Here is a 243,992-nt window from a genome sequence, read left to right on the forward strand (position 1 = left end):
AGGACATTTTAATTGGAAAAAGTAGGTGGAAACGTGTCTGTGACTGTCATTTCATTTTGCAGCAGAACACGGTTTTCTAATGGAAGTAAAATGACCTTGTTTTAGTTGAGATAAAACAATTCTTTTTAACAGACAGAACATTTCTTATCGTGCAGATTTCTCCTTTAAATAACCTCTAATCTCTCTCAACACAAAGCCTGCCAAAGTAATGTTCACTGGAGCTCTCATTGCGATTTTCCTGCTTATTTTCACATTCCAGGCCTCTAAACATAAATGTGCAAGCTCTAGCAAGTGGTTATCGCCTGAGCTTGTCAAAGTCTGCCAAAAGCAACATGGGAATCCTTGTTAATGTGGCAGGATGGATGATGTCATTGAGCCCCTCTCTTTATTCTTCAGATGTGAAGCTTATCATGTATCATTTGTGGCTTCATGCTTTTGCTGTAAATACCCAAGACAACTGCTTTAATGCACTAAATCTAGGTTTTCCTAAAAAACAGATACACCTGTGAATCAAGAGTGTAATTTAATTTCCAGTGAAACCGTTTTTTCCAAAGAAAATATAAATGTGTCTTTGTTTTAAAGGAGTCCTAACCCCTCATAAGGGTTAGCTGTCAGAAACTGGGTACTAACAGGAGGAAACAATACATTTTTCTGCATTTATCCTTTCCCTGAAGAGATGCATAAAACACCAATTTTTATGTTTGTGGTTGCTTCTTATTTACTTGCTATCGTTTTTACAAAAAAAATGCAATCACAAGCATTCATTCTATGATGCATTTCTGATGTGTGACTGACTAACCAGCATGATCAGCTTGTGTAATCAATAATAAAGGATGCCTCCTGCAAACTTTCGGATCCCTTTATTCTTAGTGTCAACATGGTACACGACGAGGCTCGTTGTTTTCAATGCATATGCTACAGTATAATGTGCCCACACCCAATTGCTACCATGAAAATGTGTAGTATTATTTTTAGTAATACTACACCTATTTAGACACCTTAATCTAGGGTGACTCATAATGTAGAATATTTACATTAAGTTTCATTACAAAGAATAATCATGCAGGCACAATAACATAAAATAAATCTAATAAAATTGTAATAAGGTTAGAGCAACCTGGATGAGCACCTCAAGTACAATACATTTTAGTGTGCCTTGTTTATAATAGGCAGGTTATATACAAAAATACAAAACATTGGTACAACATAATGTAAAAACCGTGAGGTGAGAGATCACAGATGCCTTTTTGTTACTGAGATTTAATAACCGGTCTGAGATATTGGCACTGCAGGTCCCCTTTAACAGATCAACCTAGAGAAAGTGCCAACTTACCAAAAGGTGGGCACAGACAGAACTAGGTCCTGAAGGGTAAGACCAAGGCCTCTGAAAGTGGTGAATGGAGAGGGGATACACATCAATTTCCCTTCGGGATCAATAAAGTCTTATCTATCTATACAGAAAGTCTGGTAAAAGTGGGGGAGCAGAGACGGTAGGAAGGGGTGTGGGAAGACACAAGAGACCAAAGACAGGCAGAGGTAGAGTGGTTGAGGGAGCAGTACAGTAGGTGAAAACCAGGGTTTTAGTCAAATAGATATTGCCAACAAGTGGAATTCTCAAGTGTTCTTAGAACATCTTTGGTTTAAATGACGTAGGCAGAAGATGGATGTTATGTGAGGCCTCAGCTGAAAGATACTGCTTAGGTTTTCACTCTGCTGTGTTCTGTGTTGTCACATCTGTGCATTTTTATATGGAAATGCTGTTTGGTAAATACATTTTTCCATACCATAAAAACAGCAAGCAATTTCATCAAAACTAAGAGGTGTCATTTTTTTTATTTGAATGTGAAAGTATGGATGTTTAAGAATGGTAACGTCTTCTTCAGACAAACGGATGAGTATTGCACTAATAATAGCATTGTTAGACTTTAACAAAATTAGTTTTACAAATATCCTAGCATTGGGATAGTAATTACATAAAACTTTACAATGAATATCAAGACATAAAAAGCTTTGTGATCTGTTCATGTATTCAGATTTCCTACCTGATTTTTGCAATGAAGAAGTATCATAAAATAAATTTACTGATACTGTAGATGTGAATTCATGATAACTACATTTTTGCTGTTTAAAACACAATTAACAATTTAAATTTCAGCTTCATATATTCTGGCTGTTCCCAGGCTGTGTGTTCTGCATGTCTATTACCATTTAAATTACAGAATTAGTAGAGCTTTAATGAACTTATAATTGAAACACATTTAGACCCCTACCTCAGAGACACTGATCACTATGTTGACCTACATACAGTAATAGATAAAATACCATTTTATCAATACTATGGATTAAAATAAACTGTTTGGTCTTCATTTAAGTCACCGATTCATCTTTCCAAGCATCTCTTTAAAAAAAAATATCAGTACTCCTAGATTAGCATTTGTGAAAGATGGTAGGAAAAGGTGTTGGTATAAAGACCACAGAGGATAACTCCTATCACTTTCAGGTGGAACTCAGACTAGATTTCTTTGGAGTTATGGGATTCTGCATCCTTGTGATGGAGCAAGCTGAGGGTTAGTTCAAGCCTCTTCCTTCACTGGAGTAAATTGGACACACCTTGATTGGACAAGCCTTGATTGAATTCCTGCGTATTGGAATTCGGAGGCAGGAAAAGGGTTTGGCTGTTTGGCCCTGTGCTTAATTGGACACTCCTCAGGAGTAGCAGCAATAGTAGCAGTAGTAGCAATAGTCATTATATCACCATTCAGGTGCAGAGGGCAGAGTAGGAATGGGACAGGTTTCTTCCTGGTAAAGGGAAGACTGGCCATGGATGGGAAAGTCTGGTTGAGTGTGCCAGGAGTGCCCGCGTTCCAGGGAATGAAAGTGTGTCAGGAATCTGCCTGTTCCAGCTCTCTCGATGGGATAGGGGACTGAAGGGTTCTTCTATGTTGAAAGTAGAAATGAAGATTTTTGAGGACTATTAATTCTGTGAATTATTGCTTTTTGGAATTGAGCAGGCTTCTCTGAAAGGGGACCACCGGTAAACTTTACTTTTTTAATTAGAAGCTGTTTCTGCAAGCCAACAGTGACAGGCCACTGAAACGAGCACACAACTGATGTTGTGGCCTGAGGAGTCGGCATTACCACACCTTCCTTGGGACTCTCTGTTCATTCATGAAATTCATGTCAAGAAGTGCCTTTGAAAGAGATGGACTGCAGTTATGCCATGGGTCAGGCATTTGGAAATTGTAGCACATCCAATATTCAAGTAGGTACTGTAGCTGCATCAGTGTGTATAGGCTGCAAAGGAGCAAGTAAAGGTTTATTCCATGCTGGAATGAAAAGAGACACAATGTTTAGGCTGCGGAGCCTTTTTCAGGTGTTGCATATCTAATATTCTGCAAATATCCCCCACTGTCCATCCTGTAGTAGATAAAATGATGAATGGTGGCTTGTTCCAATGGTGAAACTATATCTCATCTTGGATGACAAATAAGACATTTTCAGCAAAATCTGCTTCAGAAAGGACCTTATTTTTTTAAGGATGCTCAGCTGTTTGTAATATGTACTATACTTTGCATTGTTTTGCTGACTGAGAAAATCTATGAACAAATCAACAGAATCTCAGGTAGTCTGAAGGGTGGATTCTTGAACAGTGAAGAGTGGGCTGTTGTTCTCTTCCTATACTACTCAATAATCCACCCAATTGTCTTGGAAGATCTTCTATAAAAAGGTTTTCAAATCATTAAATGATGCATAGGGCTGTCTTCACAGTAGGCTTAGTCTAGAATGTTTAAAATTCTTTTGTACATTATAGGTGTAGATATGCTAATAATCATGGGTGAAAGCTGAAGTATTTGTTGAGGATCCTGTCTCTGAAAATTAATAGAACAATACACTATTCAGTGGAATATAGAGAATTCATGTGGGTGATTGACTGGATACCCTATATTCAACAGTATGCTGTGCCAGCACCAATGGGAGTACAACATATTAGTAATGTACGTGATATAATATCAATAAATAAAATCTTGTTTTTTATTGAAATGGAATGGAAGAACATTAAGAAATTATTGAAAAAGGATGGTTATTACTATAATGGTACCAGCTAACAGAACCAGTCTCATGGTACATCATAAAACATCTGATTCATACAATATATTAATGAAAAATGCAAAGAAGTTCATGTACCCAACCTCTGCAAAATTGCCTTTTCAGGTTGTCTAAACTGGTACCATTGCAGGAAATCCATGAAATGTATGCTTTTAGATATGAATATAAGAAAAGTTATACACAAGTGGAGGCCATTACAGTATCAATGTGACTATCATTTATATCATAATTGATTTTCAAGCGTGTTTCAGGATTCCCATCTGAATTGCTCAGTCAACCTATACGTCCATGATCTACATTCTCTATTGCTGCATGATCTCTCATTCTTTATTAAATAATGTATCAAAAACAAATGGGAGAAGCAAAACGTTTACTCAAAATGCCAGTAGTGAAATTTAAGGATTAGTAGAAACGGCTTCTGCAGATTCTGTGATGAGAACCAGACCCATAAAATGTCAACTCCTAAGGCCCCATTTCCTTCCAGAAAATAGGTTTGTCATTTGTGTTATACGTTGGAGAAGAGTGTTGCTCCCCACTGTAACCAAGTCTAATGGATTTTTCATATGACAGGCATTTGTGACAAAAAATGTTTTCTGCACAATTTCAACATCCTTTCTCTCAAAAGTTTCTATGAAATGATCTGCAAATTTGTATAGGAGCAGAATCAGATGAAATTCATAGTGGCGTCTAGTTTAAAGTCTTTATAAGACTGTGCTTGTAAAACAAATGTTTTTCCAATATTACTAAATGCCTTCACAACTGATTTTTGCTAATACTGTAAAATACATCTTGCTATCAGTGAAAACCTGGATAGCTTCTTGTGTTTTGGAAGAAAAGCAGTACCAAACTGCATTCATTTTTGACATGGAAGGAAAAATGTTTTCTGATTGCAGTTAAGCACAGTAAAATTTACACAGTGTTTCCACTGTGTTCTAGCCTGTGTGTAATTGTGCATAAGCAAAAAGCTAAGGTTTCTAAAAATGCAACTGGGTAATAGATATTATTTAAATAAAATGTACAAATAGTGGTCTGTTAAAAATCAGTAGATTGAAAGTTCTGCAAGTTTCCCTTGCAAAATTATTGACATTTTAAATATTGAAATAATTACTCCTGAAAATTACATTTCAATACTATAATAAAACATTTGTTCTTTAATGTTTGTCCAATATTTACTTTTAAAGGAGGGTGGGTAAAATATGAAAACAAGATATTTCCTGTCAAATGGAGTAAAACTCCTGGGAGAAGAGGCCAGCAACCACACAAAGTTTCCCCCGAAAAAAAGCTATTGACTGTGGAAATGCCACAAAATGTTTTCAGCCTTTGCTTGTATCAAATACATTTGACTTTGAATTTACACATTTTATTATGTTTTTATGCTTAAATATAGCATGGCTGTAAGCCAACTGTACAGTAGGTGTAAGGATAACATGTAGGGATAACTTTGCAAGTAAATGAAAAGGTATTAATCAGTGTGTGGCTGGGTTGAGTATCGATAGCCTTTATCACACTTCCTCTCTCCAGCTTGTCTTGGACGAAAGAAACTGGTCTTGGATAAAAAGGTTGGGCATTCTAGGTTGAATCCAATACTCATGCAAGATGCATAATTTTAGTCTATCCTGAGTTTTTGGTATTCTGCTTTGAAATATGCAGGTATTTCATACATACTGTACCTGTTGAATTGCTGTACCTTGCAGTATGAATTCATGTCCACAGTAGATCCACTGTATTCTAGACTGTGTGTAATTGTGCATAAAAAAACTAAGGTTTCTAAAAATCCAATTAGGTAATAGATATTTTTTAAAATAAAAATCACAAATAGCAGTCTTTTATAATAATTATAAACTTTATTTATAGAGCACCTTTCATACAAATAGCAGCTCAAAGTGCTTTACAAGCCAAGCGTAAAAATACAATCTTAAAATAAGCATAATTGGTTTGAAAGTTCTGCTTGTTTGACTAGCAAAAAATAATTGGCATTTGAAATACTGTCTCAGAAATAGGCATAGGAAAGATAAAGTGAAGATTGTGAAATAATTCACAAATCGCCCTAAAAAATTGCAAGAAGAAATGTCCTGTGCCTTGATGGTTGCATTGTATTCTTGCGGTAGGGGGTTGCTGGGTTTGGGCTGCACCCTTTTTATAATCTTGATGCATGCAAAAGAGCAAACCGAAAGCTCTTGACTCTGCAAAGCCAGCTATACAGCTTTGGAGCTGTTTGCAACCATGTTTGCTGTCTTTATAATGCCAATTTGAGGTGTAATGGAAATCGAAATTAATTGTCAGTAAAACAATTGCTAGGCCAGCTGGAGAGAAACAAACTGAAAACTCTTTTCATACCTTGGATTTTCTGTGATTTTCTGTCTGTGTGGAGTTTATATGCTGTGTGTTCTTCTTGAGCAGTTTGTTCTTCCTGAGCAGTGCATACTGTAACTCCACAGTAAATTGCATTATTAACAGTTTACATATATTGATCTAAATATAGTTCAGACTTGTATCGGCTACAGTGCAACTTACAGTATGCAACATAATTCAAATTACTTTTGTTTTTTACATATTTATTTGCTTTTAAATACAATGTTTTTAAAGCCACCATGTATTATAAAAATATTCTAATCTAAAATATTTTTGTTTTCTTTACATAATTAAAAAAATATAATTATTTTAGTGAATTATGCAATATTGTGAAATATCTCGTTTTTGGTAGCAACGGTTTTTGGTAACAACATCCTGTCTTAATGTAATCATTACATTTCATGTACTGTAATTTTAGCTAGTATACATACAGTATGATTAGTGCAAGAAAGCATTAATGGCTTAATAAACATTTAATATTATACCAATTTGTGTGACAACCACATGTAGCTCCTGTACTTTAAGGATTCACTGTACCACCTGGTGGTTTCATGGAGTTTTACTGAGTAGTGTAGTCCTGCATCAAAATTACTCAAATTAAAATTAAAAAAGCCATGACATAGTTTCTGTCTGTGCTACCGCAGTACCTACTGTATAGTGATTGGCACTTCACACTTATTCAAGATTTGAAAGACACCTACCACAGACAATTAGAATTCATTTCTGGTAAGTATGAAAAATGTATAAATCTCATACAGATGGAACCAAACCCCAAAAGAAGCAACCTATGCAAGGAATTTAGGCATTTTTGTTAAAGTATCACAGCCATCCCTTCAGCAATGTGGTCTATCCTGAAAAGAGATCAGAACAATTCCTGCTCTGACATTATAATGGGCATAAAAAGTAAAGGAACTGGTACATTTTAGTCTTGTACAGTAGAATGTATACTGTACAGACTCTTGATACAAACACAAAAAAACCTGAACAGTTATGGCTGAAGGAACACAAAGGACAGTTAAACATAATTGCAGATTACGAACACGATGAAACAGGACGGCTACACTTAATTGCACAGCGTTGAGCATATGGGACAAACTATAAGACCCTTGTATTCAAATATATTCCATAAGACCTTTCAAGTAGTAAATCACTGACATTAAAGCATTAAAGTTAGATGATTTTCTCTTGTTTCTAACCTTAGGTTTGTGCTTATATTCTAATATCATTTTTGTCAACATTACAATAAATATCATTTACAGACTTGGTGAAGTTTTGGAAAACATATCTGAACTTGAACTTGAACTTTATTGCCATATGTAACCGGTACTGGTACAATGGAATTCTTACTTACAGAAAGTCTCTCGATTGTAAAACAAGTGTAAAAAACAAAACAAAGTGCAAACAGTGCATCAAGACAATATACAAACAAACAGTAGACAATGTACAAGTAAACATGTAGACAGTTTGAATGTAAACAATACAGACGTGTAAACAATGACTGGAGATGTGCAATAAATAAGAAATCATAATGAGGTAGATGGTGATGGTGTAGGTGTGGTCCGAGGGGGATGGCTAAATGTGTTCGCCAATCTCACTGCTTGTGGATAGAAGCTATTGAAGAATCTAGTGGTAAGTGTCCGTATGCTCTTGTATCTCTTGCCTGAGGGCAGTGGGGTGAAGAGCTCATGCCCAGGGTGGTGACTGTCCTCTGTGATGGCCAGAATTCTACCACGGCAGCGGTCCTCATAGAGCTGTTTAATCTCGGTGAGACCGCAGCCGATGATCTTCTGGACCATATTGACCATTCTCTGCAGTGCCTTTCTTTCTCGCGAAGAGGTGTTGCCATACCACACGGTGATCCCATTGGTGAGGATGCTCTCGATGGTGCAGCGGTAGAAGTTCACCAACACATGTATTGGCATCCCCTATCGCTTGAGGCACCTCAGGAAATAAAGGCGCTGCTGAGCCTTCTTCATGATAGAGTCAGTGTTCACAGTCCAGGTTAGATCTTTAGAGATGTGAATTCCCAAAAACCTAAAGCTGGTGACTGTTTCCACTTCCGTTCCATCAATACTGAGTGGGCTGTGAGTGTGTGGCCTGTGTCTCCGAAAGTCCACTATTAGCTCTTTCGTTTTCTTTACGTTCAAGTCCAAGTTATTGCTATGACACCACCTAAGCAGCTGTACGACTTCATCCCTGTAAGTGGACTCGTCATCATCACTGATCAGTCCTATTATAGTGTCATCTGCAAAATTAATGATGCGGTTGTTGCTGTGTCTTGCTGTGCAGTCGTGAGTGAACAGGGAGTACAACCTTGGACTCAGACAGCAGCCTTGTGGGGTTCCAGTGCTCAGGATGAGTGGTGTTGATGTTTTATTGCCTATCCGCACCACCTGTGGTCTCTCGATAAGAAAGTCCAGCAGCCAGTTGCAGACAGAGTTGCACAGACCTAATCCCCTGAGCTTTGTCACCAGTTGACTCGGTATGATGGAATTGAATGCTGATCTGTAGTCCACAAACAGCATTCTCACATACGAGTTCTTAGTGTCCAGGTGTTCCAAGGCTGTATGCAGAGCCAGGGAGACAGCATCATCCACTGATCTGTTGTTCTGGTAGGCGAACTGCAAGGGGTCCAGGGACTCTGTGATGGAGGAGTTGATGTGTGACAACACCAGCTTCTCCAGGCATTTCATCACCACAGATGTTAATGCTACTGGGCGGTAATCATTCAGGCATGTCACTTTTGTCTTTTTGGGGGTTGGAACAATAGTGGTTTTTTTAAAGCAGGTGGGGACCATGGACTGTGACAGGGAGGAGTTAAAGATGTCCGTAAACACTGTGGTCAGCTGGGCTGCACATGTCCTCAGGACGCGAGGTGGTATCCCATCAGGCCCTGCAGCCTTACGGATTTTCACCCTGCTCAGAGTCTTCTGCACGTCCTGCTCTGAGAGCTTCAGAACAAACTCGCCCTGCACACTTGGGGTCTTCTCAGCATTGCCCGTGTTCAGAGCATCAAAGCGGGCATAGAAATGGTTCAGCTCGTCGGGCAGGGATGCATTGTTTGTGTCAGTCTCCTGGCTGCAGCCCTTGTAGCCTGTGATTGACTGTAATCCCTGCCACAGCCTCCGGGTGTCAGCGCACTGCGTTTCAAGCCGCACTCTGTAGCTCCGTTTGGCGCGTTTTATGGCTTCCTCTAATGCATACCGTGATTTCTTGTACAGCTCTTTGTCCCCCGATTTGAACGCGATGGATCTATCTTTTATTTTATTGCGAATGTCGTTGTTGAACCACGGTTTCTGATTGGGAAATGACCTAATTTTCAATTCTGGTACACAAATGTCGGTGCGGTATTTAATATTGCTGGTGACTGCGTCCGTATACTCATTTAAATCTGTGTCGGGAGCTCTGAATGCGTCCCAGTCTGTACTATCAAAGCAGTCTATTAACCTGCTTTCCGCCTCCTCAGACCAACAACGCACTGACCTGTTCGCAATGGGGGAGGTCTTCAGCTTCTGTTTGTACTCGGGAAGCAACAGGAGAGCGATGTGGTCCGACTTACCGAAACTCGGTTTGGGAAGCGCTTTGTATGCTCCTTTTATTGTTGTGTAGCAGTGGTCCAAAATATTGCCTCCTCTTGTCGGTACAGTGACATGCTGAATGTATTTTTGCAGTACATCTGCAGAAGAGTTTTAAGAATAAAATAGTTTTCTTGCCTGTCTCTTATTTTCTAGTGTCAAATTGCTTTCAAAACATCCTTTTATGTCCATATACTGTAGTGATGCTGCTAATCTTAAAATGTTGCATGCACTATGCAAATTTATTACAGGTTAGAGCTCATCAGTCACCGAAATTAATTTAATAAGGTACCATGTTGTCTTTAGACATCAAGACAGCAGGAAATAGATTTACGAAGTGAGGACCAATTGATGCAATAAAGAGTTCAGGTTAGAGCTGGAGTAATTGTTTCCTCTCCTGAGTTAGTACCCTTGACAGGTGAGATTATGAAGATTTGTAACTTCCACCCATTGCAGTACTGAGAAATGTCCTCACAGAACAGAGCTCACAATGGACTGCTAAATGGCCTTGGTTTATTCTTTTGCATGCTGGCAATTTTTACAGGTTTTTCCAGGGCACTAGATCCCAGACATTTGTCTCTCTTTTGCACAGAAAAATAGAGGCTTTTACAAGCTTAATAAAGTAATTTATATTCATCCCTGCTGGCTTGATAGTAGGAAGAAAAATACGCAGGTCAGCAGAATGGGCGTTTTGAACTGTTTAATTGTGTGTTCAGCCGACAATGAATAGCCAGTCCTATTTATTATTGCTCTGCATCGCTCAATTTATTAACCACCACAGGCGCCATTCATCAATGTGACAGGGTAAGACTCTCATATAAGACTGTTTGTAGAATCCCTTCAATAAAGCACATTTTTACTGCTTACCCTTTTGAGCAAAAGAAAGACGCCTGGTGAGCTACTGCAGTGTTCCCCTACACTCATTTTAATGCAGTTGCTTAAAACGTATATCAAAACTCTTACTCTGTGGATTTCTTTGTGTCTTAATCTCACAGGCGGAGTCAGCTATGAAAATGAAACTGCAGACACAAAATGATCAGGAATATTTACCTTTAACCTTTAGGATATTGGTGGTTCAACTTTGATGGTCCTGTAATATCTGACCTCAAATCAGGAGGGATAATATATTTTTTCCACTACTGTTAATGCATATTTGAATTATATTAATTATGAGAGCCACGCTGAACATATTCAGTAGCTCCCCAAATCTTAGAAACATTTAAGTGATTTTACAAGCGTTGATTGTAGTACAGTTTTTAGTTTCAGAAGAGGACTACCAATTTTGCATTTATACTGTTTGTGTTGTTTGGCACATAATTCTGAGATGATTCAAAATTTGAGAGCTAGTGTACTGTTTGCTAAATATGAAGTGACTATAGCAACCAGATAAACATTTATTTAATGGAATCCAAGTGGGATAAAATGTTACCTTATATGTTCAGCCAACTGTCAGACATTAACACCTATGATTTTACTTATTCACTGCAAAAAATACCTGATGATAAAAATGATAAAATGTTTAATGGAAAAAGAAGGAGAAAACACCCCAGTGTTGAGGACTTTACATTAAAACAGTGTACTTGGTTTTATGGAGCAGTTAATAAACAGTCATTTTTCAGTTGCTTGGTACAGTACTTTTTCTGTCCTTTTGCTTTTCTTGACTTTGTAATTTCTTCAATCGTAACTACGCAACCAACATGATAAATTTGAAAAAGCAATAACTTTTATTCAGACAAACATGAGTTTTGAAGTAAACAGAAAAAACACAGGAAACATTTTGAAAACAGGGCATTTCAATAGGGCTGAAGTAATGCACCAGTGTTATACTACACTAACTGAATCATTAGAAATACAATATCAGCACAATGAGAACATATGAATGGTTAAAAACAACAGGAGGCCATTCTGCACATCTGTATCAGCTGGTAGTTAGCAGTTAATTGATCTAAGCCTCTCATCCAGCTGTCCAACATGGCCGCACAGCTTGTTCTGTATTCCCACAAAATAACTGCCTCATGTTCTCATTTTAAAATGCACTTCCACACAGTTTCCACCTGTGTCCTCTGGTTCATGTTTCACTGATCATTACGAAGAAATCAGTTGAGTTGACTTTCTCAAGGATTCTGAATACTTGCATCAGGTCCCCTTGTAGTCTTCTCTCTTCACAACTGAAAAGTTTCAGTTCCTTCCCCGTTTCAGTGTAGGTCAACCTCTTGAGCTGCAGAATGTGTCTGGTTACTTTTCTCTGAATTCCAGAGCACCAATATCTTCTCTATAACATTATACACAAAATTGTACAAATTATTCTAAATGAGACCATGTGATGTCTGCGTTATCCCATTATTTAAATTCTATACTTTTAAATATACATTATATTCTAGCATTTTGTTTGACCTTTTAATTGTTTCCCTCACATTATCTGGAAGATGTTTTCATAGAGTAAGTAGCATCTTCTAGCTCAGTTTCTCTCCTATGTATTTCTACTTTTTATTTTCTGTATTCAGTACCCTACACTGCATTAAATGTCAGCTGCCATGGATTTGACCAGTTGTGAATTTTATCACAGATTTTCTGAATTTTGTCTGCAGCTTCTACTATGTTTCCTATTTCTCTTACAAGTATTGGAATGGTGAAAAATAAATGGTAATTTTAACTAAAAACGCTAATAATTTCCAGGGAGGGGGGATGAAACATGGCTTATACTGTAAGTACAAATCTAAACTATTTTATTTTAATAAAGTCTACCTTTTTGGTTCAGTTACATTGAAAGTTGAATTTATTTTGAAAGAGAAGTAGTATTAGGACAATAGCAAACAGAGGTCTCTTGTTGGTCAAGTAGACACTCGGTAAACATTCTGTCAACCTCTCTTATTTTGACATCAGTGTGTAAAGCCTGTAGTCAAAAGACAATGAAAACTAAACAGCATTCTGTTAAGAAAAAGATGACACATTTGTATCTTGAAGAAAAGAAAAAAACTTTGCACGTGAACACTAAAAAATCAAAAGAAAGCCTTGGGTACAATTTCCTATCAACCAAGACCAGTCGACCAAGAAAAATATCTGCAACTTATGACAGAAAAATGACGCTGTCGTGAAAAATCCGAAAAACTGTCAGCAAATTCCCGGATAATTTCTAGAGTACAAAGATGAATGTATTGAAATCCAAAGTGTGCAAAGACTGAGAAATCAGATTTACAAAAGCAGCATAGCAGGATGTAAACCTCTCGTTTAAACCTCACCAAGAACAGAAATGCCAGTAGAAGGTGAGCCAGTATTGTTTTTTAACAACGTTTTATGAGTAGATAGGACCACAATAAGCCTTTACAAAATTATAGGGAGGTTTGGGCATGAGAAAGAAAGGAACACCAGATACTGTACTTTAAAGAACAGTAATGTTAATGCCTCTGAGGGTTTTGAATCAGGTTCAAATCAGGTTCCCTTGTAGTCTCTTAAAAACTAAAAATATCAAATTATTTTAGCCTATCATTGTAGGACACTCCTTTAAACATGAGAATGAATCTGGATGTTCTTTTTTAGACTAATTCTATATTAACAGTGTTTTTGTTGTTACATGGTTACCACAATACCACAAATGTGGTCTTCCTAGTGCAATGCACAGATTTGACATACTGTAACATCTTTTGTTTTAAAACATACAGTTTTAACTGCAGTTTAAATCCTAACCTTCTCTTTTTCATATTCTGTAGAACAGTGATTCTGACCTTTTTTTTTTTACTTCTATTGGGGTCTTATTCACTGATTAATTCTCTGTTTGCATGGTGTTAACAATTATCATCAGTCATTGTCCAATTTCTAGATTTCACTGGTCCTGTCATTCAAATACTGTATAGGTCATATAGTTGGACCTCCACACAACTCGGTTGCTTTGTTTCCGGCAGTGTTTAGCAGTGTCACTTCAACTCGTGCCTGGAATGTCATTAACAGGTCATTTCTTAAGAGCTATTAAGATATACAGTAGATAAAGAAATAACCATGAACCAGGTTATGCTGAAGTATGCATTGCAGCAGAGTACTGTAGTTTTATAACCAAACAGTGGGAGCAAGAACAGGAAGAAAAGTTCTAATCAAGCAAAGAAGTTCAATTAAATGAAATTACTGTAGATTCACTGAATAAAAGCTGCACTTGAATGAAAACCAGTAGACACAGGAGTACTCAAGGACCAGGGCCTAGAACAACTCGACTAGAAGGCTTAAGTCATATGTCAACATCCACACCCTGCCAAAACCATGAATATTTTTCATCAGTAGCTTCTACAGGCCCAGTGTTTCCTGTCTGATATTCACAGTCTATTTTCCATTATCTATACCTATTTCTTGTGCAATCTTGATTTCTATCTAAACCATTCTGAATTTCTTATGCCACTTCTATGGTTTTAGCATTTGTTAAATTGACTGCTTTACTAACGATGCTAAAATTTAGACAGATTCATTGATATAAATTAGGTATAGCTGTTGTCCAAATTAAGATCCCTGCAGTACTCTACTAATTACATAACCCCTGTTTGAGCATTTATCCTTTTTGTTTTCTATTTATTAACCATTTTTAAATCCAAAGACATGCATTACTCTCAATCCCTACCACCTGCAGTTTGAGAACGATTTTTTATGAGGTCCTGTGCTAAAGGTATTCTGCAAATCTGTAACATATGCTGTTGATATCCAATTCCTGTAGCAAAAGTTTTCTACATGTTTCAACTACCCAGGTAATTTCTTTGATTAGATCACTATTACCATACAGGTAGTCATAGATAAATCGTACCATAATTTTATTTCAAGTAATTTTAAAACTTTGCACAGCAAAATACATTTCCATTTATTTACTTAGCAATTTGTTTCACAGTAATAGATTTCATAGACATAAAGGATTGCGGTTTTGGTCAGTCTAAATCAAAACTTTGATGTCCTAACTCAAACCAGGCTGGTTTAGTTCAACATTTATGAGGTAAGTGCTGGAATTGGGCTGGATTTGGATCTGAGTGTTTCATACTAGAATCAGAGTTAGAACCCACATTAATAGGCTTTCCTCTGTACACCCAAAATCATTATTTTGGATTTGCTTGTAACGACTTGTTTTCTTCTCCAGAAAAAAAGGTGTGCTTTTAAAAACTGTTAAAAAAGTAGGTCAGGGATTTTTATTTCTAGTATGGTCCTGTATTCAGTGGCAAATCCCTGTTTGAAAAGAAAAACAGATTTTATTTTCTTTTCAAACAGGGATTTGCCACTAAATACAGGACCATACTGGATTTCACGAGGAATGACGGCACCCGGAAGCTTGGGAGAAATTAGAATCATTTATTGAGATGTGGAGATTTGGCGTAACCCGCTTGGCTGAGGGCCAACCTCCCGGCCGTTGGACGGGGAGGATAGGACCCCCATGCGACCAATGGGGTAGCTGCAAAGGTGGAGAGGGGGTGGAGGAGGGATGCAGAAAATGAACGAGGAAGAGGAGAGGGTGACGTTTGGTATATATGGAGACCGGTTGCTTACGTCAGGATTAGTGAGAATTGCAGCAGCTGTGTCGAATGAGCTCGGCTGCTTTCATTCCTCCCGAACTTTTGTTAAAAACTCCATATAAAAATTCCTGACCCACTTTTTTAACAGTTTTTAAAAGCACAATGCAAAAATTCTTAAAATAAAAATATAAATAATCATATTAATTATTAATAATATATAATAAAAATATATTTTCTTTTCTTGTTTGGTTTACTGTATGTGCATGATTCTATTTTCTCTTACAATTTATTAAAGGATTTGTCATCATGCATCAAGCTAAAGGTATTAGCTCCCGACAAAAGTACAACGTGGAGACATCCCCAAAATAGTCTTATTTTATAAACCAAATGGCATTGTCTTTCAGATCTGAAAATATACGAAAATGGTTTTGTTACATTTTTAGTCATTGTCTTGGCATACAGTATAGTAGGTCAACTAAATCAATAAACATGAACAGAAATCAATGAGTGTCATTGGGAATACCCCACAAAAGACAGACCTACTGTATGTGCATACTGTATGCTCTTATTAAAAACAAGATGAGGCACTAATATCTGGTGACCTTGAAGCTGGTTGCAATCCTTTAGCATTTACCATCCTTGCAATCTATCAGAACCATCTGGTCAGCCCTGCAAATTAACTTAATTTTTATCTTTCTTCATAATTGTTTCTTACAAGCAAGTAACATAAATTAAAATGTGTGATTTTATTAAAATAAAATTGAAACTAAATTACACAAATATTCACAGGCAAACTTTATTCCAATTTGAAAACAAAAAAGATATGAAATTCAGGTTTATGTAACATTTGAGTGCAGACTTTTCAAGGTTTCCATTAATGTTTACAGATTAAAAATCTACTATTCTTTAGAGATTTGTTGTAAGATCTAAACTGTGTTTGTTGGGGGTAAGTCCTTGAATACCTCTGCAAGAGCTACAGTATAAGATAGTTATATCTATATAGAACTACAGTATATCTTCTAAAGTACGTCTGGATCGGTAAGGAAAGACTTTAAAGATTATTTTAGTAAAATACAATAACAGTGAGAACATGAGTGAGAAAAAAGCAAAGCACAGATTCCAGTATAACTTAATATTTTTTAGTACTATTGTACTGTATGTAGTATATATTTTCTAATCAATGTAATGAACTCGTCATTTGTGTAGAGAAGCTGAAACAATAGCAGCACAATAATAACTCTTCAAAAGTGCCATTTTAATGGGTTGATAATTAAAATAGCCAGCTCAATGTATTCTTGATGAAAGGTGGATTTTCATGTTAAATGTTTAGTAACACCTTTATATTTAATATCAAACTTTTTTTAAAAGGTTTTTATTTAACTTTATTTTAATTTGGCCCTATTCTGTGTGTAAAAGCAAGAGCACACTTCACTCCAGTAAATTACTTTCTTTGCTCTGAAATACACTGGCTTCATTAGGTATTTTAATGGCAAATATGCAGCATATGTATAGTAAGTAGGTGCAGGTACCACTGAAACTTCAGTCAAATCCAGGGTAAGTCAACACAAAACCACTTTAGCAAAATGGTCTGATTCTTAGAATAGCCAAATATGCATTTGGTTTAGACACACTCCTACAACAGTCTTGCACAAGCTCAGCCTCGCCACACTATTTTGCCTATGGAAGTTATACAACACAGACAGCTAATTGTTTCTACAAAGTTAGTTGTTAATAGGAAATTGATGGTCTTTTTGTAGAAGCTGCACTGACATTTTATTGACCAGACATTGCATACTAAATTCATTATACAGTACTAATTAAAAATTAACCAATAGGACATTTATAATGAAAGCTGCAGGCTATTGATGTGTCTATGCTCACCATTGGAAGCAATACAAGCTGTACATCTGTGACGCATGTTTTATCCAACTCTTGTTGGATTCTGTTGCATTCCTCTTGTAGAGTCTGGACAAGCATGTGCTTCTTCACTGAGGGCCACACAACCCAGCTCATCCAACAGATGTTCACTGGGAGTGGAGCGTCCACATAATGTAACTAACTTTTTCATCGCACAAACAAGCTGCTGTTTCCCAGGCAGCCTGAAGTTGTGTGTTGCCCTGCTGGGGTTGTCATGTTAGGAATAGGAAGAAGAGAAAGTGGGGTCCCAGGATGTTGTTGGCATAGCGATGTGTAATCATGTTGTCATCCATCACTACAAGCAAAAGTCGGTGGAGACTGACACTCTTATCCAGGCCATCGAATTCAGACTGCTCCACTGATCCTGGTGGGGACACTCTTATCCATGCCATCGAATCCAGACTGCTCCACTGATCCTGGTGGGGACACTTATCCAGGCCGTCGAGTCCAGACTGCTCCACTGATCCTGGTGGGGACACTCTTATCCAGGCCGTCGAATCCAGACTGCTCCACTGATCCTGGTGGGGACACTCTTATCCAGGCCGTCGAATCCAGACTGCTCCACTGATCCTGGTGGGGACACTCTTATCCAGGCCGTCGAATCCAGACTGCTCCACTGATCCTGGTGGGGACACTCTTATCGAGGCCGTCGAATCCAGACTGCTCCACTGATCCTGGTGGGGACACTTATCCAGGCCATCGAGTCCAGACTGCTCCACTGATCTTGGTGGGGACACTCTTATCCATGCCGTCGAATCCAGACTGCTCCACTGATCCTGGTGGGGACACTCTTATCCATGCCGTCGAATCCAGACTGCTCCACTGATCCTGGTGGGGACACTCTTATCCATGCCGTCGAATCCAGACTGCTCCACTGATCCTGGTGGGGACACTCTTATCCAGGCCGTCGAGTCCAGACTGCTCCACTTATCCTGGTGGGGACACTTATCCATGCCGTCGAATCCAGACTGCTCCACTGATCCTGGTGGGGACACTCTTATCCAGGCCGTCGAATCCAGACTGCTCCACTGATCCTGGTGGGGACACTTATCCAGGCCATCGAGTCCAGACTGCTCCACTGATCCTGGTGGGGACACTCTTATCCATGCCGTCGAATCCAGATTGCTCCACTGATCCTGGTGGGGACACTCTTATCCAGGCCGTCGAATCCAGACTGCTCCACTGATCATGGTGGGGACACTCTTATCCAGGCCGTCGAATCCAGACTGCTCCACTGATCATGGTGGGGACACTCTTATCCAGGCCGTCGAATCCAGACTGCTCCACTGATCCTGGTGGGGACACTCTTATCCAGGCCGTCGAATCCAGACTGCTCCACTGATCATGGTGGGGACACTCTTATCCAGGCCGTCGAATCCAGACTGCTCCACTGATCATGGTGGGGACACTCTTATCCAGGCCGTCGAATCCAGACTGCTCCACTGATCATGGTGGGGACATTCTTATCCATGCCGTCGAATCCAGACTGCTCCACTGATCCTGGTGGGGACACTGTTATCCAGGTCATCGAACCCAGACTGCTCCACTGATCCTGGTGGGGACACTGTTATCCAGGTCATCGAACCCAGACTGCTCAACTGATCCTGGTGAGGTGTCATGACCCATGGTTTCCCAGATTGTGACTGATCATTGACAGGCTGTGTTTGGCTGTTATGTCTTGAAATGGTTTTGAATATCACAGATCCTGAAGCAAGCAACAGTGTGCTAGATACAGTAAGTCCAGCTTCCAACATATACAGTACCTATGGCAGTAATATCTTTTTCTCATGATAAGACAGGACCTATTACTCCCTTTCTGTGCTTCTTTCTTAATTTTTGCCAGATTTCATATTCAGAAGATTTAATCGGCTTATCACATGGGCTAATCAACTCTCTCACTAATAAGGTGAATTAGTACTAAAGCAACAGTCAAACGTTACTTGATGTATCATGATCAGTCATGAATAATCGATTAATCCAAATCACACCAAACACTTCAAATCAATATTCAGACTCACTGCAAGCCATTTATTTTTAAACATATACATGTATAGAGTGATACATTTGTTATAAACTGATATATAAAAAAGAGGAACAAAATTGGCAAAATTATGGAATAATTCTGATAAAATCGGTTTCCTTGCAAACATTTTAATTCCGATCATGGTTCAGGTAAAGCGTTTGTAGCAAATGTGATTTTCAGCAAAGGAGCTGTAGAATAATTAAAGAATACTGTCAAGTCACACTATCATGAGCAATTATGTGTCTCTTTTGCTGTGAAATTGCCTTGCTTTTGAACAAGCACAGTTAGCTGATAGTGTGTTTCAGAAACAATCCTATAAAATGAATATCTAACTGATTTTGTATGGGTTAGCGATTGTGACAGCAGGGTCAGTGAAGTGGGACTCGCATAAGACAAATGTACTGCCTTATGGTTTGGAATGACAGAGCAGATTTATCTGGCTCAGTACTGCCATCAAGTGCTGCTGTTTGATTTAACACATAGTGCACATCTGAACTTGATATGTTATCCCTTACAAGCATCATCCCTGCAAATTTGCAGGTTTTCAAATGACTATATTCTATGTAGGGTTAATATTCATGGATAATTGCTACCTCTGTTATACCTCTGAAATACCTCTGTGGTAATTCAAGGAATGTGACTTCGTAAGTGCTATTATAACCATGGGAATGATATTCAGACTGAAGATGATCGCTTTATTGAGCTTCATAACCACAGTGTGGCTCTACAGCAGCTGATAAGAAAATTAACAAAACAATTTAAACTTAAAATTGTAATTAGAGTAAAAGCATTACTAATAAATAGAAGGGAAATATCAAAATATAAATATCTAAAGGAATATCTGCAATTTTGGGTTAAACTTTGTGCCCATTAGTCAAATTTCTTCATGAAAATCCTAAGATTGTTTAACTAGTTTAAAAGCAAAAGTCTCTTTAACAATGTTTCTGCCACTAAATGGATGTGGACCTTCCTGCTAACTCCCCCTACCTCCTGTGTATCATTTGTTGCTCACACATGGTTCCATGAGTATGGATAAAAAGAGCCCCTGTTCAAACACGTATGCATTTCTGAGTTAGGGGACCACACACTGATCCTGTACGTCACACAGGAAATACAATACAACACAGTGGACTACCCTAAGACACGAAACAAGAGGAACTGAGACTGCACCATTCTGAAAGTATGACAATTTAAAAGGAATAGAAATGCATCAACACAAGGTTTTATTTAAAATACCATATGTAATATTAATGACAAGAACAAAAGTAATAAAAACAAAAAAAATCACTGCAGGTTTACTCTGTTTATATACAGTGAGGTATTTCACAATTTCACGGCATGAAATGTCTTCCTGACTGTTTTTCAGCATTCTTTACTGAAACATAAAATAAATAGGTAACTCAGATATGAAAATCTGTATTGTGGGAATAATTGAACTAAATCTAAAATAACAATTATTTGTGGTGTTCATTTTTATTTTGTAATACATTTTTTCTTTGGATAATTATGACTAGACAAGATCAGGTTTAAAAGTAGGCAAAAGTTATGTTGTGTGTTATGACTAATTTTCTGCTGTCTTAGCCACTAGTGGAGTAGCCACTACAATACTTTATATTGGCTAGGCTTATATACTGTAGCATACCTTGAGTTGATGTGAAAAAGTTTTTGAAGGTCAAATTGAATCAAACATTGCTGAATTTTCTCACCTATACAGAGCAGAAACATTAGTAAATTGAATATGTCCAAGATGTTTACATAGTGGTGTCAGTGTATGCTGTATGTAGAACAATGGTGTGCCACGGTAAATCCTGAAATTATGAATGTTTTTTAACAACATGATAATTTTCTAGGGGATATTTTTATTGAGCCAGGTAATAGGATTTCATATTTTGTTAAGCATCCAGGCACTGCCAATACCCTGAATGACTTACTGTCCAAACATTGCTCGATAGTGGCACTCCCAGTCTTGTTCCACTAAAAGCTTGTCAGTCTGTTTGAGGTCTGATATAAAAGAATATTTACGTTATTGTTTACTCAAATTTATCCTTAAATGTTTAGTTGGCTTTAGGTCAGTGCAGCTGGGAAGGTGGTAATTTAACTATGCCAATTGTCTGTTTATCATTGCATTGAGTGAAATGTTTCCTTCTATTTTGCTAACCGTGTTGCTTCATTTAGTCATCATCCAATTCTTCAGCCTGATAAGGCTGTTCCTGTTGCTTTATGTAGCACACAAGAGAGTTTTAAACATCTTCTATTCATTATCTTATAGAGACAGGCTCTAAATGCTTGACCTAATGAACTGTTTTCATTTTTTAAATTACTGTTGTGAATACTTGCGTACAAGTTGGGTTCTTTAACCTCGGCTAAATCCAGGAAGATTTATTTATGGCTAAATCCAATTCAGGACTCCACAGTCTGACCTGCCTAAACTCCTCTTCTGATTTAACTGGTGAAGAGATTTGTAGATCTCTCTACACTTTTTTTAAATTGGGACAGAACTCAGTATGCAAGAAAGACTCTCTTCTCATTTGTAATACCACTCATTTCTTGTGCTGTACAACTGCAGCCTTGAAGTGTTTTGCCCTTTTGTGTTCCCCTTGTTTTTGGCATCATCCCACTGCTGAGAAACGCACATTCCGGAAATTCTACAGTAACAATCACCATTACTGAAAAAATAAACATTTGTTTTGTAAATGTATCTTTGAATGTCACGGTACACTTACATTTAGCCTCGTAAAGGTCTTGGAATTAATTAAATGGAAAATCTACCATTTATTTTTAGAAAAGCTTTGCATTTAACATCTTAATAAGGGTTTACATTTTAAAAACTTGTGTGACTAGTGTGACTGTTCCCAGTTTCCCTACAGATGATGGGATTTGAAGGTTAAGATATATACAGTAGCAAATGCTAGTGATCCAAAGTACAAAGCCCATCCTGTCCATTACGCTCTCTTAAAACTGCTAGAATCACAGCTAGCTAGGAGGCAGTTTCAGATAGATTAGCGTTACAGGGAGGAGAAACAAAGTTTAAACTCTACCCGGGAGAAGACCAAGTAGCCTGATTACAAAACAGCAAAGCACTGACAAGTCAGTGGTTCTGCAGATACAACCAACTGAATTTCAGTACAATTAAGTATAAATTTGTACCCCTATCAAAAGCAGCCAGAAGAACCCTATATAATCATTAGATAAACACAATAAATATAATGGATCAATATGATGTGAGAAAAACTTTGAAGCCAAGAAAAAGCTTCATTAGGGTGATGTAACTAATGCACTCTATGCAGAAATATATCTGTGTCAAATAACCTTAAATTTGTGTTTTGATGCAAGGAACTGTTCAACACATTCATGGTGAAACTAGCTCACCATGGGTCAGAAAGTGACCATCAATCTGTAGGTGCTTGACACAAAGTATAGCCTTGACATTGGAGGACTTCTTCCAGCTGTTGGAGATGTTTGTAGATGGAGACAGTGGAGTTGATCAGAATCAACCACAGAAGCAAATGACTGGGTGCTCCACATAGCAAATGCAAAACCAGGTACCGCTGCCGAGCTTATTCCAGCCACTGGAAATTGTTTCCACATGGAGGATCTAGAAACAGGCTGGAATAACCTGCAACACTGTAAATGTGAGTCATCCAATTCCAATGCCGATTACCCATATTAGTCAGAATGACTGCAACAGTGTCACCCTAATAAAATTGTATCATTTTAAATTTGCAGTTTCTGCATTATTTTTGCCATTTACTACAATTTGCTAGCGTTTCGCTCTCCATCTGTCCACTTTTGTCATAATTTCAACATGCCTCATTACTCTTTTGTGTGCATCATCATAAGAAAAAACTACAGCCTGATACACTAAACCTAAAACCTAACATTAATTTAATTAATTTAAACCTTTGGTTTAAATATTGCACTACTAGGCTGAGACAATTTGTATGCAGCTACTCTTACCAATATATTACTATAATCAATCAATGAATTTTGAGGAGTTTCCTTAAGAATAATTTGCTGTTTGACTTTTCAGCTTTAGCTTCAGACCCAAAGGTTTAGTATCTGTTTGGATGTGTAAAAGGCCAGGTCACTGATCTGAAATCACAGGTGCTGATCACAAGAAGCATTAAAGAGTGGACCCTGCTCTTTACCTCCACTGTAAGTAGATCATGCCATCTGCAACTGGCTAGCTGAATATTTTTACAGCTACTCTTCCTTTACACTTGAAAGTATCACAAAACAATTAAGCAATCAAAGGTGTACATTTTGGAGTAGCTACGTACTCTAATTTACTGGATGAGGACTGAGGGATCTTTAAATGCAGTCTCAACACACAAAGTCACAACTTGGACCTTTAACTGAGATTTTTATTTGTTTTAAAATAATTCATACAAATGGATACAGTCACAAACATGTTTTTGTTTTGTCTTTCTTGACCAAAAAATATTGCTAGCCTACCACTTTACCAGGAGGGAACCGATGTAGGCAATGAAATGCTGCTACCTTTCAGTAGTCTAGTGCTGTTTCTTGGACGCATTACCACCGATGGAGCACACTTAAACAGGTGATACAAGCATAGTGCCAGATTCGTACGAGACATCATTTTTTTCCCCAAAATTATTTTGTCTTTAACAGCTTAATCCAGAAGTTAAAACTTAGGGAACCCATGTCCCCACCAAAACAGAAACTAAAACATAAACAAAAGTGATTTTTTGTTTGTTTCTAAATTATTCTAAAAAAATAAGACAAGCAGGTACAAAAACAATGCACTGTGTGGCATATAAAGGAAAAGACGAGGGAAAAAATTTAATTTCCTGAGAAAGTTTGCAAAACTGCCTCTTTTTGGGCGTTGAAACATATAAAAACAAAGATTTGTTGTTATTGTTGTCTTTAAAATCAGGTGGTTGAACGCCTACCTTTTTGTGGTTTTTTTCTGTTTGACCGCTAAGCAAACAAACCCTTTTAATGTTCTAAAAACTGTACACAGACAGATTACATTCATGATATAATTAACTACTCTTGCTTAACAAGGAACCCATAGGACACAGAAACAGTTAAATCAGTCCACTGGACAGGGACAAACTACAATTTATACGGAGGATTTTTTTTTCCTTTCATTTCAATTCCAAATCCAAATCTTTTCTTCTCCCGCACAAAAAAAAAAAGTTTAAAAGATAAACTTCGCCATAATATCGTTGGACCAGTTTCTAAAATCTCGACTCCCATTAGTTCATGGTTTCGTCGCTGCTGCCTGTAACCCAGGTATTTCCCGCTTCTCTGCAATGAGGGGAGTGCTCTGTGACAGAACAGGGAGGCTTCACGGGGCTACAATTGGTCACTGGGGTGCTGCTCTCTGTCGGCTTCCGGCTTGCCTGTCTGGCCAGGGGAGGGGGCGTGGGGAGGGTGGGCTACGGTGGGCAGGCCGTGTGATAAAGGCATCGCACTAGGAACGATTCCTTCAACGGCTGAAGGGAGGCCCCCAGGGGCCAAACTCACAACACCAGGAGGGTACCTGTGTCCAAGGGAGGGAGGGAGGGGAAGAAGGAAAATAGAAAACAGAAAATAACACATCAGGTCAGAACTCCTCGACACCAGGGAGATCATCAAAGTTATCTCTTGGAAATATGTTCATCTGTCGCTAGCCTGTTATGACTAACAAATTCCTTTTTAAGCATATGCCTTGCGATTAGAGTGCTATTGTTTGAAACTAGCTCAGTATAAAAAAGGGCTTCAAAACACATTCTTGTGGCCTGAATGTTCCTTTGGACACGTTTGCAAACAATTTGCAAATAATGAGAAAATGTTATAATTTTACACACTTGGCATGGAAAAATAGCCATCAAGAGTTCACAATAAAATAGCTAACAACAAAATATTTACGTATAGAAAATAAGAATCGGATTACAGATCCTTTTTTCCAAAAACAAACATTAAAAGTATGCAGCCAATTACTCTGCATATCAGTATGTAGAAGACAGTATTATAGCAGGACACTGCATAGTGCCATATTAAAATTATTTCCAGACTGTCCATTCCAGGAATTAACTTTGATATGTCTTTGTCTAAAAATAGAAAGTACTAAAAAGTAGTTATGTACTAGGGCCTATATGTAATTAGAGAAAAAAAGTAGCACCAGTGACTTACACATTGTACTGCACAACATATTAGTAGTAGCAACACAAGTAAGAAATGGTATATATACTATTGGTTTATTAAGTGCAATTTTCCAATTCATTATCAATACTGAAGAAAAGACTTGTACCTACAGTCTGATGGGAAAACTGTTCTGTCCAAAGATTTTTTTTCACATTTTGAAAAATTTAAAAAGTGACCCAACTTGCTACTTGGAAAAAATCAGCCCTTTGCCCCTGTTTTTGCAATTTAAAATCAATGTAAGATCATTTATATGGAAATATCAAGGGAATTCTATTATGCTTTTGCATTTGACATGTCCCAGTGTAGCGGTCTTCTGAGGGCAAAATTTACCCTTATGGGCACTCTGTACATTTTTAGTACATAGTGCACAGTGCCTACCCCCAAACAAAGAATTAAAAAAATATTTTCTCTTTATTTGTATGTTTTGCAAACTTTTATCCAGTTTCATATGCAGAACACAAACATGTTTCTGTGTATACATCTATTCTATAGAGCACAAACATTTAAAAACACAAACACAGAATTTTCTAATGTCTACTTTTGTATATTTTAGAAATGAATAGGTGGACTTAAGTACGTCTCCTATCTTTTTAAATGGCTCAAAAGAAGCTGCCAGCTGCCTGGCAGTAAATTGTTCACATGTGTTGAATGTGTATGCAGTCCACTGGAAGAATATTTCCAGCTTGTTTTATATGAAGCATTAAAAAGAGATCTCCATGCAAAATGCTGTTAAAGGCAGTTACTGCTGAAACATGTTTTTATTTAAAAAATCTAGTGAAAGGAAAATAAAATGCAATAAAAGTTTTATGATTGACCTCTTGGTAGCAATTGTCTGTTCAATAGTGAAAATGTAAAACAAATGTAGTTTAATCTAGCTACTAGGATGGGACTATATGCAATAGACATTTTATGGATATAATTTATTATATCAATTTTTGCACATCTTTACAGAGGATTTAACTGCTTTTTTTCTCCAACTATAGTGTCTTACATTGCAAGCATTTTTTATTTCAAACATGGGACCCATACGTGTACTATGAAAATCAGTGAAAACAAATTCCTCATTTTTGTAATTCAAGCTATTAGTTTTGTTTGTTTTTTACCTTTCTGTATTTGGACTGAAACACACACATTTCTGATGAGCATGGATTAAATCCCAGCATGGTCGCTCATCCTTAAGTTTTGTACCACAGCTTGAATGTGACTAAGGAATCAAATGGAAATAACAATATTTAAAATTTTCCCTTGCCACAGCTTACAGGTATTATTAACAGTTCTGATCTGAGTTTACATAGATTCTTATTTACACAGCTGAAAGCAATTCATTCTGATATTCCAGAAAAAAAGCCAATGGGTTACCAAGGATACTGGGGAGTGAAAGTCAGAAATCCAGGCAGCCAGCTTTATATAGTGGAATGCAGAACGAAGTCATTGTTTCAGTGCATTCTCAGCTTCAATTAAATGGATATATAGTGATTTTCCATAGCATAAAACACTTTTCTTAGTGTATGATTTCTCCCACTCCTATGCTTTCATATTCGTGATGCAGATATCGTTATTCCTTTGAATCCTGTATGAATCTCAACCTACAGATGAGCTCTTGCTGACAGCACATATAACAATTATCTTCGAATGTACTTTCTTGCAATATCCACAGTGGATATGTGTCTGGCAGTGCTTTAGTTATCCTGCTAACATCTTCAAATACTACAAAATGCACAAGGCTCTCATTTTCTGTTGTGTCTCAGCTACAGTGTGAAGCTATTGAGCATGCCTAATTGGGTAATGAATGCTATTGCGTGCTTCACAGGTTTAAAATCCCAAGGATATAAAAAATGCATAGAAAAATAAAAATGCATTCAGCAAAATTCAGTTGAGAAATTTTCTCCTCTCACTAAAATTAGTTTCTCATTGACATGGAATAAGGAATGTAATTGCTCATTGCACCAGCTGGATTACAGCATGGAAAATTGTAAAATAAAATGGTTTAAGGTAGTCAATATACAACACTGAATTTATAAATATATAAGTATAATTCCAAAAATAATGGCTAGTAAAATACAATTACAACCTTCTGGAATAGAATATTATTAACAGAATATGAACAATTTACATCTCTGTCCCACCTGACAAAATGTATTTTATATAAACACAATTTGTGAAAATGTACAATATATATCTTTATCAGTATAAGACAGCACAGTTACAAAATAATTCAGCACACAAAAGATCACTTTTTGCATTAAATAATATGAGCATGCTTTAAAGTAAATAGAAATCCAAAACTGTTAACTGATGACAACACTGCCTATTACATATTCAATGGACTAGATTATATGTCAGCTCTTCTGACACACTGCATTCCTTATGGATTCTCTGCTGTTTATTCTTGCTTGTCTGCCTACCTGCCTTTTTCCTTCAGTTTGCTTTACTTTTTTTGAAAACATGTCAAAGACCAAACTGCCAGGAAGCACACAGGGGAAGCACATCAACATCACACCAGGCCTTTTTACTGTTAAGAATAGTAGTTCAACACTGATACCGTTCCCTGTTCAACTGGGATATGTCTTTGCAGTTTGTCACGTGATTTATCAAGCCTGGCGAATCATAATGCAAGCATAAACAAAATCAGAGCAGATTTGCCTTGGATGAAATGAGTAACAAAAAGCATGGTTATAACCTACTCTTTTCAAGCACAAGGATGATTATAATGCTAAAACTACGTATTTGAATTTCCTGTGGTTATCGGAGTGATACTGCTGTTATATGTCAAAGCCTCACTTGCACCTTGAAATGCAATCTGATAATGAAATCTAGGGTTTCTGACGTAGAAACAGAAGATCTGATATATTTTGCTGTCAGTTGCTGATGTTATCTCAAACCTCAGGACAGCAGTGAAGCGTTGCCTTAAGATGCAATAAACTACATATCAAATGGCCTCTTCACACCATGTGTACTTATCCCCTGCCTGAGGAGGGTTCATTCACTTAAGAACAGGAAAGTGAAGTGGCTTTTGATGTATTTCATATCAAAACAATGCAGTTTTTCTGATTAAAGCATCGTGAAGTAAGCAATCGTGCTTTATATGTTTCAAGGTCATATGTAAACTGTGTACTTTGTATGGTGAAGTGATCCTGTCATATGATATTGATACAGGATGCTCATAAAATACAGACTTTTTAAAAAAAAAATACACATCATGCAGTGTAAGTCCTAACGGAGCATTACCTTCTACTTCAGCAAGATTTAATAGACTGGTGCGTATTACATTTTTGAGAGTGTGGATCTGTGCAGCCTAAGCACAGCTGTCTTTGCAATTATACTCCCCATCACCAGTTGTGTGTTAATCTCAGCCTTTGAGTAAAGCACTAAAATATAGATAAGAGAAAGCAGATGCAGGGCTAAATGCTAAACAGCACTTTCTATGTAGTAATAAAGTGGTTGCGAGCTAGTCTGGACACCAGGGGATCTGCTACTGCAGTGCTGCATGACCAGGTTTTAGATTTGTGTCACGGATGCACCCATTCGCTTTAAATGAAAACCTAAAAGAATCTGGAACAGAAGGCACATGGCCAAGCAGAGGAGCTTTACCTGTATGCGCCATTGAGCTCTGGGTGTACAACTGTAGGGTCCATGCTGGCCCAGTGTGTGGCCTGAGTCAGATAGTCTTTATTGACACAATTCTTCAGGCTGTCTGGAATGCGACCTGATTTGGGAGAAGGAATAAGACTTTGATTTGGTCAACAACACCCAGAATTTCAATATGTAGCAAGAAAGAGTCCTGTTCCGTCCCTCAATATTAGTTTTGAAAAGTGCGTAATTAACCCGGTAATAGAAGCTAACGAGACATTACTGCTCGCAATTTTGACATGAGCCAAGTTTGACGTTTCGCAAATTGGATAAGCAGGTACTGAAAGAAACATCTGATGGGATCGCATCACCAGAAAAATACATGCCACATTATAGCTTTCTTATAAAACTGCATAACTGCAAACAGGAAAAAAAACATACTCCATCGCAGTGCTACAAATCATTGCAGAACTACAAATAAACTGAAGAGCACACCCTTCTACCAAAACCTCAGTTTGGGCAGTGCAGCTTCTTCCTATCCTTGCCAGGAATATGTCTCGCACCAGCAGTCTGCTGTAATTCAATCTGCAACACTGCTGACTGGTTCTTTCAGAAGAGTATTTTATGTTTTTTTAATTTCATCTAAATGTTACTTTCCATGGTGTTCTGGTGTGGAAAAAGAAATGTCCTCCTGCATTACAGACTCTTAAGTAGTTTTGTTATTCTGCTGTTTCACATTCCTGCACACATTTCAATAACTTGCAGAAAAGAACAGAACATTTTAATATCCATTAGATACCACACTTGAATGATTTTTCTGCACATATTTATGTATACCGCCATTATTTGTTATTGTTGTAATTATTTAAACCTGTCACATTGACTATACTAGTATAAGCTTTTGTGTAATGCAAACACTGGTGATAAGATCCCAAAGTAAACTTAAATACAGTTCTCAAGTACCAGAAAATGTGATATTATAAAGTCTGAAATGCAGAAGCAAGTCCACAATTATTGTTTCCTTCTCTTAAATCTCTTTTTCTTTAAGTTTGGAGCAACGTGTGATACAGTATGTCTGGTTGGCTTAATGTGATCAAGAGTTTCATGCAAAGAAACTGTAGGTTTAACTTAACCCAGAATTACTTCTACCTCCCAGTGTAGAAAACACTAGCCGAGAGAGGCAGTTGAGCAAGTATCACCAGTATTAACAAGACCTTCAACTCACCTGTAACAGCCCTGCGAATCTCCCTGGCTGCCTCTTCTCTCATTTCTATGGAGGCCTGTTCACTGTACCAGGCAGCATGGGGAGTACAGATCAGGTTTGGGGCATCTTTCAGAGGGCCTTGGCTGAAACTGAAGGGAAAAAAGAAATTTGACGGGACTGCACACACTCAATACTTTCTATCACTAAGAAGCAGAGGACTACTGTATGTGCACTTCTCATACAATGCAAGGTCTTTCATAAGAGCAGTTGCTCTGCAGAGGAGAGGCACACTTTACTAAGCGGTGCTCATGATGCCACTATAACATGGTGTTGCCGACGGCATCATTTTTATCCTATTAATTGTTACGTGAGGGTATTCCTGTGTTAATGGGAAAAGCTCTAACACTGATACCTGACATACCATAGTGCATTTTAGAATAACTGCCGCCAAAATCAACTGGACGCTTGCTGGCCTCCACATGCATTCAAATTGAAATTGTAACATCCAATGTAAATCGACATTTTTACTACTTTTAATTGCAGCTCTCTGAACACATCATGGTGCTAAAAACAAGTGAAGATGAGAAAAAAGCAAAGCGTTGAAGCAAACAAAATTAGCTCAGAGACTTGCCTCCACTTGCTCTCATGAGCTGAATGATTAACATGGAAATGGTAACCACCACACATTTTTCTCCCGGATATTTCAACGATTCAATGGATTAACTTTCAATTGCAGTTTTTTTTAGTTGTTCTCTTAGAAAAGGGCTCAGTGCCGAAAAAGCTCTTTCCTGTTAATTCTTGCTGAAACGTCTCAAAATACATCCTACGCACTCTCACTATAGGCCAGCCTGTTTTACATGCGTCTTCCTGCTACATGCACACATTTTTAACAACTTTGTTTTTACATTTTAAGGTAATGTGATGTGTTTCAGCAACCAGGAAAGTGTGGTCCACCCAGGAAAGACCTATAGCAAACCCACAGTACTTACGCGCTTAAGCTTCAAAAGCATGCTAGAAAATGATCAGGCATGAGGGGGTAGACAAGCAACTTCTAGGTGTTCAGATGAAGATGAGAGGGGAGATCAAAATACGAAGAAGCCAGGGTTTGCAGGCCTGGGACTCCCCTTAATCTAAAGCTGTAAAGGACACTGGAAGTTAACGGCTGTTATGATGATTACGACACTAGATGTGAAAGATCACCTGAAGGGCTCTGTTTCGTGAACATCCAGTGCTGCCCCTCGTATCCTTCCTTCTTTCAGAGCTTGAGCAAGAGCCTTCTCATCGACCAGGCCTCCTCGAGCTGTGTTCACCAGGAATGCACCCTGTCGCATCTGCACAAAAGACAAAACGGTAAAAAACACTGTGCCACACAACACCTACTGTACTCCTTCTAAGTACAAATACCCAAAACTCAGCATACTAGGCCAAAAGTGCAAAGCACCACACACACAGCATCATATGTAGTTACTATATTAGACAATTGTTGCAACTGCCCTTTTGTCTTTTGATTTGATTTTTATTTCATATTTGAAGTGTTAATCACGTAATGATCACACTTTATTCAGGAAGAAGGAGTTTACTACAGTGATAGCTTGTTACTCAAAATCCTCCATGTCCTTTTTGGAACTTCATAAGGTTTTATATGGACTGCAAATGAACACAAGAGGGCAGCACATGATAATGCCAATGAAGTCATGCTAAGACTTCCCTTTTTATTAAATTGTATAAATGACTTGCAGTACTATTTTATACCGATAATGAGATGGCATTATTGCGTTTAAACACAAACAGGCATAAACTCTATTAAGAAACAAGCAGAGTTTAATTCCACTCTGAAACGTAAAAGGAAAACAGAAAAAAACAGAATTCTCCACAGATTAAATGTTCTTTTGTTTTTTTATTTTACAGCATGGAATAAACCCTTCACTGTTTATTTTGAAGTGCACATAAAGATACATCTTCTGACACTAAACTGGACAAAGACAGAGAAATGATAAAAAAACAGGCTTGTTTATTGAGTGTGATGGCTCTACCTGTTTGATGGTGAAGTCGTTAATTAGGTGGTGGTTGTGCTCATTCAGGCTGCAGTGCAGTGTCACGCAGTCACTGTGAAACAGCAGATCCTGTAAAGTATTCACTCTCTGGAGTCCCAGTGCCCTCTCAATCCCATCAGAGAGGTAGGGGTCATAGAAAATCACACTAAATCCAAATGCTTTGGCTCTCAGCGCTACAGCCTGCCCAACACGCCCTGAACACAGAGAGGGGGAAAAAAAGAGGAGATAGAAAGTGAGAGCAAATATCTTTATTTTCTTTTCAGGAACAACAAGTATTACTCGTGCTATACTGGGCAAATGTCCAAGTCCCCCTTTTCAAAGAGGTAACACTTCAGAATAAGAACATTCCAGAATGTATCTAATTTTCTGTTTAGGAAACCTTTTCCCCCCATATTCCAAGAAGAAACAAAAGGGCAATCGTTCTCAAAGAAAAACTTAGTATACCAATCCAAAGGACACAAAGCACTTGTTTCTAAAGTTCTGTGTAGACCCCATAGCCACTGTTGAACACTTATCAGATCAACTTACTAGGATGCTGTTTTTTTACAAGACATGAAGATGAGGAGAAGAGTGCCCGTTCCCTACTTTAAGCTTGTACGTAATGCTGAGCAGTACTAAGCACATCCTGTGAGCATAACCTTTAACAGTAGGAAACGATTACTACTGAACTATTGACAGTAAAACAGATACTGTTTGAGTGCTGTCTATTGTAAAGTATCATTATTGTTTGGTTACTCTAAATAAATTAAGTATACTAATTAACAAATAACATCCACATACAGTATAATCAAAGTCTCTCCCACCAGCCTTGACTGCTTTTCCCCATATGTTATGCATCATTTCCACATTAGAGACATGTATCAGTTAATGCAATGTAAAGTAAATACTGCCTCAAGGCCTTTTAAAAAGATGCCCCTGCTGTATGCTCAATCAGTAATTCAGTTTAGTCAGTTTAGTATTATTAATAAATAAATCACTGAGGCCTGGATTTAAATCTCCTACTATTAGCACTGTCAGCAGGATGACTGCCTAACACACACTGGAGGCACAAGAAAATCTAGTGTATTCCGCACTGCAAGCGGACGAACAAGTGCATATGCCTATGAGATCATTAGAGCATGGAATAAATTTAGATGTGATTCAAAAAGTATCTTACAAAACAAATCATTTTTAAGAGGGGAACAAAGAGATACTGTTGCATTAAGTGGTTACACATTTATGACCCAATTTATCAGGTAATTTCAATCTAAAGAGATACTCCTTTAACGCTACAGTCTACATAGATTTAATGAAACTATGATACCGAAGATTTTTATTAAAAACACCCACATACAAAGTTGGATTCACCTTTTGACTATTACTTGTACTTAAATTCTTAAAAGACCCATTTTGTCACTTTGTTTTGCCATTTTGTTTTAAACAGCCAAAAACATAAATCAAATAGCCCAGCCTTCTTTCTAAACATCTTCACATCTGCTTGATACTGATTATCCCATCCCCTCTCATCTGAAGATTCTGCAGCTCTTCAACATAAACTAAATAATGCTACCTCCTGACTGACACAGCTAAACAGCACCCTGGCACTGAGTTTTTGTACTGGAATATCAGTTATGAAGGAGGTGTTTAAGCATGGTCTGCTCCACCATGTAACTACTGTATGACATACAGAAACATTGAAGTCTGTTATTGGCTACTCAACCAAAATGAGCATTTCTCATAGCTTTACCAGCAAGTGATGTATCCAGAGCTTGATTTTGCTTAATTCCAAATTAAGTTTCTAAACATCTCTACTCTTACAAAACATCAATTGCACAGTACTTTTCGTCTTCTAAAGGGGTTTTAAATATTATACATTAACAGCTAGAATATCAGGTGATAAACCTTCCTTTTTAATTCTAATTTTTTAACCCTATATAATACACATTTTCGTGAAATAAGTGTTATTAGTTTGATTTTATGCTTTATGACTTTAAGCATTTTTGTAAGAAATATAATACACTCAAGAGCTTAACTACCTGTAAACTTCTAGGTTTCACTCAACATCCACAGATGTACTTTATTTTCAGGGGCTTTGAATGGATCATTTTGAATTAGAGCTCACACAGCTTTAACAAATAACATTTACAAGGCAATGGTTAAAATATGACTGTTTCTTGTACATTTTTAAAAAAATGTTCAAAACAATCTGCAGCCAAAATTGTACATAAAATAAAAAAACAAATGTAGCAGAAAGAATAGAGAAACAAAAGACCAAAAAAGCACAAAAAATTGGATAAAATAAAGAATGTACCTGACCAAGATTTTATGCACTCTGAATTAGCACAATGTAATTAACTCCAATTCTTCATTCAAAAACAACATCTGTAAATGAATCCAGCTAAGTGTTTTTTAAAGGTAACTTTTTAAGGGTAACTCTACTTTTCCAAAACTCCTATTCTTGCAGAAGTAAGGCCTGCCAGCACAACACACCTTGTCTGGAGATTAACAGCAGCCTGGGAATTGTTCTAGTGGACATGTAGTTTGGGAATTATTGATACAGCACACCAGTTACATACACACACGAGAGCTCTAACACAGGACAATCCCAAAAAAATAGAGAGGTACCAATCCTGTCCTGAATACATGATTTAGAGCAAGAACTGGGCACAACTATCATTAAAATTATTATAGTCTCACTATATTTTGTGTAACAATTTAAAATTGATCTATTTTTTTAAGAAGAAAAATAGTCCCCAACTCCACCTCTCTGAGGCAGTGAGTACATTTCTTTCAAACACTGGAATGGTCATAAAGTATCACTAAGCAGACAGACATCTCTTGTAAATCAAGATAGGACAGAGAACCAGTCAATACACTGAAAACACTCCAGATCAGTGAAGGTAAGGGATAATATTAAGAACCCTTTTAACTTTCCTCCAAATGTCCAATGAATTTAAAATGATTAGGCCCCATTTGATGAGAGCCTACCCTCCCTTTAGGGGCAGAACCACTAAGATCCTGGATTTAAATTGGTTTAATTAATGTCTCCTCAATTGTTTGCCATAAGGCTGATGCACTGGAATCCAACCATGTCTCTAATGCGCTCAACTGAAAAGCCCAGTGGTAAGATTTAAAATTAGGTACAGCCAGACCACTGTGAGATTATTATTTTGCTGTATAGTTGTCAGCCGAATTTCTGAATGCCTACTTTTCCAAATAAAACTAGTTCAAATTAGTTTGTGGCTTGAGAGAAACAGGGATAAACAAAATTCTTACCATATAATGTAACTTATAAAAAGACAATATAGAAAAATATGCTTTGATTTTGTTCAACATATTCTTTTTACAGTTGATAGGGAAATTTGGGGAGATATTTACTACCCAAATAGCCAAACCTTGATTAATAAGAACATTAACTGGAAAGATGTTTATCCTGGAGGTAAAATTCAAATGCCTAAGGACTGATTTAGATTAATTTATTTAAACTCCAGAAAATTGAGTAAAGTTTCTGTAGGAGTACAATGCAATTTAGCTGTACTTCTTTCAATTCTAGAAGCATCTTGTAGAAATAGGAAAACATTATCAGCATAAAGTGATATTTAGATCTATGAATGTGAGCAATTGAGTGTAAACTAAGGCAACATCTTGAGCACAAACTTCAGGGATATTGTATAGAAGACAAGTCATATTAAATGAATGCCTGAAAGTGAGGTGATCTAGAGCAGCCAATGAGGAACAAAGTAGATAAATTATAATTGATCAAATGCCTTTTCTGCACCTGAATGGAGTGTGCAAGAAGCTAGCTGATGATGGGTTTGGTCTAGAATGTGCCACTGTATGTTATCAGTAATTTGACCCCTCAAAAGGCCAATCTGGCATTGGTATATTAAATGGTAGAAACAGTAAATAAATGTACAGTAGTTTTATGTCTGAATTCAACAACAATAATGGTCTCTAGTTACAGCATTCCAATGGAAACTTAATTTATTAAGAAGCAAAATGGGTTTATTTGAAAACAACTAACCTCCAATTAAAATATATCAAATTTCTCTTTTACAGGAAATAATCAATTATCTTCAATTCCCTCAGAGCTACAGGATCATCTAAAAGACTAAGCTGAGTCAATTTCAGTGGGTTTAAAAATTCTTTAATCTTTAACAAGTCTGTACAAGCTTTGGAAGCACTGAGATGTGAACAGAAGTCCTGAACCAGAACATTATTATCTTTGATCACCTTAATAGAAGCTAAATGTTCATTTTGCTTTAATTGTAATGCTAGCAACCCATTAAGGTATAAGGTATATCATGAATTCTGCACTAGCAGTGCTGATTTTAAATTAACTTTTCAAAGCAATTTGACAACCCACTGCACTCTCCTGGAAGTTACATTTTTGTTATTTTTCTGAAATATTATTTCAAAATTGTTAAAAAAATAAGACATTTAACAACTCTCTTTAAAGACTGAGGGTTAATTTCAGGAGTGAGGTCATTCTTAAAAAATTACTAAACCCTCAGTGAGGTGCTTTAACATAGTCACATTCTGGAGTACAAATGGGTTAAAATTCTAGTGGTTAACATTTTGTTAATTCCTCTGAAAAATTCAGATATGATTGCAGGGCATGATCGACTATAAGGATGGGAAATTCTCCTGTTGAGACAATGTACTGCTGCAAAGATGGTATCAAGATATAACCAATATCTTGGTGTTATCAAGATATCGAGTGTTATCTGCCTACACGAATAAAGTTATTTCTCGGTCATCGCGAATCACATATTTAAAACCTTTGTAAAAGTCAAAGCATTTGAAGGCAGGGGGAAGGGAGATATCTACTTGAAGAAGTTTAAAATTAAAGTCTCAACCTATAACCACCACAGATTTCAGACACTGTGTATGTAAAAAGATGGTGAGCACATCGTGATATTGTGAAGTGTTACCATCAATGTTGACAAGTCTCACATATTGGGAAAGAAATGATCAGTTATTTTGGAAGAAAAAAATAAGACAAGACATCGTAAACATGCTCACCTTGTATCTTAGAAATGAAAGTGCAATGAATGTGGAAAAGCATATATAAAGCATTTTGTGGAGAAGACAAGGTTTCAAGACCTTGGAGAAATGAATGAAGGAATGAAAGGAATGAATGGGTGTTTGCTTTTAAAAGGCATTTGATTCTTCAAATACCATTCTTTGGTGGCTATTACTAAACTATAATTTCCATAGTGGCACCATGTGTTCATACAGTATATGAGGTGTACAATGGATTTTTGAAGCTGTTGTTTGGAGTGCACCTACATGGTGACATTAATACATACTTCTATACCTCTGATACTGATACAGTTTGACTCTGAGTGTTTTGCAGAGTAGGGCTTTTCAAGTTACTATGTTAAAAAAAACTATTTAAGCTATTTAAATATTTTATTAACTGCCCTTTTCTGGACAAGTACTGTAAATATTTCTTTAAGATACTGCACCCTTCTATTTCACAGATGAAATTAACCTTATAAACAGCATGAGATGTTTGAACACAAAACACTGTATACAGTACAAGGATACTGTACATCTTCATTAAACAGTTTAACATTTTCATCGATTACAAACTGTAAACCTACAATTGGCCATTAAATTATAAAATATACCTTTATAATTTTTAAATGCAAGCTCTTGCTGAAGAAATTATATATTTTATCCAGTAACTGCAACAGCCTTAACTGAGCAGCTGCAAGATTCAAAATGTGGAAGCTGTGTTTTGAAATGCTCTAGATGTAAAGGTGTTCCTTTTTATACAATGACGCATATACATTTTTGATAAACCATCTTCTAAACTTTTAAAGCTGTGGTATCTACTGAGGTTAAAAAAGGATGCTTAAAAAAATAAAGGGGAAATGAACATTAGAGTAATAGGAAAGTAATACAGGCTTGAAGACTGAACAAGTTAGGAGAAGCAGAGGTTAATTCTGTGGTAAATAAAATGAAGAAAAGATGTTTCAGCTGTTGAACCTTCTTCAGGTCTATATGATTTCCATTTTTTGCATTCTCAATAAACTGTTTTTTTCTTTTCTACTTCTGTTAGTACAAAGTAGGTAAACCTTTGCCTGACAGGATTCTTCCGATATCCTTCTACTGCCTCTCTGCATTCAGGAATACAGAACCGACCTCATACTCATTCTGACTTCACATCCTTATTCTTTCTTCCTCTTCAAATTCTGTCTAGACACAGCAACACTGTTACTTTTGCTCTGTAACTGTCAGACATGTTAAATCGGCACAGGTGCTGTCAGCACAGGTGTTAAGTCTCTCAACCACCTCTTTAGTGTCACTGGGACCCTTTTAGATGTTTTAAATGCTGGAGGACACTTTAATTTTATTTCAATTTACTGCAGTTCTGCTCCATCAACGGCATCACTTCTGAGGATTTCTTCTAACAGTCTGCCCTCATAGCAAATGCCCTGACTATCAGCATGTTCTACATTTTTTTCAGAACAAAATCACTTAGATGGAGAAGATGAATAGCAGCACTAAAACACAGATAGTGCTAATCAGTATTTTTAATTAACCATGCTTTAAATACTACAACATTTAAGTGACCTGGCTGGACAGACTGCAGAAAACATTTTTCCACAACAAAGTACAAAAAAACATGTGAAATTACAGAGGAGATGCAAGCATACCTAGCAGCCTGGACTTGTGCAGCAAGAGAAATATGGAACAAATCTGTCTAATAAGGATCTCTTTGATTTTGTCTAGTGATATCAATTGACGTGTGATTTAGGAGCACTTTTTATAGCACATTTTCTCTATAATAGGCAGCTCTCAGTGAGTCATGTACTCTACAGGTTGTTGCTTTATCTCCTGGTCTCTCAGTATTCACACACTGGCCTTAGGCAATGACAGGAGAAATCCGACTAGAGAACCTGAATTCATAAAAATAAATGTTCAATGTTAAAAAAAAAACAATGCATTTTTATAACAAATGAAATGGATTTATTTTGTGCGGATGACTTTATCCTGAACTGATGTAAGAGCTGAATCACAGGATCCTCCATTACTTTTATTACTCATGAAGTATAAATCAGACGCACAAGTTTTATTAGACATTCTAGGATTGTGCGTACCAAGCTATAAATCTTAAATGACTTCAGCTAGCCAGTAAGACCGAGTTCAGATGTGCTCAACAAATTATAACCAAAACCAGTGAGAACTAAATGGATTATTGCCAGCAGCCATATCGCCCTGCAACTCACAACTTACAACCCACTAAAGTTCAGCAGGTGTGAGCCTGGTCAGCACCTGGATGAGAGACCTCCTCGGAAAAACTAAGGTTGCTGCTGGAAGAGGTGTTAGTGGGGCCAGCAGGGGGCGCTCACCTTGCTGCCTGTGTGGGTCCTAATGCCCCGGTATAGTGACGGGGACACTATACTGTAAAAACGTGCCGTCCTTCGGATGAGAGGCCCCCCTCTTGTCTGCAATCATTAAAAATTCCTGGGCATTTCTTGAAAAGAGTAGGGGTGTTACCCAGTGTTCTGGCGAAATTTCCCCATGGCCTTTACCACTCATGGCCTCCTAATCATCCCCATGTATACATTTGCTTCACCATTCTGCTCTTCTCCACACTGATAGCTGATGTGTGGTGAGCGTTCTGGCGCACTATGGCTGCTGTCGCATCATCCAGGTGGATGCTGCACATTGGTGGTGGTGGAGGGGAGTCCCCATTACCTGTAAAGCGCTTTGAGTGGAGTGTCCAGAAAAGAGATATATAAATGTAAGGAATTATTACTTTAATAATACTAATCTTGTGCTCTGAAACTGAAGTAAACCAGTCTAACAACTCAGATTAGTGATGCTAGACACTGGCTTCTGAATGTCACAACCCACAAGCTATTTAAATTATAATCAAAATCTGTCACAGTAAAGCAGGATTGTAAAATTGCAGTTGTCATGGATGTTAAAATTTAATAATGACTGCTCACATTTTTTTTTTTTTACAAGAGACAGAGCGAGAATAAGACACAGGAGAGAGCTGATGATGTCTTAATAGGTAAAACATAGAAGCTCCTGAAGCTAAAGCAAGCACAAGTTAAATTTAAAAGCACACCGAATTTATTCAGTAAGGTCTGCAGGGTATTCACAAGGAGAATGTCTCTGTAATCAAACGGAGAATATGCCACACAGTTGATAATGGATTTGAAAGCATGGGTAAGCAAACAATGACTTATCCCTTATAAACCACTTGCTTATCCTGCCTCCGGCTGCAGTTCTTTCAGTGCCTCTGAAACATTATCAGTACAATCAGATGAGACCATACCCAGCGTTTATTCATGCGGCACCTATAGCCCTCTGCTTGTGCGATCAGGAAAGGATGGTTTGAAGGACAAAAAGTGTTCTCACAAACAAGCAAAAAATAAAACAGTGCAATTAAATCGACCTGAAATTCTTTCATGGCAATCCAACATTTTGCACACACAATGTTGAAATTTTAATATGTGATGTGAGTTTATCAGGATTAGAGGAATGCTTGACTCTTGTGGAATGAATGATATCTTCCATGGCCACAATGGACCTTGAGCTAGTTCAGTTATACACTACAGGTTTTAATTCTCAGGAACGGATACAATACACCACTTCAAACAGAATGACTACGTAGATGTAGTGACTTCACATCAATAATAAAAAGGCCTGTGTGTGAGGAGAACTCTTTTTTGCCTTGAAATGATGCATAGTTCATGAAATGCATAGCTCTCACAAAGCAGCATTTCACATGGTGTGTGTTCAGACTTCTAGCAGAGTTAGTAGCCCTTTTCTGGTACTGAATCTGCACTGGGAAGTGATTTTACTGGGATATTCAGCAAGACACAGGCAACGATGTCTGATATGTTTTAATACAGGTTTGTGAAAATACATGCATTCATTTGGGGAACAGAACAAGTTTTTCACTGTTCCAGACTGAAAGAAGCGTTCAGCGCAAATGGATATTATCACTCAGCGCTGCCACGAGCTGCTCTGCCTGATGGAACACTCGCCCTCCATTTCTCTTGTTAATAAGCCATGAGGGCATTCTACAAATCCATCTCGATGTTTACCCCATCCATCAATGGTCATGTGGAACTTCTTAAGCATCCCGAAAATACTTGATATTCTAAGCAAGTATGGGCAGTATGAAAATATAAGGGCAGATGTGAAGGTGCGGGTAATAAATAACTCAACATGTCTCATTCATGCCATGTAGATAGAAGCTGGATCCCCATTAAGGGACAATTGATCTCCTGTTTGTACAGAACAGGATGTGTTTAAGTGGCCCAGAACATTTTTGTTCTACATCAATTCAAATAATACACCTCCAAAAAAACAAACCACAACTACATGTCTTCACAGCTACTCCTTTCAATATACCATTTATTGTGTAATTCATCTCATTTGTATATATTTGTAACAGCTCAATTAGTAGAAATAAGAAAAGTGACTGGACAGCACAGTGACAATTACTGCTGCTCCTTGTTCTTTGGTCCTGGGTTTGGTTCCCTGGTAGTGGGGGAGTGGGGGGGGGGTCTGCATGTTCTGAGTTTCTAGTTGTTCTAGTTTCTCCCACCTCCTAAAAACATGCTGGTTAGATGAGGACGTGTCACTGAAGTGCTCTTGTGTTCTTGCGTATGTGTGTCTTTTGATGGACTGGCATCTGGTCTAGGTAGTAGTCCTTGCACCATAGGTGTCACCAGAATAGGCTCCAGATTGCGGCAACTCTTACCAGGAACCACAGGCATTTTGATAACAGATGGATGGGACAAAGGTGATTAGAATCAAGACAGTTATATACCACATTTGCTATTATTCATTGCCCGCATTTGTATAGTGCTCTTCCCAAGTGATTCCCAGTAGGAGCCATGAAGGAAACAGAAGAGCTGACAGCGAGAATAGGTGGGTGGTTTTATTTATTATAAATATAATTTATTTGATATAAACGATATCACGTTTTTATTTGCTAGCAAGACTGGGTTAGGAGGTGGATGGAGACAGTGGCAATTAATGAGGGGAAAAACAGCAGGAACAGGAGCAGAAATACAAGAGACCAAAGTAGCAAAATTCATACTGAAGTTGAAGATAAAATTAACAACCCAAGGGAACAAAAATGACCAACAATTTTTTTTTACAAAGATTGCCAACAAGACACAGGGTCCTCTGAGTGATGAAAGCTTTCTTCAAATGGGACACATTTACATTTTACCTTCCAGTAGGTAGAAATGAATTTGCTGCAGAGATGCAAGAACAGAATACCTGTATTTGCGCATTTGTTGGGATCATTCCCACTTTAAACACTTTAAAGTCATTTACAAAAGGTAACAATACTCTGCTTCTCCTATCTGCTACGGTGGTTTGATTAGACTGGATCTTAGAACGCAAATGGTAGAAAAGGGATATCTGGTGGAATAGAGCAGAAAGCTGCTTTTAGAACTCCAAGTGACTGAAGGGTATAAATACTTCATAAGTACATTACAACCAGGTCTTTCCCTCACCAAAAGGGCATGGATTCTTAGTATATACTCCTTTGGAAACAAAGATGATCATGACAATACTCCACTTAGAAACACATTTCCTAGAAAACTAGCAGGTTTGTTTCATCTGGCAAGGTCGTTTTTGCCCCCATTAAGGGTGTTAGGCGCATGTTTATTGTATTCATTATGAGGGGACTCACTTAATCCAGCACTGAAGCAGAGCACCCTCCTGGGAGATGTGCTGCAGCCACTACAAGCCAGCAGCCCTAATACACAGCAAACCACACGGAGAAGTGAGAAACTACTTCAGCAATTTAAGTAAGGGGGAAATGCAGGAAATCTAGATTGTGCAAGCCCAGAAGATTAATTTAAATGTTACAAATGGTGCCATGGCATCTTTAGTTAAGCCCTTGTTTCAGCATCTTAACTGAATGTCTTTGTTTCCTACATCAGTGGTGCCTGTCACCACAGTGGGGAATTGGTCTGGAAATGTTGCTTCACTTACAGATCATGACTGCTGATCTTCATAGGGATTTTTAATGTACTATAAGAAATGTTTTTTTTTATAGGGCAGTTAGTTTTCCTTTTGTGTTGTGAGAAACAGACATATTATTGCAGCAAAATGTGTCATTTTCAGAATGTAAAAGGTTTACCAACGAGGGCTGTTGGCACAGAAAACCAAAGAAAGGCTCTAAGAAACCAGTCCCACAGGTTGATATCTGCTTGTAAATAGAACATGACTGTGTGTCACTACAGATTTAAAGCCATGGAATCTCACACATACCTACAAACACTGCTCGTGAGACTGTAGGTATTCTTGTATCTTTTAAAGCCCCGACTGACAACTATTGTCAAGTATGAGCTCCTTTGATGCTACTTCAAAAATAATAAAGTTTTAAGATTAAAGGCATTTGTGTCGGTACAATACGTGTGGTGAAAACTGCAATTATTACACAGTAGGCATCTTCTGTTCGGTTTTTGTATTATAATTTGGTATTGTGCCCCAAGCTTACATTCTCAGTATAGCCTGAGGCCCTGAATGATTTTCTCAATTTCACTTCACATCACTGTCACTTGTGCTGCTCAGTACACTAAACATTCCAGAGATACTTTTTCACTGTTGTTACAGGTGTGCTCATCATTAATCTCATAGAGCCTGGTGATATGGAACCAAATTGGATTCTGGTCTCTTTATAGCCCTGATGCTGTGCATGTCTGGGCTTGGATATTACTTGAAAAACAGGTGCTCCAATTGGCTCAGTAATGGAATTGATGTTAGCAGGTGTTTCTCTTTACTGAAAATAAAATACTGAAAAGTCTCCGTTCCTCACGGCATGATCCTAAAAACACTCACAATTGCAAGACCTCCACAAAAGCAAAAAAGGGTGTTGACCCTGGTGCCACATCAACATCAGATTAAGGTTTTGGAAATCTGCCCAAACCAAACTCCAGATTCCAGTTTCTTGTAATGTAATTATCCCAGATCCTCACGTCCTAATGTTTTATTTCACCTTACGACCTACAAGCAAGTCAATCCTACAATCTCTTGTTCACGCATGCCTATCCCTCTCTATTACTTTGCGACTGATTCTCAGAGTAGCTGTTGTCGTACTGACCAAGGCCAATGATCCCCAGGGTCTCTCCCCGGATGCGGGCGGCTCCCGACGACACCTCCCGTATCTGCTCCACGCTCTGGACCCGCGTGCCCTCCCGCAGTGCCTGGTGCAGCCAGGTGGTCCGTCTGTACAGGTTGAGGATTTGGCACATGGTGGAGTCGGCCGTCTCCTCCACTGAGGCGGCGGGCATGTTGCACACTGCGATCCCTGCAAGGGCAGAGCACAAGGCACAACCTCGTTCAGCGTGACAGAGGGTTTGGGACAAGCACGTTGTGCAGAGGTGTCACTGGATGGGACCCTCTTCTAGTGAAATTAACATTATTGATTCTGCTTCTCTGTGTTTTTTTCCCCAAAAAATGAATATATTTGTTAGAATTTAAAAGAAATTCAACCACCCCTCGATTTTCAAATACCTCTTTCTGAATTTTTGCTATAATGAAGCATGCAATTTCATACCTGTTTCTCACAGTTCTGAAGAGATTTTCTGTACAAAGAAGACATGTCCTTAGTAGCCTAATTGAAGAAGCCACCCTCCTATCTTGTTTATTGTTAACTACTGAACTAAGGTAAAGGGTAATTATCATAAATAACAGTGTTCTTACTTGACAATTCAGTGCTCTGTTAGGGTAAAAATAATATTGAGAGAATATTTCTTGATTGGCCGGAGCAAATTGAAAGGTTTAACATGTAAAGGAAATTTTATTTTCAGCTCACTAATTTTCACCTTTGACCAGTTTCCAGGGAATGAATTATGTTCATAAATTAAGGTATTATAATTTTATATTCAGTGTTTTTGTTGCTTTCAGTATTGTGAAATAAGATGGGTTTTTCGGTTATGTCTGAATGTCTTTTTCAAGTCACACCCTCCACTGTAAAATAAGTAAGGCAAGGGACAAAGTTTCCTTTAAAATTGTAATGGAAAAGGAATAAAGTCGATGTTAACTGAATAACCATTTTATGGTGTTTTTCCACTGTGTATATTTGATCTGTTTAACAGGAGTATTTACCGATCAAAACCAAAAACCAGAAGCCTTGCTACTGTATACTGCTTATAGAAAAATCATCACATCGTATCACATTACATCTTCAACACAGAACAGTATTCTTAGTATATTGCTTCTGTCTTGAATAGAGATCAAGCACTTTGGTCAGGAACATATGGGCTTAGCCATATCCACTTTCAAACTTACTGTTTGCCATACCTAGTGGCTTAAGTGGTTTAAGTGCTCACCCAAGCATAGGTTAAGCATGAAACAATTTCACTGTTAAGTGTCTGTATCTATTATATGTAAGTAGTTAAAGAAATAATTAGGCTTTGGAGAGTAAATAATGAGTATGGTCACACTTTTAATCTATTTTTCATTATAGTTGATTGAGATGTCTGTGCACCTAAAACAAATTATTAAATCTTTTTTAGCATAAAGAACAACTTTCTGTTTGTGTATAACATGGGGTTTTTTGATCCTATGATCTGTTTGAAACAATTAACAACCTAACATAATTGTGTTGCTAATGGAGGACACTAACAATTTTAATCTCTCCTGGAGTTCTGACCTAAACTGAACTGACTTACCTCCTATCATCAGTGGCCTTTTCACACTCTCCCTTTTACCTTGCTCTCTGCTCACCCTGTATTTCTTCATCTCTCACTATTAAAATCTATATCTGTCAAAAGGATAGGATAACATTTTATAATAATAACAATAAGAAGAGTGGGCAAAAGGTTTATGCATGTGCATTAATGTACATGTTGTGTTCATGGAGCCCAAAATATACGCCCATGATTTACTCTGAGAATGTGGTGTGTATGTATATTTCCATGAAAGGTCTTTGTATTGCTGCTCTCCTGCCTAGGAGGTGAGAGAACACTGTGGTTGTTGCAGTTAATTAAGCATTAGCGAAATAACTTACATACTTCCAGGAACCCAGGAAATACTAATAAGGAAGCTTTTACCTTGACTGATACAAAATGTACATTTTCCACAGTTTTAAATTAAAGGACACATTTGTTTTTAGATGAGGATATTAGTTTTTTCTGGAATTCCAAACCAATGTATGAATCCTAATGGTTGAAAACCATAATTTATTATTATTATACAATATTCTTCATAATAATATGAGCCAATGATGTTATACCAGTACTTTTTAAGTTGGATTTTAAACACTTTTGTCTAAACGCCTGCCAGACTGATAGTGACAGAGAGTCCCTGCACCTCCACACCACCTCATAGAGAAAACAAAAACCTTTCAATTAATTAAAAAATAAGGCATTAACACACTACGATAATAATGGATTAGGAACAAAAAACATTATATAACAGAATGAATTACAGACTGGATAATGTGTTTTGTTTACAACATTCTATGAAATTTGCTTACAAACATTATCGTGTAAAAACAGTAGAACTGCATGGAGGAGAAACATGTGTGTCTGTAATAATTAAGTAACACCCTTAAGTATTCCTTTAAATAAAATCCTGCCCTTTGGAAGTGCAAAGCAAACCACTGAAACCAAATAGAGGCCTCCAATGGTTTCTGGTTTTCCCGGGGTGTGAAAGGAGATAACACATGGAAGACAATCAGCAGTAATTAAGAAATTTATGATTACTGTATAGAAGCAACCCTTCCAGGAAGTGTATTTTGCTATCACGGGTTGTGAGACAAGTGGTTCAGAAGATAACTGTAAATTCAAAGGCAACAGATAAAGATCTCCAACGCAAATAGACATCTTCTGGACACAAAGAATTGAAAACTATTTTGTATGCAAATGAGGAGACTTGAAATTGCCACACTACGTCTCAAAGACAAAAGGAGCCTTCTATTATTGTTAAACAAAATGAAAATTGAGCGTTCTGAACGTGCATATCAGCATCACATTCAGCATAAAAAAGCTGTTAATCATGTTGAAAATCATGGGGGAGTCTATCACATTTCAGGGCTGGTTTGCTGCATATATAGATCTAGGAATGCTTGTTAAGTCGGGGCGAATTGCAATGTGTACCAGGACATTTGGGCTAAGCATCTGGTTCCCTCTCTCAAGCACAATTCAGAATTGATAATCCAACATGACAATGACCCAAAGCATACAGCCAAATCAACAGAGACGTTGGCAACTGTAAACAAAATAAATGTTTTGGACTGGCCATTTTTTCAAATCTAAATCCAATTGAACTGAACTGTTAAGACTCAAGAAAGAAGGTTGTACATTAAAAGCAAAACATCTGAAGGGACTAGCAATTCTGCCTGGAGGAATGGTGAAAATTTCCCCTCAGAAGTGCTAAAACACTTTGTCATATTACAGGTTTTACAAAATACTAACTCAAGAGAGTGGATAAACATTAATTTAGTGTTCTCTGTACTTACATTACGACAAATATGACTTTGCTCTGTGAAGTACTATTAAGGTTACAGTATAACTTTTAGATTGTTTTAAGCAAGATATGTCATCCAATTCATAAATCTTTCTGTTACAGGATATTTTGTGTTTCTATTTAATCAAGTGTATGAATACTTTTGTAGGACTCCGTATATTGAATGTATGTATACTGTGCATAAAAGAAAGTGGTAATTTCTGCTCGTATATTTTACAACATAAAGTATACAGAAGTAGCTGTAAAATGTTATTGGTGGTGTTGTGGGAAATTCTTAATCAGAGGAGCAGGACACAGTCTTCTGCGGATTCAGTTTTATTGAGCCTCAATAAGTGCAGCAACGCGCGCTGGGTCTGCCCTGCAGAACAGACCCACTGCAAGGGCTTCCCAGCTCTTATATACAGTCAGAAGAAAGTTTGTTTCACAATCTGAGTGCTTGTCCTGTTTTTTGATACGTAATTACTTCTTGTCCTGCCCTAGGTTCTGTCCTTTGATATGCAGCAGACATTGATCTGCTTTATCCTGTTTGTGGGTGTTGGTCCTGCCTTTTGTTATGTACCTTTAAGTCGCTGCAGCTGCTGAAGCAAGTCAGCTTTATTGCATTTTAGCAAAACTTTTGTTAAAGGCTAAATTAACAGACCCCAGCAACACCTTCCACAATGTGGTTAAGTGGTAATATTGCAATGCTGGAGATGCGAGATATTTACATGTTCCACTTCAGTGTCATTTTAATATATTGATTATGCATGACTGACTGTCACCGAGTGTGGCACTTGATTGATTCTTGCATGAGCACTAAACCACCTCATTAATGAAGGAATTGATTGGGTACAGGTGATGATGTGTTTTCACCTGTTGAATGTCAAGCCTGGAGAAAATCAATAAAGAAAAAGAGAGGAACCAATATGCCCTGCTTATTAAGAGAGCTCCATCTTTGTCCACACAGTTTGTTTGTAGGTGGGCAATGTCAGTGTACTGACTTGCCATCTGTGGTGTTCATAGGCCAGCCCGGCTTATGAATCTAACCTGGCATAAAATTACAGTCCATCAGTGACGGGTCACAATCCAGGATATCACAAGTCTTGACATATCTCTAAGATATCAGATCATCATCCAAGTGTAACGGTCTGGGCAAGAGTATCTAGTCACCTTAGAACTCCACTACTGGTGACTGATAACAACCTAACTGCATGGCACTGGGACCTCATTTGAAACCTCACTGTGGGCTCATCAGACCATATTCCAGCAGGACAACACATTGTACCAGCAGTTGTTTTTTTTTAGCTGGGGTGATGTGCTGTATCGTGGTTAAGTCAAGTTGGCCAGGGATCATTGGACAAGTATTTTCAAGTCTTGCCACAGATTTTCTATCAGTTTCAACTCAGGACTTTGAAAGGGCCACCCAAGGACATTCATTTTCTCCTAGTTAGTTTTGCCCTTGTGCTTTGGGTCACTATCTTGCTGAAAGATGAAATTTCATCTTGGTTCCAGGTTTTTAGCAGACTGAAGCAGATTTTCCTCTAAGAGGTGCCTGTACTTTGCTCCATCCATTTTCCCTTCAATTTTGACAGGCTTCCAAGTCCCTGTAATATACAGTAATACTGCCACAATCATGCTTGCCAATAGGGATGGTGTTATCTGGTTGATGTGTTGGGTTTGAACCAGACTTAACACTTTGCATTAAGATCCAATAGTTCCTATTTTTTCCTTCTGAACACAAAACCTTTTGCCACATGTTTGAAGTAAGACGGAAATGCTCTACTGCAATCTTGATGGGTTGGGTCTGCCACTCTGCCACACAGCTGAGCTTTGTGCAGTGACTGGGATATTGCCGACACAGAGACATTTTCTCCCCTATCCACCATTGAAGTCTGTATGTCTGCCGGACTTACAGTAGCGTTTTTAACCCATTTCCTACTTGGCTGCTCAACTTGGCAGGACAGCCTAATCTAGGCAATGTTTAGGTGGTATGTGGCACAGACAATCATATTTAACCTCAAATTTGAAATCATGTTTCAAATGAATCAGGTCATTCAACTTTGAGACTTGTCAAAGTAGATGTGTGCTCCTGAACTAGTGTAGGTTTGTCATAGCAAAGCAGGTAAATATTTATACAAGCTGCATATTTTAGTTTTTACCTTCTTTGCTGTTTCTTGAAATGTAACTTTCACACATAAAGTGTTCGATTTGAGCTCTACACGTTTTGATTTTGATATTCTCTTAAAAAATGTGCATACATCATTTACAATTCAACAAAATGGGAGATCATTAAGGGGGTGAATACTAAATGTATAAAATATTTACAATCACACTTCTGCACATTTCAATTCGCCCTTAAAATCAATAACTGTTGTTTATTAAATATGTGGGGTGTACACTGTAGTTTTTGAATTTGTAAATGAACAATACATGCTAACAAATTACATTTTACCCTTTTGTCCCTCAGGTTACATGACCGAGTTTCAGCATATTCTTTTACGTATATGTCTTGGTAGATGCATTTTACTTTAAAATAAGCTGTTAAAGAGGCAGACATTAATGGCAGGTTAGTACTGGTGATTCAGCATTACTCAGCATCCAGTCTGGGATTTTATTTTTGTCTGATTTGTAAGCTCTTGGTTGGCTGGCTGTCTGCGCCATCAATAGGAGCTGAGCACAGAGGCATGCTGGGGTAAAGTTGGGGACAAACATGTAACAGCCTTACTGAAAACGGCTGGAGTGAGAACAGTGAGGGAGCTGGGTTTGAAGAGGCTCCCACATGATAGCAGGCTGCTACTCCTGATAAGATAACTACCGCTTAGACCAGTGGGGATACATTACAAAGGATAAATAAAATGTAAAAATATCCTCCTTAAGCAAAACAAATTAATGGGAAGGAAATCTCCAGAATATACAATTTTCTTGGGATATGCTTTCAATTTTCCATATGTGGACCAGCAGGTGGAGGTGGATAGAAATGGCATTTGCAGTTTGTAGGTTGTGAAATGAAAGCCTTGAGGAGAGAACAGTAACTTAAAAGATAGTTCCAATTCAGCTGTGTCGGCATATGTAGACTGCAAAAGGAACAAGTAAAGGTTTATTCCATGCTGAAAAGAAAAGAAATACCTGAAGAAAGCTCCACAGCTGAAACGTTGCATCTCTTTTCTTTTCAGTATGGAATAAACCTTCACTTGTTCCTTTGCAACCTAAATTATATGCATTCCTACTCACTCTGGTGGTTAAGCAAAATCTAGATAGGTTATATGCTGCACCGCCACCAGCCTGATAATGTGTCCAAGACTTTTGGCTTGCAAAAAAAAAAAGGGGCTGGAAAATTAATGGAAAAGCCCAGTGATGGTCCCCAGTAAATCCAGAATGGGTTCAGCCGATTTGGTAGCATGACGTTTCTTCAAGAAGCACACCCAGTATTCTATGATGCCATTTCACACCGTAGTGCTGATCCTGTTTTCATGGGATGCCTTTACAAGATAATACAAGGCCTCTGAAACCATAGCAATTATGTAGTATATCATTTAGCATCCATTAATAGCCAGTTTGGACAGACACAATTAAACATTAAACCTCTTAAAAAAGGTGAGTAAACAGTGCAGAGAAATCTCTGAACCAAAACCATTAGATCTGAAGCGAGGTTATGTTTCAAAGTTCTTTCAGCTTACCTAGGTCTCCAGCAGACTTGATGTCGATGTTATCGAACCCGCTGCCAATTCGGACTATTATTCTAAGTGCTTTGAATTTTTCCAAGTCTTCCCGTGTTAATGTGATGGTGTGATACATTAAAGCCCCCACCGCTTCATTCAGTACCTGGCAAAAAGAAATATAAATATATATTATCCCAACATCAAGGTGCCCTACTTGTCAAACAGAGAAGCCATCAACCCTAGATTCACTTTTCTTTCAGATTATATTTGATTAGATTAGAGACCTAATATGCAGCTAGTTCGTAAAGGGATTTAATAAGGCCTTTTTGCTCTGGACACATACAGAGCAACTAAGCAATCCAAGTGCTCTGGCCTTGAAATGTGGCCAAAGCCCATCTTGGAGACTCCTGGCAAGTGTATCCACTGGGGATGGGTAGTGTGCAAGCAGGGGCTAAACTCTGCAGAGACCCATTCATGTGAAGAAAACACAGCCCCCACTTCCCAGGGATATACTGTAGGTACAGACCAATCTGGTGTGCTGAGCAGCTGACCGTCAGTATGATAACCATGGCAAGACAAGTGCTCTGGCACTGGCTCTGAAGGTAGCTGTTGTCAATGGCCGTGAAGGGCTGTTGTGCTATTTCCCAGCATTCCTGGTCAGTCTTCTGTGCTCAGAATCACTAGTCCACACGTTGCAAGCTGTTGGGCTTGTGGCAAGAACCAGTATGAGAAAGCAGGATGTGACAGGATTTCATGAGCCTGCCCCAATTAAATGTAGTCCTATGTGAGCTTATGTCATCATTCTTCTGCAGGGGACCTGTCAAAGTGACAAATCACTTGATAATCAAGTTACATAATGTACTTTTCCCATTCAAATAAAATATGAGACAGTGTCGTTTTTCTCAATGTCTCTGTAAAGAATATCTTCACAGTACTGTAGTAGCACGTTAATTCAGATACTGAAATACACCCTTTTGTCAGTGCTAGATACAGATCTGTGGAACAACCCCACAAATGCATTAGCTCTGTTAACAGGTACTTCAATCAAATTTGCTGAAAATATGTAATGTACTGTAGCAAATCCAGTTGTAATTAGTTTTCACTGCATCTATAATAGAATCTGTTAAAAATGTAGCACACGTTTTCTACTGTCCTGTGTTTTTGAGATCATATACCCTCCTAGGCACAGAATCTCAAATAGCACAATGGTTGAATACTGGGCAGTAAGATGTCAAAACTGCAATATGATTAGGAAAAATGGCAGGTTCAGCACAGCCTTGAATTAAGTCTCAAAGATAGATTTGTTTTGCAGCTCTCTAAATTGGTTATATTTACATTGACAGTCAATTTTAATGCTTCTAAATATATAGTTAGCCAGAAACAGGTTGTATTTAGTTTCTGATGGGTGTCTGGTAAAAGGACAGAATAATGTATATTGTATACAATAAAATGCAACTGCAGTCAGTGTTCATTTCTTCACTAAAGCAAATACATGAAAATAAGAACTAAAATCTAAAAACAGAAACTGATGTTCATCTAGGGGTGGGAATCTCTAGGCACCTCACGATTTGATTCAATTTCAAATCAGGGTGCCACAATGTGATTATAAATCGATTCTCGATGCATCTTGTTTTTGTTTCTATACATGATGATTTTTTTTTCTTACTGTGTGATTGGAGTACACGAGACACGAGCTGCCATTCTTCGGTGATGTAGTGCACGGTAATAGTGATATAGGAATCTGTTGCAATGGACGTCCACGCGTCACAGGTTATTGCCACCCTATTTGCCTTCTTCAATGATTCCAAAACTTGAGTTTTGGTGTAGTTGTAGAGCGTTGGTATTGCCGTTTCACTAAAGTGATGCCGAGACGGTATGTTGTACCTCGGCTCCACTGTTTGCAACATTAAGCGAAAGCCTGGGTTTTCAACAACGGCGTAGATGGCACAAATCTTTTGCTAGAAAATTTGCTATAGACCTGGTGATGCGCTTCGCCCTTTCCGAACTATGTGGAAGCTTTGACACTTGCTCGAGGGTTCTCTGTTCGGCAGCAGCAAGACCAGGCCGTTTTTCCTCCAACTCCGGATGGAAACGTGAAATGTGATCTTGCATGTTTGTTGTATTCCTGAAATATTTTATCTTGGTAGGACACAGCGTGCACACTGCATGGCTCTTATCCAGTTCATTTTCACCTTTTACTTCATAACATCCAAAATGTGCCCATACGGTGGCTTTCCAAGCGGAGGGTACAGGCCGGAGTTTATCCATCTTCACAAAGCGGGTAGCTTAGCTCAGTTCAAATGTAAGCATGGTGCACCTGTTAACCCATACGTCACCACGCAATTAGTTCCGTCTTAAGCCCAAAAAACGAAACCATTATTATTTGCTCTCTGTGTCCCTTACTTTACGTTGGATTGTTTTTATCTGAAATGCTTAGTACTGTGCATATTTAAAACAAAACTTACAAGATCGATTATGGAGTTTTGTGAATCGATGCAGAATCGTACAAGAGAGAATCACTATGCATCTAAGAATTGATTTTATTTCCCACCCCTGTGTTCATCCTTGGTACAGTGCTTGCAATAGAATCAGAAGAGCAGTGTTCTTAGATATTATCTTCAAAATATACAGTAGATTTATGTACTGTATTTGTACCGCACGTTAGAATACTTGTGTAAATTATGTCATGTATCATCTTGCATTGTTGCATAAATTTCCAATATTCTTCAAGATTACCTGCTACCCAACTAGGTCTTCCTAAAGTCAGATATTTAACGTCAAAAGTACACCAACCTAACCCCTACTATAACCATAAGCCTCTGGTATGAGGTAGTACAACAGGTAGATAGGCTGACACTGTGCACTGTGAAACCATCCTCTTCTGTTCCTGTTTGAACCTGGAAAGCAAAGAGTAAGTTGTTGGGCTTCTTTTTTTTTTGTTAGGACAGACACGGCTCTAACTGATAGGGCACACTTGCGGGTGTCAGCTTGACAGAAGCAGTCATTAGCATTTAGTGTGCCTATGACAGTCTGGCCCTCGCCATTCAATTAAGGGCAGATGGCCAGATTTCTAAGAACTGCCCTGTTCTACTTATCGTTGGCACCTCTTTACAGATCGGATGGGTGGATTGGCACCTTTTCATGTCTTTAAATGGACACGTATACCTCACTGATCACTTGACTGACATTCTACAAGCCTTCCAACATGTCAGTATGCATGCTTATTGGTCTAGAATACTTGTGCTTCCCTGACCAGCTGCCACCACCCAAAATAGCACCAATTGAATACCTTTCAGCCAAAATTTGAGATGTCAGTAGCAGATTTATGGGGCTTCATACATTTAATGAATAAGGCAGCACCACAGTGCTGCTAATGAGTGTCATACACTACTACTAATTCCTAAGATTCATTACCATTGTGTTTTACCCCCTGAAAAGACACTATTTATCAACTGCTAATGTTTTTTCATTTTTTGACAGGACTGACAATAATGATCACCAATTACAGTCATGCATAATTTACAGTATTAACATAGGTTCTCCAACCTCAAAAACATTTAACTACAGGGCTCCATAAGCGTTCTGTAACCTCTCACAAACCCTTTTCAATATTCCACTTGGTAACAAGAGATTTGCAACCTTAGTGTTACCAGTTACATTCACAAGCTATTCAGAACTTGGGCAAACATTAGTTCTGAAAGAACACTAATGGGCACTTTCTAGAGTTCAACACTTTCCCGTCAACTTCTTTTAAGGGCACTCAAGAGCCGAGTGAAATGAATAAAGTGTCACAGTGAGAAGAGGACAAAGTTCTGATGTGTATGAACCATATTGGGAAAAGGTATTAAGAGGCATGTCTGGAGGACAGTCACACTAGTAATATAATATTACCCTCGTTATAAATAATAATACTCTGAGAGTAACTAAAGTCCATTACTTTTATTCAAGTGTACAAATGCATGTAATTGTTTAAATAACCATGGTCCTTTTGCCCTCACTCTTATAAAGTATTAATAGTTCCTGATTTAATTTTTCAATGCCCGCAGAGGTTAGAGCTAATGAGAGGAAAAGACAGCTGATTCACACTGAATAGCAGTGGTATAATTGGTACAGCCTGAGAAATGAAATATTCTAGTATGAAACACAAAAATATTCCAGTAGGTCTGATCTTTCTAAAATGGTACTTCTAGAAACTCAAAAGCAAATACACAAAACATAATGTACATGTAACAACAAATGGTATTCAAAGATTTTCCTGATTATTCTTTTACTGTTATCTTTCTTAACTTGGACGACAAAAAACCTTTGCTGTGTGGAAAAAAATGGATATTATTTCTTGTATATATTAGAACAAAAATGTAGTTAGATCTTCATGAAAGTCTTAAAAAAGATAATCATATCTATCCTGATATCCTGATTAAATGACAACAAAACAAGAAGACAAAAACTAGATTTATATTATTTAATTAACAAACTAATGTGATGAAAAAGCAGTGCCAAACCATGAAACTCTCACAACCATGCTACTCCACAACCATGTTTGATGGTTGGGATGAGGGTCTTCCTTTGGAAGGCAGTGTTTCTCATTTGGATAGACATTTGATTCATCTGTCAAGAGGATATTCTTCCAGTAGTGCTTTATGATGATTTGAGATGGGCAGCAATGTTCTTTTTTAGAGAGAAATGGTTTCTTCCTGGCTATCCTTCAACGAAAACCATTCTTTCAGTTTTTTTCTAGTAGTTAAGCCATGAACACTGGCATTAGCCACAGCGTGAGAGGCCTGCAGATCCTTAGATATTATCCTGGGGTTCTTCGTGATTTTCTGGATGTTTTTCCGAGTTGCTCTTGGGGAGTTTGTAGCAGGATAACTAGTCCTGGGTACAGTCACCATGGTGACAGACATTTTCTGCCAGACAGTGGATAGATGGAGACTTGGATGTTTACAAATGGTTTTGTAACCTTCTCCACACCAATGAGTATCAACCACTCATTTTCTGAGGTCCTTTGAAATCTCTGTTGGTCATGGCATGATACTTTTTAACTAACTTGTATGGTGAAAGCCAAACTCACAAAGTTTCTAACCCTTATATACAGCAGGGCCAGGATGCCCAAGCTCAGTTCTTGTTTACTTGTTAGCCAATTACTTCACCATTGGATTTTAAGTACCCCTTTAATTGTGCTAAGTAAACTGTGGGTTCTGTTTTTATTTCTCATACACTGATTGTTAATTACTCATTTTCTCTAACTAATTACACCATTTGGGCTCCTAGAATTTTGAATTAGTAGATATATGTAAACTCTTGATATTTAAGAAATGACCAGTTAACAGGTATCACGGTAAGAAATTAATCAACTTTTTCTTGGAACTGTAGAAAAAGCTGATCCTTGTATGCCACAACCGAGGTTTTCAAGGAGAGCTCATCATTTTACTTTGATCAAATAAGGTGTCATACAACAAGGCTACACAGCAAGGAAAATGTTCCCTAAACACCTGCACACTCCAACATCCATGCTGAAACCAAAGCCAGGCCTAGAAACTACAAAAAAGGCCTTGTTCTTCTCAGATATTGGCATATTGTGAAAAAGTGTCAGTTTCATAACACATTGCATTATAGTGTTTCCAGGGAATGTCAATACTTAGTAATAAAAGCAAATCAGTGTTAATCCATGTAAAGTGTAGGCTATGACAGATTTGGGCCACAATAATTATGTCTATCTTTGGTCTCTTGTTCCGTAAGACTCACATTTACCAATTTCTGCTTTTATTTTGATTACCTTCCTTTGAAGAGTTTTTCAACCAGCACTGTCTGTTAATTAAATTTAAAAGACAACTATTAATTATGCAACAAGCTCAATCTTTTTTCACTTCAGAGCTTCAATGAGCCTTCAACTAAGCTGAAAAAAGTTCTCCATCTGCTTTCCTGATCAAAGTATGCACTTTTCCGTGGTTTAGCTTGGACTTTTTCCAGGGTAATACAATAAGAAACCGTAAAAATATAAATTCAGCAACTTGGACAGCATTAATGACATTTTTTCTCAACACTTTTAAAGACTTGTAGAATGGACGATGCTGTAATTTAGAGGAGTGATCCAAGAGGCTGTTGAAACTGTGAAGATAAACTGGGAGAGAGGGAAACATACAGCGCACTGAACGTTTAATAATAAATTATCTTTAAAAACTGATCCCTTTCAAGAAAAACAGATGGTTTTATAAAGTAAAAAAAAGTTTTTTTTAATTATAATGCCTCATATGGAATAGCTAATTGTGCATTTCCATTTGCAGCATCAAACTTTACAATCATGTACAGGAGATAGTGAGGAAGCGTTACCAGATTCCTCTGACCCTTGGAGCCACTCATTTTGTAATGTGCCAAAGGCCACACGGCCTCATGATTTAATTAACAAAATAATGTGACAGCAAAGCAAAGCTCCAAACCACGAAAATCCTAGGACCATGATACTCCACGACCATCTTTAATGGTTGGGATGAGTAGAGGGGTTCAGTGCAATTGGAAGGGGAGGTGCGTCCCTCAACCTCAGCTGGGCGTGCCTGTAAACAACAGGAGGCCGCAGGGGTTGCTGTTTTGCTGAGACCAGAGAGGCCCTGACTGACTAATCCCACGCAGCCCTTGATAGTGCTCAGCCAGTTCCTGGGGAACCACGGACACACTTACAGTAGCTAGTGACATGACCCATCCTTGAACCTGTGATCGCAGAGCCCAATCTGGGCTTAAAAAATAGACTTTTAATACTTTTAATAGCTCTAATTTGGAAAAAAACAATCATTTCATACAGTATATTAGTACTGGTTAAAGGGAGTTTTGTACTTGTGTATTTTTTCTCATTGGAATAGGTTATTTATTTTTTATTCTCTTAAGCATTAATGGATATTTCATTGCATGTTATGACGGGTAACTTAAAACCACATTTGTCACCAAAAAAAAGGCTGGGCCTTCCCTGTGGTAACCTTTATTCACCATGTCAGCCGACTGGCTTTGAACACGGAAGAATATTTCAATGAATCTTAGAAACAAGGTAGAAAACATGAAGTAACAAATCAAAACAACACATTTTTATGTAGCACCATGAATAACAGAGCTGTCTCCTTTCAATTTAAATGTGAAATCATGTCACTGAAAGAATACGCCAGATTTCTATAAATAATGCAAAAGCAACACACTGCAAGTACGGTGTATCACAGAATTGTGTTATAATTTTATTTGCATTTCAGCATATGTTTCTGTTTGGAAGTGACATTACACGCTTCATTTCACAAAAAAGTAATTTTCTTTCTGAGATGCAAAACAACTTATGTTTAATTCATTTGCAGAGAAAAGCCCTGTGTACCCCCGTCTTCAGTATATCTTGTATTGTATTTCCTGAAGAGGCCAGCACCTGAGTTTTGAAAGGGTGCACAAAGGCACACCCTTCAGTATGTAGTTAAAATATAAAAGTCCAAGTTAAGAGCCAACAGTTAAATGTTAAAAGAGGAGCTTCATATAAACCTAAGAGAGGCTCCAAACAAGAGGAGGACATTCGGTCCATCTAGCCCATTTGGTAGTTAGTAGCTAATTGGCCTGAGGATCTCTCCTTTCTTGGTAGAAATGCAAGACAACATTTTGGGGTAAAGAAATGTCTTTTGTTCTCAGATTTAAATGCACTTTCATACAGTTCCCTATTCATGCTTCACTCTGCTCCGGTTAGTGTTTCACTGTTGATTCTGAAGACATCCACAAGGATGCCTTTGGCGATTTTAAGTACTAGAATCAGGATACACACTAACTGATCCACTTCTGCTACTTCGTTTATTTGGCTGAGACGTTTATCAATACACAGACGTGCATGTCATTGAAGCAAACTGAGTGAAATACCTTGCTCAAATCAGCACCATCAGTGCTCCAGCAACATCTGAACTTTCCAATACCAACGTTCAGAGCCCTAACCACAACTCGACACCGATTCATTATAAAAAAGCTTCCCTTTAAACCTCTTGCAGGCAGCCATCTCTTAATAAGAACCCTCCCAAGGGTTTGGCTCCAAGTTCTGAGTTTATTTTTTTTAAAAGGATTTTCAACCAACCATGAGTTTCCCTTTCATTGTATTTTCTGATTCTGTATCATAGGACTATAGCAGTAACTTAAGATTCACGCTGGAAAGCTGGGTTACTGTCGTCCGGAGCATATCCTTATCTTGAAAGAATATAATTACACATCTTTGTTTGCCATGCAGGATGCAAGATTCTTCAATAATCTTAAAGAAACATGGTAGAGACTTAATCTGGCCTATAATTTAAACCTGTACCACTTCCGGGTACTGTAGAATTCATTACAGCAATGTTGCACAAATTACAGAGCCAAGACAGATGACTCCATAAAGGTCACAGAAGTCACAGAAAGGTTTATTTCAGTCATCAGTAATCCCAGAAATCTCACTTTCAGAGTTTTAAAAGAGTTCGCTCACTGCTTCCAGGCAATCAGATTTTAAAGTGCATGAGCAGGAATATTTAAAGCATCACACCTCTCTACCAGGATACACAGGGGAAAAAAATAATTTCCGGAATGAATATATCAATAATTTAAAAGGGTCACTGAAAGTGTTTTGCGTAATTGAAGTTTCTAAAATGTTATTTTTTACTTCCATTAGCCATAAACAGAACATGAGACAATTTCCTATATATCTCTAAGCAAAAAATATATTTTTTTGGAACCTTGATATTAGTAACTGTTTTTACCCACATTTTTTAATGGCCAGTTTTGACCATATTCCAACAGTTTTTACCTCCAATTCGGCTACACTAAATGTATTTTCTTCTATAGATGCTTTGGATACTTCACCCATTTTTTCAAAAGCCCCTGTCTTACAGTAAAACATTTTTTAATTAAATTTAGTTTCCTTTGCCTTTCTTTTAGAATAATTTGATCTCTACGAACTGTACCACAGCACACTTTGCGATCAGTTCCATCATCACACTTGGATGTTTCACTTGTACATTGACTTCTATCAGTTTCTCTGAAAGTCATCGAGACTTTTCCATCTCTTTTTGATTTAACTAATAAGACATGTCACATTACATACAGTATTCTCCTGGTTGTTTTAAGAATGAGATAAAAACAAAAGCAATGTATTTAATCAAGGTGGCACGGATGTGCCATCTTTTTTTACAAATAAAATTTTATTTTGTAACACAGCAGGTCAAGTTTTATATTAATCATCCCCTCGTTTTTTAAAGCCTTAGTACAGCTTTATAGTAACTAACGTCTTTATCTTGTGCAGTACGTGAGAGTAATGGATCTCCATAAGCATCAGCAACACATAATTACTGCCTCCTCAGACTATAAACTTCAAACACAAATGTGGCTGAAACTGTTGCTTGTACATGTAAACATACTGCAGGCCCATATTGGGAGGAATCTGGCTCTCCTGGGTAAGACTTACTAGTCCCCTACCTTTTCATGTATCTCCTGTGTGGACTGTGCATCGCAGAAGGCCACGGTGGCCACGTCTTTGAGGATGGGCATCTCCACTGTGCAGTCCCGGCCATCCAGCAAGGCCACCAGCGGACGCGGGTGCATGGGCCCGTTCATGATGGGAGGTCGAATGCCTGGAGATTGGAGGAGAAACGCAAGTAAGTCGCGAGGACAAAGACGGGGGTTCTCCGTCGAGATCTGGCACTGGAGCAAACCAGCCCATTGGTCATGCATTATACAACAACGGCATTCTGATCCATCAGCATCAATATTGACTCCATACAGAGCGCTTTTCAGGCACTAAGTCACAACACAAGGCAGTGAGCCATTTACCAGAGTGCAAAGAAGAAAAACAGCACATTCAAGTTGACAAGAGAGAGCAATGCAATACAGTCAAGTAATCAGTAAGCTGATTAAGGAGAAGGAACAATGTCTGACTGACACAATTTACAATAACATTGACGAGAGGGCATTACAACAATGTTTAACCCTTTCCTGGGAAGTAGTGGCCTTCTTCCTCATTTGTTTCAATCAGAAACAAATTATTGGAATCTAAGGAACGGCAGATAAAGACTTAGTAGTTTATTGTGCAAAGACCGTACAGTTCAAGGAGGCTTGCAAATTTACCGGTTGAAAACAATCTAAGTGAGGCTATAAAACAAAAACTCATAAAAGCTCCTTAAGCCACTAATGAAGATGTATTTTATCAAGTTTTTAAAAAACAAAAACTACTACAATAGCACTACAAACTGAGCTTTAATATCAACACACCAAATGCTTATATTCCCAAATTCATTACACTTAATTGTGATGATAAAGACTTCCAATTTTCACAACCACCAGTGGGGGATTTGTTAATTATTTCACACATATAGTAGGCTTCTGTATGAGCTGTTTTATAATGCTTATTTGTTTTAATTTATACTATGTCACTACAACAATCAAATGAGACAGACTTTGTCCTGTGTTTACTTTAAGCTACAATACAAATTCTATTCAGAGAAATATAGAGAAACACATTACACTAATAATTTCACCACGTTGACTTTTATTATTATTTATTTGGCTGATGCTTATATCCAAAGCATGGATACACACCCAAAGAGTACTTACATTTAATTGAAACAATCTGAGTAAGGTTCCTTGCTTGAGGGCATAGCAGTAGTGCCCCACCAAGTTCAAACCCACAACTTTCCAGTTAAAAGTCTAGTTTAATCTAGAATTTAGAATTTAGTCTAGCCTAATCTTGACTATTTTTTATTTTTGTGGTGTGCTGTCCACTCAAAAGCAGACAAGCAAAACTATTGTATGATGGTGTTATTCAAAACGAATGGGCCAGAAAATGCATTATTTCACATAAAAATATGGGTGCTTTATACTGGAAACACAATACTCACCAAATGTTGTTTGTACTAAAACAAAATGGTCCAAATCATTTAAACACATACACATTCTGTCAACCTCTTAAAAACCCTGCAACACATGACAAATTAACCCCTTATCTTTCTTTTACACTTTAAAACCAATATTCAAAGGCTGAAAGATGGAAAATTGCTGTTAGCCGAAGAATTTTTCAAATTTTGTCATTTGTCTTGCTTTTCAAACCATTGGTGATGGGGTTGGTGAAAATAATAACTGTCTGAGTTCCAGTAGCTGGAGGATTTGTTCAGCTGCTCGCAGTTAGTGCTCTGAGCAGTATGCTACCAGCAGATCCTTTTGTTTACAGCCAGCCTATAAGAGGGTTATTAAACAGTGAAAAGGTGAAATCCAGAGAGACCTGACAGCAAACAGACATTGATTAAGCCTGTCTGTGCACAGGGATAGCAATAGGTAGCAATATATTCCTCAGTCCACAAAAAAATGTTGCTTGCTGTTCAAGAAAAAGAAAATTAAATTAAGAAATCACATCTACATTTGCAGACTGCAACTTGTCAAAGGAAGCAAATGCAATGGCATCTTATTTACACTATTATACATTTAAAAAAAACCCTGGCCCTCTAACTGGCATAAAGATACCATTATTGTTTTCCCCTATTAATTCTGTTCACAAGTGAGTGTCACCCCCACACCCTGCAATGCCTACCAGATAAAAACAAATTTTAGGATTAAAATGGATAGTTTTTAACAGCAAAGTACTAAGATCCCTAATGAATATCCTGACAGATACTGACTGATATCACCCGGGCCTTTTAAAAACATCATAGGTCCAAAGGTTAATGCTCAAAACCAATGATATAAAGGGCCCATTTATCCTGAAGAGGGTGTCAATTGTGCCGGTTACTGTACATTATAATGCAAAACCATCTGTTTCTGCTTCCAAATGAAATTTCTACATTTATGTCAGTATTATCAGCACATTTGTCTTCTAAATAGGCCCAATCATATAACATTTATCAATTTTTCATAACATTAAAAAGATCAAATTCATTTACTCTTTGTCACCATTTTCACCATTAACAACTCCTCCGTGCATCTATATTTTCCTACACCTTTAAGCAGGCCAGTTGTAAATGACACTGCTAATTTTGACATTTGCTAATTTTTGCATCACTTATGTCGATCGGGAATTACTGCCATGCAATCACCACGTATTCTTACTACAGAACAGCACGGGGATGAAGGAGGAACCCTAAAATGTTGATTCATTCATCCCAGTGAAGTATTCCACCATATATTTAGCAAAGAGCTAAATTTTTAGAACCACAAATCTGCCTTTATTTACAAAGGCTATGCACCTAATTACAAAAACAAAAGTCTCCTTTAGACAGCCTAAAAACAAACACAAGAAAAAAAAACAGTTACAGTATACTGAGTATGTGTTTACTGTGTTGACTTTTACAACAGAACCTGTGGTTTGTGCTCATAAGCACTGGTCTCATCTTGTATTGCAACAGAGTGCCCAATGGCTCTAAAATCAATCTCAAGTGTATACTGTAGGTATGAAATACTACTGAGGGATTAACTGGAGACTGCTGGGCTTCACCTTTCTTTGGTCACTTAGACATTTATTTTCTCACTAGGAGATGTTCTGCAAAACACCTTCAGAGGGCAAAGCATATGGATAAAAAACAGGAGTCCCCTTGGCTTTTACACCTGCCAATGGCCCCTCTTAGTAGGACTTATTTGACCCAACACCTGGTTAAGCACAGTAGTGCCTTGTGGCTCCAAGGTTCAGTGTTGAGCTGCTACATGTGGCTGTCACAAAGGCCACTTATGGTATCTGAGTGTACATTCCAATGCAGTACAACCTCTGAATGTCTAATAGCATGATACCAACAAAGAGCAGTAATACAGCTCTTTGCAGAAAAGACAGCAAAGAGCATAAAACAATGACAGTGCATTCAGAGCTATATAAAACATAACAATGCATGTTTTAGCATCTTTGTGAATTCTCTTAGTTTGGATTTGGAAAGTGTTGCAAAATTCCTTTTGGCATAAAATTCTGAGCATTTCACACACACATTAGCCTGTGCTACACGGATCCACAGATGGCCCCAATCCAGTTCACAGCACTGCAGACTCCTGCCTGCGTCTTTGGTGTGGTGTGTGATTGTGAGCAGCAGGCACTGCTGACTTGTGTTCAACAGGTCAACGTTGAACACGGTAGTACGGACGTTTGCAATAAAAACTGAACACTGCAAGGTACTTAGGAGATAAGAATGGTGAGAAAGTTCACAGTCAATATGTTTAGTGATGCTTACAAATTAAAGATTAGAAGACAGGTGTGTTTCAGTGCCTTTTATTCGTTATGTTAATGACCTTGCTAGAGCCTACCCACTGTACACTCTTCACCTCCAATGCACTGAATCGATAAAATCATTAGCTTTCTAATTTTGTAATTAATTACCAAACTACCTCAAAAAGCATGGCCTTGCTTTTAATGAAACAGACTAGAAGCACCAAAGTCAAACAGCTATCACCAGCTTGGCCCACTATCAGAGCTCCTCTGTTTGATCACTACACAGGAGAAGGAGAAAGGTGGCTCCTATGTATTTTTTTTTTTGCTAAAACAACACAACGTGGGTTTCAAGTAAAACATTTCCAAAGTTAAAACTGAAGAGTACTTTCTCCACTTTCACATAGCATCTTAAGATGCCTATCTTAGAGCGTTTAAAATCCTCTCTCAAAAATTTTAAACATTTGTTTTTCGACCCCCAAGACATTTCTGCTTGAATCAGCTGTACGTGCAGGTTAAGAGTGTTCTAACTTGAGAATGTTACAGTAGGTTGGGGAAGTTGTCCTGTATAAAAATGAAAAAGGTGAAATGATAAAGTTTTGAAGGCACATTTTTATAGTGTTTCAGTAGCAGTACAACAGGTATTTAAAAAGAGGAATTCCTCAGCAGAGTCACTATTAAGACTCAACAACTCAAAATCATTTTCAGCTCAATAGCTTGTCAAAGCCCAAAGAACCTTTAAATGAAGTTGTAACTTGGGGAGATGTGGAGAGACTGGAGATTCTTACTGACCTTGAATTATCATTCCGAGTTTATAGGCTACAGAGATTAAGAAAGAATTACATGAAATCAAGCATTCCATATTTGAGGTGAAAAAGTAACCTGATAATCACAATATTAAAAAAAAAACCCTAAATAAACAGGAGCACAAATATTAAGCAGCATGTCCCCAGATAACGTTATGACACTTGTAATATAAGGACAATTTAACTGTTCCAGATCTGGCATTTCTGCTTATGGGCTGTGTTGTGCACCTAACATTTTGCTTTTATTGTAGATGATCTTGATTTTAATGAAGCTTTAAGGAATGAAAAATGCTGTAGTGGATCCTCACTGGAACAGCCTTTCTGTAAATAAAAGAGTTGGCTTTGGAAGTTTCATAACTATAAAGCTTAATTTCCTAAAGCTTACGGTAAGAACAGTGGCTTCCTAATGCCAGAGAGAATCTCTGAGGAGACAAGCCTGGTGTAAACAGAAGATTATCCCCCTAAGAGGGAGGAATTTATTTATCATCAGCCAGGCAACACATGAATATACATGCAAAAGATAAAAAATACAAATTTACAATATAATTATACTATACAGTTACAGAATATGCTTTAAAGATGAGCGTAAAGGAATGTGCTCCACTTAATATTGTCTTTGTCTTCTATAGTGTTTTTGAGGTCATTAAAATGTTACTGATGATTTCTGAAAAGGAGTATTATCCAACCCACTCTACAGACGTGCTACTTTCCAGTTGGAACACCTTGGTAATGGAATACTAAAGAAGGTGTTAATCTCAAGGGCTCTGATCCCTGTTAAAGGAAATTTGGATTTGAATTCAAATGAGAATATTCTTTGCATAGTGATGTGCCCCAGTATCACAGAAATACAGTGCTGTATAAATCAAGAAGACACCCCTCCCCCACTCATGTGTCAATCAAGCAGCCCACAGACTGTATTCTGCCATAAGCTCCACCTTATTAACATGGGATATTTAGTCTGGTAATGTAGAGACCAGAGACTACCAACACTTCATCAAGAGAAGGTCTCCAATTCCAGCTGTTAAATACAGAAGTCTATATCCTGTTGTTTAACTTAACTTAAAGCAGCTTCTCTATGCATGAATGGGGAACATTTTCATAATGAGTGCATAGATAGTATGGCTTGTAGTACACCAGAGATACCTGTTATCCTTGCTGTCACTGGATAAAAAAAAAAATTGCATGTCACGTCAGTAGTTTAAATCTATTCAACTTTACTGCGTTTTGCAGTTACACCGCAGGCATCAGTTTTACATCAAGAAATAACCTGTGACTGGCTGATGTGCTGCTACCAGCTCTGTCCATTTCAGTACTGTTTTAACTCAACACAATGTAGGTATCTTTCCAGAAGTACCAATTGTGGTACCAAAACTGAACTATGTGCTTTATGAACTGAAAGCTACATCATACACATAAATACAAATAACAGTTTGCTTGCTTAAATCTGCTCCTACATTATCTTTCAGTGAAGTCCCATCTACTAGCAGTAACGTGCTCAATATCTAGACAGACATGGATTAAGGCATCAATGTGCAAAAGAAACATGGAAAAATGAACAGAAAATGCTGCTCTTTAAGAACTGAGGGTTAGAAGTTTAAATCAAAGTACCAAGATAATGTGTAGAGTCTCAGAATTCCCCGGTAATAAAGATATTGCCGAAAATAAAACAGTTATAGGATCAAAAAAAAATCTACAAATAACTAGGAGCTGAAAAGGCTGACTGGCTTCCAATTTTATTAGGTTATTTTGTAAAAAAATGTCTCAAAGCGTTTGCTTCTAACAATCTCAGAATCCCATTTCTCCTTAAGTAAAGACCATGAAGGAACTTATCACATAGATAATGGTAGTGTTACAGTACATTAATCTTCTTTGGATAAAGTCATAGCACGAACGCACATACACACTCTTTATGAAACCAAATGACTACATGAGCCCATTTGTCTTCTCCCTGAGCCAGCAGGGCTTAAACACAGATCAAAGAGAGGTGATACAGATGCATAAAGTGTGCTGGTCTTGTGCAGAATGCATGTTTAGACCATTTCCATTAATTCCAAGTGAACAACCTAGCAGCTTTCCGGCACAACATTCCAGCAGGGTAAAATAAACCAGATCTATTTGAAACTCTCCCACTCCCCCTGCAAACACTATTCCCGTTGAAATGAGCTGCTGCCTAGAAGCCAAAACCCATCTTAATGGTTTATTGACAACCTGAGAATTGATCTGAGCCATCTAATTCTCTTAGCACTGCACTGTACCTGTCTGGAAGAATCACGTCTTTCTCTGTGCTCATGTACTGTAGCTGCAGAGAAATGTTATTTCTGGCAGAGGGTATTATTTTTTGCCACTGCTACAGTGCAAGAGGCCAAGAGGGAGAAGAAAGCAATTTCTTTAGCATTATCTCTCAGAGAACCTACTGCACAAGCAAGCTAAAATTGTCCCCTTCCTTCTCAATGTTGGATTATTCATAACCCAAAACTATATTCCTACTGCAGACTCCATTCAAGTTCCTAAATATACCTGGATGTTGAAAATGAGGTGTCAGGCAAACATCTATGTAAAGATGAAAAAAGCATACAAATAAGATATTTTCCATACTTTCGGTGACAAGGGCCAGTCATCTTCTGAGCTTGCACTGAGACCCAGTGAAAGCTCCTTTTTTGATCTATAGTAGTCCAGTTTTGAATTATGTACCTTGGTATAGTCTGGTGTACAATGCACACCAAAAAAATGTAATCATAGGTTGTTATTCTGCTACTGATAGTTATTCTCCCTCTTTTTTCTGTTTGCACTGTAGTGAATTATTTCTGTTGTACTATATTAAATTATTTCATTAGGTGCAGTAAACACTGATTTAATTTCAAGGAGTAAGAAAAAATATGCTATTTATTACCAGTTCTTGGTTATCTATATGGCGAGTATAAAATTTTGGAATTTTATACTTTGGATTATATTTTGGAATTTTGGAAATAGTTCTATGCTATTTGGTAAAACATAATGGGTAATGTGGCCTCATTAACAAAGGCTATATAGTTTAAGAAAGTTAAACCCATTACCTCGTATTCAGGGACATAATGATATTTAATGAAAGATAAATCAAGCAGTTCTTCCCTTTTGCTCCCTATATCATTAGGCTTGTGTGGTGATTTAGTAATAAAGCTACAAATCCTTCTTGTACCTGTTTCTACAGGTACACCACACGTAGCAAGTGCTCACAAATGAAACATTACATCACAAAGAAAAGGAAAAACAGAAGAAAAATAAAAGGCAAAGGTAAGCATGGTAAAATAGGTGTAAAAAAAGTAAAAACGCAAAATCAACGCAACACACACATCTCGCCAAGGCAAAAGTTCATTCATTCAAAAAAAGGCTTGGTTCATTCATTGGGTATAAAACAAAAGTGTCTAAAAAACGATATAAAAAGTTCCTCCCATTCTCTTTGTAAATGGATTTCCTATTTCTTGGTTTGTGTTTCACTGTTGATTCTGAAGTCCATTGGTTTGACTCTGTCAATGGCTTTGAGAATTCTGTATAAGCAAATTAGGTTTTAGGTGGAGGTTTCTGTCAGTGTTTGCCAACCCCGTCTACCTACAAGCAGGTATCAAGGATTTACCTGGCTTGAATGTACAGTACCATAAAAGCTACACTACACATAATATCTGAACTTTGTCTGAAACCTTGTTTTAAAAATAGACTTCTATTTGATACAAGTCTGTTTCAGTGCATTCAAGCTCTTTGCTGTAAGATTAATATTGAGAAGATGGCATAAGAGCGGCTTGCTAAAAAAGCCCATTGTGAATACAGAACAGAATATGTAGTCAAATACAAGCTCTCCAGTGTTAAAGAATCCTTCAGTGTTGCCCACTTTGGCATCTTCTGTCACTTGCCCAACCCACTCCCACGCATCTGCAGATTTAATCTGTGCTGACCTGAACTTGACCTCAGATGTATTCTCCAGTGTTGCGTGTCCACGTACTGTAACTTCTGTACGTGAGCCATTCTCCCAGAAAACACAGGAGACTCCACCAATGAGCAGGCTGGAAACAGAAACTTGTTCTGTTGTTCAGGGAATACCATTACTGTACAAGCTTATGTTCGTGATTGTCCTTTATTTTTCCCTGTTGTTGAACAGATTTTCCTATATTTCCATTAAGGTACCAAACCAGGTCAACTTTATGAATGAAGAAGCTTCACAGACAGAAGATACTGCAGAATTATCAATTAAATGAAGCACTGCAATTTTTCTGTTTCATCCATTAATCCACGGCCACTATTCACTCCTGCACTATATAACCTAAAACTAATACAATTTTACATTTACAGCTGTTTCTTTTATAGTCTATTAAAACCTAATGTTGTTTTTATTATTTGTGTCTCATAAAATACAGAAATGCACCTATATCCACCCACCAAAAAAGCAGAAATATACAGTAGTAGTCAAAGTGTGAGTCTGAGTGAATAGTCAATGTAATTACAGTTCTAAAGGAAAACAGTTTAAAGTGAGCTTCAAGGACTCCAAACAAGATTACATACAGTACATTACAAACAGTACAGAACACTTTTTTTCAAAGCAAACTAGTTCCACCAAAGAGACAAGAACATAAATGGTATTTCAAGAAATTGTAATGACTTAATCCCAGCAACCATTTATACATCAGCAGGGCTTAGTTTTATTGTCTGTGGTATTTTTGAATATGGCAGCATCATCTTAGGAGCCTGTTCTCTCCAGACCTTCCAAGCTAAGAAAAACAGAATCTGTTTTGTAACAGGACAGAAAACTTCAATGAACAATGGTTATAGACAGAAGGCTACACCTACCCACTTTTAGTATTTGGGATGGATGAGAATAATACTTTGTCTGTTAAGGATCCTACTCAGGTTTTTGAGGAATGCCATTTGTATTAATACAAATTGTGAGCACAGAACAATCTACTCAGGCTTGGTTGTAGCTTCTGTCAAGAAATGACTGGATTATATCCTAGGATCAACTGGGTCAGCCAAATAAGACAAACGGGTTGAAACGGGCTCAATCTAGTTTGAAACCTTCCTTATGTTCATTTATGCAACATACTGACGGCATCAACAGACATATATAGAATTTCAGGAAATACACTTTGCTTCAATTAGTGGAGACATTGTTTTAAAATGTTCTGGAAACCTTTGACCTTGGAAAGCTTGATGTTATTTCTGATATAAATGGAAAAGCTTATCATAATGAAACTTTCTGCTCAAAATGTATTTACAGATGTCACAGCTGTACTTCTCCTATTATTGTATCACATTTGGGCAATTAAAGTTAACAAGATTTCTGTTCATTAAAAAGAAATAAAGTTATAGCTAAGTGACTTAAAAATGTACTTCTTACGTGTTGAATAACTAAAACAAGATGCAAAACCTATCTAGCTCAAGCAGTTAGAATACTGATAAATTTCCACAGATGTGTTCATTAAGCAGGCACTGTGCAGAAACCTCTAGACAAAATGTCAATGGTGTGCAGGTAAGAATAATTTGTCTTGCTACATTTTCACTCTTTGAAACATTGCATTTATCTGGATCAAAGTCAGTTTCATTAGCAACACAAGTCAGTTATGTGCTGTTATGATATTCCACTGAATTCCAGATAAGTCAATTACTTTAAGACAAGACAAGCGAAGGCTCTGTAGTGGAGTCCTACAGCCCTTATTATCAGTTAAAATATAATTACTACAGCAGTGTTATGATGTTTTTTTATGACAGAGATAAAGACCAGTGATTATTTCAAGGATATTCAATTGCAGGAATGCTGCAGACAGCATGTAATCAACCCGTATTGTACACACTACAAATCACACATCTCAGAAAGCTGCGTTAAACTGATAAATAAAACTAGGAAAAAAGTACACTGTAATTTTACACAAATAACACCCTGCTATTTCCGGTAAAAGCAGGCTTTGAAGAACAGAAGCACAATATTCATGAATGTAATTAAATCCACAAAGTGGTCTCATATTCAGACAAGTTTCTAACGCTGATGACATGATCCATTTTAAAGTTCATTCAAAGAATAACGATGCTCTCTGCAAATCAGCACGTGTGGAAATAAGGGTTTCAAAAATGGAGATAATGACTCAAACACCCTCTTCCAACTAAGAACTGCTTATTTGAAATCCCAATGCTGTTAATATGTACTTAATTTACTATGTTTAATCAGCAACAAAGTTGTCTGTGAAATATAATACAACCTGAACAAAGGTTGTCATGCAATCAGTAATACCGAAATCTGCTGGTACATTCACATTTTTAAACCTTCAGAACCTACGTAAAATGGAAAAATGATTTATTTGAATCTCATGCTACTGCACACTGGTCTACAGGAACATTTATAGGCCCTCTTGAATGGGGAAGAATTTGATATCAGACCTTTGAAAATATTTTTATTTTCTCTACAATTCATGAACACAAAACAGGAAGCTTAAAAAGTGACAAAGTATTGGAAGAGGGCCAGTCAAAACTTACCATTTTCTACAGGAGGCCAGTGAGTTCAACCAGCAGGCTGTTTAGGGGATTGTGTTACAAGTAATCAGATTACTCATAAAGCTGCAACACAGTGGTCCCCCACTGAAGTAATAATAACCCAGATAGCACAAAGCAATACGGACAGTAATTTATAAGGCATAAAGGAAAGACTGAATGTCTTTTTAATTATTTTTTTAATTGTATGTAGAATATCAGGTACTTAACCACTCTTCAATGACTTATTTATCTGTTTTATTACTACTACTCACATCACTGATTATAAAAACTGAGCTTTTCAGTGTCCACAGATATAGATAAATATTCATCCAAATTTCCGTATGTGGTACTTTGTCATCATTTGGGTAAAACAATACACCGTGCTGTGGTAAGAAAAAAAATCAACAGTAGCCTGTTTTTAGTGTGTTTAGTGATAAGACTGACTTTAAAGAAAACCGAAGGAAGGCTGTGCTTTTTGTTTGCATGCAAACGCCTTTAAAAAAACAGCAGAGGCTTTCTTTCCTTGTGAACTCTCTTTCCTCCTTCTGTGAACCCTGCCGACCGATTACCCCACAGCCTGTATAATAACTCATGCCAGACACAAGCTCATTCTGTCTGTGCTGATATGTCCTGTAATCTACACCAGCCAAAGAGAAGCTCTTCTGGGGGCAGTAAATCTGTAAACCCACCCAGGGACACAGTCTTTCTGCTTCAACCTGACTTGAAAGGTTAAAGAAGCTACTTAACTGTCCCCGACTGTCAACATAGGAACAAAAACCACATCAATAAATGTCTATTTTACACTTCTCAATGTGTCTGTTACAATATTTTGCCAGTATTCCCCCCTTATGTTCTAAATTGTCATTGCGCCATCAAAGGTACTACAAATTATTCTTTACAATTATTTCTGGTACCATTTTCTCCAGACTACTGCATTAACTGCAGGGATCCTTCAACAGGCTTAATGTATTCTGATTTTAAAAAATAACCGAAATGTTGCTGTTAGTAATTGTTGAAGTGCTTTCACATTTTCCTGAAAAGTTTAATTTTGCTATTCAAGGATACCCAAATGCTGTACTCCAGTACATCCAACACCCCAAGAAGCCCAGTGTGACAACATGAGTTTTCTGTTACTGTTTCTTTAAATACATATCAAAGTTTTGTTCAGTGATTAACTTGCAGACATCAAGTAGAAACAGCAGGTCTGATAACTGCTTTGCCTGAAACTAATTTATTTTTTTTGATCTGGAAGAATTTAATGCTTTATCTCCAATGTTATTTTATTCATTTGTGCTTAATTTTGTTTTTCTGTAGCACTTACTCTGAGATCACACAACCCCAACTTATACAATACAAACCAGACAAACCCTAGTCAGTGTAACCCTAGTTACTGTCTAGTCAGTGGCTCCACACCTGTCATCTTTGGATAAATGAAACATGATGTGGAATCATATTTTAGGCTAAACCTGCCACTCCACCCTGACACCCCCTCTTTAAGTCAGCAAAAAGTACCATCCATCTTTTTAAGTCAGTCAGAATACCCACATTCATGCACATCCACAGCTGGAAGTCACACATACTGTATATCTGTTGAGGTGAATTTGTAAAATTCACATAATTTAAGGAGTATAAATTACAATTCTTTTTTGAGTGCAGATTATTTGTTAGTTTGTAAGATTTCTAGAAGATTGTTTTAAAAATATTTATCGCTGCATTTGCCAAAAACTCTTGATTAAACATACTGCTAAACCCGTTTTTTTTCTAAAACACTAAGCACAAAATATGATCCCTATCTCCTCTCTTAGAAGTAACACAGCTCTCTCTAAATGACGCATCGTAAACCAAAAATGCAAACCACTAACGAAATCTGGAAATAATTCACATGAAATGTACGAAACATACGCACATAATGTGAAAAACAATATCCTTCAAATTCCAGTATCACAACTTATTCATAACTATTCGAGTTTCTAGATATCTGAGGGGATTCTGTCAGCTCCAGTTCTGAAAAGACTCCCTATGCACAACATGGTAACAAACATATGCTGTACTGCACAGAAAATGTAACCAAAAAATAATATAGTCCAGCTCTTTGGCTGATAAAGCCATATCAAAAAACAAGTAAAGAAACTAAAGCTTCACAGCGAAGTCTTTGTTGACCTAAAGGACTGCACAAATATGTGGTATTAAAAATGCTAAATGACTACTGCAAGCCAAACTGCTATAATGTGAAAATTAACAGCAATATGCAGTGACCTTTTAAACACAGTGCAATTGCAAACTATGTTTCTGTCCCCATGACAACAGAGCACAGCAATGCAAGTTTAAGTAATAAATTAACAGTAAATAATCCATACACTGTGCTCTTTTAGTAAATTGCACTATAAATCAAGCTGCACAGAGGTTAGCTCCTTCCTGGCCCTGTGAAAGAGTGTTTCTTGGTGGGAGGTGGAAACGTTGGGGGGGGGGTTGTCTGTTAATCTTTACAGCCATGCAACTCAAACAACGCAATTCCAGCTAGGTGACCAGGCCTGTCCCCTGAGCAGAAACATGGCCAAAAGCAACTACCACAGTCATTAATCTGACTGTTGAGTTCAGAGCCCAATATGCCTATCCCTTTTTCTTTAAAGCAGGCTTTGTTTAGGTGGCCAGGTTAATTAGTATCAGGCGTTATGGGCTGCAGTTCCTTATCCAAACACAATGCTTTTGGAAAGGCAAAAGGCAGTCTTGCACTGGTGCCTAGAATTTTTTCCCCCTCTTTCCTTTCCCTCACATGAAGGGATTATTTTTATGCAATTAGCTAAAGGAATACTGTTTCCAGGTCTGATGAACAACCCTCATGAATTCCCCCATGAGAGGTTCTTGCTGTAGGAGGCCCTTTCACCCCGGAGAAGCTGTGTGTGTGTGTGAGCCTGGGAGTGAATTAGGTCTGAATATTAGAAAGTCATAACCGATTGGAGGTACCAGCTATGAGAGTGACGTCAAGGTGGTCTGTTTTAAAACCTACTGTACATAAACCATTATGGAGTACAGGTTAAGGCACAGGACTCATAACTGAAACGTTTGGGGATCACAGGTTAAGCACTTCTCCAGTAAAAAACCCCCGCTGTAGTTGTAAATGTAAGTTTTATTTAAAAACAAATCAATAACAAAATAATTATCCACTCAAATAAGCATACAGTCATACCCTACTAATTAAGATCCGTCTCTGCTAATTGTAACCACAAAAATTAAACCAATGTTATACACTAGTAGACAGACAGAAAGGGGCAAAGGGGTTTTGTAAGATTTGGCAAGTTGGCTAGGAATTGCTGCAAAATGAGAGTATGATAGATACTGTTTTCTTCTGCTATTCAGTGCAGGTTCTCATTCCACAACTAAATCATAACATTGTGCAAACACAAGAATATATCTTCAGTCACACAGATGGTATACAACTTAATTATGTATGGCACTAAAATTAGGTTCCGTTGGCAAACTTTATTTTTTGCTGTATACAACACAGTTTAATTACCTATATTAAAATCTGTAGAGCTCCACAAAGCACAACACCGAAAGGATAATGAAATGATTATATTAAATACATTTTCTTTAAATTCTAAATCTGGCTTCCCACTTTCCAGGGTAATAATTTCCCATTTATAATAGCAGTAGAGGCTTGGAGTATTCATATAACAAGAGATTAGCTGAAGGCGGATGGTTTAATGCATATAATCTCCAAATCCACCATAATCTGTAATCTTCTCTACATTATCATCAGTATTGTACACTTCAAAAATAAACAGCTACAGTGGGAACACATTCAGGGGTAAGTTGACCTTAAATTGCATTTCATAGAGTTTTTAGATGGTAAACTACAACATTTTCTTCAAAAGTAGAAACTTTTGTATTTTTGTCTCTATTTGTATATATATTACAATAATTTCCTCTCCACATTTGTCTAGAAACGAAATACAGAGACGTTATCATAACACTCTGCCTCCAGGACATATCTCGCACTTAGTTTAGTCAGCAGATGGAAATGCCACATCCTGTCATTTAATTCCATTATGTTCTTTTCTAATTGAAAACAATACACAGAAAGCTAATTCTGCCGGTAATCTTCCCACATCTCATTTCTGTTTTACCACAGCTTTGTGAGATTAAGACGTAACATTAATTAAAATGCTGTAGTGGCAGTTTCACAGGTACCATTAGCCCCACCTGATATTGTGGGAGAGGAACTCAACTGATCTTAATTTGGAATTTTGGAGTGGAGGAGAGAAAAGGAAAGACAAACCCCCACCGAAGCAGAGACCAAATGACAGCCATGTTTACCTTTTACATTTCTCTGGGAGCTTTCCCTCAATTTGTTTCCCCTTTCAAACACCTGAGTTCAATGGAATTCACCTTATTAAAGATGTGCTGCTTAAAACTAATTACAAGTCAACATGAATTTTGGCAGCTCCAGATCTTAACAATTACAAGATATTAGACACACACAGCAGCCCAAAAAATACCCATATTAAACTCTCACCTGATCAGACCGTGCAGGCAAGACGTACTGGAGGGATGTTTTACTTTGCACCGAAAGCTCAGCATTACAAAAATATTCAGGGCTGGTACTAAAATACCACGGACTATTTTTGAAAAGTACTGCTCCAGTGTCTGACAGTCTGCCTCCCCTGTGAAGCTCACAAAACCCTGCTGCAAGAAAGACCACTGCTACATAGTCATTTAAATGCTTTCTTGAATAAACGTTCATTCTGCACAGGCCCTGGCAGAGATGTGGCGTGCGTCTTCACTGAAACAGACGGGACAGATTTCACGGTTGTGCATCTAGGCTGCTGGGAAATGTGGTCTTGATGTTTGGTCACAGGTACATCGATAAAGTGTTGCTCAGATATGCTAAAGCAAATGTGAAAAGCAAACCTGAAGCATATGCTGCAGTGCAATTTAAACACATATCCTGCATAAAATTTGCATTATCATCATCACACCAAACATTTATCAGGGCCTTGTGACACATGCTCGTTTCCTAACTTCACTTTTCTTTAAAGTGTGGCTCGATAGGCAGAGAAGAAAGAGAAGGCAGCTGTAAAGTAAAAGTCTTTAGTGTAAGAGTAGAGAGAACGAACCGTATTTACAGCTCCAAAATAACACTAAGGATCCATAAAGTAATTATACCACAAAGACTACTTGTAAAATCACAACAAAACTAACAAAAAGGGTCCGCTACTATTATGCATTTTGAGGGAACGCTAGCCAACTCCAATTAAACAAATTAACTTTTTCTAATCACCCTGAAGCAAATTTCAAAGAAAGGGAGCTAGGAAGAGCACTGTAATTAAAAAGAAATAAATCAAACATTAATTAGCTTAACTTTTCACTGCACTATGTTACTCGTCTCATACCCCAACAACACTTACATGTGGTTGCTAGGGAAACGCGGACAGAAGTACATATTTTCTTTTGTGCCACAGTTGTATTCTTCATGGAAATAACGTTCAAACACCCCCCGGCAGCTCTTCCTGTGACTGCACAACAGGTCTGTCACATCACCCTCAGCAAAAAATCACAGACCATATTTCAAGTGCGGCTATGACAGTTCCCCAAGTTTTTTAGCAGTCACCTGGCGTGCTTTACAATTAAGATCATATAACAGAATTCATCCTAGAACAACAAATTGTAAAGGTAATGCACGAAACTATTAAATTTAAAGTGAGCGTGTTCTAATTGTACATTACATGTCAAAAAGAGCATGAAAGACGTGCTTGAATATTCCTGTTTGTGATCCCTCTTAAGCAAAGCACAATATAGAAAGCACATGGGAATGGAACAAAAAAGCATTTGACTCATTTCAAGGGAAATCGGACATTTTACTCAAAATGCAAGTACTGTATTAAAAGAACGTTCTCTCCATTGTTAAGTGAACTAGCAGTGATTCCAACTGTCCTCATGAAAAATTGTTTTAAGCCACTCTTATAGCTGAGAAAGTATTGGATTTTATTTTGAAAATTTATTTTTATGCTTCATAAACTGCTGTAAAACTTTAGGGAGTTTAAAGTCACAGCTCAATGTTAAATGCCTGCATAAATCATTTAAAAGTGTTTCCTTTCAAATAACCACTTTAATATTGACATGGTAATAAATATTATTATTATTGTCATTTCTTCTTATTATTATTTTAAGTTCATATATCATGAGCAGCTTTTATGTCTTTCTACCTTACTAAATTGGGGGTACCATTGAGTAGTGGGTAATAAGGGGTGGGCTGTGGGTTCGAGTCCCTACTGTACACACAGCTGTTGTACCTTGAGCAAGGTTCATTACCCCACTTGCTCCAGTCCACCCTGATGTGTAAATGGAGGGCAGAATTCCCGGGGTCAAACTCTGTGATGGACTGGCATCTTATCCAGATGGGGAATTACATTGTCTCTGATCACTACACACCTAGAATCCAGGATAACCCCTTCCCCGATGAGCCACTCTCTGTGGCACCTGTGAAATGTCCTACCTTCCTAAGCTCAGCATGCAAGAACATTTTTTTTGTGCAATGATACGTGATAGAGATGACCCTTTACAGCACAATAACAGCCTGAAATCTCAATCAATGTGAGGTCTACCCCAAATGAGGTGTAAAACTAATATGTCAATGCGTCTATGTCCCATAAGCTTCTTGGAACCTTTCGGCAGGAATAACCTGAGAAATAAACATTTAACAAAAAAACAATACAGCCTGTACCACACTTTTAAACAGGCACATAAAAAAACAAGACCGCTGCAACCAGTCTGAGGGATTAGATCATCATTAGCCGCTTAAAATTGCTTACACCCCAATTAAGAATTTGAGCATTACTTTTTAACCTGATTTTCCTTCAAAACCCTTCAGTGACACAGTAGCAGTGTGAAGACAAGCATTCGTCCTGCCTCAGGGTGAGGCATCCGTCGCTCTCTGAACTGTGCTGTGTTCATTGGAAAGGTGAAGGCAAGTTTGACAGCAGAGGCCTTAAAATGTTAAAAAAAAGACATTTGTCCCACAGAAAAACAAAAACTACCTACATTGTCAAAACCCCTAGCTGTTTCAGAAAAAGAGGGATGCTTCCTTCTGCTATATGGCAGTACTCGTACGATGTCAGAATTAAGTAGCAGACCTTTATAAACCTTACTGAGAAAAGTTACATGTTCAGCAAAACAAATACAGGCAAAAACAAATACAATATTTAGTCAGGTAAAGATTTAGAGGAAGACATTCTCAAATACAAAGCTTTTTTTTCTTTCTTTTTACCTTTAGGCATTTTTGAGTGCGGATATACAGTATAGGTATATGTACTGTATATAAAAACCACTAAAAGCACACGAGACTGGTAAAAGAGCGCTGTAGCGCTGTACATTAATTTGCATTTGTCTCTGTGCACGTTATTTATGTTCTATAGAAATGATTTTTTTTCTCCAATTCTCATATGAGTTTAATTCAAAATTAAACAGCACACCTTCCAGGAATTGTGAGAGGTCTGAGAGGTCTGTTGGCCTATTTTGTATTCTTCTTAAACATCTTATTCCCAGAAAGAACGACAAGATGCACACCTACCTCTTGTAGCGCATAGTAGTAGTTATACTGTTTGATAACCTAGAAAAATAACTATCAATGCTTTGCCATTTTATGGGATTTTCTGTTATATTGGTTTCTTTTCAAGTGCATAACAAATCGTAACTACCGAAGCAATGGGGAGGGGCAAATCGATTTGCACACTATATGCACACATACACATTAATGAGTACTGTATTTATCCTTACTATGCAATTTAGAATACACAATAATTGCTTTCTTTTCATCCAGGATGCCAGGCAGGGATTTTTTTTTACCAGATGAAGCACTTAGCACCCTCTCTTTGTATTAAAAAAATGTAGTTATCTCTTAATCACACTGCTGTAAAAACTGTCAAGTAGGAATACTGAAAGACACACAGTGCACAGTGGTGCACCAAATTAACATAGTAATTGACGACCCAATAGAATATTCTGAAAAAAAGGTGACATGAACAGCAAAGCGCAGAAAATGGATTGCTGATCATTCTTTAGCCACAGAAGGCCAGTGGGATTTTCCCAGGTACTGTATGTAGGTGTAATACTGTACATTATACAGAAAGGTTAAGTGATTTCTTCATAGCTTTTTGAAATGTATTGCACTGGCAGGGTGTCTCACCTTACATGTTTACTTCATACGTTTATGAAAAGATGCACCCAACAATAATAGTAACTATTTTAATTCCGATAGTGGATTACAGTTTTGGATCTGTGACAGTAATTTTGATGTTACCATTGAATACACTAAAGAAACAACCCCTGTACTTTAACTGCACAATACACTGTGTGTTTATTCAAAACGACTACTGTCTAGAATCGCATTAAATCAGAGATTTGGTCTTGTAAATTGTAATTACTTGAGTGCAATGTGTAAGTTATTAAAAGTGAAACAGTGGTAGGAAGATCTAGAGGTCCTACATCCCCTATGAACTGTAGAATTATCAGAAGGAGACAGTTACATATTAGACAGCATGAAACCAAGATGAAACAAAATGACAAAACAATTCTGAAACGCCAGCTCTTTTGCAACAATGGAGAAAACAAGCCATAAACTGTTATCAAACAGCACGTGCCCACCCTACCAACGTCCTGATATGAAGACTGTTCTAGAATCAGCATTTCCCCCTTTCACAGCAATGAAAATCTGAACAAGTTCAGGCCAGTGAACACGAACCACATTCACACATTGTAATCCACAGAACTCTTACAGTTCAATGTGCTAGCTGTTGCATTAGAAATACTTGTTAAGACCACACAAGGAATTGAGGCACACATACCCCCCCCCCCACCCGAGCCTATCAGCTCAGCACAACCTTTCCGCTAGCGCGCTGCTAAAACAGAAAGCAGCTTCCAAAAAAACGCAGTCATTGAACATGTTGTCTGCTGGGACCTGCCGTTCCGGCCAAAGCTTTGCAAATCTTGCCTTGTCAAACAGAGCAAGCAGAAGGGGGGGGGGGGCTGGAGGAGAGCAAAGACACTACAATTTCTCCATCCTTCGTGAAAGCCCGTACACGGCTTTTCAGTCACGTAATGGGCACGACACAGCCGTGGTCCTGCAGCTCTTTCCTGACCCAGTCCGAGCCCCCACACTGTACAAAGCACACTGCAAAAGGCAACGTGGAAGAACGCAGGCGCTCCGATCAATGTGCCTGTATCTGTGCATGAGGGAAAGATCACGGAGATAGAGCGAGAGTGAGACAGAGAGGTTTTGGGGATGGGGGGTGGGGGAAGGGGGAAGCAGGAACACCGTGTACATACAGATAACTGTGTGCATGCCGATATAACCCTCTCGCACGGCCCATGCAAAAATAAAAGTGAAAATGTTTACCTAAAGGCAAGCCTTTGTTCAGCAAATGAGAGCTTCCCATCTAGGTGTTCTTCTTTTCCCCCTTAAGAATACGGCACTTCAGCAAGACATTAACAAAAATCCTTGGCATATGGCGGCCACTTCAATTTTTTTTTCACCCTAAAGTAGCGCACACACACTCAAGCAGACTCTCTCTCTCTCTTTCACTCTCGCACACAGAAAACCCAAGTGTCACTGCCTAAGAGAGAGACAGAGAGAGAGAGAAAGAGGGAGAGGCTTAGGGTGGAGCTTAGGCCACACAAAATTGATCTTTTGTTTTCAGAAAGGAGGCTACAGGAAAAATAGCTGTGAGAGGGGAGGCAGAAGAGAATGCAATCGAGAAAAAACTTGAGCTTTCAAAGCATATGGTTAAAGAAAACAAAAGGGAAGGGGGAGGTGTTGGGGGGCTGGCAGATGGCAGCGATGTACATTAATCCCACAAAGCCACATTGCACAAAAAAAAATTAAAACCATTAGAGGGATAAGAAATTCAATTTGGTAAATATGGGCCTAAAATCTCTTTCAAGGCCAGATTAGTATTTTATGTTTTTTTTTTGCACGTGTATGCAGTTTGTCCTTTTAAAATTATTGTGTGAAGCTTTTTAAAAATGCGTTTCCATTTTCACAGCAGAGAAAAAATGGGCAGAGCTGGATTAGAGCTGTAGAAGTTTATGTCTTATTAAAAGGGAGGGAAAATGCACTGATTCCAACCCTTTCTTTCTAAATGTTCCAAATCATCACTTTAAAGTTCATGGCAGCGGCAGTGACAAGGAAAGATTTTACACAGTGCTTTACATCACACGCAAGTTACTGATAAACTACCGGCTGTGATAGAAACAAAGTTAAATGGCGACGCAAAACTCTCCTCTAAGTATAAAGCAGAGCACTTCTTTTGGAACATTCTCCTTTGTAACTTCCTGCACTCATCTATCCTCACATATTTATGACTGCTACAAAACAAAACAAACACCATGCAAGCCTACCTTAATTGCAACAGACTGGGCAGACTTTGGACTTCCTGTGACCAGCTGTAAACTTAACTGGCACACGGGGTAGGAAGGTCAGTGGAGCGGCAGCGCATTTATTGTAACTTCTTTAAAAAGCTAGACTTGCCTTCTACCATCCTGCTACACCTGTACTGTATGTCGTTTATGAATTGGAAATGAAAATGCACCAATGCTGTCCTGCTAACCTGCCCTTGGAAAGTCGTTACTCACTACAGCTATTTCACTGTACTTGTATAATATTACAGTAGAGACAGTCACATATCGCAGATAACTCAGGAAAGCACCGATCAATCCAGTAATATTCTACCCTTTCAGAAATGAATCCCCTGCACCATTCAATCCAACTGGAATTCACCAAGACATATAGTTAAGCCTCCGCAAATCAATATTTGGAAGAACAAAATAGAGCCTTACTGCTTGTTCTGCAACTCAATGTTAATTATTTTGTCTTTTCTCTGCTGATCAATACAGCAGCAGAAACTCACTGCTGAACAGGTAATTTCCCAGCTTCTGCTCACGGATGCTTTACATTAGGCACTGAGAAACACCACAAGATGAATAGATCACAGGAGTCACTCCACTCGGCTGCTTCGGCGCAAACTGCTTATACGGCAGAAGTCCACAAGCACTCTGCAGATGCCACAACGACAGCAAACAACCTATACATTGCATCTGTGGTAAGATCACGCTTGGGCTCTGTACTGTCTTCTTGCTTGAGGCAGCTAGCTGGGTAATGGACAGCAATTTACATCTAACACTAACAAGCACTTCACAATGCTTGCTTCCAAAATTAACATGTTGGTTCAAAACTGTTCGAATGTCTAGGATATTCACTAGAATTTGGCACTAACAGCATAACTCACATATCAATCAGTGTGGAGGTTGTTACTACACAGCAGAACCCGATTCAGAAAACTCTAAAAATAAAAACAAAACCAATATTTCATATTGTAATACATTTTCACACAAAGATATATTAATTAAGTGACAGGCATATTAAAATTCAGCTCAGTAAACATTTTATACACCCTGCATGAACATCCATAAACAAGAATAACATTTTATTTGGCTGTTGTGAGTTAATGTCGTGAGTTGTGCTTTTACTGTACTTGCGTAAAATGTATGATTCTGGCTAAATCCCTAGTCTAATCCTTACACTAATTCCTTGTGTGTCACCCTTCCTCAAAAGAAAGACCTTTAGCAATTATTTTTTGACAGTTTTATAAGATGTCAGATTCTGCTTGGAATTTTTGCTTTTTCACATTAGTTGGTGCTGCTGAAAGACTGTTTTAATTGGCTTGTTAAACGATATTCTCGTCATCCACAGCTCATTACAACACCTGAAGCTACTAATCTGAACAAAAACTCTGTCAAAACAACGAGTTACGAGTGTTACCAGTGCAGAAGACATCTTCCACCAATACTGCATCAACCCACTTGCACAGAAATATCATGCATTAAAAATTAATATACTACTACTTCTTTGATATCGAATGGCACATTGGACAGAAGAGCCATGTGTCTAAATGATGCAGGCATAGAAACCATAGAAACCACATATCACAGCATCCAATATTGTGTTCATGGAAGTCTTGAAGGTTAATGTTTTTTTATCATGCCCAACAAGCAACTGGGAGACAGGCGGAGACTCTGAAAGTTACTTCTTCTTTGGCTTCTGCTAGATAACTCAAATCCCCACAGATAAAAAGACAAAAAAAGACCCCAGAGTTCCCCTTCTTCGCCACCTGGTCTCTTCATTTTTTTTTCTGAGGAGGTGGAAAAGCTCTTAATATTTTTATGGCCTTATTTCAGCACGGTCTCTCCGGGTAGAAAAAGCAGTCTGTCAACACTGCTTTATATTATAATGATACAGTATGTTTATCGCACTGTACCACTGAATGGAGGCAGTACCATTTTGCCTTTTAGTATGAGACCATGCTTCACATTCTTAAAATAATACAGCAATTATGTCAATTTTTTTTTCTATGAAACTAGAAAACAAAGACAACCCAAGAAGTACGTGCCAATTAAATGTGAACTAATAGCCTCCAATAAGATATGTAATTGTTCTCAATATCCTCTCACCAGCTCTGCAGCCAAATCCTTTGTTTCACAAACAAAGTGACATTTCACTCTCATGTAGCCTCTTACACATCTTCACTCAGATCCAGTATAGTTGAAATGCTACTAAATTTAACACAGATGCAGGCCATTTTTATATTAAACCCTGTTTAAAGACCTTTGCAAAGGCAGGCTAACAAGCCAATCTTTGAATTTGAACAGATCCTACACACATCCTTGGACAGAAAGGTCATGATGATTACAATTCAAGTAAGAGATCCCTTTCGTAGGGACTTAATTAAAAACCTTTAGCCTGGTGTGGTCTTGCCAGCACAAATTACAGTCTGTCCTCTTTAACTTAATTAAACCAACAGCAGGTACAATGAGGGCTGTCCTCCAGATTGGATATACAGTATACCAAAATACAATCTGCATACTGAGGATCTATTAGAAAAAGGCATAGGTACATTTATGAATACACATAATAACAGTAATAATATTAATAATAAAATTATAACCTTTATCGCAGCTTGTACTCTTTCATAAGGGTGATTTTTAAATAATTTAACTGTCCTAATAATATTCAAGAAGAACTGCACCTGGCAGATACAGAATCTATGGAGCTATCTAAATGCCCATCATTATAGCTACTGTAGAATGGCTTTGATAAACATCAACTACCACTGGGGTTCAGCACGAAAAGGATGTACTGTCTCACTACAGAGAAATAACCTGTGCCCACTAAACTGACCAGGAAAAAAAAATGGACAAAACATTCACTCAACATTCACCATTTCTGCCAATTTTGCGAGAAGAGAAATTCTGAAATGCCACTGTCTGGAACCTCAGATGTAGACACCAACGTGTCGCTTCTGCTCTGTTACTCAAAACGAACATTTACAGCTAATCTGAGAATAACAACGCCCAAAGATTTCTTCACCCCCCAGGTAAACAACCTCCCTCATGGTACAGTAGCTCCACAAATCTGTCTTCACTGAAACAATTTTTTTTAGGACAAATCTCACGCAGCTGGGATTATTAAGGAATATTCAGTGAGCATGAAAGGACAGTAAATCCAGGAAAACCCCCACCGAAACTGACCATCTACAGGATTTAACCTGACACATCAGTAGTTAGACATAGTAGGTTGTGCGAGACGCAGACCTGTTGCCTAGATTAATCCACGTTGACACTTTCAAAGGGGAGGACACATTGGTTTTTCTGAGCCAGGGTGCAGCACTAGCTATTGAAATGGCAGTGCCGCAGTGAAAAGCCCCCTTCTGGTGCACACTGCAGCATGTCTAATGTGTTGTGCGCACTGCCTGCCAGACTGGCCAACTTCTAATGCACAACACAAAGAGATATCACTGGCAGCCCAGGACACTTGAAGCCAAAAGACATTTTGCCGTAACACACCTCAGTTAGTTAAAATATTTCATTTAATTTCAGATTTATTCATTTTTTTCCCTAATATTGACAAAAACCCACAAAGCGCATCCAGAATAGGCTCTGGGTTGCTATGGCCCTTATCAGGACGAAGTGCCTAAAATCTATGGATGGAAGCTCGCCTTAGAAGTTTCACTCATGATGAGTGAACATTTACTGCAACATACGCATACTGTATTAAAATCATTTACGGAAAAATACACATTTGATTAAGCTTTAGCACTTTTCTTTATAGCAACTCAGTAAGAATACATCTTTCAAAAGATGGAGATGTTTAAAAATGAATCTGTTTCTGATTTACCCATTTTTGGAATTTTAGAAAATAATCTATATTTAATATTTCCCCTGGGGTGTAACTGCATCCCGACTGAACAACAGGCTTTTTCATTTTGCTATAAAGTATCCTTTTTATAGTCCCGTCTGATACACATGCAGTATTTGTGATTTATAGGTTAGAGTATAGAGTATCAGCATGTAGGGTTTAACTGCATGTTGAAAAAGAAAATAGTAGCCTCTTACACATCACAGTCAAATCAAACAAAGTTTCTGAATTCTACAGAATGACCCTTCAAATGTAACCTTTTTAGACCCACCAATCATCCCATACAGTACCGCTGACCAAATAAAATCTACATAGCCTTCTTGTCCACGGTTCCCGAGACGTCCACAGACAGGTTTTTCTGCAACAGAAGCATCCGATCATATCCAGCAGCACACTTACAGTACACATGGCCATTTCATGATCACTGAAAGAGGATCCTGCCTGTCCTGCAATCTCATCTATTCCATTTCTTGCAGAAAGTGCTCTGCCTTCCTGTAACACTGGAAGAATTCTGGTCTGCTTTTTCAAGGAACCAATCTGAGAAATGAGGCTCAAAGAACTCTCCAAGCCAAGAGTACACTTTTTTACCTCACAACTGTTGTGTCCTTTCCATTCACACAGATTCAAAGACTCTTTACTGGAAAAGACAAAAGTCAAAATGATCATTGCACTCAATCCTCACATTCCCTCAGCAATCACCTCTCCATTCCTTCACAGGCTGCTGCTTTCCACAACCAGACCTCCATCTCTTTTTGCCCCTCTTCACACCTTTACTTTCTTACCCCACTCCCTGCCCTCATGTTTCTGCTCTTTTTGTCCTCTCTCCTCCACACACCTGAAAAAGGCTCCACAGCTCAACTTTCTTTTCAGCTTGGAATTCACTTCTACATGTTGTGTTGTGATACATACACTCATATACAGTGTATTCCTTTACTCCTCATTGTTTATTGGGAAGATTATTGTTCTTGTAAAAGCTGGATAGCCCTGGCAATATGTTATACAGTCTGTATTTTGACTAAGTGGTTGATTTCCTTTCATACCTCACAATGACTGCAAACAAGCATAATGATGGTAGCGATGGATAATATCTCACTGCTGAGATAACATCAGCAGTGTCTCACCTGGCATTTAAACTTAGCACCTTCTAGTCACAAGCTCAGAAGCCTAACCACTACTTTATACTGCTGTGCTTTAGACAATTACTGTTAACTTTGTTATTGTGCATTATTCACAGAGATCTGTACTGCTTAGAAGATGCTAAAAACCAACTGTACTGTACAGATTATGGACAGGTTCAAATTAATTCTTAGAGATCAAAAAGCAAAGCTGACTACATATGATTTCCTGTTGACTCCTTCTATTGAACTGGTTTAAGACTAATTCACATCAAAACCACACATCTGCATCCCCCTCTTTTTTCAAGTACAGCAGATTAAGACTCCTCCTGTGTTGTGGCCACTTTTAGAGCTGGTGTGCAGGTTGCAAAGATTTAGCCCAGCTTTATATGGTAAACTGCAAAACAACAAAATACACAAGCAAGACCATTAATGCTGAAGAGAGGCTATCCACCACTTGGCAATGATGCATCATTAGTTGAAAATGAGGACTCACACATTGCATCAGTAAGCAATAACCTCATGCAGATTTCTGCAGACATGCAGAACAAACCCACAAATTCAATATTGGATGTCTGTTGACTAAGATTTACATTTGGCTCACCATGACTGATCAAAAATATTATTCTCTTCTGCGAGATTCCAGTGTTTTAGGAATAAAACCTAACATACTGTACACACATTTTAATTATCTGATGTTCTGGCAACATCAAAAGAGCAGCTACAGACTAGGTATGCCAGGTATAAGAATTAAAATGAGCCATTACGTGTGACACCTGGGTTCATGCAGCTTCAACATAGCCACTAAGAAACAAGCCTTCCAATTGAACAAATTATTCCAATGTTTTACACTTCTTATAATTCCTGCCTTCAATGGCAACAAAAGCAGCATAATGGTCTGTATTTAGCCATCTTCTTCTCTTTCACACCACATCAGTAACCCAAACAAGCTCAGAAGAGACGCTCACAGCTTCTCCGATTCTTATTTTTTCAGCAGCACCGATAATGAGAAACAAATGGATCTTCACATGCCATCCCCCGCACTCCTTTCTAGATTTCTGAAAAGGTCACATTCAAATTACAGTAACTGTTAATAACATTTTCAATTCTACCCAGGGAAAAGAGAAACAGGGCATCGTCGGCTATGAAGAGAGATCTCATAATTAAAACCTCAATGGGAGACCCACTTGATTAACAAAAAAAGAAGCAAAGGAAATCTTAAACAAATGAATTACAAAAGACTTAACAACACAGATAATGCCCCTGCTCCCTGCTTAGATACCTGTTAATAAGCTGCTTTTGACAGTTTGTAAATAAAGTGAGAAATGAAAGAAATATCCAGGAGCTGCTGATTTAACCAAATTAACTATTGTAGTAAAATTAATATTTACTGAGCCCCGTGAGAAAAAATGGCACAGGACACTTACTTGGGCAGTGCGATACAGCCTGGTTACAAAATATCTCATATCGATCTGATGAAAGAATTGTTTGCCTTTCAGAATATACACAGGTATTTAGTGAACTGGCCTGAGAATTTGACCTGGAAAAAAATGTGGCAGTAAAGATATGCCCCCTCCATACTGTATATTTCATCCTTTCTTTAATATTCGCAATGGCCAAAATACATAGTGGTGATAAGTCTTCATTAGTCTTGAAAACTGTCAATATGTTTTGCATTCCCTTGATTCACCTGTGAATTGTCTCATGTTCAAAAACTATAAAGCAGTACATTAGGTTAGCCTACGTGATATGTTTTTAGTTATTTTTTGTCACAATTTCCTCTTCAAAACTGTTTATCTTCTTATAGAAAGCATATAATTTGAAGAGCATAAACAGCGCTTGTCAATTGTTATGCTGCAGTAATTTGGGCTATTTTGAGACAAGTATTTCAAAAAAAATATCCCTATTCAAATTCAAGCGGAAGCTGAAATCTAACTTTTTCTGCTCAAGCTCTCACTCTTTTTTGGCCTAACTTTTTTCGATCGCATTCCGAATTGAGCCGTCACACACCTCATTAAACCACTTTGCTGCTCATTTTATAGTGTAGCAGTTCAACAAAAGACCGCATTTCTTGGTGTTTGCTGCGAACAATCAGATTTAGAAGGGGAAGTTTCATGGGTATTTTGTGTGGGACTTCACCGTTCTGCACCTGCATCCACACACTGATGGGCTAAATCAGCCGAATCAACGCAGAAGCTGTACTTCGTACAGTTCTGAGATTTCCCCCCGTTTCTTCCCCCGCTGACAGCACAATGACGGGAACAGCTCCTTATTAGGGGTGCTGAGGCAGACAAGTGGATTCCTGAGGGACTTCAGTGGGATTTCACTCCTGAGCAAACCCAGCTGGTAACTACCACCCCCACCCCCCCACCCCACTTGGGAAGGACTGAGCACAGGATGAGTCAGCTTTCCTGATCAATGTCTTCAAACTTCTATTTTATCACCCACAAAAGAGAGAAGTAAAATCTGAAAACAGTCAGGCACATCCTACTATTTCGTTATCTCATAGTAAAAATGGCAATGACAATGATCCAGATTTCAGCATCATTATATTAAGTAGTAATAATAATAATAATTGCTTACACTTATATAAGTTTCTGGACACTCCACTCAAAGCATTTTACAGGTAATGGGGACTCCCCTCCACCACCACCAATGTGCAGCCCCACCTGGATGATGCGATGGCAGCCATAGTGCGCCAGAACGCTCACCACACATCAGCTATCAGTGAGGAGGAGAGAAGAGTAATGAAGCCAATTCATAGAGGGGGATTCCCATTGGTAAGGGCCAATGGGAAATTTGTCCAGGACACCAGGGTAACACCCCTACTCTTTTCGAGAAACGCCTTGGGATTTTTAATGACCACAGAGAGTCAGGACCTCAGTCTTACGTCTCATCCGAAGGACGGCGCCTGTTTACAGTACAGTGTCCCCATCACTATACTGGGGCATTAGGAACCACATGGACGGCAGGGTGAGCGCCCCCTGCTGGCCCCACTCACACTTCTTCCAGTACAGATTTAAAAATTACTCAATTACGTCACAAAGAATATAAGGCAGTGATGGCTAACCTCACAGTCTAGGTATCGTAGAACAAAATGATTTTTACAAAATTTTGCTTAACCTAGTTTCCAATGTACGACACACATGTTCCAGGGAAAATGTCTCGGACATGGTGCATTTAATTATTTTAATGAAAGCTAATCTTGGGATATGTCAATAAAAAAAACAGCAAATGAATACCTACTGCTTGTTGTAGTGGCTTTGTGTACAGATTAGCACATAGAAAATTTCAGGTTTGGTTTTCACTGTCCTCAGAGTTCTCTGGTGTCCCGGATTTGGGTGTCAATTACTGTACTTTCACAGCGGCACTGCAGCATCCTGGAAGTCCTTGGCTTCCATTTGATAAGGCAGAGACAGCTGAACATGCTCAGTTTATATTCCTTCAATTCCCTGAAGGTATCTCTAGCCGCAGGGACATTTGTTTTCTTTCCTCTTGGAACGGGCTCTCTACAGCAGGATTCTACTCCCGCCCCTCCCAGCTGTACATGAGGAAACTGGGCTGAATTCCCAAGACTTTAGAGACAGCCCGTTTTTACAGGCAGAGTACAAGGAACAACTGAATCAACACTCGTATTAAGAATATTTGATATCTTATACATGTTAACAGCATTCTTTACAGAAACTCACAAAATAAAGGGTGAATGATTACATTCATTTACTAATCTGCCCAGTTCCTCTAACCAGTGTACACTGATATTTCACTGTGTTCATGAGCAATTAATTGCTATAATAATTAATAATTATATGGCGCTTTTTGGGACACTCCACTCAAAGTGCTTTACAGGTAATGGGGACTTCCCTCCACCTCCACCAATGTGCAGCCCCACCTGGATGATGCGACGGCAGCCATAGTGCGCCAGAACGCTCACCACACATCAGCAATTAGTGGGAAGGAGAACAGAGTAATGAAGCCAATTTATAGATGGGGATTATTAGGAGGCCATGATTTGGCCAGGACGCTGGGGTAACACCCCTACTCTTTTCAAGAAACGCCCTGGAATTTTTAATGACCACAGAGAGTCAGGACCTCGGTTTTATGTCTCACCCGAAGGACGGCCCCTGTTTACAGTATAGTGTCCCCGTCACTATACTGGGGCATTAGGACCCACATGGACCGCAGGGTGAGCGCCCCCTGCTGGCCCCACTAGCACCTCTTCCAGAAGCAACCTTAGTTTTTCCCAGGAGGTCTCTAATCCAGGTACTGGCCAGGCTCACAGCTGCTGAGCTTCAGTGGGCTGCCAGGTGTGAGTTGCAGGGTGATATTCCAAGTCTCTCTACATTCCAGCTCAATACGAAACCTTGATCAGAAGATGAGTTACAGAAAGATTTCCTCAGCAACGTGACGTGCCATTTCAGGAATTCCGCACCGATGACAAAGCACCCATTTTGGTCGGGTCCAAAAAAAGACTTTTATATTTTGCAGATATCCTTGGAAAGAAGAAAAGAAAGAATGAAAATAAGTAACACTTGGAAGACCACAGCTTCTTTAAATTCAGCCACCATCCATTTGTAGAGCTAAAAATAGCCCAAGATATCACCCCGCAGGTTATTGTGGCAGGAATCTGTCATTGGTTGGCAGTGTCTTCTGTAAGGGATGCAGGTTTTTGCTCCCTAAAGAAAAGCAGACCCAATTATGTCTCAAGGTCCCTTCTCTTTACAAGCAACTTGATTTTTCCTTGCTTCTGGAGCATTAGCGAAATGTCCTTTCAGGGTTTAAAAAAAAGCAATAAGTAACCCTGATTGAACTTCTGTGTCCTTTAAGTTAACCTCATACATCACTGAACACTGCTCCACCATCCATTTTTTTTTTACTAGGAATTACTACAGCTGTAAAAGGGAAAATTGTATATTACTCCCTTTATTTAATGTTTTTAGATATTTTTATAGATTTCTAAATCCATTTGCAAATATTTTGTGAAGGTAAGACAATACACCATGGTCATGACAACACAGACCGAGATACACTGGTCAAGAAAATTCATATTGGGAAACTAAAGGAAGAAACTACTCGGTTTGATAGACTAAACACATGGTTTTTCATACTCTGTGGTTTTCGTTTTTAGTGAACACGGAGACAACTTTTTGTTTCTTTAGCTATTACCATTTTCTCCATCTACCCACTAGGTGGCACTTCTGAGATACTTGGAGTCAAAAGCTGTTGAAACATAACATTTTTATTTTTATTTACTTTTTTACAGACCAGTAAAGATATTAACATAAACAAGACATGATTTGAGCAAAGAATGGTTAGGGATATGATAATCTGCTGTACAATAGAAAGACATTAGAAAGAGTGAAAAGAAGATGAAAAGACAGTATGGGTAGATAGTCAATGACAGAAGTCTGAGTCAGACAGAGTACACAAAGTTGATCGCCAATTCAAATTCTGCCAATCTAACAGTAGGGTACTCCCCCCAAGAGGTAATAGCTAACCACTGAATCCACAGTTTGAAGGCACTGCTATTTCCAAGACTAACCACCAGTAAAAGTATATTCTCAAGACATTTAACACAAGTTCCGTATTCCTGACACTTTTTCTTAATGTACTACAACACAAAGTTAGAAAGCAATGTCACAGTTTATTTAACAGGAACAGTGGTGTTACTGAAAGTGAAGGTCCCCATTTTCTCTTGCATAATTACAGTTACGGTGATCCAATGGAATCCACAATATTCACATTTAAAAATCATAGCAAACAAATGTAGAGGGCGACTGTGGCACTGCACTAGGCTGTGAATCGTATAAGTAGAAGACAAAGAAATGGAATCACCCATGTAAAGTCAATTAATAGGACATGGAACCATGTGATACACTGCAACATGGTCAGTTGTATACAGTTAGCATTTGATACAATATATTGTATGGCTTGGAGATTTGTTCCTTTGCTGCTCCCTGAGTTCTCCCTGAGTTCATATGGTTTCCCTCTGAGCAATCTGGTTTTGTCCCACAGTCCAAAGACATACTGGTGGGTTAACTGGCTTCTGGGAAAATTGGTCCTGGTGTGAGTGTCTGCCCTGTGATGAGACTGTTGTGTCTCCCGTCTTGCGCCCCTTGCTTGCTGGGATAGACTCCAGCTCCCCCATGACCCTGAACTAGAAGAAGTGGTTAGAAAATGGGTACAGTAGGTGGATGGAATACAGCAGCCTACTTCTGACTGCACACAGTGACAGACAGCAAAGAGGCTTGCTTCAGTGGTCATCCTCTGAGCAAGCTTTAGAGCAACGGTTTTCAACCACAGATCTGGGAACCCCTGTGGGTTCTCAATGACAGTCTAGGGGACCTCCAGAAACAAAGGGAAACTTTTCACACCCTGTCCCAGCAGTACTTAAAATCAGGGGACCTGCTATGACAGTAATAAACAGGGCTCTGCTGCACTGCTTTTAATATTTCAAATTAATAAAATTATTTATAAATAACACAGACTTTAATGTGCAGAATGAGAGTCCTTAATGAGAGGGGGCCCACCAGTCAGAAAGGGTTGAAAACTTCTGCTTTAGGTCATTAATTCACAATTGTTATTCAATGGCAATCAAGCCCAGCCAAGCAGCCCAGGCCCTCTGGTGACCATGCAGGTGTCTGGCAGTGGTGACAACAAGACTCTGAATACTTTGTGTGGCATGATTAAATATCAACACTCTGCTGCCATATAACATTTCAAAAGGAAGAAAGTATCTTCCATTAACAGATCAGACCATCTAATTTACTTTGATTTCCAAAGCTAAGTGGAATCCACCAGGCTTAAAGACATAGTTCATTCCTTACACACATTTGCAAGATGGGGGTCTGCTTTTATTGTACTCTAAAAGGCATATTTAAATAAACCTTTAGGTCTCGGCTATTTCTTTTATTGCAGTGTTGTTTTTGATAATACCGTCTTCTCCTTAAAAGGGTATTTTAACACATCAGCAATGGCATCACTGAGTTGGAATATTTGCTCTGAATTCTTCCCCTGAAGTGCAGGCTTTGTTACCCTTTCTTTTTATTTGCTTCACAGGCACAGACAAAAGGGGTGCCACACCATTCTCTTCTACAATTGAGATGAACCCAGATTTTTAACACCCAGTGTGCACCTAAATGCAATATAAATGTAAATTTTGTATGAGTTCTGAAAGGCTGCATAATCTTGCAATTAAAAACTTGTGTAGTGCACCAATTGATTCTCCTCTTCTAAACTGTGTGTATTTATGCAGATACTATTCACAGGCTATCAGATGGAGGCATCCCATTTGATGTCCAGATATATCAAATCCAAATTTACAGGGCCCATAAGAAAATTAGGGGCATTAAAATGAAGAAGGAAGATGGCTGCTGAACTGGTATTTTAATGTGAAGTGGGATTTAGCCTGGACTCCAGGGTTATAGAAACACCCCCATCCTATTCTTTGAAACAGAATGGCCCTCAGTGTAACATCTTGCCCACAGAATGAGTTATATAGAACCATTGCATATTTAATGCTATAACATTTGAGTCAGTAATTACAGCATCGCTTTGTGCTAGAGGGGGTGTTTATAATAGTACAGCTTGGTGGCTTTATTAGATTCTATTATTGTGTTACTATACAGCTCTTTTTGTAAAGGTGCACAACAGCAAACTTAAAGTCAAACACAGACCTTGCAAGGCCCCGTTGGTGCCATTTTATCTGAAAACTAGGACTGTGAAAGCCCTAGCTCAACAAGTAATTAGAGCAAATAAGCAAAGCACTTACAGAATGTTGTGCTTTCATCACAACACACTGAATACCACCACTTGCCTTTCAAACTCATAGTTTAAACTGATACTATATAAGGATTTAGTTTTATTCTAGGTCCCAAGTAAGCTCTGACAAACTTAGATATGGTTTTTGCTCACGGCCGATAATACATGTATACTGATGCAGAATACAAATGCAACAGTATATTAGTTATATGTTATTTACATGTGAAATAGCAAGCAGCTATATTTGATGATTCTCTGAGAAACATTTTTTCTCAAGATAACAAAATACTGAACTCAAGCCACAAGATTTTACAACAACTAAAAATACAATCATGCTTGGCCTGAGCAATGAAGGCAGTCTAAGACAGGGGTGGGGAACGTCCGGCCCGCGAAATCATTTGGTCTGGCCCTGCCAAGGCAACTGCAGGCGTAGAGCTGGGCGATAATTCGATAACGATAATTATCGCGATATAATTTTCCTCAATATAATTTAAAACAAAAGTTCGATAAATGTTCGATATTTATGTTTATGCTTTGCGCATGATATGCGCATGCGCACAAAATACTGCTCAAGTGCGCGTGCGTGTTGCAGACCAGGCAGCTAACAGATTTGTTTAATGTTTCTGCTGTTTGGCAAGTGTTTGTTGTGTTCTTAAAATAAAGAGTTGTTTAATTTACCAATTAACTGTCTGGTTTCTTCAACTTTCACTCAGGAGAAAAAATCTGCCTTTAAACTTGAAAGAAATAATGATTTGACATTTATCGTGATAATTATCTATATCAACTGATATGAAAATTTTTATCGTGATAATGTTTTTGGCCATATCGCCCAGCCCTACGCAGGCGGGACTCGAAATTCAATAAATCTAGGAGCTTTTTTCATAGCAACATAAATTTATATTAAGTGAATCATAATAATAACATAAATTTTGAGGGACAAGCAAGGAACGTCCATTACGGGATAGACAGGACACATACGAGTACATGACGGGACTTACACGCATGCTTCTCGTTGGCTGCCCGCGGACCGTCTGCCTGTATTGCGGTGACTCAAGAGGACAGTCAGTGCCAGGCAGGCTGGGAGTGTACACGTTGCGAAAGTGTTAACACACTGTGTTTTACGAACTGCGGGATGAAGTCAAGCAGTTCATGGAGATGAAGGGAAAACCTGTCTGGGAACTCAATGATAGCAAGTGGCTCTTTGATCGACTGTGCTCCAGACTGACCGACGCAAACCTGGAAAAGCAGTTGCAAGTAGCAACATCATCAATACCAGCTAACATCACACGCCTCACCAAAGAGAAGCCGTTCCAGCCATCACATTAGGGGTGAGTTAATTAAATGTTGGACCAAATATAGCAGGCTAATTTTTAAATTGATAATTTTGTATGGCCCGCGAATGATGTTATAAATATCCAAATGGCCCTTGGCAGAAAAAAGGTTCCCCACCCCTGGTCTAAGAGAAACCGCCTGGAGTGCAGCCAGTAAACTAGTATGGAGAAATCAGGACGCCATCCTATGAGGGACAGGCAATGTGCTGCAAAGCAGAGTCACAACACTGGTCCAGAACCCTCACATCTTTGTGGTCTATCTGCATAATCATTTGCAGAGATACAGTGGCTATAGCAAAAGAAAGTCCATGAGAATGATAACCCATTCATCAGCAAAATGGCTGCAATTACTTGTCTGCATGAAAACAATGATTTCCATAAGCCAAACCATAAGCGTTAACCTTCCAGTTGGACAATGCAAGACCATAGCCCTTGTATTATAATGGCAAGACTTCAGGAAAACAATGTCTAGGTCTTGTTGTGGCCAGCGTTTTCTCCTGACATTTACTGAAGCAAGATGAGTGAAGTACTGTGCTGAACACTACAACAGTAATGTTTCAACTAGGTTTTTAACCCACAGTTTAAAGTGTAGAGCACTAACAACTGCTCCACACTGCTGCCTCTGTTTCAATCCATAAGTACTAAGTGTTGCACTTCTTTTGTGAATCAGTACTTTGTCAAGCTTTTACAGCAGCAGATAAAGCACAGAATGAACAATTAGCCTGAAGATTTATAATATATAATAATATTTATATTTGGATAGCAGGCAGTAAGGAGTTGTTAATATGTAGTGCATTACGTTTCATCTTCTATATGCTTAATTTTTAAAGGCAATGTGTAACATGTTGTCACATTCTCCCTAAAGAGAATGACACGACATTCTCATAACAAACAACAAAACAACAAACAACAAAATGAGTTTTTAACTTTAAGCTGATGTCTCATCAGATAAATAGGCATTCCTGGGTATAGTAATAAAACATTTAATACAGGTTGCCTTTTTGCAGGAACAGGCCTATGATACCAACCTGAACCTCCAACATTAGTTAGGAGATGAAATATGAAATTCATCTTTGTCTTTTTGGTAATTAATATTCCACTTTGATTCTTTTCTAGGCAACTTGAAGACTGTGAGTTCAAATTCCAGGTGTGATATTCCTACTGTACAGTGCCCATGTGCAAGGTAGTTCAATGAGATTGTCCCAGTAAAAATGTCCTGCTGTGTACATTTGCAATTCCCAGGGTGCCATTTTAAATGAGACTTTGTTTCACATTTTGCTTAACCTCTCTCATTAAATAAAGTATTATGTATAAACATTTTAGGACACCACAGACTGTACCTGACTTCAACAAAGATGCCCTACAACTTTCTTATTTTATTGATTGGGCTGGTGTCATAATTAACATAAATAAAACCACCGCTGAGGCCATGTTATGAGTGTAGTCAATCATTAAAACATCAGTAATTAAAGCATTCAAACTAAACTATTTTCCTCTGTACAACCTTGGAAATTGTACATGGGATTTCTTGAATATTGTAAGCACACATATTTATAGCTCCTGAATGACTGAAAAGATCTCTGCTGGTTGAAGCTTTTTTGATTGCACTTTTTCCACTTAATATCATATTACACTTGACCACTGTAAGTACTTCCCATAGGCATCAACAGTGTAATCCTTCACTATTGATGTCAATGGCATATATACAGTATGTACAGTATAAATAAGATACAGGCATATAGCAGTACTCAGTTTGTTTCCCTGTTAAACTGGGTAACAGAAAAGATGAAGGACAATGACAACATCAAAGAAAATGGCAAAGTCAGGCAAACTATAAAATGGTGTCAAAACATTTCCTCTTTTACTGAAGTTTGCCTAAACTACCCTATCTAACAAACTAATGTTACTATAGAAACCTGAGAACATCATGTCCATTTCAAAGTGTATTATGACTTCTGAACTCATTTTACTCACAAACGAAAACAGTTTGAAGGCCAAAGCTCGGGCCTTTTTATGTTCTAGTGGAATTTCACAAAATTCTGACAAAGGGCTTTTATTTTTCTATAGTTAAGACTGTGTAAGTGTCTGCATGCAATAATGTTATCTATGAGCTAGCACAAACAAATATCATGTATGTTCGTTGGCTCACCATGGAATTAATCTTTATCAAACTACACATTACTCATTTTGCACCATTAATATGTATGCTGATGCTCTTTTTCCCCAATGTAATCTGGATTTTCTTTAAGGGATCTCATATCCAAAAGTGGCTACAGTAAAATTCTACATTAACAATGTTTTGAACATTGATTATGATGCTTTAGTGCGAATCTTGATAATTAGTGGCTCCTCTTTTTTGATTTTATTAACATAACCCTTTTAGGACATTCGGAAAGAGCAGTGGCTCCCAGTCCTGGTGACCCACACACCCACTGGAGTACTAGTCCAGCCAAGCCCTCATTGACATAGCAGAACCCTTCACTGATTTCATAATAAGAAGATTAATTTGAACTGTTTGTTCCCAGCTCTTAAACATGTTGGAGTTTTAACCGATGTATTTTGTACGTGAAATAAAATCCCAAACTTGTGACTAGATGCAAAATGCAAATAGTCCATTGAAACTACAACTTATGTATTAAATTGTATTATTAAATATTTACAAGTATATGTATCTTTACCATTCTCTAGCTAAAGTAGCACATACCTGTTTAAAGTGTGAACCTTTTTCCAGGCAAGTATTTATATTTCTTATGAATCAGTGCATCCTGATTCGATTATTTCCCGTTTGTCGCAAAATAGATCTAGATTAGGAAAACATAATGTATGTTTAAAATTCTACAGCAATACATTGCTAATAATATTGTTGAAGAAACAAAAAAGTCAAAACCTGTTTCTGATCAAATTCTCCTTGAATGTTAAATGTGAGTCACATTTTATCGACCTTGTGCATAAATAACACTGCAAAACCTTCCACTGCGAGACCAGTGTTTTCAACTAGTTCTCAGCAAAGATACGATGGCAAGTTCTGTGAAACTATCAAAAACGTGAAATGATATTTTACCCACTACCAGCTGGTCAATTACCAGCTGATCAATTAGTATATTGAACTAAATTTGTAACTGTGTGTTCTCTTGAAAATTTCTCCTAAAAATCTGTTTGGGGTACAAAGAAGAGAGTTAAACATCTAGATACAAGAGCTAAGGTCACCAGCAGTGCTGCAAGTCTGACAAAATGTACAGGAGCCACAGGGGACCCTTATACCTTAAACAGGTCTGGAGACCTTTACTGTAGTATTGGTGGATACTGGTTATATATATATACACATATACTGCAAGTGTTTCTAATGTCTAAATAGGAACACTCTGTTTTATGATTGCATATATAAATTATTAATATTTCCATGAAGCATTAAGCCTCACTAATGAACAAAGTATTGATTAAAAACTATTAAGGAGATCAGTATATGTTCCCCATCTATGCCTAGCAACAGAAAAGGCTCTGTATGGTGGCCAAATAACAGTCAGTCAACAACCAGCCTCATACAATCCACAGCAGTTCTATTATTGAGGATGTACAGTTAAATATTTCTGAATAGATTTATGGGCAGTAATATGACTGCTTTCTTTTTTTTCTTATTCGTATTCTTATTCATATCGGAACAGAACCAAAGACAGTCTCTTTAATAAATATGAAAAGGTGATTTTCATGACATTTACAGACCTACGTACAATGGCACAAACCCTACAGTATGAATCCTTCACCACACCAAACGCCGCATTTGCTAAACAAAAAAAACCCAAGAAATTTAAGAAGCAATTTATCAAAGGCATTGAGATGTAGCACCTTGCCTTCACCAAATTCACACTTCCCTCACCTTATCAGAAGAGGCTTAAGTATGTCTCACAGAGGTTAAACAATGTTTCTCAGGATTAGTCAATATTCGTGGTGACTAAAACAGTAAAGACATTGACTGCCTTCTTCTCCTGTGATTAATGGACCTAAAAAACAACACTGCCTTTTGTGTATTTAATCAGGTCCTACAATGCAGTTTGCTTCTCCTCTCCTGTATCCCACTGGGGTATCTTGTTTGGAATAAAACAAACATCATGCGTAAAAGATCCTTCTATTGCAGCAATTCTGGGGACCTCAATCATATTCCTGTAGACTGGATTATAGTGAAAATTTGTTAACTTTGTTTCAGTATTATGATCAGTCCGATTAGACACCAAATGACCTGTATTTACTTTCTATAAAATGAAAGGATTCAGTCCTGTAATATCAGTCTACCATTCTTTTAATTATTTTTTACTCACCTGTATCGTCCTACAGAGTTTAAAACAAACACATTTAGTATGAGTCTTTGTGTTCCATATAACCTAAAAACTAAGACTTTTATCACAGTTTTTGCTATGCAGTACAGTTTATGAATAAAAAGCATGTACCAGAAATGTAATGGTTCAGTGTGTGGTTCAGCTAGGAAACCTGTGCAGGTATAATAGTTTCCTTGTGAAACAAAAATCAAGTCAAATCATAATGAACAGTCCTCAAGCAGTGCTTTAAGGTAAATCATATACAATTTGCTTTGTTATATTAAAATTGGATGACAAAAATGGGTAGCAGTATTCACATTTCAATTTCTTCAATGCAGATTGATTGCAATTTTCCAAGCAGTAACACTTACAAAATTTCCGAGTGCAATGTTACTGCTCAATGAACTTCATAAGAGTTGAACTGAAATTTAAGTTGCAAACAAAACCAGACACTGACAGCTTTTGCACTAGAATCTGCCTGACGATTGACTGAAAGAATGACAATGGTCAAAAAAGGCCTGCAGTCTCAGCATGATTTGCCAATATACAGCAAACGACACAATGCGTTTTACAGAAAACCAGGGCTTCTCACAGTGGGTGAGAAGACTGAGCGCAGTCACAGGAGAGAACAGACTTTATGCTACTGTAAATTATCAGGCTTCTGCTTCTGATTGTTTACAGTGAACTGCCTCTGAATAGTGTCACTTCCTCAGGGAAATAACTGACAAGCCTAACTCTTAATCCTTTCGGTTGTCACACTTGAAATGTAATTTAATGACATGAATGCATGAATGGGAGAACAGAAAACAGGAGTGAGACAGTGGTGATGAGGGTGAAGGAACTATATTCCAGTAAACTAATTCTGCTGGCCAATTTTAGCATAAGACACCAATTTGGTGCTGTGAATAGCCAGGTGAAAAAAAAAAAATTGCAGAAACCACCATCTCAGTGCAATTACATTAAAATCATACATTTTATTCTTCACATTTAAGTGTCTCAAAGCATTTATTGTCAAAACCCTAGCATTCATGGAAAATCAGGAAATGCTGGAGACATTCAACACCAACACAAATCTAAAAGGGATAAACCAGTGATTATTGACCATTGTACACTGAATGAGATAAATTATTAAGAAGAGAGACTGTGGTGCCCAGCATCTTTTGATGTGTTAAAAAATACATATATAATTCTACAGATTTTCAGTGAATTTATTCAAAACTATAGGGATGCACATCACAAAATGGATGATGCTCAAAGCAGACACTAATCGCAGCTTTAAGAACATATCACATAGCACAGATGTGTCAAAGACTATAAAATGTATTGTATTAGAAAAAACCACTAGTAATCTCCGCATACTGATGATTTACCATCATCATTCTGCATTATTGATCATTATAAGATATAAGATCATTAAAAAAACTAAAAGAATTTGCAGAAAATCACTAGGCAATTTCAATGAAATTTTCTTTCTGTAGACAGCAGTGCTTTATGCAGCAATCCAGTGCAAGGGCTTCGTATTTCAGGAAACATTAAGCAGAATAAATTTTATTCAACAGAAATTTAAGAAGCTTTATGCTCTCATAATTTATCCCAAATACTGTCAGGCAGACAGCTAAAAGAGTATGGACGTGTGACAAAAACCTCTCTTGCATGACTGGGAAGTCTAGAATCGTTAAACTCATTTTAAGACAAAGGAATAAAAACTATACAAGTGAGCATGGGCAAAACACAACAGACAATCATTATAGTTCATCACAGGGGTACAAAATGCATCATTGTTCAATACCCACTTTGCTCCTTTTGTACTCTTACACAAATTACTTAACTGAAAGGCTAATTGTGACTGAAAATTATTTTTCATTTGCTTGTATTATTCATGGCTCCTGTGTTTAACATTTTATTATGTATCAGTCTAGTGAAACTTTGCCATGCCCTATTTACAACATTGTAATGAGCCTGAAGAAACTACTTTATAAAACCACGACTAATAATGTTTGATACAGACTTGTTTATTGGTATTATTAAAATGCACAAATGAGGTGAAGAAGGTGGAAATGGTCATGTGAGATTAAGACAACAATGACGTGGGATAAGGCATTAGTTTTAATTAATTATTCTTATGAATAGTATGAAACAGATTGAGGGTAGAATGTTTAACTAGGTTAGAAACTCCTACTTCACAGTAGCACTATGACACAAAATCTAATGGGATTCCTGGCAAAAGCTGAAGGAGACAGGATTTATGGAGACACTGCAGGATTTAATAAAATCATTATCACATTTAACAGGTCCTGCATCCAAAAGCATTATTGACAGTTTTCCTGTTTGTGAACAGTGAGCCAGAGTCATGTCAAGGAGAAACAAATACTCTGTTGAGAAACAAAACCCAGTCTATCAGAAAACTAGTTTTTAATAGAATTTAAAAGAAACAATGCCACTGTGTTGCAAACAAAGAGTGCCTTTAATGCAGCTACTGTATGTCTTTTATTTCTGAAACTTCCATCTTTCAAGAAGCGAAACGCTCTACATGAAAGCTCATTTTTTTTTAAAGAAGCTGTGTAATCTCCATGTCAGCAGTGAACTCCTTACCACCTCAAACCCATGTGGCAGAGGAAATGCAATGAGGGAACTATAGCTTTTTCTTCTGAAATCACCAACAATTTAATACACATTTTGTTAAAATTATTAATTGTAAAATTCTAACTTGCCTGCTGCCATGTGCAGGACACTTTGATGTGATCTCTTAATGATACTGTAGACATTATTTTCTATCTCCGTATGATTGGCTGTTATCTATAATTGAATAATCTATAATAACAAATATGCAGTTTAGAGAGGGGATTCACACTGTCTTAGAACAGATCACTTGCTGCAGGCTGTATTCCCACCACAGACCAAAGCCAGAAAGTCTGCTATAAATTCTGTTATACTCTTTCAGTACATCACCCTGCTACCACCTCCTGCTCTCCACGCATTTCAGCGGGATCTTTTTCAACACATTAATCATCATTGTTTTAATGAATTAACTGAGAAGTGAGGATGGAATTTTTTTTGTAAGATCTAAGAATAAATGGTAAATGTGTGTTATCTGAGTGTCACTTCCCATGTGGTAAAGTAATTCAAAAGAATGAGTGATAGAGTGGCACTCCTCATTCTAAATTACAAACCACCTTTTCAAAAACTGGAGAAAAAGAATGTCTATTGGGCTGCGAACAAGAAACTGAAATTTGATTGGATTCCCAGCTCATTTCCACCTCATGAGCTCTGAATTTGGTTAAATATTCTGTTGGGACAGTATGGAACAGTGGTTTTACTTATGTGGCTAAAAGGCTGTGGGTTCATGTCAGCCCATTTGTATAAATAGCTACCAGAATTTACTGTAAATCGCCCCAGAATAGACTGGAGTCTTATTTCAGTCTTCTTTGTGATATGGGAAGTCCACAGATATTGGCCATCCTGACGTGATTCTAGGCTTGAGTATGTGTATGAGTATTCAAATTGGCTTGATGTCTAACCAAACACAATGTGAATAGTAGTATATAATAAACAGTATTCTCATGAATATAACAGTGTTTGCATTAACACCACAGATTTTTTAAAAGCTCATAAACTGTATTTCTTGTGTTTATCCAACTGCAACATTAAATCCTCAATGTTAATTAGGAGATATCTTCCAAGAGTATACAGTACAATAATACAGAATAATTACTACGAAATTTCAATATACTCACTAGTAAAGATAAGGTGGTATTTTGACTTTTCAGGGTCCTATATTCTAAATGTACATTTACTACACTGACAGCATGCCATATCCATTCAATGATGCCTGAATAAAGCAATTTCTTTAAATAAACGTCTGCAGAATGGATCCGTTTAGAAAGCTGTGAGGCCCCTCATGGAACCTTGTTCCACTCAAGTTGATCCACCATCAAAGTCGACGTCACCGGTATAGGTCTGAAACCGTGGACGTTTGGCTTTGTGGTTATTTACCCTGCCCACACCACATTACAGTAGTAATGAGTTCAACATGGCTTGAAAAAAGACCCCCATTTACTTCCTTCACAGTCGTGTTTTCAATATGTGCCAACTCTTCACCCGGCTGAACAGAGTGGTACACACAAGAAACAAAAGACAAGGAACGGGCATCTGTGAGCTACGCCCATTTAGGTCTGTGAGGACTTTCCCATTGATATTTTATTACTGGATCAAACAACTGCCTAGGGAGGGAGCAAAAATTTATCAGCAGAAACACGGAATTTATACACTGGTCCAAACATAGGGACATAATAGAAAATGTATGGTAAAGATAAGATCACTTTATTAGCCATATACAATTTCTTGCATTAGGAATTTGTCTTTTCACATATCCCAGAGCTTGCTCTCCATGAGACACACAGGCACACAGACGGAGAGAGAAGCTTGGAGGCAGAGCGCAGGGGCAGCCGTTCATACGCCACCCCTGGAGCAGTGGGGGTTAAGGGCCTTGCTCAGGGGCCCAACAGAGTAGTATTCCTTCTGCCGGCTGTGGGATTTGAACCGGCAACCTTCCAGCCACAGGTGCAGATCGCCACAGTGCCACCGCTCCGCCCGTTTTAAACTGCTTTGATAAAAACTTGTGTGAAGTTTTACACTGTTAAATCTTAAACTAAGGAAAGGTTTCAGCAGCTAAATTATCAACATGACTAAAATATTTGGGAAACATATGTCAAGCAAGAATTATAACGTCTGTTTCCATGGAAAAACATCTATAATTAAATGTGTTCGCTTCAGAAGAGATATCCTTGGGGGAGGTCTGGTGTTTTAAATAAATAAAATGTCATTTAGCTAATGAAATAGTTATGTACAGGACAAGCTAACTGTGGGTGTGATTTTCTTTTCAATTAATCAGCGAAGGGTTTCTAGTCAGTTTTTACTAAGACTGCTTTAACTATTTCAGTGTCACCATGTCCCCTGTCTTGTTTATATAAAAGATGATTTGTGTTTGCAAACAGGTGTAAGCTTCAGTTAAGCTGCTTCCCTGAACTCTCCTCAAATTAATATCAATAATCTCTTCATCCAATTACAACACTACAGAAAATAGAAACTCGGCATGTTTCACAAAACATAGAGCTGTTTATGTTTTACATGGGAAACTAAATTGGCCAAAGGAGGTATAAATCTCTAGGTATAAAGTTCAGTGGAAACCAGTTGCATGTGTGTCAAAGCTTATTGCTACAGCTGAAGCATATGTGTTCAAGCAGTTCAAGTGGGCAGCTGTGTCAGCATGCGCTGGCAGCAAAGGAACAAGTAAAGGTTAATTCCACACTGATAAACAGAAGAAACAGCAGTTTCGCCTGTTGAGTCTTCTTCAAGTGTCAGACTCAGCAATGTTTCTTCTCATTTTTAGCATGGAATTAACCTTGATTCTTATTTTTACCTCCAATTATCATATACTGCAAAGGACAACACAGCCAAATTTTGTGCAAACGATTCAAAACATTTCTCAAATTTTCAGCAAGATTGTTATTTGTATTTTTTCCAGTACAGATACAAGCCTTAGCATTAGGAAAAATGTAAATGAATTCCCTTGATGAGTGATGTGACTTTGCACAGCTAGAACTATAGGATACTTATATAAATTGGTTTGTACGCACATGATTGCATGCCCTCTCTAAACACAATCAATTTGTTCATTTTGAGGCACCAGTATAATAGGAGAGTCCTGGAAAAATAAAAAAAAAACCTAAACGAATCTGATATTCTGCATATTGAGACCCAAGCAAACATACAAATGGAAGCACATACTCATTAATCATAATCTTATTCAGCAACTTGTCAACGAAAGAAAACAAGCTGACCTTGACCAACAGCTGAATGCTAAATAGCTATGGAGCACAACATGCATCCCAGTGTTACTGCTATATTACAAAGTACAGAACGTAGAGATACTTTAGCCTGATACAGCAATGTTTCCTAAAGTAAAAAATATTTAAACCAGATAATTATGTGTATTATTACTGTTCTAAAGAATTCCCCCAAATATGTCTTTATAAAACTATAACTATTCCAAACTAAAATAAAAGTTCAATTCAAGTGTGATGAAGCATGGAATTAGTAATGAACTGGAATCATCAGAAACCAGAAAGCTTTGAAAATGGAACTTAATCACAACTAGCATTTTCAAAGGAATGGAATTACAAATTCCACTGAACAACACCCATTTCTAAACAAATGCATTGTAGTGAACTGTTTTGACAATCAATTTTTAGGCTTTGCTCTTCCTTTACAGGAGTGCGTATTCTGTGACAAGATCATGCCCTGTTTCTCTTCATTCACATTCAACTTTTGAAAAAACCTGAACACGTTTGAAGTGCAAGACAAATCAAGAGAACAGAATGCATGCTAAGCATGGAAAGAGTATTTTTCTGTTGTTTCTGACTTTAAAGATGAAGCACATAGGTTCTGAGCAGTTCCGTTTTGTTGCAGATAATCCAGTCTTGGAAGCACTGTGACAGCAGTGTTGGTACAAATCAGGAAAGGGCCAGCTTTCATCCTGTATGGTGGCCTCGCTTGCTCAGATGAACTTCCAAGTAATCATAATCCACATGCATACCCCATACATGTCTGGAACACTTCAGGACTGTTCTTGAATTTCACATGACTGAGCTATCTGAGATGAACTGGATGTGATGACTGGGAAAAGACAGCTCCAGGTCTTGTTGCAGGAGGAAGAGGAGGTAGAAGGATCAAGAGGTTCTGCCTGATTCAAGCAGTCTTTTTGCTTGGCCCAGATCATGGCTACTTGATTTAAGACAGCAGCCATATTACCCTTCAACTTACAACTGGCAACCCACTGAAGCTCAGCAGGTGTGAGCCTGGTCAGTACCTGGGTGGGAGACCTCCTGGGAAAGCTGAGGTTACTGCTGGAAGAAGTGTTAGTGGGGCCAGCAGGGGCTGCTCACCCTGCGGTCTCTGTGTGCAGGCATGTGAGGAAAGTCAACAAAAGTAAGTCTTCAGTAACCTTACAAAGATGTCTTGGCGTCATGATTTGGTCTCTTTACACTTTGGAAAAAAGAATAGCGCTAAAGTAACATTCACATATTGCACAGTGAATCATTTAAAACACTTCTTATATTCTTAGCTATCCATCCTTTATAAGGATAAGGCTCGCAGTACGCATGAACTGCTGACAAACAAGGTCACCTCACTGAAAGACTCCACTGTAATCTGCAGCAGTAATACTATCACTGACCTTCCTTTGGAAATATCAATTACCTGAGCCAAACCTGTCCACCAGAAGACCCTGATGTTAGGCCTACCAGCCTGCAGCCATTATTGCATACCGGCTTCATGTGCATCTGTGGAAAGACTCCTTGGTGTGCCAGGCAAGGTTTTCAGGCTTAAGCGGGGCAAACTAGCGATGCCAAATGTGAAGGGCTTATGATGTATCAGCCAGTGATGATAATCTGCAAGAAGAGCTTGACTGTTTCAGAAATAACACTACAGCCAACACTGCCTATGGTAAAAAAAAATTAATGTACTTTCTCGCAGCTCTGGGGCCCCGAGTTCAGTTCCTGGGGTGCTATCTGCGTGGAGTTTGTATGTTCTCCCCGTGTACATGTGGGTTTCCTCCTGGTGCTCTGATTCATCCCCAAGTCCAAAGACATAATAGTAGGTTAATTGGCTTCTGGGAAAAAAGTGGCCCTCGTGTGAGTGTGTCTGTGTGTGCCCTGCAATGAACTGGTGCCTTTCCAGGCGGTATCTTGCCTTATATCCATTGTTTGCTGGGATAGGCTCCAGCTCCACCGCGACACTGAATTGGATAAAGAGGTTACAAAATGGATGGATGTACTGTAATATGTCATTTCTCATTCTTGCTATTAAAACGTGGCAATCAAATTTACAAAAGTTACATTGTGTGAATGTCTCTGCTCTTCTAATTAAAAATGATAAAAGTTCAAAATGAATTGAGATTAGTGAAAATGACCTTAATCTGCTAATTAAAAACAGCATTTGCATGGGGAAAACCAGGATGACCTTAAGCCAATATTCTTCAGTGACTCATCTGATAGGAAATGTCAAGTGTGAAACTGCCACTGTAAAAAATGAGGAATAATCTAAAGTGTATAAAAATATGTACCGCTGTTTAAATTATCGGGTTCTTAGTACTATATATCCGTAAATGAGAAAAGCTCCTTTTAAGAAAATTATCTTATTACTATAAGATTTAAAGCATATATACTATGGGCTATATGTAACAGGCTTAAACAAATAAAAAAAAAATCTCCTGCCTGACAGTATCACCACCACCATGTAACCTGATCTCTTCAGATTCAGACGCTAAGCAAGGTTGGGCCTGTACTCGGATAAGAGACCATGTGGGCTGCTGCCACTGCAAGTGTTGCTGGCAGACTAGTAGGTGGCGCTCTTCTGAACTAGTGCCCCAACATGACGCCTGGGGACACTGTACTGTAGAGGGTGACATTCCCCGGGATGAGACCTGAATTCGAGGACTTGACTATATCCTAGATCTAGAACCTAACTAGGGTCTTTCTAAAAAAATATATTTTTCGACAAAATTTCAACAAAGAACTTTTCAAAAGATGTGGTGTCCAGGCTAAATTTCGGCCTGGGATTAGACTATCTGGTGAAGCAATTTCTAACTTCATTGTCTGATCTGTTGCGTGTAATGGCTGGCCACAGGTCACCCAGGTGGGTGCTGTGCTTCAGTGGTGGATGAAATGAGTTGCTTTCACTGTATTAACTGCTTTGGGATGAAAAATGCGATATAAATGTAAGGGACTGAAGATAGCATAAAGATTCACTGATATGCTTTTGTGTTTACGTCCTGGTTTATCATGTACTACACATAGTCTGTTGAGACTTGAAAATAAAAAGGTGCATTAAAAAAAACAAAAACAGTATTTTGTAATTTACACCTTGGTTCTGGAAGGGTTCCTGAAAGCAGTAAACATGAGTAGTCTTCAGTTTCCAAATCAGTCACTCAGAGCGTATTAGCCTATGTAGGCAGATTCGTCTGCTTTTACAGATGTACTATTCTCCCTCAGTGAAGCCTGGTAATAACCAGACAAATCCCAGCCTGACAGTATCTCTTTGCATGCCCTGCACTGCTGACATAATGAACAACATTCCAGGCTGTCCTGCCTTCCCCACAATACACACAACAGCCACTCTTCAACAGCCTTAACCTAAGTCAATAATTTACAGAATAAGAACCTCTATAAATAGCCCTTTGCCTACTCCCTCATTTTCTCTTTTATAGAATCACTTCATGTTCCCGAGCTTGAAAAATATATTGTCCCCATCAGTGCTGCGCACTCAACGTAACTGCAAAAGGAGGTTGAAAGGGTCAGAATTAATTTCATATTCATTCTCACTGTTTTGCCCTCCTTTCTGTATTTAGTAGCTGCCATATTAAAGCAATTGCTACCTCTTAACCACAGCGAATGACTATTTTGTGGACCGAGGGAAGCCGGCAAGTAGGTGTGAAATAATTTTCTGCTCTGGATTGCTAATACTACACTGGACAGACACATAAGAACAATAAAGATGAACTGCAGGGCTTAACTGAATATGATACGTAGCTAAATCCTGGGTGAAAGAAGAACACCAGGGAATGTTCTGCGGGGAATGAGCTTTACAATAGTGAACTACGCTGAACCTCATCGTTCATGCAGATATTCAAACAGCAATACTCAATTGTGTACAATTGTCTTTAATGAAAAACATTCAAACAAAACAAGTGTCAGCGCCAAAGGCTAAAGCTGATTTTGCATGCAGTATTCAGATGACTGAATCAGCTTCGCCTTTTGTCCTATAGAGATTAAAGTCTGACAAATTGCCAAATGACTGCATATAGCTAAATCACACAGATACAGTAATTTGCCGAGTCTATGTCCTGCGCACGTTTACAGTGAAATGAAAATGTTTAATGACTGAAAATTGTCCCGAGCCAGAACTTAATTGCAATAAGAACATTTGAACGGTCGCAAACAAGTGGACACAACTTGGCCCATCTAGCTGTTTAGGTTGTTAGTAGCTGATTAATCCAAGGATATTATCCACCTGTTTCTTGAAAGCAAACGGGGTATCGGCTTCAGTCATCTTTCCCCTCAAACTGAACTTTATTTTCCTAGACTGTTTGCAAATGGGCACTTTTCTCACTGCTATACTTTTCAGACCGCATGATACGGACTGACCTGACGTGATATATGGATGCTACCACCTCCGTTTTCATCTGATGGACCTCTTCAGCAGATGGAACAAAGCAAATCTGGGAGGTGGAGACTCCATTCTCTAGGCAACTATCTCTGCACCTAGTCTCGGTATGGTTCTAATTTTTAGAGTTACGAGTATCACATGTTCACATGAAACAAAGAAAAAGGCCAATCTGGACTTAAATTTGTGTAAGAAATTAAAAAATACAATTAATTAAAAATAACCAGGATAGAGAAGACGTTGCACTAGATAAAAAAAATAATTTCACTTCTTCCTCAAAGTACCGTTTGGAATGGGCTGGCATTCCCAGAAGAAATTATCTGAGTTTTGTACCAACAAGTGGAGCTGTAAAAGAACCTTCTTTCCCAAAGGAAATAGAGCATCTCACCTGCTTTGTTGGTATGTAATATTTATGCTGGGGGACAGTCTCCATTGAGACATGACTGTGTTCCAAGCCCAGAAATGTTCTGGAGCAAAGAATTAGGTTTCCAGATTGCAGGAAGTTAACAACTCCCTCGAATACCATGTTACAGTCTCAAAACCAAAAGGCCAATAAAACTGTAATACCATAGTTGAAAAAGCCCTAGCCAGAGTACTGTACTATTTTAATTAGCCTGGGTGTGGGTACTCACTTACTGTGAGCAGCAATTCCCAGCAGCAGAGAAGAACTGCCCTGAACACCACTGCAATGGAGCTGATTAAGGAGGCGTACCTGTAGAACTGCACAGTGTTAGTTCTAAAAAGTCTACCCCTTCTTTTGGTCCTAAATCTGGTCCAATTTATGGCGTAAATAATGCACGTAACATTGTGTCTGAGAGTGCCAAGTGAGGTTCTGCAGCAGACAAAACAGGACCGCAGTAACAAGGAGGGATTAACATTCCCAATGAATTTAAACAATTTGTGTGGGCAGGGATTTTTCCCATGTCTTACCTAAAGCCTAAAGCATGTTTTTTTTTTCCCTTTCCTGTTACCAATTAACTTCTCAAACAGTAAGACCACAGTAGCTTTTCTATGCTTTTTAAATCCCAAATTATACAAATCATCCATACAGCATTTGACTACCAGACTTTAGAAAACATTCATACATATTTCATCATGCCTCGGTTCAGATCTTGTTGTTGATCTGTAGGGCTGTACAGTTTTAAGAACCAATTTTAAGTCTATAAATTACAATTAACACTGTTGACATAGTATCTATATTTAAAGACCACATATTTCTTCATTAAAATGCAGATAACACTGGTAAAACAAGATAAGATATAATATAAAGAGAAAATTCCTTAAACATTTCCATTTTAAAGTTTTAGCAGTAGATAAAGTACCTTGCATTACCCTGCTGGCTTCATGAAACACAGGCACGTAAAGACACTTGTTACTATCAAAAAAACAAACATCAGTGATGAATCAAATCTGAAGGATTCATCTGGTAATTGTGTGAAAGAGTGCTTTTTAAAACATGATCCGGGACACAAAGCAATTAACTTGTGATTTTGTTCAGCGCCTCATTTGCTCTTCAACAGAATGAAGGCTCTTTCAAGTCAATATATGAATACATCTTTCAGATAATGGCCTTGATTTGAGTGAACCAATTAAAACAAAAACAGAAGCCGGCAGAAGGTATATTCTTCCAAAAAGGCTACTGTGAACATTTTGCCCTACAGATTAAAGAAGACAAAGCCAGCCCCATTTCTCAATTCCTAGCAGTCAATCTAGTCGACCATTTTCCATTAAATCACCCATCACTTCAAAAAACAAGTACTCAACAATAAAAGGTGCTTAACACATTATTATACTCAGGAGGAAAATGAGTGGATGGACAAGACTGAAAGGAGAATTAACAGTCGAAAATACTTTGGTGTTCGTTTTAGCACACAACACAGTCACTCAAACAATAAAAGCATTAATGTAGGCAAAGTTGTGAAACTATGTATTTAAGCATCAAAAGAATAAAATGGATGTGAGATTAGTGCTTTTGGACTGTGACTTAAAATACTTCAACACCTTCTCCTCTAGTTGTTTTTCTTCACAGGTGGTATGATGTGATCTTTAACGGTAATTGGCTTCACATTCCCAAATGAGTGGGATGGCCATTTATAGAGTGGTGAAAAAAATGCAAGGTGAGTGCTTTTTAAAGGTCACTGCAACATTCTTGTTTTTACACAATGCTGGGTTATGCCTGTGGCTGAGAGCTAAAGCTAAAAAAAAATGCAAATTCCTTTCCAGCAATCTCTAAGGTAAAAAGCACTGTTTCAGGAAATTATTTTCATTTTTAATTACAAACCACATACACTGTTTATATTTTCAATATCTGTCAAAGACGTCTGGGTTTAAAGAATGAGAACTGTTAAAGCTGAAAGGAATTTAACTAACAACTTAATATTTTGATCGTTTCACACAACAAAACTAATCTAAAGCTTACAAATAAATATATATCTTAAAACTTCAAACAAAAAATTCAACTGTGCAAAAATTCTGCTGAGAAAAGGTTTTATCCTATGTCAAGTACAAGTGGATTAGTTCCTTTAATAAAGCATTTTGGGACACCTGTTCTGTCCTTTAATTTGTAATCTCCATGCCTGATTGTGGTCAACTGAAAACAAAATTAAATTAAATATGTATTAGATTGCTGTAAGCCATTTATAATCACGGTCCTCAAACTACACCCATCAAGGTTATTGCTCACCTCAAGGCAAAGTCCTCTCTGATTTCCTAAATAAACTAAGGAGACGATTAGCTACAATGACTTTTCATAATTCAAATCTTTCTTTTTTAATTACTTTAATTGCAAATATTAAAGCTAGACCAGAACCGGAGATGCGGGTCGTTCTCTGCATACACACAGACAATTGAAAACTGCTCGCATTCTCATTTAACACAACTGAAGACGACTGGATTTTCCTCTTAACCTTCATAAATTCACAAATAGGGAAGACAGATTTTGCAGCATTTTTAAAGACAGACAAGGGGCTCTTTAATGTCAAGGCAAAAAACTGCATTTTGCATTTTGAACAGATTTTCTAGGGCCAGTAAAGCTTAAAACGCAACACGGTTGGTTGAGCTTTACCTAGTACAGCTGTTTTCATATTTTAGCGCTAACACTCAATCTTCTGCTTTTCTTGACAGTAGGTCAACTGAATTCAAAGTGTTTAGCCAAGAGGTTCACACTACCTGGGATGTTAATGCTAAGACACAGACTGACAAAGTAATTCAAATTCCTGAAAAGAGAAAACCTCTAAAAACTATTCTGACATCCATCTAACATTGTTAAATGTATGACAATTGTACCGACCATCAAAAATAACTTATCACTTATAACTGCATCAAATGCAGAAATATATCGTCAGAAAAATAGAATTATTTGCAGCAGGTAAAAGGGCATTTTATCGAACAAACAGGCCTGATCCACAGGAGTCTTCTGACAAAGTCACAAGCAAACAGTGTGTGGCTGCTGCTGGAAGCAATACTAGCTGCACATTTAGGACACATGCAAGTTGCAGATGCTGTCTTGTGGGTTTCCATCTCATTCATTTGATAGAGCCTGGACAAACAAGTTCTCTGAGCCCTAGGTACCCCATGGAGATTTAGCTCATCGTAAGAATGTTCAATGGGGCTCAGGTGTTCACTGAAGTGAATCATGGTCAGTCATGTATGATCAATTCATCAAAACGACGATAAAAGCATTAATCTAGATCCACAATCCATATGCTCCATTTTTCAAAAACATAAATGCAGTGATACAGTATCACTGTCTCCTTTAATCTTCAGGACATAAGACAATACAACAGTTTGGTACAAAATGAAAAATATGGTTTAACTGAGTATGCTTGCTTAACAAAGCCAATTAAGGTGACTGAACCTGTGTGCATCAGTTAGCATCCATTTTTGTACTATTTCAACTTTTATAAATGATGGAGAAAAACTGAGATTTCAATTTACTTCCAGAGCCACCTACTGTATCATTAAAAGATATACATATCAAGCCAGTGCCAAATTGTAAACTTTGCATCATTGTTACAGTGGTTACTATAAAATGGATTACAACTGGACAGCAGCCAAAAACAGCTTCACAGAAGACTCCGGCATTTTTCTGGAGATATTCATTATATACTGTATATATATTACACTTTTTATTTACTCACTTTAATACTCCATTATTCTGAGATGCTAATGCAATTTATGAATTTACAGTGCAAGGACAGAACATACAACCCAGTTTAATGTGGTTTAACACATTGAGGTAAGAAAGAAAACACAATTACCATCCGAGGTATTTCATTATGATTTTTTTTCAGATTCATTTTACACAGCTGCCTACATTTGTTGTATAAAGTATGCCAAACATGCAGCTGATCAAAACAACTTTAAAAACAAAACTGGTCCGCTATGATTGTGCCTACATACTAAAGAACTCTCCTTTATCTCTTCATAAAACATTTTCCTCAAAAGATTACTTTCCTATTGCTGAGATGGTAGATTTGTAAATACACACTGCACGTAAAAGAAAAAAAAAAGGAGGCATGAAAAATGATAACTTACAACAAATGCAACAGTTAGAAGCAAACCCACTGAATGGAAAAAATCAGAAGATAACAGCCTGGACAGATGGTGTGGTATCATGCATAATTGAAAATCTGAGAGATAAAAGGAGTTTCAGATTGAGGAGGAGAAAACACAGCTCTGTAGCTGCACACCGAGCTTTGAAACAGAGCCTTCCTGGGCCATCAATAACTGGAGATATGCAATACACACTTCGATCGCTCAACAATCTCACTGTGATTTCACGAGAGAAGAACCGGACTAAATTTCACCACTTGCCAGTTGGCACTAGGAAATTAAAAACGCAAGCAATGTACCCCTCGTTTCAAACAAAAACCAAAAAATCTTATGCTTCTCCTGTCTTCACAAACTACAGCAGCAGAATTATTAAGTCAAAAAGCATCTCATTGCCAACCAAACCAACAGATTGGCATTTTGTTTTATTGAAAGTCCTTTTATAAGGCGGGAATTATTAACTGACAATTTCAGCTCTCAGTTTGACAACTTTCGTGTCCATTATCGCGAATGCAAACGATTCAGTTTTCCTCTTAGCCATGCTTCTCAGAAAAGCTCTTCTCAATCTTGTAGAAATGAATCTAATCATGAAAGAAAAAAAACAGCTTTTCAACAATAATTTTATTTTACACAAAATCCTTCGCCTGGATCCCATACTTTATATTCATTTCAAGGCTACAACAGAAATGTGAAATATTTGAATAAACTTGTAGATTTAGTTTTTATTACATTACTTTGCATAGGTGAAATGGTTACTTACAAAGTAAGGATGTCCTTTCTTGAGCACACTGAACAAGAAAATCTCTTCACTGAACGCGCAGGGAACCTGACGTGCTTTCAAATATTACTTTCCATACAGTAGAAGACCAACTACACATGCTGATTTATAATTTTTTTTAATAACTGCCTTTTCCCCCTCACATCTTAAAAGACTGAACAGGGAAACACATACTAAGGAACGTAGAGACATTATGAGTTAAGGCTCCAATGACAGTCTGGATTCTGAATTCTTACACCCTCGTGTGGAATTCAAAAAAGAAAAAAAACTCTTGCCTTTTTAGATTAAACCGTGGAGTTTAGCTCTATTTAATTAATGCACATTACGTTTCAGTTGTCAGCACCAACATTCTGAGCTTTTGTTTGGTTTTCAAAGTATTCTAAGAATCAGAGGTGATTAAAGGTCGATACTTCTGGCAAATCCAGCAGAATGCACACAAGAAAATTAAAAAAGTGCCGGAAAGCGACAGATTATACCGCCAAGCTTTTCCAGTGGTGTTCTCACGATTCGGACTCTGAGGCCTCAGATTGTGATGGGGAGATTGGGCTTTTCTTACAGGAAAAGTCAAAACTCAAGGAACTAGTGTCTACATATGACAGGCTCTGGCAGTAATTACACCCCAGTCATCTCAAAGGTAATTAAGTGCAAGAAAAATACCATAATGAAAGCTAAAGGGTAAAATAAGAAATTACAGTCCTGTATTTATTCACTACCAAAAGGAAGGTTAATTTGATCTGTTTTCTAACACATGAAGATTTTCCAGACCATTAGCACTTAGTGTTGTTCATGTTAAAATATGTCAATTTTTAAAGAAAAATGACAGTGCTAGTTAAATAAAGTTGCTCAGACAAATCTCTGGATGATTAGGCAAGATCTGCTCAGAGTTCACAGTATGAAATATTTATATACTATCAAATCCCCGCTACATAATACAAGCACTCTACCATAATGCTTTCTCTTTACATGAACACCTGAGCAGCTCTTCCTCTGAAATGACAAGCTTTTGTTATTTTATCAATGACAAGAAAAAGATTTGTGGTTTTATCAATACACTGGAGAACTCTGTATTCACACTGAAGTAATTTTTTATACACTCCATATTTAAGCCTTTGTGCTATAATGCACGTAAACCACACTTACAAATATTTTAAGGATAGGGAAGTCTAACCACACTACAAACTTTCAAGTAGAAACTACATGGAAGTGTATTTAAAACCAAGAAGAGGAGACACAAGCTGTGAGGGTATAGATTAAACTACCCAGCCATGTTGTTGAAGCCGACACCTCGGTTTCTTTCAAAAATGGCCAGATGAGTTTCTTGGATCTATTAGGTACTACCTAATAGACCTACCAAGCCGGCCTGATTAGTTGAATGTCCTCCTCTTGCTTATAACCTTTCTAATATTCTAATGAACAATAATAATTTCTTATGGAGAGAGAAGCCATAATTTATAAGAATTAACTCGTAAGAATTAAAGTAATAAACACAATTCAGTACTACCCTTTTGAGTCAATTGTCTAACATCTTTACTGTGAAGGAGAAAAAGCAGTAGGACAGATGTTTGGCATGAAACTGGCTCTTTCATCTTTACTGATGACACAAGTAATGGCAAAGCAGCAGAATGAATTCTGAAGTTTAAAGAGAAAGTTTGTTTGCTTATGTAGAGAAAATCTTCCCATACTTATCAGGTAGCAGTTCACCATGCAGCATGACAATGACCCAAAACATATGGCCAAAGTAACCCAGGAGCTGAGTTTGAGGGAAATAAAAAGGTGGAAAATCTTAGGCTCACCAAGTCGACAGATTTAAATCCAATGATGTCTCCAGAATGTAAAAATGCTTGTTCAAATGCAGTCAGAACATGTCAGTTCATTCTGGCCACAAACGGGTACAAACACATTGTGAACAGCAAACGTTCAAAGGGATATGCAACCAAATATTGATTATTAGTCTGAAATGTACTTAAACTGAATGTGTCCCAACACTGTTATGGTCACTTGAGCTCTACAAACGATCAAATTACCACATACTGTAGGGTACAGCAAGCAAACATACAGCAACTATACAGTTATAAACTGTCATACATTTCCATCTGAAATGTAAATATTTCTGAATACAGTATACAGTTATGTTGTAATTCTAAATATAGCTAAAGGAAATAAAGAACTGATTCTAAAAGAAAGTTCAGATGTTCTTGAAGGGGAATCCCCTGGTATTCTGAAATGCTATGTAAACTGATTTTATTTTTTGAGAAAATGTAACCCCAAAGATATCCTTTTCCTTAGGTCAAGGAATAGTAAGTAGTAATCTCCTACTAGACTAGAATCAGTTTGATTTTTCAATTTCAACCCTCATCAGGGTGTGCCCATTACACGGAGGATACATTTCTCGAAAAGTCATCACATTCACAACACAGTTTGTTCAGGTTCGTACACTGCAAATGGGGAAACATAACAAATGATGTAGGCCTGCCATGTATCCGCATGGAAAGCTTGCACGCTTTTATAAAAAAGGAATTTCTGAGCCCCTTTCCAAAAGCACTGCAGTGTAACTAGCAAGCCATTGACATCAGCCACAGCTGCTTGACCTGAGAATGAACTTGATGTTTTATTTCAACTGCTATTAAAGGCATTTCACATTAACTACAGCTGTATTACGGTTATTTACTCCTCCAGTTAATTTTTCCAAATTAACCAACCAAAAAAATGCGACTTAAGCAGCACTGTGCAGTCCGTTTCTCAGCGTCTACTGCATCAAACTCCTTGGAGCATTCTACTTATGTTGCTTTCGTATCAACACATCAATACAGCTAGCTATACGTAACATATATATATATGAGGATCTGAAAATCCTGATCTAATTGAAAAAAAATTAAGAAAACTCCTTTATTATTGTAATTTACAAGAAGGTTCACTTTTTCTATCAGGCTTTAAGCACAAGAAAAAAAGAGACACAGGAAATTCTTATGTTTTACGTTGTCTATTTCTGTACTGGAAAAAAACCTGTGGTTCCAGAAAAAATAATAAAAAGGGAAATGGCAATAACAACTTCCCATTTTATTATTTTTAAGAGGAATGGTTAAATTCTTGGTTCACATACATGCTATCATTCTGAGTGGCATGTTTGCTTGATTGTCTCAAGATTGTCTCTCCTGCCAATGAGTTCACTGCAATAGAATTGTTCCTACCAGAAATGACTATTTTTTAAACTAGTTTTTCAGCCAAAAATGCTTTCCCACCAATTCACAACCGTCAACACTAGCTTCTGAACTTTAAATCACCCATGTTCTGTGCAGGAGCTGCTCCGAACACCGCCTTTGATCGCAAGAGAGATCCCGTCACAAGGATGAAACGCTCTGATTTCAGGAGGGCGATTCTTCCTCGCCTTGTAGATGCATTTGCGTGTCTGAACGTGTCACAGAGTTAATCCTTCTTAGTGCTCCCTGTAAAAACAAGCCAGCCCACTTTGTGCCACTTCCACTTTCAGATACGGCCTCATCATTCTTGTGGCGCTGGAAATCATTTATCCACGCAAAAGGGAAATAAATATCTTGTTTGGATTCTGTGATATTTCACTACCAAATTATACCCATTAAAAGCCCCACATGAGAATGATGTTCTTGTAGTTGGGTTACATTAACAGAGAGAGGTCAAGTGCATTTTGAACTTCAGGGACTAAGGTCACCAATGTAAGCATTTAAACCTCCTTGAGCTCAAGCTTCAGCTATGTACAGTATACTAGAGTAACACAAGTGGTCTTTCAAGGGCCAGTCCTATGAAACTGGGGTGGTAGGAATGAAGGCACTAGCAAAGACAAAGCAAGGACTTCCTCTGCCTTTAAAAACCCTCCCCGTTTTCCATTAGCGCAAAACAGAATATGATAATGGAACCATGTCTAGATAAGAAGGTGCTTATAAATCACTTTAAGTGCTGTATCTCGTACCTACCAGGCTGTGGGAAAAGGAGCAATACGAAACATTACAGCAAAAGATAACAGAAGAGTCTCTTTCCAACCACATATAATCAAGACCCTCCATTCAACACAAAGAACATATAGGCCTTTGTAATGCTTGACTTGCAGCTACATAAATAAAAGCACAGGCCTCTAGTGATGTTTTTGCAACTGTGAACTCTTCCTTTCAAATTGCAGCTCTTACTCCCCTCAATGCTGTCGTTTCAATTTGGTAATATTCTGTAGGACTTGTGCTGCAAACAAGATTAAATCATGTTTATTCTAACTTCGCAAACATGAAAAGGGCCCCCAAGGCGCAGTCAGAAGAGGCAAGGAGCAGCATACAACACTGTCATTCCACATTTACAATTTAAATTCCTGTTAATGTGGAAAACAAAATTGTCCTCCAGTTTCACGGTCTCCGAGAACAAACGGGGATCGCAAAACAAACGTTTGCCCCTTCTCTGTCTGTGCGGCCAGTAAGAAACCAGTTGCCTAACAGTTTCTTTTGGCCATGGCACAGTAATTAAGGTCTTTTTTTCCTCTAGTTCTCTTAGAAGGAAGAAATCCAGCTCATTTATATTTAGAACCTCTACAAGAACAAACTGTGTAGCTATCTGTGTATACGATTACAGTAGTAAGCAGTAGTTTCTGTGGTTTGCGATACCATAAAATCATTTCTCCAATGTCATTTCATTATGTCCTGTATGACACAAAAGCAGCAAATTTAAGCATGAAGAGGTGCTCAGCATATAGTCCAACACAGCAGTAGTAGAAGACAAACTTAGGACACTGTCTTAAATCAGTCATAACCATATGCTGCATTAATACAAAATTGTTAATTATGATCTGAATCACAGTAGAAAAAACACTATATTAGTTTATTATTGTCAACACAATTAATCTATATACACCAGAATAAATATAACTACTACCAGAATACGAGAGCAACCACCAGTTGAACGTAATCTGAAACATATCAAAGTGTGAATTATCACCACTTCTTAGAAAGAAAAAGATATTAATGATCAAAACTGAATACTGGAATAATTCATAAGTAAGTGACTTCATTCAGTTAGGTCAAACCATTAATGTGGGACTGGATTAAACACCACATATATTCAGTATTCAGTACCACAGTACTCAGTTAAAAAAATAAAGGCGTTATTAATTCTCATGGGGTCTTTTCAGTTCACAACTGCACAAATTTTGTTGCTGTTACTGTTGTTTTCTTTCATGGATTTTATCTTCCCGTACAAAAGAACTAAAACAAACCCTTTTTTTACAATTGCCTCTGGCTGCTGTAGAAAGTGGAAGGGTTTGTTTCCTGAAGTTCATACAAAGAGGCAAGCACAATGCAAATGGCTGTGATGGATCGCAGGCTGAATATTCTTCTTTTGTCCCTTTGGTTTGAAGGATCCAAAGAAATGGAAGAATGCAGCTTTTACGATAATGCACTGTACAGTCTCTCTGTCATCAAACAAAGAAGATGAGCAGAGCTGAATCTTAGCCAAGAGCTGCACTTTCCATTATCTAGACAAGAACAGCTGCAGAGACACACCCAGCTCTGGATGGCAGCATTCACCACCATAATTAGCATACATTTGTTTTTTTTTAACATAATGCCTCTATACACTGTATGTATTGACATACAAAATCTTCGCTCCATATACATGTCCCCAGGACATAGACTCCAATGAGCTTTTGTTTAAAGAGGCATGAAAAATTTTCACTGCATGCCTGCCATGCTAGCCCTGTTCTAAAGCATCAATGTTTTGCACTTTTTGTTTCCAAAAGCTTTTTTCCCTAGCGCAAGCCTACAGCTCTTATGAAGGCTCAAGTACGTGGTCTTCGACTGGTTGCGGAGATCCCTCTTAAATGAGAGGCCACATGAAGAGTACAATAGGCTCAGCAAAGATCTATTTTTCGTGTGCAGAAGAACATTCCGAACGAGCCTCTACAAGATCAGAATTAGAAGAGTAGGAAAAGCCATTTGCCTTGAATTTTCGAGTTGCGCAAAAGTTACCAAAAGCGTACATGCCGCGAATCGATTTTTTAAAAATGTAAAGCAGTACTTAGGCCCTGGGACTCCCAGATGAAAGGTGGTCGGTTCGAGTCCTCGTGGTGGACAGTGAAGATGTAACCTTGAGCAAGATATTTCAAACCAATCCACTTCACCCAGGAAGTGCAATGGGTAGCAGCACTCCTAGTGGCAGCGGTGATGGGTTTGTGTTCCTTAAAGGGGAGAGCCAGAAATTCTCAACCCATTAAACACTACAGAGACCAGGATAAGCTCTGGCCTGATGAGTCACTAGGCGTGAGCATGCACTTCAAATAATGTCGAAGATTTTATTTCCATGCCGCTCCTTCTGAAATCCATTTTAACGGTCTTTGAGACACCGTACCTACTGTGTTTAGTATACACCAAACAAGAATATATAGTGCCTTCCAGCTTTACTCACATCCCCAGTGAAACAGGAACATAAAACGTTAGTTCATGTGCCTTGCTGAAAATAGTCAAAATATATCATAGTGTTATCTTAATGGCACTGCACAGAGCAAAGTCATACTTGTCAGAAGTAATTTAGGTTGATAAAACAGTGCCTTGTAGTGGTTTAGTACAATACAGAAATGGTTAATGACCCATCCGGACTAAAAGTCGCAACTGTGATGAGCGAATATGGGCGATGATGTGACATAACGGGATATGGAGAACATAACATAAGGAGAAATGTTAATTCAACACTGGGGCGACTCCAAAAACAAAACAAAACCGAACTGGAGCGGCACTTGTCTGAAATCTTTACACTACAGCTAGGGACACAGAGGAATCCGATGAGAACTTCACTGCCCGAGCATAAAGGCAAAGAATTCAATGACTTTTTGTGGTCTCGTTTCAAAGTTATTGGCCAATGCATCACATCTACTTGCAGCCTTAATCACACCAAAATGAGTAACAAAGGAGTTTTTTTTTATTACTTCAGAATGCAAAAATGTCCAAATATGCAGGACAACCTTATATAAAAAGCACAAATTTGTCATTTAAATCTACAGACTAACCCTTGTTCCCTTTTCAGTGCATTAAATTGTGGATTTCTCAGAGATGTGGCACTTTTTCTTTTGTACAGCGTCTGTGTGGATGGTCACATTTCTGAGAACGTATCATTTCACTGTTGATGTGCACGAGCCTTAAAACCTCCTAACGTCTCAAGGGAAGACAGAGCACTGCATCAGTCCCGACAGCTTAGCTTGTTCAATTGCAATACGTGTTTAAGTATGTTATACTCTTCATGAGTTCCGGCCATTAACGGAAAAGTTAATTTTGCCCCCGAAAGTCCATATTGAATCACTTGCATCAGGACACAACATAGAGCTTTAAAAAAAACACAGTCTGAATATTTTGGTCTAAAATCATGAACACTAAGTGTTTATGAGAGATTTTTTTTTTTAATTCTATGAAGTCTTTCTGCATCTATATTTTTTTTTTACAGTTTTTGACTTTCCATAATTGAAAGCAAAAGTTTGATGACCATTTTTAAGCAGCATTTCAATCTCCCCAATTAAATGTTTATTTTTGAGGCATGAAAGCAGTTTATTATACGGTAATTCTCTTTAACATTTCTATACCACAAATTGATTTTAAGAAACTAAGCATTCTTGTAAAGCTTGAGTGGGATTGTGTTTTCTGCTGACATTCACAGTTACTCATATATGAAATCATGGGTCAGCAAAGATGCAAAACGCAATGCAAACGTTACCACCTACTTCAATCTGGTTTTGCCCCCTTGGATCTGACAACATACAGGCTCTCAAATGATTCACTCACTGAAGAGTTTTCTGCTTTCTTGAATAAATCTATATAAGGTGCATCTGTTTTGGCTTTTGATTTTAATTCTTCTGCTGTAAGCTGATGTGCTGTTTTTTTTAAACCCCAACCTCAGCAGTAAAACTACAGCAACAGATAATTGATTCATACAGTCGTGAATAATACATTGTTTTATTCCGTCTCCACTACCCAAATCTGATGCCAAAAGTGCTACCAGTTTGTGCATTTTTCCAAAAGAAACTTTGATTTGAATATTCATGAGATGAATAAAACTCAAAGGCACAGGAGGTAGTTTTACAGCCACCAAGCAATCAACAAGGTTAAAATTTGGCAATACAGTATGTACAGTTTCACTAAACTGAAGCTGTCCCTTTACCAGTGGGCCACCTGTTAAGTAGAAGCAAGGCAGGACAAAATGATCCCATTCATGACAGGATAATGTATATTTTTTAAAGAACACCAAGAGCATTCAATTCAAGACAGGGAAGCAAGAGACCAGCATTTCTCCCATTTGACAAAACAACCGCAATGTGTCAACAATCTCAGGTTTCTATATAATGGTTGAGCTACCAGCTGTTAAAGATGATCTGTTACCACACAGATACGTTACTCCCTGTCCACAGCTGTCCTGAAATGGAACAGCAATATTTAGGAAAGATGAAATCCTGAGCAGGAAGCTGAAGAGGAAGAGAAACTGGGTTCACAATATCACTGCTCCGCTTGGATGGCAATGACAATAAAACATCCATTTTTATATATTGACTTGGGATTTTACTGTACTATTTCAAAAGTGAATTTGGTAACAAATTGGGGCTGATTGACATAGTAATATTCTACCACATCCGTGTAGTAACACAAAACCTAAAACAAAAAACACACAAGTTAAGACTGAAATAGCCCTTGACACCCGGTATGTTTAGATACCACTAGAAGCTCACCGCGTCTATACTCTCCCTTTCTTCTTCCTTAATACTTTGCTCAAGGTTTAGTAATGACTGTTATAGCTAACAAATAAGAACCAGGAAAAAATCTGAATTATTAATTCACTGGAACTTTTTACAAAAATAATTGTCATAAATCTGATTTTAAATTAGTTCTACACAATAATAAATTTAGCAGTACAACAGTTAAACATCAAACCCCAGTTTACGACAACGCTGAATTTACTACACTGTAATTGGAATTAAGAGCAGTAACAATGTACAAACCACCATTACTAATATGTTAATTGATAAATTTACTTTATGTATACAACCTGACATCCTCTAAATAGGAATGTTTTACCTTCTACAACTCAAACATGGCCATTATTTTTACATTTATATCTTTATTGGAAAAGGCTTTGTCATGCTAATGTAATCTATTTGTAACATTTCTTTTGTTACTGCAAGCGCAAACTTGCCTTTTACACCCAAAACTAATCATTTATCAGTCTTTCTGCGTTAAGTTTTACAAGCATTGTCTAAAATCACTTCCAGGTAAGAGTCACGGCAAACCAGAGACATGATATAGAGACACAAACTAACCTAGCATGCACGTTTTTGAAAGATGGAAGAAAACTGGAGCACCCAGTGAAAGCCAAGTGAACAAGGGGAGAACATGTACACTCTACAAAGATGGCACCCCAGCCTTTAAACCCAGGACCAGCAGAGCAGTAAAGAATTGTAAGTTTAGGTAAAAAACAAACAAATTAAATTGACTAGTTTTATATCAGCCAACTCTAAACAAACAAGCCCAAAACACCTTTTCAGTGTATGGGTGGGGCTTATTAACCAATAATAAAAAAGCAAACAAGCCCAGTTATTTTCAAAATGCTCCAATCTTCTGTTGTTCTCGCGTTTAAAAGAAATCAATCCCTTGAAAGGAAAAGTATCACATTAAATGCCATTGTGCTGCCAAAAAAAGGAAGAAGACTGGTTGCTGTCAGAGAAGAGAAATAGCTCATTTTGTCTGAAGAAAATGCAGAAAGATGAGATGCCCCCTCCACACAATCCATCTGAGAGCCTGTTTTCACAACAGCCCCGAAATAGTATGAAACAAGGTAAGTCAGGCTGATTAACCTCACGTGGGCAATAATCATGGGAAACAGGGGCGCACAGCGTCAGCGGCGAGAAACGTTTCCAGCTGCCAGCCCAGCTGCTCAGCTTGCGTACCAGATCTCCAGAAAGAAAGTCTTATCTGGGAACTGGAAATGATTCAGCAAAGCGTCCCAAGACTCATTTTTAACTTCCACAGTCAAAGAAATGAAACTACAAAGTTCCCAGCAGCAGATGTACCTCCTGAAGCCTGCTGCAAAAAACAACGTTCACAGGATATTTCAACTCGGCAATTTGTCAGTTTCCTCAAAACACTTCAAGGTATTTTAAAACATGGTGAAAATGTTCTTAAGTTTTATTGCGATTGGATCTTGAGCAATCCAGTGGCATTAACCAACACCAGCCAAAAGCAATATGAAAACAAAAGAATAAAGGGTGTACTAAACACTTACAATTACTGCAAAGGAACAAGTAATAGGTTTATTCCATGCTGAAAAGAGAAGAAAACACAACATTTAAACCTCATATCTGAACGAGGTTCAATGAAGGCCGTGGAGCCTTCTTCAGGTGTGTTTTCTTTCTTCTCTTTTCGGGATGGAATAAACCTATTACTTGTTCCTTTGCAGCCTACGCATGCTGATGCAGCTACCCACCTGAACTTACAATTACTGTTCATTTCTTGCAAATGGTGGTTAAACCATTCAGATACGAGGTTTAAATCAATATTAAGTACCAAAAAGTCAACCAAACATATGAAGGCTACATTTGATGCTTCTGATACTGTGCTGGTTTGCAGAGCTCCACCACAGACACCTTAGAGCGTATAAAATGAATATGACCATATAAAACAGGAACCACTTCATTTTAAGTGTCACTTCTTTTGTCATGCATTAGTTATGTGCGACACACTACTAAGTCCTTAATACATTGTAGACAACCTCCACCCAAAAGTACTTAATAACTAATTAAGTATATCTTTCAAGCATCACTTATAAAGTATTACTTTTGTACAAGTATTAGGCATTTAATAGCATTTAACAAGCTGTGTTTCAGTAATAAAGAAGCAATAGTAGTAGCACCTATTCTGAAGTATTGCCAAAAAATTCCTGGCAGCTATTATCTTCATATCACCATGAAGAATTAACACCTAGATAGATCTAAGAACTGGATCACCACTAGATGTGTGATTTATCCTATGGATCACAGCAGCATTGATGCTGCAATACTGGCTTATAGAGTCAACAAGATATACTGTAGGTAGCTGTACTGTAAATATTTAAAATAAAAATAAAAAGTCTAAAGTTGGTGTCACTGTAGCATAGCCAGCCATGTTAGCATCATATAATAGGCTGCTCCAGATCACCACAGCACATCAGGAAAGAAAAATCACCCAGAGAGAGATGTACCTGCAAATCTTTAACTAGGGAAAGAAGAAAACTGTCTGAAAATCATCTTCAGCATCATAAGCATTTCCAAACAGCAATTTGTGAAACGCAGATACAGGCAGGCCAATGCAGCATCACACAGAAGGTACTCATAAAGAGGACAGGATGTACTAGTTTCCGAGCAACTGCCGTGCCTTTTTACTATTGAAATTCTTCCTGTAACCTGAAATCCCAAAGACGCTCTGAGCCTGTCATCTTAATTGGCCTCCTACTGTGCCTTCCAAGTCCCTGGATTGGGAAAGTTTAAGCCTGCATTATGTCACTTCTTGCTTTCAGATAAAGCTTCGCTTTTCAACAGAGAGATGTTTTTATTACAGCAGGAATTATATTTTCAATTACATTCATTGCACTGTAATACACTGTAACTCAATGTATGCTGCTGACACCTTCCGTGGCTTTCCCTAGGACATGTCTTGAAAATGACTTTTTTCACCTCAACGTGTTTTTGCTGGTACAAGAGTTTTCAGAAAAATAAATAACCCGCCTACGCTCAATTCTGTTTCACTAGTTGCTAAGCAGTTTTTTTTTTTAAACGCCTTTATCTCACATTCATTTTTGTGGTGTTCTTGCTTGGAACAATCTTCCACAGCAAATTTTCTATAATCAAAAGAACTGTTCTTTGCTCAAGGCATCCTTTTATTGTTGTCAGACTATGTTTCGTTTAACTTGAGAGAAACAGTAACAGAACCCTTGCTTGTGAGAAAGGTTCGAGGCGTATGAACAGAAAGGTTTGCCCATCTCTGAGGTAACATCAAAACTTTTCGTTGGTGATGCAGCTAATAATTGAAACATGTTACCTGCAGAAAGTCTAATGCTGGATTTACACAAATAAAATATCCTAACTGAATGAAGGTCGTTTCAGGGACAAAACAATGCTTTAAATTGTATAGATGACAAAGTGTTTAATATTACCGCACAGCTACTGCCTCCCTGATAACAGTGCATTAAAACCCTCATTGAATATTCATAGAATTTCTGACAAGGCCGACCGACACATGATCTCAAAGGCAGTAAGCAAGGAAGTGTGGGGCGTTCGTTAAAGCCAAAGATTCTACACTGAAATGTGTTCGTTTCAACTCTAAATATATCTTATGTTAAATGTTTTAGCATCAAATTTCATGATAAGAGTAGACTGAGATTGAAAATGCTTATAAAAGCAACTCTCGCACACGCTGGGGGGTGGGGAATCTTGGTTTGTCACCATTGCCAGAGAAAGTCGAATCCCAAGCAGTTATCATTTATTTATAACAGACTAACGGTGAGAAAAAATAGCACTACACTCCTTGAAGTGACTTTCGCTTATTGAGTTACGACCTGAAGGGTGATAAATGGGTGTCAGTGCCTCATATGATGGGAAATATGTTCATTCCTATGCATTAAGCTACCATTAAGAGACAGAGGGGAAGTCATAATGAAATCTTGAGGAAAGATAGACTGCTCGTCAATAATACCACAACGCAGACTCTCAACCCAAGACAGAGAGGCTAAATGAAATATAATTTAATTTAGCAAACTGCAGTCTCCATAAATGCAAGGTCGTTTATACAAAATGAACTTATATCAATATCAAGAAACTGTAATTCTAATAGTTATTTAAAACCTGTTTTGGAAGTCTTGAAATGGTTTTATTTTTCCTAGCTTGTCTTACTGTATTTAGCCTACAGTACCTATCAAAATACAAAGAATATATGTAGTGACCCACTTATTAAGTATATTTTCTACTTGATTCCTTTAAATTTTCTTTATTGCTACTCCGATAAAATCCCGGCGACTTGAAAAAGACTACTCACCAAAACTCACTAAACAGTTACAGGAAAGTACTAAAAATGTTTTTTTTTTTTAACAAAAACTCTGATAATCTGTCTCAGACGATGCTGTGATAAGAAATCACGAACTCAAAATCAAACCAGCCAAGTTAAAAAAACTTCATCTGACAGCACACGCAGATACAATATAGCTTAATTTCTTACCAGTGTTGTATAAACAAGTTTTTCCGCTTACATTACATACACCCTAAAAAACAGCTCAAGCCGCAGAATCATTCTTTTATTTTTCAGAAGTCTTCCGTTCATTAACCCTTGCCTAACCAGAAGGAAAGATGAATACAGTAACAGACTGGATCACCTTTTCCCTGTCTTCGGTTACTCCAGCTACATTCAAACAGCAACAGCTGAAAATCATTTATTTATGACAGCAGCTCATGTGCTTTAGTGAAACGTGTTTTGGCACTTGGATCAAAGTCACTGCGCATTTGTGAACTACTGCACAGGTATGACAAATCCCAAAAGATGCTGCACAGCAATCAGATAAATTCCTGTCTCATCTCTTTGGAGATGAATAGTGCACAGACCCCCTGTATTAGAAAGTCCTTCTGGGTCATGATATATATTTTTTAACCTATTTTTTTTTCTTTAGGTTCTCTTGTACATAATACCATTACATATACAGTATTTTCAAGAATAACGCAACATGTATCACTGATAGATTAACATTATAAAATGGCACAATAATTCCAAATATTGCTACAGTAAAACCTGCATATGGTACATATAAAAAAACACAACAGGATAGGGGATATGCATATCCATAATATTCAGTGTGATTAGTGCTCTCTAAGCACGACAGTGATGCATGATACGTGAATTTGAACACAATTATTCTCGTCTCCCTGGAATAAAAACATTTGATTTACAGTCACATTACCTCGCCATAGTCATGTTCATAATACATCCCTCTGTCAAAAGTACTTATAATCAAGCTATTAATTCAGTGCTAATGCAGTAATGTACTGCAAATTGTTCTCAAAAACAGAATACAAAGGCTTGCAAGAACATCTCTAGAACTTGCAGGGTACATCTACAGCAGCCCGAGGCAAGAATAAAATCCCTAGGCTATTAGTGTAATCCCTAAAGCAATGCTTGATTTGCCATTACAGAGCTGCATTAAACAGCCAGTACAGCAACAGCCTTACAGTATCATACCAGTTAGCATCTGTGTTGCTGAACTTTCTGTCATACTGAACACTACCCATTCTATGAATGCCATACTTTTTGCTACAACCAACTGTGTTACTCATACACTATTGGCACACTTATGAAACATCAAAGTAATCAAACAGACTCATCATCCTATAAGCACTTGTGTATGTTTATGAATATATATAAAATAAGTAAAAATACAGAATAAGTCGCATGCTGGGGCATAAGGAGCCCAACATGAAGCAGCAGTTTGGAGACACAACTCTCTAGTGCCCTTAATTTAACTTAATTGACCTATATTTGCTAAACGCTCTCAAAGAACGCCACAGGCCGAGTTCTCCTCAAAGTGTCAGACAGCATTTTGTCTGCTCCATTATCTATTTAAATATGCATGAGCTCAATGTTTTAGAAAAACCACTGTCGTATAAACACACACGAATGAGACTGAGGTTTTTCCCGAGAACGGTCTGCTGCCTGCTTTGAATTCAGTGGGTCAGCTTCAGGGATAAGCCAAATCCAATTGCAGTCAGGTGTCTCCTATCTCGCTGTATCATTAAGAGAATTACTAGTACCATACTACATAGCTAAACACCCGCTATGCATCATCTAAAGAATCGACTATACATTTTTACTAAACTGCATGAATATATCAGCTATTTATTTCTCTTTTTGGAAAAGCTCTTTATGTTTACTTTTTTAACTTTTTTTTCTTTTAATCAACAGCAGTATAATGGCAGCATTTATACAATTTATATTTTTGTGTACATGGAGACAAGCGTTTTGGCCACTACGTCTAAAAAAAAACGCTTGTTACTTTATGAAAAAAATGCACTACTGTGTGAAAAAAGTCTCAAGATGAATCAATACAACAATAATAGTGTGACAATGTAAAATACTGATTATCAACATACTGTATTTCTTTACAGTATCCGAAACAGTCATTTCTAAAGAGCTATCTGATCTCTCCTTCTTGTCAACTTCTATGACAGGTTTTGTATTGGAAATATAGACCACGTTTGTCATTCTTTCAAGCTGAGACCCACACCTCCTACAAACATGGAATTAGTCAAGGTTCATTTTCCCAGTGATTCCTTGAAAATAAAAAAAGTGTACATTCAACTGCTGCTCAAATTTTGTTCATGTTCCACATATTAATTTCAGCACTTCCACACATTGTGGGACAGAAAGCGTAGCTTTGATTCTACCTCAACATTTCTTAACACTTACAAACCCAAACTACCCTTAGTCCAAGTGGTTCCTGACCTGGGTTGCACTCACCCCCCTGAGGGTGAAAGCCAGGCCAGATTGTTTTAGAAGGTAAATTATTGAAAACACAAATCAAGCAAAGGCACATAAGTACAATTACTCTGTTTCATCAAACCTTGGTATTTCAGATTGAACCTTAAAATGTGTCATTTTTCATGTATTTTTAGTTTTACTGCAAAATTAAAATGGATATATAATTCTCTCTCTTTCATTTTATAGTTCTGATATATCTTAATTTTAAAGAACTGAATACTTCGGGGATTTTTGATAGGGGTGCAAGAACAGATTTTGAAACAAGCTGCAGTAAAATTTAAGAACCCCTGTCTTCATCTGTTATTTTAAAGAACAGAAAACTGCTAATATTACTGAAAAATAATTTGGCCAGCCATCTCCGATTTTACTTCACCGTAATTTCCAGCAGTGGGAGAGCAGTGTTTTTTTAACGAGGCTGGAGAATCCCTAACCCACAGACCTCACAGAGACACACGTCACAATGTCAAGGCCAGTGACCAAAACCTCAAGCAGGAGTGTCTGAGATCCTAATGTACAGGTACAGGTATGTAGAAAAAAAAAGAACTAACAGCAAGAGCAAAAGTCAATTTGAACAGAAGCAGTCTACAAAAACCATAACAATTATCAATTATCAAAAATAAAATCAGACGTGAAGTCCTTTTTCCCAATTTCCATTTGGTAATGTAAAACAATCGTAATGATCTTTATCTAGGCTGGCACACATTAAAACACTTCTGCAAAACACAGACGCATCTACTGCAGGTGTTTTTAGTTCTTTATCAAGGCATCTTAGTGACTGTGATGGTTTCTGTGTATGGAAACTCTTGACTGATCTCAAAACCCACTGGGTGTCACCAATAATCTAAGAGTTTAAATGTCACGATCAGTAAAACCGATAAAAAATAATCCTGTAGAAACTTAAAGGTGACAAGAACAACCACCACAATTGAACAAGGGAGATAAATGTCTTTTTTTTTTTGCAGGGTATAGTCATCCACTGTGCTCAGATGTCTCTACAATCAAATAGCTAAGCAGTCACTAAGGACTTATTAAATCCCTTGCAACACTTGCAAGACGAAACACAGTGGGAATCAACACTGAAGGAAGAGACACACAGCACATTTAATTCTTCATAAAGCATTTTACAGACCGCACAAGGCCTGTTAGTAGAAAAATGAAGACACTGTCCTGCAGTGTGTTTTTTTACAATAAAATGTTTTTTTTTTCCAAAACCCTTTCCTTTGAAATGTATAAAATGCCCGTTCTTTTTTTTCCACAACACACTTCAGGACTACTTCGGGTTTAGACTAGTTATGAAAAGATTAAACGGGTCAGAAGTGTAATTACATTGTAAGGACTGGCCACATAAAAATAATACAACCCTATTCTTCAGTATCACAGGATATGTTTACAGTGTACAAAATCCAAAGGTTACATCTAGGGAGAAGTCTTAGACCCACTGATGCCAGGTTGTACTTTTATTTTGTGTTCTCTCTGTTTTAATATATATTTAAAATGGTAAAATAATTTAATCCTGGGTAAACAGACTCAAAAATGAAAATATGCTTTGGAGTATTCTAAAAGCAATTCCTATTGCCGGTTTTCTTCATCTAAAGTAAATCAAGACATCAAATGTCTGTACAAACCACACTGGATATGCTGTCACTTTGCCCATCAGAGTAGAGCTCGTCTTTGTCTGCTCCCCAGGAAGGGCTCTGCTTTCCTCCACGTTAGCTTCTATTTCACAAGCATTTCAAAACGCCAGCAAAAACCAGGATCTGCCTTTCTTCATACGCTCATACTGTATTCATACAGTACATCAATTCAAAGCTGTCGTCTAACCAGCTGACCCACACAGAATTTGTTTCAATTAAATATTTCATCAGAAATACAATTTTCCATCTCCCGCACAATGCTGATTCTAATGGAAGTTAAAAAAAAAGTAAAAATAGCATGAGCAATTTTAGCTAGGACTATACGTTGGCATCATCCTTTTCAATCTCCTCCAAAATTCCTGAAAAACACTGCATGAAACCACAAACCATCTCTAAGCAACTAAAATGTATGTAGCTCAAGGCTCCGAACATTTAAAATGTGGCCTATGAAGGGTATATACAGTACTTTTCAGATGCAGAGAGACCCCTATTGTGGATATGGAAGTGTGGCTCAAGAAAGCACAGGATAAAGCAATCAGGAAAATAAAGATTCAAAGCCAAAGACTTAAAGGTGGTTATGAAGTGTACAAAATTTAGGGCCTTGTTCTTATGTCCCCTGACAGAACTGAAACATTATTTGATTGTCTTTTCACCAGTTAGTAGGGGTTGAACCATGGCTGGTGTCCCTCATATTCTCATGCCTCTCAAGTCAGCCAGTTAACCCTTTGACAGGTCTCACTCACAGGCCGTTAATTACTCACCTGCAGACATCTGTCCTATCATATTAGGTTGCAGATTATAATCCTACCATCTCACTGCTGAATTGTAAGAAATTCTCTGGGCTAACAGATTCACCTTGTTTAAGTACCTGAACATCAAAGAAAAAAAAAATCTTTCAGGTCATTCAGGCGGGGCACAGAATAAAACAAGAATCTTCTGTGAGGAAAAATGGGCCTATTATACTAGCCACATTAACAATGCTAAATCTTTGTTTTGTTCCTCCATTTTCCCCGACTATCAGACAAAATTTTTTTTCAGGACAGAACATTTTTTTCTGATTTTCAGTCTTAACATAAATAAAGTTATAAAACCGTCAACTGACACGTGGTATAACTGACTCCAGGGACGGTTAGTAGCTCACTCAACTATACAAACACCAAATTAAGACAAAGACCCAAAAAGGATCAGAAAAAAAAAATCCAGAAGCAATATTTATTTTGTTTACTACTATTTGACATTCAACATCTGCAGCACTGGAAAATTTGGTAAGTGTGTTTCTCCTGACGTAATTCCACTGTCAAAACACTAAAGTTTCAGTATTAGTGCTAAAACCGAAGCATGCCTTGCAATGTACTGTGTGGAAAAAGTTAAATGGAACAACTCACATTTAATATCGTGACTGATCACTTTTACAATTCCAGACTGAACAAAGCCACTCTTCTTTGCCAGAAACCCACTTAAAGCGGGCTGTCACTAGAGACCAGCTAAAGCAGCACAGTTTCCAATTCTCAGTTGGGTCTGACAATACAGGGAAGAATGTGGTGGTTTGTTTCAACACAGTTTCACTCTTTCCTACCAAGGCATGCAGGCGTTAATCCCGCAGGCGTTAATCCTAGCGTTAATCCCGCATCAGCAGGGTCCGCTTGTCGGCCCGTCTCCATTTGGTGGTTTGAACCAAATCTTTGAGCTGACGTTGCCATTAACTGCGACCGAGAATACTCCAACCGGCGCGTCGCTCCACCTGCCGTCGGAGTAGGAGGGGGGGGGGGGGGAGAACAAAGTAATGTAGCCAATTCATAGAGGGGGATTATTAGGAGGTATGGGAAATTTGGCCAGGACGCCGGGGTTACACCCCTACTCTTTTCGAGAAACGCCTCGGGATTTTTAATAACCACAGAGAGTCAGGACCTCGGTTTTACGTCTCATCCGAAGGACGGCGCTTATTTACAGTATAGTGTCCCCGTCACCCATAGGACCCACGTCATAGGACCCACCTGGAACGCAGGGTGAGCGCCCCCTGCTGGCCTCACTAACACCTCTTCCAGCAGCAACCTTAGTTTTTCCCCAGGAGGTCTCCCATCCAGGTACTGACCAGGCTCACACCTGCTTAGCTTCAGTGGGTTGCTAGTTGCGAGTTGCAGGGTGATATGGCTGCTGGCTATGCATGCAGGCTTATGTGAACCAGTTTAAAAACTTCCTTAGTATTTGAGTGAAATTGAGGTCTGGCAAAACAATTAAGCTAAAGCATCAACAATATACAGCACCCTCATTTCTACATCTTAATATTTGGATTTCGCACAGCCAGTAAAATTGCCTCTAGAAATGGGTAGAATGATCTGAGAAAGTGTAACACCTATACTATTTTTTTTCCATTTAGCAAAAAGTCTTAAAGATTAAACATCGAATAGATACAGAGAAACTTAGCAAAGAATTGTTTTTTTACAGAGAGAGTTAACATGATCCAAACCTGAGCACAACGGATACTTAAGTCAGCAGCCCTTGCTGAGAAAACTTTCTACAGATAAGCTCCTTCACAAGGGTGTCTGAAGTCTGTAGAACCATGACCACCTGACACCCAAACCACCTCGTCCTTCGGAAAGTTTCTTCAGCATATTATCACAGAAAATGGTCAATGTGATAAAAAATATGCTCGAAAAAGTGTTTTTTTCAAATGCTGGGGGGAAAAATCTCCTAAAGAAGGTGAACATCTTAAATGTATACCTACGGTAAGCAATAATGTGTCCCATAGACAATTAAAATAAAAAGGAGAATTAAAATTAGGGACAATTAAAACAAGTCAGACTCACATGTTTATACTGCTACCAGAAAAAAAGTTTGTTCAAGAGTAATTGCTTATTTTTAAGGGTGGCAATAAAAAGAGATGTATCCGACTTTCATGTTGTCACTATTTACATTGGCCAGACATCTATGGAAAGCCTGTCCAGGCAGTGTTCTATTCCCATATTAAAACATTATGTCAGAAACGAGGCTTCCAAGAAAATATTTTATTTGTAACAAGAACAGAAAATTCTTACTAAAAAACAGAAACTCCGGCAATCTATAGCTCAATCTGGAAAAATGTGTGCAAGACGGATATGCATATTGGATTTCAAAATGGAAATGATTAAATTCAAAGATGTGGGATTTCGACAGATTTTGGCTAAGTGGGAAAGTTAAAAGTCAAACAACCAATTTCATACACTATAAACATTAATATAAACTAATAGTGTGTCCACACTTTCCTTCAAAACCACAGAATTTCTTCTAGGAGCACTTATTAAAACTAAATACATTCGTTATAATCTCTTGTGGAGTGATGTTCGACACTTCCAGCACCTTCCAAAGACTAGTTACATAGATTCCAGGGATGACAATAAGTTATCAATTAGAAGTGATAAAATAGCTACTAAACTTCATACTGGCTGCTTAGGTATAATTTACTTCTGAGTTGTGGTGCTATCTGTGTGGAGTATGCATGTTCGCGGGAGGTTTCTTCAGATGCTCTGGTTTCCTCCTACAATCCAAAAACATACGGGTAGGTCAATTGGCTTCTGGGTAAAGTGGCTCATGTGTGTGTCCTGCGATGGACTGGTGTCCTGTCCAGGGCGTATCCTGCCTTGCGCCCACTGCTTGCCGGGGTAGGCTCTTGCGCCCCTGTGACCCTGAGCTGGAAGCAGTTAGAACATGGATGGATGGAGGTCTAATGAAAAACTCCATTACTTATCACCGAACATCTCTGTATAATAACAGTCAAAGTTATTTACGGTAGCAAAACAGACTATTGGAGGCTATAAGTAAACAGGTCATGTTATAACACAGAAACGGATGAGAGGAAGGCCTTTGGCCCATGCTGTCTGTTTGGTAGATAGCAGTTAATTGTTCAAAGATCTATCCATTTCTTTCTATATTTTAATCTGTCTTTTTGTACAGCAGTACATACAATGAGAGGTATTAAAATGCAACAAATACTGTTGATTCTTACACTCAAATAATGATATTCTACACGTGTATCTATTTTTAATGTGACATTTTAGATAGTGTTCAAGATATTACTTTCTTTTCCGTGGCATAAGAAAGTTAACCTGATTTATTTCTACATTTCAGTGATTTGGCCGAGTTATAAAGTTACCAGCATATGAAGATTTAAAATGCACCGCTGCAGGAACTGCCGTCTCCAGTGAATTTCAATGCAAAAAGCAGTCACTGGCAGGTGATGTATAGTATTTTTACATACCAGGAAACCACACATTTGGACTAAAGCACTTCCTATGAACTAACAGTTTTTGGCTATTTCTCCAGGACATAATATAAAACCTACTCAAAACCTGATAGGTCTCAGAACAGTCTCTGAAATGACCATTTAGTCTCAACTACTGCTCTCTACAATAAGCACTACCTAGCAATCACCAAAATCCTGTTTCATTTCTTTTTTAAATTGAAACTTTTATTTATTCCCCTTTAATATGGAATTTTCCATTAATAATCAGTTCGGCTGTATCACAAAGGGGTGTCCGCTTTCCTCTGGGACCAGCCGACATTTTTAACAATTGGGAGCCTCATGGTGCCCACAGCAGAGTGAGCATCAACTGGAGGAGCGATGCAGCTCTCACTGCATGCTGGGGCTTGCCATGTGCCGTCAGTGAGTTTTCTCGCTGGCTGAAGCTTATTACCCTCACTGAGTTGGCTGAGTTAATGGCACAGTCCAGACTGAAACCAGTGACATCAGGACCTTGGAATTGTGCATATTCATTTCATTCCGGCTGTGTCGCACCCAAAGAAGGCTCCGCAGCCGAAACGTTTTGTCCTTGTCCTTCTCTTTTCAGCAGGGAATAAACCTTTACATGTTCCTTTGTAGCCTACGCATGCTGATGCGGCTACGTACTTTCATTTCATTTCTATTCTTACACCCAATCTAAGCTGTTTATCAAAAAGGGGATGCAAAGTTTGCTGTAGATAAAAAAACCTTATAAACAATTTAAATACATTGGTTAAGGTTAATTAAGCACTCTGGTGATGGCTTTTCCACTAACTCTTTAATATTTCCCATGAGACTGGCTAGAAAAAAAACAGAGAAACATACATTTATAAAAAAAACACTTCTGGCCCAAAGGCTCAGCGATGTAACAGTCTACTCCTAGGGAACACCGAAGGCCACATTCAGACATTGAAAACAAGTCAGTCATTGAGCGTACTGAAATGGAGAGGCTCTCCCAGGAGCCCCTCCAGGGAGGTCTGACAATGTACCGCATATTACAGAAACACTTGTATTAGCAGTGATCCCCAGACACTTCTAACGTTACGCCTACAGGAAGAGCTCAGACATTGTGTCATCAGCTGCTGCTTCTTGTTCAGGAACAGTCAAGACCCCTTGTTGTCTCTGACCTCTTGCCTTTTTTTCGTGTTTGACAGCAAACTTTTCAGAGGTTACACGGTTCGTGGTGGTCGAAATGTCTCAAGCACTGGTCAAGGCAAACAACTCATGTCTCTGTCATGTATAATCCTCTACGGTGGTGATGCTGTGTCAACAACAGCAACATTATAAGGTCCTGGGTTTCCTGACTATTTTCTGTAGCCACTGGGTAACAACTTCTCCAAACTCGGTCACGAAAAAGAGGGATCCGCAACTGAGTAGAAGCCTAAAGGGCACAAGATTTGAAGCCATGGTTTACACCACTCGGCCTGTAACAGACAGTAAAAGATGATATGACATCCACAACAACAAAAAGAGAACTGTGCAATGGTCACTACATCAACACAGAGAGCTTGTATATTAATATAAGCTGCACCTCAGCATAAAAAAGTCTAATTCCTGTGAAAAAAAGTAATTTTAGATTAACAGCAAATATAACTCAAGAGATAGAACCTATTTTGTTCAAAAAAAGCTTCCTCTCTTCTGCCTCAGTCACAATTTGCTCTGCTTTTGCCTGAACAAAAACAGAACTGACAAATGCAAATGTAAATACATCCTCTAAATACCAGTAAGAACAATGAATACATCATGTAATCAAGCTCATGTTTTTTAAGAGCAGGAGCTATTCTTTAATAAATAGTGTCTCCTGGAGCAAATAGAGAAAGCAGGTGAACCTGCACTACACAAACATGTAACATGTAACAGTAACAAAACAGCTTCTCTTTGGCAGGTACCCCCAAGACACAGGCGAGAGAGAGTTTTAGCCAGGTCAGCCGCTGTGACTTTTGAGTTATTTAATAACAACAAATGAAAAGGCTATTGTTCAACACTTCTGCCTGAAAAGCGTGAAAAAATACTCTTCTTTAAAATTAAGGTGTTTTAAAAACTCTTCAGTACCAAGTTCATTCAACTTATTTAAACAGGCTACTGCAGCTATAATAATAAACATGTATTATGCATAATATATTCATTGTGCAAAATTTATTGCAAACATAAATCTAAACGTGGGTGTGTACACACTTTATCCTTACCTAAGATAAGAGAAAATATTTTCTTGCTAAGATTCCTAGAATTATTTAATACAAGCTATAAGAAGTTTAAATAAAGTTTTAAATCTTTGGTGACGAAACCAAGTCAAATTTGCCAGGCAAGCTTGGCTCTGATAACACATATAATCCAGGTCTATGCTGACGCAGCACCTTAAAAGCCGGAACTGCTGCTTTGCTTTGAATTCCAGGAACCAATACAACAATGTTTCAGGGTTTTGGCCAGTGTGGGGGGGGGGGGGGTGCAATTATTTTATAATCCTTCTGGCAACAAGGGTTGCTGTTGCGTCACCTGTTCCTTCATCGAAACGCTTTTTCTAGGCTTTAGGCATCTTTTTTATTAGGCGTGTCACTGTACTCCGTCCCAAGGTATGAGCCAAAAACAACACGTCATTCGGTCCCCTGCGCTCACATTTCCACAGCTTTTTCAAGCACCGTGCACAGGGCAGCGGTGTGAAGTACACACAGCTCGATAAAGGAAGGAGCAGAACGCTGAGCGGGCAGCTCGGTACTCTGGGGCGTAGATCAATACCACCTAAACAATATAAACAAGCAGCTGGATTAACAAACAGAGGCTAATATTATTCACACACCACAAACATTTGTGGCCTGGAAAGCAGCTGAAAACTCTACGATGGATTCACTAGCCTCTCTTTAAAGCTTGTAGGAAAGCCGAGCCATTCCAAGACAATGCTGGAGTACAAATATAACGGAAACGGCAAATTATGGTGTCAGAGCACAGTACAATAGTCTCTCAGAAATGGACAGTATCCTTTAAATCTCCATTAAGCTTTTAAAAGTAATAGCCTCTCTGAATGAGAACACATTAACCTTCCAGGCATCACTGCTACTAATGCTTAGGATCCCTTAATAATGTTTATCTAAAATTACTGCTCTTTTTACAATAATACTGACAGAAAATGTATTAATCACCATCTTAGATCTCACAATCTGTTGTGCCAGAGAGGTGTGCTCAGGAGTGAAGGGTGTGGGCCAGCTCTTGGCTTGTCAGGGTTTTGTTATTCAGACAGGGAGGGGTGGCTTGATCTCCTCACAAAGACAGCAAGCAGCCCAGCCCTCTTCTTGGAAACTACCCAGGTGACCCAAACTGGTTTGGTGAGCCGGAAGAGAGGAGTATATTTTTGAGCCTGGAGAAACTGTGGCATCTCTCAGCAAAGGCCATCTGGGAAGGGTGGTCGACATACTTCTTGCTATTCACAGGCACAATTAACTGAGCCATGCCTATCCCCGCTCTATTAAACTACACCATTCTGAATTCATAACAAGACCAAAAAAAAAAAAAAATCTGACCAAAAGCCAATTGCAATGCACAATCATTTGTCTAGAATGGGCTTTTGTGCATTTGGGGAAAAAAAAGGCTTGATGCAGAGATTGTAACACTGTTTTAAAAGTGTAGAACTAATGATGCAGTGGTCTTAAAGCATGTTCACATTATCGGCTTGCAGCAAGACTGGGGAAAAAAAGTGTTTCCCCCATCTCAGGACACTCGGATAGATGTCTTTGTAGCCATCTCTGTAAAAAGAGACTGCCGTAGGCAGGATCAGCAGCCTCAAAACGTAGGTGGGAGCACAGCAGTTCTGCCTGCTGAATGAAGCTCAAGCAATTGATTGCAGAGTCTGAGGAAGCCAGGATTTTTGTTAGATTCCAATATGCAAAGTCTGCTCCTGGTGAACCCCTAAGGAGCCCATTAGTTTACCTGTTTATAATGTTAACACACCACATAACACACAGAAGAATCAATCACCAAACAGAATTTACCTGCTTTAAACCTAATATTTTTCAATCAGAAACAAACCAGCATGTTATGTTAAGTGTTACGGGGGCCAGCTTCAAATAACTCACTGGACTGGTATTAGAGTCTGGCTTGTCTGTCTCTTTCACACTGAGCGTCACGGTCAAGAATAAAGAGTGACCAGCCTGTGTGTGCACTTACCATGCAAGAACAACACTGGTTCAAGTCAGGCCTTCATCATTCCACAGTGGCGAGTGAGCCACGGGCCAAAGGAATCATAAAACAAACTACTGTGCTTTCTCAAACAGCAAAACTTTAATCAAATCAAATTTTATTTAATCAAACAACGTGTGCTTTACCTGTAGAAGCATCTCACGGCTACTTTAATGGTGGAAGAGGCCTGGATCTCCGGTGTGCTGAAAACTTGTAAATGGGAATGAGGAAGTGGGATTATAAAAATTATTTTGGTACTGGTGTTTTGTTGCATTGAGTGGAACACATTGCAAAATTACTCTGATGGTGTAGGATCAGACACTGCAAATCCACAACAGAAAGCCAACATTTACATGGAAAACCTAAGGCAAGAAAGCTGATAACAGTACCGTGACTTACCTTGTGTACTGTGTAGCTTGTGTACTGTCTGGGAACCATTACTACAAAGTACTACAAAGGAACCATTACTACAGTATTTCTGCCATCTTTTACAGTTCTTTAAAAGGTGTACACTGAAAAGTGTTGAACGTTAAAATTATTTCTACAAAGTGAGTCGTCACAAGGTCAGCAAGACAAGGCTACAAAATGTAGTTATACGAATGCAATAAAATATACCAATAATGCATCAGTTTCTGTTTATATAGTCAAAGGTCAAACGGTGTGTTGTTTTTATTACAAAAGCTGTGAGCTAATGTTAATCTTTCTAGTCTGTAGTCTTAATTTGGACAAAAACCACATTACTTCCTGAAACAAAATGGTATAGATTTTCAAGTCTGACAACCTTTGCTGCATGTAATGTGTATGAAGCAAAGCAAATCGCACAATGCTGAAACCCTTTGTAACTTTGCAATACAGCATTTACTGCACAATAAATTGCAAACCATTTAACACTTAATGAAAAGTTCCTGATTGTATTACAGATAATCTACTTTGTCAAACTCCTAGTTCATTGTTAGCAACTCCAAACAAATCTTATGATTGCTCAATTATAACAGTACTGTACGTCAGCAATTTTCATAAATGATTAAATTGACTTTTTTTCTGCATTTCCAAAAAGTGTTTAACATTATGATGTAATGGATGAAAATACTGACACTTTCAATGTAACTCAAAAAAGTATGTTGATATGAGCTGCAGTTTAGATGTGCCCTCACATGCTCACTGTGAAATCAAAGAGCTTTTCTTTAGAAATGGGCTTGATTGATATCTGCTCCTACTTAGATCCTGCAGCTCTTTCTTTTTTTCAGTTCTGAACATTAGGACTTTTTGTTCTTCAATAACAAAAGTCATACAAAAGATCTCCTGTCCTCCTGCCAGCATCTGGAAACTGGAATGACCCACTCATACCTCTTCTTAGAAACAAAAAGCTAAAAAAGATCACTTTAAAAAACATCTATAAAACACAACTCTGTCCAAATACAAAAGACATTGTACTGTGTTTAGAATTCTTTATTTTTCTTTATTCATGCCTGGTTTCAGTGTTAATGTAGTTTCTAGTTCACTCAGATTTGCAATAGTCCTGCTGCTCTGTCCCGGGACAGCCAAACATGTTCATCATGCACTCTAGGAAACACTCTTCCCTAATGAGCCACTTAGGAGCCCTGAGCCATGAAATACTCTCATTACCCAGGAGAGGGTTTTGCTAAAGCAATCAAGTACTAGATCACCGAGGGCAAAACTTGCTACGATGACATCACTGTACATGTGACAGTTTCCATGCCAACCACCAGGTCCATCCATGGATACCGCCCCCGTTCAGGGAGCCCTGCTCTGGCCAAGCCAAGAGAGGCTCTTTCAAAACCACAAGTGACTAGCTCATCTTCACTGTATCAAAACATTTGACCTTCTTGAAGCACTCATGTGGTCTCTTCAGCATCTCTTGATACTGAAGGGGGGGGAAAAAAAAGTTTGAAGCCAGTAAAACCTCACTCTTTTTGCTAGCAAACAGATTCAATCTAAATTACCTCAGACGAGGTGTACTCTTTTCACTGCGTTTACAGAACACAATGGTGGCTGAGGAGGTACCCTGAATGCTACATTAAAGGGCCATCCCTATAATTGCTTTTTAAAACACTATAAACCACTTATACCATTTATGGTGACTGGCGCCATACTGCAAACATAACTTTTGTCTGGTACAACTACCATACCACATGGGTAACTTACAAAGCAAAGTTATAGCACTGAAATAAATTAGCTACTGTTAAAATGTCATGTACATCATTTCTCTTTATACTTCCTACTGTATGGATATTTCAGTAGCAAATTTACAATTCTGTAGTTTCACTGTGGGAGTAGAAAAGTGAAGTTCATACACTTGTATTCTATGTGAACCACCATTGCTTGATTTTGAAAATGCTTCCAAAACACGACATGTTAAAGGTGATAATTAACAGTCTTGCACTTGATTGTCAGCCTATTAATACCTAAGATGTGAAAAACCTGCAGATGTAAAGTAATATAAAGATTGACCATGCCAGACTACGGAAGAACAGGTGCAGTGTTAAGTGGCATGTCTCACATGCAATAAAAAAATGAAGTTACTGCTGCCATATCAACCTGTTACTGCCTACTCCCAAAAGGTGTTATGTGGAACATGTGCACAAGACTCAGATAAAGCTGAGCTCCCTTTTTCCTCTAATAAGTATCATTATCTAAACATTTCACCTTATGGAGCCGATACACACTTTTAGAAAAACATCTTCACCTTTTAAGTATTTGAATCCCTCCTGGAAATCACAGAACAAAACTAATTAAAGTCCTCTTCCTAATATGTGGCACTAGAAGAACAATTTTATTTTCTGTTACCTCTGTTAAGTAGCCCTTAAAAATTATTATTCATATATTTGTTGAAATATTGAACTGCTCCAGTTGTCCACTTTTTGTACATGTTAATATTATGTAGATAACAAATTCCAATTTTAGTTTTCTATAATTGTTTAAGAACTAACTTAAAAATGACCTAACACACTGAAGTAGTTTTACAAACACGTCAACTTGTTTTAATATACTTTAGCACAATGCAAGTTATAATATTGCAATGAATACTAGGTATCAAAAGAAATTCTCAAAATTTGAGCATATATTTTCAAAAAACTAATGTACATGGATTCTGGATATCAATTACATGATTGCAGTGTAATTTTGATCAATTTATGACTAAATGATATGCTTAAGTGACTCTGTTCCAAATCACCTCATTCGTGAGAGAGTTGATTGTGCAGTGAGGTGATTTAACTTGCTGAACACGAAGCCTGGAGAAAATCAAGAACGGACAACACAGAAAGAAACCGGTGTGCCTGCTCAACAGGACACCTTCGGGCCATCGGTATGTTGGGTTAACTCAGCAGGCTGTCACTAGTCAAGGAGCCCTGTCCTCTGGAGCAATGATTCAATGGTTTGTGCAGAGCGCTCTGATCGGTGTCAGCAAGCATGACACAGACATGCAGGAGAATACTCTAATGGTGGTCTGCAATGATGATCCAATCGATTAGGAGGTCCAGCTGTGAAGGTCGAGATGAATGAACTCCATACATCATGACTGAGGGCATCCAGACTACCTAGGACTATACCGATCAAGTCTTAGGACCTCCCTCGTCCAGATTTGACAACACTCCAGCAGGATAGGGTACATCCTCATACCACACATGGCTTTCAACATGGCTTTCTAGTCAGATGAGAATGTGACAGTTACACCATAGCTGACCACTCAGATCTGAGACCCAATGATTACTAATGGGAAGAGGTGGGGCAATGTGTGGCTTCTAGTGGTCAACGACCCGCAAACAGACATGTGTCTGTCTAAACTCTACAGGAGGAACGGGAAGAATCCCACAACACAGCACTGACATCCTGAGGCAAAGCATGTTTCACAGATGTACAGCTTCTACTTCTTCCACCCCTGGTCACATGCTAGTAGCCTGTGACTTTCGAAACAGACCACATGTTGATCAGGGCTATTAAGGACATCTGTTAATCACGACTCTTTACGTTAAGTGATTTACCTGTGGTGTTAGTTCAATACAATTTCAGAGAACCTTCTACAAAAAAGAGATTTTTTTTTTGCTTGATAACCTTCTGAATTTGTTGCCGTTGTAGGTGATCATTTTGATTAACAGCTCAGTATACAATTCTACATTATTTCTTACCTGCTTCAATGTTTACTCCTATACATGACTATGTATTAACAAATATGACTAACAATTGTACATTGTGGCCTAATCAGTGTTTAGAAAAAAAAATTCTCTTACTTATCCTTAAGCAGTCTGTCTATAAGCCGAAATAATTTGCTGCAAGGAGAATTTATATTTACATACCAATATATGTAAAGTAGGATACAGCAGATACCCCCCCAACAAGGACATCACACCGTCTTCCCGATGATGGCAGAATATGTGGAAGAAACGTGTCCACATTAAGAACTTTTACAGAAGATGGGTCACCTTGCTTTGATACCGAGTTGCACGCACCAGCAAAATATCAGTCAGAAAATGTGTAACTTTGTCCCCTTAGCCCAAAGAGACCCTTTGCTATGCACTGAAATTTTTCCAGAAAGGCTGCGTATAAATAGCATCCATTTTTTATAGTACTATGCAGGTCACAATTTTTCTCACCTTATATAAAACTACGTGGCCAGTTAGGACATCAAGAGTGATATCTAATGAAGTCTCACTGGGATACCTATAACAGTACATTTTGGGATTATTTGTTTTCCACCACAATAAAGGAAAAATGCTTATAGGAGTAGATGTAATAAAGACGTCAGTCTCATTAAAAGTGCTCACTTAAGTAAAAACACTTTCAGTTATGCTACATTGAAAAACTTTAAGTGTCCTCTAAAAAAAAAATCCTTGTTCTTCACAAACATGCAGCACGTAGTACTGTATAATGCTGATGGTTTCTAGTGCAACAGAGGAGATTTTTAAGCTTGCTTTGTTTGCAGCTCTCCAATTAAGAGACGGAAGGGCTGCCGCTTGCCGACAGTGAGGAGTCGTTTGTTAAAGCGGAGTAGAAAAAACGGAATTTGCCATCTCTTTATCCTTTGCAGTGCTCAATAGACTGCCAGGATTCACCCCCTAATGGTACAATAAATGCAGCTTGGCATCTCAGCTCCTCTACCCTTGGTGAAATTGCTTCTGTAAAAGAAAAGCTTATTTAAAATGCAGGAAGCTTCTCCTAAACAATCTCCCTGAAGTGTGAGTCTCTTATTTTCTTACGTCGACACATGGCTTAAGCGAAGGTTAAAAAAAAAAACTTGCACAAAATTGCACATCCCCTGGCTGTTGTCTTAAATTCACAGGGGCAGAACAAACGCTGATTGGAATTAATTGCAATGTCTCCCGCTTGTAAAGGTCGGAGGAGTTCATCTTCAAACACACTTGAGGATCAAGCTAAATAAAAAAAAAAGACTCCGCTTCAAGCAGGGAAAAAAAAATCAAAGGCACTATTCACAGATAGTCCTGTAATTAAAAAGTTTAGTCTGTTTTTTTCCTCCCCATTTAAGATTAAGCTCTTTAAATAAATTAAAATAAACACTTACGTGCAGTATACTGACATTCAATGGAAAACAACTACATGATTACCAGCAAACCCAAACAAAACGTACATGTCTATAGTGACTTATAATGCACAAATCCCCCAGGGCATCTACAGAAGCATCAAAACTAGGGCTTTCCAAAACTGTACATAGTTTCAAAATAGCATCTTTCTAGACGTTTTATTCTCAGAAACAACTCGAACTGTTGCTCAAGGATTACAAAAGAAAACAAACGCAAATTTTAGTGCAAAGCATCTTTATGTATTAATCATCAACTATCATGAAGTGTGATGCTTTGCCTGAATTTTCTTTGTGACATGACATTAGCCAAAATATTAAAAACTAACTTATGGGGTCTTATTAACCACATAGTAAGGAAACTTGCATTTTGAAGAAATTCAATTGGGCATTCATCAGAAACATTAACAAAGTTATATTTATAGATCCAAGTGAAAAACAGAACAACCCAAATGACTATCATTTAGCTCTTTTCAAACTATAAGGATGAGTCTTTCCATTCAAGAGAAACATAGCATCACAAAAGACTAAATGGCTTTATGTTGCGTTTTAACTTTTCACCCCTGTTGGCCTAACTCTTCATGGTATGGTACTTTATAAAACTCAAGCACTGGAATGGCTGAAGCCATTCACTCAAAGCCATTGATAAGAAAGTTCAGCATCAATCCCCATTCATCCCTTCCCTCCCAGGAGACTAACAAAATATACTGTCAGCCCAATGGAGGATTTGATAAACAAGCACAGACGTTGAAAACTATTCCTAGAAGTTGTCCTCTGAATGCCATTACTTACAGTAGCTGCACGTCTTTTGTCTTTGAATGCAGTGGATCTTGCATGATGCACTGTTCAAGTATTCAGAGTAGAATGACTGCAGCACTGGTAACACCACTGGCATGATGTTGGTTCTTATGTTGGCTTTAGGTTTTAATGGCTATCATTATGTAGGTATATGAAATGGGCATACATACTGTAAATACTTTGCAGATAGTTGAGTTATATAAGTAAATAAGCACACCATGCCAGGCCGAATTCAAGATAAGTAGGAGATAAATAGAGGATTTGTACCATGTTTTAGCTGCATCATTCTGTTCTTTATTTCTGGCAAAGTCTTAAAATAAATTTGGTATGGGTCACATGGTGCAGTTAATTCAGACAGTCCCTTCATCGCAGGTCTTCTTTAAAATGAGAATGTTTTCAAATGACTTATCTGTTTTATCACATAATACTGTAAGTGATCAATACCGAACATCCAGCACTAGCTCAAACACAAGCAGACACGCAGCCTGGCAAAAACTAACTAGAGGAACATCTCTGTGGTCTGTATGCAATGTCACTGCTAACCTATAAAGCAACTGCCAGAGCAGCAAAGTAATTTGGCAGTGGTTGAGTTTGACGTATGTAACCACTCAACGTGTTCAACTGTTGGTAGATCGGGCAAACAAATTCAGCGATGCGAGCCAGTGCGAGACATTGTTTCTACAATGGAATGAAAAACTAACTTTGTGAGAAATTATTAATCAGGTTGAATGATTAAGGTTCTACCCTGATGTTGTTATTGCTGGAACATTGTCTCATCAACAACAGGAAGCCGCCTAAACGTTAGCATGAGTGCTCCCTCTGCTACCGAGGTGCTGCCACAACAGAACAATGTCAGCGAGAGCTCTTGCCCTTCCTACCAGATACATGTTCTACCGCCACCAAATAAAACACAAATTCATCAGGAAACACCTTCTGGCAACATTCAGCAGGTTTGTCAACCAAGCCGGCATGCAAACTGCTGTCTTGCATCCCTGAAACACTGGTGCCTCTACTGGAGACCAGCAAATCTGAGTCATTGTAATTTATCAGATTTAAGCATCTTCCGAGACGCCCAGTGTCACTATGAATGACTCACCTGGCTGTGGTCAGTCATGAGTGCTTCCTGTCAGTTGGTGGCGCTGAAAAGCCCAAGCTCTTTGCCCCCACCTGCAGCAATGGCCATGATTAAATCTGCGGTGTTCTTTTTATGCTTGTCAACACCACCTTTGCATGTTGAAGTTCATTCTTGTACTGTCACTTTGTGATTTCAGTCAGGAGTTTACCCGCAACACAAAAAGCACACTTGCACTCCAAGGTATACTGTAACCTCTCACCATATTTGAGCAGGTTAACAAATTAACTTTGGATAATTAATTGTGGGGTTATAATACATATGTAGTGAGCATTTCAGTAGAATTTGACAGTTTCTAGATTACCTCTGCACTGTACGCAGCAGGCCAGTTTCTGAAGTGCCTATAATTAATGTGGGCTTGTGGGAAAAGTAGTGGCAGTTGTGTGTGGCCCACAGTCTTCCTCTACTGAAGTACCACCATCCAGTGTGAAAAACGGCTTAGCCTCACACTTCCTGCGCATCAAGGTTATCAGCACTTTCTGCAGAATGCAACTGCAGCAGTTTGTAGAGGGAAAAACGTTCAACCTCGTCCTCTATATGGACTATGACAGCCTGAAGTATCAAGCTGTCTGGGCCCACCAAGTTTAATGTATAAAACCACTGCATTAAAGATGACCCGACACTGACGTTACCACAAACCCCACCTTGTTTCATCTGCTGTACTGCAGGAACCACCAGCAGAACAAAATTGAAGAAAAAGCTATTTGACAAGTTTATTTAGCCGTATGAAGGACAGAAATCACCACTGTTGCATCAGCGCCAGAAGCTCTAATTCCTCTATAACAAATTTCATAATACATTCATATTTGTCAAATATGACAGATGTAGTGCCAGTAGTAGCTTTCCAGTGTGGAGTAACAAAAGGCCTCAATCAGTTTTGAGTTGGGAGCAGTGTTTTACAAATGTGGACAACATTGTCAGCCCCCCCCCCCCCCCCCACAGCTTTGAGAGCCTATACAGCCCCCCCCTCCAAGCAAGCCCTGCTCTTCAATGCATTCTTTTTAGAATACAGTGTTTCAAGGTGGGAGCAAAAGTGCAACCATAAGTAAGGCCCGAAGGCCATAATTGAAGATCAAAGAATAATCTTACGTACCACTATTAGGCCATACTACCTTCAGGTTTTCACCCTGTTAAGCCAACATTCTGGCAGGTGTCTGTGGGTTTTACCGAAACCTGGCTTTTCCCTTTGCTCTCCATTCTACAGCGCTGCTTTGGTGTTGTCCGAAAACACAAATGTGAGTCAGCACCCAGTCACCCACCCCAACCCACCTCCCCACCACCACCAGTTTCTGTGAAATAACAGAAGCTTTGAGAGTGCAAAGCTTTTTGAAGCAAAGCAAACAGCGCTGGCTCTGTAGTCTGTACCATTCAACCAGACAGAAAATCAAACACTGCCATCTGTCTAGCTCTGCATTCAAGACATCTGCAGCGGCTTGAAGTCAGATAAGCTACGGGAAACACTGAACTTCAGAAACATGATCTTTCACACGCATCGCAAAGGCTTGAAATCATGAAATAATTATATACAGGCTACACTGCTCTTTAAAAGGTAGTAAATACTGCTGTATTATAGTTAATCAATCCTGTTAAGAAACTAGTGGTTACTTTTGACACTTCCCTATCTTTCAAATCACATATCTGCGAAGTCTGCAGCACATCTTTTTTCTATTTACCAAACATACCCCATTGGAGACCAATTCTTTTTCTTACTGGTGCTGAGAAATCAGTTCATACTTTTGTGTCCTCAGGACTAGACTTCTGCAATGTTTTGCTACCTAGATCACCCAAAAATCTACAGTATGTCCACACCTGTGCTGCTCCAGTGTTGACCAAGCTTAAAAACCCAAACATGTTTCTCCTGTGCGGACAAACCTGCACTGGCTGCCAGTCTCTTACAGGACTGACTTTAAACTCCTCTTGCTAACCAAACAGGCCCTGCATGGTCTGTCCGCTGTAGGAGTTACCATACCCACAAGTCCCAGTTCGTTCTCTTCATTCCACTGGCTCTAGGCTCCTCAACTGTACATTTGGGGACCAAGCATTTCCAGCGGTACCCCCATCTTTGGTATACTCTTCCTGAACACATTAAACACACACCCTCTGCTACCTGCTGTCATTTTTAAATCTCACCTCAACACTTACTTTCAAAGGCCTTCAATTCTTACCTCCTTCTTTTAATTTCATATTTATACATCTTTTTTGTATTTAATTTTTCTCTTTTTTTTGCTTACAGTACATTTTTCTATGTATAATTAAAATTACACGCATATATTATACATTTTTAAATGTATAATATGTACAATTTGCCATCAGGATGCTCCAGATTGAAAGGTGTTATTTAAGAATAAAACTGACGAACTAAATTTGTTCATTACTGCTACAGTGTTCACTTCCTTCCCTGCCAATAAGAACAAGGTGAAATCTGGAAATCTGAAAAGGCAATGATGCAATGATAACAGAGCAGACAGAAAGAGAAATTTGAACATGCATTTGACATACGTGCAGAGAGAAGTGTATGACACCTGATGGTTTTGTCTTTTTTGCCATTGTAATTCAGTGCTTAAGCTCGATGTTGGATACCCAGAGCCAATTTCACTGAAACATGCAAAACCACCACCCCAAGGAAATGACTTTCAATTTCTTTCAGCAGCTCCCAAACCCATTGACTTTGAGGTGAAAGGCTTTTTATCCCATTGTTGTTTCATTATCCTGTAAGCCCCCTGTGAGAAAACCGTTATCACCAGACCACTCTCTTCTTCGAGCTGCCCTCAACCTCTCTCAATCACTAAAGTCACAAATGTTTTCGGATCCACAGGCTTCAAGAGGAAGCACTGCTGGGGATGCTGCACTTCCACTCACTGCCTCCTCCAATTCGTGCCATCCTAACATGCTGCGTCACCCTCCAGAACAATAAAAGAAAGATCCAAACCACAGCAGCATGAACAGTAGTGCACACACACTCGCTCAGTACAGTACTTTCAACTCCCTCCCCCTCCGTAACATGTCAAATTGCAATGAAAATGAATAATTTTCACTCATGAAATTCTGCATCCAGGGTGTTCAGCAACGTACAACACTGGTCCCACTCCTCTTTCAATAACCGGCAGATTCAAATCATTTCAAGTTAACTATGGAATTGGACAACTAAAACTGATGCTACTTTACCCATACCTTTTTAGATTATATAACACAATTCTTACTGCAGCCCCGTTTGAAAAATCCCTTCTGGACTACTATATAACCAATATATGTGCATACTGGTTATATAAATTAAAACTGACATCCTATTAATTGGAACATTGCCTTCACTCTCTCTGCTCGGTTTACGCTGGCCTTTATTGTAAACTGTGGTAAGCCTAACAATCGTGTCACTTTAGATGTCTTGTCATGAACCCATGCATTTCTGCATTTCACAGAAATAAAATCAAGATTTTATTTGCACTTTGACCTCTTAAAGCAGAAGGCTTTTGGCTGACATTTGGGGGGGTTATTCACCGAAAGTCGCTCAACAACCATGAGATGACTATTTAACTGTGGGTGGGAGGAGCAAAACACTGCGTAGCAATGATTCGCTCAGGCTGCAGTCGTTCAAACCCCTGCATGACTCTCCGTTTACAAAATCTGGCCACCAGAAGATGTCGTTGTAAAGGAGTTCCATCACCACAGGACCTGAATTTACTGCAATTCTCAATGTACAAGAGCCGCTGTCGATCAAGCATTGTTTCAACAAACATTAACACTAAAGGTAATTATAAACGTACATCACAACTCTCAAAAACAATGTGCTAATATGCAAAAACATAAAGTTACGCGAGAAAAATACTGCTGCTCGCTTTATCTTAACCTTTTTCCATATTCCTGTATGCATGCTTAATGCATTAGCTTTATGAAGTGTGCAGGCCTTTTGAAAAGTACAAACTGTACATGCAGACAGTAGGGAACTGCAACTGCACTGTATTAGTGCGTTTCCACAGAAACAAGCAATTATGACTCAACCGAGACCAACAGTTTACACTGAAAATGTAAATGGTCTTCCTAGGATTTTGAAAAGTTAAGGAAATATTGCAAGGTTTACTAAAGAAAATAATTAATTTTCCAGGATTGTTGGTGTGGAAAAACAATGCTGTTTCTCAATTATGTGTTAATACACTTTTATATTCCTTCAGGGCAAGTTAGAATTGCTTTCTGTATATTTGATTTTAAGAAAAATCATTAAAAAACAATGTATTTTTAAATAAATAAGCATCATATTAAACTTTTATCATTAGTTCATTTAATCTAGCAAAAGAACAGTTTCAAAAGACGTTTATGCTCATTAAAATACTCAAGGGCAAAGCATAAATCATTACCTACTGTACAAATAGGAAATAGATGCCTGGTACAGAATAATACGCATACCAAAACCATCCTAAATCTGCCTTCCGACAAATTTCTTTGTCTATTCACAATCTAATAATGAAACATGACAAAGACACTAGGGACAGCACTGTCAAATGTGTAATAATATTACACTGTCTCTTGGAATAAAGTGCATTTTTTTCTGCAGTGATAGTGAACTCAATGATTGTTTGACTCAATAAGAAACCAGGAACACAAACTAACACTGCTGAAGAATTTCTGAACTAGGGTTCAGACTAAAGAAACAGGCTTTGAAATGATTCTGCATTGCTGCCTTTAAAAATGGAATGCTACTAATCATCCTCATCATTCGCAACCAAGACAGCATCTTGAAGGAAAAATGAATTAGTCAATAAATCAGTTCACCTTCATAAATGGGCAGCAATCCCTATAACATTACAATAAAATCCAACAGCTCTTCAGTTTTCGACATATACTGCCTTCTTAATTGTGACTGGATCAGTTTACAGAAAGCTTTATGCGTTTCTTTGTTCATTACAGTACATGTCAAACAAAACTGAAATACTTGCTTTCATGCTCAAAAACAGGTTTAATTAAGCACCGCTTTGCAGTTACAAAGCTAGTTACTGTACATCAGTTCCAGTGGAAGCTTGGACTGTAGTAAAACAGTGCATTACAATATTCGCTCCTTAACCACACTTCTGTTTTGGATTATTAGTTTATGGGGGACTCTTAGCATCAAGCAGAATTCCATACATGTCCCCTGTCCTGAAGACTAATCGTGCCCAATACTGTTTCAATTTTTGTTTATTGCATATTTGTGGCTAGAACCTTGTCCAATATAAATATCTATTTATAATATGCTATACCTTCATGTAAAGGAAAACATCCAAATGCTTTTTAAAACTAACTTACATTGAAATCACATGAGGTTTAAAAAAGAAATACTAACAGATTTTGTCTGATATAAATAAGTCGTATAAAATGTACCACAATCCTATAATAAACACTTTTTACATTTTAATTAGCAGCCAGAGCACTTCAGGAAAGAAATACACTGATAACATTTTACGCGGAGATGTAAAAGGCCTACTTCACATAATACAACCTTCCATCTGACTAGCTTACCGCTCAGAGCATGAAAAAACAATTCTCGGTGAAGGCTGACACTATACATGCAATAAATAAAAGAAACACACAGATGGAGCGCATTGTGTTCTTTTCGCAAAAATCTATTTTTAAAATATTCTATACAGATGCAAGCACAGGCCTGTTGTATATATTGAATATAATGTAATGCAGAAAGACCAAGTGACAGTAATCAGCGTTCTTTCTCCACTTCCTTAAAAAGGCTGTGAACAGCAGCGTCCGCCAAGCTTGGTATGGCATTTATTCCGATGCCTGTCTTGGCAAACAGTGCAGCAGAAATCCAGCTTTTGGTCTTTGCCCTAAATGGGCCCATAAATCAAAGTCAACAGCCGGGAAAATGAAGCTGGTCTTTGCGCATCCTCGCTCTCCATGGTGCTGCTGTAAAAGAGATGTGCACTAAACGAAGGTGTGGTGCATGTCATTCACTGCAGACCTGACACAGGAAACACTCTGTACGGCCACCCCCTCCTCGCAGAGGAAACCATATAATTAAACAAAATCCTGCTGAAAACAAAAATCACGTATTAGCTTGCAACGTTTCACACAGCCAACAAAGCATCTGCATACTTCCAGCACTGGAACAGAAATCACTTAAATCAGACATTTCCCCTATTCCAATTGTCTTCCATCGAAAGACAGTCAAATCCCTACCTTTCCACATTCGAGGTAGTCTCTCTTTGAAACCTGTACTATAATTACAATACTTTCCCACACTTAAAACCAGGAGGGCAGACATCCAGCACAGTTGTGGTTTTCCCAAAGGAAGCTGTAGAGACTTTTCTTTCATGCGCTTGAAAGTGATGTTTGGGGCAGGTACAATGCACAAGGTGAGCTGGGAGTAATGCAAAAACCTGGCACTAACATATTTCCTTGGCCCCTAAAGATATTAAATGAATATATTTTCAGCAAGTCCTGTGTGAAAACATTTAACAAACGTAAATAAAAAGGGTGCACAAATTCCAATATAGGTAACAAAAACTGTTCAGAGGGGAAAATGAATGTTTTAAATGTAATAAGAGTCCAGGAGAATTTACAACAATAAGGCAGTGCTGTATTGGCAAACTGTGGAAGAACAGTAGCAATCATGACATAAAAGCCTAAAGCAGCCAGAATACAATATACAATATGGACAATATTGTGAGATGTCCTGCATGAATAAGGCCTCTGCTGAGATCTCTAACCAAAGGTGTTGCAAAAAAGGAGCCATGCAATACTGAAGCTTACTGAGATAACTTTTACCCTTACTTCAAGATCTTCCAATACCTTCCAAAGTCTTGACTGAGGATATAGCTAGTTTAGGCAACATATTTGTCAATGTGGTGATTTCACTGCTGTTATTATCAAGAGACAAAATGTGTCTGCCTTCAGCCTCCATAATTAATTTTATACAAGTATCCTGCTTTTTTATTGCATATTCCATCTTAACAGATGCAATCACATTTAGGGACGTGTACTCAAATTAATTTGACAAATCTTTTCTTCCACTCCAACCTTTAATAATATAATAATAAACTATTTTATATCGCGCCTTTAAAGCACTTTACAGAATGACAACATCAATAAATAAAAATAATACACATTATAAAAACACAATCACAATACACAGAGGAGACCGTGGATGGTGGTACTAAGTATAATAGAGCAGAGGGGTAAAGAACAGAACTAGTTAAGTAAAGGCTCTTCTAAAGAAGGTTTTGAGTCTGGATTTGAAGGAGTTTAGAGAAGGTGACTCTCTGGTTTCCTTGGAGAGAGAGTTCCAGAGCTTGGGGGCATAGCAGGAGAAGGCCCTGTCACCCATACAATGTAGACGGGCTTAGGGGACAGTCAGGAGACCAGAATTAGAAGAGCGAAGGTTGTGAGCTGGGGAGTGGAGCGGTAATAATTCAGACAGGTGCCAGGCCATGCAGAGCCTTATAGGTAAGCATGAGAATTTTAAAGTCCACACGGAATTTGACAGGAAGCCAGTGCAAGGACTCCAGGATAGGACTAATGTGAAGACTTGCACTGGACCTGGTCAGGATTCTGGCTGCTGAATTTTGGACATATTGCAGTTTGTTCAATGTAGATTTGGATACCCCAGTGAGCAGAGCATTACAGTAGTCAATTTGGCAAAACACAAATGTGTTGATCAGCTTTTCGGCCACAGTTAGTGATAACGTAGGACGTAGTTTTGACAATATGCTGCACATGTGGGTCGAATGTTAAGCCAGAATCAAATATCACCCCAAGGTTTTTCAATTTAGACTGAAGCTCAAGTACAGAACCATCTACAGATACGGTTACAGGGTTGACACGTGACCAAAGGCTATGTTTCAAACCATAGTGCTACATAAGGAACTATTATAAAAGCTTGTCACGTCACAGATATTACAGAAAAATAGATGTAAGCAATGATACCAAATTTCACAATACGTTTCAAAATCAGGCAACAATGAGGAGCACTGTGAGAAACCATCTCATACTTTGAACTCCAGAGCAAATTCCCTCAGCTCCTTGTCACTCTGTATTTCACCATAAAGTTTTACTAGGAAACCAAAGTTAACAATAAAATGACCACTGGGCAAACAGGTTTTGTTGATTCTGTTCATTTTACACCTTTCCATGGCTCACACTCTCTAATTCCTGTTCAGTGGGATTCAAAACCAGAAGAGGATTTAGATGCTTCTCCAAACAGATTAACAGGTTTTAAAAACACCAGGCTACATTCTCAGCAATGAATTACTTGACCAACTGATTCTTACAGTACATAACGTATCTAAACATGGTGGATTTTTCTACATTTATCCATATTTTTATGGATTTTTCCATATTTATCCATAGCTGTATTAGCTAATACAGTAATTACAATGTATGCAGCACACACACACACACCAACCCGCAGACTTTTAATAAAACAATCCATACTCCAACCTCCCTGATGGAGTGCAAATGTATTTTACAAAGAAATATTAAAATATTTTTCTTAAATCCACTCAAAATGCATCCGTAAGTCTGCATGTGCTATAAATGTTGCAGAACTATGGTCGCAAAATGACAAGTAAATGGGCAACGACACAACGTCAACAACTCACGTTTCTTTGAAATTATGCAATTGTTTTACGTAACGCTAAAAGAACAACAAATTCAGACAACTGGATGGCAAGTGCTAAACACAAAATGTTAAACAACCGACCACAATCCTGCAGCACGTCAGCAAGTTGACAGCGTTACTTTATCCAAAAAGCTTGACTAGGTAACTTTTGACAAAGGACCAACAGAAACCTAGACAACAAAAAATAAATATATCGCAGAGAGTAAGCAGGGCATCAGCATTAACCATTAGCAAATGAGCAGAGTGCAAGGAGACGCAAATCTTAAATTCTAGTTTACAGATTCAAATGACAGTTGTCTACGCGGAATGCACATATGAATCAGAAAGAGGGAGGATTCAAGCCCTGTCATTTGCCCACAGAGTTTAACTTCTAAAGCTTGCAAAAAGAGCCTAAATAAAATAAATAAAACGCTGAAAAAAAGCAGTGAACGACAGGTTCTGTGCATTTTAACTGCAGGACCTGACAGCAGCAGAGCCCACACCACAAACACACAATCTGCTCTAGTTTAAACTTGAACCATTTAAATCATCAACCAGCTGCAAGTGCGTGTTTCTCTAGCAGGTCTGCGGTCTTCTACGTCTCTGCATTTGAACTTGAAAAGCCAAAGGAGGCACAAGGCGCTCCAAAGGGAGAAACCTACTGCCACTGCCTCAGCTTATTAAAAATACAAACCAGCCCCCTTTTATCCTCTCCACAACCCACACAGCAAAGGCTTGCCCAGCGTGAGCTCCAAGGCTACCCCACCCAAAGCCCTTCCAGCCCTAAAATCTAATCCACCTTCACTACGGGATCAGTCCGTAGACGCCATCGCAAGCCCGCTGCTCCACCGTTTTACAAATCAGCCAGTTTTCAGAATGAATCAAAGAAAAGGGGCAAAAACGATCACAAACCTTGCATCCCCACCTTCGGTTTTTCAAACCCAGAATATGCTAGTGCTTCAGGAAAATATGCAGCAGTGGGGTCGGAGACCAATCACAGAGTACGAGAACTACGAGGCGGCCAATCAACGGAGGCTGCCTCTGGACAGTAGCCAACCATATCATAGCTCATTACTCAGTCAGACAGAAGGAGGCTGGGGGGAGGGGACACGCGCGCACACACCAAAAAATGAGAAAGCTGGAGAAACGGTGAGAAGGTACGGGGTGAGTTGGAGGAGGCATGCACCGGACCGTCGGAGAAAAAAGCCGAAATGAGGGCCCCGAAAGCTGTGTTTTTTCCCTGTGGACAAAGCCCGTCTGTCATCATGGAGACGCTGAAACTGAATGACATAATCTAGGTGTTTTTTTTTTCCTCTCTCAGTAGATGCAAGGCCTTGATCTTGTGGTGTGCCACCATTCCAAAAACTCCACATACGCAGGATTTTGTTTCGGTTCTTGTTCTCATTCTAAAATCATCATAAGGGCTTGCGCTGCACCTAATCTGTTTCACTGACAAAGAAATACTTTTTCCCCCCCTCTATCTAGATATCTTAGTGCGCATTGTAATAGATTTTAAGTCAAACTGCTAACAATTATTTAGATATCCACTTTTGGTGAACTGAGCTCATTAGGCAAGAAACATTTGTTACAAACATTATACAGTAGGTGTGCCACACGGACACGTGGAGTGTTGTTATAAACCTCTTTCCTTCATGCTCACAGTATATTCGATTTACACAAGGGTCGTTATTAAGAAATACCTCGGGCTTTATTTATAATTCAAAGAAATATTGGTTTACGAGATCAAGGTGTATCAAAAATCATATTAATCACAAAATGTCCACCAGATATAACGGCAAAAAAATACCATTTCAAAGTTTGAACTGTAAGTTTAAAAAGGTGCTGAAAAAAATCATTTATTTCTATTATATGTCTAAAATCCAGAGAGCTAGAACTTGCTTCACTGCTTGTTCACCTTCCACAGCAACAGCTGGATTAGAAAATACTTATATGGGAATACACACCCCTGTGACTCCTTAAACTACAGCACATGACCAGGCTGAAAAAATAGCAAAGAGCATACCTTGAATGCTAATGAACTGTTTTACAAGATGTAAATTACACTACAACATCGGAGACTGCTGTGACAAACTGCCATTTATTACTACCAACCCACTGTCAAACCCAAGATGTGATCCTTGTAGTCAGGCGAGACTTTTCTTAGGCTGTATCCAGACTGTGTACGCACATAGTACACAGTCTGCTATATTGGTAGAATAATTTAGTTTCATAGGCCTGTAAGAAGTGAATAATAAAAAGATGCATTCTTCCTGATGACTTCACAGGAATGCAGAGAAAACCCCTTCTCATTATCATTATGTCTGGAGTTGTGGTTTTGCCCTACAGCCATTTTTAAATGGAGGTTGAGCTATAGTCTTCCTGTATCCTCTGTGAAGCACAGTAGGGTTCTTCTTAAAGGAATACTGATACACAAACCTGTAGGTCTCTGAATGCTGTGGGAAACTGTACTTATGAGGAAGCAGTATATTTCTGAAAAATGGGGATACATTTGAAAAGTACTTTGAGTCTGAAATCTGATACTAATATCAAACAACAAGATAATAACAGTTTAGAGATAAAAGGGGTACATTTTATTCAATGTGAAGGCAGAACCTTCAATTAACCAAAAAAGATCATAGCCGGCACTTTTAAAGTTAAAATGGGTTGTGTTTTTGGAGGAGAAAGGAGCCGTGCTAGCTTAGACGGCAAGGGCGTCTCCATTCTATTCCATTCCAGGGCTGCAGGGGAGCCGGAGCCTATGTCTGCAAGCAATGGGTGCAAGGCAGGGTACACCCTGGATGGGACACCAGTCTGTTGCGGGACACACACAGACGTGTGCACACATTCACAGCAGGGCAGATTTTCCCAGAAGCCAGTTAACCTTACCTGTAAGTCTTTGGACTGTGGGAAAAAACCTTGAGCACCTGGAGGAAAACCACTCGAACATGGGGAGAACATGCAAACTCCACACAGACCGGACCCCAGGGATTGAGCCCAAGGCCCCAGCGCTGCGAGACAGCAATGCTAAGCACTGCCGCTGCCTTGCCGCCCATGACAGAACTAGACGAACATTAAAGTAATGATCAAGAAAATCTAACTGGAACATAATTGAGGTGAAATTAAAAATAAAAGCATACTGCAAAATGCACTAAAATTAAAGAAAACCAAACTGCATGGTTTTGGGCACTCCTCATATACTGCCACTTTTTTACTTATGAAAAAAACGCAATGTTTTATTATTGCATACACAACTAAGAAAAATGTCACACTTGCAATGGTTATGATGCCACACTTTCTCTGTTGAATTCCAGCCTGCACCAGGATGCCCAGAAAGGTTGATGTTAAGCAAGTGTAAGAGGTCTGGTAATAGAAATGATCTGTCTTTACACTACAAAGTTAATAGTAGATCCATGTTATGCTTCTAATTGTATGGATTACCTAAGCTATTTTTTGTTATACAGTCAATATAGTCACAATATTCTTAATAAAAACATAATTTAAAATAAGGTATTTTCATATTAATGCTACTTCATAATAATTGCTTACACTTAAATAGCGCTTTTCTGGACACTCAGCTCAAAGTGCTTTACAGGTAATGGGGACTCCCCTCCACCATCACCAATGTGCAGCCCCACCTGGATGATGCAACGGCAGCCATAGTGTGCCAGAACGCTCCCCACACATCAGCTATCAGTGGGGAGGAGAGCAGAGTAATGAAGCCTATTCATAGACAGGGATTATTATTAGGCCATGATTAGTAAAGGCCAATAGGAAATTTGGCCAGGATGCCAGCGTTACACCCCTACTCTTTTCGACAAATGCCCTGGGACATTTAATGACCAGAGAGAGTCAGGACCTCAGTTTTACGTCTCATCCAAAAGGGCAGCACCTTTTTACAGTATGGTGTCCCTGTCACTATAAAGGGGCATTAGGACTCACAGACCACAGGATGAGCGCCCCCTGCTGGCCCCACTAGCACCTCTTCCAACAGCCACCTTAGTTTTTCCCAGGAGGTCTCCCATCCAGGTGCTGACCAGGCTCACACCTGCTTAGCTTCAGTGGGCTGCCCGATGTGAGTTGCAGGGTTATAGGACTGCTGGCTAATCACAAACATTGTAGAAAATGTTACCCTACTTTAAAAAAAGCAGCTCCTTATTATTTCTTTGGAGGCTAACAGGAGTTAACAGGATTTTGCATCTAGTGCATTCAGGGTTGTCACTCATTGTGTAGTTTTTTAACTATTGCTTTAAAACATTTTTCAAAAGACTGCAACAGTGCAAAACTCTCAACACAAAATCCCAAAGTGAGCTGGAAAATTTAAACCAAGAGCACATTATGCTTACATACAAAATCCAAAACTCTTAACCACTTACTTAGTTCCATAAATACCTATACTTATTTCAAATACTAACAGCTTTCTTGCGAAAAAAAAACTCTCATATTGGTAGCTATTACAGCTCCGAGAGTCGGGACCTCAGACTTAAGAAACCTCTACTTACAGTACAGTCCATTTTAGAATCATGCATTAAGCAGACTACAGTACCTTGACTACCACGGACTACTATACAATACCACTCGAGTGTGTTACAGAACATAAAATAATGCAATGAGTTCAAAATATTTGTCAACTCTGACATTTTTCTGCTGACGTGTTTATTTTGTAATGAACTACAAAACACAAAATTACACTGACCATTGTAGCATCAAAAAATAGCAAGCTTGCCTATTTGTTTCTTTTTTTGTACTTCCTAAGAATGATGTGCTGCTTCAGGAAAAGAAAAAAAGGGTAGATGAATTTCCTGTCCACTAATGGCAGAGAACTTAAAATACATCTTTAGACATGACACAGAAAATCTGAACGAGCGTGCCTTTTTTTTCCAACAAAGTCTTCAATGTAACCACTGTTTGTTTCTGGGGATGGGAATTTAAATGAAGAATCTGTTGATAGAAAGAACACGCATACACTAGCATTGCTTCTTTAATTCTTCACCTTAGCCGTCAGCTCATCTCAGCCAGTCCTCCATATGATCAGCTTCAAACTCTGCTGAAGAATGTACTACACACAAATGATGGGAGACTGTCTCAGGCTTAGCTAATCAGGGAAAGCATTTATTTTCCTGTCACTTCTTAGCCTTTTTCTTGGTAAAATACATCAAGCAGCATAATAGGTTATGGTTACCGATCTTCTCATGCTTTTATTTATTTAATGATATCTTGTATGAGGAAAATCAATATTGCATTGTGATACAGCTTCCATCTGTTTTCTGACTGCTTCTTCCACTTCAGTATTGCAAGGGAGCTGGGTCCTGTCTCAGCAAACAAACAGGCACACAATGGGATACACCCTGGATGGGATGGCAGTCCATCACAGGGGACACACAGATATAAACACACTTTGCACAAAGGCCCATTCCCCAAGCAGTATGTATTTGGATTGTGGGGAGAAAACAGAACACCCAAAGGAAACCAATGGGAACATGGGGAAAACACACAAACTCCACACAGATAGCACCTGTGGTCAGGAATTCAACCCAGGACACTAGTGCTGCAAAGCAGCAATGCTATCCACTGAGCCACCATGCTACCCACCTGTATATCAAATGACCTATATTTCAATGGTATAAACAAAACCCTATTTCATACAGATGACCTATTTTGTTGTACTGCACAACACGAAGGACATTTCTCAGAGGCTTTTCTTTCAATTTACTTACAGTAAAAATCCTTTAGGATAAGTTCATGCCTTCTACTAAAACAGGAGGAGCCATTAATTCTCTCATATTCCGGTTTGCGGTAAAACAAAAGCAACACAACCTCTTAATCTACCGTTTTTACATAATAAAGACCTTTAATAAAATCAGTATTTCATAAGACAAGAAAAAAAAACCTTACTAAATATATCCCTCAGTTCTTGGCTTTTTTTTTGTAACCAAAGAGCTTTTTTTTAGTTAATTATCTTGATAAAAGCTTGTATAATGCCTATCATAGGATTATCATTGCGTCACTATGTATGGGAGAGAATGTCTTGTTGAATGAATTTATGGTTGTTCAACAAGTCTTAATTACTAAAGTTACTGCACATGTTCCAATAAATACACCTAGTCTGCAAGCTGCACATTCAATTCAAGACCATGTCACATTTCAACATGTTCTTGTAGCCAATTTCTTATGAAGAATGTGTTTGGCTGCAGTACCATATACAATGCTGGAATCACAAGAATAAATTGGGATGATATGTTTATACATTCAATTTAAAATGCAGCTGGATCAAATTTTATTCCAATTTTTATTTACAGAAAAAAACAAGTAGTTGGTATTTATTGCTTACATAAAAAGAAGATCAGTAATGAAATTGACGTGTATTTCAGTTGATCATTTTTTGGCTTTAACAACAACAGAGAAGGTAGTCCTTATAGCCTTGAAACAGATTCAGTAGAGATTGAATTGTACTGTGGTTTGAACCAAAGAAATGTTCTATTGGGCTGAAGTCAGGAGACTGTGATAGCCTGCTTAACAGTCCATCTTGTGCATTATATTTGAGGAAAACAGGTGTTTGTATAAAATATTTTTTAGCAGGACTGGTTTTATTTTTGATATGTTTGATGATTCTTAGAATTACTGGCTTGATTTCTGATTTGTGTCCTCAGAAATACAGTGAAAAAATAAATTATAATCATCATAATCAAAATGATTCCATAACATGATGCTTCATTAATAACTGTTAATTTATTGAGGAACAATCTCTCTGTGCAACAACCTTATACAGTAAATATAATATAGTTATTTTTTCCATATAGCTTTCCCATCCTTAGTTGACTATCAGAGGATGAGATCCTTAGATCAGTTAGCTGCATACTACTGAACACGTCTATGTTCTAGATGGCTTTGTCTCATTTGTAACCTTTCTTCTGTTCATATGTTCTTACATGTTTGCAACAGCAGCACTGTGAATTCCATGAGTGAATTATAAGCTGCAAAATGCAAGCTGAGAGCTGTTAGTGAAATCCAGAAGATAAAAATATTTTTAAAACTTCATTAAAATCTGATCTTGTGAAACAAGAGGAATATACAAAGAAGCATGTTTCACAAACATGTGGAAACCACACATTCCAAAAGTGTTTGGTTATTCCTCCTGTTAAGTGCCAGTATTTCAGTTTTAATACATTATAGACATTAAATCCTTTGCTCCTGATTGCACCTGGTAACTACCTGGGTTAGAAACCAATTAAACATTTTTGAACAAAGACCACAACCGCAACAGGGAAGTTGATTTTCTGAAACAGAGTATCTAGTAAAAAGAATATTTACAAAACTGTACTCAACCTCACGGTTTCAAGACATAGTCTTTTTAAAATCAGTTTACTAAACCTGAGGACGTTAGTAAGCTTCCGGCTCAACAGTCAGTGAGTAAAACTGAACTATTGATTTTACTGCCCAGGTTTATGGGAGTGACAGAGTGAAACTAGTTTCAGGTTTCTAACCTCAGATTGCAATACTTCTTTCGTTGCCACTCTGTGTGCACTTTCAGAAAAGACTACCCACCCAGATGTAACGCTTTTTTTTTAAATCTGGTCACAAGAATGTTTACAATCATATATTCCATCAACAGCTACATGATTTACTTTAGTTTTTCCTGCATGATTTCCTGTTTTGATTAGCATGCCATCGCCTATTCCTCTTGCAGTTTCATTCAAAGCAGAATGTGAACAAAAACACATTAATGAGCTATCATTAAAGTGAATGCAGAAAGAAGGCAATGGCTTAATAAAGAAACAACATTCTGCTAATGTGCTCAGCCCACTGCAAACCCAGAGTACAGAGAATTCCGGAAAGCCTGACAGATGAGAAATAATAAAGACGAATTACACACTCATGGCCAAAAAAAATGCCAATCAATAAATGTGCACACTAAATTAATAAAATGTAGATCACAAAGCATACATTTTTATTAAGGAATAATCTGATGATAAACAAGCAATATGGATGCTTCCATGCAGAAGATTAGATTATTTACAAGCAAATCTGGCACTGTGTGATAAATGGCGTGAGCAAAACACTTCTAGCAGTAACTTCAAAGTTAATAAATGACACAGCTATAAAAAGAAATTAAGGGCCTGCTTTATCCCTCTACCACTAGCTCTTTCTCATAAACACACGACTGTAGATAAATGTAAGTGTTATATTCTATTTCCTTACAGAAAAGAAAAACAAACACAACGAGTGCAAATTGAAAATGTAATTTGTTTTATTTGTGTTAAGTTCTCTCCTACTTCTGTACCTGTGGGCCTTTTTTTCCAGAGGAGAGTGAAGAACAAAAATACACAAATTCATGCCTGCTGGTACAAAAAGGGTATTTTAAAAAAAAATTACAGTTAAAACAACCTGCTCACTCTGAAAGGACACTTGTGGTCTACATTAAACTAAATTGATACTTGGAGAAAAAACTGATATGATGATTCAACTATTGGGCAAATTTGGTTAAGCAACTACGTGGCAACACTTCACAGGAGCATATCTCACTGATTCCAAACCTGCACAGCCTCCTAGCAGATATTTTTTTAAAAAACATGTACCTACTGTAAGTCAGTGAAATTCTAATTTTTGCTTCAGTTGTTTGCTAAATCATGTACTTCTTGAAAAGATTTAGTTCAAATATTCTACATTTTTAAGCAACATAAGCAAAAAGCATGAATATTCTTGTGTGATCTGTAGTCAAGAAGTATAAGTATTATATACAGTTTTACCATTTATGAGTCCACACAGACAAAACTTTAAGAAAACTGAAAAAATAAGGAATGTTTTTACCTCATTTTTCAGGTGTATTTTGCATTTTTAATTTGTATTACTGCCAATGGCTTGTGGATGGCATCACAGAATCAGCTATTGTGTCTGATTATTTTCAAGGCATTCAGAAAAGTCAGCACAGATATTTTTGGAATTAATACATGAGAGAAGAGGCTTCCATAGCCACGTAGGAACTTGCTGTATCTGAAGCACATAAGGTCTTTGAAATGAACTTACCACTTATTCAAACCGTGTCTTATAAGAACAAAACAAAAAGGCTTACATTAATCCCTGTGGGTAAATGCCCTTTGAATGTACTTGTTAATATCTATGACATTATTACACCATCTAAATGATCTTCCTTTCATTCTAAGTAAATAAACAAAGAACCCTCTGGCCAAAATAAGATTATCACTTGTCCTAATTATCTCCTCCTCAGTTTTATCTAGGTGTTATAGGTCCATTGATGCCTCCATCTCTCACCAGTACTGTGCAGGCAAATAAAAACAGCAGAAACCCTTTGCTTGGTTATCCAACCTTTAACCACACAATCCTCCGCGCTGGAAATTCATTAGTCTCTCGTGGGGATATTTAAAGCTCCCTTTTCATGATGACAGCGTGAATGTCTTATTACGAACATCATTATAGCCTGGGGTCATGAAAAAAGATTGAAAGCTCCTGAGCAGTCTCAGCCATTAAGCAAGGCAAAACTGTCACTCACTAGCTTTCCAGCTTAATTCCAGGAATAAAATGAACAAATAATACACATTGTGGATAAAGTTGTTTTTGTTACCACACATCAAATTTAAACACAGGGCATTTAAAAGAAAATACTCTTTCTATACAGATGACAAAGAGTTTCCACTGTAAATTGATGGAATTAAAAAATGTCCTGGAAGCAATTTTCTAAAGTTTGTCCTCTTTTGCTGACTAATTTTTTACCTTGGCTAAAGAAAACGTAAAGACCTGCTTTATGAAAATAATGACACAACGTCAGATCAAGCCCATGTTTCTCATTGTGAATCTCAAATAAAAAACAGAATGTAGTGGGTTCTGAAAACAGGGACATGGGCCAAAAAACCAAGAGAAATCACCGATTTCCACTGTTGCATGTCAAGTCCAAGATGTTCCTGCTAAATATATCCGTCTTACTGAAGATCAGGGGTGGCCTACCGTGGTCCTGAAGAGCCACAATCCATCTGGTTTCATGAATCACCCTTAATGAGTCATCACTCATTTGTAAAGACCTGAAACACTGTCTATAACAATGTCCATTGAAGCAGGGAATTTGTTGTTTGTTCAACTGCGTAGCTCAGAACAATGATCCCAAACCTGTGGGCTGCAACCCACCACTGGTCTGTGAGGTGACTGTTAGTGCGTCATGGAGTCGGTACATAATGAGCGTAAATACATAGAGAGAGTCCAAAAATAAGTGCTTGTCAAAATATAACAGTAATGATAATTGCATATCACTGTCAGAAACGGGGCTGCAACAGTGCAGGATTAATTTGTACCTTTAGTGACTTGTGCTAATGAAAACAACAAGCTTCCAGGTTATGAAGATCAGCATGCATAATTCATTCATTCATGTCATCACATATGGCCAAATAATGCCACTTTGATTTGGGGGGGCAGAAGAAAAGGTAAATATTTTTATTTGGGCATATATATATCACGATGAACTGTTTTGTACAAGGGAAAAAATAACAACGAAGGAGGTGAGACTTCCGCAAGTTACTAAAAAGGTGGCAAAGCATGTAGTAAAAACACAACCCAGAACACATGACATTTAGCTTTTCAGTGACAGGTGACGCAGAAACAAGAGTGAGAGCGTGTCAAAAGTGGCAAAGTTGTCAAACCAAGACCCTCAAAAGAGCAGAGACACTTAACAGCCTGGAAATGCTGGAAAACCACAAGAGGTGGGACAAGCTCCAGATATAACAGAAATCACCAGCTATGCTTACAACACTGCACTGAAGCCGGTTTACCATGTGGATTCCCACATTTCCCTGTTTCTCACAGTAAGAAAGTAGGACTGGGCATTATAACCTCAAATCAATATCACGATAATTTCACACATTTACCTCGATTACGATAAATTAACTATAGTTTTTTTTAAACCCTTGAAATTACAGTATACTGTATGATAACATGATATGCTGAAAGATCATGTTTTAAATATTTGAAACTATTAAATCTGCAGACACCTCATCTTACAAATAATTTAAGGACAGAATTCATGGAAACACAAACAGAATAACTTTTAATGAACATTTATTGAACATTTTAACATATTGCACAATGAACATTTATGAAAAATATAGAGCTTTCAATATTTATCCAATGCAAACTACATCTAAATGTCTCACAGCTTAGACATTTTCAATGTAAATGATGCTAGAAATCAAAACATCTTATGAAAAAAAGATCACAGATCCCACACGGAAAGGGCATCTTTCAGGCCCTGTGCAATCCTATACGCCATGTGATCATCAGGAAAATATGCTGTCTGTAGGCATCTGCTTCGCAGGATCCATTCATCGTCAATATAGTGCAAAGTAAGGCTCCAGTATTGTTCCATCGGCTTACTTGACCACAGATCTGTGCAAAATTCCGGACTGATTTTAGCTCAGCAGCTACCTTTTCACTGCATTTTTTGTACAGTAAATGTCAGGCACCATTTTGAGAAAAATATTTTCTCGAGGGCACAATATATCTCTTTTCAAGGGTTTGAACGAGTTTTTGGGAACCACTGTAGCTATGGGGACCATGTCCTTCGCTATGTAGTATGTAATGGCGTTAGTTATCTCGTTCCATCTGCGTGAATCTTTTGCATATTGAGTGGCATTAGTAAATGCTTGTGTTAGAGACAGCTGTTTGGGGGAATCACTTCGGCCATGAGTGCGCTTGTCAGTCTCTCTCTTTTTTTTGGCTATGCACTCTTCGTATTCCATGACATGGTTGTGTTTGAAGCAATGAAACAAGTTGCTCGTGGTACATTTGGGCGCAGAATTGGTTTTCCGACAGAGTATACATTTGACTTCTCTTTGTTCAGTATCCTGTTTGCTGAAGCCAAAATATAACCAAATAATCAAGGCTGCATCTTTTTTAGATACCAGCTCATCTTAATTTGTACTTGAGTCATCCCTGACTGACTGGGGTTCAGCATAAGCGCTCATGCTGTCACATGCCCGCCACGCTTCTTTGTGTTTTGAATGAAGAATGAAGGTTGGACGAGGCAGAAGCATGTGACTGGATATTATGACAGGATGTTGTAGTTTTTTAAGGGGACCACTCATGAAAGCACACAGTGTGGAAAGCTTTTACCAAACATAAAGACATAAGCAAAATTAGGTCGGTGAGAGATTCTTAACATCGCTATCGGTAAATTTTCGGTATATCACCCGGCCCTATAATAAATGTTCAGTATTGCAGGAGAGCTCATTTTGCTCAGCACTGACGATATGTGCTGAGAGTTACTTATATGAGTAGTGAGTTTGAAAGCCATCTTTTTGGAAATTCCATATTTTGGCATATACCTCAGCAAATCCACCAATGTCTGTAAAACCACATTATTGGTAAATACAAGAAACTGCAGGAAAGTATTGTGAAACATATTTCAGAAAGAATCAGTGGAGGCACTGTTTTTACTATGAGAATGCCTGGCAACCGAAAAGGTCACCAGAGTTACATGAAGTCATGGATATTCTGTAGCTGTGAAAACATCAATTACATGAAAATGATGTCTTGAACTTCAGACATTTTGCTTCTTTGTGTAAGTGAAGGGTTTGCAACTCTTGTACTGCAGTGAAGTAAGATGGCTTTCAAAAGGGAAGGTGCTGAATCATCTTGAAGGAAGAGAGGAAGTGCCCGTCTTTATTGATGAGAAAAGATGCTTTTGGACACAGAATTTCCTTCTTGGCAGATTTGTGCAAAACTGGCCTACATACAGTATCAGACACATCGACCAGATGAACCAACTAAATATTTCAATTCAAGGACGAAACAGCACTGTAGTTTTTGTTTCTGACAAAAATGAGTAATTCAAGAAGAAAGTTCAATGTGGAAGGTAAGAAAGTTGAAGAGGGAAGAATAGAAATGTTCCCAATCTTAGTGAAATTTTGGAAGAACCTCGCAACATCAAAATATCTAAAGCTGTGTTTAAGCATTTAACACAACGGTTAAGAAAATTCACAGAATATTTTCTAGAAGACACCAGGGACAGCAAGTTTGGATTTTGGGCCCTTTCTTAGTGGATATTGAAGCTGCACGCATGGCCTTATCCATTGTATTGGAAATCGAGCTGATGGAGCAACCCAAAGCTCCTGTTCACAAAACCTGACATTGCTTTATTTTGGATTTAGGTACCAACATTAATATTCCTCTGACAGAATTCAATCAAGCTTCTGTTGCCTTTCACTATCACATGCAAGTACATGTCAGGATCTTCAGTTTTGACTTTTACAAAACACAGAATAGGGGGTAGCAGCAAACAACTTTGAATGGTACTCTCCCATTTCACACTGGCCTAATCTATTTTCCAGAGGCAAGCACAGGTATCCCACTCACTGTATATGTTTATACAAAGGATAACAATGTATTAAGCAGTAGTTTTACAAGTGGGTATCAAAGATATTGATTCATCATCTTAAAGCAATTCTCAAAAGATTTGCAACATTGCTACTTTTTGCTACTGTTCCTTTGCTAATATCATGCAGACATAATGTCTGGATAAATGGAGTCTGGCAATCCTTTAATCACACTATTTTAATACATTCAAAGAAACCACATTGTTAGCTTATGGAGCTTAAAGAGCTCTGTAATGACACCCCCCTACAGTTTAACAAGACATTTTCAGCCATAACTCAAGGATGCCTGTAAATTAAAAAATTAGTTTTCCAGGTTTTCCTCATTGGAATTCGCCACCAATTAACCACAATCCTCCCACTGTTCTCTTCCTGCTGTCTGTGTACTAACTACAATCTAAGAAAACAAAAGATGAGTGGGTGCCAACAATCTGATAGAAGAAGAACACTAGTGAGACTTCTCGGGATGACTGTGTCCTGAAAACAATGAAACTACAAGTGCTGTGTACCTTTCTAGGGACAAAAACCTTAGTCTGGAATTTGTATTGCAAAACCAAAAAGGTATTCATGCCATAGCAGGTCACATCACCTACTGACAAGCATCTGTGAAGAGAATTAAAAGCCACAGCTAAAAACCAGCAAAAGATATACCCATGACTTCCTCAGCAACCTCTTGCACAAAAACAGGATCTGGTTTGTCACTGGTTAAGGATACAATCCATCTGCCAGAGCAGACAGTATTGATTATAGCCTTATGGTTTTAACTTAGTGAAAACAGTTCAATACAAGTAAAAGTAATGGATATACCATATTTTCATGGTCCAGCTATATGTCATGCTTAGCCTTGCATGGAGAAGTGTGTAATCCCTTGTGTTTGTGCACCCCAAATGAAACCATAAAGGGCAAATTAGGACTGATAAAACCACAAGGCATTGGCTGCAGGGTGTACTGTGCAGTAAAAAGTATTGCAATTAAACATATGGTATCTATTTTAATGCCTAGGGAGTTCACTAAGTTTTAGCCTTCACAGTTCTACACCAAACAGGGAATCTGATTCATGACCCATACCCAAAAAGATTCCACATATAAAATTGTTTTGCAGCCCTCAATTCAAGTGTATTCAGTAGCTTAAAGAGTAGTCAGACCCTATTATGTAGAGGACCATACATCAGCATTACATTATGGATTTACATGTAATTTTTTTTTCTGCTCTTAAACCTGTTAATATTACAGCAACCCTTCCTGCTCAAGGTTCCCTCCGTATCCCGGGGAAACTCCAGTTAGATTTTTACGTCATTCTAGCGACATCTGTTAGAATTTCTTTGCTAGGTCAATTAGATCATCTTACCTAGATTGATTAGATCACCTTACCTAAATCAGTTAGATCAGGTGTGTCCAACATATGGCCCACAGGCCACATCCAGCCCATTAGTCCCATTTGTTTGGCCTGTGTGGAAGTTGCAGTCAGAGCCATTAACCTGATTTGGAGAGATTTCTATTTTATCCAATAGATTTTATAGGTTAAAAATGTTTCCATTCCAAAAACAATGCTCTGGAATTTTAACAGTAGCAAAACAAAGCTAATAACACAAACATTAAATTGTCAATGGCAAGTTGCTAAAATGAAATTTTTCTAGAAAACAAAATATCCTTGATGGGAGGTAAGTAAGAAAAGCCCTTATAGTATTAATTCCAAGTATTGTTAAATTGTAAGACTTGTTTTGCTTTGGTTAGAGTTTTTTGGTAGAAATGACATCCTTTCCAGATCAGTTCTAGGTTTTTGTTTATTGTAGACCCATGGAGACCTCTATCTATGTCACTGTGGAGAGACAAATGAAATATCAGATCAGGTTTTGTAAACATCTCACAACATGTCAACCAGTGGCCTATTTAATGGCTTATGAAGTATAAGGAATTTATTGTATAAAATCACTGCTTAAAGAGAATTTCTGGATTCTGTGAATAAAAAATAAATAAAAAACAAGCAACATTAGGCAAAATCAATACATAAAAAGCACAGAGAATGCATGTGTTGCATTCACACACAAGACAAGATGATAGATTATATAACATGAAAAAGGATCTCCAGAGAGTGATAAACACAACAGTGACCTCTGGTTGTAACTACCACAGCTCAGCTACAGTACAAGATAAGAGATATTAGTGTCCTTTCTGCAGGAGAAAATACAGCAACGCAGCAGAAAACGACATCTGCAGTGTCCTTAATAGATTTATCCTTTAATTCTAGAGTTTTTCTTCAAGGAAGTTTATATTGAGTTGACATGTAAAATATATTGAGTTAACATGATAAAATGGCTGGATAGCTTTTTCTAGATTACAAAAGCCTGTACGTACAAAAGTGTCTCACATTTATGATTTTAAATGTACTTTCCATTTGTGCCCTCTGAATTTTATTTCACTGCTGGTCCTGAAGTCCACTAGATTGACTTTCACCACCCTTAAGGATTATGAATACAGAAATCAGCTCCCTCATAGCTTTCTCTGATCAAGAATAAGAAGATTCAGTTTTTCCAGCCTTTCAGAGTAGGGCATTTCCATAAGTATGTTAAAATACTGGGACATTAGATTGGAAATTTTGGTCCTGAGGGAAGAGTGACACCTACTGGTCCACTAGCATCATTTACAACAGCAACCTGATTTTACTTTGAGATCTACCATCCCAGTACTGACCAGGCCTTACCTGGCTTAGCTTCTATTTTATTGCTTCCCCACAGTGTCTAGAACATGAATATTATTAGTTTATACATTTATGGTAGTAGGTTCCTATTCTATTGTGAACACAAGATGCTATGAGTATGGATTTCCCAGATAGAAAGTTGTGGCAAGTACCCCTAACCTGGTAGCATGTCAGGAAGAGACCATCCATATAATATTACAGAGAAGTACAGAATGGGGGCTGAGGTCGGAACAATCCCGAAGGTTGTAAACAACTTTCTCAACCCTAGTATGGTCCATCAGCTACTTTGGTCCATCCGTTTAGTCTTCTGCCTTTCCTCTCTGGAGTCCATAACTATCCTGTTCTACTGGCTGATCCTGTTTGGCCAGTAACACTTCTTGAACACTCCATTAGCGCCCCGAATATAGAAATTTGATTTTATTATTAACATTTACCCACGAGACTGAAAATATCACCTGTATGTTGAACCCTTATACAGAGGGATCTGATGACCATCAGCTGGATTCAATTCCTCTAACCACCTTGTGCTAATTTGTACACATTAATTTCTTTTTCTGGAGAGTCTGTAATGTGCTAGTGGCTTAAACCCATATTGATGTTCTCAAATACAGTAATTCTAATAGAGTCATATTATTTTGCAGTGGAAAATGAATAAATATGCAAGATAGGTTAGACATCTGGACACTCTAAAAAGGACATTTTAAAAAATCCACAGTGTACAGCATGCCTAATTAAACACACAGTAGCTCTACCATGAAGATGCTGAAGGCCTGCTGGGTTACTTGCCCTAAAAATAAAAGCGTATTTAGCTTCTATTTGGGCAGTAAAGGTTTTCCAAGAGTTATATTTACATCTCTATACTTCTAAAGCCAGCACCATGATCAAAGAATTTTTCAACCCATTAAAACTGCCTCAGTTTACAAGCTGAACAAGCCTGAGCTCTTATAACTCTGCTGGAGTTAAAGGCAGCTGCTCAATCGATGCACAAGAGGAAAAGTCCTGTCTTGGAGTACATTCTACCTCAGTTATCCATGGAAGTGTGTAATCAAATTAAAATGAGTAAGTCCTGTAAATGTCTCATTGGGAAGTTCACAGAGATAAAAAATCAGGTCAAGTTTTTATTCTTTAAAAAAAGAAAAACTCAGAATACAATATTAGACTACTAATAATAGCTATTTTTGCTGCTGAACATGAAAATAAAACCAAGACCATCTAAACCAATTGAAATATGTGTCACCTAATGGTGTTATTGAACAGAAGTTAGGTTTGGGGGTCAAATTCTGATCTCATACTTCCACATCCCCATATCCAAAAGCTCACTGACAGAACACATCTTTTCCAGCACCGCTCTTTCTACTCCAATTTCAACATTAACCATTCACAGCATTTTCTCTGTCTCATACCTCCTAAGCAAGGGGGGATGTGGCAGTGCTGATCTCCAACCAGTACTGTCATTTGCTTAGCCTAGCGACTTAAATCCAAAGTATTAAGCATACTTTTCCATTTATATTGTTCAGGTCATCAAGTCATTATTATAATTTGACCAAAGAACTGAAATACATCATAACCAGTAAGGATTCTTGAAAGGCCATTATATTTCTCACAACATATGACACTTTCATATTTCATATCTAACCCCTCATCAAAAAAATAGTTTCTTTAGATGCAAAGAAGGCAGCTAAATGCCTGGGACAGAACTACCAATGGGTTGTTCTAGAAGCTTTGGGCATTTGTTTATCTTCATGCTTCAGTCGTTTAGTGTGCAGATTAGGACAGCGATATCCCTCAGTTCACATGTGGGCAGAGGCCTCAATAGTTCTATAGAACTCACTGAACTCTCCCACTGATGCACAGAACACCAAACATAATTTCCTATGTTGAAATTATGTACAAAGGTCAGTTATTTGAATATTTTTAGGAAATTAGTTTTTAAAAACAAAAATGTTACATTTAGCTAAATACATAAAAAATATATGTATATACATCGGAAGCCTCTCTTGGCCTCTCTTTGTGTCCCCTGCTCCCGCCTCTCACTCCTCCTCCCTCCCAACCTTTGTTCTCCCGGTACTTTACCTTTGCCTACTGCCCTGTCTCTCTCACACCTGAAGAAGGCTCCACGGCCGAAACGTTGTGTTCTCTTTCTTCTTTTTTTCCAGCATGGAATAAACCTATTACTTGTTCCTTTGCAGCCTACGCATGCTGACGCAGCTACCCACCTGAACTACTATGTATATACATTTTTTATATAAATATAAAAACATAAGAATTAATTTGTGGTTCATTTTTCTAAATTCTATAGAATAGTCTACGTATATCATATACAATAACTTTGCAGAGCGTTTATGAACTTATCGATGTATGTCCGGTCATACATTATTCTGAAAAAAAGTGAGCTCCACATAATATAATATATAATTATTGTATATTATTGATTATATTTTATAACATAATAATTATTACATGGATTATAATAATATTCCACATAAAATATGTATTAGAAAATATAATATATATATATTATATGTCCTAATATATAATAATGATGATTATTATGTGGGTAATAATATCCCACATAAAATATAATCAAATAATATATAAATAATGTATATTATATAATAATATACACATAAATATCTAATAATATTTTTATTTTTATTATTATTATTAAAGGTTTAAAGGATCACTGAGCACTTCACATTGATGTATAATATGTGCAATGAGCTCTGAAGTTTACGAGAGTTCTCTGTCACAGAGACACTCAGGGTGTATCTATCTACACATTCTGGAAGAATGTCCTGTGCTTTCAGGTGTATGTGACTAATGTGTTTTTGGATGTGTCTGGTTTGAATGTTTTACTGACAACTGCCTGCTTCAGCGATTACTCTCTGTAAAAATTCAGGCCCATCTTTTGCTGGCTCAGCACTACAGCCTACAAATAGTTATAGACCAAGACACCCTTATATCACACCAGAATACATTCATTTGCAGTAATTCAGATGGGTTTCATTTTCCTTTTGCATAAATAGTGATGGCATGAAGAGCATTCTGAGATACCTTCTATTGTCTTAAGAGTTTCTACAATCCCCTCAGCCACTTTATTCATGCTTAAAAAATTACCCTCTACTTAATTTAAAATTCTTTGGACTGATCATTTTAAAGCATTCCAGCTTGAGAGTCAGAATCCTGAATAACACAGGTTTTGATTCATTTACAGACAAAAATGTACAAAGAAAAAAAAACAGCAAGTATAGTTTTCTATATTTAAAGTGTGTTACAACATTATTTTTAAAAACAGTGAACATTTTATTTTATGGGAGTATTACAACTAAATACACCTTCACTTTCAAAACTGCCAATGCGTCCTGTAATACAGCAGAACATGACGTGAATTATAAGAAAATAAATAAGACTGAATCTTTCAGTACAATTATAATTGCAATTAAGTAAAACAGATAGCATATTATAAAACAGACTTTGTTGTTATCCAAACTAATCGCCATTGTGCAGAGTGATTTTATTATTCATCTAACCAACAGAAGCGTTCAAATCTTTGTTACTTATCAAGTTAGAAACACAAACATTTTTACGAGGATGGGAAATGATATCTTCAAGACTTGGTGTCTTAGAACCCAACACAACAGCTGTTACACAAGATGGTATCATACAGTGCAAATATAAAAACCATGCTAATTTTAAATTTAAACATGCTCATCATGCTTCATTTAAAAAAATATATTGCAATATAGATTGTCTTGTGGCTGTTGAGAAAAATGTACAGTTTCAAGTTCAAGATCAATCAATAGCTTTCTACACAAAGCATCCAAGGACTGACTTCAACAGCTTTATTTGAGTCCATACTGTATATTTTTATGTGTAATAAAAGATTGACCATTCTAGGTTAAATTGTTGAGGATTTAAAGACAGAAATTAAGCACTAAATTTATTCAATTTCACTTCAAACCCTTCCACACATGTATTAACATATAACTGAACAAAGGGAATATTGATCATATTTTGAATAGTCTACGTTTTTCTTGCAGAAGGCTTGCTTCTTCATTTGAAACAGAAATGTTATTATAATTAAAGCAAATTCTAAGTAATGTAAAATACTTACACTGTATATAATTATTTAATTAAAAGTACTCAAATTGCAATAACATGTTAGAAGAATTCCTGGCTTAGATGAGCTTCTGTCTTTGTCGTGGCTCTGTTTTCAGTTCACAAAGGCTAAGTCAGCACAATTAAGCATGGTATTTATTGCACTTCAAGCTTAAGACTAATGGAGCAAAGCCAACTTTGCAGACTCCTTTATAAATTTTTTACAGAAAATTTAACCATGGAGATGCTAGACTTTTGCTACATTGAAAGGGGTTCTGAGGTTCATCTGCCATTGGTACTAAAATACAAACACTGGCAAAAATATATAGACATACAGTACAAGTAAAAAAAAAATACACCACCTGCAAAGAGGGATTCATTCACTGAGACAATGCTTCACATAGATTTGAAAGCTTCTATTTTTTAAGTACCATTTTTCAAAAAGCTCTTTGTGCTGGGCTTGGTTAAAGAGGTTCACTCTGTTTTTTAAATTGATTATGAAATACAAAGTTAGGATTGCTGCCTTACAGCAATATGGCTCTGGGTTCGACTCCTGGGGTGCTATCTGCATGGTGTTCATTGGGTGTTCCGATATCCACCCACAGTCCAAAAATGACTGCTATGTTAACTGGCTTCTGCGGAAAATTGGCCCTGGAGTTAGTGTGTGTGCGCATGTTTGTGTCTGTGTCTGTAATGTGATGGACTACGGACTGGAATCTTGTCCAGGGTGTACTCCTGGATCCGTTGCTTACCAGGATAGGCTCCGACTCCCCCCCCGACCCTATATTGGATAAAGTGATGAGAAAATGGATGAAATATAATAAAATGGCCCTGTCAGTTTATGCATTGTTTAACTATACTGATCTCATTTCTATTTCTCTGTTACCACCCTGGTGTGAAAAACAAATGTTTAAACAGCTTCACAAATAAATTTACCAGAAATACCAGAGACAGTATTTGCTGATATTTGCTCAGCACGTGTAAACAAACCACACTATATATAATATTTTGTATTTACACACATATATTTTATGCTAGGGCTAGGAATCATATTAAAATACCAAATAAATATTTTTTCAGGTAATACTGAACATGGCTGCCTCATACAAATAAAGTCGCTTTTAGCAGTTGGTTTTAGCAGGTTGGTTTAAAGTCGTTTTAGCAGTAGTGAAGCACAACAATACTCCCGTAAAGTGTTGCATATCTATGCAAGCATAACCAAAGAAAAAAGACAAGTTTACATGATTGTTTTGTGTGGCTTTGTTCCATTTTGTGTTTCTATTTCTTACCTGCTACAGCAAGTCAATAAGTAATAGCTTTATAATACCTAAAAAGGAATGTTCTATAAAGATGTAATCACACTGTAGTTTTTCTCCACTATGATGTCAGATTTTGCCTAGTCAAAAAACTGGTGCGAAGTTTTACTAGGACATTTAAGTGGAGAAATGAATCAAACAGAGCTGCTCATTTTGACTGCTTTTTATCCAAGAGTTTCCTCTATCCATCCATTTTCTAAACACTTTTCCCACTCAGGATGACGGGGGGAATGGGTGCAAGGCAGGTACTCCCTGGATGGGACGTCAGTCCATGACAGGGCAGACGGACAGAAACACAGACACGACAACACTCACATCAGGGCCAGTTTTCCCAGAAGCCAATTAACTTACCAGTATGATTTGAACAACGGAAGGAAACTGGAGCACCCAGAGGAAACCCTTGCGAACCCTTGAGAACATACAGACTCCATGCAGCTTTGACTTCACTGCAAAACTCCCTTTCTTTTCCTTGTCTTTCTTCTTTTAGCTTTTACCTGTTCACTAAGTGACAGTTGTCAGACTGTGAACTAAAAAGTATTACAGAGTGGGGACCACAGTGTTTTCTGACTTAAAACTAAACTAAACTATTTTCCCAAAATTAAATTGCATATGTACTGTACCTCAGACACATCTGAAAAGGTAGCCATTCAATCCCTTTTATGTACATTCAACCAATAAGGTTCATTATTGGGATAAAAACAGTGAATAACTGCTATATTGTAACTTATGTCTACACTAAAAACAATTTCCAACAAGGTTCACAGCAGCTGAAAAAATTAGTCATGCTACAATGAAAAACCACATCTCCTGTGCGCACACTTCAACCATTGATTTAATCAAACATATGCATTTAATTAGTTCTCATGTTTAAGTAGAATTAGAAAATGAATCATAAGGGCTTTGTTAAGTTCTTGGGGGGTAAATAAAGAGTAAGACGTTAATGACTATTGTCTGACATAACCATTAAACAATAGGAACATGCTACAATGAGCTGAAATGGATTCCACATAAAACACAATCACTACGTAGATTATTCACTTTGACATTTCTGTCACCCGGCTGTCTAAAATCACATTACCTCATGACATTCCTTCAGTGGTGCAAATAACAAATTGTAGGAAGTGGAGAACAACACAGAAACAAAGCCTCACATCACACAAACACTGCTGTTGCACAGACCTGTTTTGAAACAGGAGGCTGTACACAATCTTATAAAAGTTAAATTAAAAGGATAAATGTAACCCATCTGGATTAGCATGAAAGCTTGTGGTCAAATTTAATTTTGTCTTTTTTTTACAGAAAGTTTGAATTAGATCTACTACATTTTGCTATTATGCTATTCCAATTTCTTATAAGCTGTGGAAGGTTTTCAAACATTAATACATAAGTTAATAGTTGTAAGATGATATAAAGGCGTATGCTACTCTTGAAAAGATATGGTCATATGGCCATCTGTTTTATTTTTTCATAATTAAATCAAACCCAAAGTTGTGGTTTTCCTTTTAATGAAACCTCAATAAAAATACATTTAGCCAGAAAAGAAAACTTTCACAGCATTTACTAAAGCAAGACATTGGGCTTCTTTCTTATGCTCAATGTTTTTTAACATGACTTTGAAAGAGGAAATAAGGGTGAGATCGTCTATAAAAACAAAATATTTTAAACTCTGAGAAATGAAAGACAAGTAAGAACTCACTGTATTGCAGGTTAATAATCTCTTCACCTGTCAAAAAAAAAGTTTTTTTTTGACAGGTGGCTGTCAAAAAAGTTCATGAATATAAAAATTATTAACCTGTCTTCTTACATTCTACAAGCTGCTTAAGAAACTGTTTGCAATACATTGCTTTCTGCTGCTGCTGGTTTAGAAAGTCAGTTAATGACCAATTTTGAAACAGTTTCCCTGCTATATCAGGTTTCAGAACAACCTCTACTGCTGATGTTACGGAAGCATCTAGTCATTTATTTAAGTTATTATTAAAGACCTGTAGGGCTGTTAAAGACTTGTGTTTATAGATGTTTTGGGAACTTTTAAAATACAAATTTGTTTCTGACAATAATTTCTCATCATTCTTTGTGTTATAACAAATCTGTAAGTTTATCGTAATACAAATACTAAATCAGTACAATATGAACTAATATTGTTCGTAACCCCAAACTCCCAAAGTTTTATCTCTGTTGAAATTGGTATTAATCTCTCAAATGTATGGCTTCTTTGTACACATGACTCCTATAATTAAAAAAATAGAGAAACTATAAATTCTAATTCTAATATATCTATGACTCTGTTGACGGTAAAATCTATATCTGATAAGTACAGTAATTGCTGCTAAATGACCATTTCAGATGCTAATCCTGATTAAGGAAGCCTTGTTGGGCTATGGGGAGTTTTCTGTACCCAACAGCTGTCCTTCGACTGATTTCTTTTGCACAAACTCCGCCAGTGAAGGAGAGGTGAAGGCGCTTCACGCTTTTTTTCAGCTTTGTATTCCTCTTAACCTAGGCTCTTGATTCTAGGTGACTTAAATATTCAAATTTTCAATTACTCTAATACATTTACTAAGCAGGTCCTGTGTGCAAAACTTGAGACTGCTTGACAGCTACGAAATGGTCTTAGTATTTGAGCACACTGTATTTACAGCTGTTGCTCTAGCCTTCCCCACTACCCTGAATCCGATGAAGCAGTGAGAAAAAGGATGAATCGATGCTTTTTTCAGCTATGGCTTCTTCTCATCCTAGATGACTTTAATATTCAAATGGACAATTACTCTAATAATTTTACTAAGAACTTATTCATCTCTCTCGGTGTATCACAGCTCATAAAACTGCTCCCATCTCATAAAAAGGGCACACTTTCTGTAATTTAATGATTACTTTAAGAATGAGTTTTTTGGATATTGCTTTATAAGACTCTCTTTTTATGACCATTTAATGATTTCTTATGGGACTAATGACTTTTTTAAAACATAAAAAAGTCTTCCAAAACTCATTTTGTCTTTTTTACTTTCAACAAATAATATGGACATACCGTTAGGGTTCATTCTTTCCAGATGAGGTTGTTGATTCAATTACATAAAAGAAGCTCCACTTCATACATTTTCCATTTTAACAAGACATTATTATTGTTGTCGTTGTTTTTATTACTACGACTACTGCTACCCTGCTGCAGCGATGTCAACTAGGCTGTGCTTTGATTATGTTGAGGGAATTAAATTTAAAATGAGAAAACAAGACCTACTGTATTATTGTTTTCAACAAAGGAGTTTCAACAATACAGGGTTCTAAAAAGCATGACCTTATCGCTACTCAGTGACCTTTTAATTCTTGAAAAAATATTTTAATTGAAACACACCTTATCTTCTTAAACTTCAGATCGGTCTCTCAGTGTATCCTCATCTTAGAATTGTTATAGCAGCATCCCAAAAAAACTTTCATGGCACAAAAAATAAAAACATCTTAGGATAGTGCATTAAAAATCAAAATTAAAATTGTTACGAACGTTGCATGTTTGGAAAACAACAGTAAACTACTAAGGCTGGAAGCTACTCCCCTCCATCAGAGTATAGTCCCTATTTATACAATACACGTACAGAAATGACTTCTTTCTCTTATGTTTTTCTGTGCCCAAAGGCTGAGTTTCATCACTACCAAGAACATTTTACTCTTAGTAGGACACAAAAGAATGAAAACAAAGTCAAAATATTTTGCCTGCTTAAATTTACAAAACATGTAATTGTTTCTGATTGCTTTTCAGTCCACACAAAAGCATTCACTGGACATAACATTTACAAGAAAACAAGAAAAGAGAAGTTTACAAAGCAAATAAATGCATTTTCAGTTCTCACTTTCATAATATAGTGCTATTTTGAAACATGAACAAAAATCTGGGTCAAAAATAAAGTCTATTACTTGAATTCAAATAAATACTGACCCTACACACATACACAGAGAATGAGACAGACTCTCATGACAAGACAAAGCAGCTTGAACCTCCAAGAAACGTAATTAAAATTCTCCCCCTTTTATTCGCTCCCTAAACCAAATTAATACACAACAAAGCTGTTTCCATGGAATCCAAATTCATCATCTGCATTATCATATCCTTGCTAAACATTTCAGCCTTTCTGCCTTGAATTCAACGCCCCCAAATTCAAACTGAAATGTGAATATTTGCGCTGTACTACAGAGAAGAAGTGGGGGGGGGGGAGGTGACAATTTATTCACTGAAGCAGAGGAAAAAGAACAGCCTAGCTTGTGTGCAACTGCTGCAGGGTTTCTTACAAGCTGAGGTAATTGTTGCAAAAAAATTTTAATGTGATGAATTGTGTTTACACACAAGTGCAAAAAAGTTATAGATAAAATCACGAGGGCTTTAAAGCTGCACCTCTAAGGTAAAGGACAATCCCAGCCATCTACAAGAAAGAAAAATGAAGAACAGTGAAAGGAAAAGCACATTGTTGGCAGATACTGGGTAAGCCAGGTAACACCTGCTTTAATAGCATGATACTGACAATACTTTTATTTGTCATTAGAACACTCACACAAGAATTAGATATTAGGCTTTGACAGGTTATAGCAAAATAAGACACTAGACAGCTCAAATTCTCCAGGTCATTTGTGATATTTCAAGATATTTTCTTTATTTTCTTCCCTGGGAATAATTTAAAAAAACATGTATGTCTTCTTGAAGCAGACCTTATCTTTATTAAAACAAATCTGGGATCAAAACCATTATGCTAATAATCATGATGGCAATAATGTTTCTAATAAGAATAGGAGCAATTTGTTTTCTCACGGAAAAGCAATGAAATTCAGAGGTAGAAAGACAGAAAACACTTCCAATAAAAGAAGACAAGTGAATCAAGGACAGCAAGGAAAACTTAATTGCAGTTCGTGTACCTGATCACTGTGTCAAGGCTCAAATAGATTTGATTTAATGGCTTTGAGCTTTTTTATATATTTTTTATATGTCCTTGATATCCATTTAGGGGGCAGGAAATAGAGGTATCATGAGGGGCTACAAAACTTAGAGCTAACAGATGAAGAGTGCCACCAACCCAGTACCTGCTATCCACTGTATGTATTGTATGTACAGTAAATTCTGACTGTAGCCACAGCCTGTGCCGATTCAAACTAATTCAACATACAATAAGAAAACTACATTTACTTTTGTCTGTTACACTTGAGGGTTTTTCATTTCATCTTTATATTGGATCTAATATACTCTTACACAAACCAAAACTGTATACCCTACATGTTGGTTTTCAATCCAGTAATCTCACCTTTTATTTAATCAAGCAGCCTTTTCTTTATTTTATATCAACTTTAATTTACAAGAACACTTACAGCATTACAATCAAATCACAGAGGTTTACCAAAAAGGCAAAACACAAATTAAAACAAACCTGGTATCAAAAGCCTTGGAATGTAACTTAGGTAGAGAGTTCTGATTTATAGCACCCTGTATCAACAGAAGCCCTACAGAAATATAAAGAAAATAACTAGAAAATAGAACTAAAACTTATTCTTTCTCCAGTATGACAGAGAAAGTGCCCACCTTATCTAATGGAAACAGGAAAAGAAACCTTCTAGATCTCCTAATAAGGACATAAAATACAGTAACTATTGTTTATCTGAGGTTTAGTGCAGTATTGCTGATTTATAAATATGATCTAATGCCTTTTCTCCATTATCTATTTTTATTATATGCTCATTTAAAAACATCTTGGACCAATCTGAACATAAAAAATGAACCAAAGTTTTTTTTCTCATTGTGTCAAATTCTTTCACTACTCTGTAAGCAATGATACGAGCAGACAAATTACTATAAAAAGGAAGAAAACATTCCACATTTAGTTAACATCAAAATATCAACTAACATTGAATACTACAGTAGCATTTTTTTCTATTTTTAAAAAGCAAACTATATCTGTGGAAATCATTATGGCCTTAAAAGTGCAATTAGAATATTAATGTGTGAGACTTAGATTGTTCCATCAAGACCAGAGCTCTCCTGGTGTAATTTGCCAAGACGGGAAACTGATTTTGGCTTTCAGTTTCGTTTAAATAAAAAAAAATATCCAAAAGCAGATGGGACTTAGCCATGTGTACTGCTTTTGCATATTCCATTTTTTCATTAAAAAAAAAGATTTCGTACGCATCATAAGCAAAATTGTAAACCATAAGAATGCTAAACCTTTAGTTAAAAAGGTCAACATTTCCGCTTTTGCTTTTGAGCTCATGAATGGTCAGTTTTGCTGTTCTGTGAGGCTTGTTTCAGTGGAGAAAGTGATGGGACAGAATAAAGCTACTATGTCCTGACATCACAGCTCTACATGACCACTTGATACTAACCATAAAAAGATTACTTCTACTCAAAGTTGTATACCCTACAGTGCCAGATTGACAGAAATAAGACAGTTTGACTGAGTGGTTGAGTAAAACTAATGTATGCTTTCAAAACTTGTAATTGTTTAGCTGATTGCACCAGCTCTAATCAAACCTTTCTCCACAATTTGTTCTGGATCATCGGTATTATCAAACAGAAGTGACACTCAGAAAGCTTTCCTTTTTTCTGGAAGGCTTTACTGCTTGTAATAGGGTTTTCGATGATACTTGTGCTGGCACTGTAACTGAGGAATGAATTTAACAACATCAGACTCCAGAATTGTAACATATTGTTTTGTAAAGTTGCTAAGAGTGTCTGTTGTCAAGTAGCAGATGTTTTTAGTCTCCTGGGGCCTTCTGGGGACTGAACTGAAAATCAGGAGGGACCTGTCCCTGTTATAAGTCTTTGATTAAGATCAATGTTTGGGGAAAAAAAAAAAACATTAATCCAGAGATGGCAAATTTCTTGCAATTATTTTAACAAGCAATACATTCAGACTGCACATTCTATTTGCAACAAAACAAACAAGAGCCCTGAACATGAAAATGTATTCACCAGGGATGAAGTCTGTGAAATTAGATGTCAAATATTGTAGGGAATATTAATACAAGTTCTAGCTTCAACATTTGCGATGTGTTCAAGGACCCAAGAAAAGAAAGCTTATTATAGCATTCCATTCATTTTCATTGCTGCTAATTTTTAATTCTGTGAACACTTCACTGGTCACCAAATTGGTATGATAGGTCCCGAGATCCAGCCACAAGTATTTGTCCACAGCTAGCAATATCATCCAGTTCTTTCAGAAGCTATCCAGTACATCGACCTTTTGTTGGCACAGCAGTATGAATATGGAGGCTGAGTATGCTAAACGATAAATTCAGAGAAAAAAACTTTTCTCTGAAGACACAATCACTTTATTTTTATATTATCTAAAAAGAGGACTTAACAGACACCAAAATATGTACTGTATATACTGTACATATATAGTGCCCATCAAAGTCTATACTGCCATTCAAACTTTTCACCTTTTGTTGCCTTATAGCCTGGAATTAAAATTTAGGAAAATGTTTTAATCTACACATTCAACACTACAAATTCTAACTGAAACGAATATGATAGAAATTTTCATAAAATGAATTAAAAATCAGAACTGAAATAGTTTGGCTGGATATGTATTCAAAACCCCTTATAATAGCAATCCTAAATTATCATGGGTATAACCAATCACACACCTATTTAACTGGCCTCTACTGCTGATATAAATTCAGCAATTCATATAGGTTTCCCCTGCTGGTAGTGCATTTCAAAGCACAAGAGTTAACCATGGGCACCAAGGATCTTCCAAAAGAACTCCAGACCAAAACTGTAGAAAGGCAGAGAACAGGGGATAGGACTAAAAAATGTCAAAGGCCTTGAATATCCCTTGAAGTATGGTCAAGACAATTGTTAAGAAGTGGAAGGTGTATGGCACCACCAAAATCCCACCTACAGTTAATTGTAAAAGTATTCACCCCCCTTGGACCTTTTCACATTTTATTGTGTTACAACATGGAACCATGATGTATTTACCTGAGAATTTTTGACACTCATCAACACAAAGTACTCTATAATGTCAAAGTGAGATCAAATCCAGTCTTGAAAGTCTTGAATGTGAAGCAAGTCTTCTTGATCTTAATCCAACAAAAACAAGTCTCTCATGTAGCAGAGATGGGAAGCAACCGAGCAAACATCCCACAACAGTGTGTGACCATGATCTGTAGCCTCTGTGTAGGATTCCTGTCAAATTTCTTTGGAACTTTCATCTCTGCAAATCTCACGTGGGATGTCAACACCCAAGCCAGTGTAAGTGATGAACGATAGCCAGTGTTTGTCCTTGGACTTGGCTGAAAATATTTGTCAGTCAAGTCGGAATACTAGCCAGTTGTACTACAAAGTAGGATTTACGATCACAGACTTTGATCTATCATCTCATCACGCCATTGCCTTTAGCTCCTCCATATGACACACCCTGGGGATCTATTAAATTAAAACTAGTAGGAAACGTTTAGGAAGTTTTTGTGATAGAGATACATAGACTTTGTCATGCTAGGCCTTACTTAATGGCTCTATATGTGAGTGCAGTCTTTCATTTGGATGTACATGTATTAAAATGCACTGTTTGCATGCAAGTGTATTGTTTATATGAATAAGTACAGATATAAAAACAGATGATTTACTGTATGTAATAACAACATAATTTCTTACTATTTAGATTTTGTTAAATTTTATCCAATAAATCTACAATTTTGCTGTTGTATTTTTACTTTGCAAAGTAATACCAATACATCACATTCAGTCACTATTAACAATGGGAATGAAAATTAATTTCACAATGTCAAAAAAGTGGAACAATCTAAAGATACTTAATAATGTCACCTTCACTACAGAAAGAGCTACAGTTCCAAAATACTGAAACGATCCAGACTGCTTAAAATTTGAGTTTGAGGGCAGTTAAAAATCAAGAGACTTGTGTGTAATAAATATAGACAGTGCTACAGTACATACTAGATGCTGGAAACCATAACAAGCAGAACAAGAGGAAGCTATTCAGTCCATTATAGCTCATTTTGTGTTCAACAATTGATCTAAGGCATTTCATCCAAACATTTCTTGAAAAAAAGAAATGCTATCAGATCAGACAAGATAGGTAGCTTGTTGAAGACTCCCAATGTGTACTGAACTGTCTCACTTTCATTTAGTTTCCATTTGTGCCCAGCTGTTTGTATTTCACTATTGACTCGAAAGTCTACAGCTTTAATTTATTGATATCTTTGAATTACTGTAACACTAGTGACTGAAATTGTACACCATTTTCAAAATGAGATCTTACTAGTGTATTGTATTGAGATTCTATCCATTGATTTGAATTCCGCATTTCCAACTACACATCACAAGTTTCTGGTTGAAGAAAGTTCAAGCTGCATCAGCATGCTTAGGCTGCAAAGGAATAGGTAAAGGTTTATTCCATTTTCCTTTAAGGAAAAGAAAAGATAATGTTTCAGCTTGTGGAGCCTTCTTCAGGTGTAATGACGAACACCTGAAAAACTCTTTTTTTTTCCCCTTTCAGCATGGAATAAACATTTACCTGCTCCTCATAATTTTCTGTTTGCCTGTTTTATTCCTTCCCTACAATCTCCAGAACAACGGCTCCCAACTCCAGTCCAGGAGTCTTCTGGTTTTTGTTCCAGCCAAGTTTTTAATCACACACTTACTTCAGCTTTCTATTTGGGACATACTTCTAAATTTGTTTTCAGCTTTTAAGGAGTCAAATGGGATTTGTGATGGGTATCAAAACTATAGAAAATTTTAAGCCTCAGAACTAGGTGTATAGATTGAATTGTTACCAACTGGTCCTCTGCAGAATGAAAAAAATGCTCATTGAGGGAGTGTGTGATACAGTGCCATACCTTCTTGTGTCTGTTCATTGTTAATTGATCAACTGATAAGAGTTATTCAGTCAGACAAAACAGCAGGCAATTTTCAAGAGGCTGTGTGAAGTTTTGTAGGCTGCAGATGGTGAAAACAGTAGCCCTGAAGCTGGGTATTTTTGACACTCAGGACTGACCAAAGATACAAGTTAGATAAAAAGTCTAAGCAAACAAGCAGATCAATTAATTCATTGATTGGCACTAGAGATTTAGAGCTGTGTTGGAATGAAAACCAGTAGACACTATTCCTCCTGGACCAGGGCAGAAAACAGCTGGTCTAAAATAGTTTTTCACAATTTCTTACATCTCGGTGTTGAAACATTCTGCACCTGTCTATGTTAATAATCTACATCATTCGCCTAATATGTTTATTATTTTATGTAAAATCTGAGTGTGTTAGACACATTTTTCATTTGATAATCTCAATAAAGATGCCCCGCGTTTCCAAAACTCAACAGAGTGAAATAATTTTGCAAAAATAGGGGAAACATTGCCCTCTGCTGCTCATACTGTGAATATAAGCTTTTTGAAACTCGTTTGCTCCTTTCCCCGAATTGTAGGTGATGCAGCTGTAACAGTCCTGATCTGTTTGATCTAACTTATCAGTACAAATTAACAATAAGAACTCAGGGATATTCTGCACTTATTAATCCTGTTGAAAAGTGCCTTGGAAAAAAAAGTCTTGTGCCATTTCCGATATCTTTGTTTTCCTTATAAAGTATGGTTATAAGTTAAAGCTTGTTGTCCCTAGCACAAAAGTGCAATAGTTTCTTTGAATTACAACACGGAAGTCCGGAATTAACTGTAACATCTACAGGAAGCCCTGAAAGACTAGACCAAACGTCAAAGGAAACTCATGAAAATCTGCCCAAAAATATCAAAAAACATATCAGGAAAATGACAACCTGTAACAAGTAAACTGATATTTTACTGAAAAGACAGAACACAGGCAAATTCATTATACTGTACTTCTTGATGTGTTTCATCTACAGTGTTGTTCAGCTGGGGGTCTGATGTGAAAGTCACAAGCACAGGATTTTTCTGTAACCCCTACTCGAAGCAATACAAGATGTGCGTCTTGCTGCAGATGCAGTGTTGTGAGATTCTGTCCCATTCCTTTCATGGAGAAGCACATACCTGCGCACTGGTCTCTTAGCCCTAGATGTCCAAGCTTATCCCACACATGAGCAATGGGCTTCAGGACCACTGTGTAGGTAGGGTATCAAGACAAGACAGCATATGTAGCTTATGACATTCTCATCTTCTGTTTAAAGTAGAATTCTCTGATTGAAAAGCACTGTATATGAATACACTGATTGTTATATGAGCATTACATGTTACATGTTACATGAAGACACATGTTGTTCTACCAGAATGTTATCGGGTCAGGAGAAGCCAACAGGAAAGTCAGTAAAAAAGGTGCCAGAATCTGATCAATGTAATACTGTACCATGTGGTCAGTTTGGCATCAACCACCAGAAGTGGACGACTGCAGCAACTTGAAACTCCCATCCAGACCATCACAGTTGACACCTGACTATCTATGAAGATCTATAATTCACGGACTGTATCTGGCTGTAAAATCTTAGAAGGTTAGAAATTGCTGGCTGGCCCAATATATCATATACTGTATATATTTTTCTGAAAACGTGCTTGCATAAGTACAGTAAGTTTCTTTTGTTGCCTGCTATGTTTGCTTTAAATTACCTAAATTGGAAGCCTATCTACATTTCTTCCATAAAAAATATATTGGCCAAAAAACAGATCAGTATGTCGAAATGCCTTATTTCAAAAATAGCATTTCAAATTTGTTAAAACACCTCAGAGGGATTATAGACAAAATAACGATCAGTAAATCTCTGCTCTCTTCGGTCAATGACACATCCTTTACTACAGTATCGCTAACGCAATGAGCAAATCAATGTAGTTTGCCCTAGAAAAATATTATAACAAACAAGCTAGAATCTTTCATGTCGACTACTTCCAAGCAACAATGCTAAACCTAAACTAATAAAATCATTATTGTGTTTGTGATTGAACAATCACATTATACATTTGCAGGAATGAAGCTTAGGTCATAAAACAGAATGTAATGTTACCTTAGCTGGGCCTGAGGAATCCCAGACATAACATACAGTAATCCACCCCAAGGGCACAGTGACAATTCATACGCATTTGTAGAACAATAAAGGAAACCTATTGTTCTGATGGAATTTTAATTACATTTCTTAATATCATCCACATTATATTAAAAATGTGTTGTTTTTTTTGGGGGGGAGGGGTGTTTCAAATTTAAACATGGCTGTTTTAATGTGTATGTGTCACGTATTTAAGGGTGATGTGTTCAAGTGGTAGTCCCTATTCTCCTGGATGCCATGCCTCTTGTCTGCCTCACCATCTGTCAGTAGAATGGGAAACTACATTTGGTGTCAAAATCACCACAGAGTCTGTCGTGTGAGATTAAGCGTTATCCTGCAGTACCTGTGGGACAGAGTGGGATTGTGGTCATAAACGTGGCATAGGAGTGGCATACTCCTGCAAGCAGGAGATGGGTTAAAAAAAACATTCTGGGGCAACATTCTAATCTGCAGTGTTTTACTCACTACCCTCCGTTAAGCAACTTTACAACCTGAATAGACAATACAGACGTATCTTTACAAAGTATTACAGTAACTGTCAGCTGGACGTACATAATATGAGGCATTTACAGTTTAGGCACTTTTTATATTTTCACACGTTTGTGATATTCCTGTTACAGTGCGTTGCTGAACACAGCGAGGGATTTGTGATCCCTGTAGTTTTCTTGATTTCTACATCAGAGCACATGCAGAAATTTCTTTACTGCTCAGTTTGAAATAGTTACCACAAATGTAGATATCCTCAGACCCAGGATTGGGTCTCAAACTGTTCCCTGTTCCCATATGTCTTGTAGCACACTTCCCTCCATCTACACTGTAGGGCACATTTCAGCTTCATCATTACTGTGAGTGTTCCCTTTCTGGTCCAATCTTAACACACACCATAGTTGGGTTTAATCAAACTGCATTAATCGTACTACTGCTGGCATGTTTTGCAGTGCATTTTCTCTGACATTTTTCAATTACAGACTACTATATTAAGTAATTAATGAAGCACAAACTTAACATTTATGCATACTTGCGTTGTTTGAAAACATACAAATATATGCATATACATTAAAAAAAACAATATTTCCCATTACTGCAATAATCAAAACATCAAGCATCTCATATAGCAGCACTTAGTTTCATTTCAAAAAGCTTTTTATTCTTTTACATTATCATGATTAATAATGGGATGTACTGTACTGCCTCTATAAACCTTTAGCCCTTTATTCACATAGCCAAGATTCAAACCAACTTCCCCTAAGTCACAATGAACCTCTTGCTTTCCGAACAAAAATGCCATATAAGCTATTTGGATGATTAATTTTTTTTTTCATTTTAAAAATATTTGCCATGGTATTTTTTTAACTCTAGGGCTAGCACTGGGTTCCATTCCAGACTGGTGTGCCTTGGTGCAGTTTGCATGCTCTTGTAGCTCGTTTTTGCCAAGTGCTCCTTATTCCAGCCATCTTCCAAAGACATGCTGGCTAGGTTAATTGGTATCTCTAATCTATCCCTGTGTGTGAATGTGCATGCATATAATGGATATATCTCAACAGGAACTGGGTTGCCTTATCCCTTACCAGAAATAAGCAGTTTTCTGAATATCACTTGACGGTTAGATTTTAGCAGTCCTTTTTTCATAACAGCAAAATTAAACCAAAAGGCTTAATTTTTTAGGAAGAGAAGCCAAAATAAATACAATAAAATCAATGAGTTTCACATTTTTTGTTCTTTTTTTTTGCTCCCCACAGAATTTACAGAACACCAACGCTAAAATACCGCATTTCACTAACACATCAATCTTAATGTTTTCCAATTATTATTATATCTTAAGTGCTGGGTTATAAAAACAAATGTATTCAGGGACCCCAGTTTCACAGATGGAACAACAATAGAATGAGAACATCTCAGAACTATCCACTCAGATTTAAATTCCAGAATCCCTATTTGAAAAAAAAACTGTTTTTTTCTGAGCCAGGGGTTTCTATCCACCAACTTCCTAAGGCTGTGCAATTATAGGGGATTCTATTAAAGGCGGCAGAATTTGTGGATGAGAAAAAAAATCACTTTTTTTTTCCTTACAATAAAATGTTTCTGAAAAATCAAAACGGAAAAGATTTGTCTTTTCAGAATGAATCGACACCTACGCACTGTTTTATAACTAGCAGTTATAAAGACTCTGTGCCCAAAAGATGCATAGAATACTCTCTGTAGGATTTCTGCTGTCACTGTCGAAAGCATCAAGACCTTCCTTATGCTTACTGTGTACACTGTAGTTATAAAAACAGCTCCAAAGCCTTCAAGCTTCCAAGGCGAACTGTGAATCTGGTACCACTTAATCTAATGTCACATATGGGGATATGTTAGGAAGCTCAACACTCAGCAGAGCACCGTAACTGAAATACTTCTGTTTTCCCCAATGACTCAAATAATGCAGAAACCCGTCACAAGAGCTCTGGCACCACAACTTGGAATAAGTGAGAGGCATGCTAGAAAAAATCTGAACAAAAGAACACTCACATTTTTGGCAGTGTCAAGAAGATCATTTTTTTCAAATAATTACTTTTCTATACATAGATCACTGTCATCATGGCAATTTCTTTACTGAATCAGCTCAGCACCGCAATTCTCAAGCTAGATGTTGCAGAAGTAGCTGTCTGATAATTGTTTTCAGAAAGGGCCTTATCTACATGTTAACAGAGGTATTTTTCCTTCTTGAAAAAAGTCTCTTTGGATGCCATTTTACACGGCCAAAATCAAGCAATACTTTGAGCCAAATGTGCCACTTTAAAATAAACTTGGTTTCTACCATAAAATGGGTCGCCATATTTATTTTTGCTGGAGCTCTTAACTGTGGCAAAAGTTTTAGATTGCATGGTCGTTCTGCGTTTGAAGTGGTCATCTGAGTAAATCGTGTCTGCTCTGCAGAAAGGTTATTATGCTTGAACTGAACATTCTTTTAACAGTGCCGTCTGAAAAGATTTCATTTTAACAGTGGGCCTCTGTTCGTGCCATTTCCTCCTAGAAATTGTGTAATTACACAGCATTCCAAAAACAACCTGGAATCATTTTAACCACAACATTGTTATGTTGGACCTCCACGACTGCTTGCCTCATTTCCTCCTGGTCTTTAGGAGTCAAGGGAGTGTTATGAAGACTCCTGGGGACCTAGAGAAAGGGCATTAGGTGTATCTGAGAGCACAGTGACGTAGATTTGGGCTGTACTCAAAAGCTTCCAGTGCCAGGTCTTGGAAGAGCATTTAAAAAAAACGCTTAAGTGTTGTTGTGGGACTCTTCTGCAGCTTACCAAATGAGCTTGGAAAGAATTAGTGACTCTAGGGAAAGACAGTAACGCATCAGAGCCAGAGAGTAAACTAATTATCTAGTGTGCTGGAGTCAATAAACAAATATGCACAAACCTACCACTTACAGTAGGTACAAACACACTCACACTTCTGACACCTTGAATACAACCGAGCACAGCGTGTTATGCTTGCGCCTCGCTCAACGTTCTCGTTTATCAAAGCTGTGATAGACACCTGTCCCCTTTCATCTCTGACCTTTAACAAACCATTTTGTACCCTCTTTTGTACTGACCCCAGTTTTGTGAGATGAGTATAAAGGACCTTTTTATGGATTCAGAACTCTCTTGACAAAGATGATATTCTAATCTAACAGTACCTCTAGGCTATCAATCTTCATTTCTGACAAAAACTGTAGCGAACTATATTTCTGTTGTATAGGTAGTACAAAGGACAACAGCCAGACTTATTCCTGGCCTGAAGGGAACATCATACTTGGACAGACTAAGGGAAATGAATCCTTTTAGCCTGGAACAAAGATTAAGTTGATTCAGGTATTAAAAAATCCTGAAGGGCAATTCATGGGACTTCATCAAAATCAGCAGAAACACAAGGACCCAGGGATGAAAGTGGAAATTAGGTTTAAGGCCATTCAAGACAGGGAGTTAAGTTTAAGGCCATTCAAGTCAGGGACGTCTTTACACAGAGGATCGTGGGAGTCTGGAGCCAGCTTTCTAATAGTAGCCAAACACAAAAGGCAGGCCAAATGGGTTCCTTTCATTGGCTGTATAAAAGTCTGTTGGTCATACAGCATATCATTGCTAGTTCTGAGAAATATACAGTATACTAAGGTCAATCCAGTGGCTTAAAAAGTATTTGGTTGTTGGACACAAATACAGTACACCTCAGACCTTTATTTAATAAACGCATTAGAAGTCATATGTCTAAAGCCTTTCTATACTAATTGATCATGTTAACAAGTTTTAATAAAAATAAATCCACAAAAACACTGTCAATGTCTTCACATGTGAAGTTACAAAAAAATCCTCTACTAAGAAATACATCAATCTTCTACTCAGTACTTCAATGTGATATAATGGTGTTATCAATAATACCATTTTGTGTTTCCAAATCATTTGCTCACCAAAAAAAAACAACTGTCAGTATCAACATGTTTAAACAAACATAATGGTATTAGCTAAAGGTTAGCCAAGCAGTAACGTATGTTAACTGCTGAAATCACTTCCGTGCTCTTCAAAAAGAATACTGTCAGCATTACTGGCAGAATCCAGCCTCTCCCACTTGCTCTCACTTGAATCAATCAAGTCAACAATCAACGGAAAGTAATTATTTCTGTCTGGTGTGACATACTTTCTGGGACTCATGTATATTTCTTATAACTCAGCTTCAGGAAGACAATGTCTATTTTTTTTTTACTTTGGAATCACTGCTGAGTCTTCTGCATTAGACCTGCATTTTTAATGTCCAACTATTTAACACAAAATATTCCAAAAACATTCCCAGAAATTACACTTAAGTCATTAAAGAGTTAATCTCATACTACATGGTTCAGGGACATTGAACATCACATCCTGCCATTAGAGCCACATAATGAGGATTTTGTTAATTGAAACAATCCCACGATGGCTTCAGCACTGTCCACTTGACCCTATGTAAGTAATAAATAATAATCCCATGGAAGTCAAAAAATTAATTATGACTTAGAATAGAAAAAAGCCACACTTACACATTAACTGAATGTCTAGAATGTCTACAGTATTAGCGCATAAAGTATGTGTGTGCTGTAATTTAATTTAGAACACTTATTTTTCGATAACATTAGAAAGCTGTAGAGTATAATTTATGTCGATATTTTTAAAAAGATTGTTTAAAAGGAAAGCTATGTAGTTTAACAGTAACTTTTTAAACTGCAATGTTCAGTGGCTTAAATCAAGTGCTGTTTATGGAGGCTATTTGGTCACTGTATTCATTCTGGTGAGCTAATTCAATCACAACTCATTTCAGCCTATGATAGCCTAATTGTGTTTGGAGAAAAAAAGAATAATGAACAGTCATCATGAATCAATTGTCATCAATTCACCTCCTTCAGGGTCAATTAATTGAGGTTTTGCCCATTCTTAAGTAAATTTAAGCCTTTCAGTTATTCTTATGCCTGGTCAGGCTCCAGATACACCTAACAATCTGACTGAAACATTAATAATGAGGAGCAGAAACAACTGATTAAAATGAAATATAAAAGGACATACTGTATGTTCAGCTAGCATTTTACTGAAACAATCTCATCAAAATCTACTCCCTCATTAGAAATCACCACATAAGTACACTTGCACACAGCCTAGCAGAGAATGGTCATATATTTCTAAACTTCTCCAGTCCCAGTCACTTCCCTATAGAGCCTCCATGCTGGTTGCAGTCTTCACTTTCACGGCCATCCCATTATATTTCTGTGAGGACAACTCCATTTTCAACAGAGGTAAAAAAGATCCTGCCGCCACAAGGCACAATATTGTTTATAGACACACACAGTTTTCTTCAGGTTCAGCTTTTAAAACAACTACAGAGAAATAAAATCATTCATGTGACTTTTGCGGCATTCCGTTGGAAAGCACCAGTTATTGTTTTGTTTTTTTAAATAAGCACCTGTCTTCTTTGAAGTCCTACAAATCTGTCTTGGCAAACTAATTAGTCGTCAGAGGATTACGCATCAGCAAAATGATTGTGAGCTTTTCTAGGGAAACTTTGTAATGCTCGACCGATATGGAAAAAAAGTACCTTCCAAAAACGACTATATTAGATTATGCATGTACAATTATTTTTTCCCCTGACAACCCTATTGAGACTATATTAAGACACTCCTACTGTCACGATCATTACTCCTCCTCTTAAGGGCGCTCCAGCCCTTCCTCGTTCTGTCCTATTCCCCACACCTGTTCCTTATTCCAGCCCCTCTTTAGTTCCACCTTTAAAGCCAGACGCAGGCGTTTGCCCTGCGCTTCTCATTGAGTCCCGTTTCGTGAGAGCCCGGGGTCCTGCCGCGTCTGGCTCCGTTATGGTTTTAGTTTCCTGTTCCTGATTCCTTGTTCCGCCGGTCCCGACCCGGTTCTGGTTTTTAATTACTTTGGATGGATACCCTGGTCTTGGACTTTGCCTCCCGTTTTGGATTTCCCTTTTGGATTTATGCGTGGATTGTTTGCCCCGGACTCACTTCCCCTGGACACCTGCTCACCTCGGATACGCCCCCCTGTCTCCTGACCGACTCCTGCATGATATTTTTCCCTATTGTTTCTTCACCTTTCGGATCGTGTCGTCCGCATAGGGCCCGGAAAGAACTGTTCCTGACACCTACAAGTACTAGTCATAGAAAAATACAGCATTTGCCAGAGTGCAACTTGTCAGTGGGCTTGTAAATCCTTCCCATGGATGAGTTATTCTTTTCTCCTGTGACATAAGAGTAAAGCTCTGGCTTGTATTTGAATATGGCTTTGGAAAGAAGCTCCCCTGGTGCAACTGGTTCTAAAAGGAGACTACATAAGCCAATTCACAGCTCCATCATCATGTTCACAAGCTCTCTAATTACTCCCATGTCTGTGAACCACAAACTCAAATGTCGCTTCTCATGACAAGATCTGTTTGGGGCCATTTTAACACCTGTCTGCAGAGGTTTAAAATCCAACTGAAACTTTTGAGGCTTTTCCTCACCAACATGGAGTCAGGACAACAACAAGGGGTTACTGATTCCTATGGCTTTTGCAGCCTTTTATGAAATACTCAGAGAAAATTTCAAAAAGAAAAAGAAAACCAATAAAAAAGGACACTAGCAGCAAGTCTGAAACAAGCTGTCCAGTCATGGTTGTCAAAGCTCATACCCTGGCTTATTTCTTTTTGTCTTGGTATGGAGCTAGTGCTAATCACATCAGCTTGAGAAGCCTAATTTTGTCCTCTTGTTTGTAATTTGTCTTGTGTTTGTATGTTCTTAAATGTTAATTTTATTGTTTCACTGCTTGGATTGTTTTGTGTTTTTTGTCAGTGATTCCAAATACACTCCTCTTGATTGTTTTCACAGTACAAAACTCAATCCTTTGGGAATAAACCCTACAAACAAGACATACAGAAAACAGTGTTTTGTTTGTGCACAAACTATAGATTAGTCAATAACACTGTAGAGTTCTACAAACATGCAATTCATTAATGTCAAGTACTGCAGCAGGAGAATGAGGGTAAAATACAGCATCACATGTTCACATCATTCTAACTTGATGTTTGTGATCACATCACAAAGACAGACAAAATTTACACTGACCTCCTGAATTCTGATGTACTGTAAGGTGTGACTTTGCTGCCATCAAAGAAAAAGAATTCACTACAAAATTATCTTGTAATTACGAGATATCAGATTATGTCGCATTTCCAATGTAGTACACTCTCGCGTACTTTATGTGATAATCACGCGTTAACACAATTGTGAAGCAATACCTCATTATTCTCATGGTCAGGTAACTTCTGCAACAAGGATTATTCCCACCTTGAGTGCGACTATGCCACCTGGCAATTATAAAGGGTGCTAGGCCCCTTACTAACTTACCACAGGTTCTTTTCATCTGCCAACAGACTGAATTATCATTTAGGGCCCTTTTTTTTTTTTAAAGACATCAACTATTATCCCGAGAAAAAAACACAGCATCCACAACAACAAACCGTAATTCAAGGGGTACGATGGATCCCAGAGAGACAGCAGTCCATTTAGAGAATGAGAAAAGGGTGCTAGAAAGTCCTTATTAGTCTGTAAAAGTTGGTATAGAAAAGAACAACCACACAGAGAACAAGGATGCCACCCAGTCCAATCTTCCCAGTCTCTGGGCTATACTGGAAGTTCTCCAGCAGGCTGTACCACGTTCCACTCAGTACAGTATCGGTTCACCAGGCCTTCTTCTTGGCTCTCTGCCTCAGGAAGTAAAAGTCTCTGCACAGTATCTCTGTTCCACTGCTAGAATCTCCCTTGGTCTGCAGTTCCTGGACCAATAGTTCCTCTCCTCTGTGGTCTTACAGGTTGCGGCTTCCCTTTCCCTTCCCTTGTGTTGAGGAGCTCTTGGGGAGAGGAGAGACAGCCCTTTGTTCAGGCTCAGATCTGATTATCCCTTCCATTAGCCAACCCCCTCAGTGGGTTTTCCAATACCTCTGTCAGGACAATGTGGTTCCAGTTCATTATCAGGAGGAAGCTTGGGTCATTGGAGAACTGTGAGTGTGCAGACCTTCAGGGGTAACGGGCCCTATCACTTCTTTGTCTGCTTTACTGCTCCACCCCCCTGCCCAAGGCCTGGTCCAAACTGGCTGAGCAACCCCTCACACCTTCATGCTTCAGTACCTAAGGTGCAGTAATTGGTTCATGTCTGGACAACCACTGTGTTCTTAAATTGTTACTAATTGATTCCTGCCCCACTATCGGCATTAGAAAACTTTGAAGTTGAAAACTTGAGGGGAAAGCATACTGTATATTGACATGATCCTGGTCACTAATACATGTTTATTAATTACAATCTGTTCCTCCATCAATGATTTGCATTCTATGACATTATCATTAGCTGACTTTTAGTATTAAGCAGTGGAATCAATTACACCTGTTCTTGTTTAAGAAGTGTCTTCATGGTTAAAACTGTGTTCACATTAAGTACAAATTGTAACATTTCATTGTGACTAAACCCCAGTTAAAATTAAGTCTGTGCACATTTTATAGCACTGGACACCGTCACAAACACAAAACCCACAGCTCCAGCAAAGCTGTCGGGAGCTTCTAGGTGCAGTCATTGCACAATATAACAGGTTGTTCATACACTCAAACGATCATTGCTACCTTGTAATAATGATATACTTTTCTTGTCATTATGAGATAACTCACGATTTCTTTTTGTGCAATGTGCTTCCATAGAACTTCACATGGGAATTTTAAAACTTATGTTTTCTTTTTTCAAAGTGATGTTCTTTTCTAACAATACGAGTTGCTATACAGTAAATTAAGTATACATTAAATAATTGATTTTGCCATTTCATACACTTCACCTTCTTATTGTTTTCTACATTCAGTTTCAACCCAGAGCTCCTAAGGGTTTTTTACACTCTTTAACTTACTGCTCAATTTTTGTTTTAATTTTTTTTGTATGTTGCAGGACTATCTCCTGGTATGACCAATCTAAAACATAAAAACCAAGGGAAAAAAAAAACATAAAACCTTCTTCTATCTTTAAGCATAAGGGCAACGCATGACCCCATTCTGCTCATATGAAGTCCTGTCAGCTGCACACACTGAGAAGTAATCTAACTCAAGGCCTGAACAAAGAAAATGAAAACAGGGGGCCTCTCGCCCAGAGCAAGAAAAGATTACATTTGAATAACAAATCATCTCTGATTTTTTGCCGAGATATGATTGAAAGTAAACTTCCTTCCTGGCAGCTCAGCCATCTAGACAGGTTTGTAAACTGCCAATTTTCCTGCAAAAAAAAAAACACTGCAGTTTATTTAAATTGTCCTGCTATAAGAAAAGGCATGCACCTCCATTATTTGTGTTGCTTGCAATGCTCTGAGTAGAAGAAATACTCTGCAGAGTTGTCCCAAATCCAAATCAGTGGCAAAGAAATAAAACCCACATAACACAACAATCAAGATGTATCAGCAAATTTAAGCAATAGTACTGAATACCACGATTTTTGTTTTAGTTTTTAAGCTACATTTTAAAAATCATTCAAAGACAGTTTTCAGTTTTCTCAATCAATTGAATCTTCCTGAAATAAGTGAAATGCGGGTTGTTGTTTTAAATGAGATGTTCCTTATAATGACACACCAAAAGAGTTCAAGTTGCAAAAGTGCTGCAAACAGTAGAAGTCAACATGGAGAAAGAAAAAGTCACAGATGATTCCTGAACAGCTGGTTAAAATAGGAACAGAAGGGCTGTTACAATGTCAAAAACGTATCGGCAGATTTGGACAGAGAAAATCGTATATCTTCCAACTTAAAATACCACAAGATAATCATTGGTAAAGGCAAGGTATGAGGAAAGAGCTGCCTGCTGTTCCCTAAATGAAACCAGGCTTCTTGCCATCACAGCTGTAAAATCAATGGAAAAGGGAAACTGTATGGGTTGCAATCTGTATAGGATAGCATGATCAGTGCTTTTTGGCAGAAGTAAAATATTGGAGGGTACTCATAAAACTTAGTGTCTGTTTTATCATGGAGGTAATGGCTGTAACTATTTCCATCCCATCCATTTTCTAACCACTTCATCCAATTTAGGTTTCCTTGTAGCAAGGGAGCCTTAGAACATCCCAGCAAGCAAAGGGCACAAGGCAGCATACATCCGGGATGGGACACCAGTGGCACACACACACACACACTCTCACACCAGGTCCAGCTTTCTCAAAAGCCAATTTAACCTACTAGTATGTGTTAATACTCTGAGAGGAAACCAGAGCACCAGAACACAGGTAGAACATACAAACTCTACACAGATAACACCACAGGCATTGAGACCAGGGCCCCAGGGCTGTGAGGCAGCAGATAAACCCTGCACTAAAGTGCCTTCCTTTGTACCCTTTTTCCAATTCAGCAATAGAATTTGCTGACAAATTATTTCCTCATTTACATACAATGAAAGTGATTCCTAGAAAAACGTGATGACAGTAAATGCCTTCTACAGGCATGGACATACTCAGCTACTCGTGGTAACAATATGTCTTCTCAATGGAGAAAAATAATGTGTTATTCTGTTTTTGTGCAATTGATGTGTTAATAGTACTGTAGCAACTGACAGTAACACAAGTATACATCACTTTGGCTGAGTTTACTGTCAGAAAAAGGGAATATATCAGATGTTTTAAAACAATTTTGTCAGCCTGCACCTTTAGGTAAAGAAATGATTATTTATTTGTGTCATGATTAGAAACAGGACAAAGGAATCGGCTCCAGAGACAAAATAACTTCATGTCTTTGTCAAGACCTGGGCAGAAAAACAAAGAGCAAAGAGCTTTGGAATTGTGCAAATCCTGTACTCGCAAACCTGTCCTGTGTTTCCTTACTACAGGTGAGGTGACTGTCTGGGAAGAGCCTGTATTATGGTTAAAAGATTTTATGTTTCCACTGACTTCAGCAACATAATTTGCCATGACAGTCCAACTGTAGGTGGACGATGGAGAGACGGTATTAATTGTCAATCTGCCAGAAGAGGCCTCTATCTCCTGTAGGTACACTTGGTGGCAATTACTTAATTCATACTTTAAAAGATAAACTAATTCTTAACTCTTAGTGTCACGATCGTAATCCCTCCTCTTAAGGGCACTCCGGCTCTTTCATATTTTAGTTGATCATTTGCACCTGCCCCCTGTTCTGCCTCTCCTTATTTAAGCTTGGCACTCTCGCTATTCCTGGCTCAGCATTGGGAAATGGACGCCTGGAAGCCCGCCTACCAGCGGGTCAAGGAGAGACCCAACGGCATAGACTTCATCACGGCGTCCTGACCATCTGAGTCTGGGGCTCGTAGCGCCTGGCCTTGTCATCCTGTTTTTATTCCCCTTCCCTGTACCGGATCCCGCTCCGGTTTTTAAGCTTGTCTTGTTTTCGTCTCGGATTGATCGCCTGGTTTGGACCTTTGACTTTGCCCCGGATTACCCCCCCTGGACTCCTTGGACTCGTCTGCCTTGACCACGCCCCCCTGAGCACCAGTCCACTGTCGTCACACCCCCCTGTTCGCCAACCTGCCCTGATCCTCATCGTCTCCTCCCCGTTGTCCTACTCCTTTTCCGGATTATACCGTCTGCACAGGGTCCTGAACTACGCTTCACGGGAACCTGGACCGGCTCCCGTTACAGTTAGAGTGTGATGGGTTTGGTAGCAGTGTGGGGGAAGCTCCTTTGTTGTAAGAGCTGCAGATTCCCAGCAATAAAGCCTCCTGGATTGTACGGTTGTTTCCACTGTTATTATGTGCTCAGATCCCAAGAGCCACCTGAATGAAGGGTGGTGTCCATCACAATATCTACCTATTATTAATCTACATTTACAATTATTTTGTATTCCTGAAAATGCAGTTTATTTATTTCCTAATGAAGTAATAACTGTAAGTGGAGAATAAGGCCTCTTCTTACCTTTCACAATCCTTAAGGTTAACCGAACCTTAAGTGTCACATTTTCTAAAAGCACATAGCTTAATTTTTGTATGATGCTTTGCATTTTGTTGCCTAGTTTTTCTTGTAGTTTCCTTTTCAGTGGCAGGTGTGGTCCCTGGGAGATGTGGCTCTAATGTGGTTTTGACAGGTTTCATGATACATGGCAGCTGCAAGCCTGTGTAACTTTTACTAAATTGAAAAAAAATGCCATGTTTTAATTTTCCATTTCTGATCTGATGATTGGACTTTTACCCACAGGGCTGTGAGAGTTTAGAACAAGCTACCCAACCATATTGGAAGCTGATATATAGGCTTCTTTCAAGCAATGGCTGGATGATATCTTCAGATCAAATAAGTATTAAAGTTAGGAGGTCCTTGGATCCATTTACTATTAACTACAAAACAGGCTGAATAGCCTCCTCTCGTTTATAAGCACTCTTGTGTTTTTAAAAGGGCTGTAATGTTTCTTATATTCTTAAGATATACATTTCTGTGACATTTCTTTTCACAAAAGAACAGACATTTGAGCCTATGGTTAAAAAATTCTCCAATATTATACTCAAACAATACCGTAACTAAAAAGCTCCTCTGCTTCTGTATTTTTCAATACAGAAGGTATTGAAAATGCAGGTTGTTGATACAATTACAGTGACCTGTTTAGAAGTCTATTAGCAGTTAGAGTTTCCTCTCTAATTCCACACTACGTCCAGGGATACAGTAGGGCCGCACTGATACCCCTTCTTGTGTTTAAAGCATCTTGAAAACTCCCTGAAACTGTTTCGTCACAATATGCTCAGTAAAACAAGAAATCAATAAACTATTTCACATTTATTGCAGAAAGAAGCCCCTCTGCTCATTTCACACGACTGCGCAAATTATTCATGTCCCACAATCTTTAAACAGGTGGTTAAATGAACATTGAAACACTTCAAACATCTGGACCAAAGCAATCAATTCCGTTTTTCAGAGTAAAAACACTGCATTAAATGATTGGAAAAAGGGTCGAAATCTACAACATGATATAATTTCTCACTGATAAGCGTGCTGATTGAAGTTAATGTGCTACTGTTTGACAGCACAAAATACATCATGAAGTAACTGCATGTGCCATTTGTTATTTGTGTCGTTAAAGTGGCATGTAATGACTTTGTGACTTTGGCGTAGCACCCCTAACTAAAGCTGAACCATACTGAAGAGTCACAGTGAGGCTATCAGCAACCAAAAACAGTCATGTTTGCTAGCCCACTAAAAAAGAACACATGTCTGCAATGAGCAACGGAATTTAAAATCCCTCCTGTCCCTCAATTAATGGTGAATCCTGCTTGATCATATGACCAATAAAGTAAGGAAAAATGGAAACAATATGACTTTAGATAATATTTTTCTTTACTTAGCTAGCCATGACAATACAGCCTGATGATGATCTGCACCATTTCATCTTTATATGGAGTATTATTTTGCTCTCCACAAAGGAGCTGACTCATTACACTCATTACTGCAGAGATACTGATTGACGCAGGAATTTTTCTATATAAACTGAAAAGAACTGGACATTTTTGTGTTGTACACACAAAAACACGATTCAGATTTTAAAAAAAATCTTTCAAACAACACAAATCTTTAGTTTCTTTTTCCGTCAACCTTGTGAAAAACCTCTATATTATATACATATCTATTATGCTTACCAAATTTATTCATGCCCATAATGAAATGGAACAAAAACATCATAATTCAGAGACATTTAAGAACTGGATAATTTATGTTGCTGAAAACATTCAAACAAAATATAAAATTGTATCAAATCGTTTTGGTCGTAGCTGTCATAATTAAAGTCCAGAACACACAAAGGTGAAATTTGTTAACAACACTTAGTATTCCTTTACATAGGGTGGCACTGTATATACAGTACACACTTCAGGCACATACTGCATGTGATATCCAAACAGTTTTTAAACCCCCAGAACTATTTCAAACAGCAGAAAAGCTGGAAGAAGGTATGACCTTTGCTGGGAATCAATTCCACTTCAAGATTCCCTACAGAATGAGACACAGAGAGCACAGGTTGATTGATACTGTAGCTTCCCCCACCCTGGCATTTAGTTCTGCACTACAACATTGCAACACTCACTGTAGCCTCAGTCCCTGTCATACCAACAATTAGGTTATCTGCTGCATGGAATGGTGTCAATTCTTAATGAGAATCATACAGTAGTCCTATCCTATGTTGAAGATCTCCAATTGCATAACTGTTTTAAATGTAGTCATTGTCAGCCCTTCATTATTCACAGTAGTGAGATACAGTCAGGTATATTCATAAATATTTGAAACTGAAAGGGAAACGTTAGGGGTTCAGAGCTTACAATGAGCACTACCAGTTGAAAATGCATGATCTGTAAATTGCTATTTATTTGCCTATTTCTTTGAAGTGTGTGACAACAAAAAAGCAAACCTACACACAAAGAAAAAGAAATCGCCAAAGTAATTCTCTGTATTTCAAGGAGCCAAACACTGAAATGGATCCTGCGCCAGGAAATTCCCCAGGCTAGCAGCATACATAAAAAAGCAACACCAAGATGGAGTTCAAGCAGAGTTCTCCTTGTCCTGAGGGTGAAGTCAGAACATAACTCCCAGAACAGACTTCACACTACACTGCGTTTTGACCCCTTTTCTCAGAACACTGGGCTCTTCCTCAGGATCACTTCCCATCTATAATTCAAGTCACCAAATCAAATCCTTTATCGATTTGAAAGAGATCTAAATCTAGAAAGGTGGATATGAAAAAGTACTTTATCTTAGACTTCATAAAACCAGAACAGTATTTCTTAAAATCGTTTGTTTAGTTAATAGCCACCCTATTTCACTGCAAGACAAAAATACCTTTTATCTTGTAACAAATGTGGTTACATTAGTGAAAATCTAAAAAAATCCAAAAGCAGGTTTCATTATGAATAAAAATGCATTTAATTCCAGGTTCAAATGGTGAAAGGAGGCTTCAATTGTACAATTGTCTTGTTCCTAGCAAAAAAAAAAATGGCTACATTCCGAGTACTACATTCCCTAAGATGGATTAATAGGAAATAGTATCCCACAGAAACAGAAAAAATGTGCATCTCACATCTGATCAATCTAATTATCTGATTCTGCATCCAAATTCCGTCTTGGATAATGTCCACATGTACTTGCAACAGCGAATTCATTTCTTTTTGTGTAAGCAGCAATAAAGACTTCATGTACATTTCCCAATGACCACAGTTAAGGTGAAAGATACTGTGCTTCATACCCATTCTCTACACCAGGATGAAATACAAGAACTGTATTTCAGTGATTAAGAGATACCTCCAGAGCAATGCCTCCCAGCCTGTGCTGCAGCACAGAGATTAAAAAAGGGCAGATCAGGAGCTTCTGTAATCTTAACCAGTTTGGAACCAAATACTAGTCATCTTCACCAAAGCAGCTGACATTTTACACTGAAATACAAGTAAAAAAAGCCAATGATAGTCTATGGTTCAAATAAATATTATTTCTCGCAGTTAGCGTGCTGATTATTTTAAAAATCATGTGGTGTGCCACAAAAACTTTAGGAGTAAATTTACAGGTTCTTGTAATCTGTGCAGAGTCCTAAAAGAGTGGTGCATAAGGACAACGCATATGTTGAAGTCTTTTTTGTAATTATATATTTCTTTTTAATCTGTGGCTTACATGTCCTGTTTGTACGATTTTCCTAAATCTCTGTGTATGCAAACCTTAGCTGCCTAGTTGCAAAACACATTTCTGAGGAATCAGTCTTATTGTATCATATCGTAAGAGTGTTCTACGAGCTCTAAACATCCCAATCACATAACTCAAATCTTTAAATGAGCAAGTCGGTGCCAGAAATGTATTGCATTCATAAGCCTAATATGTATATTGTTTTAAGCCCAAAGAGCGTAAATGAGGATTATGTGTTGTCAACATTCAAACGCAAACAAGCAAGGTGCCAGAGAGCGTGATTGAAGCCTTGGCCTTCCTGGGCCCCGTGGAATGGAATACCCCAGTGCTGTCTGACCTTCGAAGATGCGATCCAGGCGCTGCCTCTTCACTTTGTGTTTGTCCATGAGAGACATGAAGGCTGAGCTGAAAGGTCGATCAGAGGTTGCTGCCACTCTCCTCCTACAGGACCCTCAATTCGATGCCAACAGCAAGACTAGATCCAATGAAAGACAGGCCTGGGCTTCACAGCTGGCTGTCGAAAAAAGGTAATGCTGGCATTAACAAACACTCAAATTACATCCTGACCTTTACGGAAACGTCTGCATGTCCGTATTTATTATCCCGATATGATGACCAATCACTCTCCTTGACAGTTTGGTCATTATTTCCTAGCACCCATTTATTTCTATTCTCAATCATATTGTGTGCTTCAGAAAGGGCTCCAAACTTCCTGCGTCACACACAATAACTATCAAGCCCTTAACCTCTGCTACACATTTCCTTCACAAGCTTGATTTTAGATCGTATGGTTAAAAAAAAATGAAGGTTGAAAATATGTGCGGCCGTGACACAGCATCCTTTCAATTTGACTTAATCTAGCTTTTCTGTTGCCAAAAGCAAAAAAAAAAGAGAGAACAGAAGAATAAGCAAATTATCTCATGGTATACTGTGATATAATGCCATAAAAGTAAATTTTGAAAAACACTTGCTGTCAGAAGTAGCACAGCGTTAACAGAATGTCAGGCATGGTGATGTCAGTTTAAACTGAAATTCAGAAATGCCGTAACTATGAAAAATAAAAGAGTATTAAAATCCAGAGTGAAACAGAAAGCTCACATTAACTGAGCATGAGCACTGTTGTCTTTGGAATGAAGTTGCTAAAATGCCACTACTCATCAATTACAATGATTTTTAAAAGTAAAGCATTATGTAACTCTAAAAGATCCTTCAATAAACATTATGCTCTAATTTGTACTTTGAATTTTTTTCCTCTCTATGGTCCCTTTGGTAGTAAATCATGCAAACAAAATTTCATACTAAATTACAGTGAGCAAAGCAACCTTAAAATCCAGGGAGCGATTTTTTCTTATTGCTTACACATTCTAGATTCAGTCAGTCATGTCTTGTCATAATAAACCTCAATCAAAATATTTAAAATAATCTACCAAATACTTACAGAGTTGATGTATTATATCTAAGGAATGATTCTATTAAAATCACCCCAGTCATGAATGTCCCAGAATTCTCACATAATAACTCATTTGCAAGTCTAAACATGCCCTCAAGAGTGCATTCTGTTTAAACTGTGCTTGATTTCACCCATTAAAATATAGAGAGGGAGGCTTTATGATAATTTGGAAGAAAACATACTATATGATACTCTAATGATTTAATTTTTTTTCTTCTGGTTAATTACTGTATTGTTTTTCAAAAATTATTTTGTAATATAATACACAAAATAGAGAACATCACCAGACATTACAGATATAATTTCACGTCCAGATTCATGGCTGCCCTAAACGTCCGGTGATTTACAATGTCTAAAGACAGTCACCCATATACAACAAAACAATATGAATAATTTGCTTTTGTCTGGTACATTTATTGTCAAGACTTGTAGCCCCAGGACTACATAATGTAATGCATGTACCTAAGAGAACAGGGTTCTTATGAACAGGTACTGGTGTCGTAACATATGATAGAATTAAGATCTACATCACAATTTAGTGCTGTAATTTTAACTGATCCAATCATGTTTACATATAAATAACTAAGTTAACAGCATAAGTAACTTAATTTGTATTAAAAATATATGTGTAAATGATTTTTTTAAAACGAGCATTCTTCCCCAAAGCAGTAGTACTGTCACAGAGCTTCACATGCAAAAATCCCCTTATGCCAAGCTTTTGATGTAACTCTTAAAGTGGAATAAAATATTTAAAATCAACATTCTGTCGAGTGTTTATCCTACTAAGCTGAATGAAGACTGAAGCTCCCCCTATTTGGGTTACTTTACAAAATCAGAGGGAACAGAAGGCAATACAATATAAGGATTTAAACAATCAGCTTTTAGAGACACAAACATCAGGTCCAGCTTTTAGACCAAGTTAAACATCGATGTTTAAGACTATGCATGTTGTCTAATCATCCATAGTAATCTGATGTCTAACAGAAACTAATCACCCTATATCTTCTTTAAATAACACCAAAGTTTGATGAAACTAGCAATTTTTTATAAGCAAATGTAGCTTTCAGCTTTTACTAGCAAATACCACAGGATCAGAATAGTTACTCAACATTCACAGAACAGTGCAGTGTTCATCAACACGACTTCTATGGAACCATTTATTTCTTAATGATGTTCCTGTCCCTCCTTTTACTTACTGTACAGTTGAGAAAGACATTGACAACATTTTATAATTTTTTTCTAATTTTGCAGACCATTTTGCAATACACCTGGGTGTATTTACAATATGTACAGCTGAATATCCTGTCAATGTTTCTCAAGTGAACTCAAGCATATTTACTAATGATTTGTCTTATACATAAAGAATGTCACCTACAAATATCAGATTTATTAACACTAGGACATGATTACAGAATTCCTTATACAGTATAGCTAATTAATGCTTGCTGAAATTGTTTGATGAGGCAGTTACATGTACTGTATAAAGAAACACTATCGCTTTTGCAAGCCTCCGAAAAGTGCAATTCAAAAGGAATGAAGCCTGTTCCCAACTTATTTTACAAAGTTTCATTTATATTCACACCTCTAGCCTTCTTTGAAGCGGAGAACAAGACAGGAAAGCATAATTTCCACCCACAGACTGCACACTTAACAGTGATAAATCATGAACTGATGTTTCCCTTAAACCCGCAGAGAACTCTTTGAAATATTACCAGTGCCCAATTTATTATCATTTGTATGCTCGTTCAAATTCTTTTCCTTAGTCTCACTTGAGCCATCTACCAATATGCAGTAAACTGGCTATTGTAAACATCCAACATTAGTATAACCTGTAGCAATGATTTTTACTTTTTATAGCAGAAACTTATTTGCCTATAAAAAGTAAAGAATAGAACGCCAATTCTAACTAACAATGAATAACAAGCAAGTTAATGAGATAAAATGTAAAAATAAAGCAGTAAAATTGTCACGATTATAGTCCCCCCTCCTTAAGGGTGCTCCAGCCCTTTCACTAAGACTTTATTCTCTGCACCTGTTCCCTATTCCCAGCCCACCTTAAAAGCCAGGCGCTGACGCTCATCCGGGCTCTGCATCTGATTTCCATATCATGCGAGTCCGGGACCAGGAAGCGCCTGGTCCCGTTAAGGTTTTAACCTCTGTTCCCGTTCCCGTTCCTGTTCCCCGTCCGCCGGTTCCGACCCGGCCTTCGTGGTTTTTAATCCTTCTTCTGATGGATCTCCTGGTTTTGGACTTACTCGTGTGTTTTGGATTTTCCCTACGGACTACTCTTTTGGATTGTTCGCCTCGGCCACACCTCCCCCGTGCACCAGCGCACCTTGGACACGCCCCCCTGTCTTCAGCCCCGTTTTCCTGCATGACGTTTCCCTAGTGTTCCCCCCACTCCGTCGGACTGTGTCGTCCGCATAGGGTCCGGAAAGAACTGTTCGTTACAAAAATAATAGACACAAATTCAGATGAACACACCAGTCTATGGGACGCACAGGGGTGCAGTGGTTAGCATCGCTGCCTTGGTATGTGCCCTGCACTGGACTGGCATCCCATCCAGGGTGTATCCCACTTTGTGCATGGATAGGCTCTGGTTCTCTCTACAAGCCTGTACTGGACAGTAGTTAGAAAATGGATGGACTCTAGCCTAAAGCAATATTGTTATTGTATTTACTGGCTAGATAAGTCCTGCACCATGACTACAGAATCAAATTCCACCAAACAAGATGAGTTCACAGCAAGGTACCATTAACTAAGCCTGCATAATAGCTGATCACATCAACCCATCTTCACTGAATATTTTGGACATTTACGTTTTTAAATGAACTTTAATTTAGTTAATCTTGCAACTTCTAGTCAAAAGCTACTCCTCTCTGATATAAGATGTGGTTAAAGGTTTGATTAAAAAAAAAACAGCCTATCCCTCAGCTTTCATCAACCATGACTAAAACATCAAAGAATTTCAACAAATTTGTCGAGCACAACCTCCTCTTATTCACAACATGTTTTGCTGCCTTCTTCATGTTTCAGTGCTACTGTAGATCCCTTAAATTAAAAAAAAAAAGACTCTCCATCTTTCTGGAATCACAGCTTTGATCACATGGTTGTTTGATATTCTCTGAATATAATGCCTGCATCAGATACCCGGTAATTGTCAGTGAGAGAATTGGATGCAAGATGGAATATGTAATTTGTAAAACCTCTTCGGAATTCTGAGGAGTGTGATGTTTAGTAAGCAGCAGAGTGGAGGGTGCAATCAGACTTCAGCAGGGGTTTTCACTCATCTGATTATAGACCACATTTCAAAGAATAAGTATCAAGCAACTCAATTTCACACAAATATCTGGATTTTTTTTTTTACTAAATAATATTATTTTATGCATCTTTAGCTTTCTGGGGTAGACTTTCTTGTTTAATGACCTTTTGGGCTAAAAATAAATTCAAGAGCACTTTATATTATCTCCAAATAAGAAATATGGCACTGAAAACCCATGCTCTCATACAGTATATAGCACCTTTCACGGCTGTATACATTCTCACAACGACCTGCAGAGCAGTATCAGAATTCAAGGGAAAAAAATGTAAATATGAGAGGAGTGTGAAAACCCCATCTAGCACTTGATTAAATTATAGCCAAAAAGCCATATATGTTTCTGTTAATCCTCTAGGCCAACTTTTAGTCCCTGTGTTAAACATGTCTTACAGCAGGTTGACATTGGCTTTTAAAAAGGGATCCCCAGGTGAATCTCTCACCTGATACACTATGATGTTGAACACCATAAATACATAGGGCTTCTACTTAAATAAAACAGTGTACATATGGCAAAGATACGGGTTCCTTTTGAATACGGCAGTGGGTATTAACGCTGCTCTGAACAAATATTTTGACAAGTTAGCATTAATTCAAGAGCTAAATCCCAGTACTAGGACTGGGAAGGGGGGCATCTGAGTTTCTAACTGCTTTCCTGAACATTCCTGAACATTTTACAATTCAAGCCCATAGTAGATCCAAGTAGGGAGAGTTGCAGGCCAGCTGTGTTTTGGTTTTAGCAAGTCAGGTGCCTTCCTAATAAACTGATATTCAGAGAAGGAATTAAGTGCGGCTGCAGAGACAAAAGCCCATTATATAGATTCAAGTAATGTCCCTAGCAACTATAATCTACACTGAACAAATATTTTTATAATGTCCAGCATTGCTGTAAGAAATAAAACACATTACCAGCTCTGTGGCTTTTAAAACTCCATTTGTAACAGATACTTGGTACAAATAATTAACAAGTTTGTATTTCTGTTGATGCAAAAAACTATATAAGGCAATTGTGTAAGGCTCTCATTTGGTCACCTTATTATAGAACAGGTATTGCTTCTGTGGAATCAGTCCAGATACAAATTCTGGCGCTCACAGAAACTGAACCTTTTAAGTCCTGAACAGAGAAGACGATGGAGGGACTTAAAACACAAAAGTATTCAAAGGCATTGACAAAGTCAACTCCACGGGTTTCTTTAGAATAGTGAAACACGAACTGGAGGACACTGTGTGGAAGTGCAGTTAAAATCAAGAACAGGAGGCACTTCTTTCCCCAACAGGCTGTGGGAGTATGAAACAAGCTACCCAGCCATGTTGTTGAAGATACTCGTTGCTTCTTTCAAGGAACACCTGAATGAGATTCTTTGACCAATTAGCAGAGGAGGTAGATGAAGTTCTCTTTGCAATCCCAACAGTAATGAGAAGATTTATTAAAAAAATAAATAAAACAAGATCTTTCACCTAATACAGAAGGTCAGGTAGAATAAATATGTAAAGCTCGGCACACGCGTGAATTTATTAAATGGGCTAGGTGCGCCAATAAGCTTCTTCTCATTTGTAATCGTTCTTATGCTACGATGACATTTTAATAGTAAAGGCAAAGTCTTTTTAAGTCCCAGCTCTTTATGACACCAACCTCTAAACATTTTAACAGGCTTGAATGTCAAGATCAGTATTAGGCTTCTTTTACTAACCACTACCAGGAACTGTTTTCTCTTTTTTGCCTTTTTTGGCACACAGACTTCTTTTTTATCTCTTATTGCTACAGGGCCTCAAACACATTGAGAAATAGCTGGAGGATATTTACAAAATCAACACACATAAGCTTCGTCAAAATAGAAAAGTCTTTGCCTTTGCCTTGAGCTAAGAAACTGAAACGAATCTCATTTCCCTCGGGGAAGAAGATCACAGAGTAAGGCCACAGCAACTAAAAGAATGTATGCCTAAAGAAGCACTACAGAAGGAAGCAACACACAGGTCATTCCTTGCAGAGGGGGTATAAGGAGGCCAGCTATGTGCCTCTTTATCGATAAAGTCAAAGCAGCAAGAAAATAAGTGCATTTCCAGAGTGCTGAAATCTCAAAGAGGATCGAATTATTCTAAGCTATAGAAAAGCAGTGTGGCCCTGATCCTACTAACATTACCCACTGAAGAACCTTGGAAATCTAACTACCTTTTGTATCAGGATACTGGAGTGCTGTGATTCATTCGATAAAGAAGTGACTTACTGTAGGAGCATATTTTACAACATATTTTCAAATGTGTAATTCTCTTGTTCTTGTCTGGGCAAGGAACTCTAAAGATTTTCAAGTGCTGGCAAGAGGAAGTTCTCTTTACATTCACACAGTAATAAGCAGATTTATAAAATAATAAAACAAGACCTTTCACCAAGACACAAGAGCAGGTAGAATAAGCAGAATAAATATGTAAAGCTCGGCACACGCAATAATTGATACATTTTTTATTCTTGTTCTTTTCTAAAGAATTATCACCTCCCTGGATAATCCCACATTCCTTAGTGAAACAATCTAATATTTTACGTTCTTTTCATGTTCTATTCAAGGGAAGTGCAGGGCTCCTGAAACCAATTTTTAACTGCATGGACATGGCTTTCTACTACAGAGAAGTTATATTTAGAAACAGTATAATTACAATTTCAGTGACTTTAAATTGCTCACATCACCATGATAAGTTATCTCTTTAGCTATTTCTCTGGTATAATAACCTTCGCTTTACAGGTGTGAAACTGGATAATGACAAAATTCCCATGATAATACAGTGTGCTGGGAACTTAAACTGCCTGCATAACTGAGTGGTTCCCTGTTCTTCAAAAAAATGACCACATATCAAAAATACATAATCAATTCTAAGCAGTGTGTAAGCACAAGTTACTCTTAAAAATACATCATAGTATAATACAAAAGGATACAATGTTACTGAAGAGTTACTTTAACCCTCAAAACACAAAAACAAAATGTTACAGGTATGTTTATACCTGTATCACAAAAGGTCCTGATGTGTAAGTCAAAGATAAGAGGTCCATAATAAAAATAATATACTGTACACAATCACAAATAAAGTGTCTGGTAGAATTGCATATCTCTGCGAGCGCACATGTAAAAGCGCAGAAGTGTCGTAAATATACATATGCTGGGCATACACACAATTATGCAGAAATTAGTGAAATGGAAATCATGATGAAGATAGCAATATGCACAAGGTGCAATTATAGTTCACACTAAGGAAAAGTGCATATATTGAAATGACAGCCTTCTTCTAAAATATTTATCTGAACATGGAGGAACTATCACCATTATCTACGTAGAGAGGAAGAAGGAAGGTCCAGAGTCTGAAGCAATACCTGGAATGTTATATTGATAATATATATATATTATTTTTTATTTTGTTTTTAGTTTTATTTCAATTTCCAAAAAGCTTCCTCACTTTCTTCATCTGATAAACCTCACTCCTTCTCAAAAAAACCTCATACCACACATGCATATTTCTAAATGAATTAGCCTAGGGCATAACAAATAATATAAATATTATAAATTGCATATGGCTTGACTTCACAATACCTGTACCACTAAATACAAGATCCATTGCTCCTCCAACACTGCTCACCTGCAGAGTCATTCATTATTTTGCACATTGTGTACTGCAGAGCATCTTAAGGAGTAGTGGTTTGTCTCCCACTGACATAACTGGAAGCCTGCTGACACCAGGAAAGTCACTGTTTGCTCAAAAAAGCACTTTGCTGTCAAATGCCAACCCCACCCTGGCAGTGCACAACCAATTACTGTATGTGTGCTGTCATGGTCAGTTAATGATACTGCCCATAGTTCAACTGTGATCAGTATTTGGTACCACAGATCTTAACCTGCGATCTCAGCAAATGCTGGTGCCACTGAGGAGCCTCCATAAACTGTCAAATCTCTGCCATGGCACAAGGAAAGCGCAAAAAGTTCTAAAGTCTTTGGACATTATACAGTATATTGCAAAAGTATATTCATCTTATACTTCAGGTAACTGAAGTTGTGAAAATGGGCACTGTGGTTAAGCACGCATGTAAAAACAACATTTACACATTTAAAATCATTTTCTGTGTTATCAGAATATCTTCTTCTTCTTCTTCTTCTTCGCATTTTCCCACTTATGTGGGGTCTGCTTGTTTGCAATGATTTTTCCACTTTGTACGGTCTGCAGCATCTCGGCAGGTGACTTTTGCGAGGCGCATGTCGTCTTTCAGCCGATCCAGCCAGCGTGTAAATGGTCGTCCACGGGGCCCGCGGCCTTCCACATTCAATTCAAGGGCGGTCTTTGCCATTGATGTGTCATTGCTGCGGAGCACGTGTCCATACCATCGCAGGCGCAATTCCCTCATTTTCTCAGTGATTGGGGCGACTCTGAGTGTTTTTCGCACCCCTTCATTCATGACATGGTCTAGTCTTGTCAAGCCGAGGGTCCATCGCAGCATCTTCATTTCCATCGTATGGAGTGCCTGTTCATGTTTCTTTGTCGTTGGCCAGCATTCAGTTCCGTATAGGGCCACTGGTCTGACCACTGAGTGGTAGACTTTGGAATTTAGGCATAAAAGGATCTTCTTGTCGCATAGTACTCCAGTGACCTGCCACCATTTCATCCAAGCGGCGCTGACTCGCATCTTGGCGTCTTGGAGGGTAGTGCAGTCGGAGTTGACACATGAGCCTAGGTACTTGTTATCAGAATATATGGGTGTGCAATTGTAGCAGAGAAATTAATCTGAACAAGTGTAATAGGGCACCCAAGTGCAAGATGAGACAATTACAGTAACGTCAGTTTCCGGGATAGTCAAAAGTATTCCAGTCTCCCACTCTGGGAGGTCTGGATTTTGGATTAATGGGCTTAAGCACTGCTCACGTCGGCAGTGTGGCTCAGATGGTGGGTGGTGTCGTACACCAACTACTTTAAAATGTAATAAATATAAGGATTTATTATATCCTTCATATACATAATCCAAATCACTGAAAGACTTGTGCTGCCTTTTTAAAAATAACTCACTTTGTGGGTACACATTTAATTATTTGTTTGATTGCCAGCAGCCATATCATCATGCAACTCACAACTGCCAACCCACTGAAGCTCAACTTTAAACAGACACAAAATTCCATCAAATGAAGAGCCACAACATATATACAACAGGTATGAGCCTGGTCAGTACCTGAATGGGAGACTCCTGGGAAAAACTAAGGTTGCTGCTGGAAGAGGTTTTAGTGGGGCCAGCAGGGGGCGCTCACCCTGCGGTCTGTGTGGGTGCTAATGCCCCAGTATAATGACGAGGATGCTATACTATAAAAAGGTGCCGTCCTGAAATGTGACATAAAACCCTTGCTCATTGAAAATGCCAGGGTGTTTCTCAAAAAGAGTAGGGGTGTTACCCCGATGTTCTGGCCAAATTTCCCATTGGTATTTACCAATCATGGCCTCCTAAATAATCCCCATCTATGAATTGGCGTCATCACTCTGGATCTGTTCTCCTCTACACTGATAGCTGGTGTGTAGTGAGCGTTCTGGCGCACTATGGCTGCCGTCACATCATCCAGGTGGATGCTGCACATTGGTGGCGGTGGAGGGGAGTCCCCATTACCTGTAAAGCGCTTTGAGTGGAGTGTCCAGAAAAGCACTATATAAGTGTAAAGGATTATAATGTATTTTTATTTATTATGATTAAAGACTAGCCTTCAAAGCTCTAGATATATAGATTAATTCTGCAGATAGTAAAGACACATGGTTTGATAGAGAGCTAGTGTGATTGGTTATTGTTTTCCTGTTTCTTTTGAAATACTCAAATTCAATAAAAATTCAGAATGATACCTGTATGTCTCAAAAAATGTTTATGTGAATTTAAGGCATTATGCTGTACTGACAAAATAACTATCACCCTATATAAATACAATACTGGTGAAGATTTTCTTTTGAGATAAGTAGTAAATTCAGCGGCATTTAAGGTTTTCGGATATGAAGGCAGTTTACTTGCGTGAAATATATGGCTTCTTAATGTTATTTGTTCTGGTTAAATTACTCAACAGAAGTTCATGCAATAAATAAATTAATCAACAAATAACTAGACCTTAAGTAAGATCACTTCTACTGTTTTGCGCAGTGTTTGTTTTCACTGTCATTACTGTAATATTCAAGCTTTAAATCATCCGCTCCACAATGCCAAAAAAGGCACAGAGAAGCATTCCATCAATTTTGCACAGCAGAAATAACAAAGAGTCTCTAGTGTTAATGAGAGCTTCAGGCAAAACATTTAAGTAATAAAATTCCAAGTATTTACAAACTAAGTGTTTCTCTTCCTGGACTCTTGCGCTAAAATGTGAACACTTTTAGCGCAAACACTAGGAAGCAGGGGTCTGTTTTGTTGTTTTTTTTACACTGAAAGCCAGTGTAAAGCCTGTGAGGGAAGCCCCCTGTGCTCTACCCTAAGAGGTACACTCCTGGAACCTGGGATTTCTTAAAGTTAGAGGCTAACTTGGGAGATCCCGTTGGGCCAGAGGTTGGGAAAATAAAGTCGACTGTTTTCTCAGACAGTCTTAAAGGATAACCATCAATTTCAGCTACTACATTTCCTATACAGAAATTAGCTGGTCTTTCTAAGACATTACCAGTCTTCAACCCGTCATTGACCAAATCTGCCTTAAATCTGTTTATACTGCAAAAAATTCATTCTTCCCCTGTGATTGCGATTTCCCCGATTCCTCATGATAAAGATACCAGACCTCCTTCATTCACTGGACGGACGACACACTGTTTAGAGTGCTCAATACTCGGTACTCTCCCTGGCCTCTTTGGCTTTGTCATACATTGTAAATTAAAACTTCCATTAAATTAACTGGTAATATAATCCATCCATCCACTAACTGCTTTGTCCAATACAGGGTTGCAAGGGAGCTGGAACCTATCCCAGCAAGCAATGAGGGGAAAGCAGGGCACACCCTGGATGTAATACCAGTCCATCAGTGGGCACACTCATACTGTACCCAAGCCAATTTTCCCAGAAACCACTTAAACTACCAGTGAACAGGGGGAGAACATATAAATATACTGTTGACTGCACTCAGAGCCCCAACACTGCGAGGCAGCAATGCTAACCATTGTGTCACCATGCTGCCCAAGAACAGCAAACATTTAATCTTTTTACACAAATTTGTGCATATGTGGTTCTCGAAAAAATAAATGAAAATTAAATAATGTGGGGAATTTCACAAATTTGAATCTGGCGTGACATGCACATGAGCTACGCTTTGGAAACTAGTGTACGTGTTTGCATTGCATTATTAATTTTTATTATATAAAAGTTATATAGTTTAGTGTATTTTTTGGTTAAACAGAATAATGTGACAAGGAAAGTGGGAGATATTAAACAGAGAGAACAAGGCAGTTGGAAATGTAACTGTTAAACTATTCAAAAAGAATATCTGTCTCCATCCATTCGATTCTTACAAGCAACCCTACAATTACAGTAGTTACAGAGTCTATGGCATGCCGGTGCTTTCTTTCTTCATCAGTGCTTTCTTTATAGTGTGGCATCACTCTCAATATGACTCGTAAACCAACAACAAGTACAAAGGGGAAAGAAACAAGTCTGAAGTGGGCAGTCAAGAAAAGTGACTGATTTGAAGTTAAAATCGAGAATTTGAACAGGACGAGGGGTAGGATGACAGTGACCAGTCTAGCGCATCAGTATGGCATGAATGAACCTTTATTTTGTGCAGAGACAGAGAGAAGGCTATTTGTGAGAGCCATGCATCTGCATTTTATTATTATTAAATTTGATTTGATCTATATTGTACAGTACTGCATTTGCTGTATTACTGTTTTCATAATACTTTTAAACTCAATACATACACTTACTAATACACTTACGATTGATTTAACTTGTTTAAGGGAGGGTAGTAGGAGGGTATAAGGGGTGTGTTCTGATTACTGTATATGCGATTTGGGGTGTATTCCTATATCAGGAACCTAACTACTGCTTAAAACTAATTCTACTGTATTTATATGGAGTGGTTAAATAGATTAAGATTATAGGAAGGAAGAGAGTCTTGATAGTTTTAGATTTCCAGAAAACACTCAAATGTGTAAACCTGTTTCTCACTCAACAGTAAGTGAAAGAAGAATCATAAGGTTAACGTCGAACAAGTGTTTTTATTTTTATCCCAATTCTTAAAAAATTGATAATGATAACTTTGTAAACTAAAATTAGATTTATGGCCCCCAAATAAAATGCACTACAAATCTTATAGTGAGAACATTTAACTGAAAATGACTTCTCACATTTCAAGAAACCATTACTCCCAAGGTAGAGATAATTGAAAATTTAATTCAGGTAACTGACACTAAGCAAATTAAGTTCTTTGGCTCTTTTCATTTTGGTTGCCATTAATGGTTATGAAGTGAGTGTCCATGCAAGTGAGAGGACAAATGTTAATAGCTTTCATAGGAGCAGTGATAGCAGGTTCTATAAGAGCTTCTCCTCATAGCATATAATCTCCTGTTCTGGGAATAACACCCTAACTTTCATACCAGGACATTTGCCACCATCGCCCCATGGGACACTGGGATCAATTTGTATCTTCAGCAATGTTATCAAACTTCAGAAGGAAAATCTGTATATACACAAATGCTTCAGTATTAGTGCTAGTTGAAGTTTTTGAAATGGGTTTTTACACTTTAGAGTAAGTCACAGAGAAACTATGCATAATTGGTTTTATAATCTTTTTTGACCACAACAAATATTAAAGACTAGAAACCAAGCTGGTCCCTGTTTCGGTGGAGAGTCTGGCAGCCATCGTTCTAAGATCTGCTGTAGACACTCATTCCATTTTTAACATATTCTTGAATTCATCCCAAAGCACCAAATCTCAGATGCCTGACTGAACACCTTAGGAACATCGGAAATCCTGAAAAAGTGAAGATATGAGCAATGATCTGTAGTAGAAACCTAGGTATACTATATACAGTATATACTGTATACTGTATTTCCATTTTAACATGCTGAAAGTAAGAATTAGGTTTGATGATGGAGAAGTTAAAGCACAGCACAAAGAAAAAAGAAATGTATAATTTCTTCCATCATTTTCTGTCAGACAGAATTCAAATTCCTTTGAATGAATTGCACAAAAAAGAATTATAAATGGAAGCTATGATGGAAACGCCTGATGGAAACACCTGCGGGCTTTGTCTCAGAGATAAATAATCTACTGATATAGAAGGCCTGTGTTCATTGAATTTGATTGGAATCTTCAGTATTTATTAAAAATTAATAGCATTGCAGCCAATAGTCAAATATTTCTAATCAGACAAATTTAGCCACATGTGCTTATCATCCTGTACTTTTAGTTTTATTACATCCTGTACTTTTAGCTATGATTATAAGACCAATGTATCATCAGTGGCAGAAAAGGAAATGGGATAAACAATAGCAGAGAGCTGCAAATACATTTGGACTACAATAAACCATCACAATCCAACAAAAACATGAAAACACTTTAAGGGTAACTTGAAATAAACAATGCCTCAAAGTGGATTACACTCATCATGATATTATACTGTGGAGTGGTAGGTAGTCTGAGACCTGGTTATTTACTGGGTTTGCTATCTGGGCTTAATTATTTTAGGATACATTTTTATTACAGAGTAGTGTGGGCATTCCTTTTAAACAACATGGTTAGAATTGTTTTCAAATGGTGCTCAAATCATTCCCTTCTTCCTATTACTTATACTGTATCTCTACATGATTCATACCCATCTGTGCGCTGTTTCAGTGAACCTCGATTTTCCAAATAATATTTGCTTTCTGATTGAAACCACTGCAGCTCAAAGCTGCTCCAGGTCCACTGACTTTACTAATGGTGATCAGAATTTAGCTAATTTGCCTCCCCGTTTCACTTCTGTGCAATTGTCTTTCAGATTACAGGAATTGTTAAGTAAAGGGAAAAAAACAGGAATTTAAGGAGAAACTTCCAATTTCTCAAATATAATTGTATGCAAAGAATAAGAAACAACATGACTATGACATTGTTATATTCATACACACTTAAAATACTCATAACTATTCACCTTCAAAAGTAATAACCTGCTGTTATCTGTGAGCTGTGTCTGTTTTGTTTTGTCTTGAAGACTCAAAACGAATCAGAGTGAAGACCTTTAGGCCTGTTTTATGTCACCAAACAAGATATCCCTTGATGTGACAGGAGTACAATCCAATTAAATCCAGTTAAAAGCCTCCTAATTTTCAGCTTGAGTTATACTTGTATAATACCTGTTCTTTACCACCACTGTGGTAAAGCAGATCTGCACACTACAGTGTTCTACGCAGAGCTATACTATAGGCAACAGTGTTGTAGCATTAGGGCTCTAGACTCATATCTAAAAGGTTGTGACTTCACATTCCTGGTAGTTTACAACTGTTTATACCCCAGAGCAAGGTACATCACTCTGATTGCTTCAGTACAATTCCCAGCCATATCAATAAATATATCTGTAACTTGCTTTGGATAAAAAACATCTAAACCAGTTCAGAACATTACATTAACAAAAACACGATAGCGCTCTTTTTAAGAAACAAGATCCGCAAGCAAACCTTTGAAGAAAAAAGATCAGGCTTTTCAAGACTAGCCTAGTATTTTTGCACATTTGGAATAACCAGCTTGCAAAGATTACTTGACACAGTGGTTCATCCAATATGAGAAGTTAACAATCAAAAGAATTTTAGTCCCCAGAATTGACAATCATGGAATCTGTTCTGGATGAAGGTGGAGATACCAACATCTATGGGAAATGATGTATCTGCCACATCCACATAAAACAGTTGTGACACACAACATTTGCTGCCTTTACTTTTTGACTCCAGTGAGGTATATTATTTCTGGATGAAATACGACAGGCTACACAAAGGTTAATGAGGACTAACATCTACACGTCTTAACAGTAAATAATATAATCATGGGAGGCAGAACACAAAAAGGACTTTACTAGGAAAGGGACTGACTTCAGATACTAGTTATCTTTCCAACTGCGCAGGAAAATAACTCCTAGCAAAATAGAATACTTTTAAAAAGTCTCAAAGCATGCTTGGAAGATTAGTGCAGAACTGGACTAGTACAGTATATTTGGCAAAGTACAGAGCAACAGAATTACAACCAGAAACAAAGAATAGAGCTTGAATTTACACTGGTATTTCAGTGGATGTAGGACTTGGATTCCTTTATAATGACCTAATTCACTATGGAGTTGTCAAAAAGCATTAATTATTGTGCATGGAAAGCTGAACTATAGCACAGACAATATAGCTTTTAAGAACAAAGGATGGTAAAATCTAACTATTTGTTTAAATTGCTGAAACACGCTGGACTCATTGTGTTGTTCTGCATTGTGTACCAGTAACACACATTTCTATGGCTGTGAAGTATTTGGATTGATATAAATGAATTATATTTAATAATCCTACTTCATATAAATTCTAAGAAGTGCTTTTACTTAGGAATGGACATGGGCAATTTCAGTATACTGGATCACAATCTACAGTAAGCTTCCTTGAAAATGTTTACTAACCATACGGGGTTTTTTATCAAATAGACAATAATGATAACAATTTGAACACAAATCAACGGCTACAATCTTAATTTGTCAGCAAACTAACTGCTGATGGTTTGGATTTGTAGATCGCATAAATTTGTTGACAAAGTGGAGAGTGACAGTCAAAAAGAGAATATGCATTTTCAACTTCCCAGGAGGCCCACTGCTCTGCCAATTAGAATATTGTAAGTTTGATCTTTAGGGATGCTCCTCAACACAGCTTCTGTTAAAGGACTACCACCAGCCAGAGCTGATAAGCTGTGGGCTTTCTAAATTTGTGGTTCAAGAGAACCTACTATAGGACCTCAAGCACCAATGTATCAGTTTTGCCAGTGAGGGACACTTTGCTCCTCCTATGAGTGCTAACTCTCCTGTAAAGCAAACAGCCGTGACAGGTGGAGCCCCATTCTCCCCAGGACATATAGGGGTTTACAGGGTTTACCGCAGACTAAACTGATCAACAATTATTATTTTTAAAAAAGGAAAACTGAACAGTGCCTATCAGGCTTTTGCTTAAACAGAACTGCTATTGAAGAAAAGCTAACTGTTACTGGTTTATTCATTTCTATCTCAAAATTGAACATTTTTTTTTCTTATCAAAGCCAGATATACTCTAATGCTCCCTGGTACAAGGGGTCCCACTATGCCTCACCGACTGTATCTCAGGGGTGATGAGGAAGAAGCTTGTAGAGGAATGGTTGTATGTTGCATTTCATTGCACTAAGAATGTATTTAGAAAAAAATACACCTACACTATTCTCAAAATTCAATTAATTTTATATAAACAGCCTTTCAATTTCATCAAACCCTTCTGGATATTCAGTTTCAGGGCGATTTTAATGTGAAAAATTTTAAATTACTTCAATCAGTCAAATACAAGGTATCACAATTATTCAGCGTTAGTTTGAAAACAAATGCCTTTAGATTTTCCGTACGAGTTGCTGCAGCTTTTTAAAAAATATAGAAATTTTTCAGGGTGTGTGTACATCAACATAGTAGGCCATGTTTCAGTTAACAAAGTTAAGCATTGACGGCAGAATATTAAAAATGATACAAATCTTAAATAACAGCTTGATGTGAATCCCTCATTGATTATTTGTTAGAATAAAATGTAAATGAGTCAACCATGTGCTACATTTGAAATGACCAAAAACGAATACACTGAAAATGGTGCAAAAGGTTTGTCGTCAACATTACCCAGATTTTTTGGTACTTTTTTGAGCACCGTTAAATAAAAGAAAACAGCATAATATCAAAAACAATAACGCGATTTTCAATCTATTTGTGTAGTTATTGTAGGTCTATATTGTTAGCATAGTGCTAACATCCAGTTCTCATGTAATGGGGAAAAAGGAATGACAACTGAAAAACAAACAAACAGTACAATACACTCATGCCTTAAAAGCCAGTTTAGGTAGATTATGGACTATGATATTAAAAGTCAATTTTACAGGAAAACAAACCATAAAAATATAAGAAACCATGAGGGTAAAATAGCTAAAGAACAAGAATGAGAAAAGGAAACAAATCATACATAAGTTAAAAATACCTGACTTTGAACACAGTATTACGGATCTCGAAGGAATCATTTTGATTTCATATTATTGGACAGACATTTGATGTTCAGCCTCTGGCAAAATGTTATTTGTTGTATAAAAAAATCCTCCATTACAGCAGAAAATGGCACATGAGGGACATCAACCACTAGGCTTGATGTTCTCTTACAGGAAATAACTGGCATCGGGTTGAACTCGCATGCGATTTCCATCTGAACACTACTTCAGAAAACATGCCAAATTCTATAAACATTATTAAGTAATAACCTGTGTCTCTTATTAAATATATTCTTCTAGTAACAATAGTCTTTCTGTAGTTACAAGAAAAACTTTACAAAGGTAGAAAGAGGTAAGAGGCTGTTTTAGAGTTTACAAGAAAAATATATGATTTATTTTGGCAAACTTGTTTTGCCCTTGCACCTGTTGTTTAACAGGACTTCAAGACTACTACATCTTTTGAGCTGCCTTTTCCTTGACAAAATACTTTGAAGGTTCCATGTTGATTTCCTTGAGTATGCAATTTGTCAAATCTGCAAATCACTAAAATAAAATTATTTCCCTCGCCTGCCACTGGCAAACCATTTGAAAAAAAACACTCCTTTAACTACTGGTGACCAGACAATAGGCCGAACAACTTTCATCACAATACCTGCAACTACTAGACTGTATTCCCATTAATTTCCAAACAGGTAAGTGAACAGAATTTCTGACCACTACCTACAAGACGCGCAAAAACATAGAAGTCACCGCATGACAGGCAGTCAGCTAGAATCACTGACTTAGAGGAGCCAGCTGTTGGGCTTTTCACTCCTGATACCTGGAAGCTCAGCTCTTTCCTATTTAAACCATTTAAACCTATTTAAACCTATTTCACCAGCAGCCATATCACCCTGCAACTCACAACTGGCAACCCACTGAAGCTAAGCAGGTGTGAGCCTGGTCATTATCTGGATGGAAGACCTCCTGGGAAAAACTGAGGTTGCTGCTGGAAGAGATGTTAGTGGGGCCAGCAGGGGGTGCTCACCCTGCAGTCCATGTGGGTCCTAATGCCCCAGTATAGTGAAGGGGACACTATACTGTAAACAGCCGCTGTCCTTTGGATGAGACATAAAACCGAGGTCCTGACTCTCTGTGGTCATTAAAAAATCTCAGGGCGTTTCTCGAAAAGAGTAGGGGTGCAACCCTGGCATCCTGGCCAAATTTCCCATTGGCCCTTACCAATCATGGCCCCCTAATAATCCCCATCTATGAATTGGCTTCATTACTCTGCTCTCCTCCCCACTGATAGCTGATGTGTGTTGAGCGTTCTGGCGCACTATGGCTGCCGTCGCATCATCCAGGTGGATGCTGCACATTGGTGGTGGTGGAGGGGATCCCCATTACCTGTAAAGCGCTTTGAGTGGAGTGTCCAGAAAAGCGCTATATAAGTGTAAGCAATTATTATTATTATTATTATTATTATTATTATTATTATTATTATTATTAATATTACTAAACCGCTTACTCCTTCTCAGCAGGTGTGTAAGGCAGGGTAAGAAAACATGCACTAGGCAGTGCAAGGAAGTCTCACAGCTCAGAAGTAGCTGAGTGCACTTGCAGGTCTGCCTACTGAGAGAGAGAGAGATCAGACAATGACCCATAGTGTCATCAGAAGAGCTGACTGCTGCTTCTGTTCAGAAGACTGATTTTGTTACACGGGGATCAGAATAATGGGGGCTGTGTCACCTTTGACTGACCTTGTTGTCCATGCTATTGCTCTAACCACTGTTAACAGGGAATAGAGAATCAGCAAATGGTCAACACTCAGGAGTAAAGACCTTTGCCCTCTCTGGGAAAACCTTTCAAGGGCTGACATTATTTTCATTATTTACATCACATATGTAAATTTTAAAATCACTAATCAGGACATTTTTTGCCAAATAGCTCGGCACAGAGGAGACTATGTCAGACTTTGAGTTTGAGTTTTTGAATTTCAATGTGGCACTACTACACACCCATTTACAGTATATGAAGCAAGTATTCTCACTTCTGAAACTACTGCATTGTGTTTTAATAGCTTTCATCTTCTTTTTCACAATTCTTCAAAACACACTTTTGACAACCTCTAGAGGTGCTACATAAAACATAATCCAGATTATTAAATGTAGATGTATTGGTTTTAAAGGTCAAAATTAAACACAAATGAAGAAAAAAAATGTAGGACAGTAACAAAATCTGCACAAAAAGCAAAGTATATTAAAAAGTAAATCAAACATTTGGGATGGATAAGCATTTCCTTTTCAATCTAGCCCACCTGCACTTTATTGTTGGGTGAAGCTGTATTTCATGAACAAACAAAGGTTCCCACAGATAATGGATGTTTTGGCAAGATCTGGCCTGTGTCCAGCAGATAAGGATTTTATTGGCTTTACTGCATTTGCAGCATTTTAACAACCTCTCCTTATTCAAAATAATGTTCTCAACAGAAATTATGCCAAAGAGAAGTCTGTTCTCAAGCACAGGCATAGAAATCTAGTTAAATTCTCCATTGTAAGCAACAAAAATAGTACAACTCATTATGGCTCAAGTATTTATTTGTAGACAACCTGTAAATTTGTAGACATGCTTCGGATGTTTGTTTTCTTTTATTAAATGCAGCTATGGACATCCATTTGATTGCCCTTCTATCTTTTCGCTGCAAAATGTTTCAATATATACTGATATATATTATCATCACCTAGGCAACTGTGAAATGTATGTACTGTACTTAGAACATTCTCATCAACACTAGTATTCCTCAACTGCACTAAGAACAAATGTGAGGAACATTTTAATCTAATAGTACAAAGCAAAATAAGTCAAAGGTAAAAAAACATTTCAACAGCAAGCCTTGTTATAACTGACATCTCCATATACAGAAAATAATATTCTTATATAGGCATATCCAGATTTTAGAGAGGCAATGAGCTGGAACATTATGCATTCAAAAGTAGAAGATGAGCAAATATTGACCATGACTGTGTACAGAGGCGTGTACGTATCTATTATAGCTTCCAAAAAAGCTGATAATATGTTTTCACATTCACAGCGGGAAAAAAATAGGATATTTTATACTTGTCCCATTTGATGCATTTGGAAGCGGAAGACTACAAAAACAGTGTGTTTTAGGAATAGCAGATGGCATTAATCAGTGTTTTCAAATTGCTTTGAGTGAGAAAGTGCTGTTCTGAGTGTCCACTAGAATAATGATAACAATAAGACCAGAAAATATTAAACTGCTGTCAACAGATATAAAACAGAAGACTGGCTCTCCTGCCCTCTACTGCAGCTAAAGAAAACGCAATAGTATAACTGAGCAAAACATCACCAGACGTTGGAATTTGGAAATATTATGCTTATTCACAACACCATTGTCTTGATAGTTGTATAGTTCTCTTGCAGGAATTTTTAAGGATTCAAGGCTCAGGACTTTTTTTTACGTTTTCTCAGAATCCCAGAAGTACAATGTGAAATTATTCAATTGCAAGGAATACCATCCTCTCAATTTTAATGAGATTTTTTATACCCTGTCACATTGTCAGAGCTTGTCATCTTAGGACAGTAACAAAATTTTGTTCTCCTCATAATGATATAATAAGAATGATTAACTCAGATAAACACGTCAATTCTCCAAATGTGCTTCACCTTGTTGCACCTTCCAGAACCTAAGCAGGTTACTTTCAGTGCTATATTTGCATACAAAATGCAGCCTGCTTCAAGTCTAAAAATTAGGCTTTATCACATCTTAATGTTTACTGGCGATTTATTGTCTTCTTATAATTACATTACGCTGACAGGCTGATAAAACTGAACCTTTTAGCCCTGAACAGAGAAGATAACAAAGGGGACTAAATACAAGCATTTGAAATTCTCATAGACATTGACAAACTCAACCCTTAGGACTTCTTCAAAATGAACTGTGAAATACAAATCAGAGGACATAAGTGAAAATTGTGTGAAAGTTATATTTGAAACAGAAAACGGGAGCAACTTCTTCACCCAATGGGTTATGCGAGTATGGAACAAGCTGCCCAGCCATGTGGCATGTGGCTGAAGCCAGTACTTCCTTCAAAAAACAGCTGTATGAGATCCTTAGATCAATTAACAACCAACTACCACACAGGCCAGCTGGGCTGAATGGCCTTATCTCTTTTGTTCTTATGCTCTGTACCTATGAAATACAAAACAACACTGTGCTTACTGTGGGCTATCACCATGGTCCAGGTCCATTGTGCAGCCTGAGGTGAGACTGATTAACATCAGCCATGTACAATATGAAGGAGCAATGTTCTACAATAAAATAACTTCTTGATTTTCACGTGGTATGAATGCAATGGTTAGGATGTTATTTTAAATGAAGACAAAAGTCATGCGCAATGCTGTTCACATGAAGACAAGTAATATCAATCATTTCCCCCCACAAACTAAAATGCAGTAAAAAGGTAGCAGATACATTCCCACAAAATGCAAGAAGCACCAATCACAGGGAGAAAACTTAAAACAAATTCCCCTTAAAACAGACTTGCCCTGCTATACACAGTAATATTGGTGTCTTCATGATCTACTGTCAGTAAATTAATGTTCAAACCTGTACACTTCCAAAAGGTAAATCATCAAATGAGCATGAATTTTACATGCTGAAGAAATAACTCAATAAATAACTCAAGGCACACTAAGAATTGACAAGAACTTAAGGTGGCTGCAGCAAGGTTTGGCAAAGCATCTCAAATGATGACAGCGAGTTTGCTCAGCTCAGTGGGTTACAGACTACATGCATCTATTGCCCAAAGGAATATGCAACCAAATACTGACTGCTACACTCTGAAATTACACTCAGAAATGAATAAATCATTTATGGTCACTTGAAATCAGTCAGTTGAATGCAAAGTATGCTTTTGTTCAAACGTAATCTAATGTATTAATGAAATTACCCCCAAAACAAAATATATCATAGTGTATTTGATTGGACTTGTCATACTTACAAATTGCTTGACCCTAAAGCAATACAGTTTTTAATTTTGAAGGGCATGTTTAAAAACCAAATACTGAAATACGTGTCTGGGTCTCAGAAAAGTCAATCTGAAGAGAAGAATAAAAGACTCAGAAGTTCACAAAGAATTTAAGGCCATTACATTCTGGATTAGTTTCACCTGCAAAGCTGGGGATCTTACCACAGATAAAACCATTTAGCAATTACGACTAGTTAGCCATCAGTGAAATATATGGCTTTATTCTTTTGACTAATCATGAATGGGGTAAAAAGTTAATCCTCAGGATAAATACAATCTTCACCACTTTAATAATATTCTTCTGATTATTCTTTTTCAGTTCCTGAAAAGACAAAAAGCATATTATAATGTATTTAAATAGCAACACACAAGCAAAGTTTTCACTCTTCATGCACTTCAATTTGACATTATCTGAAGTAACAATAGAATACTAAGATAAGGTTCAGTTCAATTAAAAAATGGAAATTCCTTACATTAAATTCCATTGATTACACAAACAAGTAGTAAAGCAGCCATATGGGGCAAAATATAGGAGCAATCCCCATGAATTAATGAAACATCTTAATGATAAAAACAAAGTCTCTGAATTAATGAGCAATAAACCAAACCTGATAAAAATGGTTTCCCATGATAAGTAACCAGCTCATGCATTATTTAAAACCCTAGTGATAAGATTAATAAAATTGAGAGCAAACTCAGCTAGAATTGCAATAATCATATATTGCACTTCTGATTGAACAGTAAAAAGGGCATATCTGTAATAGTCTCCTGATCTTAGTTACACTGGTAGTTTCATCATGAGGTATATCCAGCTCTCATGAAAAAACTCCAATGTTTTCTTTGCATTGTTTACACACTGTTCAGGTGTAATTATGTTCTCACAACTCATGAAGGAGTGTGTCACAGCCCGGCCCTTTGTTTTTTTTAAGACAAGGAACTACACCCTAAAGGAGATAAGGCCTCTAAGCTAAGGTAAATTTCAATTTAAACTCACCTGAACAACAAGAAGTTACTAACACTTCACAATGTGGTATTTCCAGAAAACAGGTCTTTTATTTTTTAACTTACAAATATGACTGCTAAAATCTCTTACATTTTAAAAATATCTTTTTTAGTATATTCACTTTTTTTAACACTGGCAGAATATGTTGAATAAACCACTAAGGTGATATATAGTAAGCCCATTTTAGCCCTGAAGACCTCTGTAAAGTGTTTAGTTATGTTTTTCATGTCAGATTACCTAATCCAATTGTCAGTTCACTGGTGCACCTGAACTAAGAATGTAAAGCAAAGCACAGAGGATCAGTGGGGGTGGCAACTTCCCAGCAGTCCCTATATATTCATCTTGCACCTGTTGCTGAGCAACAGAAACCAGGAGGGCAGGGCTGGTCTTCACTGATCACTGCCTGGCATTTGTGTGATCCTGTTCAGAATAAGCTACATTGACAGGATTTGACATGCTAACTCCAATATATGCCAAAGATATCCCTGAAGATATCTGTATACAAAAGGCAACACCCCAGAAACACCACAAAGGGACAAAGAGTAATTCATTGGATTTTACAGTTATTGCACAAATCTTCTTCTAAGGCTCCAGGCTACTGTTACAGTCTAACTGGATGTTGCACAATCCTTCTGTCATTTCCTTAATATGAAGCTTAGAAACTGTGGTCACTTACATTATCTCCGGGCCAGTAAAGAGCTTCTTAGTGTAAAACTGAAAACCCTTCTTAGTTGTTGGCCATCCCTTGCCCTGTAACTTTCATATCATTCTCTAGACTCTGCAGTTAAACCAACAAACATTTCCAGCTTGAAAGTGAAACTAGGAAAACTTCACCTAGAACCAAGGCTGTAGCCAGGTGACCGTGTAATACAGTATAATAAAGAATTTATAGAACTTAATGAAGTTCATTTGCCTGTAAAAGAGTATATGTAAATAAAATGTAATAAGAATTAGTCCACAGAGACAAAATGATTAGGAAGTTAGCAAGGGGTTAATTCCCGCTCAGATCATTGCAAATCCAATTAGCCGTATCCTGATGAATGGAACAGTTTGAAAAAGACAGTTTCTGCTGTGCCTTCTCGTGAGACTTATTAAGTTAATCTACCTAATTAGTAGTTTCCTGAAATATTATTTACTCTAACCATGTAATTTGCAGGAGGGGACCTGAATATTTATCCTTCACATATTTAGAATACATTTCATTTTTGTTTTCATTTCAGGTAGTGTCACAGGAAACAAGACAACTAAACAGTCCAATGAACATATAACTGAAACACAGTACTCATTGTAGCTGTAATGGTTCTACTTTTGGCAAAAATTTCATTTTTGGCTTCATACAGATTAAAAAGGAACATTCAGTAACTTTTAGAGAAAATGTTCAAAGAGAGATAAAACTGTTTATTTTATTGTTCTAAACAGATGACATTTTCAGATTTTTGTGTAATTCAAAAAAACCTGTGTGGATATTTTATGCAAAGATGCAACATACAATAGTGACAGAATGATGATGAAAAGTTCTTTACATCATATTCAATTAGCAAAGGAAAACCTATAAAAAAAACACTGCCACCGCACAAAACTTTCCAAACCCACAGTTTCACTACAAACCATGACTCCCTCTCTCCTGGTGACACGGCTTATCACATTATCATGTGCCGTCTAATTATCCTTCAGCAAGAGATCAAGGGATGTAAATCACAGCCCCCATAACAATTAGCATAACTCGATCAGAATTAGGGAAATTTCACATCTTTGTGCAAGACCTTTAGAAGCACAAGGTAGAAAGTCATCCTCATCTTAATGGAAGCAAACGCCTAAATGTTCAGATACTGTTAACCTGGAAATTTCCAAAGCTTAAATCAACAAGAGAAGTTCCTCCTTTTTACAGAACGTCCAAACATTAAAAAGTATGAAGCTGCAGTACACATTAATGCAAAAATGTAGGTACAGACTGAGAGCTTTCTTTCTTTCAGTACAAACACCTCATGAAAACTTAATATACTTATCTTATAACAGTAAGATAATGAACCAAGAGAACACCCACATGACAACAGACTCTCCTTACAGGCCTTCTGACCCTGAAATAGGGAGGCCTGGGCTCTGATCCAGACAAGCTCAAAAATAAAATAAGGCTGCCATTTTCAACGAATCCTCCCATTGAAGTTTAGTACACATAAAAGAAGAATTCACATAATTAAAAACGTACAACCTTGCATCACATAGACCAAGTTCAGCATTCTTAACACTTAATGACCACAAACAAATCTTTGTATGAAAAAGCCCTTCACATTGTATCTTTCAATAACAGCCCAAACTTAGCACAGTATCTTTTTTTACAGAAAGTCACTACCTGTAATTTTAATAGAAATCTCCAAATCTACAATTGGCAATGTTCAATTATCACACTGTTTCTGAAGCAATAGAAAACCATAGTATGAGATTTTGAACTTGGCCGATTAAAAACAATTTTCTATATCTCAAGGTCTGCTTGAGCAAGAAATGTTCTTGGTGTCTTGTTATTGAAATTGAATAATACAATTGTATAGTGGTTGCCTGTGCAAATGTGGCTATTGTATGTCACTAATTAGAATCATAAGGTAAAAGCAGAAAGAATTTGTGATGCTTAAGAGGATCATTAAAAATTGCAGTTCTTAAAAAGTCCATATGGATGAAATTTTAAGTGATTTTTCCTAAAACGTCCATATGGATGAAATTTTAAGTGATATTTCCCCTTGCATTGTGACCCTCCAAAGATATCAAAATACCTGGTCTCTAAAACAACCTGAATAAAAAAGGTCAGAGCTGAACATATTAATTACACACTTTAAGAGTTACAGTACAGTTACAACATGCTTCATTACTCTGGCAGAGAATGACAAATGTCTGCTCACTGCATACATTTTACAAGTGCTGACCTGACCTGGCAGTAGCACCGCGTCTCCTAGACAGATATTGTATTTCCTGGAAGAAGTCACATGGGAAACTGAATTTGAAAGAGCACGTCTTCTGAAAAAAACCAACGCACACTGTCATTCTCTAGCATGTGATACTGAATTGGCAGTAAACTTGGATCACTGAATATGACAAGGTAATAAAGAAGTTACCCCCACTTCTCAAACAGTCCAAAACACAAATTAAAGACATACTGTATACTCAGGATATTAATGGTCCTTCTTTTCCAAGCAAAAGCTTTGGGTGTTCCAGCTGACTCTGACAGCTTTTGAAACATCATTTGGTTCAATTCAAAGAATTCCTTCTGAGAAATGGGAAATAAACGTGTAATCTCTGGAGACTGCCCTTCATGGATATCTTTTGAACTATGCTACCTGTTCTGTCACAGGCATTATGTCCATGGCTAATTCAAAAGAAATTCAAGTCTACACACTTCTACATAATAAGGCAAACTGAGTCTCGAAAGCTTTATTTTCTTTAGTTATTAGTCAACATATGAAAGGCTAAAAATGAGAAAGCACATTTAGTCCATCTTGTTCATTTAGCTGCTAGATACGACAATCACCTTTAGCTGTCTTTCTAAAGATTTTTTAGATTTCCATGATGTCAGTTTTAACACAGTGGTTAGTGAGTTTGTTCTGCATTCCCACAAAGACATTTTCCTGTATTCTGTCATGCAGTCTGTTTAATATAATGTGTCCCTGTTTTCAGGTATTATCATTGATCAGGTCCCTTGATTGACTTGGGAAAAAATGAATTTGGCACGTGCCTGCCCAGATATGAACAGTGTCTAGGCCCTATCATATTTACAACCTATATAGAAGAAAATATTGTTCTATAATGTATGAATGTTTTCAACAAGATATTCCACAATGCTATGCTTGTATCTCAAAGACTAAACAGAAGAGGGAAATACTTTGATTCCCCCTTGTTTCTCATTATCATCCAGTCACTCCTCTCCTTCAGGATTAGAACATTTTCTACCAGTGACGTGAATGTGATAAATGTCCCTTAAAAGCAGAGATACAACAACCTCCCTGAAACTGAGGAAGAAACTACTACTTCTGCAAAGAGTCTTCTTTTTTAAGGTTCCTTGAGACAGTTTCTGGGCAGTAGAAAAGAAAGACAAAGGGTCATATTTTAACCACTGAACCTTCATTCCTTTTTGGGACAACTTTAGAGTAATTTAAGAATGGTTCAAGTTCATTAGAGAACTGAGATAAAGAAAATAAGAGACAAAATAAAGAACCATGATATCCTATATACAGTAAGCATTTGTCATTAAAATCATATTAATACTCATTATGTCTGGCAGACATCATGAACATCCTATTTGTCTAATAATAAATATTTGTTTAGGCCATGCAGCATGTGACTATGACCTATTGTTGTCAAATAACTGCATATGGAATATTAAATTGTGTCACCGAATACCCATGTTCAAAAGTAAGATGAATGTAGGATACACTTGTGTGCTGTCTTGAAGATCAATTGCCCATGTGTTCCAGTTTTAAAATCCAGCAAAAAATGCTCTTTGTATCAGTTCATAGCTGAGGTCAATAGTGAATGTTAGCTATAAGAACATGTCACTCATACACATTCGCTTAATCCTATGGAGTGCATGCATGTCTGAAGTGGTTTATAAAAAAATGTCTGGTAAAAGAACAAGAAATACAATGCCCTGTACCACCCTTTAAACACTCAATTATAGTCTTAGTAGCAGAAGGATAAGTGTGATCTGTCTCATCGGGTTAGTTTTACATTAATATCAAAATTTGATATAATTTGACTATAAGCACACCTAAAAGATTCAAAGTACATGAAATACAGTCTGTAGGCAAAAACTAGAGTTGAAGCAAAATAAGTGGGTAATCACTAACTGTAGCATTGCCTTAAGGACACAACAAAGCATAAGTTTAACATCAATACCTCTTTGGATACATAAAAAGTCGTTTACATTTTAAATAATGAGCAGATAACTTTGTTCATTGTTTGAGTAGTGTCTCTTGACGATAAAATACAGAGCTTATGTAATGTGATTTATTAAAATTGTCAGGCATTTGGCATTTGATATCACAGTTAAAATTGCCAAAATTAGTTGATTAGGAATCTGTTTAAACTGCCATTCAAAAAGACATGTTTTTAATAAGTGAAAAAACAGTTCCCTCACTCCCGACTAATGAAGATCACCTGGTTGCTATCAGCCTGATAGAAAAAAAAGATCCGTCTATAAGAGAGGTTGCCCAGAGAATGGGTTGTTCTGCATTTCACAGAAACCAGAAAAAAGGCTCTACAAGGGCCAAGCCACATCCTGGAAGCCAGAGTATCACCACACCGGCTCAGGATTGTCACATCCATCCGATTAATCTTCACAATTGTTTTCCAATCATGGCTACAGCAGATATAGATTTCAACTATAGTGTCAGAAGCACAAGATATTATAAGAAGTAACCAACACTTTAGCAGAATGACTGTAGCTCACTTAAAGATAGAAACTGATCTGCATGATTGACACATCTTCAAGAGTAACATTAACAGCTGAGACAAAAATCACCACCTTCTTTACATGTAAAGTAGCAGAAGAGAGAGTATTTATGCTCTGAAGAATGCTGTTTTGCCCATGACACACCTAACAAAAGCCATGAAGAAATAGTGTGGTGAGCACTTTGCTGACTGCTGCATTATTCAAGCCCACTGAAAGAAGAAGCAAAACAAATCTTCATCTTCATGGAGGAATCTTCATCACACAAGAATGCCTTTGAGGGTAATCATACTGCTCACTGATACATTAATAAAGTCCATTTGCTTCTTGCAATCCAATTTGGAAATGTTGATTTTTCCAACAGGACAATGCAAGACCACACAGTGCTAGGATTACAATGGCACAGCTTCAAGAAAGCTCTGTCAGTGTTGCTATGGACACTATTTTTTTTCCTAACTTGAGTCCAACAGAACATCTGTGGGACCAGCTCGCCACAGCTGTCAAAAGGAGACAACCATAAGCCACCAAACATCTTCACTAGCTGGCTGCAGGCTGACAACGCCAAGATCCCACAGTGGTATGTCCAGGGGCAGATCATGTCTTAAGTATCAAGGATGCCAGAATTATGCTAATGCTTAAGGAGATCATACCCTGTTGTAACTTTATGCTGAAAATTTTTCATGGTTCTATGATCTCTATGTTCACTTTGCGTGCGATATCCATCTTAAAAAACTATATTGAATAATCTGTTAGCGCTTTTAGATAAACACTAACCTGTTCTGATTCACTTAAATTATATACTGCATAAAACGTGGACAAAACGGGACACGGTTAACATCTAAAATCCCAGTATTAAAAGCAAGAGCTTATTGTTCAACAGGTTTTTAACCAGTGATTTTTGGTTCACAGACTCAATAGAACGCTTATAACTGTCCATCAGGACAAATCTGCCAGTTCCACGAAGTATCACGTTCTGCAAAACGGAACCAATATTGTCTCTGACGATGTACGCAGCAAACCAAATGTGTTAGTTTCAACGAAGAAATGGAGCAAAATAAATTGAATCACGCTGTGGGGTATTTTTATCTTGCAAAAACGTAAACACTATACGTAATAAATGTTTAAATTTCCGTCGGTGGGAAAGTGGTCTAAGTGGGTTTCCTAAAATAACTGTAGTTAACATGTACATATTAATATATTCATATGTATTTGCATATTTACACAGTATTACATTGAACACACTTATCGAAATAAGGCAAAAGACATGTAAATGAGATGAGCGAAAATATTTATATTTGCTTTTACAACCCCCTTTCTTTTTTTTCTTTAATCACTCTTAATCACGCTTTTCAAGGCAAGCTGCAAGGTTGTGCATTTCACGTCCGTCTTATTCCAAGATTTCTGTAGCTTTTCTCCACATGCTTTTTCTTGCAAACTCCGCACCTCTGGAGCATGGAGAAAGTGAAAACACTGAATTGCGTTGAACCTATGCTATACTGAAATGACAAGACCTCCTGTACTCCGTGAGGTAATTGAAGACAACGGAATGTGGATAAACAAGAGAAAAAAAACATGGCGAAAGTAGCTTGGGTTGTTACAGTCAGATCATTTTCTTCCAAGCGCCAACATTAAGGCTTTTGTTACGACCAAAGCGGTCATTTGCATGGAGAACCAACAGGGCTTCTAAATAGTGCTGCTGCTGCCGCCACCGCTGTTTTCCTACATTGCATTACTAAGAAACGCACTGAAAAAGAAATCTTCTGTACTGCGCCTAGATATCGTTAGTAAACAAACCATCGTTAAGAAGCAACGTCCACAAAACATTTATCTTACATTTAAACTGGACGAAGGCACGCACCTCTGCTCGGTGTAACTATTTTTTATGTATATTGACAACAAATAAATATTGTTAGGGGAGAAAGACATACCTTTGGATTCCTGCCCCGCTGTCGGAGTTCCTCTCTCCGTGCTTTCTGCTGTAACTGACAAGATCACACTGAGATTAACAAATCCACGCTACTCTTTACAACCTATTAACCAACCTTACTTATTAAGTTTGTGAACTCCTCACCATGTATCCCCGTGCATTATTTTCTGTCATTTAACCAACGCGGTCGCGGTGCTCAGTTAAACTTTAAGGGCAGAAAAACGAAGTTCCATGTGTTTCTCGCATTAATGATTGGGCTCAATAATGATTGAGCACAAAACTGAATTTCTTTAGCCAACATTCATACTGTAGTTAGAATTGGCATTCCCCAGAAATAAAAAGAATGTTATGCGATAGGCTATGCGGAATGTACTGTATAATGGATTACAACACATAAAACGTTTTATGCATTAAGCTTCTGCTTTGTTGTGATTTTTAATTATTTATTTTTTTAACTTAAAAGTTTACTGAAAACATTTGTTTTAGTGTAGGTTGTGTGACTAGAAAGGGGCAAAATGCCAGTAAGAAAAACACTTCACAAGCATTTAGTGTGCACATTGTTGTGCGAGAAATTAAGTGTAGAAATTGTTTTAACTAAAATTAAATTTAATTTTACTTTAATTCCTGCTGAATATGCTACTGAGAATGATTCTGCATTGGTAAATACACCACCCTCAGATCATCTTAGACTTGTGACATACTATTAATTTATGCTAACACTGTATTCAAGAACATTTTAAACTTTAAAAAGCAGGAAATCAGGAAATCGTGAGACTGGCAATATTTTATTTTATGTGATAGAAGTGCATTCTGTACATGTATATCATCCAAGTCATTAAAAATGTTATAATATTGAATGTATTAGGCTGTTTTCTGAATTAAAAAAGCCCGCTCTTAAAACGTATATGATCTAATGCTTGGTTTCATGTGTTGAATATGAATTGAATCATTGTTTTCCTTTATACTTCAACAATAACACACTATTACTTACAATATATAACAAAATAATCATATATATATTATTGATATATACATAATTGTATCAAAATATGTAATGTTGGAATATAATTAGGAAGTCACCTGAATACCCCCAAAAAGAAAGTTATGTGTGTTTGCACTGTTAATAAACTAGTACATTCATGAATTAAAAACACCAGCACTTGAATAGTTTTTAATTATGGTTCCATCCATATTTGTGTATGTGAGTGTATGACTGCAGCATGCAGGCATTTGCAAAACACAATCAATGTCGTGTTCAAAAGTCTTGAGACAAAAAAAAATGTTTTAAAATGTCCAATTATTTATGTGGAACAAATAAATATTAAAGAACAAAAATATATTCTAATGAAATATAATATAAAATCAGGTTCATATTTTTTATGCCTGCCCTTGTTTTGTCAGTTGATTGTCTTCTCAGTTTGTACTTTTATGTGAAGTGAACTTTTGTACCAATATTTACAATTAAGCATTTCTACGGAAGCATCTTGAAGAACTGCAAGACAAACCTAGACAGCATTGACTGGTTCAAGATTCAAAACTCCTCTTTATCCTTTGTTACATACACCATTTTCTCTGTAATTATTTTGGCTCCTTTCCATGTTAGAGAATGATGAAGAAGCTGGTTATATTTTTCCTTTTCCCTTAGTGAGTTAAACTTCAATTTTCACAATTATTTCAATTCCATTATGGATCCCAAACATTTATACTACCTCCCTCATGTTTCCTTTATGAATGTATGGTAATTGTATTTTTGAGTTTCTTTCCTTTTCATTGTCGCACATTTTGTCTGTTTTAACTATCAATATTATTAAATGTACACTTAAGAACATAAGCAAGTCTGTAACTGAGAGGAGACTATTTTGCCCATCTGGCACTTTTGGTTTTTAATATCTAATTGAACTGAGGATTTCATCCAGTTGCTTCTTCAAGAATGGCTTCACTTTATATCTGACCACAGGACTTTATCCTTGCCAGATATATTCCAGAATGCATGTTCTTTTGAAAATTTAAACTGATTCTTTTTAGTCTCAAAAACTAGATTTTTTAGATCAAGTCTACAGTATCTTATGGTTCACGTTTTTTTTTGGTACACAGGAACTGTAAATGCACATACTGTGGGTGAATTTATTGCATTCATTTCATTCCATAAAACTACTAATTTTCCTCCTATCTCTTAAACATTTAACATTCATACAGTATGTCAGGCTTGGGATTTAACTTTAGAGGAAAGTCTTCCAATTTCTTCTTTTTACTACTCTGTGTTCTAAATAACATATTAGGGTACTTCAGACTCATTCTCTAGACATTTTTAATTTACTTACAGTATCTTTCAGCTGTAGGCACACACAATTAATATCTAATATTTTTAGGAAACATTTAATTAATTGATCAATATTAAAATCAGTTAATGAACACACAATTGTAATTGAACAGAGTTTTAATAATGGCACGAAGTCAGTTTTATACAGAAATGGGATGCTTTGTTACATTTATATGTAATGATAGTAATAAAGAATATCGATAAAAATATTAATAAAGAATTTCAGCAACTAATCAGACAACATTAATGTCCAATAAAGTTTTTCAAAACAGACATTACAAAATACAAAGAAGATGGACCACATCTTCGACACACTTGTGTCAGATGTGAGCTATTTTTTTTCCTTTGATCCCTTGTAGTCAAGATTATTTTATTTTACCAAGTAGTTGTAAAAAATAGAAAGTTAGAATGTGGTAGGAACACCTCTCACAGTATTTATAGTTCAATTCAACAACGTGTTAAAAGCCATCCTATGACATTTATACATATTCTAGACTTAGACTATGCAAACATCTGGCACTTTAACATTTAATCTGGACTGGTGTACTGTTACATGCATGTACAGGAGAACCATAAACTGTTCAATTTAAAATGGGAAACACCGAATCCGAAGGAGGTGCTTCTGAGAAAGACAGGTGTTTATAGTGACACATTTTAATCTTCTAGACACTGTGGGGACGCAAAAAAAAGTGGATTCCAAAACAGCAACAAACCTAAACACACAGCTGAAACAAGTTTCATTTTTGAAGAAATAAAAGATAGCTGTCTCTTATTGAGATGATTACACTACAGTGTCCATTTCTGTTCCTGGAGGGCTCGTGTATCTGCAAGTTTCCCAGATTACTTGAAAGTAGCAGCATCTGATGAGCTGGAAGATGCAGTTAAATATGTCCCAATTAATATAATAATGAGCTGCTTTATATTATTAAGAGTGGAGTTGGAATGAAAATTGTCAGTTTCCCTACTTCTCCAGAATCTACACTGAAATTTATTACGCTTCAAAATAAGACGTTGTGATTCCTAACATTGCCTGACACAATGTCCGGAATTTGTGGGATTGCTAACTAAGAGGATTTTCATTTTAAAATTCCAGGATTAGATTGGCTCATAATTCACTTCATCATTTACTTTCTTAGTTGTATTTGAATTAAATTGCCAAGTGTCCCCATAATTTTGACCCTCTATGTGTTTGCATGTACTGTATATGGGCAGTGGCTTGACATAATTAAATAAATGCCATGTTGAAAAGCATACCTATTTAATCTAAATTTTTTGCATATCATGACATGGGATATCATTTTGAGGTGCCCTTTGCCTAAAACATGGCAGGACTGGTTTATAAGATTTTGTGGATGAGGTCAGCAATCTTAAAGTGCATAAGGGCAGTATTCCAGGCACATAATCTCTTTGAGGGAGTCCTGATAAGTAGACTGACTGAAACACTTTCCTGTAAATTAGTTGAGGATCACTCAGACATACTAAGTAGGGTTTATGTCTGGTGACTGACAAGGCCATGGTGAAGAGGTGAAGCCATTATTCTCTTCGGTTTTCATGCACTGGTGATGTAAATTTGAGGATCTCTATATATTGCTCTATTTTGAGAAGACAATATTTGAACATAGCAGTATATTTTTGTAAATCCTTAATGTATTGGGCAAGGATTTCAGTTCCCTTGGAGACCTCCAGCTATTAACCTGTGGCCCAAATCTCAATCAATACCAAAGACAGTCAGAGCACCACCATTGTGCTCTGACGTGGATATTAATCGGACTTGAACCACAGTGTTCGGTGTTTATATTCCAGTGAAAGCATTCCATTAAAACCACTTCCTTAAACGCCCTCTGGAAAACATCATGTTCTTGGAATACTTGTGAGTCTTGTAGGCCTGGATTGTCGATTGTGCCCACAAATTACTGAAGAAATGTAGATAATTGCAACTCACATCCACCCGATTTCAAGTCACAGACACGCTCTACAGCCAACAGTTGCTCACTAAGTATAATACATAATTATTTTGTTGAACTATACTTATTTAACACATTTGTGGAATTGTCCACTTATGTATCAACATCCCTGCCTTAGTTAATTTAATATAAATATTAACTACCACTTGCTAAAGTGAAGGAGCAGTAGATATGTAAGATGTATCATTGTCAAATTAGAGGAGTTAAACTATATTTTTAGTAACTTAGTGATAATATGGTTGTCTTTATTGGGTGCCAGTACTTCTGACTATAATATGTAGTATTAATCCATTTTTATAATACTACTTCTGCTGGTGAGGGTCATGCCACATATACTGTATGTATATATAATGTACAGCACAGAAGTGCAGTGATTAGCATTGCTGCCTCGCAGTGTTGGAGCCCATTGTGTGGAGTTTGTATGTTCTCCTCAGGATCAAGTGGGTTTCCAATGGGTGCTCCGGTTTCTTCCCACAGTTCAAAGACATACTGCTGGGTTAATTGGTGTCTGGGAACTTTGTGTTTGTGTATTTGTGTCTGTGTATGCCCTGTGATGGGCTGGTATCCCATCCAGGGTGTATCCTACCTTATGCCCGTTGCTTGCCGAGATAGGTTCAAGCTCCCCCATGTATTGATTAAGCAGCTAGAAAATGGATGGGTGTATTTATTCTATAGAGCAAGGGTGGCCAACTACGATTTTGAAGAGCAACACTCCAGCAGGTTTTGACACATCACACCCTTATATAATTTGCAAGCATTTGATACACATTCATGTTTTGATTGCTGATTTGCTCAATTAAGATCTTTAGACCACATT

At 37.7% G+C, this 243,992-nt stretch overlaps 1 protein-coding gene across 5 annotated transcripts; it reads right to left on the bottom strand.

Annotated features, from left to right (window-relative positions):
• Nucleotides 1-23,794: 23,794 nt before the first annotated feature.
• ctbp1 (C-terminal binding protein 1) lies at nucleotides 23,795-239,122 on the bottom strand. 5 transcript variants are annotated; one of them, XM_088932471.1, is made up of 12 exons: nucleotides 239,036-239,122; nucleotides 238,893-238,946; nucleotides 207,897-208,073; nucleotides 60,965-61,119; nucleotides 51,536-51,680; nucleotides 44,509-44,715; nucleotides 32,409-32,623; nucleotides 31,576-31,706; nucleotides 30,397-30,524; nucleotides 29,193-29,307; nucleotides 26,705-26,805; nucleotides 23,795-24,957 (listed from the first exon to the last, which is right to left on the bottom strand). In XM_088932471.1, exons 3-11 carry the CDS (start codon nucleotides 207,952-207,954, stop codon nucleotides 26,751-26,753), a joined length of 1,209 nt encoding a protein of 402 aa, XP_088788597.1. In that variant the 5' UTR covers nucleotides 207,955-208,073; nucleotides 238,893-238,946; nucleotides 239,036-239,122; the 3' UTR covers nucleotides 23,795-24,957; nucleotides 26,705-26,750. The 5 variants fall into 5 exon arrangements, with proteins under 5 accessions (XP_088788597.1, XP_088788354.1, XP_088788677.1 ...); XM_088932228.1 differs by lacking the exon at nucleotides 26,705-26,805; XM_088932551.1 differs by lacking the exons at nucleotides 207,897-208,073; nucleotides 238,893-238,946; nucleotides 239,036-239,122 and adding an exon at nucleotides 81,351-81,593.
• Nucleotides 239,123-243,992: the final 4,870 nt, after the last annotated feature.

Source organism: Atractosteus spatula, chromosome 1 (assembly GCF_055471065.1).
Source record: "Atractosteus spatula isolate fAtrSpa1 chromosome 1, fAtrSpa1.hap1, whole genome shotgun sequence".
In the NCBI taxonomy this organism is placed as follows: domain Eukaryota; kingdom Metazoa; phylum Chordata; class Actinopteri; order Semionotiformes; family Lepisosteidae; genus Atractosteus; species Atractosteus spatula.

What these genes read in the sequence shown, in the direction of transcription:
- ctbp1 (XM_088932228.1), bottom strand. Translation starts at nt 207,954, where the DNA reads ATGTCTCTCATGGACAAACACAAAGTGAAGAGGCAGCGCCTGGATCGC. An exon ending in CCTGGGGATCATTGGCCTTG is followed by an intron (nt 32,624 to 44,508) that starts GTCAGTACGACA and finishes CTCTGTGTTCAG; the next exon opens with GGCGTGTTGGGCAGGCTGTA. An exon ending in CACGAAACAGAGCCCTTCAG is followed by an intron (nt 30,525 to 31,575) that starts GTGATCTTTCAC and finishes TTTTCCCTTCAG; the next exon opens with TTTCAGCCAAGGCCCTCTGA.